This window comes from Bufo bufo, chromosome 2, assembly GCF_905171765.1.
Source record: "Bufo bufo chromosome 2, aBufBuf1.1, whole genome shotgun sequence".
Classification (NCBI taxonomy): Eukaryota; Metazoa; Chordata; class Amphibia; order Anura; family Bufonidae; genus Bufo; species Bufo bufo.
The window spans coordinates 289,390,480-289,635,874 of NC_053390.1; the positions used below are offsets into that span (position 1 = coordinate 289,390,480).

At 43.7% G+C, this 245,395-nt stretch overlaps 2 protein-coding genes across 3 annotated transcripts in view; both read right to left on the reverse strand.

Moving 5' to 3' along the window:
* LOC120988914 overlaps nt 1-16,494 on the reverse strand; it is a 20,982-nt gene extending 4,488 nt beyond the window's left edge. Inside the window, exon 1 of one of the 2 annotated variants that reach the window (XM_040416698.1) lies at nt 16,430-16,494. In XM_040416698.1, the coding sequence (XP_040272632.1) occupies nt 16,430-16,466 (37 nt within the window). In that variant the 5' untranslated portion in view covers nt 16,467-16,494. Of the gene's footprint in view, nt 1-14,132; nt 14,185-16,429 lie in introns of those variants that run through there. The other variant, XM_040416700.1, reaches the window with a different exon arrangement.
* An 88,421-nt stretch (nt 16,495-104,915) lies between these two features.
* Nucleotides 104,916-243,579, reverse strand: CASTOR1 (cytosolic arginine sensor for mTORC1 subunit 1). Its single transcript, XM_040416701.1, has 9 exons — nt 243,427-243,579; nt 234,615-234,685; nt 202,023-202,201; nt 173,498-173,627; nt 140,007-140,130; nt 134,561-134,668; nt 130,383-130,465; nt 110,456-110,550; nt 104,916-105,652 (listed from the first exon to the last, which is right to left on the reverse strand). The coding sequence occupies exons 1-9, from the start codon at nt 243,537-243,539 to the stop codon at nt 105,587-105,589; spliced, it is 969 nt and encodes a 322-aa protein (XP_040272635.1). The 5' UTR covers nt 243,540-243,579; the 3' UTR covers nt 104,916-105,586.
* Between the last annotated feature and the right edge of the window lie 1,816 nt (nt 243,580-245,395).

Consider the following 245,395-nt stretch of genomic DNA (forward strand, 5'->3'; position numbering starts at 1 on the left):
ATCCGTCTGCAGCAACGTTTTTCTGTCCGTGATGTGGTGGGGAGCAAGACGGATCAGTCATGACTCACAATGTAAGTTTTCTCTGACACAATAGAAAACAGATCTGTCCCCCATTGACTTTCAATGGTGTTCATGACAAATCCGTCATGGCTATTTTAGAGATAATACAATCGGATCCGTTCATAATGCAGACGGTTGTATTATTGTGACAGAAGTGTTTTTGCTGATCCATGACGGATCCAAGAAAAACGCTGGTGTGAAAGTAGCCTTAGTTATGAAAACCTCCAAAACAATAAGGCTACAGATGGTAATTAAATGTCCTATGCCGAATACATTTTTTTACTTGAAAACCATTTTAAAACATGGTTTAAATTGGTCCTTTGAAAAGCGAGTTTTGGAAATTTTCCTTACAATTTCACAATTTTACAAACTCAGGTCAAGATAAAGTAGACATATGGGAAATGTAATGTAATAACTATTTTATGAGGTATCACTATCTGTCTTAAAAGCAGAGAAATAAAAAAAAATTAAATTGTGAATTTTTCCAATTGTTTTGTAAATCTGGGATTGTTTTAAATAAATAAAGGTGAAACTCAATTCAACAGATTTACTACAGTCATGAAGTACAATGTGTCATGAGAAAACAATCTCAGAATGACTTGCATAAGTAAAAAGCGTTCCCAGCGGTATAATAGACTCTGTAACTTCGCTACAACTTTACAGCGCTGTAATTCTGCAAATTGAGCCTAGGTTACGGCTGAAAAATTGGCGTGGTGAGAATGACCAGAGGAACGAGGTCCGGGAAGAAACAGGGGAAGTTGGATGCATTCCTGGAAACAGGAACAGGAACAGGAACCACTCCTGGAGACATTCCATCGTCTCCATTACCATCTCCACCACTACAGCAGCGAAACACGGTAGCGGAAGAGGCTTGGACTGACTTCCGGTGCGAGACGGCGGTAAATCCATCGTCTGATGTGCTTTCACCTGCAGCTGGTCTCGAAACCGGGCATCAGAGATTCAGAGAACCTTGCGGTCCGCAGATGGAGAGCCCTCAGAGGTCCGTCACCCCTCCGATACCATCGCTAAAGCCGCCTGGAGCGGGACAGGCGCAACTGAGAATACAACTCGATGCGGAGACTCAGCCGACCGAGACGAGGGAGGTGAGCGATCATACAACCTTGACAATCCAGGCGATCCCCACGGATGATCAACCTGCATCAAGTAACTTATTGAAAGATATGTTAGTTCTCTTCAGTGAATCTATTAATAAAGATTTAACTTCCCTGGTCCGCCCGCTTCAGACGGCGGTGGCAGAGGTGGGGATTAGGGTGGATGCTGTTGAATCTAAGATGGAGGGTTATGCGGTCTCCTATAATCAGCTTAGAGAAGCTCATAATGATCTGATGGGGAAAATGGCTCGGCTCAAAGTAAAGGTTGTTTATTTAGAAGATAGATCTCGCCGGAACAATCTTAAATTCCGAGGGGTCCCTGAGGAAATTGCAACGAAAGATCTGACTTTATATTTACAGAACTTAATGAAAGTTCTGATCCCAGAGCTTACCTCATACGATTTAACCCTAGATAGAGCGCATAGGGTGATGAGACCAAGGCATCTCCCCAGCTCACTACCGAGAGATATTCTGGTACGAGTTCATTTTTTTCATATTAAAGAAGCGCTGCTAGGCGCGTCCAGGAAATTAGGTATCCTACCTTCCCCGTACCATCAGATCAAAGTTTTTGCGGACTTGTCTGCCACTACCTTGCAACAGCGCCGCCAGCTTGGCGTGTTTACCGCTGCATTGCGACGGAGTAATATCCCTTATAGATGGGGATTCCCGACTAAAGTCTTGATTCACCACCAGGGAACCCTTCACGTTATAACCTCCTTGAAGTCCGGGAAGCAGTTGTTTTCCCATTTCGTCCTACGGCAGCACAGAATGGGTTAACTTTGTTCTCATCCGATCCTAGGACCGCCCACCTAGATAATAGGTACAGATTAAAAAAATTAACTCATTAGTAGTGACCTATAAAGGTTGCCTCCTCCAGAACCTCCTTGTGTTTTTTTATTGTCCTCATCGGAGGATGAAGCCCACCTATGGATCCACCTTGGAGATGGCCGTTTGTACCTTGTTTTTTCCAGGTCCAGCCCGGAGAGTGGTTACAGCCATGTATGGTTCCCTGGCTCCACTCTCGTCCCGCTTACCTCCCACCTGCGTCCCTTCAGCGTCTGGCCATTGGTTTGGCTGTTAAGCGCTGTGCCGCTCAGGTATGCCGGCTATCTTCTACTTCCGGTTTCGCATGTGGAACGCATCGTGGAACGCAGACGCGGCGGCGTCTGACGTCATAGGCGCACGCCCATTCCTTTGGGCGCCAAATTCAAATGTCAGGTATAAAAAGCGGGACTATGCAGAGCTCAGATGCCCTGGTGCCTAGGCAGCTGAGCTCTAGCGATTTGAAGGTATTTGCCTGTCCTATTGTCAGGCAGTTAACCCCTCATTGCCCTGCTGTTATTTTGAATGATTTATACCTTCATTTTTTATTACAGATGTCCTCCACATCCAGCAAGAGGGCTCGCAAAAGCAGACACAGATTGTGTCAGGGTTGTGACCAACCCCTTCCTGATGATTTCCTGCAGGATCTCTGCCTCAGGTGTTTCCAGGACGCACAGGGAACTACACCTGCTAAGAAGAAACAGAGAGCTGAACCTGCACTCTGCATCTCCTGTCTGCAGCCCTTACTGGAAGACCATACCTCTAACATCTGCGAGCAGTGTTCCCATCCAGATGAAACATCAGATGACGACACCACCAAGATGATGTCTCTGTTCAAGGCTTTCCTCAAACAAACTAAGCCTAAAAAGTCATCAAAAAAGAGGAGACGTCGGTCTCCATCTTCCTCTTCTGGGGATTCACGGTCAGAAGGCGAAGTCTCCTCTAGTTCGGAGTCGCCGGTTCTAGAAGATAACTTTCTATTCAATAAATCTGACACGAATCATCTTATTAAGGAGGTAAAGAGTATCATGGAAACCAGTAAGGAAAAGGCCAGTAGCCATGACGAGGATAATCTCTTCTACTTTCCGAAGAAGAAGGCGTCAGTGTTTCCAGGTCACCCTGTTCTTGATGCAGTTATGCGTAAGGAGTGGGAACATCCAGTGGCAAGGCTGAACTTAGGCTCCAGATTCAGAGCAGTTTATAAAACAGATCCAGCTGAATCCTCGAGCTGGGAAGGCCCTGCTAGGGTAGACCCAGCAGTGACGAGATTAGCCAGAAAATCATTCTTTCCATCGGATGACTCAGCTTTATTGAAGGACCCTATGGAGAGGAAGGCGGATGGCCTCCTTAAGAGGTCTCACACCTATCTAGCGTCTCTTAATAAAGCGGCCATGGCGTCAGTCCCAGTGGCGCGAGCTCTTAGAGTATGGTTAAGCCATCTTGGCAGGGACATTGAAGACGGTGTCCCCAGAGAAGACCTCCTGAAGCAAATACCTAACCTGAAGCTGGCGGCGGAATTCCTCTGTGATTTCCCAGTAGACACGATAAGGTTTACGGCGAAGAACATGGCTCTCACCAACTCCATACGAAGATCGCTCTGGTTGAAGCTCTGGTCTGGGGATCCATCTTCTAAGAACAATTTATGTTCCCTCCCTTTTGAGCCAGGAGAATTGTTCGGGTCTCACCTGGATAAACTCTTGAAGGCGAATATGGAGGATAAAGTACTAAGTTTTCCTCAAGCCAAGCGGAAGGAGAAACCCAGGAGTTTTCGTGCCTACAGACAGGATCCCAGAAGATCAGGCTATAGAGGTCGCTCAAGCCGAGGAAGAACTGACCGTAGAACTTGGGGTTCGTCGGAGAAACCTAAAAGGAAGACGGAAGGGAATAGGCCTCAGAAGCAGGAATTCTGACGCCAGAATTGTAAGGGTAGGAGGTCGATTATCCCTTTTTCACCGGAGCTGGCTTCAAATTACATCAGACAGCTGGGCTCTGGACATCATACAAAATGGCTACAATCTGGAGTTCAGTCGCGCACCGAGAGACAGGTTTACTGTGAACAAACCAAGAGATCCACAGATCTTTCTTCTGTTAAGGGAGTTCATAGAAAAGGGAGCTTTGGAACCAGTTCCAAACGATTCAAAGAACTCCGGAATCTACTCCAGAATTTTCTGCATACCCAAAGGGAATGGGAAGAGTCGGCTGATCATAGACTTGCGCTACTTAAACCATCATCTAAAGATGATCCATTTCAAAATGGAGACGATGAGATCCATTGCTGCTGTCCTCAGAAAGAACCTGTTCATGGCTTCTTTAGATCTCAAAGACGCCTATCTGCATGTTCCTATAAATCCACAGTCAAGAAGATTCCTGAGAGTTGCCATCAAAAGAGGAAGAGAAATTTTGCATTACCAGTTCAGAGCTCTTCCCTTCGGGTTATGTTCAGCCCCGAGGATCTTCACAAAGATAGCAGTACTTATTGCAGTAGAACTTCGCCTGAGGGGGATCCAGATCTTACCATACCTAGACGACTGGTTGCTGGTAGCCAGTACGGAGAAACTCCTGCATCAACATCTGGAACAATCAGTGAACCTCTTACAGTCTGTGGGTTTCCTAATAAATTGGGAAAAATCAGACACGGTCCCAGCAACGTCCAAGATCTTCCTAGGGTTCCTAGTGAATACTGTCGCCATGAAGCTCTATCTTCCTATGCCAAAGGTGGAAGCACTGAAGAAGGAAATGAAAACTCTGATGTCCCTCCACTCTCCTTCAGTACGAAGGGTTATGAAGACTCTGGGTCATATGACGTCAGTTTCAGAAGCTGTCCCTTGGGCAAATATCCACAGCAGGGATCTTCAGATGAACATGCTGCGAGCTTGGCGACGCTCCAGACTCAGTTTGGACGCGAGAATAAGGCTGAATCCAGCGACAATTCGGTCCCTCAGATGGTGGTTATGCACAGAAAATTTAGTCAAAGGGAAGAGCTTCCAGTTCCTGTCTCCAGTGATCATAACTACGGATGCCTCCGGCCAAGGATGGGGAGCCCTTCTTCTGAACAAGTGGGTGCAAGGCCTCTGGACACACGAGGACAGGATGAAATCCTCGAACTACAAAGAGCTGAATGCGGTTCTGTTGGCTCTTCGCCACTTCAAGTCCGATATAGTAGGGAGATCCGTTCTGATCCGTTCGGACAACTTGACTACCGTATTCTACCTGAACAAACAGGGAGGTACGAGGAGCGGACTTCTTCTGGAGCTGTGCAAAACTATTTTCAGCTGGGCGGAATCACACCTGCTGGAACTAAAAGCAGCGCATATCAGGGGCTGCTGCAATACGCAAGCGGATCATCTGAGCAGGAAGACGGTGAACCAAGCCGAATGGGAGCTCAATCAGTCCGTTTTTCACCAAATTACAGAGAAGTGGGGCTCTCCTGCATGGGATCTGATGGCGACAGCAGAGAACAGAAAACTGAGCAGGTTTTGTTCGCTGAACAGCTTCGACAGTCCAACAGTGGTGGACGCCTTCTCCATGAGCTGGGAACGCCTATTCGTCTATATATTTCCCCCGGTACCTCTCATCCCGAGAGTTCTTCGGAAGATAGCAGAGGAGAAGCCTCAGGCCATTATGATCACGCCATTTTGGCCGAGAAGGTCGTGGTTTCCCCTTCTATTTCACTTGTCGAGGGGGAACTTCTGGAAACTCCCCATGCGGCCATATCTCCTGTTGCAGAAGGACCTGTATCATCAGAATCTACAACGTCTACACCTTACGGCCTGGAGGCTGAGAGAAGTAGACTAGAGAGAAGGGGCTTGTCACAATCAGTAATCAACACCCTACTGGCGTCTAGGAAAGACTCTACCAACAGAAGATATGCTAAAGTCTGGCAAAAATTTCTATCCTGGATGTCACAGACCAGCCATGAAACCATCAATATTTCTTCCATCCTGCAGTTCCTACAAGATGGGTTCCAGAAAGGGCTCAAGCCAAATACGCTAAGATCCCACATGACGGCAATAAACTCTGTAACAGAGAATGAATTCCTTCATCATCCTTTGATATTCCGTTTTTTCAAGGCGATCAAGAGGCTCAAACCTATTCATAGAGACCCAGTGCCCATCTGGGATCTTTCTCTGGTACTAAAAAGGCTTGCAGCTCCCCCATTTGAGCCATTACAAGAAGTAGACTACAAATGGCTCTCCTGCAAGACTCTTTTCCTCACAGCAATTACGTCTGCCAAAAGACTGGGGGAACTTCAGGCATTATCTTCAAAATTCCCGTACTTACGTTTTCTGCCAGATGGGGTTCTACTTCGTACTATGCCAGCCTTTTTGCCTAAAATCCCTTCAACAGCAAACAAAAATAGAGAGTCGTTCCTCCCAGTATTTTTTCCTGAGCCTCTGGACGAGAACCAGAAACTCTTACATACATTAGATGTTAAAAGAGCTCTACTTATCTATTTGCAAAGAACAAGAGAATTCAGAGCAGTAGAAAAACTTTTTGTCCTCTTCTCTGGGCCAAGAAAGGGTTCTTCTCCTTCTAAGGATACTTTGGCAAGATGGATCAAAGCCACAATAATGGAAGCCTATTCTCTGGAAGAGATACCACCTCCATTTCCAGTGAGAGCACATTCCACCAGGGCCACGGCTACTTCTTGGGCAGAAGTCGCACAGGTCTCGATTGAAGAAATCTGCAATGCAGCATCCTGGTCTTCATCCCTGACCTTCGTCAAGCATTATCGTTTGGATGTTAACGCTAGGAGCTCAGCCTTTGGTACCGGGGTTCTGTCTGCAGCTCTGAGTGAGGATACCCCCCCTTGTGATCTATGAAAATCCCATTCTGTGCTGCCGTAGGACGAAATGGGAAAGGAAAAATTCTTACCTGGGATTTTACTTTCCTTGAGTCCGTAGGCAGCACAAGTATACCCTCCCTAATAAATTTCTTATATTGTTTCTTGGCATAATTCTTGGTCTGAGTCTATTTGTATTAACACAAGGAGGTTCTGGAGGAGGCAACCTTTATGTCACTACTAATGAGTTAATTATTTTAATCTGTACCTATTATCTAGGTGGGCGGTCCTAGGATCGGATGAGAACAAAGTTAACCCATTCTGTGCTGCCTACGGTGCTGCCAAGGAAAGTAAAATCCCAGGTAAGAATTTTTCCTAGACTCGTGGAATATTAAGATGGAAATTCCGGACCAGAGTCAAAGTCCACTTACCTCCCTGGACTCTGAATGGCACTTAGTGACTCAGGGGAAGAGGCACCATCGTTGATAAGGGCCACGGGAATGCACCGGGGTAGTGATTGCTGGGGCAGCGCTGAGTAGTCCTTTCCGGCCATGGGCCGAAGTATATGTCCCTCCAGATTAACGGCATTATATGCCGTTTTTTTTTTTGTGTTTGTCTTAAATTAATTATGTTGTACTTATATGTTTCTTCATGCAGATTTGTTTGTCATTTTTGTTTTGTCCAGCAGTGCATGCATAGGATAGATTATCTACAGGCTCTAATGTGGGAGAGATTGGACGCGGAGGGGGAGTATCCCCTCCACAGCATGGACCCATGGACCTATGGTCTTTAAAATTGTTGCAATAAATGTGAAGGGCCTAAACAGCCCATTTAAAAGGTCCATGCTGTGGAGGGAAGTAAAGACTCTGAAGGGGGATATAGTTTGTGCAACTGAGACACATTTGTTGAAGGAGGATGCGCATAGACTTAAAGATATTCATTTTCCATATATTTTTCATTCTCACTACACGAAAAAGCAGAGAGGAGTGATGGTGGCAATTAGGGATTCGGTAGCGTTTCAGCTGCTTGAATCTATAATTGACCAAAACGGGCGATATATTATTATGGTTGCATCTATAAACAGTGTGATTTATACCATTGTATCGGTATACACTCCGAATAAGCATCAGTTGCATTTTTTACGTAAATTAGTGACAAAGGTGAATGCCGTTAGGAGGGGCTTGATTCTCTGGGGGGGAGACTTCAATTCTATTTTAGATCCGGTTATGGACTCGTCATCTGGTGTTGGAGGTAACCCCCGGGGCCTCAACTCCCTCTTACTGAAAGAGGATCTTTATGATGTGTGGAGGTTCCACCATGATGGAGAAAAGGATTATACTTTTTTTTCAAATGCTCATCAAATGTATTCCAGGATCGATTTTTTTTTGGTTGATCGCCATTTGCTAGCCACAGCAGTAGGTTCCACCATAGAAATGATTACATGGTCTGACCATGCGCCCGTTACTCTGACAATTGGAGAAGATCTCAATAGATCCCCTTGTTTCTTATGGCGTAACAATACGTATTTATTGGAGCATCCTAAACATAAAAAAATACTGCAAGAGGGTTTAAAAGAATTTTTCTGCATCAATGATGGATCGGTGTCTAATCCCTTCTTTCTCTGGAATGCTCACAAGGCCTATATGCGAGGTTTGCTCATTAAGGCTGGAAGTAGGGCAAAGAAGGAGAGAGAGGAGCGGATAACTGCTTTGACCACACAGATAAGGTTCTTAGAATCTAGTAATAAAATTAGCCCCTCAGCTACTACAGGAATTCAGTTGCGGAATCTCCGCCTCCAACTAAAGGAGCAATTACTTTATAGATATGAGAAGGATTTAAAACAGACCCGTGCATTATACTATGCACAGGATAATAAATCAGGGAAGTTGTTGGCCCGGAGATTAAAGGCGAGAAATACTAAAAGTAAGATCCCGTATAAAAGGATCATTGATCCACAAGGTATAGCAAATTCCTTTCAGGATTTTTATAAAACTCCCTACAACTTAGAGTCGACGTCGGACGTATCTCCTGTAACACCGGCAGCCGTAGATCAGTTTTTAGCTTCCATTCACCTCCCGAAACTTACTGAGGCCCAATTAGGGAAATTAAACTCCCCACTGACAGAGCAAGAAATTCTTGAAGTTATTGAGAAACTACCTAAGAATAAAGCGCCAGGACCAGATGGCTTTTCAAACGTATATTATAAGATATTTCAAAAAGAACTCTCTCCCTACTTATGTCAAATCTTTTCGGAAATGGTGAATACCAGTTCTCCTCCTAAAGAGATGCTGGAGGCGACGATAGTCGTCATTCCGAAAACAGATCCCCCCTCGGATGATGTAGGGAGCTATCGTCCGATTTCGCTCCTAAATACAGACGCAAAAATCTATGCAAAAGTCTTGGCGAATCGGCTGGCTCCTTGCATCACAACTCTTACCCATGTGGATCAGGTAGGATTCGTAAGAGGTAGGCAGCTACAGGACAATATCAGACGGACATTAAACATTCTGAACTATCTCCAGAAATCCAAAATCCCAGCACTTTTTGTCACCTTAGATGCCGAGAAGGCGTTTGACCGCATTAATTGGCGGTTCGCCTTCTCGGTGTTAGCGAAGATGGGATTTTCGGGAGCAATCCTGGCGGCTATCAGGGCACTTTACACCCAACCAAGCGCTAGAGTGTGGGTCAATGGGGCACTTTCTGACCCCTTTGATATCAGTAATGGTACCCGCCAGGGTTGCCCCCTGTCTCCCATGATATTTATTTTGACCATAGAGCCTTTGGCTCAAACCTTACGTCAAAGCCCTGATGTGGAAGGAGTGGTTATAGGGGGCATAGAACATAAAGTCAGCTTATATGCAGATGACATCATCCTGACGTTGTCTAGACCGCAAACATCTCTTACGGCTGCCATCGATATTATAACTCGATTTGGAGAACTCTCGTTCTATAAATTGAATGCTCTTAAATCCCAGGCTCTTTCAATAAATATCCTTTCAACTCAGAAGAAGAAGCTGAGGGATGCTTTCGACTTAGACTGGCAGAATGGCCAAATTGACTATCTGGGGATAAAGCTCACAGCATCATTTAAGAAGTTATACGCGGTAAATTATGTCCCACTTTTAAAGGTTCTGGAGAAGGACCTTGACAACTTAGCTAGATATGAGGTGTCTTGGGTAGGCCGTATTGCATCCTTTCAGATGTTTACTCTCCCTAAACTAGTATACATATTTAGGACACTACCTATCACTCTCCCAGGTAGCTTCTTTCAGAAGTGTTCCCAGCTGATTAATGCATTGATCTGGAAACGACATAGACCCAGAATAGCAATCACAATAATGCAGAGATCGAGACTCCGGGGTGGTCTGGGTCTCCCGAACATCTATGAGTATTTTCTGGCCTCGCAGGTATCACAGCTAAGGGAATGGTGGGTGGGCAACTATGCTAAACAGTGGGTACATATAGAAACAATACTATTTCCTGGTAGCAGTTTAAAAACCCTTCTACTGGCAGCCCTCCATCCGACATTTAAGCGACTACCATCGGCTCCGACATTGGTATCTGTGTCATTGGAAAACTGGGTCAGATTTCATAAGTTATGCACCCGGGAGTCTGGATCCTTTCCACCCAGCACCCCAGTAACTGTATTTAACTTTCTTATTCCGAATATTTCGGTGACGTCCTGGGAGCTGAGTGGACTGGATCTTCTCTCTAAATTATTTATCTCGGACACCCTTTGCCCTTTTGAATATCTTCATAGACGATTCCTAATCCCACACACAGATTTTTATAAATATTTGTGTATTAGACACTTTTTAACAGCTAATTGTCCGTTTGATCTGATGTGCAGTCAGGAAGTCTTTAAATTATGGTCACTCCCCCCGCCAAAAAGCACACGACTGCGGCCTTTGTATATGATGATGGGGGATAAACTGCTTACTTGGGAAAGGGACTTAGGGCTAACGTTTTCTGAGGAGCAGTGGTTAGCGGCCTTTTCTTGTATATCGAAAAATATTAGGTGTGCTTTACACTATGAGTCCTTGATGAAAACCATACTAAGGTGGTATTATACGCAGGACCGCTTGAGCTATATCTTTCCTGATACTTCACATTTATGTTGGCGAGGATGTGGGGGGAGAGGCACATTATATCATATTCTGTGGTCTTGTCCGATGCTGCGGGATATATGGAGGGCTACATTCTCTCTTGCCTCGGATTTGCCATCTCCCTCATTGGCTCTGTTATGGATTGATTTGATTAGGATACCATCTGAGGGCAGGGTGATGCTGGGACACCTTTTTCTCTCAACTAAATTAGCTATAGTAAAAAATTGGAAGTCACGGGATGTTCCAAGCCTTACGGAGATTATCCGTAGGCTAAATTCTACCTATATACATGAGCGTGCGTTGGTGGGAGCTGGGGACGCAGCCAGGAGGTTCGAGAGGAAATGGGGCATATGGGGCCTCTCCATTTGCTTTACTGTCCTCTGTTTGATATACTCAATTCATGCTTAATATATTGTTGGATGCCCTGTAGCATAAAATTTATATCTGTACAAATTATGTTTGTATAAAAATTACATTTGGGTAAATATTGCCTAATGACTGCACTGTATGTTTTATGTTTTATGTTTTTATGTTTTATGTTTTATGTCTTTATTTTATTTTTGTTTGCTGCGTTTTTTATTGCTGTATTTCTCTCCATGCATAATAATGTATGTCTTTTTTTTCAAAAAAAAAAAAAAAAAACTAGTAAAAACTATTGAAGAAAAAAAAAAAAAGCGTTCCAAAATTATTACCACATAAAGTGACACATGTCAGATTTGCAAAAAATGGCCTGGTCAGGAAGGTAAAAACTGGCCCGGGGTAAAAGGGGTTAATATATTTTGTTTTACCTGGGAAATCTCCAATTTTTTTGTTCACCTATGAACACCTTTTTACAGTTACCTAAAAAGTTACTTTAAAAAAAAGTTGAGAAAGTTTCTATATACATGGATATAAAACGTCTACACACTCCTGTTAAAATGTCAGGTTTATGTGCTGTAAAAAAAATGAGACAAAGATAAATCATTTCAGAACTTTTTCCACCTTTAATGTGACCTATAAACTGTACCACTCAATTGAAAAACAAACTGAAATCTTTTAGGTGGAGGGAAGAAAGCATAAGTGTGCACACCCTCTTATAACTGGGGATGTAGCTGTGTTCAGAATGAAGCAATCACATTCAAAATCATGTTAAATAGGAGTCAGCATACACCTGCCATCATTTAAAGTGCCTCTGATTAACCCCAAATAAAGTTCAGCTGCTCTAGTTGGTCTTTCCTAACATTTTCTTAGTCACATCCCACAGCAAAAGCCATTGTCCACAGAGCGCTTCCAAAGCATCAGAGGGATCTCATTGTTAAAAGGTATCAGTCAGGAGAAGGGTACAAAAGAATTTCCAAGGCATTAGATATACCATGGAACACAGTGAAGACAGTCATCATCAAGTGGAGAAAATATGGCACAACAGTGACATTACCAAGAACTGGACGTCCCTCTAAAATTGATGAAAAGACGAGAAGAAAACTGGTCTGGGAGGCTACCAAGAGGCCTACACAGCAACATTAAAGGAGCTGCAGGAATATCTGGCAAGTACTGGCTGTGTGGTACATGTGACAACAATCTCCCGTATTCTTCACGTCTGGGCTATGGGGCAGAGTGGCAAGACGAAAGCCTTTTCTTACGAAGAAAAACATCCAAGCCAGGCTACATTTTGTAAAAACACATCTGAAGTCTCCCAAAAGCATGTGGGAAAAGGTGTTATGGTCTGATGAAACTAAGGTTGAAATCTTTGGCCATAATTCCAAAAGATATGTTTGGCCCAAAAACAACACTGCACATCACCAAAAGAACACCATACCCACAGTGAAGCATGGTGGTGGCAGCATGCTTTGGGGCTGTTTTTCTTCAGCTAGAACTGGAGCCTTAGTTAAGCTAGAGCGAATTATGAACAGTTCCAAATACCAGTCAATATTGGTACAAAACCTTCAGGCTTCTGCTAGAAAGCTGAACATGAAGAGGAACTTCATCTTTCAGCATGACAACGACCCAAAGCATACATTCAAATAAACAAAGGAAAGGCTTCACCAGAAGAAGATTAAAGTTTTGGAATGGCCCAGCCAGAGCCCAGACCTGAATACGATTGAAAATCAGTGGGGTGATCTGAAGAGGGCTGTGCACAGGAGATGCCCTCACAATCTGACAGATTTGGAGTGTTTTTGCAAAGAAGAGTGGGCAAATCTTGCCAAGTCAAAATGTGCCATGCTGATAGACTCATACCCAAAAAGACTGAGTGCTGTAATAAAATCAAAAGGCGCTTCAACAAAGTATTAGTTTAAGGGTGTGCACACTTATGCAATCATATTATTTTATTTTTATATTTTTTCTTCCCTCCACCTAAAAGATTTCAGTTTGTTTTTCAATTGAGTTGTACAGTTTATAGGTCACATTAAAGGTGGAAAAAGTTCTGAAATTATTTATCTTTTTTGTTTCATTTTTTTACATCACAGAAACCTGACATTTTAACAGGGGTGTGTAGACTTTTTATATCCACTGTTTATTGTATTACTTGTACTAATCCTTAGTTACAGCTTTAGGGCTCATGCAAACGGCCATTGCCCGGCCGTGGCTGTATTGCGACCCGCATACAGTGGGTCCGCAAAACACGGATACCGGCTGTGTGCACCCCACATCACGGATGCAGACCCATTCACTTGCAGAAGCCTTCATCCGAGCCTCCGCACCAGAAAAAAATGAGTCATGCACTACTTATTTGCAGTGCGGACCGTTGGATATGGATCGCAGAACCCATTCAAGTGAATGGGTCCGCGATCCAGATGCTACAGCCACACGGTTGGAGCCCGTGCCCTACGGTTGTGTGCATTAGCCCTTACTGTTATAGCTCAGAGCTCAATTACTATTATTATTATCATATGACTTTGTTCTTTTTACATAATACCGTCATTACCAGCATCAATCTTATTACTACTTTTTAGACTTGAAAAAGGAGTGTTATTCTACTCCGAAACGCGTTGTCACGTATATGCAAATAAAAAGAATTGTCTCCAACCACTTGAGGTCGTGTTTTTGCGCCAGGAGGTATCGAAAACAGTGGACCACCAATACCCCACACCCCTCTATTAACTCTAAGCTAGGAATTGTATGACCATCTACCCCACATATTCTGTCACTTACCAGTAAGTAAAGTTAAGAGGACATGTAGAAAGAGCTCGACAGTATTAGGTAACAGCTTCCTTACATATTACAAAATGTCAATGTGACGTTTAGAGGTAATATTCCAGCTATTACACAAACCTTGTCTTTGAATTGCATAGCTGTATTGTGAGTTTTGATGCTCTGGTCTTTTAAGGACCTGAATGAAACAAAGGGATTTAGAGGGGTTGAACAGGATCAGACAAAACATGACTGCTTTTTTCCCCTCACCTATCCACATGTTGTGTGTGATTTTGTAGTAACTCAGCTCCATTCACTTCAATGGAGCTAAGTGTATCAGACACAACCTGCGGACGGGTGCAGCACTGTTTCTGGAGGAAAGAAACTAAATTGTAGAATCCTGTATAACCCCGTGCAAAATGGAAAAAGGCACTACATGCCCTATTGGAACATATAGACATCACAATGAGGGTCATCCATTTAAGACCCCCTTCCGTCAGCCAAAATTCAGAGCCACTGCAGGGAACAGCTCCTGTGCACAACCCATCATGCCTAGTTATTTCTATGGACTCACGTCTCACTACATTTTTCCATTAAGGATTCATCAGTAGACATGTGCACCTTCGCACTGCTGATCTTCAGGAGAAGTTCTTACAAGCAATGGTACTAATATAGAAATGTGAGGCGATAAAACCATACGCAGTGTGCCATAGGTAGTATTGCCAATAGGAATTATGCAATATGAAAGTCAAACAGGTGGAGGCTCACCTTGGCCTCCACCTGTTTGAGGCTCATAGGCACAACTAATACAGGCAGAGCTGTAATGAAAGCTATGTGAGGAATACCATGTATGGCTGCCTGCTGCATCTTCCTCAAAAGCAAAACTGATTCAATGAGAGAAGGAGAAAAGAGAAGCTGGAGCCACACTGCCCCAGGAATGAAACAGAATCTTGTAGACAGGGTTCAAGATGAAAGCTTTGTTGGTGACAACGCGTTTCAGCAGTGAACCAGTGCCTTCATCAGGCCATTCTGTTTCACTCCACTGACAGCGCTGCTCCAACTCCTCATTGCTACTTCTCATTGCATCAATATAGATATATTACAGGGAAAATGTTTACACAGGTAGCATTTAAGGCTGCTTAACATTGTTGCACTTTTTCGCGGCTGTGTACTGTGTTCCTGCTGTTTCCATATGATCAGTGATGTTACGTATTCTGATCATGTGCTGATTTCATGGCGTTCCAAGCTCCGAGAATATGAAACGTCACTGATCACACAAAGCTTACTCAGTGCAAACAGCCCCTGAATGAGACATCAAACTGGTGACTTTTCCTACACATACCTCACCTCCCCCTGAACGTAAAGTCACAGCGGGAATGACCATTAGACAACACAGAAGATAGCAGAGCTAGCAAAGCTAAACGCAGGCCTGAATCAGAGAAGGATGGTCTGTGCAGTGCGACTGAAAAGAACTGAAGAATCAAAGTGTAGATTTTAGCCTCAGTGTTTTAAAACAATAATTGAAAATGACTTTCAGGGATCATAAATATGTATCCTTACCCTACATGTTGTATTTCTAAATTTTATGAAATCAGATAATATGCACAATACTAAAAGATTTGCAAGATTTGTAAGAATTTACCAGTACTTCAATAGAGGGGGTTGCACTCTGAAAATACTTCCCTTAGAATAATGTATACATGCTATAGTCTCAGTGTCTTTAAGGCTGGGTTCAGACCTGAGCGTCTTTGATATGCGCGTTTAACGCGCGTTTTTGACGCGCGTTTTTGACGAGCGTTTTTTGCAATAGTAAACGCGCGTTTGACGCGCGTTTGTGTGATTGACTGCAATGTCCTATGGCCACAAACGCGCGTCAAAACGCCCCAAAGAAGCTCAAGTACTTGTTTGAGCGTAGACGTTTTACAGCGCGTTTTTCAGCGCTGTAAAACGCTCAAGTGAGAACCAGGGCCATAGGGAAGCATTGGTTTTCATGTGTTGAGCGTTTTACAGCGCGTTTGAACGCGCTGTAAAACGCTCAAGTGTGAACCCAGCCTAAGGGACTAAACTTAAAGTATCATATACACTGTAAGTCCTGAAATAAAGCCCTGTGACTCAGTATTCCGATCATTGTTTTAAATAGATCTTTACATTTCCAAGAAGAGAATTTTTCCTTTAAATGCCTGAAAGTTCTGTTCAAAATTCTTTTACTACATCACTAGAGGTTCTACAGCCCCAGAATCTCTTTTGATGGTAGGAGGATACACAGATATATTACATTACAGCACGTGTCTTATGAAGTGGCTCTGGCAGGCTTTGACTTTACATCATGTCTTATACATTAAAAAGAAATACTTCCTGTGCCACAATATTCTTACATTACATATAACACTCAGACGTTTCATCTGAAATAGCACACAAACAAAAGAAGCAAGACCTACCTGAGAATGGCTGACACTTTTTAAATCTGCCCACCATACTAAGAGACACAAGACAGTCTTCTACTTCTGAGTGTGCTATCACTGTCTCAGAAAGAAGAAGTTGTGTTTTTTTATGGTGCTTGTCATCTCCTCCTATCTTTTTCAATCGCATGGAAAATGTGCACTAATACTGTGATTGCTACCAGTACGTCTTCCGCAAAATAGGAAGTAACACTTGTGTATGCAATTTTTTTATTTATTTTTACAACAGATGCAAAGATCCTGGAGTAAACCCTGTATGAAATGGTACAGGTGACACCTAATATAAAAACTGTAAAGTCCCCCATGACTGTATTGTGGTTATGATTATGATGACATTTACATACGCACCTTGGTAAATTACTCTTGATTAAAGCTGAAACTCTACATTTCTAGCAACCTCCTATTTTCTACATTAATACAAGGCCTTTAATCTCACACTTCATCCTCATGTTACTTAAATTAGTTGTTAAAGGGGTTCTCTGTATTTTTCATATTGATGACCTATCCGCAGGATAGAACATCACTATGAGATCTGCGGGTGTCTGACACCCAGAACCCCTGTTGACCAGCTGCTTGAGGAAGCCACAACACTCACCGGAGCTACAGTTATGGTCACAGCCTCCTCGCAGCTTGCTAAGCACAGCACCATCCATTGGATAGTGGCTGTGCTTGGTAATGCAGCTCAGCCCTATTCACTTAAATGGGACAGAGCTGCTCCTAGCCTACGCGATAGGAGTGATATTGTGAGTTATATGTGATATTTATGACCTACTGTATTCTGAGTATCTATCAATATCCTGGAGAAACCCTTTAATGTCAATTTCAGAAATGACCTACTAACTACTAGACAAAATACCATTTTGTGTAAGTTTGGTCCAATCTGGAACATTCAATTTGGGTTTTAGTCCAAACAGCTCAATTTAAGCCTGAAGGGTTCTGGGTCTTACATAAAAAATGAAACGTAATGAAAAAACTTTTTATTTATATCAACTTGTTTCCTGAATAGTGGATGTTATCTGTCAACTTAAAGGAGTTATCCAACCCCTATAATGTCTCCCAAAAGGCCCTCATACTGGTTATACTTACTCCGCTCCCCGGCACACGCATCTCTTCTGATGCCGCACGTCGCTGCTTCTCCCCGTTGCGTGGATCAAAACATCCAGCATACAACAAAAAAATGGCAAATCGTACATTTTTATATTTTTTCCATTACGCCATTAATTTTTATTTTTTTTAAAAGTATGATCATTTTGGGATGTGGTGATGCCTATAATGTTTATTTTTTATTTTTATTATGGGGAAGGGAGGTAATTTGAATTATATATATATATATTTTATATTTTTAAATAATACTTTTTAAAAGTTCCCCTAGGAAACTTGGACATGCGATCATAGACTCCAATGCATTAGAAGCATTAGCGTTGAAATTCGCTGTTTCTATTGGAACATAGCTGTGGCAGCCTCAGATCCTTCAGAGGGAACGAGCCTGCCACAGGGAATTAATGGATCTCCTGATCGGCACTAGGGGGAGCCATTCCAGCCACAGAAGCGCAGGACTCACAGGTTTTTAGTGCTTAGATGCCATGTCACATTTGACCATGTCGTCTGCAGAGTTAAATGTCTGTGTTTTTTTTTATTACCAATGACAGACGTTAGCCCTGCTTGTCTGCTGTGTGGAACAGCAAGCACCCACGAGTTATGGAGCTTGTTTGGTATGAAATGGGCGCCATATTTAAAGAGACGACATCCGCCGCCCAAGTCAAGGGATTAAAGGTACCGACTTGTACCTGATAAACAATGTGCTTGTAGCATTGTGACCCTTATCCTAGTGGTCGGAGTGCCATAGAGCCGACTCGCACTGATCTAATATTGATGACATCCTAAGAGTAGGCCATGGATTTTGAAGAATTGGTTAACCCATTGTCACGTAGTGATGTGGGAGGGAACACCACACCGACAACAGGAGGGAAGAGAAAAGGAATTATGCCTCAAAGCTAGGGAAAGGTAAACGGACACCCCCTAAGGAAACCCTAATCCTAGCCCTGACTTCTATCCGTTTGAACGGACCTTGAGGATAGGAATGTTCCTACACTGGAACCTAAGACCCTAGAAACCTTGAAATGTGAGGGGTGTACTCACCTTAGATACTGTACATGTGTTTTAGTAACATTATTTTTAATTTTTTTCAGGAGTTTTTGAAGTTATATTGAGAACTATGGAGAAAGATACTAGAAAAAAATGCTATACCTTCATACTCTCTTTTGAAAAAAATACTGTTGACCTCGAAGACACTATTTAATGCTAAAAATACAAAATGATGTGTGCATAGACTATCCTGATTTTTTTTACAGACATCCAGCAAATATCTGATGAAAATTATACCAAGGGCACTTCTGCCTTACGTAAATTACTGTAACAACAGTACAATACAGTGAAAATATTTGCTGACCGGTGTAAACAAAAATGATGCAGCTGCTTTTTTTAATTTGACCTGTAATAAACGTTAATATTAAGTGCTTAGCTATCTGTAGTAAGAATGGCAATTACAATAAAGTACAGCTCATCTAGCTAAAAACATAGCAGTGTTGACACAAAATCTTCTGGCCTTCTGAGCAACTACAGCAACCACATTTTCCTGCAATAAAGACGTTAAATTATATGTTATTTTACAAAAAAAATTCAAACACTAAAAACGAATAATGTCAAATTCAAACTGTGTTGTGGAAATCCGTGGAACATCCACAGGAAAAGCCATAAATATTGTGAACTAAGTGTCATGATCTGTACAGTATGCCCTCTGGTATGTTCGGTCACTTGGTTATAGTAGGAGGAGACTGCCCTTGTTCTCCTGGGTGTCCTCTTCTTCCAGGCTGTAGCGCTGGCCAATCGCAGCGCAGAGATCACAGCCTGGGATAAAAAACCTCCCAGGCTGTGAGCTGTGCGCTGTGATTGGCCAGCGCTACAGCCTAGGAGAAGTGGACGCCCAGAAGAACAAGGGCAGTCTCCTCCTACTATAACCAAGTCCCCTAAGTCTCCTCCTACTATAACTAAGTGACCGAACATACCGGAGGGCATAGCAGGAGAACGAAGCGGCGCCCAGGGATAATAGTAAGTGCAGTGAGATCCCTGGGCGCCACTGTATATATCATGATACTTAGTGATCAAAAAGTCATATGTATCCCAAAATGGCAATATCGGACAGGTGCATGCGCAGAGGGCTGTGGGGAGCTTGTAATGCATACGTGTCACCTGAGGGAGTGTAGACTGGAAGTTCAGCAAGCCAGACCGCTTCACCCGCTGCTTACTGCAGTAAGTATGGTGGTTCCTGAGGGATCCGGGGTCAAACTGCTTTGACTTCTGTGAAGAACTCCCCAGTATCCGTTCAGTTATTTTACCTCCCTGCTACTTAATCCCTGTGGATACCTACTCCTAACAATGGACATAGACATCTATGTGTATCAAGGACATGTGTACACACACTTCTGAGACATTCAGTCTGCTTCTAACCAAAAGACTGATCTACTTAATGAAAATACACGAGATAACACTTTGGCCATTGTCTTGGAAAAGACACAGTGATTGCCTGTAGGCCATGTGACCAAGCCCCTGTTTTGTAAATTGAGTTTCCAAAACTCTATTGTCTCGCTGGCTCAGATGAGGAGTTTGATGCTGTTTAAATTGAATGCCCCTGTTTCGATTAAAGGGTGTCTTGTTTTCAGCATGAAGCTTTGGCTCCTGTGTGGATTATTATGCGACACCAGCGATATTTTACTCTGTGGATTCTTGGCGATATTATTTCATGGCAATAAGGGAATGACAGACGGTAACTCATATTTAGACTGTCACAACTGGTGGCAAGCAGTGGGATCATCCCTTTTCCCTGCACTGAGAATCCAAGGAAGGCACTGGTGTACAGTGAATGGAAGGCTGGTACACACAGCTTAAGAGCAGCACACTAAAGGAACTGTTGGGAGTTCGTGGAGGGATTGCCAGCAACAAAGCCAAGCGGGTCATAATTGCTGAATTAATGGAGCTAGACCGGGAGAACTTGGCTGCGGCAACACCGACCGGTAGGGAGACAGAACTACCGATCAACAGGGAAATCAGGGAATGACTGGCACTGTTCGGGCCGAACCCAACTACCGAAATCATCCTACAGGTGATCAATAGTGTGACAGAGCATGTGAACCAAAGGGAACAGCGAGAGCTACAACTGAGGCTGGCTGAAAACCAGCGAACGGCAGCAATTCTACCGAACGGAGGGAACAGCACAGTTGATTCGCGGAAGAATCCCTTCAGCGCATTTAAAAGCTTTAACGAAAATTAAAGCGAGATCGATGGCTATTTGGCAGATTTTGAGCGCCAGTGTGCCCTGCACAGAGTGGCTGCCGACGAATGGGTATCGATATTATCAGGAAAACTGTTGGGCAAAGCAGCTGATGCCTTCAGGGCTGTACCAGAGCAGGAGATCCACAGCTATGCACGAGTGAAGGAGGCGCTCCTAGTTCGGTACGCAGTAACCCCAGAGGCGTACCGCTGAAAATTTAGAGACTCCAGCAAAGTGGACAGAGACTCCTATACAGAGTGGGCCTCCCGCTTGCAGCTCTCCGCTTCCAATTGGGTCATAAGCTGCCAGGCCACCACAGTGGATGAAGTCCTGCAGCTCATTTTACTGGAACAATTTTACGACCACGTCCAGACCGACGTCAGGGATTGGGTAAAGGACCGCAGACCCCTCTCCTTACCTGAAGCAGCCAAACTCGCGGACGAGTATGCCGATACCTGCAAGGCGGCATGTTCAAGGCCTCAGATACAAACCCCTTCGGACCGAGACCCACCCCACCACCGCGGCAGCAACCAGGTACCAATCCCCCAGCATACCGATACACTCCACCCCGCGACGCCCAGCTGGCAACGAGCCCCGCTGTTTTCGATGCAATCAAGTGGGACACATGCGACGCAACTGCCCCCGAAATCGCCCGCGATCTCCGCATTGAAACCGAGCTACAGCGGGACCCCAGAGGAGGCCTTTGGCAGCGCCTGCACCCCTTCTCCGATCGGATGGGAGAAGGTGCTATACATGCAATCAGGTGGGACACATGCGGAGCAGCTGCCCCCAAAATCGCCCACGGTCTCCGCAGTGGAACCGAGCTACAGCGGGACCTCAGAGAGCAGCAGCCCATTTTGTAGAGGAGTCCCCGGTAATAATGGTAGGAAGATGGGACGAGGAGGAGTTTGAAGTTCTCCACGAAGTGGACCCTGTGCAGGCAGCTGCTCTAGATAACCGCCAACACCATAGGCAGCCGGTGAAAGTGAATGGACGCCCACTGATTTGGCTCAACAGAGTCTCCGGAGACCATGAATGTATGTTGCGGTGGAGTCTGGCCCTACAGCCCTACGACTTCACTAATCACTATCGTCCAGGCAAGTTAAAATGGGAACGTAGATGGACTGTCCGACAGACTTGCTATCCGAATAGTCGCTGGACATCCCGCCAGCCCCACTGGACCCAGAAAGGTCCAACTGTGTCTGCCAGAGCAGGGAGAAAAAGGGGGGGCCATTGTGAAGAAGTCCCCAGTATCCATTCAGTTATTTTACCTCCCTGCTACTTAATCCTCGTGGATACCTACTCCTAGCAATGGACATAGACATCTATGTGTATCAAGGACATGTGTACACACACTTCTGAGACATTCAGTCTGCTTCTAACCAAAAGACTGATCTACTTAATGAAAATACACGAGATAACACTTTGGCCATTGTCTTGGAAAAGACACAGTGATTGCCTGTAATGCCATGTGACCAAGCCCTGTTTTGTAAAATTGAGTTTCCAAAACTCTATTGTCTCGCTGCTCAGACGAGGAGTTGATGCTGTTAAATTGAATGCCCTTGTTTCCATTAAAGGGTGTCTTGTTTTCAGCATGAAGCTTTGGCTCCTGTGTGGATTATTATGCGACACCAGTGGATTCTTGGCGATATTATTTCATGGGAATAAGGGTATGACAGACGGTAACTCATATTCAGACCGTCACAACTTCCATGTTCAGTCTATTACAGACTGATATGTATGATATATTTATATTTGGTGCATGTAATTTGTATGCTAAGCGGTCTATTTCCAAAACGCCTGACTTTGCAGGGGTTTCTTTTTCCTTCCCTAGTAAGCAGCATTGTGTCAGATAGCTTGCGCATTGGGGGTCAGCTGTTTGTGTCTCAATGCACTCTTTCTGGTGATATCAGATTGTACTTCTGAGAGGAAGTGGTCTTTCCCTGTTATATTTCACATCATAGGGGATGCTAGGACTGTCAGACACATAGCGGTGTTCTAGGAAAGTTAATATATATACATATATAACACTTAAAGTCTTTAACTAACAGATGTCTGCCTCTCAAGAGGAATCCAATAAGAGGAAAAGAAAATCTAGAAACCGTTTATGTCAAAAATTTCAGCAACCCCTGCCTGATGAATTATCTACTAATGTCTGCACTGATTGCTTGTCTCCTACTACGTCTATTCAGTCTGGAAATGTGAACTTTTTATTATGGTTTAAAGAACAACTCACTTCTGTGTTTGAGGAAATCAAATCAGCAAACAAAAGGCCAAGGCTTGCAGACAAAACTCCTCCACCACAGCTGATCGCCTCCTCTTCTGAGAGTGAATGCCTGTTTGAGGGTGAAGTGTGTTCTGACTCCTCATATAAGTGTGATCCAAATTAATATTTAATTTTTCATAAAAATAAATTGCCTGATCTGCCTAAAGCAGTAAAACGTACATTAGAGACTGATAAAGATACCTCTGGAAAATCTAAATCAGACAAACTGTTTTATTTTTTCAAAAACTAAAAGGGAATTTTTTTCCTGGGCATCCTTTCCTAAATAAATGGATTAAACATGACTGATATAGGCCTGATAAAAAATCTGGTCCAGGTTTTAGGTTGAAATCTCTATATAAGTGGGATGAATTATTCGGGCTTCAGTGCCAAAAGTTGATTTAGCGGTTGCTCGCTTATCTAAAAAAGCGATATTCCCTTCGGACGAAGCATCCCTTATTAAAGATCCCATGGATAGGAAAATTGATACTTTATTGAAAAAAGACTATGCCTCTACCTCAGCCGTTTGTGTCGTCACCATGTCTTCTGTACCTATAGCCAGGTCTTTAAGAATCTGGTTATCTCAGCTGTCTCATGATCTAGAAGGAGTTGCAGAGATGACATTTTAAAAAGCCTTCCTCTGATGAAAGCTGCTTCTGATTTTTTGTGTGATGCCCTCTTGATATGATGACATTTCCAGCAAACTCCTTGGCGCTTTTTAATGCTGCAAGGAGAGCACTCCAGATCAAACAATGGCCTGGGGATGTTTTATCTAAATACCACTTCTGTATCTTCCGTTATAACCCACCTCACTGTTTGGCCCTCAGCTAGAAAAGATTCTTGAGGACTCTGAATGAGGGAAAGGAGCAGTTTTTCCAGAATCAAAGAAGAAAGCCATTTTTAAGGTCCTGCTAGAGAAGATCTGCTAGATTTAGAAATAGGCCACCATTTTCTAGGCAAAGGAGATTTTGTGGCAATCAAACAAAATCTGAGCTCAAGAAAAGATCTAATCAAAAGTCCTCTGAGCAATGACGCCAAGGTTCAGCCGAAAGTTGGCGCCAGACTAAAACTATTCTCTTCAGCCTGGACTCTCACATCCACAGATGCTTGGGTTACCTCCATGGTAAAAAGGGGCTATGTCCTAGAATTCACATGCTTTCCTCCAGATCGTTTTCTTCTAAATCATGCAAAAGATCAAGTCTTTAATCTTCTCATTCAAGATTTTATACGCAAATGTGCCCTACAGCCGGTGCCCACAGGAGAAGAATTCAAAGGCGTATATTCCAGAATATTTCCTGTACCCAAACCAAAAGACAAATGGAGACTGATAATCAATTTAACCTTTCTGAACAAATTTTTAGTAAAGAAAAAGTTCAAAATGGAACCAATAAAGTCTGTCGTTATGGCCCTGAAGAAGGGAGATCACATGGCATCAATAGATCTAGTGGATGCATACCTACATATTCCGATTCGCCCACATCACATGAGATTTCTGAGAATAGCGGTCCAGATGATGAAAGGCATTGTACATCTCCAATTTACCTTCCTTCCGTTAGGAATAACGTCAGCCCCGAGAGTTTTTACAAAAGTCTCAGTAGTCCTTGCAGCTGCTCTAAGACTGAGGGACATCACCTGTATTCCCTATCTCGACAATTGGTTGTTGATAGCAGCCTCAGCCCAACAACTGAAACTACAACTACAGATCGCAATTCAAGTATTCCAATCTCACAATTTTCTAATAAACATGGAAAAGTCTTCCTTGGTGCCGTCACAACAAATACAATTCTTGGGTTATATGCTGTCTACAGTCCAATATTCTGTCCAGCTGGGACAGGGGTTACAAATCGTTGGAGAAAAAGATAGTAATATCATCATTAACTGGCCAGGACCTGAAATGGTGGATGACATCACCTCAAATGAGACAAGGCAGAGATCTGAATCCCTATTGTCAGAAGATCCTCACGTTGGATACCTCCTCTTGGGGCTGGGGTGCCCATGTAGATGGTCTATGGGTACAAAAAAGATGGACAAGAGAACAGGCAGTGATGTCCTCCAACTGGAGAGCATAGAAAGCAGTAAGACTAGCTCTTCTCCATTTTCAATCCCATCTTTCAAGATTCAAAATAATGATACAGTCGGACAATCTACCCTCGGTTTACTATGTCAACAAACAAGGAGGTAGGAGGAGCCGCAGCCTGTCCAAAGAGTGTGCTCTCCTTATGGAGTGAGCAGAGACTTATACAAAGGGCATCTCAGCAGTTTACATAAGGGGAGCTCAGAATCAATTAGCAGATCTACTCAGCCGAACTCCACTACACCTGGGAGAATGGAGTTTAAATCCGGCAGTATTCAGTGACATTGTGACCCGCATGGGGAGACTTTCTCTAGACGCCATGGCAACAGAACAGAATGCAAAGCTCAATCATTTTTGTTCAATTCAACAGTCCAGACGGGCTCAGGCAATGGATGGTTTATTCAGTCAGCTGGAGAAGGGGTCTTATATATGTGTTTCCTCCAATTCCACTCATTCCGAGAGTCCCTAAAAAAACTGCAAGAGGATCAAGCAGAAGTAATAGCGATACTTTCCTTCTGGCCTCAGAGAACATGGTTTTAACTAGCCCTATCCCTTTCCAAGGGGAGAATTTGGAAAATTCCCCCTCATCCAGATCTGCCTCTCCAGAAGGGGTTTACCCATCACAACCCCCAACAGCCTACAACTAGCGGCCTGGAGGCTGGAGCGGCAATCCCTAGCATCTTTGGATCTCTCTACAGATCTCATGAACACTATGTTGCCGCCCGAAAATCAACCACTAGTAAAATATAAGTGTATGAAAAATTGGTGTCAAGAAAATTCTTCAAGGCCTGTAGATTTAAAATCAGTTCTGCAATTCCTTCATGAGGGCTTCAGTAAAGGGTTAAAAAGAAACACTTTGCAAGTACAGCTTACTGAAATAAATGTGCAATTGCAGGGAAAATTTTCCAACAATCAAGTAATACGTACCCTTTTCAAGGCCCTGAAAAACTTGAGACACCTATCAGTACTTCCAATCCCTTCCTGGATTTGTCTTTAGTTTTGTCAGCTATGTCAAAAGAACCTTTTGAGCCTATTGAATCCTCCTCTCTGAAGTATATCTTCATAAAAGCCTTATTTTTAGTGGCCATCACATCAGCCAGGCGTGTGAGCGAGTTGCAGGCTTGTCTTGCAAAGAACCATATTTCAGAGATTTGGGGGACTGTATTATTCTTTGTACTATGCCAGGTTTTCTTCCAAAGGTGGCATCAGCGGCAAATATCAATCAGGAATTATCTTCCAGTACTTCATTCAGATCCACAGGAACAGGTTGACTGGAGTCTCTTGGACGGGTAAAAGAGCATTGTTAGCTTATCTCTGTGTTACTTCCTCATTTAGGAAATCAGAAGGTTTGTTTTTGCAGATTCAAGGCCCCAACAAGGGTAAAAGAGCTAGTAGAGCAACTCTAGCAAGATGGATAAAGAGAACAATTGAACAATCTTATTCTGCTGCGGGACTCGATTCTCCCATTTATCTAAAAGCACACTCTACAAGGTCTACAGCATCTTCCTGGGCAGAATTGCCACCAGTTTCTCTTGGTGAAATCTATAAGGCAGCTACCTGGTAATCTGTTTCTACATCTATGATGCACTACAGATTAGACATCCTTGCAGCGAAAGGGTCTTTTTTTGGCAAAAGAGTGCTTCAAGTGGTATCCGGTGCTCCCAACCAATGAGAACTTCTTATAAAGTCCCTTTAGTCATGTGCTGAAAAGGACGATCAGGAAAATGAAAATTTACTCACCAAAATTTTTGCTTCCTGGAGTCCGTAGGCAGCATAACTATAACCCTCCCTTATGAATAAATATTATTGCTGCATACAAATACAAGGCTCTGGTCTCATGTGTTACCCTATATAGCCTGCTGATTGGTGTTAATCAATGTTAATTGCTTTTTAATGTGTCTCTATCTTGGTTGTACCTAGGAGACTTAACCCTTTAGTCATGTGCTGTCTACAGACTCCAGGAAACAAAAATTTTGGTGAATTTCGGTAAATTTTCATTGTCTTAAAGAGGACCTTTCATGGGTCCAGACATTATAAACTAAGTATCAGGATACATAGGGCATAGTGCAGGGATCTAACTGCACTTACTATTTTTTTTTTCTGGGCACCGATCCGTTCGCCCGCTGTGGCCCCCATTGTATTCCCACGCCTGGTATGCTACTTTTAGCATCAGAACAATGAGAAGGAGACTGAGTCTTTCTTCGTGGGCTTCTCCTTCTCCCTGGAGATTAAACCGCACTACAGCCAGGGCAAAAAAAAAATAATCACTTTCTCCCTGGATGTGATGCTCTGCGTTGCGATTGGACCGCGCTAGAGCCAGGGAGAAGGAGACACCCACAGAGAAAGACTCAGTCTCCTCCTAATTGTTCCGATGCTAAAATTAGCATACCAGGCGGGATAATACAATGGGGGCCACAGCGGGCGAATGGAGCAGTGCCCAGAAAAAAATAGTAAGTGCAGTTAGATCCCTGCACTATGCCCTACGTATCCTGATACTTAGTTTATAATGTTTGGACCCATGAAAGGTCCTCTTTAATGTCTCTAATGTTTTTAGACCCCTTAAAGGATATGTACACCTTTTAGAGGCAATTTTTGTTTATGATTAAAATATTGAGCCATTCTATCACAAAGGGTTAACTGTTTATCTAACTCTGTGACTGGTACTTTCACTTTGTGCCAGTCATCTAATAACCCTTATCTCTAAACTACTAAGAGGTCATAAGCACTTTTTTTTTTTTTATAAATCTTTTTTATTTATTACTTAAAGAGGACCTTTCACCGATTCTTACCCTATGAACTAAGTATACAGACATGTGGAGCGGCGCCTGGGGATCTCACTGCACTTACTATTATCCCCGGGCGCCGCTCCGTTCTCCTGCTATGCCCTCCGGTATCTCCGTTCCCTAAGTTATGGTAGGCGGAGTCTGCCCTAGCGCTGGCCAATCGCATTGCAGAGCTCACAGCCTGGGAGAAAATAACCTCCCAGGCTGTGAGCTCTGCGCTGCGATTGGCGAGCGCTAGGGCAGACTCCGCCTACCATAACTTAGGGACTGGTATCTCCGCCTACTATAACTTAGTGAGCGGAGATACCGGAGGGCATAGCAGGAGAACGGAGCGGCGCCCGGGGATAATAGTAAGTGCAGAGAGATCCCCGGGCGCCGCTCCACATGTCGGTATAGTTAGTTCATAGGGTAAGAATCGGTGAAAGGTCCTCTTTAAATAAAGCAAGCACTTAGTAATACAAGGCATCGTCAGACAATCAGATTCTTGAGTATACAAAATATACAATAAGAAAAGAACGGATAATTCAGCAAATTACATTGGCTTAAGTAGACAGCATCATTCATGTAGGTGTAAGAGATCAATCTTGGGGACTACGATACATAGTCTAAAATCAGTTTACTTCACATACCCAAAATCAAAAAGAATGATTCAATGCAATAGGGAATAATACAACTGTAGGGGCGACACAATTTAGGGGGTTTCACCCAGTCACCATACACAACACCCCTATAGATGGGGTGACGTGGACAGGAAGTGGGTGAAATAACCCCAATTTTCAATCAGTTTTTGACCCTCTGGGCATCTATATACTGTTACCAGGGTAACCACAGTTTGAGAAAGCGGTCATGCCTCCTAGCCGTCCAACCCACCAACTCCTCCATTCTGTATATTTGGTTAATTTTGTCTAACCATTGCTCCTTAGAAGGAGTATCAGTGCTAAGCCAATATAAAGGGATCAGCAGACGAGCGGCTTGCACCGGAAGAGTAGGCAAGTTGGACTTAGCCGGGAACCACGTCTCATTAGGCAGCCAGAGCAAAACCGATTCTGGGTCAGTTTAACATGTAACGCACACAATTGATTGATTTCACCCTCTACCATTTTCCAGAACCCTTGAATGAGAGGGCACTCCCAAAAGATATGAAGGAGGGAGCCAGGTCCCTGTTTGCACCTCCAGCAACTGTTACTTTGAGACAGACCAGCTATGAATAGTTTTTTCGGGTAATTGTACCACCTAGTTAAAACTTTGAAAGAGTGTTCCTGTATGCGCACACATTTGGAAAATCCATGTGATTTGAGCCTTATCCTGACTAATTCTGCATCTGTAAAAAAAAACTGTTCAGTTCCTTTTCCCAACTCGCAATAAATGCAGGTTTTTTCAAGGAAGCTTTCGATAATAAGGAGTGGTATAGGAAGGAGATCCACCTAGGACGCTTAGCTTGTGGATTTAACGCCTTTTCCAACCATGTTGGGTCTCTAGGCGTACCGCTCTGGGGTATGATCCTCCTAAGGGAACATGTTAATTCATGGGCATCAAGGAAATTTCTTGTAGACACCACCCCAGAGCAATAGCCCGAGATTTTGCCCGCAGCTCTCACCTCTAAGAGGAGATCTTTGAGGGACTTCCCCCTAAAACTGGCCCAGAAGCCGGGGACACTAGCCCTAGATGGTAAAACATAGTAAGGGATCAAGTGAGCTGGTAAGTATATAGGGGGGTTCGACAAGATCTGGCTCCCTCCTTGTATGGAACACAAAACAGCGAATATGCCTTTCGTGAGGCCAGTAAATGCTGAATGTGATGTAGGTATACCCCATAGTCTGGCCCACTGCTGATCATTAAGCGTGGCCTTTTCTATGTCGGAGCCCAGTGGGGGATAGTCCTCTGCACACAGCGAGATCCACCTCCTCAGTTGAATCGCTTTATAATATGTCTGAGCATCTGGCATCCCAAAGAGATCGGGGGAGGATCAGATGCGCATAGGATATTCAAGGTCTCTTTGCCAAAAATGGATCTCACTATATGGAAGAACTTTTGAGTAAAAAAAAATGGGAACCATTTGCATGAGATACAAAAGTTTGGGTATCACATATGTGCTCAGCAGGTTCTTTCTCCCCATCCAGGAGACATAAGGGATGGAGAGAGAGGACAGCATCCTTTTGATGTTACCAATCAGAGGGGTATAATTCGCTCCATACAGACCTGACAAGTCCCTGGTCCAGTATATGCCTAAATATTTCAATCTGGACGATTTCCATTGAAAAGGTAGTGTTTTTGTTTAGTTTATTGACTAAATCTGGGGGTGCTGATATATTGAAGGCCTCTGACTTAGCATAGTTTACTTTAATGTTGGAAACAGTCCCAAACTCCCTGAATAGCTCAATTATGTGGGGAAAAGCTGTGCCAGGGTTAGTGATTAGGATTAGCAGGTCATCAGCAAATGCTGCATTTTGATGACCTACTCCTCCCACCTGCAAACCCTGGATTTGCTTGTGCTCTCTGATGGCTTGGAGTAGTGTTTCCATAACCAAAATAAATAAGGTTGGGGACAAGGGGCACCCCTGTCTGGTCCCATTAGAAATCTCAAAAGGAGCAGATAAGATGCCATTAACCTTGATCCTGGCACTGGCTTGATTGTAAAGCGACATGATAGCTTGTACAAGTTGACCCGGTATTCCAAACTGGAGTAAGACAGACTGGAGGTAGGCCCAGCACACTCTGTCAAAGGCCTTCTCAGCATCGGTGCTGAGTAAGACCAGAGGAATCTTTTTTGACACAGCATGGTTTATGGCATGTATTAGCCGCACAGAGTTGTGATTACCTTCCCTACTTTTGACAAATCCGGTTTGTTCAGGGTGTACTAAGCTAGGGACTAGAGGACTAAGTCTATTTGCTAGCACTTTAGCCCAGATCTTAACGTCCACGTTGATTAAAGATATAGGACGATATGAGGCACATAAGCTAGGGTCTTTCCCTTCTTTTGGTAGAATGGTTATCGTAGCATTGAGAGCTTGCTTAGGGAGCGTATCACCCAAAAGGAGTGCATTGCACCAGGCCGACAATCTAGGGATCATGATTGGGGAGAATTTTTTGTAATAGCCTATAGGGAGGCCATCAGGGCCTGGGGCCCTCCCCAGAGGCATAGAATTTAGGATTTCAGAAATTTCCTCATCCGAGATTGGCGACACTAGTTGTGCTCTCGCTTCTTCGGAAAGTTTAGGTAATGTGATTTTGGACAGAAAACGGCATATTGCAGCCGACTTAGGTGAGTCTCCCTCATCTACTGCGTTGTTGGGTAAATTATATAATTGACTGTAAAAGGCCACAAATTCTCTTTGCAATAACTTTCGTGTCTACAGACCTACTGCCCGAGCTAGTAGTAATGGAATGTATATACCCCAATTCTCTTTGTTTTTTAATAAGGTGGGACATCATTTTGTTGTTTCTGTCTCCGTAAGCGTAAAACTCATTTTTGGCGTATTGGTACTGTTTCGCATATTGGACATTCAAGGGGTCTTTCAGTTGTTGGCGCAGGGACACCAGATCTGCCTGAGCTTGGGTGAAATGAGATCTTTTCTGGATCTTTTCAATAGTGGAAATTTGCGCTAAGAGTGAGTCAGTTATTTTTTGGCGCTCCCTCTTGATTCTGACCCCAAGGCTTATGAGCTCACCTCTTATGAAGGCCTTATGAGCTTCCCAAGTGTTTGAGACCGACGTATCCCCTGGTGGATTTTCTTTGAAATAGTTGTTTAATTTTTGGGAAATATCTGAAACATCTGAAGGCCTATCTAGCAACGTTTCATTCAGTCTCCAAACCCACTCTCGCTCAGTCTCTTTAAAGGAGATTGTAGCAGAAACCGGTGCATGGTCAGACACTGTTATTACACCTATGTCTACTCTTTTAAGTGCGCTAGCTAGGTTGGTCGGGACTAGTATTTAATCTAATCTCTGAAACGAGGAGTGGGCAAGAGACTGAAATGAATAATCCTTGGAAGACGGGTTGTGAAGTCTCCAAGAGTCTGTTAAATGTGTGTCTTTAAAAGACTTGTAAATGCTACTCAGGGATTTCTGTGAGTGGGCAGAGTTACCAGTGGATGAGTCTAAGAGAGGGTTGAGGGCAATGTTTAGATCACCTCCCACCAGGACGATACCTTCTGCTATTTGCTTAAGTTTGTTAAGGGTGTTTTTAATCCACTTGCTTGACCTTTATTAGGGGCGTAAAGGCAAGCAAGGGTAAGTTTAAGGCTACCTAAAGTGCCCTTGACAAATAGACACCGCCCCTCCACATCAGGTAGGACAACCGTGGGTGTGAATGGGATATTTTTGCCTATACCTATACTTACACCCCTGGAAGAGGATACATAGGTGCTATGAAACCATTGCTTGAAATGTTGCTGGGAGAATTTCGGAACTCTACCCTCCCGCAAATGTGTTTACTGCAGGAAGCATATTTCTGCTCCTGCTTTTTTTTAACATTGTAAGGATTTGCGCTCTTTTCTGTGGAGTATTCATACCCTTTACATTGAATGAGGTGAACGTGATGTCAGCCATAGACAAACTGTGTTTCCAGTCTCATTGTGTCTAATGACCTCTGATGTCTAACAGTGCCCATATGGAATGGATGAGTATACAACACAAAACATTGAAAAAATGCAATAAACATGTGAGAAACAGTTGTGAACGTGAACCCTAAATGAGATCCCCGACTATAGTTGTCAAGGGGACTTAATGTGGGAGCAGGAGGACTTAAACAAGTCATTCCTAACCAGGATCCACAGACCAGCCCCCATATGTAACCGGATGTAGATAAATGGCCCAGAAATACTGATAAGCCCCCACTAAGCCACGAGACTATACCGTGGCAATGCTGGAGCAAGATTAAATCTTATGATTATCTGGAGGCTGGTAATGGTAGTCGCAAGGACCCAAACATAAGAAACGTCAAACTCTAACCTAAGGGTACTGCAGCTTATTAGTGAGGCTCATGAGTTCCGAAATACGAGATGAAAACTGAAGAACCAGTGTGACGGATGTCGATAACTCTGCAAATTGAGGTCTTACGATCAACCCAAAGGTTTCTTCTGGCCAGGCTGCTTGAATCTTCTGACTTCAGACCAAGCGGTAGTTTTAGGTAGAGGAGGTAGTTGGGCTAGTTGAAGGGCTTGAGGTAGCCATGATGGGATGTCTAACGGTTCCATGTTGAGCAGTGTCCAGACTCTGTCTAGATCCGCAGGAGACTTAATGACACATCGCTTGCGATAAGCAATTTTCAGCGACCTGTGATCACAAAGGGGCTTGAGAATCCGCCTCTTTTGTAGTGTGGATGGCGCAATATCTTGAAAAAAGGAGACTGGGTGACCTTCATAGGACAAGTCAGGGAGATCCCTGGCTCCCTTCAGGATGGCCGCAGTGTCCAGGTAGCTCAACAGGCCACACACCACGTCTCTTGGCGGTTCTCCTTCTCTGGGAGGAGGCCTCAAGGATCTGTGAACCCTCTCAATTGTAATGAATTGAGCCCTCTCCTCTCCCAGTATGCTGCAAACCAGGCACGACATGGCCGCTGGTAGGTCATCATGTAGGACCGTCTCAGGTAAGCCTTTTACCCTCACATTTTTGCGACGGCTCCTATTCTCTTGATCCTCAATTAGCCCAAAAGCAGTGTCCAAAGCAGCATTATGGGCCGCAATATTATCTGCCATAGCTGAGCTGTGAGCCACATGTAAGAACTGATTTTCTTCTAACTGTTCGACTCTTTGACCAATATGGCGCACTTCTGCTTTTATATCAGAGCTATTATATTTTAGCTCTTTCATGACTGGAGCAAGAGCCCCTTCCAGGGTCTTTTTAAGGTACCTCTTTGAGAAGGTGGCTGTGTCTGTATGTGCTCCTTCATCCTCAATATCAGCCGCGCTGTCAGACTCATATGCCTCTGCTGCTATCTCAGCTGCCCGCCTCAGGCGGTGCAGGAGTTAGCGGTTACTTTTTCAGGAACTGAGCCATCTCCACCTTGGTTTTCTTCGCCCCACTGGGATCCGGGCAGTCCCTGGTTCGGTCCCTGCCGATTTTCACCATACTGGTGGGCTTTGAAGCGAAATAGAAAGCTGGAAGCTGGTCTGTGTGACAGGAGCTACAGCTCAGACGTCCGTCTTGGCGCTCGGTTAGGCTCCGCCCCCCAGACAGTCATAAGCACTTATTTAAGCCACATTCTTATCAGTAAGATAAGGATTCAGCTTTGATTAATGTGTTTATACTGTCAGAGAGCAAAGATAAGGAGCCTGTCAGCTCCCCAACTGACGGAAAATACACAAAATCCACAGGCTGCTACTACAGCATCTCAGCAATGTACACAAAAAGGATTCCACATTTTTAATAAAGACATAAGAAATAGAAAAAATGATTTTTAGCTCAAAATAAGTACAATGCAAAAAATATAAAAAATGCCCCCAAAGGTGTACATAGCCTGTAAGGGACTTGAATTTCCAATCTTATGATCACTTTCACGAGCATCTTACTATGACAGGCCTGGGGGTCTTTGCAAAGCCCCAGATTGCCATAGCAACCAATCAGAGGAGCCCCCTTCCTCTGTGTAACCCCTCAGACTCAGTTGCTATTGACAGCGGCATCTACAGGCTTAAATAACTGGAATCGGCATCATCGATGATCCTGGTCACTGCCGGTGGGAACCAGCTTGTGAGCCCACTTCATACAACTCCTTAACACATATTATGTACCTGTATATTCATTAAAGAGTTGAACAACCCAGCATGTTGGCCATATTGATAAGGAATCAGGGCTGCCAACCATCCATAAATTCCTAGAATTATGTTAGCTGTCTGTAACTTTTTGATAAGTGGTCCAAAAATGTTTTTATTAAAATCAGGATGGCAACTCTATAGTGAACTTAGCTTATGGCCACTTCCAAATTGTAGAAGTTTGGCTTCATTTTGGAGCTGTATAATTTGTGCCAAGAACAGAATTGGATCCAATCAGAGCAAAGCAGGTACATTAAATCTTTCCCACCAAATTATAAAATGACTTAAAGGAAAAAAAAGGAGAGAATAGTGGAGCGCCAAAACAAGATACAGAAAGGCAAGAAATGAAAAGCTAGAGCAATCAAGAGTCTAGCCGTGTCAAGGTGGGGACCATAGAATCCCAAGGTGAAATGTTAAAAACCCTTATAAGGTGATGAACACCCGATACCCTGGTGGATCCAGTAGGTGAGTACTTAAAAGAATATATATCTTAAGAAGTTAAAACGTAGGCAAATTAAAATTAAAATTAAAACACTACCAATAAAATCAAACAAGTGTCCATAAGATTAGGTCACATTAGAAAATACACACACACTGTGTGTTACTCACTTCACCAGGGAGGGTGGCGCAAGATAAACTCAAAACACTTGACGCCAAAACCTCCCTCGCCGAGATCACATGTAGAATGGTAAACTCCTTGATGTCCTCCAAATAGATGACCCGGTGGACTCTCAATATAAAGCAAGGTAGTTCCCGCCTAAAAAATCCCTCACCCACCCTTCCCCACCCTTCCATTTCTCCAATTTTCCCCATCCCCTTTCCCAAAAAACCTTCCCCCCTCCCCTTTTCTGACGCTCCTTTTTTTTCTCTTTATCTTTTTCAAATTATAAAATGTACAGTGTTCACTTCCTAGGCTACGAAAGAATCTTTATATTCAGAAAGCCTCTTAAATAAAATAATACTGGTTCCACATTGATTAGTGTTCAGCGCGAATATTCTAATCGCAAATTTTTATCGCTAATATCGCCACTTTGAGAATTTGTCAAAATGTAGAATATAGTGATATATATTTGTAATCGCAAATATTCTAGATTTTTTTTCCCCCCATCAGTAACCTCCCTTCCTGCTTGTGGGCCAATGCGAAGGCTGCAATATCTTTGTCAGAGCTTAGCAACATCATTAGCAACCAATAGCAAAGTTGCCTACCCCTTTACTATATAAGAAACTCCCCAGCAGCCATTTTCTGCTGTTTTTTGCAGTTGTGAGAGAGAGCAGTGACATTGCTGTGCTCTGTGCTTTGCAGACTCCTCTGGATCCTTATTTAATTACCTTAGATAGATAGTTAGTTAGCTAGCTCATATATATAATACAGATAGTTAGTGGGAGATAGTCAGTGTAGGTTAGATAGTGATATAGTGTAGCTGTTCCAGTGCAGGGTGTTAGGTAGTGTGATAGGTCCTGCTGTCCATACATACATGTTACATACATAGTGCTGTGATGTTACAACAATACTTAGTGCACCAATCAGTAATATCTACTCAGACCTGATAAAATGTGAAGTTGCAAGTATTGCGCCAAAAATATGTGCATCATTAGTGCCGATTTGCGCAATTGCAAATATATTGGAGCACTCTATCAGAAGTTCTTCCTCACAGTCACGAAAGTTGCTGCCAAGCAATTTCTCCAGTCTCAGGAAACTTCTAGCAGCTTGACAAATGTAGCAAAAGTGAGCCATGCCTGTATTGCGCGTGCTGGAGATCGCAAATTCTAGAATTTATGGCGAATTTTATTCCATAAATTCACAAAATATTGCGAAAACGAATATTGGCTATGCCGCTCATCACTAACATTGATGCTGCTATCAATGCCAGCAGAGATTTTAAAGTTGCAAGGATTTGAAACACAAAGTATTGTACAGTATATTAAAAATGACATTATCTTTGCACACGACCATTGTGTGCATCCGTGGCCGTTGTGCCGTTTTCATTTTTTTTTCGCGTACCCATTGACTTTCAATGGGTCTGTGGAAAAATCGGAAAATGCACCGTTTTGCAGCCGCATCCGTGATCCGTGTTTCCTGTCCGTCAAAAAAATAGGACCTGTCCTATTTTTTTTGACGGACAACGGTTCACTGACCCATTCAAGTCAATGGTCCGTGAAAGAACACGGATGCACACAAGATTGGCATCCGCGTCATTGATCCGTGGCCGTAGGTTACTTTCATACAGACGGATCCGAAGATCCGTCTGTATGAAAGATTTCGTGAAAACTCAAATCCGACAGTATATTCTAACACAGAGGCGTTCCCATAGTGATGGGGACGCTTCTAGTTAGAATATACTGAGAACTGTGTACATGACTGCCCCCTGCTGCCTGGCAGCACCCGATCTCTTACAGGGGGCTGTGATCCGCACAATTAACCCCTCAGGTGCTGCACCTGAAGGGGTTAATTGTGCATATCATAGCCCCCTATAAGAGATCAGGGGCTGCCAGGCAGCAGGGGGCAGACCCCCCTCCCTCCCCAGTTTTAATTTCATTGGTGGCCAGTGCGGCCCCCCCTGCCCCCCTCCCTCCCTCTATTGTATTATTTTCATTAGTGGCACAGTGTGCGCCCCCCCCCTCGCCCTCTATTGTATTATTTTCATTGGTGGCACAGTGTGCGGCCCCCCCCTCCCTCCCTCTATTGTATTATCATTGGTGGCCAGTGTGCGCCCCCCCGGCCCCCCCCTCTATTGTATTAATATCATTGGTGGCCAGTGTGCGGCCTCCCCTCTCCCCCCCGATCATTGGTGGCAGCGGAGAGTTAGAAGCATCATACTTACCTGCTGCGATGTAGGAGGAGCTCCCGGCCGGTCACAGACATCGCAGCAGGTAAGTATGATGCTTCTAACTCTCCGCTGCCACCAATGATCGGGGGGGGGAGAGGGGAGGCCGCACACTGGCCACCAATGATATTAATACAATAGAGGGGGGGGCGGGGGGGCGCACACTAGCCACCAATGATAATACAATAGAGGGAGGGAGGGGGGGGGCGCACACTGTTCCACCAATGAAAATAATACAATAGAGGGAGGGGGGGCGGGGGGGCCGCACACTGTGCCCCCAATGAAAATAATACAATAGAGGGAGGGAGGGGGGGAGGGGGGGGGCCGCACTGGCCACCAATGATTGCGAAAATCGGCAATGTAATTTGCGGAACGGAAGTGCGGACCCGGAAGTGCAGATCCGCGATTCCGAAACCGAGCAGGACAAAGTCTGTCCCCATATAAATGAATGGGTCCGCAATTCCGTTCCGCAAAATGCGGAACAGAATTGCGGACTTGTGAATGGGGCCTAAGGGTCCCTTATCACCGCCAGTTAGTTAGCTACTTGTTAGGTAGTTAGCGCCCACCGCACCGCAGTCACTGATTAGTCTCTGATTAGCGTCATCGCTGTCGCTAATCAGCACTAGTACTATATAGTATCTGTAAGTAATCAAGACTGATCGCAATCAGATCTATATCAGTACATTAGGGTCACCTTAGGCTCTACAAAAAACGCAGTGTTCGCCCGATCAAGCCTGATCTTGTGCCCACACTTGCGTTTAGTCCGCCCCACCGCAGTGACAGAAATTATTTTTTTCTGATCACTGCAAAAACACAGTAAAACCGCTGCAGCTCTATAAAGATCAGTTTTGAGCTTTTTGGATCTTTATTATCAATCGCAGCTTTACTTCGCAAGCACTCCTTTTTACTAGGCAGGTGTGCTCTTTTTCCTGGGTAGTCTCAGAGGAATATCCCCTAAATTTAGTTAGCCCAAAATGTCAAAAAAGGGGTATTCCGCTGAAGAGTACTTTTAGGATTTCACAGGGCATTTTTACGTATTTGGATTCCAAACTACTTCTCACACTTAAAATTTGCCAGGGCAGTATAAATGCCCCACAAGTAAACCCATTTTGGAAAGAAGACACCCCAAGGTATTCCGTGAGGGGCATGGCGAGTTCATAGAAGATATTTTTTTTTGGCACAAGTTAGCGGAAATTGATATTTTTTATTTATTTTTCCTTACAAAGTCTCATATTCCACTAACTTGTGACAAACAATTTCTTTTTTACATGAACTCATCATACCCCTCACGGAATACCTTGGGGTGTCTTCTTTCTAAAATGGGGTCACTTGTGGGGTATTTATACTGCCCTGGCATTTTAGGGGCCCTAAAGCGTGAGAAGTGCCCTGTGAAATCCTAAAAGTACTCATTGGAATTTGGGCCCCTTTGCGCACCTAGGCTGCAAAAAAGTGTCACACATGTGGTATCGTCGTACTCAGAAGAAGTAGGGCAATGTGTTTTGGGGTGTATTTTTACATATACCCATACTGTGTGTGAGAAATATCTCTGTAAATGACAACTTTTTCAATTTTTTTTATACAAAGTTGTCATTTACAGAGATATTTCTCACACACAGTATGGGTATATGTAAAAATACACGCCAAAACACATTTCCCTACTTCTCCTGAGTACGGTGATACCACCTGTGTGACACTTTTTTGCAGCCTAGGTGCGCAAAGGGGCCCAAATTCCAATGAGTACTTTTAGGATTTCACAGGACATTTTTACGCATTTGGATTCCAAACTACTTCTCACGCTTTATGGCCCCTAAAATGCCAGGGCAGCATAAATACCCCACAAGTGACCCCATTTTTGTCACAAGTTAGTGGAATATGAGACTTTGTAAGAAAAAAATAAAATAAAAATCAATTTCCGCTAACTTGTGCCCAAAAAAATATCTTCTATGAACTCGCCATGCCCCTCACGGTATACCTTGGGGTGTCTTCTTTCCAAAATGAGGTCACTTGTGGGGTATTTATACTGCCCTGGCATTTTAGGGGTCCTAAAGCGTGATAAGTAGTTTGGAATCCAAATGCATAAAAATGCCCTGTGAAATCCTAAAGGTACTCATTGGAATTTGGGCCCCTTTGTGCACCTAGGCTGCAAAAAAGTGTCACACATGTGGTATCGTCATACTCAGAAGAAGTAGGGCAATGTGTTTTGGGGTGTATTTTTACATATACCCATACTGTGTGTGAGAAATATCTCTGTAAATGACAACTGTTTTACATTTTTTATACAAAGTTGTCAATTTACAGAGATATTTCTCTCACCCAGCATGGGTATATGTAAAAATACACCCCAAAACACATTGCCCTACTTCCTCTGAGTACGGCGATACCACATGTGTGACACTTTTTTGCAGCCTAGGTGCGTAAAGGGGCCGAAAGTCCAACGAGTACCTTTAGGCTTTGCAGGGTTGCTCACAATTTAGCCCCGCCCAAAATGCCAGAACAGTAAACACACCCCACAAATGACCCCATTTCGGAAAATAGACACCCCAAGGTATTCACTGAGGGGCATAGTGAGTCCGTGGGAGATTTTTTTTTTTTTTGCCAGAAGTTAGCAGAAATGGAAACTTTATTATTATTATTTTTTCCTCAGAAAGTGTCATATTCCGCTAACTTGTGAAAAAAATTTAAATCATACATAAACTCACCATGCCCCTCCGCGAATACTTTGGGGTGTCTTCTTTCTAAAATGGGGTCATTTGGGGGGTACTTATACTATCCTGGCATTCTAGCACCTCAAGAACATGACAGGTGCTCAGAAAGTCACAGCTGGTTCAAAATGCAGAAATTCACATTTTTGTACCATAGTTTGTAAACGCTATAACTTTTGCGCAAACCAATAAATATACACTTATTGGATTTTTTTTATCAAAGACATGTAGCACAATAAATTCTGACACAAACTTGTATAGAAATGCAATTATATTTGAACAATTTTACCAGAAAAAGTAAAAATGACACCTTTTTTTTAGAAAATTGCGGTCTATTTTGATTAATATCAGAAAAACGAAAAATCTCAGCAGCACTCAAATACCAACAAAAGAAAGCTGTATTTGTGAGAAGAAAAGGAGGTAAAATTAATTTGGGTGCCAAGTTGCATGACTGAGCAACAAACCGTTAAAGTTGTGAAGTGCCGATTTGTAAAAAAAGGGCCTGGTCACTAGGGGGGTATAAACCTGTGGTCCTTAAGTGGTTAAAGAAAGATGTTGTTATATACGATAGATATATATATATGTATATATACACACCCACACAGTGTATATCATACTTGAAATATATTTTAACTCCCTCTCTCTCTCTCTCTATATATCTATATATATATAAAACTATAGATAGATAGATATAGTTCTAATATATTTAGATATAACTACAGTTTAATTCATTTAGATTGCTATTATGCAATACATATGGTCAGTTCCCAAGCCATTGTGTATCTTCATTCATCTAAACCAGTGATGTCTTAACATCATAATCTCTTAGGCTACTTTCACACTAGCGTTCGGAGCGGATCCGTCTGATGTTTCATAAGACGGATCCGCTCCGATAATGCAGACGTTCGCATCCGTTCAGAACGGATGCGTCTGCATTAAAACTTAGAAAATTTTCTAAGTGTGAAAGTTGTCTGAGCGGATCCGTTCAGACTTTACATTGAAAGTCAATGGGGAACGGATCCGCTTGAAGATTGAGCCATATTGTGTCATCTTCAAGCGGATCCGTCCCCATTGACTTACATTGTAAGTGTGGACGGATCCGCTCGCCTCCGCACGGCCAGGCGGACACCCGAACGCTGCAAGCAGCGTTCAGGTGTCCGCTCGCTGAGCGGAGCGGAGGCTGAACGCTGGCAGGCGGATGCATTCTCAGTGGATCCGCCTCCACTGAGAATGCATTGGGGCCAGACGGATGCGTTCGGGGCCGCTCGTGAGCCCCTTCAAACGGTGCGCACGAGCGGACACCCGAACGCTAGTGTGAAAGTAGCCTTATTCAAACTACTTTCAGTGATAAATTCAATATTTATCTACTTACAAATCCGCAAAGTCCGCATTCTCATCATAAAGGGTGCTTCCTTTCTGTGGGAGTATGTGAATCCGTTGTACTGTATTTTGTGAATGCTTCATAAAAAAGTTTCTGTAGAAATACTACTTTATATAGATTTGCTGACCACAGCAGTTATCCAGATGGTTTGATGATCTTTCTCAATTCCAATCAGGCACAACTAAATTAAAACCTAATTTCTAAGCCAAATTTACACTTATATGTCAAGTAAAACCGAGAAGGTGGGAATGTTTTTTAAAAATATAAAATTTACGCAACAATAAAAAGGCGGAGGAGTCTGATGAATTACAGCACCACACCTCAGTGACCATGACTATACACATAGCTATTGAGGACCTTGTGATTGATGACCTAAGCTCTTCCAAATGCTATCCAAACTGTACATATGATAAAGGGAAAACTGGTGTTCATGAAATGTAACTTTTCTTATGTACGTATTAATATTTCCAAACTACACAAAATAATGTATTAAAAGGAGTAGGTATAGACAGTGATCCTTTGCAGTGATTAGAGGGTCACCTTAACCAGCTGGTATAGATTGAATTGCCAAGCCATTCCTTCACCATGCAGCTTTGTTTAATTCTTTGTGATAACCATGCCAGAACCATGCTGGTAAAATGGTAGGAGTTAAATCATGCAGGGATTGATTTAGAGGTTAAGTGAAAGGTTCTAGTTTCGGCTTTAGTTTTGCTCTTGTCAGGGCAGTTACCCTGCTACTTGCCATTTTGGAAAAAACTATAAAAACAAGATTTGTTATTATTAGCAAGTCTGACAAAGCAATGCCACATATACTGGCTGGCAAAAGTGATTCTCCAATAGCTGCAAAGTTTGCCTCTGCTCCTTTTAATACATTATTTTGCACAGTTTAGGAATTTAAACACATGCCTAGTAAAAAAAATTATGTTTCTTTTCCCCCTTGATTGTGGTGCTTTTTAACAGGGAAAAGCTCTAAAATAACTTATTATATACAGTACAGACCAAAAGTTTGGACACACCTTCTCATTCAAAGAGTTCTCTTTATTTTCATGACTATGAAGGCATCAAAACTATGAATTAACACATGTGGAATTATATACATAACAAACAAGTGTGAAACAACTTAAAATATGTCATATTCTAGGTTCTTCAAAGTAGCCACCTTTTGCTTTGATTACTGCTTTGCACACTCTTGGCATTCTCTTGATGAGCTTCAAGAGGTAGTCCCCTGAAATGGTCTTCCAACAGTCTTGAAGGAGTTCCCAGAGATGCTTAGCACTTGTTGGCCCTTTTGCCTTCACTCTGCGGTCCAGCTCACCCCAAACCATCTCAATGGGGTTCAGGTTCGGTGACTGTGGAGGCCAGGTCATCTGGCGCAGCACCCCATCACTCTCCTTCATGGTCAAATAGCCCTTACTTTCAAAGTTTTCCCAATTTTTCGGCTGACTAACTGACCTTCATTTCTTAAAGTAATGATGGCCACTCGTTTTTCTTTACTTAGCTGCTTTTTTCTTGCCATAATACAAATTCTAACAGTCTATTCAGTAGGACTATCAGCTGTGTATCCACCTGACTTCTCCTCAACGCAACTGATGGTCCCAACTCCATTTATAAGGTAAGAAATCCCACTTATTAAACCTGACAGGGCACACCTGTGAAGTGAAAACCATTTCAGGGGACTACCTCTTGAAGCTCATCAAGAGAATGCCAGGAGTGTGCAAAGCAGTAATCAAAGCAAAAGGTGGCTACTTTGAAGAACCTAGAATATGACATATTTTCAGTTGTTTCACACTTGTTTGTTATGTATATAATTCCACATGTGTTAATTCATAGTTTTGATGCCTTCAGTGTGAATCTACAATTTTCATAGTCATGAAAATAAAGAAAACTCTTTGAATGAGAAGGTGTGTCCAAACTTTTGGTCTGTACTGTACGTTCATGGGAAAAACAAAGTATGGCCTCTTTGAATTGGATGGTTTTACGTATCAGGAAATAAAAAAAAATCTGATCCTTAGAAGTTCATACATTTAGGTAAATACAACTCAGATGAACTAACAACACATAAATTAAACCGTGTCATTATATATTTACCAAAAACTAAGCTAAAAATAAGAAGTTGTGTAACGGGGCGCCGAAGGCGTACTCGGTCTCCCATCAGCCGCAGACCTGCTGCTTAGCTTCGGGAGCGAGGATCTGTGTTCAGCCTCGTTCCCAGGGCGGCTTTTGCTAGCTGGGAGGCTCCCTGCTCCTAGGTCTGCCCTGAGCGCTGAGCTGATTACTCGGTGCTTGACTTGTTTGTCTGTCGGTCATGTGACGCTAGCCACGTCACATGACCCTCACTCCCCACTATAAATACAGGCAACCTGCTGGCTACAGGTTGCCTGTGATTTTGGTCCCTTAGGCTGTGTATTATTATTGTTATTTAGCTTACCTTTGGATTTGACCCTTGATCTGCTTCCTGACACCTCTTCTGCCTGCTCCCTGAACCTTGATGCTACCTCTCGGATTTTGACCTCGGCCTGCTTTTGGATTTTGTCTTTGCCTCTTCTGGACTGACCCCGGCTAGTTGACCCACCTCGCCCTTCCGTTTTTGGTGGTACCTTGCTTGTTCCACCTCTCTGTCCGCTCTAGTGCTACCTATCATTGGCTGTCCGCTTCCCTGCTGTCTCTATCTCTCTGCTTGCACTTACTCAGGTCAGGGACTGCCGCCCAGTTGCGCCCCGTCACCTAGGGCGGGTGGTGCAAGTAGGCAGGGACAGGGGACAGGGTGGCAGCTCAGGGGGTGCACCTCCGCTCTATCTTTATACCCTCAACTCTACCCCGTGACAGAATCACAGGCCTTAATTTAGCATGGACCCTCTACAGAGCCTCACCGAACATGTGCAGGGTCTTTCTCAAATAGTACAGGAACTTGGGGAGAGACTAAATGTTCAGGAGACCCTCCGAATTCCCCCCATTCTTGCTCCCGCCCCCGTTCAGGTAGAACCACACATTAAATTACCCGATCAGTTTTCGGGTGACCGCCAAAGTTTTTTAGCTTTCAAGGAAAGCTGTAAACTTTATTTTCGACTACGTCCTCACTCCTCTGGTCCTGATCCACAGAGGGTTGGTATTATCCTCTCCCTGCTTCAAGGGGACCCCCAGGAATGGGCCTTTTCTTTGCCTCCGGATTCCCCTTGTCTTAATTCTGTGGACCTCTTTTTCCAGGCGTTAGGGGTTCTTTATGATGAATCAGACCGAGCCTCTGTGGCAGAATCCAATCTTAAGGCCCTCACTCAGGGGAATCGTCCCGTGGAGGATTATTGTACGCAGTTCCGCAAGTGGTGCGTTCCCTCGGGTTGGAACGAACCAGTGCTTAAATGTCAATTTAGGGCAGGCTTGACTAAGAAGTTAAAAGACATGCTGGTTTGTTATCCCTGTCCTGACTCTTTAGAGGAGACCATGACGTTAGCCATCAGACTAGATAGACAGATCAGAGAGAGACAGCGAGAGCATTTGTTTTCTCCTCATACCCTTCTTCAACCTGAGGTTTCCCCCATTGAACCCAAGATGGAGGCTCCGCCTTCTGGAAAGTCATCCAAGTCTGAAGTATCCAAGGACAAGGTACTCCTGGAGGTGGTAAGAAGTAAATTATTGTTGCCGGTTTCTATTGCCTTTGGAGTCTTAAAGGGGTCAGGAAATGCCTTTGTGGATTCAGGGTCAGCTTTTAGTTTTATTGATTACAAATTTGTTGAACAAATGGGAATTCCTATACTAGAATTGTCTACCCCGATCCAGGTTGTTGCCATCGATTTTACCCCCCTGCTAGGGGGCACGGTAAAACTCTGTACTCCGGAGATTACCCTGTCTGTGGGGGTCTGCCACTCAGAGAAAGCTCTTTCTTTGTTTTAGAGAATCTTCCTGTTCAGGTAGTCCTTGGTATGCCCTGGCTTCAGCAACACAATCCGGTCATTAACTGGAGTTCGGGCGAGTTAGAGAGATGGGGGCCTAACTGTAGTTCTTGCATAACCGTAGTTTAAGCTGGGGTTTCATCAGATATTATTCCTCATTTTATTTCTGATTATTCAGATGTTTTTTCCACCACTGAGACAGATACTCTCCCTCCCCATAGGTCTTATGACTGTTATCTACTTGGTACCCGAGTCCAAATTTCCTAAAGGACGGATTTATAATCTTTCCGGTCCTGAGCGCAGGGCCATGAAAGACTATATCCAGGAGAGTCTCAAGAAGGCACATATTAGGCCCTCCACCTCTCCCCTAGGAGCAGGATTCTTTTTCGTTAAGAAGGACGGTGATCTAAGGCCCTGCATTGACTATAGAAATTTGAATAAAATCACTATTAGGAATCAGTATTCCATCCCGTTGATTCCTTATTTGTTTAACCAGATTTTGGGTGCTTCGTGGTTTTCTAAATTTGATTTGAGAGGAGAGTATAACCTAGTTCGTATTAAGGAGGGAGATGAGTGGAAAACTACTTTTAATACTCCAGAGGGACACTTTGAGTATCTGGTTATGCCATTCGGTCTTTGCAATGCCCCAGCTGTGTTTCAGAATTTCATGAACGACATTTTTAGAGAACTCATCGGCAAAGTTATGATTGTTTATCTCGATTATATTCTTGTCTTTTCACCTGACTGGGATTCTCATGTGTCTCACATCAGATTGGTTCTTAAAATCCTCAGGGAGAATCATCTGTTCGTTAAATTAAAGAAATGTTTTGTCTGGAGTTCAAGAGATTCCTTATCTCGGCTATATTCTTACTCCTCATTCATTTAAAATGGATCCCAGTAAGGTTCAGGCTATCCAAGACTGGGTAAGACCATCCTCCTTAAAGGCACTCCAACGCTTTTTAGGATTCACCAATTTTTACCGTAAATTCATAAATAAAATTTTCTGTTATTGCCAAGCCCCTTACTGACTTAACTAAAAAAGGTTCTGATCTGGTTAACTGGTCGTTGGAGGCCTGTCGGGCCTTTGATACCCTTAAAAATTGTTTTCAGATGGCTCCAGTCTTGGTTCAGCCCGATACCGAGGAACCTTTTGTGGTGGAGGTTGATGCCTCAGAGGATGGTGCGGGGGCCATCCTTTCTCAGGGGTCTTCTAACCACTAATTTAAGGCCATGCGCCTTCTTCTCTCGTAAGTTCTCTCCTTCGGAGAGAAATTACGATATTGGAAACCGCAAATTACTGGCCATAAAATGGGCATTTGAGGAATGAAGGCATTTTTTAGAAGGGGCTAGACACCGTATTACTGTCCTCACCAATCATAAGAACTTAGTGTTTCTTGAGGCGGCCAAACGCCTTAATCCTAGACAAGCCAGATGGGCCCTGTTTTTTACTCGTTTTAATTCTTCTGTTACTTTCAGACCAGGAAGTAAAAATATTAAGGCAGATGCCTTATCCCAGAGTTTTAATGCCGTCCAACCTCCTGACACCCCCCCGGAAATCCATCTTGCCGGCAAGCATCTTTGTGGCAGCAATTTCTGCAGATCTTTCCTCTGAGATTCAACGGGCTCAGCAACTTGCTCCTCCAAAAACACCGGCAGATAAGTTATTTGTTCCTGAGTGCTTTCTTTTTCAATTATTGGGTGAATGTCATGCCTCCGTGCTCTCTGGTCATCCAGGTATTGCTGCCACTAAGGAATTGCTGCTGAGGTCTTTCTGGTGGCCCACTTTGTCTAATGATGTACGGTCTTATGTTTTGGCTTGTGATGTTTGTGCCAGGTCTAAGACCACGAGAACACTTCCCGATGGTGAACTACAACCACTACCCATTCCCTGCAAGCCATGGTCTCACATTTCCATGGATTTTATTTCCGATCTGCCCCCTTCTGAGGGGAAATCAGTGGTGTGGGTAGTGGTTGACCGTTTTAGCAAGATGGTGCACTTTGTTCCTTTAAGTAAGCTCCGTGATGCGAAGACCTTAGCATCCTTGTTCATTGAACATGTGGTACGTCTGCATGGTGTCCCTGAGAATATCGTCTCTGATAGAGGCGTTCAGTTTGTTTCTGGTTTCTGGAGGGCTTTTTGTCGAAGATGCGACATCTCTTTATCTCTTTCGTCTGCTTTCCATCCACAGTGGTTTGCATCCTCGCTTTTGTTCTAGTCCCTCTGTATCCTCACTCAACCCGCAGGCAGATTCTTTTACCTCTAGACTGTGCACAGTCTGGGCACAGGTTCAAACGAACCTGGAAAAGGCCCAGGAAACTTAGTGTAAACATGCCAATAAGAGACGTTCCAAGGGGGTAAATTTTGTACTCGGCGATAAGGTGTGGTTGTCGACTAAGAATCTTGCTTTGAAACAGTGTTCTAGGAAATTCTCTCTGCGTTTCATTGGACCATACAATATTATTGAAGTTGTTAACCCAGTGTCCTTTAGACTTAAGCTACCCGACTCCTTTCGTATTCATGATGTGTTTCATAAGTCGCTGCTTAAGAGATATGTGTCACCAGTGGTTCCAGTTAAAAAACCTCCTCCACCTGTGGAGGTTGAAGGTCAGGAGAAATTCATTATCTCTAGAATTATTGATGTTAGAAAGATTAGGAACTCCGTTCAATACCTGGTCCACTGGAAAGGCTATGGACCCGAGGAGAGGTCTTGGGTCCCAGCTACTAAGATCCACGCCCCAAGGCTCATCAAGAAGTTTCATGATGAGTATCCTGGGAGATTTGTACCCAAGGGCTTGGGTCCGGTGGACCCTCATAAAAGGTGGGGTATTGTAACGTGGCTCCGAAGTCTCCATCAGCTTCAGACCTGCTGCTTAGCTTCGGGAGCGAGGGTCTGTGTTCAGCCTCACTCCCAGGGCGGCTTTTGCTAGCTGGGAGGCTCCCTGCTCCTAGGTCTGCCTTGAGCGCTGAGCTGATCACTCGATGCTCGACTTGTTTGTCTGCCGGTCATGTGACGCTGACCCTCACTCCCCACTATAAATACAGGCAACCTGCTGGCTACAGGTTGCCTGTGATTTTGTTCCCTTAGGCTGTGTATTATTATTGCTATTTAGCTTACCTTTGGATTTGACCCTTGATCTGCTTCCTGACACCTCTTCTGCCTGCTCCCTGAACCTTGACGCTACTTCTCGGATTTTGACCTCGGCCTGCTTTTGGATTTTGTCTTTGCCTCTTCTCTTGTACTGACGTGACCTCCTGGACTGACCCCGGCTAGTTGACCCGCCTCGCCCTTCTGTTTTTGGTAGTACCTTGCTTGTTCCACCTCTCTGTCTGCTCTAGTGCTAAGTCTCATTGGCTGTCCGCTTCCCTGCTGTCTCTATCTCTGTGCTTGCACTTACTCAGCTCAGGGACTGCCGCCCAGTTGCGCCCCGTCACCTAGGGCGGGTGGTGCAAGTAGGCAGTGACAGGGGACCGGGTGGCAGCTCAGGGGGTGCACCTCCGCTCTATCTTTATACCCGCGACTCTACCCCGTGACAAGTTGTGTGTGAAAAAATAAGTACACCCCTACTACTTCCATAGGAAGAGGGCAGCCATGTGCTGCTAATCAGATGCCCTTGATTAATTGATCTTCAGCAAGTGTGACCACCTCTATAAAAACTAAAGTTTTGCTAGTTTGCTGATCTAGAACATTCAAGTATGTATAATACAATGCCAAGAAGGAAAGACTTAAACAATGTCTTAGAGAAGCAAATATTGCTCTCCGTCAATCTGGGAAGGGTTAAAAGTCTAGTTCCAAACTGTAGAATGAAGGCCTGTTGAATGAAGTCCATCATTCTATAGTGAGAAAGATTATTCACAAGTGGAAAACATTCAAGACAGCTGACAATCTTCCCAAAAGGGGATGTCCAAGGTCAGACTGTGCAATGCTAAAAAAAAAAACTCCCAAAATCTACATCGAAGACTCTACAGACCATAGTTAGTATGTTAAATGTTCAAGTTCATGACAGTACAGTTAAAAATAGACTGAGCAAATATGGCTTGTTTTGAAGGGTTGCTAGGAGAAAGCCTCCTTTTTAAAAAGAACATGGCAGCACGGCCTACGTTTGCAAAGTTGCATCTAAACAAAACCACAAGACTTCTGGAAAAATTTTCTTTGGACAGCCAAGACCAAAATAGAGATGTTTGACCATAATGCACAGTGAAAGAGTAATGATCTATCCTTGCTTTGCAGCCACAGGACCCGGACACCTTGCAATCATTGAGTCTACCATGAACTTCTCTGTATACCAAAGTATTTTAGAGTTAGGCTATCTATCCAGCAGCTTAAGCTTGGCTGGAACTACAGGGTGGGCCATTTATATGGATACACCTTAATAAAATGGGAATGGTTGGTGATATTAATTTCCTGTTTGTGGCACATTAGTATATGTGAGGGGGGAAACTTTTCAAGATGGGTGGTGACCATGGCGGCCATTTTGAAGTCGGCCATTTTGAATCCAACTTTTGTTTTTTCAATAGGAAGAGGGTCATGTGACACATCAAACATATTGGGAATTTCACAAGAAAAACAATGGTGTGATTGGTTTTAACGTAACTTTATTCTTTCATGAGTTATTTACAAGTTTCTGACCACTTATAAAATGTGTTCAATGTGCTGCCCATTGTGTTGGATTGTCAATGCAACCCTCTTCTCCCACTCTTCACACACTGATAGCAACACCGCAGGAGAAATGCTAGCACAGGCTTCCAGTATCCGTAGTTTCAGGTGCTGCACATCTCGTATCTTCACAGCATAGACAATTGCCTTCAGATGACCCCAAAGATAAAAGTCTAAGGGGGTCAGATCGGGAGACCTTGGGGGCCATTCAACTGGCCCACGACGACCAATCCACTTTCCAGGAAACTGTTCATCTAGGAATGCTCGGACTTGACACCCATAATGTGGTGGTGCACCATCTTGCTTGAAAAACTCAGGGAACGTGCCAGCTTCAGTGCATAAAGAGGGAAACACATAATCATGTAGCAATTTCGCATATCCAGTGGCCTTGAGGTTTCCATTGATAAAGAATGGCCCCACTATCTTTGTACCCCATATACCACACCATACCATCAATTTTTTTGTTCCAACAGTCTTGGAGGGATCTATCCAATGTGGGTTAGTGTCAGACCAATAGTGGTGGTTTTGTTTGTTAACTTCCCCATTCACATAAAAGTTTGCCTCATCACTGAACAAAATCTTCTGCGTAAACTGAGGGTCCTGTTCCAATTTTTGTTTTGCCCATTCTGCAAATTCAGTGCGCCGATCTGGGTCATCCTCGTTGAGATGCTGCAGTAGCTGGAGTTTGTAAGGGGGCCATTTGTGAGTAGCTAATATCCGCCGAAGGGATGTTCGACTAATGCCACTCTCCAGTGACATGCGGCGAGTGCTACGCTGTGGGCTCTTGCTGAATGAAGCTAGGACAGCCACTGATGTTTCTTCATTAGAGACAGATTTCATGCATCCACATTTTGGCAAATCCAACACTGAACCAGTTTCACGAAACTTAGCAAGCAGTTTGCTAACTGTAGCATGGGAGATGGGTGGTCTCGTAGGGGGTCTTGCATTGAAATCTGCTGCAATGATCCGGTTACTGCGTTCACCAGACATCTACACAATTTCTATCCGCTCCTCATGTGTTAACCTCGGCGACATGTCAATGGCTGTAAACAAAGAGAAACTTGTAAATAACACATGAAAGAATAAAGTTACGTTAAAACCAAGCACACCATTGTTTTTCGTGTGAAATTCCCAATAAGTTTGATGTGTCACATGACCCTCTTCCTATTGAAAAAAAAAAAGTTGGATTCAAAATGGCCACCATGGTCACCACCCATCTTGAAAAGTTTCCCCCCTCACATATACTAATGTGCCACAAACAGGAAGTTAATATCACCAACTATTCCCATTTTATTAAGGTGTATCCATATAAATGGCCCACCCTGTAGATTATGCAACAGGGCAATGATCCCAAACATACCAGCAAATCTACCACACAGAAAAAGCAAATAATCAAGGTGTTGCAATGGCAAAGTCAAAGTCCAGACCTCAACTCAATTGAAATGCTGTGACAGGGCCTTAAGAGAGCTGTGCATAAACGCATGTCCACAAACCTCAATGATCTGTAAGAAGAGTTTGACGAGAATAATGTGAGAGACTGATAAAGTCATACAGACTATTGCTGCTACAGGTGGTTCAACAAGCTATTGACTCGTGGGGTGTACTTAGTTTTTCACATAAGGCTTTTTCATTCTGGCTTCAGTTTTGCAGAATAAATATTGACAAAGTGGAATTTGTCATGTGATCTTCATCTGAGGTTGTATTTACCTCATTTTAAGACTTTTTAAGGACCAGATGTTTTTTTGTTTTTTTTTATCATGTCCTGATACATAAAACCGTAAAATTCAAAGAGGGTGTACCTTGTCTCATAACTGTAAATATTTCTTGTTTTTTACACATGGGCCCCTGGATTCATTTCCTCTGGTTGGCTGCCTAACAATGTACAGCTGACAAATAACAGTCTTACAATCACTCTTCGTTAAGATGAGAAACGAAAATAATTATTTTATACACTTCTTTTATACAGTCATTTAATCTGAAGAATATATGTGTCAGTATACTCTCTCTGAACCGTAAATACTCACAGAGAAAGAAAGGCCTGAAAATGATCAGTAAATTAAAACTAGTAGTTATGGACCACTATTAACCACAGACAGTTTTTGTCACAACAGACTGATCCTAGACCCATTAACTATTCATATATGTATTACCTATGGACATATTTTCATTACATTATAAGGTGTCTATTGAATTACAACGAGCAGAGATCACAGAGAAGCAATCAATATCAGCAGGTTGCAGAATATAATCGCATAATTATATAAAACACAAATTTATGTCATTGAAATTCTGGGCCATGATGTTATTTGAGCCAGTAAAATAACGATAAACTGCTGGTACCCACAAAAATGAGTACTTGTTACAGTAAGACCACCCAATGTGCCTATTCTTGTGTGGTTCAACTGCAAGGATGGTGCCTGTAGTATGTCCTTCCTTTGTGTGTCATTTATCATTATATAGGGAGTCTTTTAAAAAAAAAAAAAGTACTCCAACTGCATCACACAATGTTACGATGACTCGCTCACTGTAGGATACTAATAGGACAACTGTGTAGAGGGCGCTTAAATAATGTTAAAATGTATAGCTCCTGCATTTAAAGGGAATGTGTCATCACAAAATGACTTTTTATATTAAACATATTTTATTATTATTTTTTTCTTAATTAAAAAAAAAAATCCTAGATCTTTTCACATGGGCCACTAAGTCTAATAATATAGTATGGTTGAAAAAAATAAATAAAATGCACTAGTCCATCAAGTTCAACCAAAGGATGAGTGCTAATATGAATTTAGGAAAGGGGAGTGAAAAACCAGAATTGTACACATTTCCATAAGTGTTAATGTTATTTAGTTGTAAGAATTAATCTAAGCCTTTTTTTATACCGTCCACTGTTCCTGCTGTGACCACGTCCTGGGGTAGACCATTCCACAGATTTACATTTCTTATGGTGAAGAAGCCTTCACGCCTCTGGAGACTAAACTTTTTCTTCTCCGGTAGGAGGCAGGGCCCCTTTGTCTTTTGAGGGGATTTTCTATGGACCAGCATTTCACAATATTTTCTGTATGGGACATTTACATATTTATAAGTTAATCATGTCCCCCAAGACTAAATCAATTTTATTCTATGCTCATAACTAAGAGCCTCCATGCCCCTTATCAGTTAATTCGCTCTCCTTTGTACTTTATCCAGCTCCAGGTCATCCTTAGTATGTAATGGTTTCCAGAACTGAACTGCATATTCTAGATGATGCCGCAGCAAATATTTGTAAGGTGGTAATTAGTGTTGAGCGAAGCGAGCTTTGGATGCTTCATCCGAAGTCGCTTCGTTCAAAACTTCGGAATAATGGCTGTCACTGTGGATGTCACTGTTATGGGGGCACTGTGGCTATCATTGTTATGAGGGCACTGTGGCTGTCACTGTTATGGGGGCACCCTGGATGTCACTGTGATTGGGGCACTGTGGATATCAGTGTAATGAGTGCGCTATGGATGTCAATGTTATAGGAGATCAGTATGAAACATGACAGTTATAGGGCTCATGCAAATGACCATGATCGGCACGGGAATCACTGTGTATATGTCTGCCACATTTTCTAGCCCGACCACGGCTTCCCTGGCCTGATCTGACTATATGCTAGAAATTTGTGATACAACCAATATTTATCTGACGGCGGGGTGATTGTTGTTCACTCACCTGAATGAGTGTACATACACCACCCCATCAGATAGAGAATGGCTGTATCATAAATTACTGGCATACAGTCAGTTTAGGTCTGATGAGAGCGGTCAGCCTGGGAGATTAGGCTGACACATGGAAGTGTTCCCCAGGTTGATCATGGTGGCATCACATGATGTATCACACATGATAGTCCAAGAAAAACCCTTCAGTAGGCAGATCCGAAAAAGATAGGATTAGGCCTTATGCACATGACTGTATCCGTTTTGTGGTCTGCAAGTCATGGATCCGCTAAATGGATGCTGTCCGTATGAGATCTTCATTTTTTGCAGTCCCATTGTCTTCTATGGGTTCAAGGTCTGCAATTTGAGGACCAGAATAGGACATGTTCTATCTTTTGTGCAACGGGCGCCTTCCCCTAGGGCCCTCTATATAACGCGTCCCAGGTGTAGGAAATGCCAGGTGGTATGTTGCGGCCTAAAATGTCTCTTTATGTGTGTCACGGTGCTCCTACCTGGATACTGCTGGACCCCAGGCTTTGGCTCCGAAGCAATAAATAAAGGGAATAATTGAGGGATTAAGGAAAAACTTGAGTCCAGACCTTGAGAAGAAGTTCAATGGCAGCTTTACTTGAGTAAACGTTTTTCCAAAGCAGATTTCAGGCTTTATCTTGGTTCCAGCAGGCTTTAGCATTAAAATGGCAGGCAAACTCAACTCTGCTATATCTGACCCTGCTGTCCTGACAAGCTTAAAGGGAGTCTGTCATCAAAGTTTCACCTTTTTAACCCTTCCCATAGCTTTCTAGCAGCCTTACAGTTAATAAAAACGTTACCTTTATAAGCAATCCTGGACTTATAAAACCGGCAAAAAACATCTTAGTAGCATATGCAAATGAGGGCTCGCAAGTGCCCAGGGGTGGCATTACCCTCGTAGATGCCCAGCTAGCTCAGCCTTATCGTCACTTCCCTCCGCCCATTCTTTCCCTCTCCCCGCCCATCCTTTCCCTCTGACCGCCCATCTACTTACTTCTTGTTTCGCTGAGATCCCGCGCCTGCGCACTCAGTCCATCGGCCGGCGCATGCGCACTGCGATGCCCATTCCTTGTACGGCATCACAGTAATTAATGCGCATGCGCCGATGGACCGCCTCCTTTGTGGTGTTTTTGCGCCGTTAGCCGGCGCATGTGCATTAATTACCGTGATGCCGTACAAGGAATGGGCATCGGAGTGCGCATGCACCAGCCGACGGACTGAGTGCGCAGGCACGGGATCTCCGCGAAACAAGAAGTAAGTATGGTTATGGTACATGTTATGGTACATGTCCATTACCATCTTAGCATCTCTTCGGGGCACCACTATCTGATAGAGGTGCTCACAGGTGACTGGATCATGCGTTCTCCTGAGGAGCAGATCTCTTTGTAGGAAGTGCAGTTTTCGCTGTCGTTAGAGGCGAACAAGCTCCAAGTCTACTCTCCGCTGTTGGATTCTCTCCGGTACGCGCCCACTGGAAAAATAATCCAACAGTTCTCTGATGGCTCTACTCTCTGCTTGTAGTTTGAGCCAAAGCTTTCTCAACTGGAGGTAAGGGACCACAGGTCTTTAGAGAACTAGAGGCTTTGGAGACCTGGTGCTTAGTGTATAGAGCAGGCTTTCCCAAACTGCGGCCCTCCAGCTGTTGTAAAACTACAACTCCCACAATGCCCTGCTGTAGGCTGATACCTGTAGGCTGTTCGGGCATGCTGGGAGTTGTAGTTTTGCAACAGCTGGAGGGCCGCAGTTTGAGGATGCCTGGTGTAGAGCTTCCTGCCTGGCAAATCGGGAGTAGAACATTGTCATTTCCACATCTTCCCACTGATCATTCTTAGAAATGAGTTCCTTCTGGGCAGGTAGCCTGGACAAGGCATCAGCATTGTCATTAGTTTTGCCAGTCCGGTACTTAATGGTGAAGTCGAAGTTCACCAGTCTAGAGGCCCATCTTTGCTCTAGAGCTCCCAGGCGCGCAGTGTTCAAGTGAGCCAGTGGATTATTATCGGTATAGACAGTAAAAGGTGTGGCCGCCAGATAATCCTTAAACTTCTCAGTTACAGCTCATACCAAGGCTAGGAACTCCAATTGGAAAGAGCTATAATACTGGTCATTTCGCTCCGGTTCTCGTAAAGACCTGATGGCATAGGTGATGACCCTTTCCGTTCCTACTTGAGTCTGAGATAGTACGGCTCCTAAACCTTTTTTACTTGTGTCAATATAGAGGCAGAATGGCAGGCTATAGTCAGGGTAGCCCAGAACTGGTGGCTTTGTAAGTTTTTCTTTTAACAGTTAGAAAGCAGTCTCTCGCTCTTCCTTCCACTGTACCAGTATCTTAGCATTCTCACAGCCTTTGGGATGACCCTTCAAAAGCTCCTGGATAGGCTCCGCAATTTGAGCGAAGTGTGGGATACATCTCCAATACTAACTTGCAAATCCAAGAAAGCTCTTGACCTCTTTGACAGTCTTAGGAGCTGGCCAGCTTTGTACTGCAGCTATCTTATCGGGGTCCGGTTTCACGCTCTCCGCTCTCACATGTCCCAGATATTTCACTTGGGGCTTCAGTAAGTGGCACTTTGAAGGCTTTACAATCCATATTGGGCCAAAGTCTGGAACACCTCCGCCAAGAGCTGTAAATGCTCTTCTTAGGTCTTTGAGTAGACAATCACATCCTCTAAGTACAGCAATACGGTCTCAAAGTTTTTGTGTCCAAGACATCTCTACATGAGTCTCTGAAATGTCCCAGGGGCGTTGCACAGCCCGAATGGCATGTAGCTGTACTCGAACAAACCCATTGGGGTAGTGAAAACTGTTTTCTCTTTATCTTCTGGTGCCATGGGGACTTGCCAATAGTCCCTGGTTAGATCCAGGGTTGAGAAATAAGCAGCAGATGCCAGGGCTGCTAGAGACTCCTCAATTCATAGCAGGGGGTACGTATCCTTGTGCATTATGTTGTTGATCTTTCGGTAATCCACACAGAAACGGATGGTTCCATCCTTCTTTTTTACCAGAATCAGAGGGGCAGCCCAGGGGCTGTGACTATCCTGGATGACGTTAGCGGTCTTCATTTCCTGACCCATCTTCTTCACCTGCTGGTATAGGGACTGGAGGCACTGGCCTATATCTCTCTTTGATTGGAGGATGAGTGCCGGTTGGAATAGTGTGCTGTATTAGGCTAGTTTGACCATAGTCCAGAGGGTGTTTGCTGAAGACTTGGTGTTGTTTCTTGGCTAAGTCTAGCACACCTTTAATCTGTTCGGCAGAGGTGGTGGCATCTCCAATATGTAGTTCGGCCCACCAAGGCTGCTTAGGCGGGTCTTTGGCTGCATCCGCTGTTTGAAGCAATTGTTGTGCAGCAGCAGTAGGGGGATCCAGGACGTCTTGTAGACGGATGTGATATAGACTTGCCACTGGATAGTACTTTTTTAATTCTACAGCTTCATCACTTAGATTGACCAAGCGTATGGGTATATTTCCACACGACACAGTGACCAAGCTCCTAGCGGCTAGGACAACAGGATGATCTAGTAGATGCAGGGGTTCCACGAGGGCCAGGTAATCCTGACCTCGGACACCGAAACAAGCCTTGCACCATATCAGGGTCTCTGCTCTAGGCTGGAGTCTAATAGGCTGAGCATCCTTGATGCAAATACGGCAGATTTCACCCTCTCGGTTGATGAATTTTTGTTGGGCAGCTAGCACCTGGATGGTCTGGTTTATGACACGTTGAGTTACACAGGGTGCGGTCAGTAGAGTTTTCTTCAAGGCTTCCAGCACTTGGATTAGTAGAACTACAGGTAACAGCACTCTGCTAGTCAATTGCACAAAGATATAAGCAAACACTGAAAAAATAAATGCTTGGTGGTCATACTTACTGCAAATGCAGCTAGAAGCTCTTTGCGAATATAATTGATCAAAAATATTTCGGGCCCATCTACCGGTCGTCAAGGTAGCTTCTAATCAGATGGGTCCTACTCTAACATGCCTCTCCTGGGCTTACAGCCTACAATCTGGGCAAAGTAGTACCAAGCTGTATCCTACGCATGCCTCTCCCAGGCTGTGAGCCTGCAGTATGGGCTGGGTAGAATACAGCTGTACAAGCTATCTGATTAAAAGCAAATGGTAAATGGGCTGGTGGTGCACGGTTCAATCTCACCACCAGGGGGAGCCACTCCCCTAGTGGCAGTGACAATGGGAAAAAAATAAACGAACCAGCACCTCCACAATAAGTGAATATGAGAACGCAGGTGCACGCTACCTAGGCTAAAACACACTTGGATTAGTAGAACTACAGGTAACAGCACTCTGCTAGTCAATTGCACAAAGATATAAGCATACACTGAAAAAATAAATGCTTGGTGGCCATACTTACTGCAAATGCAGCTAGAAGCTCTTTGCGAATATAATTGATCAAAAATATTTCGGGCCCATCTACCGGTCGTCAAGGTAGCTTCTAATCAGATGGGTCCTACTCTAACATGCCTCTCCTGGGCTTACAGCCTGCAATCTGGGCAAAGTAGTACCAAGCTGTATCCTACGCATGCCTCTCCCAGGCTGTGAGCCTGCAGTATGGGCTGGGTAGAATACAGCTGTACAAGCTATCTGATTAAAAGCAAACGGTAAATGGGCTGGTGGTGCACGGTTCAATCTCACCACCAGGGGGAGCCACTCCCCTAGTGGCAGTGACAATGGGGAAAAAATAAACGAACCAGCACCTCCGCAATAAGTGAATATGAGAACGCAGGTGCACGCTACCTTGGCTAAAACACACTTGGATTAGTAGAACTACAGGTAACAGCACTCTGCTAGTCAATTGCACAAAGATATAAGCAAACACTAAAAAAATAAATGCATGGTGGTCATACTTACTGCAAATGCAGCTAGAAGCTCTTTGCGAATATAATTGATCAAAAATATTTTGGGCCCATCTACCGGTCGTCAAGGTAGCTTCTAATCAGATGGGTCCTACTCTAACATGCCTCTCCTGGGCTTACAGCCTACAATCTGGGCAAAGTAGTACCAAGCTGTATCCTACGCATGCCTACCCCAGGCTGTGAGCCTGCAGTATGGCTTCCAGCACTTCACTGTAACAGTTGCCGAGTACATTCATCCGCAGGACCACAGGGCAATGGTCATCTTCCGGGACCTGGATTATGACTACCCATTGGTGTGGGAGTTTGGCATCTTCAATCTGTAAGGTAGGTTCCCAATAGCCTAATATAGGCACTGGTTGGCCATTGGTAGCTATAATGTGGAGCCAGGATTCCAGGGGTTTCGTCAGCTGGGCTCCGTTCCAGCATCTTTCGAATGCGAATTGACGGATGGTAGTCACTTGAGATGCAGTATCAATCAAAACAGAAAACATTACTCCGTTAATGCTAACTTCAACCACGGGGCAGGCGCCCACATATCTAGGCATGAAGGCTGGATCTTTGGGACCTAGTATTCTTCCTCCCGAGGGGTGGTACTTGGCCTGAGGGGATACCCATTTAACTGCCAGCAGTCCCTTTCGGTATGTCCAGGCCTCTGACAATGCCGACATACACGCTTTCTGGTGGCTCGATACCCAGGATCAGACAACCTACCGGTCGGCCGACGTCGATCTTCTCGTGGACCGGGTGCAGGACGGTCTCTTGGTGCAGAAGTCCCTTTCTCTGCCTTGGGCTGCTGTTCCAGTCGCTCTAGCTGCTTCCTCATCCTCTCCATATTCTCAGCTAGGATGGAGACTTGAGCAGTCAGGGCTACAACAGCATCTGGGACGGGCGCCTGAGCCCCATGCTCAGCTATCTGGCTGTGGGCAGCAGGTCGCAAGACGGATCATGCCTTCGTGTCTTCAGGAGGTTTAGAATTGTGACTTTCCCCCAGGATGCCTATAGCAAGCTCCTTAAAATCGAAGAACGGGGTATCCGAGTGCTGAACTGACAGCATCTTCAGCTGACGCTTGAGAGGTTCTTCGAGGACACCTTCAATAAACTGCTCTCTGAGGGTCTGATGTTGTCCCTCAGCTTCAAAGGGATCTATGTGGATAACTGCCCGCAGAGCTTCTTTCAGGGACAAGGTCTCTCAAAGTCTCCTTTGACTGCGGTCGCTTCCCAAAGAAGCGCATCTTAAGCTCGGAGGCGGTCCTAGTTTCAAAGGTGGTACTGAGTTGGTCTAGAATCTGCTCATCTGTTTTTTGCTCTGGCCAAGGCCAGGACTTGACCTCCCGGAGCGCAGCTCCCTGTAACTGGCCAATCAGGATTTCCACTTTCTGGTCCTGAGATACTGGATATAGGTTAAAGGTGGCCAACATTTCATCACGGAATATGGCACTTCAGTACCCAATATGTTGTGCCCAGCTGGTGCCAAAGTTCTTGAATTCATAGGCAGGTATTACGGAGTATGAAGTGCCAGAAATGTGGACATAAGCTGTTGTATGGGCACACGGCAGGCTGAGAAGGGAAGGAGCTCTGGGTTTTGGAGCACAAATTTTGCTGGAATAGTTTTACATTACAATTGCAGAGCCCCTCAGGTAGCCATACAGTGGACACCCCAAATAAGTAACCCTGTTTGGAAACTACACCCAAGTTATTTATCAAGGATAGAGTGAGCACTTTGACACCACAGTTGTTTTGCAAAAATTTATGAGCAGGGAACCGTGACAAATGAAAATTGCAATTTTGCTACATGTTTTTCAGGGCCCAATATGTGGTGACCTGCTTGTGCCATCCAAGACACACCATGCTTCTTAAGGCGAAGGGCTACACAGTGGCATGTGTAGTGTGACATTCATGTTACACCAATGTCGTGCGACATTTATTGTAATGATAGTGTATGGTGTTGCACTGTGACACGCTGCTACTGCGCCACGACTGTATCGCAGTCGCAGCATGTCGTAGTGTGATACAATTGACTATCATTAAAAAAAACTGTCGCTGTGTAGTCCTAGCCTAAATTACTCCCCCCTGATCCTTATCTCCAACCTCCATTTCACCCTCAGTGTTGCATTTTACTATTCCAGACCTCTAATGGGAGTTTCCAGGTGGGCAAACTGCTCACATTTGTCACCGCCAGTGGCGGATTACAATAGGGACGTTCAGGTCGGCAGCCCCGGGCCCAGCACCGATGGGGGGCCCAACGCTGACCCGAACGCCCACATACTGCGGCGGGGCACGGGAGCGCATAGCTCCCTGTCCCGTCGCCGATCACCGCCATAGGCTTCAGGCCTTGTAGGCCTGAGGCCTATGCGGTAGTGAAATCCCGGCGCAGGCGTGCGTGATGATGTCATCGCGCGCCTGTCCCGGGACGCAGCACTGTGACGCGCCTGACTCAACTCGCCTTCCTCTGCGAGCAAGCGCCTGGCCCTGGACATAGGTGAGTATTTATCTTTTCATTTTTTGTTCATTTTTTTTTTTTTTATTTCATGTGCCTACTTTGGGGGGGGGGACGACACACAGGAGGACATATTAGGGAAGATAAATCAAGTACATGGGGGGGGGGGAATGTGGGGGCTGTATGGGGCCAAATTATTATGGGAGGGAATACTATGTGGGGGCAAATTACTAGTTGGGGCAGTGTAGGGGCAAATTGCTATGTGGGGGCAGTGTAGGGGCAAATTATTATGGGAGGGAATACTATGTGAGGGCAAATTACTAGTTGGGGCAGTGTGGGGGCAAATTGCTATGTGGGGGCAGTGTGGGGGCAAATTATTATGGGAGGGACTACGATGTGGGGGCAAATTACTATGTGGGGGCAAATTATTATGGGAGGGAATACTATGTGGGGGCAAATTACTATGTGGGGGCAAATTATTATGAGAGGGACTACTATGTGGGGGCAAATTACTAGTTGGGGCAGTGTGGGGGCAAATTGCTATGTGGGGGCAAATTATTATGGGAGGGACTACTATGTGGGGGCAAATTACTATGTGGGGGCAAATTATTATGAGAGGGACTACTATGTGGGGGCAAATTACTAGATGGGGCAGTGTGGGGGCAAATTGCTGTGTGGGGCAAATTGCTATGTGGGGGCAGTGTGGGGGGCAAATTATTATGGGAGGGACTACTAAGTGGGGGCAAATTTCTATGTGGGAGAAACTATTGTGTGGGGGTAATTGCTATGTGGGAACAGTGTGGGGTAATTTCTATGTGGGGACAGTGTGGGGAAATTGCTATGTGGGGACAAATTACTATATGGGGCAGTGTGGGGGCAAATTACTACGTGGGGGCAGTGTGGGGAAAACGATTGTGTGGGGGCAGTGTGGGGAAATTGCTATGTGGGGGCAAATTACTATGTGGGGGCAAATTACTATGTGGGGGCAGTGTGGTGGAAATTACTATGTGGGGGCAGTCTGGGGCAAATTACTGTGTGGGGGCAAACTACTATATGGGTGCAGTTTGGGGCAAATTACTATGGGGGGATTACTATGTGGGGGCAGTGTGGTGGAAATTACTATATGGGGGTGTTGCTATTGGGGAGGCACTGTAGGGGCAATTCTATTATTTCTGGGGACACTATACAGGGATTATTACCTGGAGCACAATATAGGGTGTTATTATTACTCGGGGCACTCTAGGGGACATTATAGCTGCTGTGGACACTATAGGAACATTTGGGGTAATTTATCAAACTGGTGTAAAGCAGAACTGGCTTAGTTGCCCATAGCAGCCAATCAGATTCCACCTTTCATATTTGACAGCTCTTTTGGAAATCCAGTTCTACTTTACACCAGTTTGATAAATTACCCCGATTATGTCTATTAGGGTCACTATTTTTTCAGCAGTATAGTTCCTTGGGCATTGGGGAGCACAACGGGCACAGTATTGGGGGTGGCAGCAGGATGACACTGTGGGGACACCAGGATGAGGAGGTTGATGGAAAAATTGAGAAATCTAACATGTCTGTGTTACAAACTGTAGAGACGAGATGCGGCTGAAAGAATTTGCCATGGTGGTCTGGGTCAAATGGAGGAGAAGTGGAAAGAGAAGGTCTGCATGACAGGATATGTCACTGGATGTAAGAGGTATGTGGTGCTGTATTCTCCTCCATGTCTTTTTTATTACAATTATATGTATTTTAAATTTGGCGACCAAATTTTTCAGTTTAGGACCCAATTTGGGGTATTTTTTTTTAGTCTGAAGATGTCATATGGCCTAAGAAGAGACTCTGGCGCCAATGAAGCACCGCAGGCTCTTCATACAAAAAAAACAAACTAAACTAAAATGGAGGGGGGGGGGGGGGGGCCCAAGTTGGGCAGACAGCCCCGGGCAATTAATGCACTTAATCCACCCCTGGTCACCGCAGTATTCACCCTGGATCTCCTGCTCCAACAGTGTGCACTGGAGAACACTATGGGGCACATTTATTAAGATCAGCGTTTTAGGCGCAGGCCTATACATAACTTCGGCGCATCCAGTCCCAGTTCTAAATTTAAGACAGCTTCCTAGCGGTCTGACATTTAGAACAATTTCCTACGTCTAAGGGCTCATTCACACGGCCGTAGGTGGGCCGCCGGGATGAATCCAGACCTATTCAACTTGAATGGGTCTGCATTCGTCCATTCCGCAAAAAGATAGAGAAAGTTCTATCTTTTTGCAGAACGGAAGTACGGAACAGAACCCCATGGAAGCACTCCGTAGTGATTCCGTTCTGCACCGTTCTTGATCTCCGGATTTGCGGACCCATTGAAGTGAATGGGTCCGCATCCGTGATGCTGAATGCACACGGAACGGTGCCCGTGTATTGCGGATCCGCAAATGCGGGCTGCAATGTGGCAACGGTCGTGTGAACGAGCCCTAAACCAGGTGTAGAAAATAGTAAATGAGACAGGCCCATTCTCTTCCCCGCCCACAATTTTAGACCTGCAATGAACGGGGAGAAGTCGCAGATAGTGGCGCAACGAACCGTTGCGCCTCCGTCTGCGCCTGAAATAAGCCTAATATAGGCGTATTTCAGTATAGTAAATGACCCCCTTTAATTCTTCAAACCATTTCTGAATAATTTTTGAGTGTGGTAGGTGGCTTCATCCTGCTCAAAGAGGCTGCTACAATTAGAGAATACCGTCTCCATGAAGGTATGCACTTGTTCTACAGTAATGTTTAGGTAGGTGGTAGTGTGTTTGTCAAAGTAACGTCCACGTGAATACAAGGACCCAGAGTTTCACAGCAGAACAGTATCCAGAACATCACATTGCCTACATTAGCCTGCCTGCTTACATCCTGGTGCCATCTTTTTTCCAGGTAGGTGATGCACACACATGGCCATCCATATGATGTAAAGAAAAGAATACACTGTGAATTCTTAACATCAATCCCAAAAGTTCCATGCAGACCTGCAGTTTTTTAATAAAACAGGCTGATGATGTAGTGATAAGGATAAGGGATTGTTATGAATGAGTGTGTAATATGTGATCACATTAAAGGGAGTCTGTCACCAAGAATCTCACTGGTAAAGAAGACCTGTCACCTCTCCTGGTATATCTGTTTTAGGAACTACTTGCTTTCCCCACGTAATAATAATTCTGGAGCATCTATTCTTATATTTCTGTATTATGTGATTAAAACCAGTTTATGAATGAATTGCCAACAGTCTGTAATAGACTCCAGCTGTGTGTTACCAGTTGGGGGAGTGTCCCTGTACAGTTTGCCACTGTCCAATCAGTGCTTCCAGTGTCAGACTGTGCAGGGACACATCCTGGACTGGTTACACCCAGATGAACCTTTACTGTGGACTGCTGGCAATTCATTCACAAACCTCTTGTAGGAATTTTAGAGGAATAATACAACATATAGTTATAGGAATAGATGCTCCAGAATTGTAATTACACAGAGAATGCAAGTAGTTACTACAACAGACATATCCGGAGAGGTGACAGACCCTCTTTAAACCAGGCGCAATACCTTGTAAGGCTAGCGCAGCTGAATGTAATGATTCCTTACACTTAGTGACCCATTGCTTCATTCTGGAGAAAAATGCTATAAAATCCATATGCAAATGAGCAGAATTGCACCAAGAGTGTACCCAAGCCATTTAGTGCCCCTGTGCTCCCCTTGTCAGCTCCTCCCTCTTTTTTTGATCGTCAGGGCCAGGTGAGATAACTATGCAGGATCCTAGCCCTTTTAATCAGTAAGACATAGGGAATGGCAGGAGAAGTAGGAGGAGCAAGGGTGCACATAGTGGTTTGGGTCCACCCTCTGTGCACTTAACTGCTCATTTGCATATGGATTAAAAGTACTTTTTCTCCAGAATTAAAAAATAGATCACTAAGTGAAGGGCATTGTGGCTGGTTTACCAGTAACTTTCCTGGTGACAGACTCACTTTAGGTATTAGAAACATGTTAGTATACTTATGTATTCAAGATGAAAATATAAATTTATCTATGGAATCCGCTGAATATATAACATACATTGAGATTATGTATGTGGTTTTAGTTTGTGCTATTTTATTCTGACTCAGTGTGAGTGCAACATTTTTGCCCTGGATGACCATCACCTGTGTGATCTGGTTGAGAGGCTCTGATCATGAGTAATACTGTCTTACAGTAATACTGTACATGTAGGCCTTCAATTCACATACAAAAATAGATTGGAGGCTTTAAATGACGTAAACTGTGAGTTATCTCGGAAGACCTAGACACCACCTACAGAAGTTCTTAATAGTCTTGTTTTACTAACCTTTTTTTTTTTTACTCGTTTTATTGAAGTTTAACAAGAAAGGCATGTTACATCAGAATAAATCAGGGATAAATCTCACGCAGGGGATACATTGATATCGTAGTACAACTCGAGAATCTTGCAACAGATCTGAAAATAAATCTCATCTCAATCAGCATCAGGAATCAGTGGGGTTAATGAAACATTGGTCCAGGGCCACATATTATCACACATCGGCCACAGAATACATACATGCATTATGCAATGTCAAAGGAGATGTGCACCACTCACCCCACACCTTATTAAACTTTTGTGGGCATTTTCTATGAATAAAGACAATTTTTTCCATGTTAACAGCGTGATTGACCAATGATTTCCATTGACCTAGTGTAGATGCTCTATCAGCCATCCATCTCAGAGCTATGGCTTTCCTAGCAAAGAATAGAGTTTCACTTAAAAAAATCCTGTGATGATGCCCCCAGACCTCCTCATCTAGTATTCCAAGAACACAACTTTTAGGGCATAACGGCACTGCAGTTGGAACCATAGTAGACAGCACTTCTGTTACTGTTTTCCAGAAGTTTTTTAAAATATGTACAGTCCCACATGAGATGCCAGAAATCGGCACCATCCTGAAGGCATCTATGGCATCTATTGTGTGCTATTCTGCCCATTTTGTGTAGCCTGGTAGGCGTGAGATAACTTCTGTGCAAAATAAACAGCTGGATCAGCCGATTATTAATTGATGGAGAAACCCTTGTTGGAGTCATCAGGGCTTCATTCCAATCATCAGCCGTTAGTGAAGGTATTGAGTTTCTCCACTTCCCCTCAACAGCAAGAGGATTCATCAGCATACAATTGTTGAGCAGATGCATATAAAGCACAGAAATAATACCTCTCGGACCCTGTGACCTGAGAACCCCTATCAAAGGGTATCTTGATATTTTCCGGTTACCTGCCCCAAATTGTGCTGCTAACGCGTGCCTCAGTTGTAGATATCTAAAGAAAAGGTTTTGAGGTAGTTCAAACTTTTCCTGCAATTGCAAAAAGGAGCATAGAGTGCCCCCTACATATAGGTTTCTCAAGGTGAGGACACCATGGGCCTTCCACAAATTTACCCCCTCCAATTCTTTCAGATGGGCAAACATAGGGTTATCCCATATCGGTATATCATACGGGAGATCCTTAAACGATTGCATCTTAGCAGCCCTCCATACTTGGTGGGCCAATTTGTGAATGGGAAGCAAGCACGTGGGCACAAAGCGCGATCCTTCCAGTACAGGCCACAGGGAGGACATGCTTAAATACTCCCTGAGATAGTATTCTGCATTTGGCAATTCTGACGATAGGACCCAGGGGAATAGGAATTTCAATTGCCCACCTATATAGTATAGAAAGAAATCAGGCAGGGCAGCACCACCCTCTAGCTTGGATCTCTGAAGGACATTAAGGGATAGTTTCCTTCTGGACTCCCCCCAGATGAAACCAGCCACCAGTGAATGGATACGACCAAAGAAGCCCTGTGATATCGGTGTGCATGCATGCGCTAGGAGATATAGCCCTTTAGGTAAAAGAATCATTTTAACCAGATTTAATCTTCCCATGGTTGATAACGGCAGGGTTCTCCATATTTTGAATTTATCAGTGAACAGGGGTTCAAGGGGTGCAATATTTAGTGAATATACCTATTGGGGGTCCCTGGTAATCACAATCCCCAGATACTTAAAGGGGTTGTCCGGGATCAAAGTAATTTTTAAAAACGTTAATAATCACCTTGATATTACGCAGTAAAGTCATTCTGATGCTCTGTGTATTTTTTTTTTTCATCCTCTTTGCTCCTATGAGTCTCTAATACTGCTGTCAGTATTGTTTACATAGCAGCTCCTGTGCTATGTCATTTCCGGCCACACTGCCTTATGGGTCTCACTAGGCTGTGTGACTCTGCAGCTGGATCTTACAAGCCTTTCCACTCCCCCTAATCAGTATTCCGCCTCCTGCCACTCATACTCCTCATCAGTATTCCTCCCCTAAAACCACTTTTTTCTAAGCCTACAAACTGGATCCCTCCCTGCTTCCATGTATCTGCTCTCTGCTAGCAGTGCATAAAAGACAATAGTCTCAGGGAGCGATCTGACTGGCATGTAGGGACATGGGAGGCGTGGTTAGCACCCATACTGTAGCACATCCTATTTATTGCAAATGACCATGGGGGGCGTGCACTATGCTAAATAGCATAGTTTGCTGCCTCCAATAGAACCTCCTTCTACTCCTAATAACACTCCTCTAAGGCCGGTGACATCATCGGCAAAGGGGGGCGTTCCTTAGTGAGGCGAGTTCCCTCCTCCAATACTGCCTCCTTCCTCCCAGACTAACGCCCTCTGTGCCCGGTGATGTCACAGAGGGGCGTGGTTTAGCTCCGACATTTCCCTCCTACTGACAGCCTCCTTGCTAGCTGCAGAATGATCCTGTGTGCTGGTGACGTCACCGGGCTCCTTGCTAAGCGGAAGGAAGAGGCTTAGCACACCAGTAAGGAGTCGGTACGTCACTGAATCTTTGAAAATCTGAACTTCCGGCTGAGAATTTATGAAAGAAATACAGGGCATCAGAAAACTCTGGCAAAGGTAGGACAGGAATGTATGTAATATTTATGTGCTTGTTGTACCCTTACAACAATGTCCCCAATCCCGGACAACCCCTTTAAAGTGGTCTACAACCGGCAAATTACAGTATTGTGAGGGCCACGTATGCGTCCATAGGGGCATAAGTGCTGATTTCGTCCAATTTATGTGCAAACCCGAGTATTCCCCGAACCTTCCTATTATATCAATTGCTCTAGGGAGCGTAGTTTCAGGTTCATCCATAAAGAGAAGGAGATCATCCGCATATAGTCCAACTTTATCTGTCTTGTCTCCCATGTACACCCCTTTAAAGACCTGATCTTGCCTGACTCTGAGGGCAAGATGCTCTATCGCTATGGCGAACAAAAGCGGCGACAGGGGGCACTCTTGCCTAGTGCCTCTATGAAGTTTAAAGGACTCAGTGAGCGATCAGTTCACCAGTATATTAGCTTTGGGAAGTTGGTATAGTATCTCCACCCACTGGACAAACTTAGGGCCAAATCCAAAACTCTGTAACACTTCGACAGGGAGTGCAGAATTATTAGGCAAGTTGTATTTTTGAGGATTAATTTTATTATTGAACAACAACCATGTTCTCAATGAACCCAAAAAACTCATTAATATCAAAGCTGAATATTTTTGGAAGTAGTTTTTAGTTTGTTTTTAGTTTTAGCTATTTTAGGGGGATATCTGTGTGTGCAGGTGACTATTACTGTGCATAATTATTAGGCAACTTAACAAAAAACAAATATATACCCATTTCAATTATTTATTTTTACCAGTGAAACCAATATAACATCTCAACATTCACAAATATACATTTCTGACATTCAAAAACAAAACAAAAACTAATCAGTGACCAATATAGCCACCTTTCTTTGCAAGGACACTCAAAAGCCTGCCATCCATGGATTCTGTCAGTGTTTTGATCTGTTCACCATCAACATTGCGTGCAGCAGCAACCACAGCCTCCCAGACACTGTTCAGAGAGGTGTACTGTTTTCCCTCCTTGTAAATCTCACATTTGATGATGGACCACAGGTTCTCAATGGGGTTCAGATCAGGTGAACAAGGAGGCCATGTCATTAGATTTTCTTCTTTTATACCCTTTCTTGCCAGCCACGCTGTGGAGTACTTGGACGCGTGTGATGGAGCATTGTCCTGCATGAAAATCATGTTTTTCTTGAAGGATGCAGACTTCTTCCTGTACCACTGCTTGAAGAAGGTGTCTTCCAGAAACTGGCAGTAGGACTGGGAGTTGAGCTTGACTCCATCCTCAACCCGAAAAGGCCCCACAAGCTCATCTTTGATGATACCAGCCCAAACCAGTACTCCACCTCCACCTTGCTGGCGTCTGAGTCGGACTGGAGCTCTCTGCCCTTTACCAATCCAGCCACGGGCCCATCCATCTGGCCCATCAAGACTCACTCTCATTTCATCAGTCCATAAAACCTTAGAAAAATCAGTCTTGAGATATTTCTTGGCCCAGTCTTGACGTTTCAGCTTGTGTGTCTTGTTCAGTGGTGGTCGTCTTTCAGCCTTTCTTACCTTGGCCATGTCTCTGAGTATTGCACACCTTGTGCTTTTGGGCACTCCAGTGATGTTGCAGCTCTGAAATATGGCCAAACTGGTGGCAAGTGGCATCTTGGCAGCTGCACGCTTGACTTTTCTCAGTTCATGGGCAGTTATTTTGCGCCTTGGTTTTTCCACACGCTTCTTGCGACCCTGTTGACTATTTTGAATGAAACGCTTGATTGTTCGATGATCACGCTTCAGAAGTTTTGCAATTTTAAGAGTGCTGCATCCCTCTGCAAGATATCTCACTATTTTTGACTTTTCTGAGCCTGTCAAGTCCTTCTTTTGACCCATTTTGCCAAAGGAAAGGAAGTTGCCTAATAATTATGCACACCTGATATAGGGTGTTGATGTCATTAGACCACACCCCTTCTCATTACAGAGATGCACATCACCTAATATGCTTAATTGGTAGTAGGCTTTCGAGCCTATACAGCTTGGAGTAAGACAACATGCATAAAGAGGATGATGTGGTCAAAATACTCATTTGCCTAATAATTCTGCACGCAGTGTATTAAGGCTTTGGCTGTGTCCAGCGAGGCCAGGGCCCAGTGCTTATCTCCCGCCACACCTATCTGCGCTATGACTTGCAGATGTGGATCTACCAGGTATACACTGCGTGCAGAATTATTAGGCAAATGAGTATTTTGACCACATCATCCTCTTTATGCATGTTGTCTTACTCCAAGCTGTTTAGGCTCGAAAGCCTACTACCAATTAAGCATATTAGGTGATGTGCATCTCTGTAATGAGAAGGGGTGTGGTCTAATGACATCAACACCCTATATCAGGTGTGCATAATTATTAGGCAACTTCCTTTCCTTTGGCAAAATGGGTCAAAAGAAGGACTTGACAGGCTCAGAAAAGTCAAAAATAGTGAGATATCTTGCAGAGGTATGCAGCACTCTTAAAATTGCAAAGCTTCTGAAGCGTGATCATCGAACAATCAAGCGTTTCATTCAAAATAGTCAACAGGGTCGCAAGAAGCGTGTGGAAAAACCAAGGCGCAAAATAACTGCCCATGAACTGAGAAAAGTCAAGCGTGCAGCTGCCAAGATGCCACTTGCCACCAGTTTGGCCATATTTCAGAGCTGCAACATCACTGGAGTGCCCAAAAGCACAAGGTGTGCAATACTCAGAGACATGGCCAAGGTAAGAAAGGCTGAAAGACGACCACCACTGAACAAGACACACAAGCTGAAACGTCAAGACTGGGCCAAGAAATATCTCAAGACTGATTTTTCTAAGGTTTTATGGACTGATGAAATGAGAGTGAGTCTTGATGGGCCAGATGGATGGGCCCGTGGCTGGATTGGTAAAGGGCAGAGAGCTCCAGTCCGACTCAGACGCCAGCAAGGTGGAGGTGGAGTACTGGTTTGGGCTGGTATCATCAAAGATGAGCTTGTGGGGCCTTTTCGGGTTGAGGATGGAGTCAAGCTCAACTCCCAGTCCTACTGCCAGTTTCTGGAAGACACCTTCTTCAAGCAGTGGTACAGGAAGAAGTCTGCATCCTTCAAGAAAAACATGATTTTCATGCAGGACAATGCTCCATCACACGCGTCCAAGTACTCCACAGCGTGGCTGGAAAGAAAGGGTATAAAAGAAGAAAATCTAATGACATGGCCTCCTTGTTCACCTGATCTGAACCCCATTGAGAACCTGTGGTCCATCATCAAATGTGAGATTTACAAGGAGGGAAAACAGTACACCTCTCTGAACAGTGTCTGGGAGGCTGTGGTTGCTGCTGCACGCAATGTTGATGGTGAACAGATCAAAACACTGACAGAATCCATGGATGGCAGGCTTTTGAGTGTCCTTGCAAAGAAAGGTGGCTATATTGGTCACTGATTAGTTTTTGTTTTGTTTTTGAATGTCAGAAATGTATATTTGTGAATGTTGAGATGTTATATTGGTTTCACTGGTAAAAATAAATAATTGAAATGGGTATATATTTGTTTTTTGTTAAGTTGCCTAATAATTATGCACAGTAATAGTCACCTGCACACACAGATATCCCCCTAAAATAGCTAAAACTAAAAACAAACTAAAAACTACTTCCAAAAATATTCAGCTTTGATATTAATGAGTTTTTGGGGTTCATTGAGAACATGGTTGTTGTTCAATAATAAAATTAATCCTCAAAAATACAACTTGCCTAATAATTCTGCACTCCCTGTAAACCCAGACTGATCTTTGTGTACTATAGTGGCGATTACCTTATTTAGTCTGGAAGCCAATAGTCTTGTGAGTATTTTATAATCTAGGCAACAGAAAAAAGTGATCCAGCTTCCAAGGTGGCAGTAATAAACGTGATATTCTTTATTTCATGGGTGCAGAATAAAATCCAACATATACTTCTACGCGTTTCGGATCGTCATGTTCTGATCCTTACTCATGACAATAGTAAATACTGAGTGCCGGTCTTATATAGAGAAAAGAGGCCGAACATCTCAGGTGGAGGTCATTAGCAATAACCACTCCTTCTTACATGCAAATTAAAATATCCTGGAAAACCAGTAAAAGACGAAAAAATAACGTGCTGGGATCAGTAGTGTAATATCAAATCCTGTCTGTGATTGAGTCCCTTTGGTATGCGTGTATCCATAAAGAAAATCCAATAGGATTCTCTATTTAGGAGGGCACGCCTGTGGTCGCCACCTCGCTTGGGACAGTTAACTCTCTCCACTGCTTGTACTTTTAAACCAGTAACATCACCCGCATGACATGCCGCGTAGTGTGCACTGTCCGCAGACACATTTCTAGATAATACAAAGGGTATATCAGAGATGTGTCTGCGTATCCTCACCTTGAGATCATTAGTAGTACAGCCAATATATTGTAGTTGACATAATGTGCAAGTAATGCAATAAACCACAAATGTGGTTTTGCAATTAACATACTGTTTCAAAGTGTGTATTTTATTGTTAGCTGTAGACTGAATGGTTGGGCCTGGTTGTATAAAGTCACAACACATACAAATGCGGTGACCGCATTTGAAAGTGCCCTCAAACTGCAGCCAGCACTGTGATGTCTGAACAGAGTCGAAGAAAAGACTAGGACAAATTTTTTGTGCTATGGTAGGCGCCCTGTGGGCAATGCAGGTGATACCTGGGCGCACTATATCTGACCATTGCAGATCATGACGTAAAGTAGAAAGGTGTTTTCGGATGATAAGGCAGATTTTGGAATATTCCAAACTATAGGTAGTGGCAAAAATAGGATTCTTGCGATATGTATGTTTACCTTTAGATATTCTGCCTCTATTATCCGGGAAGACCAAATCTGTGTGTTTTTTGGACGAAATGTAAGACCTTGCAGCCTCTAAAGAATCATGAGAATATCCACGTACCCTGAGGCGATCAGAGGCTGAATCCAGCTCCCTGGAAAACACCTCATCCTTGGAGCAGATTCTCCTGAGACGTGTGAACTCGCCCCTAGGAATATTTCTTGTAACGTGACCTGGATGACAGGAGGAGGCTAGCAAGGTTGTATTTCCCGCAGTGTCTTTACGGAACCTGTGAGTGATAACCTTATGGGCATGATTGTCCCCAACTAACTTTAAATCCAAAAAAGAGGTTGAAACCCATTCAAAATGGATGGTAAATTTGAGTTTAAGGGGATTCTCACTTAAAAATTGTCCAAACAGTGGTACGGCGTCATGGTCGCCTGACCACACCAGCAGCAAGTCATCAATGAAACGTCCGTACCACTGTATAGAAGTAGCCCATTGGTTATTCGCTGAAAACAGGTATGTATGTTCCCACCATGCCATATATATGTTTGCTAATGAGGGCGAAAATTTCGCCCCCATAGAAACACCCGACCGTTGTAAGTAGAAGCGGTTATTGAACATAAACACATTATGGAGTTAAAGAAAATGAACCACATCACAGATGAAATTCTGAAATGCAGGACCATAGTCTGAATACACATTAAGAAACCACTTCAAAGCGTCGATCGCCAGTTCATGTGGAATGACTGTGTAAAGTGAGATGACATCCGCAGAGATCCAGACAAAATGTGGCTTCCAGACAAAATTGTGAAATGATTATAAAACAGTTGTAGTGTCTAACAGGAAACCAGGGATTGTCTGGACCAATGGCTGCAGGATACTATCCACCCATGCTGACAATCTTTCGGAGAAAGATCCGATACCTGCGACAATTGGTCGCATAGGAGGGGGGAACGCAGGTTTATGAATTTTGGGTAGCGAGTGGAAAATGGGGATCACAGGATGAGGTATGTCGTAGGTATAGGATTTTTCTCCGAAAGATTGTCAGCATGGGTGGATATTATCCTGCAGCCATTGGTCCAGACAATCCCTGGTTTCCTGTTAGACACTACAACTGTTTTACAATCATTTCACAATTTTGTCTGGGAGCCACATTTTGTCTGTATCACTGCGGACGTCATCTCACTTTACACAGTCATTCCACATGAAATGGCCATCGACGCTTTGAAGTGGTTTCTTAATGTGTATTCAGACTATGGTCCTGCATTTCAGAATTTCATCTGTGATGTGGTTCATTTTCTTTAACTCCATAATGTGTTTATGTTCAATAACCGCTTCTACTTACAACGGTCGGGTGTTTCTATGGGGGCGAAATTTTCGCCCTCATTAGCAAACATATATATGGCATGGTGGGAACATACATACCTGTTTTCACCGAATAACCAATGGGCTACTTCTATACAGTGGTACGGACGGTTTATTGATGACTTGCTGCTGGTGTGGTCAGGCGACCATGACGCCGTACCACTGTTTGGACAATTTTTAAGTGAGAATCCCCTTAAACTCAAATTTACCATCCATTTTGATAGGGTTTCAACCTCTTTTTTGGATTTAAAGTTAGTTGGGAAAATCTTGCCCATAAGGTTATCACTCACAGCTTCCGTAAAGACACTGTGGGAAATACAACCTTGCTAGCCTCCTCCTGTCATCCAGGTCACGTTACAAGAAATATTCCTAGTTCACACGTCTCAGGAGAAACTGCTCCAAGGATGAGGTGTTTTCCAGGGAGCTGGATTCAGCCTCTGATCGCCTCAGGGCACGTGGATATTCTCATGATTCTTTAGAGGCTGCAAGGTCTTACATTTCGTCCAAAAAACACACAGATTTGGTCTTCCCGGATAATAGAGGCAGAATATCTAAAGGTAAACATACATATTGCAAGAATCCTATTTTTGCCACTATCTATAGTTTGGAATATTCCAAAATCTGCCTTATCATCCGAAAACACCTTTCTACTTTACGTCATGATCTGCAATGGTCAGATATAGTGCGCCCAGGTATCACCTGCATTGCCCACAGGGCGCCTACCATAGCACAAAAAATTTGTCCTAGTCTTTTCTTCGACTCTGTTCAGACATCACAGTGCTGGCTGCAGTTTGAGGGCACTTTCAAATGTGGTCACCGCATTTGTATGTGTTGTGACTTTATACAACCAGGCCCAACCATTCAATCTACAGCTAACAATAAAATACACACTTTGATGTAAGTATGTTAATTGCAATACCACATTTGTGGTTTATTGCATTACTTGCACATTATGTCAACTACAATATATTGGCTGTACTACTAATAATCTCAAGGTGAGAATACGCAGACACATCTCTGATATACCCTTTGTATTATCTAGAAATGTGTCTGCGGTCAGTGCACACTACGCGGCATGTCATGCGGGTGATGTTACTGGTTTAAAAGTACAAGCAGTGGAGAGAGTTAACTGTCCCAAGCGAGGTGGCGACCACAGGCGTGCCCTCCTAAATAGAGAATCCTATTGGATTTTCTTTATGGATACACGCATACCAAAGGGACTCAATCACAGACAGGATTTGATATTACACTACTGATCCCAGCACGTTATTTTTTCGTCTTTTACTGGTTTTCCAGGATATTTTAATTTGCATGTAAGAAGGAGTGGTTATTGCTAATGACCTCCACCTGAGATGTCCGGCCTCTTTTCTCTATATAAGACCGGCACTCAGTATTTACTATTGTCATGAGTAAGGATCAGAACATGACGATCCGAAACGCGTAGAAGTATATGTTGGATTTTATTCTGCACCCATGAAATAAAGAATATTACGTTTATTACTGCCACCTTGGAAGCTGGATCACTTTTTTCTGTTGCTTTCGTCCACGCCTGGTTCCTGGCATTTTTCTTCCGTGCTTCCACTGGTGGTGATTCAGGTGAGCTCCACCATACTCCATTGCATTATTTTATAATCTAGGTTCAGGAGCGATATTGGTCTGTAAGACCCACATTCCAGAGGGTCTTTATCTGGCTTCAGGATCACCACTATAGTAGCATCATACATAGATTCTGGTAGCCTATGTCTTTATGTATAGCTTAAGAAGCTCGGGCCCTAATACATCAGTATATTTAGTATACACTTCAACCGGGATCCCGTCAGGGCATGGCACTTTGCCCGCTGGCAGCTCCGTTATTGCCATTTGAATTTCTTCTAGTGAAATATCAGCCTCTAGTAGGTTCCTATCCTCATCACTGAGCTGGGGATGTGCTACTTGCACTAGATAAAGCCTCAACTCCTGGGGGGTGTAGTGAGCCGCTGACTTGTAGAGATCTTGATAGAACCCCTTGAAGCTTCCTAGTATATCGCCGACTGATTCTACCACCGAGCCCCCAGAGTTCTTTATTCTAATGATCGGGGGAGACATACTATTGCTGCGCACTATATGAGCCAGTAATTTACCTGCCTGATTGCCAGATTCAAAGGACTGCTGCTTTTCCCTGAGGTGCATCATATAGAGCCTTCCTTTAAGCATCCAATCCTGCCTATTCACCTCAGTGGGATCAGACCTGAAGGTGTTCTCCGCCTCTTTGCAATTAGCATGTAATTCCAGTTCTTTGCGTGCTGAATCTCTTTTGATATAGGATATGGATGATTTGAGGCAACCTCTCAAATAGGCTTTTAATGTCTCCCAAAGTAGCAACTCATCTGTCATCTCATTCTGCACTTCCAGAAACATCTGAAGCTGATCAGGAATTCTATCGTTCGAGGACATAAGAGATAACCAGAATGGGTGTACACCCATTTTGGCACTCTGTTTAATACCATCATAAAGTCTAAATTGAACAAGAACCGGTGCATGATCCGGGGGCCCTTGTGATCCATATCCAATATCATTGAGATCTGTGTATACTGCGGCATTGCCGAGAATATAATCAATTCTGGATAGTGAGCGACTGGCTGGAGTAAAGCAGGAGTAATCCCTCTGAAGTGGATGCCGCAGCCTCCATATATCCAGCCATCCAAGTTCAGTAACCATTCTAGATAGGTTAGTGGCGTGCTGAGTGTGCTCACACTCTCTCGCCTCTGAGTGAAATCTATCCATGTCTTCATGCATCACTAAATTAAAATCCCCCATGCAGAGGAGTTTAGCATTGGGATATTGCGCAGCGAAGCTCATCACCACCTGGAATATGGTTGTAGTGGCAGGGGGGGGGGGATTATATATATTAACCACAACATATGGAGCACAATTGATGAATGCATACACAAGAATATACTGCCCCTCAGGATCTACCACCGATTGTTGGACCTCCCACCTAATGTTCTTGTGAACAAATATAGCCACCCCTCTGGAATGTGTAGACCCGAACGCATTTAAAGACCATTGAACCCATGGTTTCTTAATTCTATTCCCTGTTTCTGGCGTCAGGTGGGTCTCCTGCAGTCCCAAGATATGGGGGCTATATTGTCGGAGATGAGAGAATACAGCAATTCTTTTCCTAGGGCTACCCAATCCCCTCACATTCCAAGATACAACATTAAAGTCTGCCATTTTTGACTCAGCGGCCTATTCTCCTGACAATACAGCACCTCACTTCCATGAAAATCAAGGCCCGTTACCTCAGGCCTTCTCTTGCTTACCCCTTGCGTTGCAGTAATGTACTTAGCGTACCATGCCTTAAACAGTATAAACAGTATACAACTTAATTGTAGAATAACAGATAAGTGAATAAACCTGTAAATGATGACATCTCTGCCACCCGGTAATATGGCTGAGTTACCGGAGACCTGCATAGTGCAAAATGGTGTTAAACCTATGCAGGTATCTGCTCAACCCCGTATCAATGGGATAACACTGGATAATGCGTTTACATGTAACAATAATGAAGAGAAGAAGAAGAACGGAGGAGGGAGGAAAGGGGGTCAAGCAATGAGGAAAGGGGACAAATAGATGGAAGGATAATGACGTCTACACCAACACATCAACGTAAAATCCTGTAGGCTCAATCACGTCACCAGCATACAATGAGGGAGTTCCTCCCTAGTCCCAGACCATGATATTAAAGTGAGCAGAACTCATGTATCAGATAAGTGGATCATTACAAACAGGATACTTGCGGCATCTGTGGTGATAAAAGTGTCAGCGGGGGCCTGGACGACTTGGCCTCTTGGAAATCCATTCTTCCGTCTCCTTAGGCCATGGAGTATTGTAGATTCATATCACGGAGTCGGCGCTTAACAGAAATGAAGGTGGCTCTTTTCTTTTGCAGCTCAGCTGAGAAATCAGGAAACAGCGATATATTCGCGCTTTCATGTTTAATGTCGCGCTTGTTCCTTGCTTGACTTAGGATAAGATCTCTATCTTTCCAATTGAGCATTCGTGCCAGTAGAGGCCTTGGGGGAGCTCCTGGAGGGGGAGGCCTGGCAGGAACCCTGTGCGTCTTTCAACTGCGTATGCGCCAGAAAATGGCGCTTCAGGGAATTGTGCCTTGAACCAAAGTTCCAAGAAGGTAGCCGGATCGGATCCCTCCACTCTCTCAGGTAGCCCCAGAATCCTGACGTTGTTGCGTCTGGATCTATTCTCGAGGTCATCACACCTCTGCTGCCATAAGCTCACAGACCTCTCCACATCATGCACTCTGCTTGCAAGTGGCCTAGTAAGATCTTCTAGAGCCGAGACCCTGTCCTCTGTATGGCGCACGCGCACCCTGAGCTGTTGCACATCTTGCCTCAGCAGGCCCAAATCCACCTTCACTTCCTCTATCTTGCAGGTAAGTGATGTCTGGCAGGTGGAGATTGCGGTTAGGAGCTGGTGAGAGACAGTTTTTAGGGTTAGCTCTGGCTCCTCCGATCCTTCCGCCTCTGTCTGCTGCGGTGTAGCAGGAGCGGCGGCGCCATTTTGGGCCTCTTGCCATATTCTTTGAGCTTTTCAGCCGCTGACTGTGCCTTACTGGGGCCCATTATTGCCTTTCCAGATCTTCTCTTCCTCCTCTGTACCTGCCACTTCTGTTCAGCCAGTATGTCAGGATGTTGGAGGATTCAGATCGGGGTACGGAGCAGACTTCAAGTGCGTGTGCTCATGTCGGCAGTTAGCCACGCCCTGTTTTACTAACCTTTAATGCACTTTTTCCTCTATTCAGGAGATAAAATTCTGTACGTTTTAGAAGATAAATCCTCATAAACTAGTTATTCAACAATAAAGTACATCAGCTAAGCCATGACTAGCTGACCAGGGGGGTCTGACACCCCGCACCCCTGCCAATCAGCTGGTCCGGTGTAGCTCAAGTTAGAGCTGTCTACATTGCAGTGGACACAGCTCGTCACTGCAGCACTGCTCCTATTGCGAGCAGTGCTGTAGCAGTGAGCCCCCTCCATTACAACGTTGACGCTTTGTTTAATTCCGGTGCTGACTTTAAGCTACGTAGCTACACCCGAACAGTAGATCAGCAGGGGTGCCTGGGGTCAGACCTATCCTGAAGTTTGGCCATCACTTAAAAAATATTGGACAACTCCTTTAAGGCTAGGACTTGGAGCAGCAAGTCGCAGAAAAGTTACGTGACAAAAAAAATATGTGGGACTTGTTGTTGCGCAACTGCTTTAGAGCTGCGATTTGGCTGTAAAAACACAGGCAAGTATCAGGTGAGTTGCATGTCTCACACGACTTACATTACTTCGGTACGACTTACCTCAGTTCAGTACCAAGGTTTTTTACAGTAAGAATTACTTCCCGAAGTTATTACATGAAGTCTCGCTCGACTTCGCGAAGTAATAACTTCGGCTCCTCGCAGCCAATACATTCTAATACTGTACAGAGCGGGAACTCCGTACAGTATTACAACAAAGCTTTTTGCGAATCGACTTTGGATGTACCATCCGAAGTCGATTCACTCATCCTTATTCATGATGTTTTATGATGCAGCCAGTTCATATGTGATCATGGACTTATTGTACAGTACTGTATTATAATGTGAGTACAGTATAATAGATCCATGATTACATATGAACTAAATATATCATAAAACACTGATACAGTCCATGGACCATGTTTCCCGGGCCAATCACAGTCGTGTGAATCAGCCCTAAACCTAATGCACAGCTTAGCCTTCACCTGGGATACCGGAAAATGATGACTGTCTATGCTATGCTGGAGGTATATTGCTTCTTGGCTACATTACATAGATGATGTGTTCCTCATGTGATACAAGCGAATAATTGCAGACTTTTGGTGATACTCTTCTCAATTATTTTAATATCAGTCTGATCTTGAATTCTAGTAAGGCCTCATGCACATGAACGTTGTTTAGGTCTGCATCCCAGCCGCATTTTTTGCGTCTCGGATGTGGACCCATTCACTTCAAATAGGGCCGCACCTCCGTTCCACAGCCCCACAAAAAAAATAATAGAGCATGTCCTATTTTGGGCCGTATCATGGACAAGTATAGGGCTCGTCTATTGAGGGCCAGACCTTATGTTCCGCAATATGAGGATCCACGATTTGCGCACCGCAAAACACGGTAGGGCTGTGTGCATGAGGCCTAAAGCTGAGATTAGCTTTTTGAATTTTATAATTAGCAATTCTAGTCACATTGTAAAGAAAATTGATGGCTCGTAAAACATTAATCCATGCTCATAGCCATCAACCCTGATCTCTTGTTGAAGGTATCAAAGTTTCTATGATTACACATGAATTGCTCTCAGTTACCCATGTTTAAACCTCATGCCAAGAATTTCCCCTTTCAAGCAAAAAAAAAGAATATGCAGGCGTTACTTTAAAACATATTCAAAATTGGTTATTAGATAAGCACCCACTCATCCTAAAATAAGCACCAAACCTGCAAGACCTCTTGGTGAGGTCTTTTTGTGCATCAAAGAATGAATGTGTTCTTCAATTCATTAGGTACAATAAAGTTTTTTGTAATCATCTTTCTAAATTTTCCCAATGGTTATTTATTAGAATTTTTTGTCTCTTTAGCAAAATGCATTAGAGGAAAAAGGTCTGCTTTAATGCATTTCCATTACCCAATGATAGCAGAAGTGTTATATTTTTTTATTTTTATGCTTTTTGTTTTTCATACAATTTCTGTTAAAGAATATTTCCAGCACTGCACGCTCCCACTACCTGTTCTGCATTTTGAATGAGTATACAATTATACACGTCTACCTCACACACTGCCTTCTGTTGGTGCCTGCATGAGCAACAATCCGGTGTAGTACCTACCTGATTGGAAATTCAGCATTGCTAAACTGTTTTTACAATCATCCATAATGTACACTGCTCAAAAAAATAAAGGGAAGACTTAAACAACACAATGTAACTCCAAGTCAATCACACTTCTGTGAAATCAAACTGTCCACTTAGGAAGCAACACTGAGTGACAATCAATTTCACATGCTGTTGTGCAAATGGGATAGACAACAGGAGGAAATTATAGGCAATTAGCAAGACACCCCCAATAAAGGAGTGGTTCTGCAGGTGGTGACCAGAGACCACTTCTCAGTTCCTATGCTTCCTGGCTGATGTTTTGGTCACTTTTGAATGCTGGCGGTGCTTTCACTCTAGTGGTAGCATGAGACGGAGTCTACAACCCACACAAGTGGCTCAGGTAATGCAGCTTATCCAGGATGGCACATCAATGCGAGCTGTGGCAAGAAGGTTTGCTGTGTCTGTCAGCGTAGTGTCCAGAGCATGGAGGCGCTACCAGGAGACAGGCCAGTACATCAGGAGACGTAGAGGAGGCCGTAGGAGGGCAACAACCCTGCAGCAGGACCGCTACCTCCGCCTTTGTGCAAGGAGGAACAGGAGGAGCACTGCCAAAGCCCTGCAAAATGACCTCCAGCAGGCCACAAATGTGCATGTGTCTGCTCAAATGGTCAGAAACAGACTCCATGAGGGTGATATGAGGGCCCGACGTCCACAGGTGGGGGTTGTGCTTACAGCCCAACACCGTGCAGGACGTTTGGCATTTGCCAGAGAACACCAAGATTGGCAAATTCGCCACTGGCGCCATGTGCTCTTCACAGATGAAAGCAGGTTCACACTGAGCACATGTGACAGACGTGACAGAGTCTGGAGACGCCGTGGAGAACGTTCTGCTGCCTGCAACATCCTCCAGCATGACCGGTTTGGCATTGGGTCAGTAATGGTGTGGGGTGGCATTTCTTTGGAGGGCCGCACAGCCCTCCATGTGCTCACCAGAGGTAGCCTGACTGCCATTAGGTACCGAGATGAGATCTTCAGACCCCTTGTGAGACCATATGCTGGTGCGGTTGGCCCTGGGTTCCTCCTAATGCAAGACAATGCTAGACCTCATGTGGCTGGAGTGTGTCAGCAGTTCCTGCAAGACGAAGGCATTGATGCTATGGACTGGCCTGCCCGTTCCCCAGACCTGAATCCAATTGAGCACATCTGGGACATCATGTCTCGCTCTATCCACCAACGTCACGTTGCACCACAGACTGTCCAGGAGTTGGCAGATGCTTTAGTCCAGGTCTGGGAGGAGATCCCTCAGGAGACCGTCCGCCACCTCATCAGGAGCATGCACAGGCGTTGTAGGGAGGTCATACAGGCACGTGGAGGCCACACACACTACTGAGCCTCATTTTGACTTGTTTTAAGGACATTACATCAAAGTTGGATCAGCCTGTAGTGGTGTTTTTCCACTTTAATTTTGAGTGTGACTCCAAATCCAGACCTCCATTGGTTGAAAAATTTGATTTCCATTTTTTAATTTTTGTGTGATTTTGTTGTCAGCACATTCAACTATGTAAAGAACAAAGTATTTCAGAAGAATATTTAATTAATTCAGATCTAGGATGTGTTATTTTTGTGTTACCTTTATTTTTTTGAGCAGTGTATATTAAAAGGGCTTCTACCACCAGAAATACTGTTATGTAGCTGACTGACATTAGCGATGCGGTAATGTCAGCACTACATAACAGTATGTTTCTAACATTTGTCCCTGCAGCAATTTTGGTAAAAAAAAAAAAAAGCACTTTTATAATATGCTAATGAGCCTCTAGGTGCTATGTGGGTGTAAAATCAGCACCTATAGGCTGCGTCTACTCACCCTTTATCCCGCCCAGGTCCCCTGTTCTACCCGCCCAGCTCCTCTTGATTGATGCCACGGTCCGCCGCATCGTTGACGAAATCCCGCGCCTGCGCCGTTCACTTCTGTCTTCGGCGCAGTGAGTGAATGATGCGCTCCTGGTGCCGAATTCCTCACTGCGCCTGCGCCGACAACGTCACAGTGAGGAAGCCGGCATCAGGAGAGTGGCCTTCACTCACTGCGCCTGCGCCAAAGACAGAAGTGAACGGCGCAGGCGCCGGATTTTGTCAACGATGCGGTGGACCGTGGCATCAATCAAGAGGAGTGGGGCGGGCAGAACAGGGGACCTGGGCGGGATAAAGGGTGAGTGGACGGAGCCTCTAGGTGCTGATTTTACGCCCACATAGCACCTAGAGGCTCATTAGCATATTATAAATGTGCTTATTTTACAAAAACGGCTGCAGGGACAAATGTTAGAAACATACTGTTATGTAGTGCTGACATTAGCGCATCGCTAATGTCAGTCAGCTACATAACAGTATTTCTGAGAGAGAAAGCCCTCTAAGGCCTGTTTCATACTGCCGGCAATAGCCCAGGAAGAGAACAACTTGCCAGAGCTCTCTGGTTCTAGCATTCCTGGAAGTTACCGGAATGCCCGTCTACCCCATTAATTATACTGGGGTCCGACAGAGATCCAGCCACTACCTGGTGCCTCTCTGATGCAGCACTGACATGATCAGTGCAATGCATTTTAGGGGCAATCAAGCGATCACCTATTATAGTCCCCTTGCAAAAAAAGTATTTAAAAAAAAATAAAAATTGTTTTTCAATGGAAATAAATGGCAAAAATAAATTCTCCAAATATTTATTATTGGCACATCCGTAACTACCAGCACTACACAATTATGGCATAAAAAAAAATTGCTAGAATTGTTGCTTTTTTGCTTGTCACCAGAAAGGTAGTAAAAAGCAATCAAAACCTGTTATATACTAATGAAAACTGCAAAGCTCATGCAAAAATCAAGGCCTCACATAGCTCCATAGAAAGAGAAATAAAAAAAGTTATGGGTTTTGGGATGCAGCGATGCAAAAACATTTTTTTCCTTTAAAAAAGAGTTTTTATTTTGCAAAAGTAGTAAAATGGAAAAAAACTATATGTATTTGATATCGCTGTAATTGCACTGACCCAGAGAATAAAGTTATCATGCCAAAAAATTAACGCAGCTAAATTTCTAAAGCAAAAATTCAGTGGCAGTATTGCTGTTTTTCCCATTCCCCTCTCAGAAAGAGTTAATACAAGTTAATCATTAAGTTATGTGTACCCCCAAATGGCACCATTAAAAATTACAACAACAAGATCTCATGCAACTACATAGACAGAATTTTTTTTAGCTCTTTGAAAGTGACAATGGAAAAAAAATCACTTAGCCAATAAGGCCCTGGCAGTGTATCTGTTTTTAATGTCTGTCTGAATGTACCTTTGATAAAATCTCACACTCCATCTACTCTAGAGTCCATTAATAGTGGTCTCAAAATATGGATGGATACAGTAGAAAGTTATAAAGACATTAGAATAGAGGCATTTGTCTCAGAACCATGGTCATACCTTATACTGGTGCAGTGGGCACTGATATCTTACTTGTGGAGGACAATGCTCTGCCACATGTGGCCTGAGTGTGTAGGCAGTACTTAGATGACAAAGACCTAACATTGGAAGAAGTTATCTCTAAAGTTAAAAACTATGATTTACTTGAATTGTGCGTGGATGAGAATAATATAAATCCTGTAAAGAACTTAATTGGGAAATGGAGTGCATGATGGGAACTTATTCTATGGGTAATAATATATACCATGAGGTATACTTCTAGGTGAAATGGGGATGGGAGATCATAAATAAACCCTTATAAACCCTGGCTCTAATCATAATAAAAAAAATATATATTGTGTTTCCCTTTGGGCCCTCCCTGCTGATTATATTTGCAGAATAAATACTAATATAGCTGTTTTATATGATTAAAGGGGTTATCCAACCCCTATAATGTCCCCTCTAATGCCCAGGGCCCTCAAACAGGTTGTAATCACCTTGCTCCTCGGCACCCACGTCGCTATAAACAATAAGGTAATCCGCATGGATTAGCAAATATAGCTTCTTAGCTGAAACATTGCATCTGGAATAAATTTCAACTTCCAACTATTGGACATGCTGTCTCCATCCCTTTTTTTTCATTCTATGTGGTTTGGTGATGGGTCAGTGATGGTCCGGGGAGGCACAATCTTGGAGTGTCGCACAAACCTCCATGTGATACCCAATGACACCCTTACTGCTGTTAGGTATCGGGGTGAAAGCCTCAGAACCATGGTCATACCTTATACTGGTGCAGTGGGCACTGATATCTTACTTGTGGAGGACAATGCTCTGCCACATGTGGCCTGAGTGTGTAGGCAGTACTTAGATGACAAAGACACTGATCCCATTGACTGGCTCTTACATTCCTCAAACCTTAATCCGCTTGAGAACCTCTGGGACATTCAGTATTAACATACATAGTAACATAGTTTGTTAGGCCAAAAAAAAGACATTAACACTAACAAATGGTCCTTGAGGACCTAACTACGTCTTTTTCCATGTGCCTTTTTTTTATTATTAAAACTTCGCTTTTATTTATTTATTTTCTTTAAAACTTGTTTTAAAGAAAATAAATAAATAAAAGCGAAGTTTTAATAAAAATATATATTTATATTTTTGATAAATATTTATCAAAATAGACATATTGACAGGCTAAAATTTCTCAGTGGTCCGCAGGCTGGCTCCCTCTCATAGGTCATAATCTCCTGCTGTTTATATTTCTTCACAGCAGTATTTTCGATACTATTAGTCTATAGCGAATTCAGCCTCAAGCGCTCTGGCTGATACTCGATATCTATCCTTATATTTAGCTCAGATTTACTTCTATTGTGGAGCTCCCTGCCTGCCTGCCACTGATTCTAAAACCACACACACAAGCACCCAGCATCTTCAGGGGATAATGCATCCACCCATCCAGTTCAGCCTGTTATCCTGCAAGTTGATCCAGAATAAGGCAAAAAAACACGAGGTAGAAGCCAATTTTACTTATTTAAGGGTAAAAGCTTTCTTCCCGACGGCAATCAGATTAACTCCCTGGATCAATGATCCTGCTCCAGAAATCTAATAACTACAACCTGTAATATTATTCCGCTGCAGAAATACATCCAGGCCCCACTTGAACTCTTTTATTGGATTCACCATCACCACCTCCTCAGGCAGAGAGTTCCATAGTCTCACTGCTCTTACCATAAAGAATCCTCTTCTATATTTGTGTAGAAACCTTCTTTCCTCCAGACGCAGAGGGTGTCCCCTTGTCACAGTCCTTTTCCATGTCAGTGTTACCCAGTGTTTTACCATTTAGTATGTACTAGTGACTTGCATTATTCCTTCCCATGTGCATAACCTTACATTTGTCAGTTTTAAACCTCATCTGCCACTTTTCTGCCCAAGCCTCCAATCTATCCAGATCCATCTGTAGCAGTATACTGTCCTCTTCCATGTTAATTACTTTACACAGTTTAATAACTTTTTTTTTACTTTACAGTTTAGTGTTATCTGCTAAAATGTATATTTTACTATGCAAGCCTTCTACAAGATCATTAATAAATATTTTAAAGAGAATAGGGCCCAATACTGACCCCTGAGGTACTCCACTAGTGACAGTGACCCAATCTGAGTGCATATCATTAATAACCACCCTCTGTTTTCTATCATTTAGCCAGTTACTTACCCACATACAGACATTCTCTCCCAGTCCGAGCATTCTCATTTTATATACTAACCTTTTATGTGGTCCAGTGTCAAATGCTTTGGAGAAGTCAAGAAATATGACATCCATTGATTCGCCGGTCAAGTCTAGAACTTACCTCCTCATAGAAACTGATTAAATTAGTTTGACATGACCAATCCCTCATGAAGCCATGCTGATAGTGTTATACACTTATTTTCACTGAGGTACTCCAGAATAGCATCTCTTAGAAAACCTTCAGTTTACCCACGACAGATGTTAAACTTACCGGCCTATAGTTTCCAGGCTTTTTGAATATTGGTACCACATTTGCTAAGTGCCAATCCTGTGGAATACTCCCTGTCAATATAGAGTCAATATATCAGAAATAAGGGTTTAGCTATGACATTACTTCATTCTCTTAGGATATGGGGGTGTATGCTATTTGGTCCCAGCCATTTGTCTATTTTTATCTTTTTAAGACACCGCAGCACTTCTTCCTGGGTGAGACAGGGCACTTTTAATGGGGAGTTCACTTTGACATACTGCATTTCATCTCAGTTTATATTCCAAAGTGTATACAGCGGAGAAAAAAAGATGATTTAATAGATTCACTTTCTCCTCATTTTCAGGTTTAAACTTTTTACCATTTATAGAAAAGAAGAACATTTTAGGGTTAGTTTTACCCTCTTTGTCAATGAATCTCTCCGTCTCCAGCTTGGCTGCTTTTATTTGTCTTTTACATATTCATTATATTTTTTTCAATGCTTCATGTTTTAGGCTACTTTCACATTAGCGTTTTTTGCGGATCCGTCATGGATCTGCAAAAAATGCTTCCGTTACAATAATGCAACCGCATGCATCCGCCATGTACGGATCCGGTTGTATTATTTTTAAGTTGAAATCTTTCAAGATCCAATGTGTGACTTAAGTGTTGCCATAATTTCTTTGGCCAGTGAGAGCCTGGTTTTGATCTCCCTATTTGTCCCTTTTATGTTTCCACAGAAAGTGTACAGAAAGAGTTGTTGCAATACCAAATTTTTGATTCAATTTCGATACCATAAAAAAGTATTGTGATACTCTATACCATGCGAAAAAAATAAACCAAAAAAGCCACGTGCATTCAGCATTTTTTTTAAATGGCGAATTGCACAGTTATTATTTTTTTTCTGCTCCGGCGCTCACCGCATAGATTTTTTTTTATTTTAATAGTCTGGACTTTTCGGATGTGGCGATATGTGATGTTTATTTATTTATTGTTTATATAGCCCTTAGGGGCTAGAACCTGAGATTTTTTCATCCATTGTCCTATTCACCATGATAGATCTCTATCACCAATGATTCTAATACTGGGGGGGGGGACCACCAATGATTCTAATACTGGGGGGGGGGGAGCACTGCGCCACCAATGATAATTATCCTTTAATACAGGAGGTGGGTACTGGCAGCAAATCAGCGGCAGTTAACCCCTCAGGTGCCACATGTTAACTGCCGCTGATCGCCGAGGGGTTAACTGCCGCTGATCACAGCTCCCTGTCAGAGGCAGGGTGCCGGCAATGTGATTCTGCTGCCGGCACCTGCCTCCTGTATTAAAAGTTAAAGACGAACTTTTGTGGGTTCGGACTAAGTTAAGTTAGCAGGACATGTAGCGCAGTGCCCAGGGATCTCCCTGCACCTACTATTATTCCTGGGCGCCACTCCATTCGCCCGCTGTGCCCCAGTTATAGTCTCCTGCTCCGTATGCTATATACTACTATCGGAGCGCCCAGGAGAGAAGCTGATGTCTCCACCCCATCGCTCCGATAGTAGTATCTAGCATACGGAGCAGGAGACTGTAACTGGAGCACAGCGGCGAACGGATCGGCACCCAGGAATAATAGTAGGTGCAAGGAGATCCCTGGGCGCCACTCTACATGTCCTGCTAACTTAACTAAGTCCGAACCCATTAAAAATGTCGTCCTATCATTGGTGGCGCAGTGCGCCCGCCCCTCCTTCGCCCCTCTCTCCTCATTAGTGGCAGCGGCACAGGGGGGAGGGAGAGACTGCTTCCTTCTCCCCTGTGCTGCTGAGGGAACATGAGCGCGCTGACTGCAGCGCGCTCATGTTCTGTGATACTAGACTGCGCAGCAGCGCAGGCCAGTATAGAAAAAATGGAAATCCTGGTATCTTATTGATACCGGGACAAAAGTATCAATTGGGTATCAAAATTTCGATACCCGCAACAACCCTAACAGAAAGTGTACTTTTAATGAGATATTAGAGGATGGCCTTTTTTCTTATTTTGTCAGGAACTGTGAAACCCATTAGGACCATCAGAGACTGACCTGCTGAGTTCACCACTTGCCACCAGTTACAGGGTGTTAAGTGGTGGGATGATAATTTTGCAAGAGAACCACCAGCATTAATGTCCCTTCCCCTTTAATCAAAATATAATTGGTAAGTACCTTATGTTGATTTTATATAGTGAATATATTATTAGTTCCTATAGTCTATGTGTAACAGCGGTTGCTGGCCACGGTCCTGTATTCCGTGTTCGGCCATGAATCTGCTCCATAGTTTCCTTCCAGACCTGGGCGCAGCATGCTTTCAGTATGTTCCCTGTAGCACTTCCTTAAGGGCTGGCGTGCGTCATTTCCTGTGATCTATGGGTTTAGCACATACGACCTCGTTGACCAGTCCTAGCCCTCCTGCACCAATATAAGCGGTCCACCTTCCTAGGTGCCTGAGCATCAAGGTCCTTGTGTCCTGCAAAGGTTGCTGTTATCTCTGCTTGTATTGCTGTTTACCTGACCCGTGCTTGTGTTTCTGGATTCCGCTTCCGCTGTTTGATCCCTGCCTGTTTGCCTCAACTTTCCTGTTGCCGACCTGGATTGCCTGACCTGTACAGCCTTCCCTGACCTATTACTTATTGACGTCGCCTCTCACTCATCTTTCAGTCCTGCACTGTTGCATCTGGTTACGACTTGGCCTGCTGACTATGTCTGTACCTATGGTACCTTGTTCTGGTACCCCGTGGTTTGCCTGGACCAGCTGCCTCGTGTGCCAATCCTCCTCAAGAGGTCGCAACCTGGTGTTCCCGTCGGGGAAATTTATCCCGACTATCAGGGTTACTGTGAAGAACGAGGCGTTCATTTAGACAACGCCATTAGAGGAGGTTGGTCACGTGGCACAGTGGGTCACACCTTCTGGTTTGTGACATTGGCCATGTGGCACAGTAGGTTAACACCTGCTGGTTCGTGACACTATGTTTGCTGTCGCATTGTGTTTGCTTGCACATTCACTTCATTTTGCAGGATTTGTTGATTAACTTTTGTCTTTTGGAGAGGTGGCTGTCTCCATATTGATCGTGTACTCCTAACTAACCCATCCTATCCACAGACTGTTTTTAATTAGAGAAATAAAAGAAGTCCCCACCAAGAAAAAGCATTTAGCTTTGATTACGGCACGTATTTGCTGTGGCATTGTTTCGATAAGCTTCTGCAAAGTCACAAGATTTATTTCCATCCAGTGTTGCATTAACTTTTCACCAAGATCTTGCATTGATGATGGTAGAGTGACTGCTGCGCAAAGCCTTCTCCAGCACATCCCAAATATTCTCAATGGGGTTAAGGTCTGGACTCTGTGGTGGCCAATCAATGTGTGAAAATGAGGTCTCATGCTCCCTGAACCACTCTTCCACAATTTAAACCCGATGAATCCTGGCATTGTCATCTTGGAATATGCCTATGCCATCAGGGAATAAAAAATCCATTGATGGAATAACCTGGTCATTCAGTATGTTCAGGTAGTCAGCTGACCTCATTCTTGGAACACATACTGTTGCTGAACCAAGACCTGACCAACTGCAGTAACAGTAAGCCGTCGAAAAAACGAAAAAACATCTAACCGCACATTAGGGATCTGGCAAAGATTACATCTTTTACCAATGCTACACATGACTAAATGCATATTTTATTTTATTTTATTTATTTTTTATTATTTTTTATCATTTCATTATATTCATTATATTTTTTATCCATCTTTGTATGTATTTTATGCGTATATATGTATATATGTGTGTGTATGTAGGTGTGTGTTTGTGTGCTTATATATATGTGTATATGTGTCTCCTTTGGATCGGAAAACTTGGTTATGTTTTGGAGAGGCCAAAGCACAGTCTGACTAACATTCATTTCACTCTGTTTTATTTATTTTTTAAATTTTTTATTTTTTTTCTATTTATATATGGTATCACCACTTTTATTCATTCTTTATCTAATTTTTCTACCATACAGTTTTTTAATAGTGTTCTTTTACTCCTTACTGTTCACAATTCTTGCGCAATTTCTGTATAAGCTCATGCGGAACACTCCTGGTCCAATGACAGTTGAACACAGATCTGTATACAATTTATATATATGTAACTTCTGTTTGTACTGTTTGTAATTTTCAAATTGCTCTTTACTCTGGAGCAACTAATCGGTGCAATTTCACCCCCTCCCCTTCCCCCAACCCTTCTCCCCCCTCCCCTCCTTGCCCATATATACAGGATTAGAGTAAAAAACCTTGCATTATCACCACCGTATATGCCCCCTATCACGATTCCAGACAAGCCACCCATATCACTCCTGAAATTGTACTATTCTGCATTTATCTTGTACTGGTTGCGTTGCGTTCCACTGTGGAACGCAAACCGGAACTCACTACTCAGCCGCTCCAAGCGCTCTAAGCTGGAGCACAACTCCGAACCACGTCACTTCCTTCTAAGCGCTTGCTTTCTTACCTCCTAGGTTCCGGTGCGTTCCACGCTGGAACGCAAACCGGAACTATTTCAAACTCAGCTGGCCGATATGCGCTCCACTCTGGAACGCATACCGGAAGTGACATCTTTTCCACGACCACAAGATGTGTCTTTAGACATGGTTGTTTAAGAAATGAGAAGCAACTAATTGCGCCAGTTGGGGTTAAATAACTTATTGCCAGCTGAAAGATAATCGCCCATGCAGTAATTATCCAATAGGAGGCTCATAACTATTTGCTTAGTTAAATCTAGGTGGCGACTTTTATTTTGGACAAGCAGTGTATATGGCTGCTCTCCTTCAATTCACTTGAGGCCTGCTGGCACAGAGAGAGATAACAACTAGACACAGTATATGTGTGGAGCCTCCTCTCCATAATTTGAGGCCATTTAGCACAGAGATTGGTATCACAAAGAGTAGTTTCCCATCCAGAATGAGGTCACCCTTTACAGAAAACGCTTTGGGATCTAGCCCAGCATAATGGACCTCAACTGTCTTGGTTTGGACAGATAAATGTACCGGTAATTACCTGATGAGCGACCACCTCTTAAGGATCTTCCTTTGCTAAGGCACCATCTCATCCTCTTATGGAATCTATCCATTGTGAAATATGGCCTCTCTCATCGCCTTGGACCTATGAGTCCCTTGTCTGGGAACCCATCTATTAAAACGGGATTCATTCTTAATTTGGAAGGGCTTGGGACAGACTGGCTTACATGGTATAATGACGCCAACAATATCCCCTCTTTCTCTACCTTACAGGAGACCTGTCCAGGAGTGAATCTTTCATATGCCTAGCTGTGTGGATTCATACTATCCCTGTTTCCTTGGGGCTTATCCCCTTCGACACTATGAAAACTATGTTGACGCAATGTTACCCCTTCATGTAATTTCTCTACTGTATGGCGTGCTTCTTCAGATAAAATTCTGTGAGATACCAACCTTTGTATCCAATGGGAGTCCAAATTGGGTATTTTCCTCTCAAAGCCGAGTGGCAAAAGATCTTTTTGTTAACGCATAAATTGCCCACAACTTGTGCGGCTCAAGAAAACAATTTTAAAGTTCTATCTAGATGGTATCGATGCCCTGCAACCTTACATGTAATGTACCCTGAGGTGTCAGATACTTGTCGTTGTAACAGCGACACTGGCAATAGCGTTCACATTTGGTGGCCCTGTACTCTCATTCAACTTTTCCGGTGAGAAGTCTTTGAAATATATTTTCAGGGATCTGGAAAAAGGATTTCCACTAGTCTCCAGTTGGCTCTCCTCTCGTCCGGGTTCAGTCTCCACGTTCAAAGAAGGGATATTGCACCATTTTCTCTCAGCTGGTCTCCATGTTCAAAAGGGATATTGCACCATTTTCTCTCCGCTGCTTACACTGTCCTTCCCAAAGACTGGAGATTTCCTTCCTCTCCATCAATTCAGGAGTGGGTTGCAGAGATGGACTTGTTGGAATATATGGAGATCCTGCTGACGGAGGGCAGGGACACCTTGGAGACAGTTCACCGTACATGGGCTTTATTAGATAACTTCAAAACTAGCTCCAACTTTGCACGGTGGCTGGTCAGGAGTGATTTAGGGTGACTGCAGAAGCTTTTCCAATCCTCCAGAGATTTTCATGATCTATACATTTTATTTTCTTCCTGCTTCCCAATCCCCTTTGTCTTTTCCTTCTTTTTATACTTTCTACCTACTTTCTCTTCACCGCTATGTGCTCTATACACTTTCATTTACGCAATTCGCATTTATGGTCTTTGGATTGTGTTTTATTGCATTTTCTGGCAATGTTGAATAAGCCTTATGTTCACATGTCCGGATAGAATCTCTAATATTCGCCTTTATCAGTGTTTTCCTGTTATTTTATTCTTTTCTGTAACTTTTGTATTTCAGATTGTTTAAAAAAAGTGAGTAGATAGGGTCAGATCATTCAAGCCTTTGATAGTATGAGAGTATCAGCGTTCTTCTATTTAAAACTATGATAAATATTTTTAAGCTTGCTTGCTAGCTCATTTCTTTTTGAGTTTCACCAATTACAATATTACATATAAGCTAGGCATAAAAGTAGCAAAGATGGCTTTCATAAATAAAAGTAATGGTCTCAGATCATAAGTGAACAGTACCAAATCATTTTGTCAGACTTTGCTGTTAGTGTTTGGTTAAAAATTCATAAGTGAATTTGGATTGAAGAAAAGGGATTGCTGTTTTGTGGTCATGACTGTCCACAAGCTCTGACACAGCCATGATTAATACCAAGGCAGAACCTGCTTTGACATTAATAGCCACATCAGAGTTTTCAGGGGGGGGGGGGGGGGGGGGCTGAAGAGCACCTACTGCTATTGTGCATAGTGCATAGACGCACAGGACCAACACCAGTTGTCATGGTGTGAGGCACCATAAGCTACCAAGGCCGTCCTCATCTGGTATTTGTGGAGGGAACATTAAACAGTCCTACTACATTTTTTTGACTAGCTTAAGATGTGGTGTTCCAACAAGATAAGACCCTCCCACACTACACAATGTGATCTTCAGGGTATCCAGCAGCTCCTTTGACCAACTCAATCACCAGATCTCTCCCCCATCAAGAATGTCTGGCAAACTGATGGGACAAAGTATCTCCCATGCACAGCAGCCAACAACCATCTTGGCTGAACTACAGGTCCAAGTTGAAAAGCTTGGAATGACATACCATAGGAGGATATCCAGCATGTATATGACCGCTACTATGCAGGAGTGGCAGCCTGTATTGCAGCAAGGGGAGATGCCACCCAGTATTATTAGGACCCTGTCTAATCATATACCCTGCTGCAGAACCCAAAATAAAGGGTACACCATCTTGGTTGTGTGATCATTGACCAAACACCACTAGAAGTTTATACTTTGTCAATCACATTAAGTTTTCCAGGTGTTCTTTTTTTCATGTCCTGGTAGTATACATTGATAATGCTCCCTCATATACTCTGGCTCTAATACTTCACATTCCCTTTGTGCATAGGAATTTATACAGCTTCCATTGAACTTAATGGAAGTAGTAAAAATCTCTAGGGACTGCACTCCGACCAGTGGTGGCTGATGGATAGTGAATCTATATTTAGAAAACATTAAAATACTGGTCCAGTAATATTTATGTGACTTGAAATATGGGCTCTTATTTTGGTGAAGCCTGCATTTAGCATCGTGCTGCCCCATAGAAATGAATGGGTCCGCAATTCCATTCCGCAAAATGCGGAACGAAATTGTGGACGTGTGAATGGACCCTAAATCTGTTGTCATTCCTATATTATTCCTGCTAGATGTTGCTGAATGAATTGCCAATAGTCTGCAATAAAGGTTCACCTGGTTGTTGGGGGTGTGTCCCAGCACAGTCTGATACTATGCAATCAGTGCTACCAGTCTCACAATCTGCAAGGACACACTCCAAATGCTAACACCAAGGAGCTTTATTGCAGACCGCTAGCAATTCATTCATAACTTCTAGTATAAAATAGGAATGGCACAACACAGAGTTCTATGAAAAGATGCTTCAGATTGATTACATTGGGAATGCAAGCAGTTACTAAGACATGTCAGGAGTGGTGGCAAGTTGTCAGTTTGCATCAGCTTGAGTCCCTTCCATCAGAGATCAGTTATTACTTTTTTCAGTACTGTTCCTCCTGTTAAAAATAACTTTTCTGATGGCAGTGACACAGGGATTGATGCTCAAAATAACACATCCGTTTTTTCTGTTCTTCTGACAGATCAGAAGAATGGAAAGCTAAAAGGTGATGTGAACCAGCAAGGGAAATACATTACATAGTCAGTACGGCAATCGGGAACTAATTATATTTAAAAAAAGAACTCCCACAAAAAAAATTGTATTCTCTGGCCCGTTAGAAAGGTACAAAATGTGATCTGTAGTGAATGTAATCTTCTCATCAGTGACTAGATCTGTGAGTTATACCTCCCTTCTAATTTTTAGCTGTGTCATGTGACCAACTCTCTGATCTCCAGCTGATACAGGACAGGAAGTCAGTTATTTCTCTATTCATTCCTATTAGGCAGAATGCACACGGCCGTGGAGCACGGACGTGAGTGGTCCGTGGTATCCCGGCCTGGATTCCTGCTGAAAGCAGGAGCGCACGGCGTCATTGGTTTCTATGACGCTGTGCGCTTCATGCTGACGCTGCACTACAGTAATACACTCGTATGATCTATACGAGTGTATTACTGTAGTGCAGCGTCAGCATGAAGCGCACAGCGTCATAGAAACCAATGACGCCGTGCGCTCCTGCTTTCAGCAGGAATCCAGGCCGGGATACCACAAACCGCTCACGTCCGTGTTCCACGGCCGTGTGCATTCGGCCTTAGACTGAGAGTGAGGCTCCCATAGGAATACATAGAGAAACTGACTTCCTGTCCATAAGATGCTGTGTCAGTTGGAGAGTCTGATTGCCGGTTACATTACACAGCCGAGAAGCAGAAGGGAGGGGATAACTCACGAATACAGACACTGGTAAGAAGATTACATCATGTACCTTTCTAGCAGGTCAGAAAAATCTCACATTTTTGCGGGAGTTCTTTAATGTAAACTAAAAAGATTTGTATTCATCCAAAACAGGACAAATCTGAATCTATGATCACTAGACTACACTGCAATATACTCTGGAAATGTGCTTATTGCTGCTATTTGTACTGCTATTACTCCCATCATCTATTCGGTGAAGAATTGTAACCAATGGGCCTAATCATTGACTCCACCATCCTTCCACTGGTCTGTGCATGTGCCCTCCTGCCTTGCACCCATCTACCTAGCATCAAAGGAACATCACCTAACGTCAGACAGTAGCCCCCAAAGGGTCCAGGGTGCACCCTCCATTCACCGCATGGACTCGGACTGTTGGAGTGAGAGCAGCCACCGTGAACCACTACAAGTCCTGTTAGGGCCACAACTACCACTCCCCTTCTTCTGCAGGTCGCTGCAATTGCTTTCTCCCAAAATTTGTGGAATTCCAAATATCTACAAAGATGAACAATATCAGGGAACCACAAAGCAGGAAAGCATTAACAGGATAAATTTGATGCAGCATACTGGAACCTTTACAGTTGTACCACATGATAAGAACGTCACAGATAAGGTCACATCATGCATATCAAACAGAACTAAAAAGTTATCTCATCACTGTTAGACCACTGATAGTGTCATAAGATGTCTGATAAAAACAAGACCAAGAAATTGATTTAAGATTAGGAGTATAAAGATTGCAACATTGGAAAATTCACCAGACATTAATTTGCTGAATATTTATTTTTATATAATGTTTTTCAATCCCCATCATGAAGCAGTCAGTCAATATATAATGTAAAAAATAAACCATGCCAGATTGGGAAGATGGAAGCTGGAGCTAATATCCAAGGGATGAGCGAATCGACTTCGGATGAAACATCCGAAGTTGATTCGCATAAAACTTCTTTCTAATACTGTACGGAGCAGGAGCTCCGTACAGTATTAGAATGTATTGGCTCCGATGAGCCGAAGTTATTGCTTCACGTAGTCTCGCGAGACCGCGCAATAACTTCATAAATTAATTTGTATGGTAAAAAAAACATTTTCCAGCTAGTTTAATAGGGTTAATTCTGGTGACAGAAACCCTTTAAGACAAATGCTAAATAAAATGGCCACTGAGGGGTTAGAAAACAACAACTCATCCACTTGATTGCGCAGCCGGTATACTGACTACTGCGCGATTAAGTGGATGAGGCAAGTTTTTTTTTTAAAATTATTTTTAACCCCTAAATGGCCATTTCATTTAGCATTCTGTCTTAAGAATGCTATTATTTTCCGTTATAACAGAAAATAATAAAGTGAAGTTCAGGTCCCCATTGACTTTAATGGAGTCCGGGTTCGGGGTCAAGTTCGGCTCCTGAACCAGAACTTTTACCTGAAGTTTGGCCGAACCCGAACTTCCAAGGGTTCGCTCATCCCTATTGAGGAATCAACTTAGTTTGTCTGAATTGCTTAGGCTGTTGTATTTGGATCTGTAAATCAAAAGTAAGGTGTACAAATGATGGCAGAATTGCCTTATACATAGCAGGGTTAGCTAGTGTTGAGCAAATAGAAGTGAAATTAATTGACACCAATCAGAATTTCAGGAAAAAAATTGATACACACAAATTTTCTCGCACTTCTTGGTAACGATACAATTTTCCTGAAATAGTGGTAAACAAAAAAATAATAAAATAATACTCACCTCATCCATATGTTCGCGGAGAGGCCGCCACAACCATCTTGATTGAAGGAACCGCGCAAAATCTCGCACACAGTGTTTGTCCAGTTTCTTAAATCACGATATGCCATGACGGTCTCTCCGCGAGCAAATGGATGATGTATGTATTTTCTTTTTGTTTTTTAACCACTGATTAACTCCTGAAAGGACTCAATGTTAATGTCAGATACAACAGCAGTGAACGCAGCATCTGAGGGGTTCAATAACAGGGGGCGGCGCGATTGCCGTTCCCCGTCATTGTGCCCACTACATACAATGGAATGCGATTCGTGGCAAAGTAATTAATTATGAATCAAATTTCTTTGTGAAATTCGGTGAAGCAGCCAATTGAATTTTTGATAACGTCACTCAACTCTAATTATCTTGACTGTAGTAAATTCACATAAATAATAAAACTTATGTATTCTTTAGAATTCATACATTCTGTGCTGCAAACCAAAAAAATGTAATAACACCAGCATTTAACCTTACTGCATTATATAAGGGAGGTGGATAAAGATTCTGATTGCATCTTGACTTCTCCAGAGTAATTGTAATCTGTAATCTGCACCCTGTGTTTAAACCCCGGTGCAAGACGTAGAAGTAGACACAGCATCACTGCTGACATCACATCTATAGGGTCCAGTAGAATGAGCAGAACACAGTCCTCAGAGGCAAGTGTATTGATGGAATTTTTTTACCAGCTTCCCACTACATTTTATGCTACCGGTATATTAAATGTTGCCATTAGAAACTACAACTTATCCCACAAAAACATGTCCTCATACAGCTATATGAATGGAAAAATAAAAGAGCTATGGCTCCAAGAAGACGGAGTAAAAACCGAAAAAAACTGAAAATCTCTCCGTCAGCAATGGGTTGATGGAAATGTTCACTTTCAACTATGCCTTTTTTTGTTAGGCTACCCTCCCTGACCATAAATTTATCAAATGTACTACTGCCGGAAGTCGCAGCAATCCGCCATAATCTGTAGGTAAACCTGGCGGCAAGTGTTTAACCCCTTAATGCATAATCACATACATGTACGTGATCGATGTTGGTTATTCGGAGCGGGCTACAGCCGGAATACCATTTCAAATGTGTTTTCTGAGGTTTTAAAAAAAACAAAAAAAAACATGTGAACAGAGCTGAGGCTGCATTAAAAAGCATAACTTACTAATTAAATGTCCTGCTGCTCTATTATGGATGCATTGATAGATTTCTATCATGCAGTAAGTTTGGGTCACTAGACCTTTCCTCAGGCCGGGTCACTCGTTCGCAATGCGGTGCATAAATGTGCCTGTAATACATTCATTGGAAACTGGCCTTACTCTTAGCACCAGACTCAAGCTGATATCTTGTTTCCTGAATACTGCCTTTCTAAGAAATAGTGGCACAGTGGGCTAATTCTTTGAAGGCTTCATGTGTTATGGCTCCCACAGAAATGCATACTCTCTGCATGCTTCTAACCTCATCAGGAGAGGTTTTTTTTTCATGTCAGATTCCATATGTCAATTAGGAACCCCATGACTATGTCAACTTCTTAGGTGTCGTGGTAGTTAGTGACAACATCTAAGGAGTTAGATAGCCAGCTTTGGAGTTCTCAGATCTTGGTTAATACAGCAGGATGTCAGCAGCTAGCTACAGCTGGAACCCGCTGGTGATGGCGCATTTTCTGGGACTGCCCCATCACCACGCCGAAATAATACACCAGCTTAGAGAAATAGCCTAAACATTTTCATGCATTAATACCATGGTGCGATATATGGATAATTTTTGTAGAGTGAAAATTGAAAACTGTTTGAGATATGAACGTTTTAAATATTTTTTGATTGTTTAAAATGTTTTTTAATTAATTTAAATTTTTTTTTTACATTTTCCATGATCTGTCTCACTGAGCCTCACAAAAGGCTGAAACATCCTGTTCTGTACAGATTTATTTTCAGAAGTCATCTCATTATCACAGGTAGCATACATAAAAACTAACAAAAATAAATCTAGTGTGTGACAGCAAAGGGAGAGAGATGTTTCAATGTTTTTTTTCCACATACAGTGCTGCCCATAATTATTCATACCCCAGGCAAATTTTGACTTAAAGTTACTTTTATTCAACCAGCAAGTAATTTTTTGACGGGAAATGACATAGGTGTCTCCCAAAAGATAATAAGATGACGTACAAGAGACATTATTGTGGGAAAAAAACATCTCCGCTTTTATTTACATTTGAGCAAAAAATATGTGGAAAATCCAAGAGGACATGGTCGGAAGCCAAAAGTGACACCTGTGCTGGCCAGGAGGATAGTTAGAGAGGTGAAAAAGAATCCAAGGATCACCACCAAGGCCATTCTGGTTAATCTGGGCTATGCTGGTGGCAATGTCTCAAGGCAGACAATCCAACGGACACTGCACACTGCTGGGTTCAACTGATGCAGACCAGGCACACAAAAGCTCGCTTGGCCTTTGCAAAAGATCATCTGGACAAAGAAGACAACTTCTGTGTTATGGTCAGATTAAACAAAAATTTTATTGTTTGGTCACAATGAGGTTTCCTTCATTTGTCGTAAAAAAGGAGAAGCCTTCAACCCAAAGAACACCATCCCCACTGTCAAACATGGTGGTGGGAACCTAATACTTTGGGAGTGTTTTTCAGCCAATGGACCAGGTAACCTAATCACAGTAAACGGCACCATAAAAAAGAGAGCAATACATGAGGATTCTCAATGACAACATCAGGTAGTCTGCAGAGAAACTTGGCCTTGGTCACCAGTGGACATTTCAGCATGACAATGACCCAAAACACACAGCAAAAGAAATGAAGAAATGGTTAGCAGACAACAACATTAACGTTTTGGAGAGGCCCAGCCAGACTCCAGACTTGAATCCAATTGAGAATCTGTGGAGGGAGCTAAAGATCAGGGTGATGGTAAGAAGACCCTCCAACCTGAAAGATTTGGAGCTCATTGCTAAAGATGAACGGGCAAAAATACCTGTGGAGACATGCAAAAAGCTGGTCTGCAATTATAGGAAGCGTTTGATTGCTGTAATAGCCAATAAAGGCTTTTCTATTGATTATTGAGAAGGGTATGAATAATTTTGGACTGGACACTTTTTGCTCAAATGTAAATAAAAGCTGAGAAATGTTTTTTTTCCCCCCACAATAATGCCTCTTTTACATCGTCTTATTGTCTTTTGGGAGACACCCATGTCATTTCCCATCAAAAAATTACTTGCTGGTTGAATAAAAGTAACTAAGTCAAAATTTGCCTGGGGTATGAATAATTATGGGCAGCACTGTACATACAACCACAAGGGTAGGCCCACATGGAGTTTTTTGGAGGCAGATTTTCTTGCAGGTTTTTCAACCAAAGACAGAAGTGGATTCACCAGGAAGGAGAGGTATAAGTCCTTCCTTTCAAATCTACTTCCGGCTTTGCCAGAAAAACATTCAGGAAAATCTTTCCTAACAAAACCTCCAAAAATCAAACATAACTTCCAAGTAAGCTTATCCTAACATGATTAATATCATTAGGGCTCATGCACATGACCGTTGCCTGTTTTGCGGTCGGCAAATTGCGGATCCCACAGAACGGACACCACACAGTGTCATGTCTGCATCTTTTGTGGCCCCATTAAAGTGAATGGGTCTGCATCCAACCAGCAAAAAATGCGGATCGGATGTGAAAAAAAAAAAAAAAAAAGTTGTGCATGAGCCCTTACATTAAGTTCTCAAAAGGCCTCTGTGGACTGAACGGGGGCCTGTGCATATGTTAGACATATGTGTTGGGATCTATTCTGGCACATGCACTGGACATAAAAAAAAAAAAAAAAATTTTTTTAAAAAAGCCAGTATTCATACTTCATACCGCTCACCCAACAGACCCAATTATAATCAATGGGATCGGACTTTTAAAACTGGAATTTTGTCTTATGTGTGAACCTAGCCTAAATATGAACAGAGCCTAAGGCTGAGTTCACATCAAGGTTTAGCTTTCCGTTCTTCTGATCCATTAGAAGAACAGAAAAAAAACCCGGATCAGTTATTTTGATAATCAGTTATGATCAGCTAGCATTAATTTGCACTGAAAATAACTGATCTGTCTTTTGAATATAAGTTAAGATCACTTTGCATTGCTTCCATCAGAGATCAGTTATTTTTGATGGGAAAAAAAGTACTGCATGCAGGAATTTTTCTCCCATCAAAAATAATTGATCTCTGATGGAAGTGACACAATATGATCATAACTGATGCTCAAAATAACAGATTTTTTTTTTTTACTTTTCTGTTCTTCTGACAGATCAGAAAACCCGAAGCTAAACGGTGATGTGAACTCAGCCTAACTTCTGCACATGGTACCGTAATTATTATTCTTTTATCTGTAACAAACACACTATTCCATATTTTAAATCTTTAATCATTTCATTTATTTCCTGGTTTCCACTGAGCGCGTGTTGCTTCGGCCTGGCGTATTGACATCTTCAGCTCTGCTCTGTAATCTTGAGCCACAGACATTATTAGTGGACTGCAGATCCTGGGGTGCCGCTGTGTTTAAGGAAAGGAAATTCCTGAGCCAATCCTCTCTGCCTTCTGCCTCGTATATTAGTTGTTTGAGTAATTCCTCCATCTTATTGCTTCTTATGGCATGAATGCGCACTAACGTTTTTCCTTCTTCTTATATAGGTTCCTCCTTTTGGCTGTTTAGCCGTTGATGATCCCAAGATCATCACCTCCTGCCACATGTTGGACAGAGGTTTCATTAACCAGTGCAAGGACACTCCATATTTGGCAAATATGATCCATAATCCACATAATCACCTTTAAAACCTTCATGTATATGACCAGCCTTTATAATAGTAAATAACCCTTTAATTTTGAAAATATTCTATGCCACCATGTAGCTTGACTGATTGATTTTAATTATTGAACTACAGCTGCAGTCCAAATGTATGCAATCTTGTGTACTGCACCTATCACTTAACAGTTAAAAATCAATCAGTCTCTCTACAAAAAGTCGCAGTGAAGCCCAGGCCTAAAACCTGTGGAACTACAGGTCCCAGAGAACCATAGAGAAACACGCGGCATCCAGTTGAATCCAAATTTATTTGATGAACTATAAACCCAAAGTGAAAAATTGCCAAACCTGGGGACGGTTCCTCTGCATAAGTTGGTTGGACTGCTAATTCATTCTGTTGAGCAGTTTACACATTAACAACTGTCCGCAAAGTGAAAGTAATTTGCTTTGGTTCTTTTTATACAAATGAGCATTTGCTTGATGTAAAAGAAGTTAAGTGTTCACATTCTCCCCCATGATTAAATTGACTCCGTACTTTCAGACGTTGCATAAATATGTATGTAATATATCCTAGAGAAAAATGCCTTTATTAGCTGCCTTTATCAGAGTTATCAGCTGCCCCCCTTTCTAAAATAACTCGCTCTCAAATAAATGAGAAATCAGTCTCGTAAGACCAAGACAGACTGCTTGCTTGCTTACTGCAGGATCAGATTACATCATCCCATAGAAGTATGTAAGGGGTGGGGGGCGGGAGGAGGAGAAGTGCAGAGACAAGCTCAATACAAGAATGATTAAGCAGATACAGCTAATACTAAAATTCCATCTCATCCAAAAGGGCTTTATTTACATCTATACTGTTCAGTACAATCTGTAATGTCCTATATGCTGACTCAGACTGAGTAAGAGACAGGAAACAAATCTGCTGCCTCTGTGTAATGTATGGGAAGATACTATGAGCAGCTAGTCTCAACCCAACATCTCAGGGACAACTGAGAACTATAGAAGCAGCCTGCGAAGGTGAAAACTTCTAAAACACCACATACAAAGTCATATAATGGTCAGATACATTGCTGTCACTCATTTACACATATGGTAGCTTATTTTGTATAGCTAGCTAAAATGTAGGTAATGCTTTAAATATCATGTGAGTCTTTAGAAAGTATTACATTAGCTCTTGGCAGGAAGAGCACTAATGTCTTAACCACATTCTGTCCAGTCAAATGCATCACACATACCACTGCTTTCTGTGGAAATGCACACTGACGTATGGGGTGTCCCTAAATAGCCAATTCCTGCTTCCAGTGTTTCGTTTTCTAAAGTTTGCTACACACACACCCTATGTGTGTCTGCTGAATAATATTGCAATCACAGGCCTCTTGTAAATGATACAGCATTACACCAGATTTAAATGAGAGGTTTATTTTCATGTTAATGCTACCAACATCAAATACAAAGATACACTCTTCTATACAGAGATACATCCTATTCATATGTACTAACATGAGGCTGGTTTACACAGTAGAAATGGTAACAAGTTGGCAGCCAGCAAGAAACCGCTGACTAGAATTATCATTAAGCTCTCTAAACTGTCTCTTCCAAAAGAGTTGATCTGATCAAACGAAAAGATCTGTAATGAAAACCTAGTCATATCTGCAAAATGTACAGTTACTCTTATCAGAGGGTTATAAAGGATACTGGAAGTGTAAATTATAGAGCTTGCGTATGCTGCTTAAAAATATAAAAATAAAAATAAATCCAAAAATTGAAATGTAAAGGCACATACTGTGCATGGAGAAATGAGAATTTTAAATAGGCCTCTCTTAGGCTACTTTCACACTGCAGTTCACACTTGCTTTATGCCCTGGGGAAGCTCCCAAAGCATAGACCAAACATATCCATTGACCCCCATTCATCCTGCAGCAGACAAAACAATGTCCTGCTGGGATCCATACATCAGGTAAAATATACCTCTGATGGATGCCACTGTAAATGCATAGTGTCATCTGTCAGAGGTGACACTGACAAATCCCTATGACTTAGACCTCTGACGGACCCTGCAAAACACCAGCGAAAGCCGCCTTAAAACATGTACATAGAGAAAGGAGCATCTTCCTCCATACCTTCTTGCAATGTTATAAGGCGATAATATAAACTACAGCATTCCTTTAGGAAATAAGGCACTATACTACAAATGACTCCACACACAGGGTGGAGCTGATATGTGTATAAGAGGTACATATCCATTAGTAACAGAAAGAGCAGAGCTCAAAAGATACACATACAGTGGCTGCAGGATCTCCATGCACTCCAAAACATGGGCATGATGGATCCCTAAAAGCAGCCACTGTTTCTATACAGTAAGGAGGACCTGTCATCTCTCCTGTCTAAACTCCCCATGAAATATAAATTCTGGAGCATCTATTCTTATGACTCCATGTTGTTTCGTTCCTTAGTTATTGCTACTAGAAGTTTACAAATAAACCTGCAACTGGGTGTTACCAGTTGGGGGGAGGAGTAGAGCGATTGGGACAACAATAATTGAAGAACACAACAACAGAGTTATATGAAAAAGATGCTCCAGAATAGTTACTGCATGGGAAATAAAATTATTTAGTAAAAGACATGTTGGCAGCGGTGACAGGTCCTCTTAAAACCAAAGCTCTACTGGTGGTGCCGCAACAAATCGAAATCAAATGGATGCCATGGAAAACTGTTCCACTGTAGACACCAGATTATTGCATACACAAAACAAAGCACTGCTTACTAACCCAACAACATGTGCTATTTAGGCACACACAGCACGGAAATATATATGATCATTTCCGTATATATAATAAGATAATATAAAAGTTCTTCAAAATATCGATGTATCATTTAGCTCATTGGCACTGGATAGACCGCTGTAGCACCATGGAGATACAAACAGACACAAAAAGTTCTCTTCATTGTCCATACTCTTGCTTGAGATCTCATTCCTCTAAGATCAGAGGGGGACCACACACGGAAGCTCCATCATTACTTCTCGTGTCGATTATTACCATAGCAAGACAGAAATTTTACCCTAGCTTTTATTTTCCTCCCGATCATGTAATAATTTAATCACACAGTCAATGTCTTCTTCTGGTACCTATTAAGAAAAAAACTAAAAATTAACTTTTAAGCCACAGCTGCCTGGAAGTTGTATTCTCATAGATGGGACACAAGTGTCTGACATCTCTGATGAAGTGTTTTGGTGAACTGGTCAAGGAGAACAAGCTTTTACAAGTTAGACATTTAGAGATTTAAGTACTTTACGTAAAAGTGTACATAACATAGTAGTAACATAGTACATAAGGCCGAAAAAAGACATCTGTCCATCCAGTTCGGCCTGTTATCCTGCAAGTTGATCCAGAGGAAGGCAAAAAAAAAACCCTGTGAGGTAGAAGCCAATTTTCCCCACTTTAGGGGAATAAAAAATTCCTTCCCGACTCCAATCAGGCAATCAGAATAACTCCCTGGATCAACGACCCATCTCTAGTAGCTATAGCCTGTAATATTATTACGCTCCAGAAATACATAGTTTTGCTATAACTGCATGGAACTGCTTTCTCTTATCAATTATTACTAAACACAGCTTTTAAATCGAGCCAACGGCGATCAGGTCCGAAATTTGTGCATAGCTACAATAGGAAATGATTGCCAAAAGTGGGGTTTTTGTCTCAAAAATATAGCCGGATATGAACATAGGTCTAAGACACATAATCACAGCCACTGCTCTTAAACATTTCAAGTGTCAAAACCACATGATTCACAGAAAGGTTATTTAAAGGGGCTGTCCCATTAGAACACATACATATGTACTCCCCAGAGAGGCTAAATTAACCAGGGATACAAGGGAAGTGTCTCATGTTGAAGGACTAGAAGTGACCGTTCTATAACATCATTGTCCATTTATTGATAGAATGAAAAAATAGATTTCATGAACAAATGAATGGCCTACTGTAGGTTCTACCTTCTATAACAGCTCACTGTACATGGTTGCAACTGCGGGACCCATGTTTGCATTTAGAAAACTAGAATTACTATTTAAAGGGGTTATACCATGAAAAGTATTTATCACCTATCCATAGGATACAGGATCAGTATCAGAATGCTGTGGGCGATTCCTAGAATGGAGGGTCGCAGGTTATGAAGCACTGGTGTGCATGTTGGTCTAGAGTTCTATTCACTTCTCTTGGGCTGATGAACTGCCATCTCAAGGATCACTGAGGTCCCAGCGGTTTCACCCCCCCCAGTGATCTAACATTTATTACCTATTCAAAGGATGGGTGATAAAGGGGTTATCCCTCAAAAAGTATTTAACAACCCAAAATATATTCAAGGACCAAAAAATCTAATATAGTTGTGCCTGCGCTGTCAATGGGTGGTTAACTCTACAAACAGTTAGTAAACAGAGCCGCTGCTGGGTACCTAAATGGATGTCGGCTGCCCCAATCCAATAAAACATACAAAATGTATAAAATAAGTGACGGTACCAGTGCTGGAATAAAGGGGGGGGGGGGGGGGGGGGGGGGGGGGGGGGGGGGTGGCATACAGCAAAGCTATTAGAAAGTACCTGTTCCGGTGAGGTGATAGCTTGATGCTGGTGTGTTGTATGGTGAATATTCAGTCCATAGATGTTGCAGGATAAATCGCAGTACTTCTTGCTCAACTTCAAAGCGCGAGCGCCGCCCCGGCCGGTAGCTGGTGCACGCGCGAAGGAGCCAGTTGGTATGGGGTTTTGGAGCGTGGAGTGTGACGTCACAACGGTCCTGCGGTAAGTTCCAGAGGCCAAAAACAAGCCTACGCGTTTCGAAGACTACAGGCTTCTTCGTCAGGGATAGCTGCCGTGTTTGGTCCCCTGGAATAACTAGGTACCCGGTTCCCAAGGCTACTGCTATGACCTTCATTGTCAATATTTCCGCATACATTCCTGAATGGATTGGTGGTAAGGTACGATAGTCTACAAGTTGAACAAAGGGGTTTTAAGTCCAAACAATCTTCTGATGCTTGATATTAAAATGCAAACAATTCCATTTCTCAATTTAAACCATTTGGTGCTAGGCTGTTCAGTCTAAAAATCCATTTGCTTTCGCACCGTGACATAAAATCTCCACCTCTTGCATTTAATTTAACTTTTTCGATACCCCCAAAAACTGAACCTGAAAAATTGCCTCCATGATGTTGGGCATAATGACAGGACAGAGGATGACTGTCATATTTTTTCTTTATATTATTTAAGTGTTCCCCCATTCTAGTCTTCAGTTCCCGTTAAGTTCGGCCCACATATATTTTAAGGCACGGACATCTAATGAAGTATATTACTCCTCGAGTATTACATGAGCTATAATGATTAATTTTATACAAGTGATGGCTATCTCCTATTTCTGTAATAGGGAATTTTATTGTGCCATACTTAATTTTATTGCAGTTTTTGCACAATTTGCATGGAAAAAAAAAAATCTGTCCTATATGGGTAGACATATTTCTTTGAACTGGTTTCAGGGTGGGTGCTATCATAGTGGCCAAATTTGAAGCCTTCCTAAATATGAAGGTGGGATATGTAGGGATCCTATCTCCTATCATTTTATCCTGTCGTAGCATTTCCCAATGTCTTCTAACAATTCTTTTAAAGGTGGATACCCCTTCACTATATGTAGTAATTATAGGAATTTTAATGGGGGCGCTGATAGAATTGCTCTCCTTAGTTCTTAACGAGTCCTGTGGTTTATCTTGCAGTAGTAAGTTACGGTCTACCTCTCTATCTGTCTTATAGTTGGTTCTAAATCCTCTATTTTGTATCCTTTTTCAACAAATTTATTATTTAGATCTCTGATTTCTTCTTCAAAATGAGTAATGTCTGTACAGTTCCTACGTATCCGAATATATTGGCTGCGGGGGATATTTATCAGCCATGTGGATAGATGGCAACTGTTAAGAGGGATCAAGCTATTACAGTCAGTGGGCTTGCGATATGTCTTTGTCTGAATCTGCCCTTTTTCAATAAATATTGTGAGGTCCAAGAAATTCACCTGCTGTCTACTATAATGTGGTGTGAACTGTAAATAAAATTAATTTTTATTTAAATCATTAAAAAATAGTTTAATTCAGATTCGCCTCCCTTCCAGATAAAAACAATGTCATCAATAAAGTGTTTCCAGAGGACCAGATTCGCACCGAGCATGCCATAAGGAAAGATGGTAACATCCTCCCAACGGCCCATGTATAGATTTGCGAAACTCGGTGCGAATCTGGTCCTCTGGAAATGCTTTATTGATGACATTGTTTTTATTTGGAAGGGAGGCGAATCTGAATAAACTTTTTTAATGATTTAAATAAAAATGAATTTTATTTACAGTTCACACCACATTATAGTAGACAGCAGGTGAATTTCTTGGACCTCACAATATTTATTGAAAAAGGGCAGATTCAGACCAAGACATATCGCAAGCCCACTGACTGTAATAGCTTGATCCCTCTTAACAGTTGCCATCTATCCACATGGCTGATAAATATCCCCCGCAGCCAATATATTCGGATACGTAGGAACTGTACAGACATTACTCATTTTGAAGAAGAAATCAGAGATCTAAATAATAAATTTGTTGAAAAAGGATACAAAATAGAGGATTTAGAACCAACTATAAGACAGATAGAGAGGTAGACCGTAACTTACTACTGCAAGATAATCCTCAGGACTTGTTAAGAATTAAGGAGAGCAATTCTATCAGCGCCCCCATTAAAATTCCTATAATTACTACATATAGTGAAGGGGTATTCACCTTTAAAAGAATTGTTAGAAGACATTGGGAAATGCTACAACAGGATAAAATGATAGGAGATAGGATCCCTACATATCCCACCTTCATATTTAGGAAGGCTTCAAATTTGGCCACTATGATAGCACCCACCCTGAAACCAGTTCAAAGAAATAGGTCTACCCATATAGGACAGATTTTTTTTTTTCCATGCAAATTGTTCAAAAACTGCAGTAAAATTAAGTATGGCACAATAAAATTCCCCATTACAGAAATAGGAGAGAGCCATCACTTGTATAAAATTAATCATTATATCTCATGTAATACTCGAGGAGTAATATACTTCATTAGATGTCCCTGCCTTAAAATATATGTGGGCCGAACTTAACGGGAACTGAAGACTAGAATGGGGGAACACTTAAATAATATAAAGAAAAAATATGACGGTCATCCTCTGTCCCATCATTATGCCCAACATCAGAGAGGCAATTTTTCAGGTTCCGTTTTTGGGGGTATCGAAAAAGTAAATTAAATGCAAGAGGTGGAGATTTTATCCAACAGATGTCACGGTGCGAAAGCAAATGGATTTTTAGACTGAACAGCCTAGCACCAAATGGTTTAAATCGAGAAATGGAACTGTTTGAATTTTAATATCAAGCATCAGAAGACTGTTTGGACTTAAAACCCCTTTGTTCAACTTGTAGACCATCGTACCTTACCACCAATCCATTCAGGAATGTATGAGGAAATATTGACAACGAAGGTCATAGCAGTAGCCATGGGAACCGGGTACCTATTTATTCCAGGGGACCAAACACGGCAGCTATCCCTGACGAAGAAGCCCGTAGGCTTCGAAACGCGTAGGCTTGTGACGTCACACTCCGGAATCCCATACCAACTGGCCCCTTCGCGCGCACGCCAGCTACCGGCCGGGGCGGCGCTTGCGCTTTGAAGTTGAGCAAGAAGTACTGCGATTTATCCTGCAACATCTATGGACTGAATATTCACCATACAAAACACCAGCATCGAGCTATCACCTCACCGGAACAAGTACTTTCTAATAGCTTTGCTGTATACCCCCCCCCCCCCTTTTATTCCAGCGCTGGTACCGTCACTTATTTTATACATTTTATATTCAAGAAGCATCAACTTACCAATGCATGGTCAAAATTAAAGGTGCTAATATAATAAGCGGATATATCTGCTGTAGCCAAAGGCCCTGCTATCTGTGCCACTATTCCACACTCATCTGCAAAAGGGAAACAAGAGAGAAAAGTTAAAATGCACAATGTAGAAGTGGGCAATATACTATTACATATACTGTGTACACTATGCAGCCGAAAGTAGGTGGACGTCCATATATCTCATGCACGATCTACAGTATACCACCTTCCAAAACAGTGGCATTAATATGAACTGGTGCCTTCTGCAATTTTTCTGTGAAGGCCATTTGTGGAAACATGACTACTGAATTAATCGCCATCACTACAGTTGCATTACTGGGGTCGTGTGCTGGTGTTAGACCACAAGGCCTAGTTCATAGTCAGCCTTCCAATATATCCCAAAAATATTTAATGAGATTGGTAAAAAAAAAAAAAAAAAAAAAAAAGTGCATAAAATCATCAATTACATTTTTCATATGTTTTATCCATTGATCTATACAGCCGATTTTAAAATTCTACTTGTTCCTTTTGGAAAAGTGACTTGGATCTGCAGACTAAACAGTTTAGTTCTAACTCAAAAACTCATCTTTGCTTCCACACAGCAACATTACACTTACCCAAGCTCTGCATGGTCTTTGGGAAAATGACCCGAGCAGAGCTTGGGCAGCAGGGTGGGGGGCTGATTTAAGCCTTCATATCTCTGGCTCTGTAGTAGCTAGATATGGGCCTGGCCTTGTTGGAAAGCTGGTAATCTAAGCTTTGAAACAAGTAAAGTATCAAAACATTATCTCCTATACATCAGTAGATATAGCCTTTAGATATCAGGAGTGAAGGCAGCTGAACATGAAAAACAGGTTTAGGGTCCATTCACACGTCCGTTGTTTCTTTCCTGATCTGTTCCGTTTTTTGCAGAACAGATCTGGACCAGTTCTGTACCCATCTGTTCCGCAAAAAACGGAACAGATCAGGAAAGAAACAACGGACGTGTGAATGGACCCTTAAGCTGCTTTCCCTTCCGACCACATTTCTAAAGGCTATATATCCCTACCTATAGCACCTAATGCTTTGATTCTAGTCCTGTTTTAAACCTTAGATTGTAAGCTTTCAAGCAGGCCCACATTTCAAGCAGTCCTCCCCTTCAGCTGACTATGATCTTAGTGCTGGAGCAGGAGGGGAAGAGCAGTGGAGGAGCTGACAGCCTGCAGTAGGAGAGAAATCAATCTCTCTCATGATCCTTTGTCAAACGGATAAAATTTTCTGGTTCTTGGAATGCAGCAAAACAAAGATTTTGTAAAAACAAGTATTTTATTGTGAGAGTAGCAAGTATATCATAAAAATTACATAAATTTGCCATGATAATCATACTGACTCACAGAATAAAGTCAATTATACCAGACAGTAAATCCCACCAAATAATGTTAAAATTGCAGTTTATTTAATGTTTTTTTTTTTTTACAAGTTTTCGAACCTTGGTTTATCCCCTTTCTGATCAGTATATTAAGCATCTGCAAGATGTAATAAATGCTTTTGTTTGGTCTTATAATAAAAAGGCAAGGGTTCATTTTCAAACAATGATTCGGCATTGGCATCAGGGAGGTATGGGTGTACCTGATATTAAAAGTTATTATAAAGCAGTAATTGTATCTCAGTTAAAGGATTGGTGGAACTCAAGAGACAGCTATAGCTTAAGTCCTCCTAATCAGCTTGCTGAAGAAGACAATACCACCAAAGCTAAAGAATGATTAATTATCACCATCTTCCATTGTGATCTCACTGAGAGTTTGGAGGGAGTACCTGTCTCAACAGGGGTGTGCAGATGAGATTGAGTGGAGAATGGTACCCTTAAAGGGACACTGACAGGCGAAATCAGCATATATAGTTAGATATATCACATTACAGGTCTTATAGAGTCTTTTAAAAGCATATAACTATCCCCCCTGTCCACCTTATAAAGAGCGAAATATAAAGTTTTATAACCAGCATCTGCGGTCAGCAATCTGCCCAAGGGGCGGCGTTTCATGTGAAAATGCGCCCAGCCAGCCTTCCCAACTGCCGTTCTTAAGCCCCGCCCAGCTCATCATTATTCACTTCGCTGGGCGGGGCTAGAACTCTCCCCAGTCCCGATCCTGCGCCTGCGCAATTCAATCCTCCGGGCATCGTTCATGCCCAATCTTCTGCGCCTGCGCCCCGCCGTGCCGTCGGACGCACTATAATTAACCCCTTATATGATGTGAGTGAGCAGCGCTCTGAATCGCTGCTCTGAACAGTGCATGGCTGAGGCAGCTGCAGCCTCAGCCATGCACTGTTCAGAGCAGCGATTCAGAGCGCTGCTCACTCACATCATATAAGGGGTTAATTATAGTGCGTCCGACGGCACGGCGGGGCGCAGGCGCAGAAGATTGGGCATGAACGATGCCCGGAGGATTGAATTGCGCAGGATCGGGACTGGGGAGAGTTCTAGCCCTGCCCAGCGAAGTGAATAATGATGAGCTGGGCGGGGCTTAAGAACGGCAGTTGGGAAGGCTGGCTGGGCGCATTTTCACATGAAACGCCGCCCCTTGGGCAGATTGCTGAACGGAGAAGCAGGTTATAAAACTTTATATTTCGCTCTTTATAAGGTGGACAGGGGGGATAGTTATATGCTTTTAAAAGACTCTATAAGACCTGTAATGTGATATATCTAACTATATATGCTGATTTCGCCTGTCAGTGTCCCTTTAAATTATCTACTCACTATAGCGGAGGATTAAAATTTTGCTGCATGGTATGAAGCGGGGATTAGTAAGGTTTTACAACTATATGATGGAGATAGGTTGTTAAGCTTCAAAGAATTTGAATTTAAATATGCTCTCCCTGGAAATGAATGATATTCTTATATAAGAGTTCAACACATATTGATAAGGCGTCCAACCCCCAAACTCAGTCTTCCTGTGGAATATTACACAACCATTTAAAGTACAAAGAGGGATTTCATTATTTTATTCCGCAAATAAAACAGCCTCTACATTTATTAAACTTCCTCATTTTACTCGGTGGGGAAAAAAGGATCTGAATAGAAGTTTTGATTTATCGGAATGGAGAAAATCTAATCTATGGCCCAAGATGTTTGGTAGATGAGTAGCAATGTAAATTATTGAGAAAGAATGCCGAGATGGCACCTTACCCCTGTGAGGATTTACAAAAGTGACCCGAGTGGTTCGGATGAATGCTGGAGAGGGTGAGGACAACGCATATGTGGTGGAGCTGTCCATCAGTATATCTTTTGTGGCAAGATACTTTTGCCTTGATGTGATATGGTTTTTGGAAGGCAGATTTTGTTGGACTGGTTTTTAGATGTCATGTCCCATTTGAAGCCCCCCTGATGCACCCTTACAGTAGAAACTCCCAAAAAGTGACCCCATTTTGGAAACTACGGGATAAGGTGCCAGTTTTATTAGTACTATTTTGGGGTACATATGATTTTTAATTGCTCTATATTACGTTTTTTGTGAAGCAAGGTAACCAAAAAATAGCTGTTTTGGCACAGTTTTTATTTTTTACAACATTCATCTGACAGGGTAGATCATGTGCTATTTTTATAGAACAGGTTGTTAAGGACGCAATGACATCAAATATGTCTACTTTATTTGTCTGTTTGTTTCAGTTTTACATAATAAAGCATTTTTGAAAACATATTACCGTATTTTTCGCCCCTATAAGACGCACCTAAGTTTTAGAGGAGAACAATAAGAAAAAAATATATTTTTTATTAGACCTAAGGTCAGACCAGCAATCAGAACCCCGATATTAATCAGACCTCAGCTGACAGCCCCAATCAGACCCCCCAGTGTTAATAAGACCTCAGATCAGACCACCCCCAACCAGATATCAGCTCAGACCCCAAAGTGAATGACCCCCAATCAGACCTCGGATCAGCCCCCATGCCTCTCATCATCAGCCCCCGAGCCTCTCATCAGCATCCTAGCCTATCATCAGCATCCTAGTCTATCATCAGCCATCATACCTTGTACACAGGAGCAGGCATGTGTGGCAGGAAAGCCTGTGCCGCCCCTCATCTGCCCTGCTCCCGCGCTCCCATCAACGTTCTCACTGCATATCTGCTGGCCCCTATCAACCAGCACCAGTCGGTCTCTACCACCCAGTGCCCACCACAGCAGACCTTTCCCTACCAGCCAGCGCACGCAGGGCCGGTGCCCATCAGCAAGCACGTGCCGCGCCCGCCGGGCTCTCCCTCTTCAGGTATGTCTGGTACATCGCTGCTATTCCTATGCAGCACAGCCTGCGATGTACCGAGCATAATCAATGCGCCGCACATTTTATATTTCTTTGCCCTGTATTCACCCTATAAGACGAACTAGCGTCTTATGGGACGCAAAATACAGTATGTTTTTGTGTCTCCATTTTCTGAACGCCATTTTTTATTATTTTTCTGTCGATCGTCTTCTGCAGGGGCTCGTTTTTTTGCAGCAAGTAGTTTTTATTGGTACCATTTTTGGGTACATATTTTTTGATAATTCATTATCACACTATGGGGCAAGGAGACAAAAAAATTGGTTGTTTTGGCACGGTTTCTATTTTTATTTTTTTACGATGTTCAGCTGAGGGGTTAGGTCATGTGATATTTTTATAGAGCTGGTTGTTACGGACGATACCCAATATGTATATTTTTTTTTATTTCACTTTAACACAATAATAGCATTTTATAAACAAAAAAAACTATGTTTTAATGTCTCCATGTTCTGAGAGCTACAGTTAGTTGTTTTTTTTTGCGATTTTCTTATGTAGGGGCTTATTTTTTTGCAGGATGAGGTGACTTTTATTGGTACCATTTTGTGGGACAATCTCCATTTTGATCACTTGGTGTTGCACTTTTTGTGATTGAAGGTGCTAAAAACTGCTTTTTTTTACACCGTTTTTTTTTTTTTTTAATGGTGTTTATCGGATAGGGTGGATCATGAGATATATTTATAGAGCCGGTGGTTACGGAAGAGGTGATACCTAATAAGTGTGTTTTTTCCTTTTTTTTTTTCTTCCATTTTTTATTATAAAATCAGGGGAAAGGGGTGTTTTTTTTTTCATTAAAAAAAAGTTTCATTTTTTTTTTGCCCTTTTCCATGTTCTTTGGCGTATTTTACTACCTCCAGTTTAACCCCTTAAGGACTCAGCCCTATTTCACCTTAAGGACTTGGCCATTTTTTGCAAATCTGACCAGTGTCACTTTAAGTGCTGATAACTTTAAAACGCTTTGACTTATCCAGGCCGTTCTGAGATTGTTTTTTCGTCATATATTGTACTTCATGACACTGCTAAAATTGGGTCAAAATTTTTTTTGCATAAAAAAATACCATATTTACCAAAAATTTTGAAAAATTTGCAAATTTCAAAGTTTCAGTTTCTCTACTTCTGTAATACATAGTAATACCCCCAAAAATTTTGATGACTTTACATTCCCCATATGTCTACTTCATGTTTGTAGCATTTTGGGATTGATATTTTTGGGATTGTTATAAGGCTTAGAAGTTTAGAAGCAAATCTTGAAATTTTTCAGAAATTTACAAAAACCAAATTTTTAGGGACCACTACAGGTCTGAAGTCACTTTGCGAGGCTTACATAATAGAAACCACCCAAAAATGACCCCATTCTATAAACTACACCCCTCAAGGTATTCAAAACTGATTTTACAAGCTTCGTTAACCCTTTAGGTATTGCACAAGAGTTATTGGCAAATGGGGATGAAATTTGAGAATTTCATTTTTTTGCCTAATTTTCCATTTTAACCCATTTTTTCCACTAACAAAGCAAGGGTTAACAGCTAAACAAGACTATCTTTATTGCCCTGACTCTGCCGTTTACAGAAACACCCCATATGTGGCCGTAAACTACTGTACGGCCACACAGCGGGGCGTAGAGTGAAAGGTGCGCCGTTTGGTTTTTGGAGGGCTGATTTTGCAGGACTGTTTTTTTGACACCATGTCCCATTTGAAGCCCCCTGATGCACCCCTAGAGTAGAAACTCCATAAAAGTGACCCCATCTAAGAAACTACACCCCTCAAGGTATTCAAAACTGATTTTACAAACTTTGTTAACCCTTTAGGTGTTGCACAAGATTTAATGGAAAATAGAGATACAATTTCAAAATTTCACTTTTTTGGCAGATTTTCCATTTTAATATTTTTTTTCCAGTAACAAAGCAAGGGTTAACAGCCAAACAAAACTCATTATTTATGGCCCTTATTCTGTAGTTTACAGAAACACCCCATATGTGGTCGTAAACCGCTGTACGGGCACACAGCAGGGCGCAGAAGGAAAGGAATGCCATACGGTTTTTGGAAGGCAGGTTTTGCTGGACTGGTTTTTTTGACACCATGTCCCATTTGAAGCCCCCCTGATGCACCCCTAGAGTAGAAACTCCAAAAAAGTGACCCCATTTTAGAAAGTACGGAATAAGGTGGCAGCTTTGTTGGTACTAGTTTAGGGTACATATGATTTTTGGTTGCTCTATATTACACTTTTTGTGCGGCAAGGTAACAAGAAATAGCTTTTTTGTCACGTTTTTTTTTTTTTTTTGTTATTTACAACATTCATCTGACAGGTTAGATCATGTGGTAATTTTATAGAGCAGGTTGTCACGGACGCGGTGATACCTAATATGTATACCTTTTTTTTATTTATGTAAGTTTTATACAATAACTTCATTTTTAAAACCAAAAAAAGTTTTAGTGTCTCCATAGTCTAAGAGCCATAGTTTTTTCATTTTTTGGGCGATTATCTTGAGTAGGGTCTCATTTTTTGCGGGATGAGATGACGGTTTAATTGGCACTATTTTGGGGTGCATATGACTTTTTGATCGCTTGTTATTACACTTTTTGTGACGTAAGATGACAAAAAATGGCTTTTTTTACACCGTTTTTATTTTTTATTTTTTACGGTGGTCACCTGAGGGGTTAGATCATGTGATATTCTTATAGAGCCGGTCGATACGGACGCGGCGATACCTAATATGTATACTTTATTTTTATTTATGTAAGTTTTACACAATGATTTCATTTTTGAAACAAAAAAAAATCATGTTTTAGTGTTTCTTTAGTCTGAGAGCCATAGTTTTTTTAGTTTTTGGGCGATTATCTTGGGTAAGGTATGATTTTTGCGGGATGAGATGACGGTTTGATTGGTACTATTTTGGCGTACATGTGACTTTTTTGATCACTTTTATTACCTTTTTTGGGAAGTAAGGTGGGCAAAATTTCAATTTTCTCATAGTTTTTATTTTTTTATTTTTATGGTGTTCACCGTGCGGGGAAAGTAACATGACCGTTTTATAGATCAGGTCGTTACGGACGCGGCGATACCTAATATGTGTAGTGTATTTTATTTTTTTAATTTTTATTCAGTGATGAATGTTTTTTTTTAATCTTAACTTTTTTCACCTTTTTTTTTGACCCAGACCCACTTGGTTCTGGAAGATCCAGTGGGTCTGATGTCTGTATAATACAGTACAGTACAATATATATTGTTCTGTACTGTATTTTACTTACACTGAACAGATCTATGCTTTTAGCACAGATCTGTTCAGCACCATGGACAGCAGGACGCCTGAGCAGGCGTCCTGTTGCCATGGGAACCCTCCCCGTCTGCTCAGAACTTCGCAGACGGGGAAGGGTAAGCACAGGGCTGAGGGGGGCTCTCTGGGGGCTCTCTCCCTCTCCATCGGGGGGCTGCAAAGGCACAGCAGCCCCCCGATGGAGAGGGAGGGAGCTCCCTGACCGACGACAGTTAACTTTTTCCATACAGCGGTCCGTACGGACCGCGGTATGGAAAGGGTTAAACGGCTGGCACCCTGGTATAACCCACTAGACGCCAACGATCGTTCATGGGGAGGCGGGCGGGGGATCGCGATCCCGCCTGCCGCACCGCCCGCCTCCCGCACCGCCCCCACCGCATGCGACACCCCCCCCCGCACCACCCGCCGGCATAAAATCGTGCAGGGGTGCAGGGGGGGGTGAAAAATATTGATTATAGGCACTCAAAAGTTTCTGATCCCCGCGGTCAGGGACAGCGGGCATCAGAAACTGCAAAAAGCGCAGCAAACCGCAGGTCTGAATTGACCTGCGGTTTGCTGCGATCGCCGACACGGGGGGGTCACATGACCCCCCCTGGCGTTGTCACAGGATGCCGGCTGAAGGATTTCAGCCAAAATCCCGTTCCGTTTAACCCCTCGGGCGCCGGAATACTGAGTTCAAGTTAGGACGTACCGGTACGCCCTGAGTCCTTAAGGACTCGGGAAATAGGGCGTACCGATACGCCCTGCGTCCTTAAGGGGTTAAAAAGAATATTATATAAAACCCTTTTCTGCTTGGACATTGTTCACAAATATACAGTATGCAGGAGACTACAGTAGTTTTCTACAACAAATTACAGTAATGGAAGAACTGTTAGCATAGTTATGGGGGTACTGTATCTGAGAACATCAGTGGATAACACGTTATTGGGCGGGGGAGATCTGCTGCAGCACTTTTTTTGGGGGGAAATCAGCTGCGACACACTTATGGGGGGGATGCGCTGCAGACACAATGTTATTGGGGGGGATATGTCCTGCTGACCATGTTATTGGGAGGGGGGGGATCTGCTGCTGACAATGTTATGGGGGGGATCTGCTGCTGACAATGTTATGGGGGGATCTGCTGTTGACACAATGTTATGGGGGAGGATCTGCTGCTGACAATGTTATTGGAGGAATTTACTGCTGACAAACTTATGGGTGGGGGAGGAGGAGATGTCCAGTGACACACTGATGGAGGGACACTTAATTAGAGGTACCTTTTGAAGTTCAGGTGGTGTTCAGAAAACTTTTCTTTTTAATTTTCTTTTATTAATGTTTAAAGTTAACAAATAGTGGGATAATAAGAGACATTATACAGGCAGGACAGTGTAGTATAATATACATCGTTTTGGTAGGAATTGTATAGCTATCAAACAAAGCCATGAACATCAGCAGTCTTTGAGTAGATTATTGCAGTCCCGGATATAAGTTTCAAACGACGTGTCCTCTTACCATCTGAGATATTCCTTGGTTCGAGGTGTTTGTAATTGTCTTGCATTAGTAAACAAAAGAATATGTATAGTAACTACCGGTATATGATATGTATGGGGGATGAAGCGGGGTGATTTTGTAAATCCGAGATCTCTTTCTAATATTCACTGAGGTGTTATAAGTGATAATGGTGTCATGATTGGAGAGTTTGTCTTATATGCCTCTATAGGCATCCGTCTGTGATTAAAGGGAATCTGTCACCTATTTTGAGCCTATAAAACCGTTAACATAGCAATGTGCAATAAAGTACCTTCATTCCAGCATGTGTCCTCTTTCTTTTATTCAACTTTTCATTCAGATGAAAAAGCGATTTTTCTGATATGCAAATTAAGTCTCAAGGTGCCCAGAGGGGCGTTATTACTCTGCTCTAGTGCCCAGTAACGCCCCCCTGCAGTGCCCAGCCCGCCTTTCTTCCAAGCCCAGCACGCCTAAGAAATAAACGTACTCCCACATCGGAGCCGAACATCACCGCCCCCTCCACTACGTCATTTAATTTATTCACTGCACCGTCCTTGCTTCCTCCTCTCTTGGCCTCCGAAATCCCGCGCAGTATCGCCGAGTGCCTGCGCCTGTACGATACTCCTGCTCCTGAGGGCAACAGCCTTAATAGTGTCACTGGGCATGCGCCGAGCCCAGTGACGTAATGTGTGAAATATATGAGTGGAGTGCCATTTTAAGTTTATTGTATTCTAGGAAATTTTGTGGTTTCCCTCCCATTAAGTTATTTATGTCAGCCAGAGATTTCATTGTTCCGTTTTCCATTATGTTGTCTAGTGGTAAGTCTATAGTATGTAATCGGTCTGGGTAATGAAGATGTTGTTATGGAATGTACAGCTTTGGCAGGTCTCTTACTGTAGCCAATGGGGAGGGGGCCGGTAGGAGGTTTGCTACATGTACCTTCCCTTAAGTGTGCTACCTCATGAGTTAGGGCATTTTGAAAAGTTAGTGTCTAAGTATACAATTGGTGCTACTAGTAAGGTCTTAAGAGGTATCGGAGAGGAGAGTTCTTTGTGTAATTTGTCTGTTGTGGGTCTAGCACAATGTATTACTCTAGAGAGGATTGCTGCAGAGTAGTATAAAAATAGATAAACCAACCACGTTTCCCTATTTTAAACAAATAAGTGATCCATAATCACATACAGTGGCGGAAATAATTATTTGACCCCTCACTGATTTTGTAAGTTTGTCCAATGACAAAGAAATGAAAAGTCTCAGAACAGTATCATTTCAATGGTAGGTTTATTGTAACAGTGGCAGATAGCACATCAAAAGGAAAATCGAAAAAATAACTTTAAATAAAAGATAGCAACTGATTTGCATTTCATTGAGTGAAATAAGTATTTGAACCCCTACCAACCATTAAGAGTTCTGGCTCCCACAGAGTGGTTAGACACTTCTACTCAATTAGTCACCCTCATTAAGGACACCTGTCTTAACTAGTCACCTGTATAAAAGACACCTGTCCACAGAATCAATCAATCAAGCAGACTCCAAACTCTCCAACATGGGAAAGACCAAAGAGCTGTCCAAGGATGTCAGAGACAAAATTGTAGACCTGCACAAGGCTGGAATGGGCTACAAAACCATTAGCAAGAAGCTGGGAGAGAAGGTGACAACTGTTGGTGCGATTGTTCGAAAATGGAAGGAGCACAAAATGACCATCAATCGACCTCGCTCTGGGGCTCCACGCAAGATCTCACCTCGTGGGGTGTCAATGGTTCTGAGAAAGGTGAAAAAGCATCCTAGAACTACACGGGAGGAGTTAGTTAATGACCTCAAATTAGCAGGGACCACAGTCACCAAGAAAACCATTGGAAACACATTACACCGCAATGGATTAAAATCCTGCAGGGCTCGCAAGGTCCCCCTGCTCAGGAAGGCACATGTGCAGGCCCGTCTGAAGTTTGCCAATGAACACCTGAATGATTCAGAGAGTGACTGGGAGAAGGTGCTGTGGTCTGATGAGACCAAAATAGAGCTCTTTGGCATTAACTCAACTCGCTGTGTTTGGAGGAAGAAAAATGCTGCCTATGACCCCCAAAACACCGTCCCCACCGTCAAGCATGGGGGTGGAAACATTTTGCTTTGGGGGTGTTTTTCTGCTAAGGGCACAGGACAACTTATTCGCATAAACGGGAAAATGGACGGAGCCATGTATCGTGAAATCCTGAGCGACAACCTCCTTCCCTCTGCCAGGAAACTGAAAATGGGTCGTGGATGGGTGTTCCAGCACGACAATGACCCAAAACATACAGCAAAGGCAACAAAGGAGTGGCTCAAGAAGAAGCACATTAAGGTCATGGAGTGGCCTAGTCAGTCTCCGGACCTTAATCCAATCGAAAACCTATGGAGGGAGCTCAAGCTCAGAGTTGCACAGAGACAGCCTCGAAACCTTAGGGATTTAGAGATGATCTGCAAAGAGGAGTGGACCAACATTCCTCCTAAAATGTGCGCAAACTTGGTCATCAATTACAAGAAACGTTTGACCTCTGTGCTTGCAAACAAGGGTTTTTCCACCAAGTATTAAGTCTTTTTTTGTTAGAGGGTTCAAATACTTATTTCACTCAATGAAATGCAAATCAGTTGCTATCTTTTATTTAAAGTTATTTTTTCGATTTTCCTTTTGATGTGCTATCTGCCACTGTTACAATAAACCTACCATTGAAATGATACTGTTCTGAGACTTTTCATTTCTTTGTCATTGGACAAACTTACAAAATCAGTGAGGGGTCAAATAATTATTTCCGCCACTGTATAGCAAAAACCAATAAAGGATATATGGATCTATGGGTTCCAAATCACAACTCAAGCAACGAAGTTTTATACAAAATCACAAATGTTTTTATTAGTACAAAATAAAGTTGTGACCACTGGCCACACAGACATTTAAGAACACTTAAAATGCCATACAGATCGCAAATGTGTGGTAGTTACAATGATTATGCGTAAAGTGCAAGTGCTAAGTTACTTTACAGCAATAAGGTAAGTCAGTGCCTATCACAGAGTGTAGTCCTGTCTATAATATAGCATCACAAGGTCAACAATAGACCCTAGACTAATGGGACCTAATACTCACACCAAGTAATAAAACAATTTAGTAAAAAAGTTGATGAAGCATACTGACCAAGATCTCTACCACAGCACTGACAATCCGTGCCCCAACGCGCGTTTCGCCGTCAGCTTTTTCAAGGTTTTTTTTTTTTTTTTTAGTATAAAAATAGGTCTGGTACGCCCAGTCCACCTAATGCTTTGGGGGAGTGTTAGTGTTGAGAAGCTTAATCTGGGTAGTTTCTTTTTCCAGATGTATTTTGGGAAGAATGATCTGACTTTTATAAAAGAGGATTTAGGTATCTTGATCGGCAGCATCTGGAACAGATAGTCAGGTCCATAAATATTGGGACATCGACACAATTCTAACACTTTTGGCTCTATACACCACCACAATGGATTTGAAATGAAACAAACTAGATGGGCTTTAACTGCAGACTGGCAGCTTTAATATGAGGGTATTTACATCTAAATCAGGTGAACGGTGTAGGAATTATAACAGTTTGCATATGTGCCTCCCACTTGTTAAGGGACCAAAAGTAATAGGACAATTGGCTTTTCAGCTGTTCCATGGACAGGTGTGTGTTATTCCCTCATTATCCCAATTACAATGAGCAGATAAAAGGTTCAGAGTTCATTTCAAGTGTGCTATTTGCATTTGGAATCTGTTGCTGTCAACCCTCAAGATGAGATCCAAAGAGCTGTCACCATCAGTGAAGCAAGCCATCATTAGGCTGAAAAAACAAAACAAACCCATCAGAGATAGTAAAAACATTATTAACAAAACTGTTTGGAACATTCTTAAAAAGAAGGAATGCACGGTGAGCTCAGCAACACCAAAAGACCCGGAAGACCACGGAAAACTGTGGTGGATGACCGAAGAATTCTTTCCCTGGTGTAGAAAACACCCTTCACAACAGTTGTCCAGAACACTCTCCAGGAGGTAGGTGTATGTGTGTCAAAGTCAACAATCAAGAGAAGACTTCACCGGGGGGCGTGGCCTGTGAGCGCATGTATCCTGTACTAAACTGTTGGTAGCACACTTCGTTCTCTTGAATTAACCTTACCTGGTGAGAGGAAAGTGTCTGGTGGTTGCTGTGTTGCAATTGGGAGCCTGAATATGCAGAGGAAGTCGAGCAAAGCTACTAAACAAGACAGGCTGGAGGCGGGCCAACATGGCGCCGATGGCGGAGAGGTGATGGCGCTGCAGGAGGTGGTGAGCCAGAGCGCGGCAGCTAAGCTCAGCAAGTTTGCCCGTATAGATAGCGGAGTGGGCAACTGGGCTACTGATAAGGGGACTGACATACTTACCTCCTCTGACCAGGAGTACGGTCCCATAGATGGCGATGGCCTGGATACGGCTGATCAGCCTCTGCCAGCGCGTGCAAGCCCTAACAAATGATACAGTGGGCCTTCGGGCCGTATCTACAGAGGAGCCCACTCTGAAGGACATAATGGTTGCTGTGGCAAGTTGTAATAGCACCCTTAAAGTGCTCACAGTACAAGTCGGCAGTTTGAGGTATGATGTCTCTATAATTAGACATGATCTACATAAGATATCTGAGTGTACCTCTGAATTGGAGAAGAGGGTGTCATCATTGGAGGATACAGTCCAGCCTTTGCAAATGGCGTCCAAGACGTCTATGAAGGATATCGCTGCCTTATATGCCAAGACGGATGATTTAGAGAACAGATCGCGAAGGAACAATCTGCGAATTGTAGAAATGCCGGAGAAGACGGAGGGGGCCAATGCCACTGAATTTGCAGAGAAATGGTTATACCAGTTGTTTCATGAGAAAGGCCTATCTTCCTTGTATGCAGTGGAGCGGGCGCACAGGGTGCCCATGCGGCCGCTTCCACCAGGCAGACCTCCTCGCCCTATTCTTGCGAAGATATTGCATTTTAAGGAACGGGACACTATTTTACGTCAGTCCAGAGATAATGAACAAATGGTCCTGAAAAGGGTCAAAGTGTCCATTTTCCCGGATTATTCGAATGAGGTGCAGCGGCGGAGGAGCAGTTTTATGGATGTCAAGAAGAGGCTTAGAGGGTTGCAGGTTCCATATGCCATGTTGTTCCCTGCTAAATTACAAGTGGTGGCATTGGGATCCACTAGATTTTTTGAAGATCCAGAGGAGGCGGCACAGTGGCTGGACGTCCACGAACGGCAATTGATAAATGGGGCCCTGGACACTTAAAGGAGGCAGATATACAGTTTGGTTTAATTTTCATATATGTTTGCACTTTAATGTCACTTTAATGTTGCACCAGTTAAGAAGTGTATTTTACAATGCTACCACATGGTAGATTCTGAGGTGGGAGTAGGCGGTTAGGGGATCATAATGTGTTTCCCAGTTGTGGAGAGGATTCTCTACCTGAGAGAGTGTATCGACAGAATTAATGATGATTGTTGTTCATTAGTGGGCGTTAGAAAGGGGTAGGGTCGGGGGTGAGAACTCTGAATGGATGTGGTTTGAGTGGGGTGTGAGGTGCAAGTATGTCAGTCATACTGTTTTACCATGACATACATGTGACGGGTATGGCTGATACACGGAAAAGACAGTGTATTTTCCACTACTTGAGGCGTTTTCAGCCTGCCATCTGTTGCCTGCAGGAAACGCATTTGAATAGTGATACTGTACAATGGCTTCGCAAAAACTGGGTGGGACATGTGGTACACGCGATTCATTCCTCACATTCCAGGGGAGTATGTGTGTTAGTGCATAAGAGTATTAGATATGAACATGTGCAGCAGTGTGTGGATGCTGAGGGCAGGTATGTCTGTATTGTGTGTAAGATTGATGGGATCCGGGTGATGTTAGTGTCAGTGTATGTGCCCCCGCCGTTTGCTTCTCCTTTGGTACATGTAATTATGACCTTTGTGGCGGACTTCCCTGGGTTACCATGGCTACTAGTGGGGGATTTCAACTGCACGCCGGATGACTCCTTGGATAGATGTCGGGTGGAGGGGTCAGGTGGATCGCCAGGGGGTGCAGCTTTGAAGAATATTATGACAAACTGGTTTGTTTGACGTATGGAGAGTACGCAACCCTAATAGGCGCGAATATTCGTGCAGTTCTGCTACGCATCATTCATTATCACGCATAGATCTGGCTCTTGTTAATGACGTTATGTTGCCTCTGATTCGGGGTGTTGTCTATCGTCCTCGGTCGTTGTCTGACCATTTCTTGGTGCAGATGGACTTGTGCCTGAGGGACCGAGGTTGTGGAAATGCAACCCACATTGGCTTAATGTACTGGGTGATCTGTCTGAGATTTCTCTGGCGGTCAGGGAATATTTTACTGTTAATGTAGGGACGGCTTCTATTCACGGAGTCTGGGATGCTATGAAAGCGTTCTTAAGGGGAGTATTGATAAAAGAAATTAGTAAGCACAAATCCAAGTCTAGAGAAGCGGATGTTAAAGCACACTTACAAGTGGCGGAAGCCGAACGGGTGTTTGGAAGGTTACCTTCCCTGGTTAATAGTGAGGCTCTGGCGATAGCTCAGGAACAGTTGGTGTCACTTAATGCAGGCTGCAGAGCGGAAGCATAGTTTCTACTGCCAAAGATCTTTTGAGGAGGGTGAGAAGGTAGGTCATCTACTGTCTGTTGTTTCTCAGGCTCAACGGGGATCCTCTTGAATACAGGAACTGAGAGATGGAACTGGGAACAGTAGGCAAGACACAAAAGGAATATTGGACATACTGAAAGGTTTTTATGTGTCCCTATACGAATCCACTGTCCCTAGTTCTGGGGATGCTCTGACTGCCTTTTTAGAGGAGGCGCAGTTGTCGGTGTTGTCAGATGAGGATAGGGAGAGATTAGAAGAGCCGATTTCACTTGAGGAACTGGAAGCAGCACTTGGAGGTATGGCGAATGGCAAGGCTCCGGGGGCAGACGGCCTACCTGTGGAGGTATACAAGAAATTGCAGGGGGTGCTTCTCCCTGAATTGCTTAAGGTGCTGGAACATTCACTGGAGACGGGTTCGCTACCACACTCTATGCAGGAGGTTATAATTGTAGTCATTCCCATTCCTGGGAAGGATCCCAAATTACCAGACTCATATAGGCTGATTTCACTTTTAACAGCGGATGTAAAGCTCCTAGCAAAGGTGTTGGCGAACAGGTTGTCCAGGGTGATTCTGACTATTGTACACTCTGATCAGACAGGCTTCATGCCTGGGAAGTCAACTGCTATAAACATCCGCAGACTATATGCTAGTTTGAGTATCCCGGCAGATAATTGTGGAGACAGGGCCTTGCTTACTCTTGATGCCGCTAAGGCGTTTGATAGTGTAGAGTGGAATTATCTGTGGGGAATCTTGAGAGCTATGGGCTTTGGCGCTCTGTTTATACAGTGGGTACAGGTGTTGTACTCAAGTCCTAGGGCGCGCATCAGAGCCAATGGGGGGCTGTCAGACAACTTTACTAGGCTTATGTTATGTTATGTTTTGTGCCTTAAAATTTGCCATACTTAATTTTGAAGGTGTACATTGTATACTACTACATTTACTCTTAATTGTGTACATTGTATAGTGCTGAAATGGCTGTGTCATCTGATGATGTCCTATGTTACTATACTTTCATGTGTTCTGCACTATGGTGGAAATGACAATGTGCTTGCAGAAAATGCTTATTATACGAGATCAATAAAAATTATTTGATATAAAAAAAAAAAAAAGAGAAGACTTCACCAGAGTGAATACAGAGGGTTCACCACAAGATTTAAACCATTGGTGAGCCTCAAAAACAGGAAGGCCAGATTAGAGTTTGCCAAACTACATCTAAAAAAGCCTTCACAGTTCTGGAACAACATCCTATGGACAGATGAGACCAAGATCAACTTGTACCAGAGTGATGGGAAGAGAAGGAGTATGGAGAAGGAAAGTAACTGCTCATGATCCTAAGCATACCACCTCATCAGTCAAGCATGGTGGTGGTAGTGTCATGGCTTGGGCATGTATGTCTGCCAATGGAACTGGTTCTCTGGTATTTATTGATGATGTGACTGCTGACAAAAGCAGCAGGATGAATTCTGAAGTGTTTCGGGCAATATTATCTGCTCATATTCAGCCAAATGCTTCAGTACTCATTGGACGGCGCTTCACAGTGCAGATGGACAATGACCCAAAGCATACTGCAAAAGCAACCAAAGAGTTTAAGGGAAAGAAGTGGAATGTTATGCAATGCTCTGACTGAGCATGCAATGCAATGCTCCGACTGAGCATGCATTTCACTTGCTGAAGACAAAACTGAAGGGAAAATGCCCCAAGAACAAGCAGGAACTGACGACAGTTGCAGTAGAGGCCTGGCAGAACATCACCAGGGATGAAACCCAGCGTCTGGTGATGTCTATGCGTTCCAGACTTAAGGCTGTAATTGACTGCAAAGGATTTGCAACCAAGTATTAAAAAGTGAAAGTTTGATTTATGATCATTATTCTGTCCCATTACTTTTGGTCCCTTAACAAGTGGGAGGCACATATGCAAACTGTTGTAATTCCTACACCGTTCTCTGAGGAGATGTGTCTCAGCCTCTCACGCAGGTTCCAGTCGTCTTGGTGAAGTCAGGGCTCTTTGGGACTTCTTGGTTCTTTGATTCTTGGGCTTTTCAACTGTTTCCCATGGCAACAGCACAGGTAGAGGTGGTATGTTGATGGTTGAGTGCGCCGTTTCTAGCACTGGTGGTGGATCTAATGGGATGTCCAGCTCCACCAACACTGCAATCACTTCTGAAGTGCGAGCTGTGTAGCGTTTCCCATTTGCTGAGATGGAGATGCCAAACGGGAATAGCCAGCGAAATAAGTATGGTCTCTGACGTAGGAAATCAGTAAGTGGCTTGAGCAATCGTCGCTTTGCAAGCGCTGCTGGTGCCAGATCTTGGAATATGGTTGTTTGGCTGTTATTGTAGATAAGGGAGTCTGAGGATCTAGCATTCTGTAGGTTTTTTTCTTTCATGCGAAAGTCCAGTAATTTACAGATGGGGGCTTCCACGGTTTTTGGTCTCATAGCTCTGTGTGCTCTTTCAATGACCAGCGACTCTTTTTCGAAGTCCTCAAGTAGTCCAGAGAATAAATCTGTTAAAGTAGTTGCAATGTCTATGGCTTCAACTGATTCTGGCGCTCCTCTAAGGCTACGTCTACACGACGACATTTGTCGCGCGACATTTTGTTGCACTAATGTCGCGCGACAATTTTTATAATGGCAGTCTATGGTGTCGCACTGCAATATGCAACATGCTGCGACTGCGACGCAACAGTCGCAGAAAATCCATTTGAGATGGATTTTTCTGCGACTGTTGCGTCGCAGTCGCAGCATGTTGCAGTGCGACACCATAGACTGCCATTATAAAAATTGTCGCGCGACATTAGTACAACAAAATGTCGCGCGACAAATGTTTCAGTGTAGTTGTGCCCTATCTGTCGCGCAACAAATGTCGTCGTGTAGACGTAGCCTAACTCTCAAGTTGTTGCATCGGTTGCGGTTTTCTAGATCTTCCATAGTGACATACAACTTGTTGATATGTGCTTCTTATATTTGGATATTTGAAGCGACTGCTGCTGAATGGTTTATGACAGACGTCTGTGTTTGTTCAAGCGAATCAATCCTATGGCCTAGATGTTGGAGGTCTCACTTGATCTCGGAGAGGTCATTGGCAATGGGGGCCAGGGAGGGGGTTAGTAGGCGAGTGAGAAATGCTCTGGAAATTGTTTTTTTCTCTTCAGAGTGTTCAGTTGCTTGGTCTGAGTCTGACGCAGGGGTGACTTTAGGCTGATTGAAAGGGCTTTCAATCAGTCTCTTCACAAAGTGCAGCAGAGGCCAGATGGGGATAGTGGGGTAGTGTGTAGCAGAAGAGGCCGTTTAAAGGCGTGTAGATCCTGTGAGGGATCTGAAAAATTGGAGCAATGCTCCTGGTTGATAGGTCGGTTATAATAGTCTTTATTAGACCTGTCACAGTAATAGGGGTAGATCGGCCACTTAGTTTGGTTTTGGCCAGAATATATATTTTTTTGGCTATTGGGCCTGGTGGTTGGTGTGGCTCTCAGCCTTATGATCAGGTTGGGAGTCTCTCCCCCTCCTTCCTGATGTGTGAGAGTCACGGAAGTACTTCTCTAAGGGTTCTCTCCAGCACTCCAATGCCTCGGTATTTCTCTGGCTCAGCGGTCTCAAAGTGTCCCCCTGCGCACGGTCCACTAAGTGCTTTTGGAGTGATGGAGGTTAAGATGGGGACTGAGCGCTGGCTTCAGCACCTCGTGCGGCTGGCCTTCCCTCCTCTAGCCCGGGCTGACCTGCTAAGCAGTTTGTGTTTGCGTGGATTGTTGTTCTCCTTCCTCCAGTAGTTAACAAGTGGGGATCAGTGTCTGGTACATCGCAGGCTGCCTTCCCTATGCAGCACACCCTGTGAACCTGTCAGGTGAAAGCACCGGCCTAAGTGAGCTCCTGCGGTCTTGGCCACCAGAGAGGCCGTCACTTTTTCCTATAGCGTGCAAGCATGGACACCACTGATGGATTGCAGGGTGGTCTTAACCATGGAAACGAGAAGTGTATAATGCGAGGTAAAAATGAATCCAGCCAGGGAAGGAAGCAGTATGGACAATCACAATACATTAGTAAGTGGCTTGTATTAACTTTCTCTACATGAGAAATGCCACTTGCTGAAGTGACACAACCCCTTTTAATTCAGCCTTTCCTAAGGTGACATGTCAGACCTTGTCTAGTTGTCTTTCTTCCTCTTGAGAGGTCTTCAGGATTTAAAAATAATTAAATAAAGGAACTCACCAAAGCCCAGGGGCTGCCCTCCAATTCTCACCATCCGCCACAGCTCCCTGGATGAACTTGTTAGAAGTAAGTCAGTCGGGAATCTAAAGGAAGTTGCAAAAGACATTAACGTCAGAATACGAACATCCCTTTAACCTTCTGACCGCATTACACATGAAGAGAACACCGCAAGCATAGTACAAGTTCCTTTTCCCAATTTAGATTATCTATAGAAGTATGACCGCACCAAACACAACTACTGTAAATTGGAATATGATTCAAACTGCTGAGATAGAATACAGTCACTTAACCATATCCTAGAGCTAATATATAGTAGTAAGGGAACACAGCATTAATTTTTTTCTCGCAACACATTGTACTTCATGATAGTGAAAAATTTTAGTCAATATAATTCACCTTTATTTATTAAAAAATCCAAAATTTACCGAAAATGTGGAAAACATTAGCAATTTTAATTTCTCAGCTTTTAAGGCAGATAGTGATACATCATAAAAGAGTTATTACTTTACATTTACAAAATGATGCCAACATAAAAGTAGACATATGGGGAATGTAGTTTTATTTTTTAGGATCTTATAAAGGCTTAGAATTTTAGAAGCAATTTTTTTTATTTAAGAAAATTTCCGAAACGCACACTTTTAAGGACCACTTAAATTTTAAAGTCACTTTGTGGGGCTTACATAGTGGAAAACACCCATAAATGACCCCATTGTAGAAACTACATCCCTCAAGTTATTCAAAACCGATCTTGTTTGGTGTTCCACAAGGATTAAAGGAAAAAAAGAGCTGAAATTTAAAATTAACTTTTTTGGCAGATTTTCCATTTTAATTCATTTTTTCTTGTAACACATCAAGGGTTAACAGCCAAATAAAACTCAATATTTATTACCCCGATTCTGCAGTTTACAGAAACACCCCACATGTGGTCATAAACAGCTGTACGGGCACACGGCAGGGCGCAGAAGCAAAGGAACATCATCATATATTTTGGAGGGCAGATTTTACTGGGATAATTTTAAGTTGCCATATGACATTTAAAGACCCCCTGATGCACCCCTAGAGTAGAAACTCCAAAAAAGTGACCCCTTTTGGAAATTATAGGATAAGGTGACACTTTATTTGTACTATTTTGTGGTATATATGACTTTTGATTGCTCTATATTACGCTTTTTGTGAGGCAATGTAACAAAATAATGGCTGTTCTGGCACAGTTTTTATATTTAGTTTTTTACGGATTTCACCTGACAGGTTAGATCATGTGCTATTTTTATAGAGCAGGTTGTTATGAATGTCTCTTTTTTAAAATATAATTTTGGTTTTAAACAAAAACATTTTTGAAACCAAAAAAAAATCATGTTTTATAGTGTCTCCATTTTCTAAAAGCCAGATCTTTTTATTTTTTGGGCGATTGTCTTAGTTAGGGTCTGATTTTTTGCTAAAATGAGATGGATTGGTATTATTTTTGGGTACATAGGAGTTTTTGATCATTTGGTATCACACTTTTTGTGATGAAAGGTGACCAAAGTCATCACACAGTTTTTATTTTAAAAAAAATGTTTACGGTGTTGACCAGATGGGGTGGATTATGTGATATTTTCATAGAGCAGGTTGTCATGCATGCGGCAATACCTAATATGTCAGTTGTTTATTTTTTTTCATATTTTTTTTATCTGTCTCTCTATAGGAAATGGGCTTTTTTTTATTGAAACTTAAGTGTTTTTAACAATAAAAAAAAAAATATTATTTCCTTATTATTTTTTATTTTTGTCCCACTATGGGACTTCAACATTGCAGGGTCTGATCCCTGTTTCAATGCAGCACAATACATCTGTATTGTACTGCATTGACTATCAGTGTATTACACAGTGTAATACACTGATAGTTTGCCTATGAGACCCAGCCTGGGGGCTGGGCCTCATAGGCCTCCGTAGCTGCCAGGCCACAAGGCTTTTGAATGGCTTGGGGCTGCCATGGCAACCATCAGGTACCCACCACCGCAGCGCGAGAACCAGATGTATGAGGAGAGGGAGTGCAAACCTCCCATATGCCGCGGTCAGCGCTGACCACGGCATATGAGGGGTTAATATACCGGCATCGACGTTATCACCGATGCTGGTGGATGCAGCAGGGATCCGGCTGTCAGTAACAGATCGCGGCACCGCACATGGGGGAGAGGAAGGACCTCAGGACGAGAATGCTTGTCCTGGGGCGCAAAGTACCGGCCATTTAGGACGAGCAGTGCTAGTATATTGAGGACCTATCCTCCAGATTGGTCCTCAATATCAGATCAGCAGAAGTCTGACTCCAGGCACCCCCGCCGATCAGTTGTTTGAAGAGGTTGCGCCACTTGTGTGAGGGCCATTTCCTCTTCAAAGTTTGACTGAACCCCATTTAACTAGCAGCGGTGCAGCGCAATTACTGCTTCCTCTCCTATTCAAGTGAACAGGATGAGCAGTTGTAGTAACACTGCACCGCCGCACAGTTAAACAGTGAAGCAGAAGCAGCATTTGCTTGATCGGCATAGCCTTTTCAAACAGCTGATCGATGGGGGTGCTGGGAGTCGGAACTCCTCCGGTCTGATGTTTAGGACCTTTTTTGAGAATAGGTCATCAATATTTTATCACTGGACAACTTTGTTTAAAGGTTTAAATAAATAACGCTGTCCCGCATTTACTATCAGTGCCCCACTTCCTTAGCATTGTTTGTGCCAAAATTGTTATCAGATGTGAATGATTTCTGTAGCCATTCTCAATATTTCCTGGTTCTAAAGTAGAATGTGGCTGTGGCCAGCTATTGTCTATATTCTAGGCATTTATGAAGCCGAAATCCACAATTCTGTAGCATTAACCTTGTGTAGATTAGACCAATTTAGAGTTGGTCTAAAGTTTTTGGTGAACAGAATATTGGCGCGTTGGAATACATTTCTGGACAGAATTCTGTCAAGAATTTTGCCTCACTGAGACACATTTTAGGCTCTGAGACAATTCTAGAAAACTGGACATATTTTTGGCTCAAAAACACTATTTTTGAGCATTGGGTCACATTTTTGGCACACTGGGACACATTTTTGGCTTAAAGGGAACCTGTCATCAACATTATGCTGCCCATACTAACGGCAGAATAAAGTAGAGACAGGCGAGTTGATTTCAGCGGTCTGTCATTTATAAGTAAAAAGTAAGTGGTTGACGAGAACCAACATCACAATCATTGCAGACTGAGCCTGGAAAAGAGTCCCGGCCACCTGAGAAGAGTCATGGTTGTTCATGAATTCCTGCTCTCCTGCCCACCTGCTGATGATTGACAGTCTTCTACCTAGTTTTCTCCCTTTCTCTCTAGGAGAGAACTGCCAATCATCAGCAGATGGGTGAGAGCAGGAGATTATGAATAACCAGGACTCTTCTCAGGTAGATCTGACTCTTTTCAAGGCCGGAGCTTCAATGATTGTGATGCTGGTTCTCAGCAACCACTTACTTTTAGCTCATCAGTGACACACACACAGCTGAAATCATTTCTGTCACTATTTTATACTGCCCTCAGTGAGGTCAGCATAAAGTTGATGACAGGTTCCCTTTAAAGACAATTTTTACACAGTGTGGATGAATTTTTGCTGTAAACTGCGGCTCTCTGGATGTTGTAAAACTACAACTCCCACCATGCCCTGCTGTAGGCTGATAGCTGTAGACAGTCTGGGCATGCTGGGAGTTGTAGTTTTGTAACAGCTGGAGAGCCTCAGGCCATCCCTGAAATAGGTGGTATAGACTAGTCTAAAAATGCACCAGATTATCCAGCATCAGCCACTAGTATAAATCTAGCACACTTTCAGACTGTCTACAAATTAAACCGGATTATTTTATGTGGGCCACTAATATTAAAAGGGTTTTCCCACTCTAGAAGAGGTGGCATATTACTAGTATATCTCATCACTTTCGGGCTGGCAGAGGTCCTGCTCCACACCAGAAATATGGTTTTGTCAGGCAATTGCTGGCAGTAGTTAATCTGCCTTAGCCATGGATTGGCACATGCTCACATGTCCATATCACAGAGGGACCAAACGGAGAATAAAAAAAATAAATTAATGGTTGAACAATCCCTTTAACAATTCCATAAGGATATAACCTAAGCATTTTTTTTTTTTAGCTTTCTCTGTTCTTTATATTATAGAAGTGAATAAGTCATACTTCTTCTGTGTCTCTGTATCCATAACAATAGAAATATATCCGTCTATTAAGGAGAAGGCAAAAAACGGAAAGGATTCGCTGTTCTGTAAAGGAGAATCTTCATGTGACCTAAAATAAAATTGCAACAACGTATTAATGAAAGAACTTCCCAAATACGAATTTTTTAACTTCACTGTTTGATGCTGTCAGTACACAGAACTGACCACATCCTGTCTAATTTTATCCACTCTAGCCGAGATTTGCTAGTAGTCTATAAAAACAGAACTTCCTGTTCTAGGAAATATGAAACCAGGACAGGATGCTAAATCTGTTCACACTGATACTTATTACACAGTTCCTGTATATATATATATATATATATATATATATATATATATATATATATATATATATATACACACATACATACATACATACATATATATATACACACATATATATACATATACACACACACACACACACACACACACACACACAGTGGATATAAAAAGGCTACACATCCCCGATAAAATGTCAGGTTTCTGTGCTGTAAAAAAAAAAATTTGACAAAGATAAATCATTTCAGAACTTTTCCACCTTTAATGTGACCTATAAACTGTACAACTCAATTGAAAAACAAACTGAAATCTTTTAGGCGGAGGGAAGAAAACTAAAACTAAAATAAAATAATGTGGTTGCATAAGTGTGCACACCCTCTTATAACTGGGGATGTAGCTGTGTTCAGAATTAAGCAATCACATTCAAAATCATGTTACATAGGAGTCAGCATACACCTGCCATCATTTAAAGTGCATCTGATTAACCCCAAATGAAGTTCAGCTGCTCTAGTTGGTCTTTCCTGAAATTTTCTTAGTCGCATCACACAGCAAAAGCCATGGTCCACAGAGAGCTTCCAAAGCATCAGAGGGATCTCATTGTTAAAAGGTATCAGTCAGGAGAAGGGTACAAAAGAATTTCCAAGGCATTAGATATACCATGGAACACAGTCATCATCAAGTGGATAAAATATGGCACAACAGTGACATTACCAAGAACTGGACATCCCTCCAAAATTGATGAAAAGACGAGAGGAAAACTGGTCTGGGAGGCTACCAAGAGGCCTAAAGCAACATTAAAGGAGCTGCAGGAATATCTGGAAGTACTGGCTGTGTGGTACATGTGACAACAATCTCCCGTATTCTTTATGTGTCTGGGCTATGGGGTAGAGTGGCAAGATGAAAGCCTTTTCTCACGAAGAAAAACATCCATGCCAGGCTACATTTTGTAAAAACACATCTGAAGTCTCCCAAAAGCATGTGGGAAAAGGTGTTATGGTCTGATGAAACCAAGGTTGAACTTTTTGGCCATAATTCCAAAAGATTTGTTTGGCCCAAAAACAACACTGCACATCACCAAAAGAACACCATACCCACAGTGAAGCATGGTGGTGGCAGCATCATGGTTTGGGGCCGTTTTTCTTCAGCTGGAACTGGGGCCTTAGTTAAGCTAGATGGAATTCTGAACAGTTTGAAATACCAGTCAATATTGGTACAAAACCTTCAGGCTTCTGCTAGAAAGCTGAACATGAAGAGGAACTTCATCTTTCAGCATGACAACGACCCAAAGCATACATCCAAATCAACAAAGGAGTGGCTTCACCAGAAAAAGATTAAAGTTTTGGAATGGGCCAGCCAGATCCCAGACCTGAATCCGATGAAAATCTGTGGGGTGATCTAAGAGGGCTGTGCACAGGAGATGCCCTCGCAATCTGACAGATTTGGAGTGTTTTTGCAAAGAGTGGGCAAATCTTGCCAAGTCAAACTGTGCCATGCTGATAGACACATACCCAAAAAGACTGAGTGCTGTAATAAACTCAAAAGATACTTCAACAAAGTATTAGTTGAAGGGTATGCACACTTATGCAACTATATTATTTTATATTTATATTTTTTTCTTCCCTCTACCTAAAAGATTTCAGTTTGTTTTTCAATTGAGTTGTACAGTTTATAGGTCACATTAAAAAGGTGGAAAAAGTTCTGAAATTATTTATCTTTGTCTCATTTTTTTTACATCACAGAAACGTGACATTTTAACAGGGGTGTGTATATCTAAATATATATATCAATCAATCAAACACACACACACACACACACACAGTAGCATTCAAAAATGTGGGTACCCCGGGTCAAAATTATCTCCAAAAGGCATAAAAGACACATTCCCTTTGTATTTTTAGCAAAAACATTTTTTATTTGCAAAATAACAAAAGGGCCCGATAGAGTTTGGGCACCCTGTAGGGTTAGTACCTAGTATCTCCCCTTTTAGCAAGTATCAGAGCTTGTAAATGCTATTTGTAGCCAAGCAAGAGTCTTTCAATCCATTCTTCCTTGCAATACTTTTCCAGTTCTGTGAGATTTCTGGGCAGTCTTGGATGCGCTGCTCTTTTGAGGTCTATACACAGATTTTAATGATGTTCGCAGCAGGGGACTGTGAGGGCCATGGTAAAACCTTCAGCTTGAGCATTTTGAAGTAGTTTCATGTTGCCATTTCCTCAGTTTGAAATGTAATTAAGAAAAGGCAGTTAACAAGAAGAGTTGAGGTCAAGAGTAGCTCTGGAAGACTAAGAAAAATTTCAGAGACAGCATCTCATAGGATGGCTATAAAGGCAAATCAGAGCCTCCTTTTGACTGCAAAAGACCTTCAGGAAGATTTAGCAGAACCTGGGATTGAAGTATATTGCTTTACTGTTCAGCCACACCGGCAAAAATACATCCGTCAAAGAAAACTCATCAGAAGAAAACCTCTCCTGCATCATCACCCCAAAATTTAGTGTCAGAAATTTGCAAAAGAACATCTAAAACAAGCCTGATGCATTTTTGGAAACAATGATCTGTTCATTATTGAAAATCTGTGTATAGAACTCAAAAGAGCAGTGCATGCAAGGCAGTTCAGAAAGTTTTTGCTTAAAATACAAAGGGAATGTGTCATCTTTAAGTTATGCCTTTTGGAGATCATTTAATCTTCAAACTGCTTTACTATTCCCAGTAACAGTAATTTTGACCAGGGGTGCCCAAACTTTTCCATGCCACTGTATATAGTGCTCTGTTCCGTCTGACACATTCCTGACAGACAATCAGAGTTCTATAAATCAGTATGCAGTAAGTCTGCACTGCAGGTGACTGCAAGTAGCCACAATTTGATAATTTAGTTATATTTAGCTATATGTGAAGAGGGGTTCTGCATCAGAAAAACATAGTTTCAATCTCTGAAGACTACAGATCAAACGCACATAATGGAGAGGACTCCAGGAGGACTTATCTCTATGGATTACATAGCCCATTTCAGGGCTCACAGTACCTGCACTGGAATGCATACAGAGAATTACTGATGTGAACTCAGAGTCACACACTATTCATACTTTATTGCAGGCATCCTCAAACTGCGGCCCTCCAGCTGTTGCAAAACTACAACTCCCAGCATGCCCGGACAGCCTACAGGTATCAGCCTACAGATGGGCATTGTGGGAGTTGGTTTTACAACAGCTGGAGGGCCGCAGTTTGAGGAAGCCTGCTTTATTGTGTGGTTGTGTGGGCAATTCTAAGGCCATTTAACCAATTGAAAAAGTTATATTTAAAGACTTTTCTGAGTATTTAATATTTATTACCCATCTATCCTCAGGTCATATCGTCAATACCTGATCAGTGGAGGTCCAACATCTGGCACCCCTCATCAATCAGCTGAAGAGTATGCAGTACTCCGGTGAGCGCCGTGGCCTCCTGCAGCCTACCAAACACAGCACAGTCCACTATATAGCAGCTGTGCTTGGTTATGCAGCTCAGCCCCACTCACTTGAATGGGACTGAGCTTTGCTTAAGTCATATGACAGATTATTTTGACATCACTGACCAGAAAAAGGCTGCGACACTCAGTGGCGCTGTTGTCTCTTCAAACAGCTGGTTAGTGGGAGTGCTGGGAGTAAGGCTCCCACTGATGATATATTGATGACCTATTCTTAGGATAGGTCATCAAAGAAACACATGGACAACACTTTTAACCCAAGCACCTGAACTCTGCCATGTAACAGTTATTTTCCTCATGGAACTTACACTGTGATCCTTCTAAATTTCAGTTGTGATTTCTAGCCCTTATTGCACATGTCTACATGTGAATAAACACATTCAGAGATTGGGACATTAGATTGGATTGCTTGAAATCCAAACTCTTTGATCCCCATTTCCCATGGCATCAAATCAAGATGTCCCTACAGACATGTAATTATTGGCATCAAACATAACTCAAAAAGAGTAAAAACAATTGCCCTAATATCCTTGTACAACTTTATCACAAAAGGATAATGTACCCACAAGTAGAATTTGTAAGAATATAAGAAGCCAACATGGAGTTGCTTACACATGGTCTGAGAGCTTTGGAGAGAGAATATTATGCTTATAACAGTTAGCAATATATTATATATACAGTACAGACCAAAAGTTTGGACACACCTTCTCATTCAAAGAGTTTTCTTTATTTTCATGACTTTGAAATTTGTAGATTCACACTGAAGGCATCAAAACTATGAATTAACACATGTGGAATTATATACATAACAAACAAGTGTGAAACAACTGAAAATATGTCATATTCTAGGTTCTTCAAAGTAGCCACCTTTTGCTTTGATTACTGCTTTGCACACTCTTGGCATTCCCTTGATGAGCTTCAAGAGGTAGTCCCCTGAAATGGTTTTCACTTCACAGGTGTGCCCTGTCAGGTTTAATAAGTGGGATTTCTTGCCTTATAAATGGGGTTGGGACCATCAGTTGCGTTGAGGAGAAGTCAGGTGGATACACAGCTGATCGTCCTACTGAATAGACTGTTAGAATTTGTATTATGGCAAGAAAAAAGCAGCTAAGTAAAGAAAAACGAGAGGCAATCATTACTTTAAGAAATGAAGGTCAGTCAGTCAGCCGAAAAATTGGGAAAACTTTTAAAGTAAGGGCTATTTGACCATGAAGGAGAGTGATGGGGTGCTGCGCCAGATGACCTGGCCTCCACAGTCACCGGATCTGAACCCAATCGAGATGGTTTGGGGTGAGCTGGACCGCAGAGTGAAGGCAAAAGGGCCGACAAGTGCTAAGCATCTCTGGGAACTCCTTCAAGACTGTTGGAAGACCATTTCAGGGGACTACCTCTTGAAGCTCATCAAGAGAATGCCAAGAGTGTTCAAAGCAGTAATCAAAGCAAAAGGTGGCTACTTTGAAGAACCTAGAATATGACATATTTTCAGTTGTTTCACACTTGTTTGTTATGTATATAATTCCACATGTGTTAATTCATAGTTTTGATGCCTTCATAGTCATGAAAATAAAGAAAACTCTTTGAATGAGAAGGTGTGTCCAAACTTTTGGTCTGTACTGTATATATATATATATATATATATATATATATATTATTTTTTTTTACTCACTTATGGGAGTAGAACAGGACATCTAACAGAATGGTAGTAATTGAGGGCAGCGTGTCCCGATCCAATGTCAGAATACAAAACTTGTTCGTAGGACTTTGCACAGGATGTACTGTCAAATTGAACACTATAAAAAAAGTGGTAAACTAGGTTAAACATAAAGCACCATGTAAAACCCATGTAGGTTTTTTTTTTTTCATTTTTCATAACACAAACTAAGATATGATTTCATCTCCTCATTTTAACAGTAAAGAAAGAGAATTAACTGGAGCTCAAACTTTTTCATTTTTGCTCAATCTTCAAATGTCTCAAATTATTTTCAAGCACCTACAAATGAAGTAGTAGATTCTAGTTTGAGGATTTCCATGTATCCAATGCCTCAAAAACATATGGCAATATAACAAATTACTGTATATACTGTATCTTTGACTTGTCTGTCCAGAACATATTGGGGAAGATTTGCTAATACTGTATTTTTTACAGTGTAAACTTAGACTACAGTCTAAATTGATGCATCAAAGTGGCTGATAAAATTGGTGCACCCTTAGACCATCTAGTCTAAGTTTATGCCACCTATTTGGCATACCATGCAACAAAATTCTGCCACGCCCAATGGGAGGCATTTTTATCAGTAAATCTGCCACAATGCTCCAGACGTCCAGTTGTTTGCTTAGATGTTCACAGAAAAGCTTTAAGATGACCATAGCCATTAGACAGAAGTTCATGGTTGAACAACCGCTGATCAATCAAATCATCTGGTGAACAATTGTTTCACAGGCATAGCTATGCACATCTCAGTCTATATTGGCCAATATAGTTTTATAGATCCGCCAATATAGATCCGTTCAGGGATCTCACAAGCGGTCCAAAATGGATCAGTTTTGCCCTTAATGCATTCTGAATGGATAAGGATCCGCACCAAACGCGAGTGTGAAAGTAGCCTAATATGTATGGGCAGGGCCGCTGATAGAAATCATGGGGCCCCGTACAGCATACATGACGGGGCCCCCTTCAGCTCCACCCCCTGATCCCTCCTTCAGCCACACCCCTGGCCCCGCCCTTGGCCCCTCCCCAGACGCCGCCTTGAAACAACATGCAGATTTGTCTACAAGTGATATTTATTTTTCTCCAGCCAGTTATAAGTTTTATTATCCAAAATAAATACTGTTTTCAGATGAGAACAGACCTCTTTAATATCAATATGTAATAAAAAAACATTAATGAATAAATGAAGTGGTATTTTGAAAAAATTAGGAAGATTAAACAAATGATAAAGGTGGAAAAAAAACAACAAGCCAGGTCTCGTTAAAGATAGTTTACTGTAGACAACTCAACTACAGTGGGGTAGCCAGGCCTGAAATAATAATTAGAGTGAGCCTGCAGAGAGTAGATCTTGACCCCCCCCCCCCCCCAAACAAGTACATTCATACCTGTTATCCTGATTCCTGGCCCCAGGACAGAGTCACTTCCTCCTTCACTGTAGATAGACTGTAGTAGTAGCGCTGGCTGCTGTGCTGTCTGCCTCCCTGGATTCCTGGATTCGCTGCCCGGAGTGTCACAAATTTTTTTATTTTTTTTCCTTTCTTCACTGCCAGTGGTGCTTTTCCTTCTCTCACTCTCTTCCCTGGCGCCGCGGAGGGAGAAGAATCACTCCGCGGCGCCAGGGAAGGACAAGCTGGCCGGGACTTGATTCTGCAGAGCAGACTGAGCAGAGCAGAGGAGCGGGCGCGGGAGAGAGAAGAGAAGAGATACTCTTCCGCGCCCGAAACAGAGGAAATAGTCCCTACCTGCTGCCGCATACAAACGGAGCAAGCAGGCAGGTACTGAGCGGCGATTTAAAAAAAAAAAAAAACGTAGAAAGCAGGGGGGGGGGGGGGGGTACGACGGCGTTTGACTAGCGGTCAGGGCTGTGGAGGTTTTTTTTTTTTTTTTTTTTTAGAACATTAATTGGTTATGTCGAGGCTGCCCGGGCCCCCCTGCCAGCCGGGCCCGGTACAACTGGGCCAGCTGTACTGGCCTATCAGCGGCCCTGTGTATGGGCACCTTTAGTCTTCCTCTAATATTTATTCTGGACCCCCAAGACTACCTCCTGTCATGTATTTCTAACTTGTGCTTCTTCTATCTAGCGGTGCACTTAGACATCAGTGATGACAAGAGTGTGCCTGTAAGTACTGTGATGAAATCTGGGGTTCTTAACCCCTTAGTGACTAATGACGTACTGTGTACGTCATAATGTGTTAGTTACCGCATCATGGCGTGCACAGTACGTCATGAGATCAAAGTGTCACCGCAAGTATACTTGCGGTGACACCGGCATCTAAACGGGTGCTACGGACACCCGGCAGGGGACCAATCACAGTGGTCCCTGCCTTTGGATCGCTGCGATTGGTCAGTCAAATCTGACTAATCGCAGCGTTCAGCAGCGCAGCTCCGATTTCCTCAGTGTGTTGAGGAGATCAGGGCTGCGCTGCTGTGTTTACTGTGCCCCGATCACGCCCCCTTCAGGATGGTCGAGCGGGACCAGGTAATGAGATGGCCGACCTCTCCACCCGAGCAGTAGTAGATTGTCAGCTGTAACATACAGCTGACAATCTACTGTAACGGCCAACATCGGTGCTGGCACTGACGTCGGCTGTTTAACCCCTTCCATGCCGCGGTCCGTAGGGGCCTCCCTATGGAAGGGGTTAACAGGGAGGAAGCTCCCTCCCCCATCGGGCACTGCGCTGCTGTGGCAGCGTCCCGATCGATCATAACAGAGGGAGCAAGCTCCCTCCTTCCCCCCTCCCTTATGGGCCGCTGCTCTGCTGTAGCAGCTTCCCACTGGTTACCAGGGCAACTGGATGGACGCCTTACACAGCCATCTAGGCTTGCCATCGTATGTAAGCCTGACAGGGTCCTGCCAGAGTCAGGAACCTGATCAGGCTTACTGTGAATGAAAATACACTGCAGTACACTATACAGTGTACTGCAGTGTATTGTAGAGCCATCAGAACCACTGGATCTTCAAGAACCAAGTGGGTCTGTGTCAAAAAAGTGTAAAAAATAAATAAAATCTAACATTTTCCCATATACGCACATTTATAATTGGGTAAAAATGAAGAAAATAAAATACCCTAAACATGTTTGGTATCGCCGCGTCCGTAACAACCAGCTCTATAAAAATATCACAGGACCTAACTCAGGTGAACACCGTAAAAAAAAAAAAAAAGCTGTGCCAAGAAAAATACATTTTTTGGTCACTTACTATCACAAAAAGTGCAACACCAATCGATCAAAAAGTCGTATGACCCCCAAAATAGTAACAATCAAACAGTCACCTCATCCCGCAAAAAATGAGACCCTAAGACAATCAGCCAAAAAATAAAAAAAGCTATGGCTCTCAGACTATGGAGACACTAAAACATCATTTTTTTGTTTCAAAAATGCTATTATTGTGTAAAACTTAAATAAATAAGAAAAAGTATACATATTAGGTATTGCCACGTCCGTACTCACCTGCTCTATAAAAATATCACATGAGCTAACCACTCAGGCGAACGCACTAAAAGTAAATAAAAACTGTGCCAAATTTTTTTTTTAAATTTGGTCACCTTGCCCCAATAAGTGTAATGATTAATAATCAAAAAAAAAAAATCACATGTACCCAAAAATGGTACCAATAAAAATGGTGTTATATATTATATGGAGTTAAGAAAATGGAGACACAAAAACATAAATTTTATGTAAAACTGAAACAAAGTAGACATTTTATATCATCGCATCCGTAACAACCTGCTCTATAAAAATAGCACACGATCTAATGAACATTGTATAAAAAAAAAAAAACAACTGTGCCAAAACATCCATTCTATGGTTACCTTGCCTCACAAAAAACATAATATATAGCGATTAAAAATCATATGTACCCCAAAATATTACCAATAAAACTGTCACCTTGTCCCGTAGTTTCCAAAATGGGGTCACTTTTTGATGGTTTCTACTGTAGGGTATCTGGGGGACTTCAAATGGGACATGGCGTCTAAAAACCAGTCCAACAAAATCTGCCTTTCAAAAACCATACGGCGCTCCTTTTCTTCTGCCCCCTGCCGTGTGCCCATACATCAGTTTACGACCACGTTGGCCGTGATACACAGCCGACAGTAGGATGAAGAGGATCGCGATGGTGAGGAGCGGAAGTAAGTGAGTTTTTTTTTTTTTGCGCTGGGAGCTGATGGCTGACATATAGGGGCTGACATATGGCTGAAGGTTGGGGGGGGGTCTGATTGAGGCTGTAAGCTGAGGTCTGATTAACATTGGGGGTCTGATTGCTGGTCTGACCTCAGGTGTAATGGAAAATATTTTTTTCTTATTCTCCTCTAAAACCTAGGTGCATCTTATGGGCCGGTGCGTATTATAGGGCGAAAAATACGGTAAGCCCTACAAAGCGACTTCAGAACTGAACTGGTCCTTAAAATGTGGGCATCTAAAATTCTAAGCCTTCTAACGTTCCCAAAAAATAAAATGACATGTACAAAATGATGCCAACATAAAGTAGACATATGGGGAATGTTAAGTAATAAATATTTTGAGGTATCACTTCAAAGTTTTTGGTGAATTTGAGATTTTTTCATAAATAATAGTGAAATCTATTGACTCAAATTTATGACCGACATGAAATACAATGTGTCACGAGAAAACAGTCTCAGAATGGCCTGGATAAGTAAAAGTGTTCCAAAGTTATTACCACATAAAGTGATACATGTCAGATTTTCAAAAATAAGCCTGGTCATGAAGGTGCAAAATGGTCTGGTCATTAAGGGGTTCAGAGACTTTGTTCAGCATCTTGTATTCTGCTCTCAGGCTCAACATGCTAGGATGCCCTAGGCTAGCATGTATTTGAAATCATCTTCTCGATTACCTTCTACACTGTGGAATGACTGAACCCTCAGTGAGAGATTTATCAAGACCAGTACTTTCTGCGCTGGTCTTGATATCCCCTGCCTTGCTGGAGGATGCACATAATTTATGAGGAGGCACAGGCTAACCCTCTGGCAGTCTGTCCATCTAAACAGAAATCTACAACATCTCTAAGCTGCTGTAGATTTCTGGCTTCATTTGGCGGCATAAAAAGAGTCTTGCTTGCTTGCGACTTTTTAAAGCTACTTTTCTGGCACAAGGGAAGTGATAAATCTCTCCCTAGTTCTTTGGAAGTCGTTCTAAAACTCATATGGCTTCTATAATAGAAAAAAAAATTAACAGAACTTGAAGTCATGCAGCTATAAAATAAAAATAAAAAAAATAAACACTTTTCCACAGAGTCAGGCCGAATGCACACGGCCATGTTCCGCGGCCGTGAGCGGTCCGTGGTATACCGGCCTGGATTCCTGCTGACAGCAGGAGCGCACAGCGTCATTGGTTGCTATGACGCCATGCGCTTCATGCCGCCGCTGCACTACAGTAATACACTCGTATAGATCATACTGTTGTGCCTTTTCATAGGTAAATGCATTGATATCCAATTTATTCTAGTCAAGATGGATGTTCATTGCCTTTAAGAGCCATTCTTGACTATAGTTACAATTTTGTATGTCTTGAGTAGGCCAAATTAAGGTCATACAAAGGTTTCTGCTCTTTAATGTTATTTTTCTCATGAATGTACCAGTCTGAGAAGATGCCTCCTTGTCTACTTTTAAATTTATGACGGGAGATAAAGATAAGCTCTATGCAGCTGGTGATAATTACCTATACAATTAGGCATTTATTAATGAAGCAAAATATATAATATGTATGTATTCATTTATTGAGCCTTAGTTAGTCCTTAGCATAAGACAATCAGTAGGACATATATATATTTGTTTATATTATATTTTTATATTTTACGAAGACAACATGTATCCAGTATATTGTATATATTTCTCATTGGAGGAGAATATCTGTCTCAAAAAAAGTGTGTCTGTGAAGATGTGTGTTTTGTAACAATCACATCTTTGGTATGACAGGAGGTACTGATATCTCTGTGAGAAAACAAGGCCATTCAAGTTATTCATATCAATAAATCAACAGTGTGAGAAACATTTAGAGAGACGCCTAGAGGTCTGTCTCTAATTGCTAAAAGTGTCAGAATTAATCCCTATAGCTTTGAATTAAAGCTTCTAAGGTCAAAATGTATATTCAGACTTACATAAGTTAACCCTTTATACTATGATGCAAATAGCTTATACAGTAGTGCCACCTAGGTATCAGTAGGTGACATTACAACAGTAGCAAAAGTGCATTCTGGGTAGGGTTATGATGTCACATTTTTATCAATGGTCACGCCCATCCGACAAGGATTGGAAAGTTCCAAACTAGGAAGGTGTGGCTAACTGATAAGTTTGTGATCATAAGCCATACACAGAAGGGGAGAAGGAAAAAGGAGAAAGGGAAAGAGAAGAGAAGTGGAGCTCTCTAGAGGAGGTCTATCAAGATGAAAGCCATGGTGAGATGTGCTATGATGGACCACCCAGCTTTCCTAGGAGCAGAAGTGAGATTCCTACTAGGACTTGGTAAGAGACACAGAAAATGACATTTTATTAAGACTAATTTGATAGTGTGGGTGAAATTATACCATCTAGATTGGCGAATAAATAAATCAATTGATCATCTCCATATTGAGATGTAGTCTTAGGATATTGTGAGGCTTCATTCTACCTGCAGAAGAATCTAGACTCATAATCTAGCAAAGCATTAAATAATTGCATATGCATATTATATATATATATATATATATATATATATATATATACATACACACACATATATACACACACACACACACACACACATATACATATACATATACACACACACATATATATACACATACAGTACAGACCAAAAGTTTGGACACACCTTCTCATTCAAAGAGTTTTCTTTATTTTCATGACTATAAAAAATTGTAGATTCACACTGAAGGCATCAAAACTATGAATTAACACATGTGGAATTATATACATAACAAACAAGTGTGAATCAACTGAAAATATGTCATATTCTAGGTTCTTCAAAGTAGCCACCTTTTGCTTTGATTACTGCTTTACACACTCTTGGCATTCTCTTGATGAGCTTCAAGAGGTAGTCCCCTGAAATGGTCTTCACTTCCCAGGTGTGCCCTGTCAGGTTTAATAAGTGGGATTTCTTGCCTTATAAATGGGGTTGGGACCATCAGTTGCGTTGAGGAGAAGTCAGGTGGATACACAGCTGATAGTCCTACTGAATAGACTGTTAGAATTTGTATTATAGCAAGAAAAAAGCAGCTAAGTAAAGAAAAACGAGTGGCCATCATTACTTTAAGAAATGAAGGTCAGTAAGTCAGCCGAAAAATTGGGAAAACTTTTAAAGTAAGGGCTATTTGACCATGAAGGAGAGTGATGGGGTGCTGCGCCAGATGACCTGGCCTCCACAGTCACCGGACCTGAACCCAATCGAGATGGTTTGGGGTGAGCTGGACCGCAGAGTCAAGGCAAAAGGGCCGACAAGTGCTAAGCATCTCTGGGAACTCCTTCAAGACTGTTGGAAGACCATTTCAGGGGACTACCTCTTGAAGCTCATCAAGAGAATGCCAAGAGTGTGCAAAGCAGTAATCAAAGCAAAAAGGTGGCTACTTTGAAGAACCTAGAATATGACATATTCTCAGTTGTTTCACACTTGTTTGTTATGTATATAATTCCACATGTGTTAATTCATAGTTTTGATGCCTTCAGTGTCATGAAAATAAAGAAAACTCTTTGAATGAGAAGGTCTGTACTGTGTAATTATATATATATATATATATATATATAAATATATATATATATTACACACACACACTATATATATATATATATATATATATATATATATATATATATATATATATATATATATTTTATATTGATAGAACATTCTTCGCCAAGCTAAGTGATGGATTCCCACAGGAAAGACTTGTTTCAAGTCCCTCCCATCTAAGATCCTAGATCCCAGTTATTTGTCTTAATAGTCTTACCAAAGTTATATATGTGAAAATAGTCCAGGATGGGGCGGAAGTATACAATTGTCTCTTCTAAGTTATATCCTTGAATGGATTTGCCCATCTTGAAGTCATGTGATGTGTAGTTGGTTGGGGGGGGGGGGGGGGGGCAGAATGTATTTCGCATTCTATATTGATGTCTAGGATTAGACATGCCCATCATGATATCATGAGGTTTTCTCTGAACATAAGTAATGTATATAACTTATGTTGTTATTTTGATATCCTAACCTAATAGCTTGGTTATAATGTGACAAGTTATTTCTACTCACATCTATTGTTAAGCTTGTAATGCTTTATATTAACGCTATATATATTCATTTGCATGTATCAGTGTTTATTTACTTATATATATGTTTATAACCTTGTAACCAATAAATCTGCATATTTTTATAATACCTGTGTATTATTGTATAATGCAGAACTACATTTTATCATTAACGTCATCTCACGTCAAAAAGAACTTATTTATCTGAGGAAATAGTCGGACTCAGATGTGAATTGTATCAATTAGGTTGTCTACAATTCACCAGGTCCTGATTTTAAGAATTTATGACAAATTTTATAAATTTAATTTTTTTATGGTTAATAATTTTTTATTTTACCATAATTAATAATTCTTAATTTAATTATTACCCCCCGACAATACGAGTGTATTACTGTAGTGCAGCGGCGGCATGAAGCGCACGGCGTCATAGCAACCAATGACGCCGTGCGCTCCTGCTGTCAGCAGGAATCCAGGCCGGCATACCACTGACCGCTCACGGCCGCGGAACATGACGGTGTGCATTTGGCCTTAAATGGCGTATCTTTAATTTTTTAGAGTTAACAGCCAATTTGTTAGTTTTGTTCAGCTATAGTACATCACCTTTTTCCTTATACACTTGATACGCACACATGTTAAAAATTACAAAAAACATTTTCACATGACAATAGCTCCTTTATCAATATACATTTGGCACAGACAATACTCTTACAGTGTTCTAAAGATATAAAAAATACAATTGTTACAGGAAAAGGGTTAAAAAAGTCTCAGACATGCTTATACGCGGTTACATATTTACTTAGTGATTTTTTGCGGTTCTGTTGAGTTTCTGCCCTGATTGTTGTAAGTGTGTCAAAACTGCTATTATTTTCATAAACAAAAATGTTGTGGTTTTATGTAATAACAAAACTTGGGACAAGAAAAAAAAAAAAGAAAAAAGAAGACCTGCTTCAAGAACTGGTCTGGAACTCCATCATGTGGTGATGTAGTGGAACCGCAGTGCAATAGGAACATAAAATAAATAACTTGAAAATGACAGGAAAAAAAATAAAAATATAAAAAAAATATATATATATATATATTAATTATATATACACACACACACACACACACACTCACCTAAAGAATTATTAGGAACACCTGTTCTATTTCTCATTAATGCAATTATCTAGTCAACCAATCACATGGGAGTTTCTTCAATGCATTTAGGGGGGTGGTCCTGGTCAAGACAATCTCCTGAACTCCAAACTGAATGTCAGAATGGGAAAGAAAGGTGATTTAAGCAATTTTGAGCGTGGCATGGTTGTTGGTGCCAGACGGGCCGGTCTGAGTATTTCACAATCTGCTCAGTTACTAGGATTTTCAAGCACAACCATTTCTAGGGTTTACAAAGAATGGTGTGAAAAGGGAAAAACATCCAGTATGCGGCAGTCATGTGGGCAAAAATGCCTTGTGGATGCTAGAGGTCAGAGGAGAATGGGCCGATTGATTCAAGCTGATAGAAGAGCAACGTTGACTGAAATAACCACTCGTTACAACCGAGGTATGCAGCAAAGCATTTGTGAAGCCACAACACGCACAAGCTTGAGGCGGATGGGCTACAACAGCAGAAGACCCCACCGGGTACCACTCATCTCCACTACAAATAGGAAAAAGAGGCTACAATTTGCACGAGCTCACCAAAATTGGACTGTTGAAGACTGGAAAAATGTTGCTTGGTCTGATGAGTCTCGATTTCTGTTGAGACATTCAAATGGTATAGTCCGAATTTGGCGTAAACAGAATGAGAACATGTATCCATCCTCTGATGGCTACTTCCAGCAGGATAACGCACCATGTCACAAAGCTCGAATCATTTCAAATTGGTTTCTTGAACATGACAATGAGTTCACTGTACTAAAATGGCCCCACAGTCACCAGATCTCAACCCAATAGAGCATCTTTGGGATGTGGTGGAACGGGAGCTTCGTGCCCTGGATGTGCATCCCTCAAATCTCCATCAACTGCAAGATGCTATCCTATCAATATGGGCCAACATTTCTAAAGAATGCTATCAGCACCTTGTTGAATCAATGCCACGTAGAATTAAGGCAGTTCTGAAGGCAAAAGGGGGTCCAACACTGTATTAGTATGGTGTTCCTAATAATTCTTTAGGTGAGTGTAATAATATATATATATATATATATATATATATATATATATATACACATACACACACATTATATATACACACACACATATCTATATATACATACATATACACACATACATTGGGAAAATAAGTATTTGATACACTGGCGATTTTGCAAGCTTTCTCACCTACAAAAGAAGAAAGAGGTCTGTAATTTTTATCAAAAGGTACACTTCAACTGTGAGAGACAAAATCTTAAAAAAATTAATAAAATAAAAAAAAATCCAGAAAATCACATTGTATTATTTTAAATAATTTGCATTCATTTAAATGAAATAAGTATTTGATCACCTACCAACCAGCAAGAATTCTGGCTCACAGACCTGTTAGCTTTTCTTTAAGAAGCCCTCCTACTCTGCACTCATACCTGTATTAATTGCACCCGTTTGAACTTGTTACCTGTATTAAAAAAACAACGGTCCACACACTCAATCACACTCCAACCTCTCCACCATAGCCAAGACCAAAGAGGACACCAGAGACAAAATTGTAGACCTGCACAAGGCTGGGATGGGCTACAGGACAATAGGCGAGCAGCCTGGTGAGAAACTGTTGGCGCAATTATTAGAAAATGGAAGAAACACAAGATGACTGTCAATCTTCCTCGGTCTGGGGCTCCATGCAAGATCTCACCTCATGGGGTAAGGATGATTCTGAGAAAGGTCAGGAATCAGCCCAGAACTACACGGGAGGACCTGGTCAATGACCCGAAGAAAGCTGGGACCACAGTCTCAAAGATTACCATTAGTAACACACTATACAGTCATGGATTAAAATCCTGCCGGGCACACAGGTCCCCCTGCTCACGCCAGCAATAGAACTTTTTGGTATCAACTCCACTCGCGTGTTTGGAGGAAGAAGGATGAGTACAACCCCAAGAACTCTGTCCCAACCGTGAAGCATGGGGGTGGAAACATCATATTTTGGGGGTACTTTTCTGCAAAGGGGAAAGGACGACTGCAACGTATTGGAGAGAAAGGATCGGGCCATGTATCGAAAGATTTTGGTCAATAACCGCCTTCCCTCAGTACGAGCATTGAAAATGGGTCATGGTTGGGTCTTCCAGCACGAAAATTACCTGAAACACAGCCAGGGCAACTAAGGAGTGACTCCGTAAGAAGCATTTCAAAAGGTACTGGAGTGGCCTAGCCAGTCTCCAGACCTGAACCCAACCGAAAATCTTTGGAGGGAGCTCAAACTCAATGTAGCCCAGCGACAAGCCCGAAACCTGAAACATCTGGAGAAGATCTGTATGGAGGAGTGGGCCAAAATCCCTGCTGCAGTGTGTGCAAACTTGGTCAAGAACTACAGAAACGTCTGACCTCTGTAATTGCAAACAAAAGGTTTCTGTGCAAAATATTAAGTTCAGTTTGTCTATTGTATCAAATACTTATTTCATGCAATAAAATGCAAATTCATTTAAATATCATACAATGTGATTTTCTGGATTTTTTTTTTTTTAGATTCTGTCTCACAGTTGAGTGTACCTACGATAAAAATTACAGACCTCTCTCCATTCTTTGTAGGTGGAAAACTTAGCAAAATCGCCAATGTATGAAATACTTATTTTCCCCAGTGTGTGTGTATGTGTATGATAGAGAATATATATATATATATATATATATATATATATATATATATATATATATATATATATATATATATATATATATATATATATATATATATATTCACACACACACACACATACATACATACATACATACATACACACACACACACACACACACACACCATACTGCTCAAAAAAATAAAGGGAACACAAAAATAACATCCTAGATCTGAATTAATTAAATATTCTTCTGAAATACTTTGTTCTTTACATAGTTGAATGTGCTGACAACAAAAATCACACAAAAAAAAGGTCTGGATTTGGAGTCACACTCAAAATTAAAGTGGAAAAACACACTACAGGCTGATCCAACTTTGATGTAATGTCCTTAAAACAAGTCAAAATGAGGCTCAGTAGTGTGTGTGGCCTCCACGTGCCTGTATGACCTCCCTACAACGCCTGTGCATGCTCCTGATGAGGTGGCGGACGGTCTCCTGAGGGATCTCCTCCCAGACCTGGACTAAAGCATCTGCCAACTCCTGGACAGTCTGTGGTGCAACGTGACGTTGGTGGATAGAGCGAGACATGATGTCCCAGATGTGCTCAATTGGATTCAGATCTGGGGAACGGGCGGGCCAGTCCATAGCATCAATGCCTTCGTCTTGCTTACTGACCCAAATCCAAACCAGTCATGCTGGAGGATGTTGCAGGCAGCAGAACATTCTCCACGGCGTCTCAAGACTCTGTCACGTCTGTCACATGTGCTCAGTGTGAACCTGCTTTCATCTGTGAAGAGTACAGGGCGCCAATGGCGAATTTGCCAATCTTGGTGTTCTCTGGCAAATGCCAAACGTCCTGCACGGTGTTGGGCTGTAAGCACAACCCCCACCTGTGGACGTCGGGCCCTCATATCACCCTCATGGAGTCTGTTTCTGACCGTTTGAGCAGACACATGCACATTTGTGGCCTGCTGGAGGGCATTTTGCAGGGCTCTGGCAGTGCTCCTCCTGTTCCTCCTTGCATAAAGGCGGAGGTAGCGGTCCTGCTGCAGGGTTGTTGCCCTCCTACGGCCTCCTCCACGTCTCCTGATGTACTGGCCTGTCTCCTGGTAGCACCTCCATGCTCTGGACACTACGCTGACAGACACAGCAAACCTTCTTGCCACAGCTCGCATTGATGTGCCATCCTGGATAAGCTGCACTACCTGAGCCACTTGTGTGGGTTGTAGACTCCGTCTCATGCTACCACTAGAGTGAAAGCACCGCCAGCATTCAAAAGTGACCAAAACATCAGCCAGGAAGCATAGGAACTGAGAAGTGGTCTGTGGTCCCCACCTGCAGAACCACTCCTTTATTGGGGGTGTCTTGCTAATTGCCTATAATTTCCACCTGTTGTCTATCCCATTTGCACAACAGCATGTGAAATTGATTGTCACTCAGTGTTGTTTCCTAAGTGGACAGTTTGATTTAACAGAAGTGTGATTGACTTGGAGTTACATTGTGTTGTTTAAGTGTTGCCTTTATTTTTTTGAGCAGTGTATTTGGCAAAGGCTGGCATTTGCATGATGAATCAACCTTATTCCATCATTCTAAGATAAAATGTCACTCCTTGGACATAGTTTGCATACCCTGAATGGCCTATGTCCCAGCCAGAGAGGTCCTCTGAGTCGCCCTGATTAACGCTTTGCCTTAGATCCACTAGTTCAAGTTTATTATTCATCCCATACACAATGTGCAAGAAACAATGGCAGTGAAATGTTTTACTTGGCTGTGTGCATAAATCCCCATGAAGCCCTATGTATTAAGTAGAGTGCACGCTTTTTGTCCCAAACTGAATAACACGTCCTTTGATTCATATAATTGTGCACGTGTATGTTTTGTATTCTTTAGTAGAGTTGAGCGGACACCTGGATGTTCGGGTTCGACGGGTTCGGCCGAACTTGAGAAAAAAGTTCGAGTTTGGGAGGCGGTGAATGTGGCGGTGTAGGTGGAAGCGGCGGTGGAGGAGGAGGTAGCCTACACTGCTTTTTGGATTTAAATTTTTAAAATTAGGGTACACCCCAAAACATTGTGATAACCCCCTCCAGTCATGCTAAACACACGTTCAGACAATACACTGGCCTCAGGGCAGGCCAGCACCTCCAAGGGGTAAAGGGCAAGCTCAGGCCATGTGCCCAATTTGGAGACCCAGAAGTTGCAGGGGCTGATCCCGGTCAGTCAGTTCGTGTAGGCGTGTGCACACTTAGTGCCCCACCATGTCGCACGTCCCCGTGATGTTCACGATCCAATTTGATATCTGCTCTATCAACTTTCGATGTTCTTTTATGCGCCTACCATGGTGATCACGGGAGGCGGGGAATCAGGGTTCCAGGCCAGAGAGGGAGCATGAGAAAGAGAGACCACATCCAAGGTAGGATTCATTTTTTCAAATTTAAAATTATAGAGTTGAAATATGGGAGAAATTATTAAAGCGTAATAGTGTGACAACTTTTCAAAGTTTAAGCATTGAATAAAAGGATGTGGCGTGCATTAATTACTGAATAATATATTAAATTTTATTCCCTGTCCCCTATGCATAGCAGGTGTTTATTCACGTCTAAAATTGTATAATGTCAACCCAAGAATGTAACAGAAAATTTTTAGAAATTTATTAAGCTGTCAACTAGGTAGAGGAGGGGTATATTACACCCAAAAATTGGTTAATTTCACGAAAAAATTTAACTGACAAATATATATATTTTTTTGGTCTACTAGGTATAGGAGTGGAGTGGTACATCACACCCAAAAATTGCTGAATTTCACCAGAAAATGTTAATGACAAAGTAGTGAAATGAAAAAAAAATAAAATGGGTACAAATAAAAAAAAAAAAAAAAAGATTTGATTTAGGAGGTGGAGTTCCATATGGAGTAGGAGTTTGAGGAGGCGGTGGACGTAACCGTGTAGGTGGAAGCGGCGGTGGAGGAGGACGAGGTAGCCAACACAGGTTTTTGGTTTTAATTTTATTTTTTAAAATTAGGGTACAGTCCAAAAGAGTGCGAAATATCCAAAATACAAGAATGAGCAATTGCACTGCAGTCTAACAATGGCTGGTTAGTGCCGGTATACATGTCTATTCTGCACAAGGTACGGACAAGTCCTGAGGGATCCATGCCTGGTTCATTTTAATGAACGTGAGCTCGTCCACATTGGCTGTGGACAGGCTGCTGCGCTTGTCTGTGAGGACACCCCCTGCCGTACTAAACACACGTTCAGATAATACACTGGCTGCAGGGCAGGCCAGCACCTCCAAGGCGTAAAGGGCAAGCTCAGGCCATGTGCCCAAATTGGAGACCCAGAAGTTGAAGGGGGCAGACCCGTCATTCCGTACGTGTAGGCGTGTGCACACATACTGCTCCATGTTGGTGAAATGCTGCCTCCTGCTAAGACGTTCCATATCAGCTGGTGGTGCTGGTTGTTGTGGCGTGCTGACAAAGCTTTTCCACATTTCAGCCATGGGTGCTGGCGGTGCCTCTTCCTCGTCCTCTGCCTTCGCCTTGTGCTTCCACTGTGCCCCCACTGTCAGGTGGGAATGCCACCAACAGCACGTCTAAAAGCGTGCGCTTGGTACTCGCGCATCTTACTATTACTCTCCAGTGAGGGCATTAAGGACGGTACGTTGTCCTTGTAACGGGGATCCAGCAGCGTGGCCACCCAGTAATCAGCACGTTAGAATGTGGGCAACTCGGCGGTCGTTGCGGAGACACTGCAGCATGCAATTGCTCATCTGTGCCAGGCTGCCCAGAGGCAACGAAAAGCTGTCCTCTGTGGGAGGTGTATCATCTGTGTCCTCTGTATCCCCCCATCCACGCACCACGATGGCCATGAGCTGGTCTGGGTGCCACCCTGCTGTGAACATGGTTCCTCCTCCTACTCATCCTCCAGAACTGTGCCCTGGCTGGACAATTGTGTACCTTGGGTTTGTGGGTGCAGGAACCCACCCTCGGAGCCACTTGGGAATGACTGGCCAGAAACCCTACGAAATGATCCCTCTATCTCCTCCTCCTGTGCCACATCCTCTTCCATCATCGCCAGGAGCGTTGTAACAGCATACAAGGGAATGATCCAAACTCCGAACGGAACCTCACGAATAGCTGCTAGCAGACGAATAGGAAATGCACCCAAGCGGCTTACACTCCTAGCAATCAGTTTCTAACAGCATACAGTGAATCCCCCCCAAGAACGAGACGAGGCTCCGTGTTGGGGGTCAAGCAGTGGTCAGCCAGAGCTGTGTCTTTATTGTTCTTATATAACATTGGTACACATTAGTACCACCCACAGGGTTTTGTAAAAACCACCAATAAACACGTACAATACAGTAAAACACTCCCACACAAAATCCTCCCCTCTGCCTGTGATACAATTACCTTACACAATGGGTTGATGTAATTATCACAGGCAGGAGAATACACAATGTCTTCTGTCCTAGAGACAACCAAGGAGTAATTCAATTATCTCCCAGGACAAAGGGAAATCGCCCATACACACACGTGGAGACAATAGGACAGACATCACTACTCAAATATACAATGTCCCAACCATTACAGTAACATAGACATTTAACATATCCCCAGATGGCTTGGATCTGAGCGCTCAAAATCTCCAAACAGCGCTCAGATACCACAAACAGTCAAATCGCCATGGGGTTTTACTTTAGCATGGGCTGATGAGAGGGCCCATAATCCTGGGGCAAGAGGCTGGCAACCAGGCCCCTCCAAAACCCAGTGGCGAGGTTAGTTTCGCCACACATCTCCCCTTTTCCAAACAGACTAACAGGGTATCTGACTTTCTGCCGGTCAGTGCCCTTGTTAGTCCAGCAGCCCACCCACAAAATAGAAACAGCAGTACAGCCCACCCACAATAAATGGTTACTACACTTGAGCAAGGGATAAACTTGTCCATGTCCAGGTGCCTCACCACGGCTGTGTGGGGGACTGGTAGACTGCCTTGAAGGGTTTCCGAGTGGGCAGAGACCAGCGGTACTCTGCCCTAGTGCCAGCGCTACCACGGAAGTAGCCTGGATGTTGTAGGGAGAGACCGACTGTCTCCCCTTTAGATAGACCACCATGCTGCTGTGGGGGGAGACCGACTGTCTCCCCTTTGGCTAAACAGCCCTGTTGCTGGGGGACAGGACCGACTGTCCCTACCCCCTGTGCTGTGAGGGCAGAGACCATGGTCCCATCTGCACTGTTGTGGGGCTTATTGTCTCCCCCTGGTGTGTTAAACTTCCGCTGGGGGGATGGAGACTGTGCTCCCAATTCCTTGTAGATCACACTGCTGCTGGGGAATGGAGACTGGGCTCCCAATTCCCTGCATATCACACGGCCGCTGGGGAATGGAGACTGGGCTCCCAATTACCTGCATATCACACGGCCGCTGGGGAATGGAGACTGGGCTCCCAATTCCCTGTAAATCACCCAGCCGCTGGGGAATGGAGACTGGGCTCCCAATTCCCTGCAATTCACACTGCCAATAGGGAGAGGGGGTAACAAGCTCCTCTTCCATACATACTTCCAGCCTCTGGGGATGGAGACCGACTGTCTCCGCTCCCAATACAGTGTCCTGTTGCTGGGGAAAGGAGACTGGGCTCTCTATTCCCTGTAGGACACTCTGCTGCTGGGGGACAGGACCGACTGTGTCTGCCCCCTGTAACTCAGCCTGCCGTTGGGGAATGGAGACTGGGCTCCCAATTCCCAATAACTCCCATTGCCGCTGGGGGACAGGACCGACTGTCTCTGCCCCCTGTAACTCAGCCAGCCGCTGGGGAATGGAGACTGGGCTCCCAATTCCTTGCAGGAGCAGTGGAGAGAACTCGGTCCCATCTCCACCGGCCACCTGGGGTTCTTCCCAGGAAACATCCACAATATCCTCCCAGCTGAAGGGCTCTGGACCTGGGTCTGACTTCTTGCTGTCCTGCTGAGCCTTCCCAATGGAGTGGAAGAGATCTCGGTAGTCCTGCTCCAGTACCCACTCCAGGGTTGCTAGGTGAGCCAGGTCTTGCTCTACCTCATGGGGGTCATCCCAATACTCCCTCTCATAGATAATGTCCTGAAGTCTGGACTGTGCAGGGCTCCCGAAGTCAGGCTCTGCAAAGGACTCCCATAACAAGCCAGGACCATCAAACTCCTCTCCCTCTGGCTTGTCATGCTCAGCTGTCCAGGGAACTTACTGTGCCATATTCCACCAGAGCGCCTGGTAGGCATCCTCCAGCCATAGCTCGTGCCATACCCAGTGCTCTAGTTCCTTCACCCATTCCTCCAGGGGCTGCTTTCCCAGGAAGGGCATCCGCAGGGCCACTTGCTTCTGCAATCGCTGCTCTTCACTGGGGAGACTCTCGCCTCGCTGGTATTGTACATTATCCAGGGCCTGGTACCAGATGCCTTTCCTTAATGCATCCCGGCCATCCAGGTCTTCCTCATCGTATGCCACTGCTGGTTCCATCCTGCTGCTGTCAGGGACGCTGTACTGGGACATGCGTTGCCCTCGAATTGTAATTCCAGGGAATGACGTTTCCTGTAGCTGTCCCTCTGTCTGTGGGAACGATCCCGCCGCTTGCCACCAATTGTAACGGCATACAAGGGAATGATCCAAGCTCCGAACGGAACCCCACAAATAGCTGCTAGCAGACGAATAGGAAATGCACCCAAGCGGCTTACACTCCTAGCAATCAGTCTCTAACAGCATACAGTGAATCCCCCCAAGAACGAAACGAGGCTCCGTGTTGAGGGTCAAGCAGTGGTCAGCCAGAGCTGTGTCTTTATTGTTCTTATATAACATTGGTACACATTAGTACCACCCACAAGGTTTTGTAAAAACAACCAATAAACACGTACAATTCAGTAAAACACTCCCACACAAAATCCTCCCCTCTGCCTGTGATACAATTACCTTACACAATGGGTTGATGTAATTATCACAGGCAGGAGAATACACAATGTCTTCTGTCCTGGAGACAACCAAGGAGTAATTCAATTATCTCTCAGGACAAAGGGAAAATCGCCAATACACACATGGAGACAATAGGACAGACATCACTACTCAAATATACAATGTCCCAACCATTACAGTAACATAGACATTTAACATATCCCCAGATGGCTTGGATCTGAGCGCTCAAAATATCCAAAAAGCGCTCAGATACCACAAACACAGTCAAATCGCCATGGGGTTTTAGTTTAGCATGGGCTGATGAGAGGGCCCATAATCCTGCGGCAAGAGGCTGGCAACCAGGCCCCTCCAAAACCCAGTGGCGAGGTTAGTTTCGCCACAAGCGTTTTTTCAAGGAGGCATAGAAGTGGGATAGTAACGCTGAGAATGGAGTTATCGGCACTGGCCATGTTGGTGGAGTACTCGAAACAGCGCAACAAGGAACACAGGTCTCGCATGGAGGCCCAGTCATTGGTGGTGAAGTGGTGCTGTTCCGCCGAGCGACTCACCCGTGCGTGCTGCAGCTGAAACTCCACTATCGCATGCTGCTGCTCGCACAGTCTGGCCAGCATGTGCAAGGAGGAGTTCCACCTTGTGGGCACGTCGCATATGAGGCGGTGAGCGGGAAGGCCTAAGTTACACTGCAGTGCTGACAACGCCGAAAGCGTGCACAGACGGCCCGCACTTTATTCAGCAGCTCTGACATATCGGGGTAAGTTTTAAGGAATCTCTGCACCACCAAATTCAGCACATGCGCCAGGCAAGGGATGTGCGTCAAACCGGCTAGTCCCAGAGCTGCTACGAGATTTCGCCCATTATCGCACACCACCAGGCCGGGCTTGAGGCTGACTGGCACAAACCACTCATCGGTCTGTTGTTCAAGGCCCGTCCACAGCTCCTGCGCGGTGTGGGGTTTGTCCCCCAAACAGATACGTTTTAAAACTGCCTGCTGTCGTTTACCCCTGGCTGTGCTGAAGTTGGTGGTGAAGGTGTTACGCTGACCGGATGAGGAAGCAGAGAAGGATGAGGAAGCAGAGAAGGAGGAGGAAGCAACAGGAGGCAAACTGAAGGGCCCTGCAATTCTCGTGGTGGAAGGACATGCGCCAAACTGCTATCCGCCTTAGGCCCAGCCGTCACTGCATTTACCCAGTGTGCTGTTATGGAGATATAACGGCCCTGACCGTGCTTACTGGTCCACGTATCCGAAGTCAGGTGCATCTTGCCAAAGATGGCGTTGCGCAGTGCACACCTGATTTTGTCCCCTACTTGGTTGTGCAGGGAAGGGATGGCTCGCCTTGATAAAGTAGTGGCGGATGGGCACGACGTACTGTGGGACAGCCATCGCCATAAGGCCTTTAAAACTATCCGTCTCCACCAGACGGAATGACAGTATTTCAAAGGCCAGTAATTTAGAAATACTGGCATTCAGGGCTAGGGATCGCGGGTGGGTAGGGGGGTACTTCCTCTTCCTCTCCAGCGTTTGGGAGATGGAGAGCTGAACGCTTCCTTGGGACATTGTGGAGATGCTTGGTGACCAGGTGTTGCTGGCAGATCCTCTGTTTGCAGGGTGGCAGGTGGCACTGTCACTCCAGAGGTGGATGAAGAGGCCGAGACTGCAGCAGAAGAGGAAGCAGGAGGAGCCAGAGACCTTTCTGGGTTTTTGAGGTGTCTACTCCACTGCAGCTCGTGCTTTGCACTTAAATGTCTGGTCATGCAGGTTGTGCTCAGGTTGAGAACGTTTATGCCTCGCTTCAGGCTCTGATTGCACAGCATGCAAACCACTCGTGTCTTGACGTCAGCACATTGTTTGAAGAACTGCCATGCCAGGGAACTCCTTGGAACTGGCTTTGGTGTGCTCGGCCCCTTGCTGCGGTGGGCAGTAGCAGGCGTACTGTCTAGAGGACGGCCGCTCCGCTTTTGCACCCTGCTCCCTCTTCTGCTGTGTTGGTGGCTCTGTGCGACCACCGCCTCTTCCTCCAAACTACATAGGCCACTCGCATGACCTTGATTCCATGTGGGGTCGAGGACCTCATCCTCCTCCACATCATCTTCCACCCAGTCTTCACCCCTGACTTCCTTTTCGGTCTGCACACTTTCGAAAGCCCCAGCAGTTGGCACCTGTGTTTCGTCATCATCCGACACGTGCTGCGATGGTCCTCCCATGTACTCATCTTGAAAGATAAGTGGTTGGGCATCAGTGCACTCAATCTCTTCCACTTCTGGGGCAGGGCAAGGTGGATGGCCCTGGGAAACCCTGTTAACAGAGTCATCAAAAAGCAGAAGAGACTGCTGCATGACTTGGGGCTCAGACTGCTTGGCTGATTTGCAAGGGGGTGAGGCGAAAGACTGATGGACATCGGCTGCAGGTGCCAACTGTGGTCTTTCAGCAGGAGACTGGGTGGGAGACAATGTGAAGGAACTGGATCCACTGTCAGCAACCCAATCTACTATCGCCTGTACTTTTTCAGGCCTCACCATTCGTAGAGCAGCATTTAGGCCCGACCAAATACCGCTGCAGGTTTTGTCGCCTACTCGCACCTGAGGAAGGAGTTTCACTTGTGCGTGTAGCTGGCACATATCGACCGCGCACTCTCCCTGCAACAGGAGCTCCACCAGCAGCACCACGACCTGGGCCAAGTCCCTCATTTGACGCTCTCCTCATATTTTTCTAATTTAGGATCTTGCCCTAAATGGGTGTTTAATTAATAGTAGAATAGAACGACAGAATGTAAAGGGTGTATCTCACACGGCCTGAACCAGACTAGGCCTCAATCAAGATTTTTTTGCCCAAAATGGCTGTATTTCAAATGCCTGCATCAAACCCCTGTATGTAGAGGGTCTATCTCACACGGCCTGAACCAGTGTAGGCCTGAAATCAATATTGGTGCACCAAATGGCGGTATTATAAATGCCTGAATCAAACTCCTGTATGTAGAGGTTGTATCTCACACGGTCTGAACCAGTGTAGGCCTGAATTTAATATTTCTTTGCCAAAAATGGCTGTATTTCAAATGGCTGCATTTCAAATGCCTGAATCAAACCCCTGTATGTAGAGGGTGTATCTCACACGGCCTGTAGGCCTGAATTCAATATTGGTGCATCAAATGGCGGTATTTCAAATGCCCGAATCAAACCCCTGTATGTAGAGGGTGTATTTCACAAGGTCTGAACCAGTGTAGGTCTAAATTAAATATTTCTTTGCCTAAAATGGCTGTATTTCAAATGCCTGAATCAAACCCCTGTATGTAGAGGGTATCTCACAGGGCCTGAACCAGTGTAGGCCTGAATTCAATATTGGTGCACCAAATGGCGGTATTTCAAATGCCTGAATCAAACCCCTGTATGTAAAGGGTGTATCTCACACAGCCTGAATTTTATATTCCTTTGCCCAAAATGGCTGCATTTCAAATGCCTGAATCAAACCCCTGTATGTAGAGGGTATATCTCACACGGCCTGTAGGCCTGAATTCAATATTGGTGCATCAAATGGTATTTCAAATGCCCGAATCAAACCCCTGTATGTAGAGGGTGTATCATCTTACACAGCTTGAATCAGTGTAGGCCTGAATTAAATATTTCTTTGCCCAAAATGGCTCTATTTCAAATGGCTGTATTTCAAATGCCTGAATCAAACCCCTGTATGTAGAGGGTATTTCACAGGGCCTGAACCAGTGTAGGCCTCAATTCAATATTGGTGCACCAAATGGCGGTATTTCAAATGCCTGAATCAAACCCCTGTATGTAAAGGGTATATCTCACACAGCCTGAATTTTATATTTCTTTGCCCAAAATGGCTGTATTTCAAATGCCTGAATCAAACCCATGTATGTAAAGGGTGTATCTCACACGGTCTGAACCAGTGTATGACTGAATTCAATATTGGTGCACCAAACGGCAGTATTTCAAATGCCTGAATCAAACCCCTGTATGTAGAGGGTGTATCTCACACGGCTTGAATCAGTGTAGGCCTGAATTAAAGATTTATTTGACCAAAATGGCTGCATTTCAAATGCCTGAATCAATAGATAATGAGGGGCACTCCAAATTTAGGAAAATAGCAGCAAGTACTCTATAACAAATATTTAATATGAGCCAATACATAAAATAGTAAAAACATAAATTGAATAAAACAATGTGTACAGTGAGTGTGGACCTCAAATACTAACTAAAACTTTAGCAAATAATCGCAAAAGAATCGCAATCCAAAAAAAATTGCTTTGCGACTATATTCGCCAAGGATGTCCGTTGTTGGATCGCATGCGACTATACTTGCAAACAATCGCAGGAGATGTCCGCGATCTCAGAATAGCAGTTCTTATCTCCAGCCCAGTAGGAGGCTTCAACTAAGTCGAATGGAAGGACTTAGTGTTCAAGGCAGTAGTAACACCAAACACTGTCCAGAATCTGTCACGCTAGCTTAATCGAATAGCCAGATATTGATGTTCAATCACCGTGTAGAGGGAGCTCACATCAAGTGTACCCAACAACCAACCCTCATTCCACTCCAGAGATTCCAGCTGTTTAATAATGTCGGTAGTATCCTTAAAAGGGACACTGACAGGCCAAATCAGTATATATATATAATATATAATATATATATATATATATATATATATATATATATATATATATCTCTCTATCTATCTATCTATCTCATTACAGGTCTTATACAGTCTATTAAAAGCATCTAAGTATCCCCCCTGTCCACCTTCTAAATACCGAAATATAAAGTTTTATAACCTGCCTGTCTCGTCACCAATCTGCCCAAGGGGCGGCGTTTCATCTTAAAATGCGCCCAGCCAGCCGCTCCCAACTGCTGTTCTGAAGCCCCGCCCAGCTCATCAATATTCACTTCGCTGGGCGGCGGCTACAACTCTCCCCAGTCACGATCCTGCTAACTATATATGCTGATTTGGCCTGTCAGTGTCCCTTTAATATAGGAAGCAGTATTTTTGACAAGGGGCTGAAGCCATTGGTCAATATACTGCGACAGATTCGATGAAATGGAATCAATTCCTGACACTATCGGTCTACTAACGGAATACTGCTTCCTATATTAAGGATACTACCGACATTATTAAACAGCTGGAATCTCTGAAGTGGAATGAGGGTTGGTTGTTGGGTACACTTGATGTGAGCTCCCTCTACACGGTGATTGAACATCAAATGGGCATAGATGCCCTAAAGAAAAAGTTTCAGATTAGCAATACACTAAGAAATGAACAACTGATGTTTCTTTTGGAGGGAGTGGATTACATCCTCTCACACAATTACTTTGCATATGAGCAGGATTTCTATGTTCAATTGACCGGCACAGCCATGGGTACCAGATTTGCTCCCAGCTATGCCAATCTCTTTCTGGCACAGTGGGAGTCTGAGATCATCGGGCCCAAGTTGGGGGCGGATCTGGTGTTGTTGTGCAGATATATATCGACGACGTCCTGTTCGTATGGAAAGGTACAAGGGAGACCCTAGATAATTTTCTGGTGGAAATTAATAACAACCAAAGAAATCTGGTATTCACCCCGAAAATTAGCGATAAGGAAGTGGAGTTTCTGGACATCAATATAGAGATAGAGGGATGTATGATCAAGGGTTGCACTTTTGTTAAGGAGGTAGCTAGGAATAGCTTTATACGTTTTTCAAGTTGCCATTTGCCGAGATGGTTATTAAAACATACCGGTCAGCCAATTCAGGCGACTGAAACGTAACTGTACCGACCAACGACAATTTGAAGAAGCAGCTGTGTCTTTGAGCCAACAGTTTGTGGACAGAGAATATCCAGTACAGACTGTTGAGAAAGCCCTAGAAAAAGTCAGAGATATGAGTAGGGAGGATTTCTTTACCCCGAAATGTGTATCCTCACAGGAGGATGTGATAAGGATGATTCTACCCTACTATTCGCAATATCGACAGGTGGAAAAAATCATCAGGAAATACTGGTATCTCCTTCTTGATGATAAGACTATAGGGTCCTCCCTCACGAAAGACCCTAAGATTACCTACACTAGAGCAGTCAACCTGGCAGCGAAAGTAGCACTCACCTTGAAAGTGGATAGGAAGGGCCTATTTAAAGGTCAAAATTGGCTAGCGACTGGAGGCTTTCATAGATGTGGACGATGTGGCAATTGCAGAGTTACAAATTTTGCAAGGAAAACAACTAGTATCACCTCCACTCAGAATGCGTTCAGGTTAGACATTAAAGAATGTCTGACCTGTGACTCAACTGACGTTATTTATTTACTGCAGTGTGAGTGTCGAAAACAATACATAGGGAGGACTAAGAGAACGTTAAAGAAGAGGGTGGCAGAAAACATGGCGAATATTAGAAAGGGCTATATGCTACACTCTCTTTCTAGGCATTTTAAAGACGTACATAATTGTGATCCCTCCTCCCTGACATTCATTGCATTGGAGAGGTGGTAATCATATAGCCTCTATGTCCAGACAGGAGTGTCGTCGCATCATTGAGTTTGAGTCCCTAATTCCTAGGGGCCTCAACGCTGAATGGGAGCTATTCGGGTTTCTTTGAAGGACGGGAAGCGAGCCGGGTGGTGACGCAGGTCCAGAGTCTGGCTGTTTATCAGCACTCTGTTCCTTCCTCCCTGTCCGGCTCTCCTCCCTTTAACACTCTGAGTAAAGTTCTGTGTAGAATTGTGATAGGATGGGATCCCTCTACTTGATGTCAGGACTTCCCAGGTGCGGTCTGTAGTATTACTATGAAAAACGCATTGAAAACGCGGTGAAAACACACCCAACCGCATATGCGTTTTCTTTGCATTTTTTTAATTTTTGGTATTTTATATGTTCTTAAGTGTTTCTATACAGAGCGATGTATTTTCCATGCAGAGCCATATATTTTATGTAGGTTTTTTTAATATGTTTTTATATACTATGTGATGGAGAGCTGTGGAGTGATGGAATCCTTCTTTGGAAGATTATTTGACCCAAGGATTGGAGGCGGATCAACAATATGTGGGGTGTGAATCTGGTCCTTATCCTGGGGATTAAAATGGGAGCAGAACTCCAGATCGGATTTTCTAATGTTCCAATTAGACCAGTTCCACCCACAGCTTGCCTTTGGAGATGTATAAAAGGTTGTGAAGTGCTCACTGTCGCCACCACTGAGGAAGGGGTGTATACCCTGAAACACGTCTGGTTCTGTTGAGACAGTGAGCCGTTTCCCCATTTACCAGGATTGACCCACAGAAGGGTACATTTGTGAGGATTTTCTCCTATGAATTATTCACAGTCTCGAATTTGGTCCGATCCTCTAAGTAGAGGCAGGATCGCAGGAAGCGTCTGATACCACACCGCTGCTAAGCCGAGGAGTCACGTGACGTCACGTTAGAGACTCCATACCACGTGGGACGCCGCGTAGGGTAAGATCGGCAGGAAGATCAAGCGAAAGAACTGCTGGGCTGGAGATAAGAACTGCTATTCTGAGATCGTGGACATCTCCTGCGATTGTTTGCAAGTATAGTTGCATGCAATCCAATAACGGACATCCTTGGCGAATATAGTCGCGCCGCGATTTTTTCATGTTTTCTTCATGATTTTTTTCACGATAGTTTGCATTGCGATTCTTTTGCGATTATTTGCTAAAGTTTAGTTACTATTTGAGGTCCACACTCACTGTACACATTGTTTTATTCTATGTATGTTTTTACTATTTTATGTATTGGCTCATCATATTAAATATTTGTTATAGAGTACTTGCTGCTATTTTCCCAAATTTGGAGAGCCCCTCATTATCTATTGCTATTTTATTTTGTCCAGACGGTCAGGGTGGACCGAGAGGTGTGCACCCTGATCCATTCGGTCGATAGGTGGAGTCGCTGTTTTCCATTTTTGTCACTAAATGCCTGAATCAAACCCCTGTATGTAGAGGGTGTATCTCACATGGCCTGAACCAGTGTAGGCCTGAATTCAATATTGGTGCACCAAATGGCGGTATTTCAAATGCTTGAATCAAACCCCTGTATGTAGAGGGTATATCTCACAGGGCCTGAACCATTGTAGGCCTGAATTAAATATTTATTTGACCAAAATGGCTGTATTTCAAATGCCTGAATCAAACCCATATATGAAAAGAGAGTGAGTATCTCACAGGGCCTGAACCTGTATAGGCCTGAATTAACCCCTTAAGGACTCAGCCCTATTTCACCTTAAGGACTTGGCCATTTTTTGCAAATCTGACCAGTGTCACTTTAAGTGCTGATAACTTTAAAACGCTTTGACTTATCCAGGCCATTCTGAGACAGTTTTTTCATCACATATTATACTTCAAGACACTGGTAAAATGAAGTAAAAACAAAAATTTTTAAATTTTTGTAAAAAAATACCAAATTTACCCAAAATTTGTAAAAAATTGCAAATTTCCAAGTTTCAATTTCTCTACTTCTATAATACATAGTAATACCTCCAAAAATAGTTTTTATATTTTATTTTTTTGGGGATGTTACAAGGCTTAGAAGTTTAGAAGCAAATCTTGAAATTTCAGAAATTTTCAAAAACCCAATTTTTAGGGACCAGTTCAGGTCTGAAGTCTCTTTGCGAGGCTTACATAATAGAAACCACCCAAAAATGACCCCATTCTATAAACTACACCCCTCAAGGTATTCAAAACTGATTGTACAAACTTTGTTAACCCTTTAGGTGTTCCACAAGAATTACTGGAAAATAGAGATACAATTTCAAAATTTCACTTTTTTTAGCAGATTTTCAATTTTAATAATTTTTTTTCCAGTTACAAAGCAAGGGTTAACAGCCAAACCAAACGCAATATTTATGGCCCCGATTCTGTAGTTTACACAAACACCTCATATGTGGTCGTAAACCGCTGTACGGGTACACGGCAGGGCACAGAAGGAAAGGAATGCCATACGGTTTTTGGAAGGCAGGTTTTGCTGGACTAGTTTTTTTGACACCATGTCCCATTTGAAGCCCCCCTGATGCACCCCTAGAGTAGAAACTCCAAAAAAGTGACCCCATTTTAGAAACTACGGGATAGGGTGGCAGTATTGTTGGTACTAGTTTAGGGTACATATGATTTTTGGTTGCTCTATATTACACTTTTTGTGAGGCAAGGGAACAAGAAATGGCTGTTTTGGCACAGTTTTTATTTTTTGTTATTTACAACATTCGTCTGACAGGTTAGATCATGTGATATCTTTATAGACCAGGTTGTCACGGATGCTGCGATACCCAATATGTATACTTTTTTTTTTTATTTATGTAAGTTTTACACAATGATTTCATTTTTTAAGCAAAAAAAAAAAAATCATGTTTTAGTGTTTCCATAGTCTGAGAGACATCATTTTTTCAGTTTTTGGGCGATTACCTTGGGTAGGGTATGATTTTTGCGGGATGAGATGACTGTTTTATTGGCAATATTTTGGGGTGCGTGTGAATTTTTGATCGCTTGCTATTACACTTTTTGTGATGTAAGGTGACAAAAAATTGTTTATTTAGCACAGTTTTTATTTAAAAATGTTTATGGTGTTCATCTGAGAGGTTAGGTCATGTGATAATTTTATAGAGCCGGTCGATACGGACGCGGCGATACCTAATATGTATACTTTTTTATTTATTTATGTAAGTTTTACACAATAACAGCTTTTTTAAAACAAACAAAATGATGTTTTAGTGTCTCCATATTCTGAGCCATAGTTTTTTTTAATTTTTGGGCGATTGTCTCAGGTAGGGGCTCATTTTTTGTTGGATGAGGAGACGGTTAGATTGGTACTATATTGGTGGGCAAACGCCTTTTGATCGCTTGCTGTTGTACTTTTTGTAATGTAAGGTGACAAAAAAAATATTTTATTTAGCACAGTTTTTATTTTTTACGGTGTTCATCTGAGGGGTTAGGTCATGTGATAGGTTTATAGAGCCGGTCGATACGGACACGGCAATACCTAATATGTATACTTTCCCCCCCCCCCCCTCCCCCTATTTTTTACCTTTATTTGGGGAAAATGACATTTTTGTTTATTTTTTCTTGAAACTTTGAATTTTTGGGGGGGAAAACTTTATTTTTCACTTTATTTTTTGTCCCACTTTGGGACTTGAACTTTTGGGGGTCTAATCCCCTTTACAATGCATTCAAATACTTCTGTATTGGAATGCATTGGCTGTATGAGTAATACTGTGTGTATTACTCATACAAGCTTCCTGCCTGTGAGATCCAGGGGGCTGGATCTCACAGGCTCGTCACCGGAAGGCAGCGCGATGCCTCAGGAAGGCATTGCGCTGCCTTCCATGCCATCAGGTCCCCCTACAGCCGCATGGGGACCCGATGGCACCGCCGCCCGCCGGATAAGGTAAAACCGCAGGTCTGAATTGACCTGTGGTTTGCGGCGATCGCCGATGCGGGGGGGGGAGGTCACATAACCCCTCCCCGGCGTTGTGACAGGATACCCGCTGAATGATTTCAGCGGACATCCTGTTCCGATTAACCCGCGCCACAATCGCGTTTTAAAGTTAGGACATACCGGTGCGTCCTGGGTCCTTAAGGACTCGGCAAACATGGCGTACCGGTACGTCCTAAGTCCCTAAGGGATTAAATATTTCTTTGCCCAAAATGGCTGTATTTCAAATGCCTGAATCAAACCCCTGTATGTAGAGGGTGTATTTCACACAGCCTGAACCAGTGTAGGCCTGAATTCAATATTGGTGCACCAAATGGCGGTATTTAAAATCTCTGAATCTAACCCAAATGTATTAAGGGTGTAGCTCACAATGACATCTGCATCAAAGGCTGCTAACTAATTTTTTTTGCCCAAACGACTGTTTGTTTAACAACTGAATTTGACAGCAGTATATAAGCCTGTAATTTCACACGTGCTGATGCTGCAAGGCCTGAAAAGTGTTTTTTGTCAAAAAAAAGTGTGTTTTTAAAACCCCAGAAAATGATGGGTGTATTTCTACCTTAAATGGCACACTGACTAATCCAGATGTTGTAGATTGCAAATCACAATTTTTTTTGGCAATGTCCCAAAAGCTCAGATGCAGTGCTGGTGCACTGAGCTTGCATAAAATGGCCGCCGCCGCCCACCTAACAGAATTATAAAAGTTTATTTTTTGGTCCATGGGCTCAGGGTAGGGTAAAACTATTGTGCCCTGCACCCACACAGCTATTTCTATGTAGATCACCGAGTTAGATTCTCTCCTATTCTCTCCCTGAAATCACAAGTCCAGCAGCATCCTCTCCCTACACTAAGCACAGCAGAGTGATGTGCAGCGCTACGCGACTCAAGCTTATATAGAGCCTGGGTCACATGCTGCTCTGGTCAATCACAGCCATGCCATTAGTAGGCATGGCTGTGATGGCTTCTAAGGTCAGACAGTTAACCGCTTGTTGATTGGCTGCTCTGCAGCCTTTCAAAAAGCGCCAAGAAAGCGCCGAATACCGAACCGGAACTTGTACTGAAATGTTCGGGTTCGGAGTCCAAAAATCCTAAAGTTCGGGTTCGCTCAACCCTATTTTTTAGGCCAGTTGCACACAACTATCAGTTTTGTGGTCTGCAAAACACAGATACCGGCCGTGTGCCCCCTGCACTTTCCTGTCCCACATTATTGTAGAAAGGTCTATTCTTGTCCACAATGTAGACACAGTGTGCTGTCCCCATCTTTTGCTGCCCCATAGAAAAGAATGGGTCCGTCTGATGTGGTCGTGTGCATGAAGCCTTAGTTAATTTTATGTTGGGGTTATTGTAATGTTATATGTACTGTCTTGAATGCATGTTTAATCAAACCCTTATAGATTTATTTACTGTGTGATCAGGCCTTTGGATGTTCTGACTACTAGAAGGAGGCAGCTTCAGCACTGCGGGGTGATCTCATAAAAGCAGTTTCTTCTTTATTGCACCATATCCACATAGGTGCAGTACAGAATACAGCCAACTAGAACTCGCTTACATGCTCCGGATGAAAAACATCCTTAGTCCTCCGAAACATGTAAGGCCTCGTTCACATCACTGTTTCTCCTTTCCGTTGGTCACCTTGTCCCCCCAAAAAAATAGGGTAGGACTGTTCTATTATGGGCCGGACATTCCATAAAATGCGTAATGCACGAGGCTTTTTTGTGTTTTTAGTTTTTTTTTCGCGTGGTATCAAGTATCGCAATACTTTTTTATTGTATCGAAATCGAATCAAAATGTTGGTATCGTGACAACCCTACCCACATGCACGAAGGATGAAGGAACAGCTCAAATAAGAAGCTTCAGCACTGCAAAATGTGGATTTTGGTGATCATGGATTTTGAGATTAGGGATTCAATTTTTATTTACTATTTTTTAATTTACATTCTCTTATCAATTTGTATTGGTTATTTATTCATACATTGCGTTTCTATTTTTGTTTAAATATTAAAGGAAACCTGTCACCTGGATTTAGTGCACAGAGCTGGGGACATGGGCTGCTAGATGGCCGCTAGCACATCCGCAATACCCAGTCCCCACAGCTCTCTGCGCTTTTATTGTGTTAAAAAACCTTTTTGATCAATATGCAAATGACCTGATATGAGTCCTGTGTCCGGAGAGGAGTCAAGCTGAAAGGAGCCCAGCACCGCCCCGCGTCCTCCGAATCTCCTCCTTGCTGGCTGACGTCACAGAGCTGGAGCGCCGAAATCTTGTGATGCGCGAGCTAGCGCATGCGTAGTTCGTTCCCTGTGCTGATGCCAGCACAGGGAATGAACATGATGCCGACACTGCGCATGCGCTAGCTCGCGCATCGCGAGATTTCGGCGCTCCAGCTCTGTGACGTCAGCCAGCAAGGAGGAGATTTGGAGGACGCGGGGGCGGTGCTGGGCTCCTTTCCGCTTGACTCCTCTCCGGACACAGGACTCATATCAGGTCATTTGCATATTGATCAAAAAGGTTTTTTAACACAATAAAATCACACAGAGCTATGGGGACTAGGTATTGTAGATGTGCTAGCGGCCATCTAGCAGCCCATGTCCTCAGCTCTATACCCAAAATCCTGGTGACAGGTTCCCTTTAAGTACTATTGGTGAGGTTATTCAGGGTGATTAACTTATCGGTTTAGGTTATTTGAATTCTTATATTTTAACTATATGTGCACGTTTTGATAACATGTCCATTTCTACATTAACTATTAATACATGTGACGGACACTATCCCCTATATTTACGATTAAACACATTGGTTTTATTTAGTATATAATTTTAAGTATCCCTTGGCTTCCTCTTTGTGGAACGCACGTTCGGGGTCTAACGCATGCGCGTTTTCCCCTTTATGATGAACTTCTGGTCTTTGGAACGCATTGCGATTCCATTTCCGGTCCTGCGCAATTTTGCGCACGCGCAGATTGTGTTTCCGATACACTAGCCCTTATTGTGCGGCGCCATCATATTCTAACATGGGCTCTGCACTGGGTATGTCTCAACACACATCCCTTTTGCCTTTTCTGGATTAATTCTTAACAGGTGATAATTATCTTCCATTAATGTTCTATGTAGATATAATGTGCACACTAGCCTCAATCCATGTACCCCTGAGGAAGCCAGACCAGTCTGACGATACGCGTGGGGCGTTTCTGCCTCTATGACTGAGCTCTGCAATCCGCCGCAATTAACCCCTTTATGCCTGATTACTTTATGCCAATGGCCACAGTCCCTCCCCTCCTACTCCTCTCTGTCCTCATTGGTGGACAGCAGCAGCCGCACACAGTTGGTAGGGAGGTACTCCCTCCTTCTCCACTGTGCCGGCTCAGGATAACATGGTGCGCGTCGAGAGCCATGTTCTCTCAGTGAAACTAGGCTGCGCAGCCTAGTATCGGTAAATAACAAATCCCAGTATTGAATCGATCCGGGTACAAAAGTATCGATAACTCGATATCTGGTGCGACCCTACACGTGGGACATCTGCAGTTGAAGTGAGTGAATTGGCTTTGGCTATTTTTGATGTCATGACTAATAAAGTTGTTGACTGGAGCTAACTGATGGCCAGTTATAGCTGGTAGGCATCCATGTGCGATTAGTATATGAATACAAACATTTATAAACTGGGGTAAGAACTGTCACTGACAGCACCAGACCTCAGCTGGACAGGGGATGAGGTTTCCAGTCCTGGCAATGCTAATCACAGGGGCAGCGTTATCTTGAATTTCAGAAGCGGTCGGTCTATTTGACTTGAGACATATCATTAGCATATGGTGGGAGCACAGAATAAAAAAAAAACATTTTTATTTCCTGTATTCTGAAGTTTAAGGAGGAATATATAAAAAAAACATTTGGAACCACATGAATCTATTATAAAAAGGTATTCCGGAGGGGGTTGAGGGCAAAAATCTGTCTGACAGTTTCCCTTTCTCTCCGACTTTCTGATATCCTACAGTATGGAGCCCAAAACTGCTTCCCATATTTAAGATAAGAAATGCAGTTGGGTTATATTTTAATGACACAGGTTTTAAAATCTTTGTACACAGCCCAAAATTTTGGTGTCAAGCCACTTACAGCTCCTGGTTTTCAAGCCGTTGGTGGCTTCCCCGAGACTCATGCGGACCAACTCTCCATTTTCTTCTTTGTAAATATTAAGTTCTCCCAAGAGAGTTTGGAAAGCCACAGCCAAATCATCCTCCCGCACCTATACAAGGGGCAAAAAGATGGGTCGCTTTAATGAAATGCACTTGTCCTAAAAATGAAATGCAGGATAAAGCAATGGTAAGCAGATGTCATGTGACCCTGGGTGTCATACCTTTGATGATAAATTATATTCTGACTTCCACGTTAACTTTTATAATGATTATTACGTCTGGTGGACACTACTCAGTCTATAACAGACCAACCTTAACCCCTTAAATACCGGACCCATTTTTGGTTTTGCATTTTCTTTTTTTTTCTTCCCACATTGTAATAGCCATAACTTTAATTTTTTTGTTCATATAGCCATATAAGGGCTTCTTTTTTTGCAGGACAAGAAGCATTTTTTAATGGATGTTTTATCATCCATTGGCGCTCACAATGCCTTGGGCAGTGCAATACCACCATTAAGCAAGTGTTATACTTCCCATGGTTGTTAGAAATAATTTTCTTACTTTCTCTTTTCGATGTTTTAACGAATGACAGAAAAGGATTACTGTAACATCCTGTATTGTTTCAGCAACACATGTGCTGTCATATTGCTGAAAACTTGGGCTGACAACAGTGTCTGAGGTGCCGGACAATCACCAATACCTAGACAGACATTCAGTGTCTTGCATTAGGCAGAGAACACAAAAAACTAGCTTTAAATTGTAAGATAATAGATTAATTAACAGACTGGAAAGAAATAATCAAGGATCAGTTCATGTAATTAGATAAAAGAGAAGTTAGAGCCACAAAATATCAAGAGGAGAATGAGGTCACTATTTACCCTAAAAGCGGATACCGTGTTTCTCCGAAAAAAGGGTTAGGGCTTATTATTGGGGTAGGGCTTATTTTTGCTCCATGAACATATTTTATATAGACACATGCCAAATTACAGAACAGTCCCTGAACAGTGTTTATATTAAAGATGACTATAACCCCCCTCATCCATAGGAATCCACCCATATACTGCAGTCAGTACATGGGTGCATTCTTACAGATGAGGGGGTTATAGTCATATTTGCCCACATTTTTTTATTCTGGTACCGTTTATTGCCCTTGAGCTGTCCTTACCCAAGGGACCTAGGCAGCAATATACGGTAGCAAGGAGAGCAGATACGGCACGGGAGAGATGTAGGGAGCTCCTCCAGGCAGCAGAGAGGAGAAGGAGATCCTCCTGCCGCCTGCTTCATGTAAGTAAGAACGTGCTGGCTGGCAGCAGTACAGGGCATACAGAGAAGCCGCCAGACCGCCCAACGTTAAAGTGAAGGGAAATGCGGGCTGACTGCATAATTTAGAATTTAGTAAAGCCGCCAGCCTGCCCGTCAGGTGCTGCTTAGTACCGCGATGTATGTGCAGGCTGGCGGCTTCACTGAAGGCTAATTCACTGAAGCCTGTGCTGCCCGCCCGCCCACAGTTTCATGGCAGCTTAGGAGCCATTAGTGAGCGCTCCTGAGCTGCTGCAGCCCGCACATTTCCACCGCCTTCCCTTTATATAAAATACAGCTGTATCTAGGGCTTATTTTTGGAGTATGGCTTATATTTTAAGCCTACTCCAAAAACTCTGCAAAATAGCTCTAGGGCTTATTATCGGGGTAGGGCTTATTTTCGGTGAAACACGGTATTACACCGCAAATGCCACTGTAGACATAAGAAACGTGAAAATATACCACTGAACAAGGTGAAAATGAGCAGTCCATAGTCTCTGAAGCAGTGTGAACTCACACAGACGCAATGTTTAGGCCCCTTTCACACGGGCGTTGCGGAAAAATGTGCGGGTGCGTTGCGGGAACACCCGCGATTTTTCCGCACGAGTGCAAAACATTGTAATGCGTTTTGCACTCGCGTGAGAAAAATAGTGCGTGTTTGGTACCCAAACCCGAACTTCTTCACAGAAGTTCGGGCTTGGGATCGGTGTTCTGTGGATTGTATTATTTTCCCTTAAAACATGGTTATAAGGGAAAATAATAGCATTCTGAATACAGAATGCAAAGTAAAATCGCACTGGAGGGGTTAAAAAAAAATTAATAATAATTTAACTCACCTTAATCCACTTGCTCGCGTAGCCCGGCATCTCCTTGTGTCTCCTTTGTTGAAGGACCTGTGGTGAGCATTAATTATAGTTCAAGGACCTGTGATGACGTCACTCCGGTCATCACATGGTACGTCAAGTGGATTAAGGCGAGTTAAATTATTATTATTTTTTTTTAACCCCTCCAGTGCAATTTTACTTTGCATTCTGTATTCAGAATGCTATTATTTTCCCTTATAACCATGTTATAAGGGAAAATAATAATGATCGGGTCTCCATCCCGATAGTCTCCTAGCAACCGTGCGTGAAAATCGCACCGCATCCGCACTTGCTTGCAGATGCTTGCGATTTTCACGCAACCCCATTCACTTCTATGGGGCCTGCGTTGCGTAAAAAACGCTGAATATAGAACATGCTGCGATTTTCACGCAACGCATAAGTGATGCGTGAAAATCACCGCTCATGTGAACAGCCCCATAGAAATGAATGGGTCGGTATTCAGTGCGGGTGCAATGCGTTCACCTCCCGCATCGCATCCGCGCGGAATACTCGCTCGTGTGAAAGGGGCCTTAAGCAGATAAAACCTCCATGTTCTCTACAAAACAAATAACCAGTGAAGCATGTTACCTTGGTTGTCAGAATACAATGAGAACTGGGTCCTAAATGCAGACAACGTTAGATAATACTTATATGCTACCAGAAGGTAATGCTATTGGAGATTTGTAGGACAGTAGGAGAGTTCCAAGTTGTGATTTTTTTTTTTTTGTACTTAAAACCTTTGTTTTAAGAGAAACCAGCAATATGTGACAGCTCCTGTTGTTGCTTCTATATTGAGAGGTTCTTGACTGGTTCAATGGCCATTCAGTGAACATCAGTCTAATGATCACCACCATATAAAACTGCTGGACTGGTTCCAACAAATAAATGCACATGCTAACAGAAGCTGGAAATGTACCGTATAGTCTCCTGCCTCCAGTGACATTTCCATGGCACCTAGAGGGGTCTGAGGACCAATGCCTTCAGTTTCTCTTGATCCCATGACAGCTTAAAAAGGAGTATGGTACTATGTTATTTAAGTCTACAGCTTAAATGAGGTTTTCTGGTTACACAAAAAAGATGACATTTTTAATGCATTTTGATTTTTCAAGCATAATTACAATCTGTGACCCGCACCCTGTGATTTAATCTCCGCACAAGACTCACGGGGAGTGTCTATAGCATTAGTTCTCCATCTCTCCTTCCCCTCTCAGCTGAAAAAGTAAACGATCCAAGCCTGTTTGAAGCCCTGCTGGAAAAACTCTATCCTAAGGGCTCATGCACACGGCTGTTGCCGTTTTTCGCCCTCGGTAAGGACACCTCTACCTCATCCATATATATTAGGTCGTCCGCGTATAATCCCAATCTGTCCTCCCTACCCCCCTAAGAAATACTTTTGAAAATGACATCCTGACGGACCCTAAGGGCGAGGTGTTCTATGGCCACTGCGAATAATAGGGGTGATAAGGGGCACCCCTGTCTAGTTCCACTATGTAATTGGAAGGTAGCTGACAGAGCCATTAATCAAGATATTAGCTGTAGGTCTTCAGTACAGTACCTGGATCCACTTAATAAAAATCGGACCAAAACCAAAACTTTCCAAGACCTGTAACAAAAATGACCACTCAACGGAGTCAAACGTCTTGGCCATGTCTAACACGACCAAGGCCCACTGTTTATTTGCTGCATGGCCAAATTGCGAGATAATCTGGGCCCTTCTAATATTACTGGAGGTAGACCGACCCGGAATGAAGCCGGATTGGTCCTAATGTATTATGGAGGTGATCACTTTATTTAGTCTAAGCGCTAAAATCTTGGTCAGTACTTTATAAATCAAGATTGAATAAAGATATTGGGCGGTAGGATCCACAATCTAGTGGATTTTTGTCGGGCTTTAAACAGCATTACAATAGAAGCCTCGTAAAATAAGTCAGGGAGGAAACTCCTTTCTAGGGAGGCAGAGTATACCTCATGTAACCGAGACCCTAAAATGTCTGCATACTTAGAGTATACCGCAAGAGGTATGCCCTCGGGGCCTGGCGATTTCCCTAGATTAAGCCCCATAATCGCGACTTTAATCTCTTCAAGTGTAATCTCCTCATCAAGACGTCCTCTATCCAGGGGAGACAGTAGAGGATGAGACACCTCCCGAAGATATGCCACAAGCTCAGGAGTGGTATATTGGGACCTTGAAGTAAATAATTCTTGATAAAATTATTTAAATCCATTTAAGATTCCCCTAGGTTCCTCCACCACGACGCCACCAGAATCTTGTATGCGCAGCACCGGTGGGGCCATAGTGTTCCGTCTCACGACCTGGGCCAGTACCGTCCCTGTTTTATTACAGTGTTCAAACGCCTGCTGCCTGAGGAAGAACAGCTTATGGTCGCTCTTCTCCTGCAGACATAGCATGTATTGTCTGCCCTTCAGCATCCAATCTAGTCTATTCTCCTCCGTGGGAACCGAGATGCATTTAAATTCAGCAGTTTTGCAGTGTGCGCTCAACTCCTCCTTAAGCCGAGCAGTTTTCTTGATATATGAAATAGAGGATTTGATGCACCCATGCAAGAAGGCTTTTAAGGTATCCCACAGTAGGAGAATATCATTCTCATTCAGATCAAGAAACATTTGTACTTGGTCTGGTATGCGATCATTTGTGGACATCAGGGAGAGCCAGAATGGATGAATACGGATCTTATGGCAGCGCATAGCCTCATCAGGCAAGACAAGCGTCACAACAACCGTTGCATGATCAGACGGCCCCTGGGGACCATATCGTACATCAGACACCACTGAAAAGGCACTGACATTACTGAGTAGGTAGTCAATCCTCGACAGTGCTCCCCTAGAGGGCGTGAAACATGAGAATTACCTACTAGTCTGATTTCTCTCCCTCCATACATCTAGCCACCCCAACTCCGAGATAAAGCGCTTTAGTACAGTCTCATGCGAACGTACAATGCCCCCCTGGGATGAGGCCTGAAACCTGTCCAGAGATTCATCAAGCACCATATTAAGGTCGCCCATGCACAATAGCCTAGCAAATGGATATTGTACTGCAAATCCTGCAGCAGCCTGTAGCAATGAAAGGTTAGCAGGGGGAGGGTTATACAGGTTCAACAAAACATAGGGAACTCCAGTCACATGTGCAAAAACAAAAATATACTTTCCCTCAGGGTCAGTTAACACCCAATGCAGTTCCCATGTGACAGAGCGGTGAACGAGCAATGACACCCCTCTGGAATAGGAACTACCAAATGCGTTGTTCACCCACGGCTTATTAATCCTACCCCCTGTATCAGCCGTAAGATGGGTTTCCTGTATGCCCAGTATGTGCGGGTTATATCTACGAATATGTGCAAAAACAGCCATACGCTTCCTGGGGCCCCCCAATCCACGCACATTCCAACACATAATCGTTAAATTCGGCATGGATACGGAATCATAACATATAGGATGGGGACCATCTAATCCATGTTCACTAAGCATAAGGGCATAGTAGTGATAGATATCATTGTGAAAAATGTTGTACCAAATCATAAAAACACAAAGAAACTTGTAACTAAACAGAAATGCCCAAATTCCTTAGCACAGAACAGATAATATGCAAATAAGTTTAGTGGCCATAGAAGCGGGAGACCTGCACAGTGTAAAACAGCAACAAACACGTGCAGGTGAGAGATCTAACTCCCCGGACAAATAGAGGTGCTTGTAACACATAGCGATTGAGTCAGCAATATTAGCAGGACCCATAGGTTTCCACGGGTCTCTCACACCCTCGGAGCAAGATGTCCAGCAGCCACATAAGAGTAAAATAAATCAAATGAACCCATAGTATAGATTGAATGCATCCACAGACAAACAATTATAAAGGAGAGCTACTCATCGACAGGACACCTCATCATGAGGGAGAGCTCCGGGGCCTCACAGAAAGCCAGTCCTCAGCTTCCCTAGGGTTGTTGAAGAAAAGCGACTTCCCTCCATCCAGCACCCTCAGACGAGCAGGGTACGCCATAGAATATTGTAGGTTTAGGTCTCTCAGGCGTTTGACAGAAGTGAACGTGGCACGCCATTTCTGTAGTTCCGCCGAGAAATCCGGATACAGGGAGATCCCATAGTGATGGTTTGCTTCAATCTAGCCTTGGACAATATAAGATCCCGGTCCTTCCAATTGAGCATTCGGGCCAGGAGAGATCTTGGGGGAGCCCCAGGTGGCAGCATACGGCTGGAACACGGTGGGCCCTCTCTACTGCATAGGCCACGGAGAAAGTCGCGTCTGGGAACGTAGATTTAAACCACCTGTCCAGGAATGCAGAGGGATCAGACCCCTCCGCCCTCTCAGGCATGCCAAGAATCCGCACATTGTTACTTCTTGCGCGGTTTTCGAGATCGTCGCATTTTTGCCGCCACAATTTCACCAATCTTTCAACAGCTGCTACTCTGGACGACAGGGGCCTGTCAAGGTCCTCTAGTTCGGATACTCTCTCCTCCGTGTGCCGTACCCACTTCCTCAACTGCTGCACATCATGACACAGGAGACCAAGACCTACTCTGACCTCCTATATCTTGCCTGTGAGGGACGATTGACACCCCATTATAGCCGCCATCAGCTGGCTGTGGGAGGATTGTAGGGTAAGTTCAGGCTCCCCTTCAGCTTCAGCATGCGATTGGTGCGCGGACTGACCTCTGGTTTGCGGTGCATGTGGGGAAGAGGAGGCGGCTGCGCCATGTTAAGCCTGTTGCCGGGCAAACTCTTTGAGACGGTCAGCCGCCTGTTGTGCTTTGCTAGGGCTCATTGCGTGATGTGCGGCTGCCGGGATCGCCTGAACGCTGCTGTATTGTTAGGTAGCTGGGTTACAAGCTGCAGGATAACTCCGGATCAATGGCGGGAGCCGGAGCTGCTCCTAGTCGGCAGTTGGCCACGCCCCCACTGTTGCCGTTTTTGCTGTCCAAAAAATTGCAGATCCACAAAACACTGATACCCGACGTGTGTTCCGCCTTTTGCGGAACGGAAGTTCTGGTCCTCTATAGAACTGTCCTGTAAAACGGACAAGAATAGGGCACGTCCTATTATTTTGCGGGGCCCGCGGAACAGACATACAGATGCAGACAGAACATGGGTGCGCTTTCTGCATCTTTTGTGGCCCTATTGAAGTGAAAGGGTCCACATTACACCTGCAAAAAATGTGGATTGGATGCAGACCAAAAATACGCTTGTGTGAATGAGCCCTAAGACACAGCATCATGGCTAACATCACACCTATAGGGCAGGGTCCTGAGCATGAGCAGAACACTGCCCTGAGAGGCAAGGTCACTGAGGAGGTTATGTATACAGGGCAGAGCCTTACAAGGCTTGCCATGCCTCAGATGTAGATGTGATGTCATCGGGATAGGGAACCAACACAGTGGAAAATGTCACACAACCATGATGGAGTGCAGGAAAACGGGGCACTACAGATAACAATCACAAGCGAAAATATGCATTGTTCCCTGTTAATTGATGCTGAAATTTGCAAAACCGGAATACCCTTTTAAATTGTGCTCTATATTTATACTATGATCTCCTGTTTAGAGGCTCTTTACACAGAGCGGTTCAGAGAAGCCACATTTTTTCCTGCCACTTCACTGCAACTATCTTGATTATGATGTAAGGTCAGCCCTTTTACTTGCTCCAGTCAGTGAGACCATTCCTATATCCAGTAAACAGAGCCTGTGGTGTTCTGGTGCGCCATCATGACAAAGGCAAGAAATTCGATTTCACTGTAGGCTTATCTATTAATATATAGGGAGTTACTGCTACCACACTCGAGTTCTGGGTATACATCCATTGGCATTAAATTTATATTTTCTCACTACAATATACCTATATTGTAGGCACTATGGGGCAGTGACTGATATGTAGGACTAGAATATTTTCGGTATATTGACAATGGAATGTAACATTCTGCAAGTATGGGGCAAAGTATCGTGCAGGAAGCTGGACTACTTGGCAATTTTGGCCACAAGGGAGTCCGAGAGAACAACAAGCTAAATATGGCCAACAAGCCCCAGATGGAGTTTCAGGATGTCGACGTGTAACAGGACAGAATGACATGTTATGTAAGGACACATCCAAAGTGACCACCAGGAATGGGTTCTAGCTCTGGTGGAGCACTCTCAGATGGGGCTATTCTTAGTCTTTTTCTTTCTGAATACAAAAATAGCTCCGAATTTTCTACTCACAGGAATGCATCTAGTACAGGGATGGCCAACCTGCGGCTCTCCAGCTGTTGCAAAGCTACAACTCCCAGCATGCCCAGACTGCCTACAGCTATCAGCCTACAGTAGGGATGAGCGGTAAACCGGTGTCAGCAATATACTGCGGTATTAAGAAACAGCGATATGGCGATATCGCTGTATCCTAATAACCGTTGTATTTTGTGAAGTCATAGAAGCAGTCACATGTGTGCTGACAGCTTCTAAATCTGCATCCACCCACCCCTGCATCCTGCATAACAGTACTCACAAGCACATTACTGCCCGCAGCGGCCTCCCCGGCATCTCCTAGCTCCCCATATTCATGTCTCCGCCCACCGACGTCGGAATTGGATAACAGCAGAGGCGAGCACAACAGCCAGGCGGGAAAAGTCTCTCCAACTCCCACACACAGAGTTAGGCCTGCGAGGAGTGAGAGAGACGAGACCTTAAACATAGAATAGAAACGGCCCGGGTGTCATACATAAAAGGTGCTATGTCTGTCTGTCTTCTGCGGCCTGGTCCTTCCTTCCTGCCTGCAAGCTGAAGTCTGCACACTGATCTATAATAGCAGGCATTAGGGAATTATGAGTCCTCGTGAGAGTCACCCATACATGAGCAACATGATATTATTATACTGAAGGGGGGGGGGGGTGATTAAAACTTGTTCATACATTATAACGCCTCCTTGTGGCTGCCCCACACAGTATAACGCCTCCTTGTGGCTGCCCCACACAGTATAACGTCTCCTTGTGGCTGCCCCACACAGTATAACGTCTCCTTGTGGCTGCCCCACACAGTATAACGTCTCCTTGTGGCTGCCCCACACAGTATAACGTCTCCTTGTGGCTGCCCCACACAGTATAACGCCTCCTTGTGGCTGCCCCCATACAGTATTACGCCACCTTGTGGCTGCCCCCATACAGTATTACGCCACCTTGTGGCTGCCCCACACAGTATAACGCCTCCTTGTGGCTGCCCCCCATACAGTGTAACGTCTCCTTGTGGCTGCCCCCCATACAGTGTAACGTCTCCTTGTGGCTGCCCCACACAGTATAATGTCTCCTTGTGGCTGCCCCCACACAGTATAACGTCTCCTTGTGGCTGCCCCCCACACAGTATAACGTCTCCTTGTGGCTGCCCCCCACACAGTATAACGTCTCCTTGTGGCCGCCCCATACAGTATAACGTCTCCTTGTGGCTGCCCCCATACAGTATAACGTCTCCTTGTGGCCGCCCCATACAGTATAACGTCTCCTTGTGGCTGCCCCATACAGTGTAATGTCTCCTTGTGGCCGTCCCCATACAGTATAACGTCTCCTTGTGGCTGCCCCCATACAGTGTAACGTTTCCTTGTGGCCGCCCCCATACAGTGTAACGTCTCCTTGTGGCCGTCCCCACACAGTATAACGTCTCCTTGTGGCTGCCCCACACAGTATAACGTCTCCTTGTGTTTTTTTCTTTTAAATGGTTATTTATCGCGATATATATTGTTATCGTCTGAATATTTTTGATATCGCCCAACCCTAACCTACAGCAGGGCATGGTGCGAGTTGTAGTTTTACAACCGCTGGAGAGTCGCAGGTTGGCCATCCCTGATCAAGTAGCTCAAACAATTCTTTAAATTTGCATCAGTCAGGAGAGTCGCTTGCATTTTCTTTCTTGCAATTGCTACATGATGACATTTCTCAATACAGTAACAGGAAAATCAAATTCTCTTAGAAATTGGATTCCGATTGCTCTACAACTCTACCCAAAGGGTTAGGGAATTCAGTTTGATGAACCTGATGCAGCAGAAAAAAATACTATTAGTCATGATGAACAATGTAAAAGATGGCCACGAACACAAACTCATGCTGCTCTGTTGTTGGACATAAGTGGGCATACGTGTGGCCAAAGACGATCAAATTGCCGTAGGTGTCCATCTAAAATGTTAATGGATAGCCTACAGATGGAATTTTTTTTTAATTTCACCTTTTTGGGGGTTTTAATTTTACTTCTAATTTTAATCTTTTGCATGGAGACCAGTGTCACCTATCTAGCTCTTGTTATCAACACAAACCATTTACACCAACACTGGAAACTGGTTAAAAAGAAGAGGTGTAAATACTTGCTTCCTGTTAACTGTATTACTAGGTCATGGATGAGGTGTATTTAAGCTCTACAGGGCAAACACAGCTTATTAAACCAAGGATGCATCTGACATGTCCTTGCTGCTAAAGTCTCTAGCTCAGGCCAGATCATAGCCTGAAGGGCAATTCTGGTCTTCGCCAAGCTAGAGAACACCGACAGGGAAGCCAGCAGGGAAGGTGCTAGGATTATTTACAGACTATGTTGTGTGCTTTCTGATAAACTGCAGATTTGGCGGTCTCGTTCCTAAATTTCAGACTTTTTTCTGCCTTTTGTGTAACAGCAATGCTAAATCCGCAGAGGATCTGCTGGAAATCTATAGCAGGAAAACTTGCACCAAATGATGAAGATTTTGTTGCGGAATTCATTGTAGAAATAAAAGCAAAGACTGACATGCTGCAGATTTAAAATCCACATCACACTGCTTTGGCAGGGTGTAAAATGGATGCCAGCAAAAACACAATGCACTGCCATACAGAAGTATGGCAGTGTATTGTACAAGCTATAAACTGATCGCAGTTTCAAGTCCCCTAAGAAAACTAAAAAAACAAAAAGTAAATATGTTTTTATCAATTTAGAAAAAAATAAAAAGATTTGCCATTTTGGTCACCTCGTCTTCCAAAGAAAAATGAAATAAAAAAACATCAAGAAGTTTTATGTACCACATTTGCTCCATTAAGAGCTACAGTACACTATGCAGAAACAGATGCCTTACATAATTGTTGATGAGAAGAAGAAAGCTAAGGGTGTCAAAAGTAGGGATTATTTTTGAATCAATTATTCAACATATCACATTAAACATAACTAAAGGAAGATAAGGAAGGGAAATCCAGGTTCTGTCATGTCAGACTCCTGGAAATACAATTACCGGTAGGTCTAATTCCTACTTTCCAGGACGTCCTCCATGACAGCACCACATGGAGCAATACCAGATTAGTACACTCATTAGGGAGGGACCACAGCCTGGAGGACCTTACGTCCGAACCGCTGGTCATGGTTTCCTGCAATGTCCAATCTATAGTGTTTACAAAATGTATGCTAACTCTACCATGTTGCTGCTTTGCAAATCTGATAGACTGAAGCTTCCACATGTTCTGCCCAAGATGCCGCCACCGCTCTGGTAGAATGGGCTCTAATTAATTTTTGGACGCCAGGTAGCTCGACCAATTTTTTAGCCACAAGGCTCTTCTTGCCGTGTTTAAAAGAGCCCCATTACTGGCGGCAAATCTGACTGATTCCATTGAAGAGTCAGCTACAAAAGCCGTGGCTAGGGCTGCAGCCATCAGCCATCGATTATTTTAGTAATCAAGTATTCTACCGATCGAGCACTAAAACTAATTCAAAGAACGGTTTCTATAAAAAAAAAACCTCATCAGCCCCCCTGTCCTCAGTCTCCTCCCCCCAGTGACATCAGCTGCCCCTCCCCAGTTCCCCCTCCAATGCCATCAGTTCCTCCAGCAGTGCCACCAGTTCCCCCTCCAATGCCATCAGTTCCTCCAGCAGTGCCACCAGTTCCCCCTCCAATGCCACCAGCTCGCCCCCACTGTCACCAGCTGCCCCCACTGTCACCAGCTGCCCCCACTGTCACCAGCTGCCCCCCCCCCCCCCCCCCTCCAGAGATCTCCCAGCTTCTACCTCACGCGCTGCACTAGGACCAGACATTACACAGTATCAGGTCAAAGTGTTTGCTCACGTGCACTGTGTCCTGACGATGTGCGTACGTCAGGTTCCAGTGCAGCGTGGGGCAGGCCGGCGGGTGACCACGGAGCGTGAGTAATAGCAAGCTCTTCACTACACTCCGTGGTTACATGGCACAAATGAATCATCGATGCAAAAAATTTGCATCAAGGATTTTTTTGTGTCGAGTTAATCGATTAATTCGAGTAATCGTTTCAGCCCTAGCCGTGGCCATTTTCAACAGGGGAATAGATGGTAGTATATCTTCCCTAGGAGTCCCCATTTTCAGATGGTTTTCAAGTTGAGACAACCATAAAAGGATAGATCTCGCAACTGATGTAGCAGCAATATTTGTGCTGACGAGCTGCAGATGTCTCCCAAGTTTTCCTCAGAAGACCGTCAGCCTTCCGGTCCATCGGTTCTTTAAGTTGCGAGGAATGGAAATGCCGTGTTTTTTGCGACCCTGGCTACAAGAGTGTCTATTTTAGGAATCTCTTCCCACAATTTAGTATCTTCCTTATCAAACGCTAAGCGATTCTCCACTTCCTCCCATTCCTCTAGAATAGTTTCCTTTAGGTTGAAATTGACTGGAGGAATGTTCCTCTTTTTTTTGCTCTTAAGCCTGCAAACACCTCATCCTGCACGGATCTTTTTTGTTGTTGTTCTTCTTCTATGTCCATAGTTTCTCTAATGGCCGATAGAAGAGAGTCCATATCTTCTGAAGAGAAGCAGTATTTCCGCTGCTCATCATAGGATGTGGAGGGCATAAATTCATCTCCTTCCTCTTCCCCTTCATCCGACTGAATATATCGAAATTCTATATCCTCGGAGTTGGATTCTAAGTCCCCTCTTGGTTTTTTGGCCCTAGGGGCGCAACTAACCCCCGGAGAGGGCATGAAGGATGAAACGGATGCTTTTACTTCTCTTAAAATCGATCTAAGGTCAGTCAATAGTGACGGCTGTTCCTCCTTTACGATTTTACTGATACAATCACTGCATAATTGTTTAGTGTACGTATCTTGAAGCTTCTTGTTGCATGTAGCACATCTTTTAGGCTTTTTTTTTTTTTTTTAACTCATTTTATTAAAAGAGAATGACACAAGTATGGCATACATGCAGCAATGTGATGGCCCACGCAGGGGCGCCTCAGAAATACCAAGAAAACAGTGATACATAAAGACATTGACATTTATCAGGATTCTAGCATGCAAAAGGACATGTTCTTGACCCTGACAGCATACAAAGTTCACAGAATAGACAAATCTCTCACATAAATGCTCTAACATTAACATCAGTGATAACAGTGCTATAAAATATCTGAATATTAGTTCGAAGATCAATGTGACCCGTCAGCCGACGAGTGAAGACGCGGTGAGTGTATGGTGAGAGGAGAGGCACACCAGTCGCCCCAAACTTTATCAAATTTTTGTGGACACCCCCTATGCTTATACACAATGTTCTCCATGGAAACTGCGTGGTTCACAAGAGTGAGCCATTGTCCCTTCGAGGGGGGGGAATCTCCCATCCATCTTATGGCCATTGCCTTTCTAGCTAGAAATAGTGTTTCCGCTATGAAGATTCTGTGGTAGTGTGACCACGACTCTTCATCAATGACTCCCAGAATGCACATCTTGGGGCATAACGGCAATGTCACAGGAACCATAGTTGCGAGGACCTCCAAAACTGAAATCCAGAACTGTCGAATGAACTCACAATCCCACATCATATGCCAAAAATTGGCTCCAACGGCATCGCATCTATGGCACCTGGAGTGGCTAATCCTGCCCATCTTTTGAAGTCTGGTGGGCGTGAGGTAACTACATGGAAGGATAAAAAGCTGGATCATCCTATTATTTATAGAGGGTGATACCTTAGTCGGAGCCAGTAATGCCTCCTCCCAATCCTCAGAAGACAAAGATGGTATCAGCATCTTCCATATGTCCTCAACGGCCAACGGGGTCACCAGCAGGCGGCAGTCCAACAAGTGTGTATATAGCGCTGAGACTATGCCTCTCGGGCCTTGCGATTTTAAAACCCCTATAATAGGGTATTTAGAAATACTCCTGTTATCACCACTGAATTGGGCTTGTAATGCAGGTCTCAATTTGAGGTACCCGAAGAAAAGAGTACGGGACACCTGAAACTTATCCTGAATCTGGGAGAATGATCTAAGCTGCCCGCTCTCATATAGATCACCCAAAGTGAGTATACCATGCCTCTTCCAGTCAGACACACCCTCCAGATTTACCAGATGTGGGAACATACAGTTATCCCATACGGGGACTTCACTTGGCAAATCCTTGTAGGAATTTAACTTAGATGCCTGCCATATCTGATGGGCTAGCTTATGTACTGGAAGAAGACCCTTTTGAATATAGCGAGATCCCTCCAGAATGGGCCACAGCGTGGGAACTTGCAAATATTCTTGCAGATAGCATTCTGCGTTTGGGCTTGAGGCATCGGTGACCCAATATCTCAGGAATCTAAGTTGACTCGCTATATAATAAAGAAAGAAGTCTGGAAGGGAAGCTCCTCCCTGTAGCCTCGGCCTCTGTAAAACTGACAGTGAGGGTTTGCTCCTAGATTTACCCCATACAAAGGAGGCTATAATTGCAAGTATACGTTTAAAAAATCCCTTGGGAACTGGCGTACAGGCGTGGGACAGCAAGTATAAACCCTTGGGCAAGAGTACCATCTTTACCAGATTCAATCTACCCATAACCGACAAAGGGAGGGTCTCCCATGTTTTAACCTTATCTTGGAATATGGTCTCTAAGGGTTCAACATTCAATACATAGGAGAGTTGGGGCTCTTTAGTGATTATTACCCCTAAGTATTTAAACCTATCAACTACAGGCAGGTTGTTTCGGCAACTGGGCCAGTCATGGTTCCAGAGTGGCATGATGGCAGACTTTCCCCAGTTGATGTGCAGCCCGGAGTATTGCCCAAAGCGCTCTATGATTTCAATAGCTCTTAGTAGAGATACTTCCGGTTCCGACATAAAGAGGATCAAGTCGTCTGCATACAGTCCAATCCTGTCTTCCCCATCTCCCTCACAGACACCTGTATAAACCTGGTCCTGTCTAAATCTAATGGCTAGATGCTCTATGGCACTTGCAAACAGCAAAGGCGAGAGCGGGCATCCCTGCCTCGTGCCTCTGAGTAAGGGGAACCTATCAGAGTGGGAACCATTCAATTGTATGCTAGCAGTGGGTTTTTTATATAATATTTTAATCCATTTAATGAATTTAGGACCGAAGCCAAAGCTGCCCAGCACTGCAGTCAAAAAGGGCCATTCCAACGAGTCGAAAGCCTTGGCCGTGTCCAGTGAGGCCAGAGCCCATCTCTCCTTCTTAGCTACCCCCAGCTGCGCAATTACTTGAGCCCTCCTAATATTGTCAGATGTGGACCTTCCAGGCATGAAGCCCGACTGATCAGAGTGAATTATTGACGTGATGACCCTATTCAATCTATTGGCTATAATTCTGGTCAGGATTTTATAGTCCAAGTTTAAAAGTGAAATTGGACGATAAGATCCACATTCCAATGGGTCCTTGCCAGGCTTCAAAATCACAACAATGGATGCATCATACATGGAATCTGACAAGGAGCCACGGGAGTGCGCCACTCGATACAGGTTCAGCAACTGAGGGTTTAGATTTTCCCCATACTTAGAATATACCTCTACCGGGATGCCATCTGGGCCTGGGGCTTTCCCTGTCGGTAGATCCTTAATGGCTCTCTCCACTACCTCTAATGTAATATCCTCCTCCATAAGACCCTTATCTAGGTCCGCTAGCCGAGGATGAGACACTTCAGTGAGGTAGGACTCTAATTCTTGCCCTGAATAAGTAGCTGCTGATTTGTATAGGTCTCTGTAAAAATTATGAAAGCATTTCAATATGTCTTGCACCGATTCCATTATGCGGCCGTCAGTCTCCTGTATCCCGAGTACCGGGGGAGACATATTATTAGTGCGTGCTATATGCGCTAGTAACTTCCCTGTCTGATTGCCTGTTTCAAACGCCTGTTGCTTAAGAAGGAAGAAGAGCTTCCTTTTGCCCTTTTCCTCCAGATGCAGCATGTACATTCTCCCATTGGATAACCACTCTAATCTGCGCTCTTCAGAGGGGGACTCAATGAATGCCCTCTCTGCCTCCTTACAGCTGGTATGTAAATCATTTTCCTTACGTTGCGAATCTCTCTTAACGTATGAAATGGAGGATTTGATGCATCCTCTAAGGTACGCTTTCAATGTCTCCCAAAGCAATAGAGCGTCTGTAGACTCGCCCTGTATCTCAAAGAACATCCTCAACTGATCAGGGATTCTGTCATTTAAACCAAACAAGGACAGCCAGAAAGGGTGTATACGCATCTTACTGCCAACACTGGTATGATCAGTCAGGGCCAGCTCCGCCAATAATGGGGCATGATCGGACGGGCCCTGTGGTCCATGCCTAATATTCACCAGGTCAGTATATACTATGGCATTGCCAAACAAGTAGTCAATTCTAGACAGGGCTCCTCTGGCAGGGGTAAAGCAAGAGTATTCCCTCGTCAGTGGGTTCCTGGCTCTCCACATGTCTACCCATCCCATCTCCTGGGATATTCTGGCAAGAACCGTGCTGTTCCCTCCCGTCCCTCCTCTATCTGCCCTGCAGCTGAATCTGTCTAAATCCTCACTGACTACTTGATTAAAGTCTCCCAAACATATGAAACGGGCATTGGGATAATTAGCCACAAAACCCGTGACTGCTTGTAGAAGGGATAAAGATGCAGGAGGGGAATTATACAGATTAACAATCACATATGGGACACAGTTAATGTGAGCATGTATGAAAATGTACTGCCCTCCCTGATCTACAGCTGAGTAGTGAATCTCGCATCTGAGGCTTCTATGGAACAGCAGGGCTACACCTCTGGAGTGAGAGCTCCCATATGAGTTGAACAAGTGTTGCGCCCAGGGCTTCTTCAACCTGTTCCCTGTTTCCGGGGTGAGGTGGGTTTCTTGAAGGCCCAGAATATGAGGATTAAAAGGAGCGTATTTGAGGGAAAAAAAAAAATAAAAATCGCAATCCTCTTATTAGGGTCTCCCAGTCCCCTCACGTTCCATGACATCACTCTCATGGAGGCCATGAAATCACCAGTTTTGAATCAAGGACAAATGCCCACATCCACATTGCATACACTGACAGTTTAGGCATATGATCAACATAGAGCAGAGACTCCCCTGTTGCTATCATGAAAAGAGATGGCCATACTTGAGACATATAAGCTTGAGCATACAAAAACATTATACAGAACAATAACATTATAAACATGAAGGTGTCGAATCCTGATCCGACTAACTTGGTGGCCCTTAACTCGGGGACCTGTATAGTGCAGATAGGTGTTATAACCATACAGGTATTGCTCCTACCCCCCATTCAGCAAATAAATGCAAAACTGCAGGCCTTAATACATGACAATAGAACATGTTGACAAAGTGACTGGTGCTGCGTGAAGGGAAACGCCCTGCATTTAAGTGAGAACACACATAAGACTATCAAATGCAGTCCAAAACATGAAAAAGTGACCAATATCAGCCTTGCTGCATCTTAACCACCTAAACACCCTTAACGACCAGGCCACTTTTTACACTTCTGACCTACACTACTTTCACCGTTTATTGCTCGGTCATGCAACTTACCACCCAAATGAATTTTACCTCCTTTTCTTCTCACTAATAGAGCTTTCATTTGGTGGTATTTCATTGCTGCTGACATTTTTACTTTTTTTGTTATTAATCGAAATTTAACGATTTTTTTGCAAAAAAAATTTCATTTTTCACTTTCAGTTGTAAAATTTAGCAAAAAAAACAAAACGACATCCATATATAAATTTCTCTCTAAATTTATTGTTCTACATGTCTTTGATAAAAAAGAAAAAGTTTGGGTAAAAAAAAAAAAATGGTTTGGGTAAAAGTTATAGCGTTTACAAACTATGGTACAAAAATTTGTCTGACAGCTTCCCTGCTCAGACATCTCCACTGCGCCTGTTCCTCGGAGCACTATGACGTCATCGCGCAGGCGCAGTGGAGATGTCTGAGCAGGGAAGCGGTCAGACATTCACTGCGCATGCGCCGAATACAGGCGCTCACAGGGAGGATCGCATTCAGGAGGAGATGGGCGGGCTGGAGGGACGCGCTGGGCGGCGGCAGTTTCTGAAGGTAGACGGAGCCTCTAGGTGCTAATGACGCCCCCATAGCACCTAGAGGCTCATTAGCATATTAATAAAAGTTCTTTTTTTTAGCAAAACGGCTGCCCCAAAAGCAATTATATTAGGATGGTTGGGCAGAGCAGACACTAGCGGATCGCTAGTGTCTGACAGCTAAATATGTGAAACGAAGTGATAGAAACCCTTTAATGGTGGTCTGTGCATGACACTATTATGGGGGATCTGTGGATGGCACTGTTATGGGGGATCTGTGGATGGCACTGTTATGGGGGATCTGTGGATGGCACTGTTATGGGGGATCTGTGGATGGCACTGTTATGGGGGATCTGTGGATGGCACTGTTATGGGGGATCTGTGGATGGCACTGTTATGGGGGATCTGTGGATGGCACTGTTATGGGGGATCTGTGGATGGCACTGTTATGGGGGATCTGTGGATGGCACTGTTATGGGGGATCTGTGGATGGCGCTGTTATGGGGGATCTGTGGATGGCGCTGTTATGGGGGATCTGTGGATGGCGCTGTTATGGGGGATCTGTGGATGGCGCTGTTATGGGGGATCTGTGGAGGGCGCTGTTATGGGGGATCTGTGGAGGGCGCTGTTATGGGGGATCTGTGGATGGCGCTGTTATGGGGGATCTGTGGATGGCGCTGTTATGGGGGATCTGTGGATGGCGCTGTTATGGGGGATCTGTGGATGGCGCTGTTATGGGGGATCTGTGGATGGCGCTGTTATGGGGGATCTGTGGATGGCGCTGTTATGGGGGATCTGTGGATGGCGCTGTTATGGGGGATCTGTGGATGGCACTGTTATGGGGATCTGTGGATGGTACTGCTATGGGGTGGGATATCTGTGGATGGCATTGTTATGGGGTGGGGGGATCTGAGGATGGCATTGTTATGGGGTGGGGGATCTGTGGATGGAACTGTTATGGGGGGGGGATCTGTGGATGACACTGCTATATGTCATCCACAGATCCCCCTCATAACAGTGTCCCCCAATACACCGGGCCCCGCCGCTCACCGAAGTATTTATAAACGTGAATCCTTATCCTGTTATTAAGTTGAACTAACGCTGAGCTCTCCCATGTTCCCCTGTATCCCCATAGCACTTACTTAAGCTTCAATAGCAGGCAGAGCGGACGGCAGCAGTAACGTCACTCACTGACGTCGCGCGTCTGCTCCGCCTGCTTCATTCATAAAGTGGGCGGAGCAGGCGCTCGACGTCAGTGAGTGACGTTACTGCTGCCGTCCGCTCTGCCTGCTATTGAAGCTTAAGTAAGTGCTATGGGGATACAGGGGAACATGGGAGAGCGCAGCGTTAGGTCAACTTAATAACAGGATAAGGATTCACGTTTATAAATACTTTGGTGAGCGGCGGGGCCCGGTGTAAGAGTACAGTGACTGCACCGGGCCCCGCCCCTAGTTACGGACTCCAGCCCCTCCTCTCTCCCGGCTCATACATAGCAGTGCATCTTTGCCGGGCTGCAAAGATATTCATTGCGGGCCGCATGTTTGACACCCATGCCCTAAGGTATTCGCTGATGGGCATAGTGAGTTCATAGAACTTTTTATTTTTTGTCACAAGTTAGCGGAAAATGATGATTTTTTATTTATTTTTTTCTTCTTACAAAGTCTCAGATTCCACTAACTTGTGACAAAAAATAAAAACTTCTATGAACTCACTATGCCCATCAGCGAATACCTTGGGGTGTCTTCTTTCCAAAATGGGGTCACTTGTGGGGTAGTTATACTGCCCTGGCATTCTAGGGGCCCTAATGTGTGGTAAGTAGTTTGAAATCAAAATCTGTAAAAAATGGCCGGTGAAATCCGAAAGGTGCTCTTTAGAATGTGGGCCCCTTTGCCCACCTAGGCTGCAAAAAAGTGTCACACATCTGGTATCTCCGTACTCAGGAGAAGTTGGGCAATGTGTTTTGGGGTGTCATTTTACATATACCCATGCTGGGTGAGATAAATATCTTGGTCAAATGCCAACTTTGTATAAAAAAAAAATGAGAAAAGTTGTCTTTTGCCAAGATATTTCTCTCACCCAGCCATTTTTTACAGATTTTGATTTCAAACTACTTACCACACATTAGGGCCCCTAGAATGCCAGGGCAGTATAACTACCCCACAAGTGACCCCATTTTGGTAAGAAGACACCCCAAGGTATTCCGTGAGGGGCATGGCGAGTTCATGGAAGTTTCTATTTTTTGTCACAAGTTAGTGGAATATCAGACTTTGTGAGAAAAAAAAACAAACAAAAAAAAAACAATTTCCCGCTAACTTGTGACAAAAAATAAAAAATTCTAGGAACTCTCCATGCCCCTCACGGAATACATTGGGGTGTCTTCTTTCCAAAATGGGGTCACTTGTGGGGTAGTTATACTGCCCTGGCATTTTCCAGGGGCCCTAATGTGTGGTAAGTAGGTAAATGACCTGTGAAATCCTAAAGGTGCTCTTTGGAATGTGGGCCCCTTTGCCCACCTAGGCTGCAAAAAAGTGTCACACGTGGTATCGCCGTATTCAGGAGAAGTTGGGCAATGTGTTTTGGGGTGTCTTTTTACATATACTCATGCTGGGTGAGAGAAATATCTCGGCTAAAGACAACTTTTCCCATTTTTTATACAAAGTTGGCATTTGATCAAGATATTTATCTCACCCAGCATGGGTATATGTAAAATGACACCCCAAAACACATTGCCCAACTTCTCCTGAGTACGGCGATACCAGATGTGTGACACTTTTTTGTAGCCTAGATGCGCAAAGGGGCCCACAATTCTTTTATGAGGGCATTTTTAGACATTTGGATCCCAGACTTCTTCTCATGCTTTAGGGCCCCTAAAATGCCAGGGCAGTATAAATACCCCACATGTGACCCCATTTTGGAAAGAAGACACCCCAAGGTATTCAATGAGGGGCATGGCGAGTTCATAGAAATTATTATTTTTTGGCACAAGTTAGCGGAAATTGATATATTTTTTTTTTTCCTCACAAAGTCTCCCTTTCCGCTAACTTGGGACAAAAATTTCAATCTTTCATGGACTCAATATGCCCCTCACGGAATACCTGGGGGTGTCTTCTTTCCGAAATGGGGTCACATGTGGGGTATTTATACTGCCCTGGCATTCTAGGGGCCCTAAAGCGTGAGAAGAAGTCTGGAATATAAATGTCTAAAAATTTTACGCATTTGGATTCCGTGAGGGGTATGGTGAGTTCATGTGAGATTTTATTTTTTGACACAAAGTAGTGGAATATGAGACTTTGTAAGAAAAAAAAAAATAATTTTCCGCTAACTTGGGCCAAAAAATGTCTGAATGGAGCCTTACAGGGGGGTGATCAATGACAGGCGGGTGATCACCCCCCTATAAGGCTCCATTCAGATGTCCGTATGTGTTTTGCGGATCCGATCCATGTATCCGTGGATCCGTAACAAACATACGGACATCTGAATGCAGCCTTACAGGGGGGTGATCAATGACAGGGGGGTGATCAGGGAGTCTATATGGGGTGATCACCCCCGTCATTGATCACCCCCCTGTAAGGCTCCATTCAGACGTCCGTATGTGTTTTGCGGATCCTATCCATGCATCAGTGGATCCGTAAAAATCATGCGGACGTCTGAATGGAGCCTTACAAGGGGGTGATCAATGACAGGGGGGTGATCAGGGGTTAATAAGGGGTTAATAAGTGACAGGGGGGGGGTTTAGTGTAGTGGTGTTTGGTGCTACATATTACTGAGCTGCCTGAGTCCTCTGGTGGTCGATCCAAACAAAAGGGACCACCAGAGGACCAGGTAGCAGGTATATTAGACGCTGTTCTCAAAACAGCGTCTAATATACCTTTTAGGGGTTAAAAAAAAAAATTTTAAAAAAAAATCGCTTCTTCAGCCAACGATCGCCGCTGGCAGGCTGGAGATCCACTCGCTTACCTTCCGATCCTGTGTGCGCGCGTTTACAGGAAATCTTGCGTCTCGCGTATATGCGTGACTGTGCGCAGGGCTGCCACCTCCGGAACGCGATCCTGCGTTAGGCGGTCCAGAGGCGGTTAAATAATATCTTGCTCAGGGGAAACAAGAACAAGTCTCCCTATAATCAGACATATGGGGACATTTAAATACTTGCTGTGAACAGACAGCGGAAAGTTCAGCGCGGTCCGGGAGGCGCAGCTTTTCTTGAGGCCCAGTCCTCCGCCTCACGAGGATCATTGAAAAACACGGTTTTATCGCCATCTATGACTCTAAGGCGGGCCGGATAAGCCATCGAATATTGAAGATTTAGATCCCGAAGGCGACGTTTAACTGCAACAAATGTGGCTCTCCTCTTCTGGAGATCAGCAGAGAAATCCGGAAAAAGGGAGATCTTTGCATTTTCATGCCTGATGTCTTGCTTGCTTCTGGCCTGACTGAGGATAAGATCCCGGTCTCTCCAATTCAACAGACGCGCCAAGAGGGGTCTAGGAGGAGCCCCTGGTGGGGGGTATCTGGCTGGGACACGATGTGCCCTCTCCACGGTATATGCAGGAGAGAAGGGTGCCTCAGGGAACTGCTCTTTAAACCAGGCCTCTAGGAAGGCCGCAGGATCTCTGCCTTCAGCTTTCTCTGGTAGGCCCAAGATCCTCACATTGTTGGGGCGCGATCTATTTTCCAGGTCGTCACATTTCTGTTGCCACTGACCTACGGATCGCTCCAGATCTTGCATCTGCCCTGCCATGGGTCTGGTCAGATCTTCCAGCACAGACACGCGGTCTTCTGTGTTTTTGACCCAATCTCTGAGCTGCTGCATGTCATGGCGGAGCAGGCCCACATCCACTCTCACCTCCTCCAGCTTCCCGGTGAGTGAGGTTTGGCATGATGATATTGCCACTAGTAACTGCTCATAAGCTACCTTGAGGGTAAACTCCTGCTCAGCGCCTTCCTCTACATCCGCCTGTTGGGCAGCCTGCCCGCGGGTAACAGCCGCACGTGTGGGAGTCGCAGTCGCGGCTCCACTTTGGGCCTCAGACCTGGTGAACTCTTTGAGCTTCTCCGCAGCGGTCTGCGCTTTGCTGGGCCCCATAGTCGGTGTGCGGGGTCTCCGTCTCCTACACACCGTCCACTCTGTGCCAGGAGTCGGCAGTTTGTCAGGATGGTGAAGGATTATCGAGGGTAAGTGGAGCTACTCACAGAAGCGTGCTCACATGCCGGCTGCTGGCCACGCCCGCTTTAGGCTTCTTTTTAGGTACCACCTCATAGGTAGTTTCTTTTTCCCCCTTAGAGTAGATACCCCAAGGGATAAAGAAAGGGACCGGATAAGATATTTACTTACATGTCCCTGCACAGGAGGCTCTGGTAATTGCTCTCTGCAGATAGCTGAGGTATCCATAATGTGAGGACCCTGATGCTAGCACCCCTGAGGTTTAAATACCACTGGCACTTACCCCTCCAGTTGCCGCGATGCCCCTCCTCCTCCTTCTGGGACTCATCCTGGGAGAGTTAACCGGATGGGACGCGAGGCCGGAAAGCCAAGCCTCCAGCGTCCCCTGCCATGCTGGACGCCACAATCCTCCTCACCGGCCGCCATATCGTTGAAACCACCATGGACGCCGCCATCTTGTTTCCGACTGCCCTTCCTTGGCCCCGGAAATGACATCAGACACCCTGCGCCACATGTGTACCACATCTTCCATGCAGTCCCGACATCCGTCTATGAGGAGGAGGGAGCCTGGTGCCCAGAGCCCCACCAGGGTTACGGCAACCAACTCCCCAGCCCGCGGCCTACTTGGAACTCCAACCTTCCTCCAGCCACTTGGCCATCAGGTACAGGAGACCCCCAGCTTAGAGGGTTTTAGCATGGCACCTTATTGGGAGGGAAGGAGAGGAACATGGCCCTCGATCTAACCCCTGCCAGTCTCCAGGTTAAGAGATCCCTCTCTGTCACCGTCCCCTATTGGGACAGGAAAAAAACACTGGTGGGTGTATGTGGGGGGGGAACTTTTAATCTCTTTTTGTTCCTGTCCCAATAGTGGGTGGGGAGACCTCCTCCATGTGGTGCTGTCATGGAGGATGTCCTGGAAACATGGTTACACAATGCAATTTAAAAATAATGTGTGGTCCTCATATTGCTAAGTTCACGTTAAAATTTAAAAAGTTATGGCTCTTGTAAGGTGGAGAGGAAAAAACTAAAATGTTGCTGACAAAATTGGCTTAGTCCCAAAGGGGAAAAAAACTATTTAAAAACTGCAGCAGCACTGATTAAATCAGATTTCTGCCAGATTATTGCTCAGGAAACGAGAGAGGGGGCAGAGACTAACCATTAGAAAGCTCATCTCATGATTTGGCACTAAACAGCATTCTGCAGCTTGCAGTGTATTAGAATACATAAAGCTGTATTATTATTTTTTATGAAAACCCAATCTTCTTTAGCAGGCAAAGCAAACGGCAAGTTCTCTATAAATGTTATTAACCCCAAGCTGACAATGATTTACTAGTTTAGCTTTTTGTATTTTTAATTTGTCCTTTGCCCTTTTCTTTAAAGCGTAGTGCTAATTAAACACAGTTAAAGGGCTTGTCTCACTTCAGCAAATGGCATTTATCATGTAGACAAGGTTAACATAAGGCACTTATTAATATGATCGTCCTTATTGCATCCTTTACTGGCTTAATTCATTTTTCCATCACATTATACACTGCTCATATCCACGGGTTACGACCACCCTGCAATCCTGCACCGGTGGCAGTACTTGAACACTATAGGAAAAAGCGCCAGCCTATGCACACTCCAGCGGGGCCGGAGCCTTTTGCTATATAGCGCAAGCACAGGCACCACTGCTGGATTGCAGGGTGGTTGCAACTCCTGAATACGAGCAGTGTAATGTAATGTAATGTAATAGAAAAATGAACCAAGCCAGCAAAAGAGGCAATATGGACAATCACAATACATTAGTAAGTGCCTTGTATTCACTTAATCTTTATGATAAATGTTATTTGCTGAAGTAAAACAAAACTTTTAAGTAAAAAAAAAAAAAAAGTCATAGATCCATCAGGTTAAACCTATCATACTGCAATGTTGATCCTATGAGGTATCTGCCAACTGTCCTCATTGTTTAGGGGGAATGCCAGTGATGGTATTTAGAATAAAATCTCCAGATGGACACAGATAGTGTGTAACATTCTGCTCTTCTAGAAAGACAGCCAAACCCCAATTAATGTGTGTCTAATGAATCCTAAATATCATTACACAACGGACTAAAAAAAAAAAAAAAAGATACAAAAAAATCTGTACTGCTTCAGTATATGGAATGTGGCAAAACCAACCTTGCCACTGGGTTTTGGAGAGGCCTGTTTACCAGCCTCTTGCCTCAGGATTATGGCCCATACTAACTTTAAAGGAGAAGACAGACCGGCCGCACAGCTTAAATCTGTCTTTGGAATGGTATTTTGTTATGTGAGGGTACCCAGATAGCTAATTTTATTGTATTCGTGTAGTCTGAGTGCCATTCACCTAATGATATGCACTCAGACTTGAGCTATCTGGGGATATGTTAAATGTCTGTGTTTGCTGTGGGGGTGTGACATTGTGTGTTTGGGTGGTGATTTCTGTCCTGTTGTCCCCACATGTGTATTGGCGATTTCCCTTTGTCCTGAGAGATAATTGAATTGCTCCTTAGGTGTCTCCAGGGCAGAGAGGAGGAAACCATGATGCATTGTGGGGATGTGTTGTGTCTGTGTATCCTGAGTGCTACGTATCTGTCCTGTGTCACAGTCTTCCTTCTGGTCCCCTAGGGGCGTGTCCACCAGATGGGGACCTGCATAAATACGGGTGGGTAGCCCTCAATAAAGTGTTCCTGTTTTACCCTTTATCATGTTGAGGCTGGTGTTTGGGTAACTGATCGACACTGGGGATTGCTATACGCTGAAGATTTGCTATACTCCCCTGGCTATAACTACTAGCTCTTGTAAGAGCTTGTTCCTGGTTCCTGCTCTCTGGATGTAGGAGAGGTTCACCCACTGGAGCCTGGAGCCTTGTCGTAGGTCCAGGGTGGGTAGGAGCCGGCGAGGCCTCAACCAAGCTTCGGCGGTTCGTGGGGTCTGCAGTGCGTACGGTGTCAAGTGGAGTGCTTGGAGTCCTCGGAAAGCATTAGGAGCACCTATCAACAGAGGTACCCGGTCGGGGTGCTAGGCGTTCCGTTACATGGACATACAGTAATAATGTTATACAGCAACTCCATTACATGTAACTATATTACAGTGAAAAAATAAATGACTAAAGTTTAAAAGGCACCCAGAAGGATTATATAAAAGTTTTTTGAAACAAAAAAAAAAAGGCAATTTCATGTAAATTACACATATATGTAACCCAATTGACTGTTAAAAGAACTGCTACTCATTCGGCGAAATAAGACATCACATATGCACAGTCTAAAAAAAATTATTTTTTTTTTTTTTTTTTTTTAGAAGGGCTGTTGAGAAGCGGCTCTGTCACCAGTATCAACCCTATACAACCAGGCATATAGCCGCTTAATACGATACCTATCTTTTGTCTGTAGGTAGTAGAGTTGGAGAAATTTGAACTTTTATAAATATACAAATAAATATACTACTGACACCCCTCTCCTTCAAATCACTCCCCCCTCCCTTTAGATTGACAGCCTGCGCACACGCTGTCTAGAACAGCGCGTGCGCACATCTTCGCTCATCGATTTCAAGCCTAAGATGTTGTGCACCCGTGCCGTTTTAGACAGCAGGTGCGAGATCTCATTCTAAAGGGAGAGGTGTGTGATTTGAAGGAGATGGACGTCAGTATGGAACACCAGGGGCGTTGTTGGAGCGGTGCTGCATAAGCTCCTCTCCTGGTGCTCCAATAGCTCATTAGTATATTTGTAAAAGTTCAAATTTCTCCACAACGCTACTACCTACAGACAAAAGATAGGTATCATTTTAATCAGCGTCAGCAACCCTACCAGGCTATATGCCTGGTTGTATAAAGTTGATTCGGGTGACAGGGCCGCTTTAAGAGGTTGGTGCCCGTTTTTGCCCACCATTGAACCTCCATTTCATCTATGTCTACCTCTTCAGTAAAGATTTGTTGGCACTGCATGTTGTACAATGGATGTTTAGTAAAGACTACCAATTAATGCGTGCAAAATATTAGTTAACATGTATGCCAGTCATTAGGTGTCATGAGGGGGGAAAAAAAAAAAAGTGTGGGAGCAGTGTATCCATTGCATGGACACTCATTTAGCCATTTTTATTGGCTTAGATGTATTCAGGGCTATAAAACGTTTCTGTAATAATTTTCTTTTAAATGTTGCTTCTGTATCTTCCATGTCTATGCAGTACATAGCAGGCTGCAGAATGCTGTTCACAATGGAACCTTTCAGACTAGCTCTCTGAAGCTCAGTCTCCAGTGCCACTCATATAGTCATAATTCAACTTAGAGAGAACTGCTGGAGACCGAGCTGTCAGATGGCCAGTCTGCCGAAGTGTTTGATGAAAACCACCTATCACAAAGACATTATTGGTCCAAAATATGTTTAAAGGGAACCCATCACCTTGAAAATGCAATGTAATATGAAGGCAGCATGTTATAGAGCAGAAGAAGCTGAGCAGATTGATACACAGTTTTATGCGAAAAGATTCAGTATAACTTGTAATTTATACATTTATATCTCTGCTCATTCTGGACTTTGAAGTCAGCGAGGCGACTGACAGCCTTCCCTCTGACCGTGTATACAGAGATAGCTGTCAATCACTGATAGGACCAACTCCTTGACTTTAAAGCCCAGAATGAGCAGAGATTTAAATGTAAAAAACAAGTTTTACTGAATCTTTTCCCATAAAACTATATATAAATCTGCTCAGCTCCTCCTGCTCTACAGTATAACAAGCTGCCTTCAGCTTAAACACCATGTTCAACATGACAGGTTCCCTTTAAATCAATAGAGGAAAAAAAATCACCCAGTATTGGGTGAGTGACTTCTGATTTATATTTGTCAGTGAAGACAGAAACGGGAATAAATAAATTGATCACAAAATACACACATCGCTTGTCACTGAGCCTACTATAAACTGCTTACATGCCACTTAAGATTCACTTAATTTTCATCTTACCAAAATGTAATCAGTCTGGTACGTGGAAAGCATCAGCACAGAGACATTGTGCTCTGCCAGAGGAGCAATGACAGACTTGGCAATCTTTGTGACACCTCCAGTCTGGATCCCGTTGGACAGCACATTCAGGACTCTCCACGTATTCTCTGCCACGTGTAGAAAATTGGACTGTGGTAACTCTGCCAAATATAGATCCGATCTACATTAGACATACATAAAATATAGGACTCTATAAAAGATAAGCCCAACTCTGAGTAGAAAAGCAAATACAAACATATCCCTTGAAAGATTCCTACATTAAAGCCTTTACCTGCAGTCCTGTAGACGTGCATACAATACATTATACCAGGGCTGGACAAAAGCTGGTAACAGATCATCTTTTCTGCACAACATGCATTTGGTGGCTGGGAGCTTCCACCGACTACCGCTGAATGAATGACCAGCAGTCACCACAAAATGCAGTGCAATCTGTAGGCAGCATGTTATAGAGCAGGAGGAGCTGAGCAGATTGATATATCATTTTGTGGGAAAAACTTCAGTAAATAGCAATTTATAAATTTATCTCTCTGCTCTTTCTCGTTTCATTGTACATGGGGGAGGTGTCCTCAGTGACTGATAGCATTCTCTGTATAAACACTTAGGGTCTTATTAGACCACATGATTTTTGGGCCAATTATCAGGAACAGGCCTTCCTAGGAATGCTTGTTCCTGTTAACCGGCCCATATAATCGATCAGACAATCTGCCAATGAATGATGCCCGATTATCGTCGGGAGGGAATAAAAAATAAATAAAAATAAATAAAAAAAAGTTTGAAGTAAAAACAAAAAACAAACAAAAATAAAAACACAAACAAACAAAACACCAGTTATCCTCATCAAGTCATTTACCATTAAAAAATAAAATATTTACATATTAGGTATCGCCACCTACATCATGACCAGCTCTATAAAAAATATCACATGTTCTGGGCCATCAGGTGAACTCTGTAAAAAAAAAATAAAAAAAAAATATATATATATATATGTCGCCAAAACAGTCTAACAAAAAGTTTAACAGCGAGTGATCAAAAAGTACTACGTACCCCAAAATGGTAATGAAAAAGGCAAAAAATGAACCCTCACTGAAGACCATCAGCAGAAAAATAAAAAAAAAATATGGCTCTCAGAAAACGGCAACTCAAAAACAGGATTTTTTTTTCAAAAATACTTTTATTGTGTAAAATTGCCCAAAAAAAAAAAAATTGCAGAAAAAATAAATAAATAAATAAATAAATAAATAATAGACATATTAGCTATCACTACATCCATAATAAACTCCTCTATAAAAATATCACAATCTACCCCATCAGGTGAATGCTGTAAAAAAAAATATATATATATATATATATATATATATATATATATATATATATATATATATATATATATATATATAAAACTTGTGGTCACCTTGCATTACAGCAGCAGGGAGCCGACTATGGCAGCCAGGGCTTCAGTAGCGTCCTGGCTGCCATGTTAACTGATTGGAGCCCCAGGCTTACACTGCTGGGACTCCTTTCGGAACTGCCACTGCACCACCAATAAGGAGGGGAGAGGGGACCCTGTGGCCACTGCCACCAATGATTTTAATACTGGAGGGGGGGGGGGACGGACTGTGCCACCAATGATTTTAATACTGGGGGGCGCCTTGGCCACCAATGTATTTAATACTGGGGGTGTGGGAGATGTGGGGGGCGGGGTCGCACTGCGCCACCAATGATAATTAACTTTCAATACAGGAGGCGGGTGCGTCGGCGCAAAATCACATAGCCGGCCCCCTGCCTCTGACAGGGAGCTGCAATCAGCGGCAGCAGTTAACCCCTCAGATGCGGCACCTGAGGGGTTAACTGCCGCTGATCCCCGTCATATAGGCTGGGCACCGCCTCCTGTATTTGTATTAGATGTTAACTTTTATTGCTGGCGCAGTGCGCCGCCCCTCCTCCCGTCTCTCCTCATTGGCAGCGCGGCACAGGAAAGGGGGGGGGGGGTAGGAGAGAGTGCTGCTGAGGGAACATGGCGCGCTGGCCGCATTATCAGCAAGGTTAGATGCCGATACTGACAACTTTGAAAATCATGCATATCGGCCGATAATATCGGTAACTCCGATAATCGCTCGATCTCTAGTATTTACCCTAAAATAAAACCAAATGATTGAAACTCATCCTGCAAAAAGACAAAAAGAAGCCCTCGCACAGCTCTGTCGAGGGAAAATATTAAAAATATGGCTCTCAGAAATTGGCCGTACTGATCCCCCAGAGGCTGTTCAAAAGAAACTTGCTGCCCGTAAACCAATCGATTCAAAATCTGGTCCTTAAGAGCCAAAAGGTGGTCTGTTTTGAAACATGTGGCGTACCCAAACTGCTGTTTACATGCACATTTATGGCATTTAACATTAAACCATATGTATTGTGTCTCAGATGGCACAAGTTGGGCACAGCCAGGGCCGGATTAACGTAGGGGCTGATGGAGCTGCAGCTCCAGGCCCCTACCATAAAATAGGCCCATCTGCCAGCCAAAAGGCCGTCGGGAGGGTTAAAAGTCCTCTGTTGTACACAGCGCAGAGTCACATAGCACACAGACAATGCAGAGACGCTCACCTCACGCTGGCAGCAGGAGCCTGAGGGAGGGACTAGGGAGGAGCGTAATATGATCCTAGAGTGGAAGATGCTTCTGCCAGCCCCGCCCCTCCCCGCCCACCAACCAATCAGAGCTGAGGCAAGGCAAGCACTAGCAGCTCTGAGTCGTCTGAGTAGTACAGGGAGTCTTCACAGGTCCTGTAAGGGAACTGCACAGTGTAAAGTGTAGTTCCCAGGTTAGAACAGTGCATCTGCCAGGACCTGTGATGACATCATCTTCAGCATCACAGGTCCTGCAGAATCTTGCAAAGGAACTGCACCAAAAATGGTGTAGTTCCTACGTTTGGAAGGTACATCTGCCAGGACCTGTGATGACATCATCACAGGTCCTTCAACCCCTAACAGCAAGTATTAGAAGTTCACAATCAGCTCTGCATTGATCCATACAGACTGGAATGGAGTGGTAAGAGGAGGTCCTCCACTTTTCATCATTTACAACCCCTCCATGCCCTGTTTTTACTCATTGCTCACTCATGTATAATACTTCAGACAGGTACAGTGACCACAACCTCATGTACTTCACACACACAGTGACTATAATGCATAACTGACCACATATTTCTATAAACACTGCATCTACAGTATTATACCTTGTATGCCTCACCTATATATATATATATATATATATATATATATATATATATACACACACACTGCATATATTAAACAGTATTATAGATGCAATATGTACAGATATATAATATATATTGCAGTGTACTGATATGTGAGGTACAAGGTATAATATATGCAGTGTGTATAGATATATTGTATATACAGCAGTGTACTGATATGTTAGGTACGAGGTATAATAGATGGTGTGTACAGGTATATTGTATATACAGTATTGGATTGATATGTGAGGTACGAGCTGTAATTTATACCTCATATATCAGTACACTGCTGTATATACTATATACCTCAACACACTGCATATATTATACCACGTTCCTCACATATCAGTACACTGCTGTATACACTATACATCTGTACACACTGTATCTATTATGCCTCTTTTGTGTGCCAGGCCTGTTTTGTAATCCCAATCCGGCCCTGATGGCATAAATTATAAAACAGCAGCGAACATAGTTCATGGAACAAAGAGAGAGGCCTGGAATGGGTAGTGGGAGGGGCTATAAAAGGGGAATGGGGGCCCAATTTAGATTCTTGCTATGGGGCCCAGTGATTTCTATGTACGCCTTTGACAGGAGCAGAGAGGTAAGAGAAGTGACAGATGACACAGAGTTTAGATTACAGGTTGAATTAACCATTTAGGATCAAATTGGCTTCTCAGGAGATATATATGTTAAAGGCATCTCATTCAGTAGCTATATAACTAAGGGTGGGTTCACATCTCCTTTATGGATTCCGTTAAGTGGGGACTGTGGGGACTATTTTATTATCAGCCAGTGACTGTTACTGTAATACTGTTATCAATTCAGCACATAGTTTTCCCTGTGCGTGCATTCACATTTCACTTCACTTGGTTCGTTGTACTACTGTCAGTGTCAGACTGTTGTCACTGTGGGTAACAATGCACAACAGACAACAATGCACACCACAGTGACAGCTCCTGACTCCTGTCCTGAGTCCTCCTGTCCGGCGTCAGCCTCAGCTTCATTTCACCATCACTATAATCAATCACTCTTCCTGATCCTGACTCACTCATTAGAGAACTGATGAGCCGACTGAGTCAGCAGCAGCAAGTGAATCGAATGGAAAGCATCTGCGCATGTGCACCGGCACCTAGAGTCTCCGGTTCACTTGCGAGTCAGCTCAGCAGTCAGTGACTCAGCAAGTGAACCGAAGATCCGATTCATGAACCGATTCATCTGAAAGATCCGAACTTCCCATCACTACTGAGGTCATATCCGGCGGGCCGGCATTACAGAAACAGCACCAGCTGCTCTGACGTCCTGCCGCCGGATATACGTCACAGGATATCCGGCGGCAGGACGTCAGAGCAGCTGGTGCGGTTCCTGTAATGCCGGCCCGCCGGATATGACCTCAGTGCGCCCACGGTTATCCCTCCTGCACGCTGCGCTGTGTACAACCTGCTCAGCACTTTCGACCAGCACACGGCCCACAGCGCTCAGCCACACCAGCTCGCGAGACAGCAGGAGCTTCTGGAGCAGGGCAGGTATCAGATAAACTCATCCAGTTGGAAGGGAGGGCAATCATAGTGCTGTTATGATTTATGGACACAGCTCTCAGCATGCTTAGCCAGCCTTCTATCTGGCTGTTTCTGAGCCTGTGGACTGTGACTCTCAAGAAGCACAGCCAGATAGAAGGCTGGCTAAGCATGCTGAGAGCTGTGTCCATAAATCATAACAGCACTATGAGAATTACTGACTGGCTAAGCATGCTGAGAGCTCAGTCTCTATAACATAACACATAAAGAAATTACTGTTTCTAGCTGCTAGTCCACAGCAGCTAGAAACAGTAATTTCTTTAAAGGGATTCTGTCACCAGGTTTGACCCCTGTCAGCTAAAAATATGCTGATGTACAGGGCGTCTTCACGATTCCTAATGTGGGCTTATAAATGTCATCTGTGGGCTTATTTAGCTAAAAAACAGCTATTACTAACCTGTCAGTCAAACAAATAAGGTGCCCAAGGGGATGTTAATGGGTGCAAGATGCCCGCCGCACCCACCGCCGTTCGTGCCCAGCGCCGCCTTTCCGGACTTCTGCACCGCCTCCTAATCCTCTGTGCCGCCTCTCTCTCTCCCTCCCTCCCCCCTCCTTCTGCTGTAAGATCTCGCGCTTGCGCACAGGGCTCTGCCTGATGCGCCCGTGCAGACTTCTCCATTTGGCTTCTTACAGCGAAGTGCGCATGCGCCGGCACTTCGCTCAACCCCTGTATGCGCGAGATCTTACAGCAGGAGGAGGGGGGAGGGAGGGAGAGGCGGCACAGAGGATTAGGAGGCGGCGCAGAAGTCCGGAAAGGCGGCGCTGGGCACGAACGGCGGCGGGTGCGGCCGACACCTTGCATTCATTAACATCCCCTTGGGCACCTTAATTGTTTGACTGACAGGTCAGTAAAAGCTGTTTTTTAGCTAAATAAGCCCACAGATGACATTTATAAGCCCACATTAGGAATCGTGAAGACGCCCTGAACATCAGCATATTTTTAGCTGACAGGGGTGAAACCTGGTGACAGAATCCCTTTAATGTGTTATGTTATTTAGACACAGCTCTCAGCATGCTTAGCCAGCCTTCTATCTGACTGGCTAAGCATGCTGAGTGCTGTGTCCGTAAATCATAACACAGCTCTATGAAAATTACTGTTTCTAGCTGCTGTGGTCCACAGTCCACAGCAGCTAGAAAACAGTAATCTTCATAGTAATGTTAAATGATCACTATAGTGTCAGGAAAACAAAGCGGTTTTCCTGACACTATAGTGCCCTGAGGGTGCCCCCACCCTCAGGGTCCCCCTCCCGTGGTCCCCCTCCATGTTGCCAAGATAGACGCCAAATGAAGGGGTAGTTGCAGGAACAAAATACTTTAATGGTATCGATAAAATATATATGTAATTAAGACACTGAGTGCAGTTCAATAAAAATGCCCAGCAAAATCCTCAGCACCAGGCCCATGATGCTCTTAATCCGGCCCTGGGCACAGCACATTGTACACTGAAATGCCATATCTGTGGAAAACTTGCAGTTTTTCATTTTGCACTGTCCCCTGCTCATTTATTTCTTCAAAACACCTGGGAGTCAAAATGCTCACTCCATCCCCAATAAATACTTGGAGGGCTGTAGTTTCCAAAATGGGGTCACTTCTCAGGAGTCCATTTGTTCTTTCACCCCAGAGCCTCTACTGTCATCAGTACAAGATGTGTAAATCACCACATTGGGCTTCAAAAGCGCATGGTGCTCTTTTACCCCTGAGGTATGTCCAGGTAAAAGATTAGGGTCACATGTAGGGCGTTTCTAACACCAGGAAGCACAGCATGCTTGGCACAACATATTGGGCACTGAACTGGCATAGCCATGTTAAAATTGCAGTTTTCACTTTGAACCATCTGCTGTGAATTAATTTTTGTAAAACACATGTTGGGTCAAAATGCTCACGACACCCTTTGGCAAATTCTATGAGGTGTGTGGTTTCTAAAAGGGGGTCACTTCTTCAAGGTTACTTTTTTATTTCACCGCAGAGTCTCTACAGTTATTTTTTAGGCTGTCAGAAGGCTTAGGATTTTAAAAGCAATTTTTCAAGAAAATTTCCAAAATTGACTTTAAGGACCAATTCAGTTATAAAGTCACATTAAGGGGCTTACATAATAGAAACCATCCATCAATTACCTAATTTTAGAAACGACAACTCAAGTTATTTTAAACTGATTTTACATACTTTGTTAACCCTTTAGCTGTTCAACAAGAATTAAAGGAAAATGGAGGTGAAATGTTTAAAAATAGTCACTGTTTTTGCAGATTTTCCATTCTGATCCAAACTTTCCTGTAACACAGCAAGTTAACTGCAAAATAATGAATTGGTAATTTGTTTGTTGAAGTTTATTTTCCAACACAATAACTTCATGTTTAATAAGAAAATCTACCACCAAGTAAAGGGCGTGGCGATGGGGAGCCCTTGTGCCCCAATGGTACGCTAACCTTTACTTGGGGGGTTGAGATCGTGATGAGGTTTTTGGAGAGAACCTAATTGAATTGTGCTCTGGTTGAGGTACATTGATGATGTGCTAATCCTGTGGAAAGGAGATAACAGCTTTAATTCTTTTGTCAGGTGACTCAACATTAATAATTGGGGTCTATTTCACCACCGAGATCCATGATTGTATGATTAAGTTTTTGGACCTTACAATTTACAAAGATCCTAAGGGTATCATTGGTACCTGGCTTTTTCGTAAACCGAGACAAATGGCTTGCTTGAATGGCAGAGTTGTCATCCAGTGGCCCTTAAGCGGGACATTCCTAAAGGCCAATATTTGCGCCTTAGCCGCAACTGCACTAGCATACAGGACTTTCGCATGGCTGCCAATGATCTTAGGCAGCGCTTTTTACTCCGGGGGTACCCCTCTACAGTGCTCAGTCAGGCATACCAACATGCATTGGGATGCAACAGGGAATCCCTCTTGATTCCCCGAGTCAGGTCATCAGAATCTGATCAGATACAGATTATTGGGGAGTTTGATAAGGCTCAATCATGTGAGGGAGATACTATCTCGGTACTGGGGGATTTTACAAGCTGACCCTGACATTGAGCATTTGGTGGGCGATACCACGACGATTACCCATCGCCGGGGTAGGAACATAAAAGATCGACTGGTCCATAGTTTTCATGAACCCATTCCTCATACTCCTGACTGGATAACAAATTTGATGCGTGGTACCCATCGACGTAGTGGTTGCATCACATGTGGTGCTATTAAGAAAGGCAGCACCTTCCAGAGTACATGTACTGGCCTTACGTATATCAGGACCTTTATCAACTGTAGAACTACTGGTTTGGTATATCTGGTCACTTGTAGATGTGGAATTCAGTGAGTGGGAAAGACTCAGAGAATTTAGGAGAAGGATTGGGGAGTGCCTCAACAATGTGAGGAACCAAGCTGACACATATGTAGGCCGCCATGTGGTGGAATGTCACAATGGGGACTTAGGTGTGATTGTGCTCCAAGGCATTGAGGTTGTCAGGCCATCTACAAGAGAAGGGGACTTTGACCGCAGTCTCCTCAGAAAAGAAGCACAGTGGATTTTTTGCTTGAAAACCCATACGCCCCAATGGCCTTAATGAGCATATATCTTTTGCTTGCTTCTTATGAATTAGGCTGATGCTGTTACGCATCTAATAACAGGGAGATGATATTCTACTCCCCTATGCTTGCTGTTGCACTTTTAACATCAGTAGGGTGCAAGGTGCGGTATCAGCACAATTTAATTTGATAGGTGTGCAGCCACACATCATTTATTTTTAATTATGTGTCATTTTCTAATACATTAACACAATCCTCTTTTCTGTATATTAATAGCTAAATACAGGTATGTCCTCACAGTCCCTTCTTTCTATAGTAATATAGGAATTACCAAAAGCCATTATTAAGAAATCCGCCTATTTGATCCCTGGTTTTGTTAGGGGAAATGTCCCCACTTGTGGTCCTCCACTTACTGAGCCAGCATTGTACAACAGAAGCGCTTAGGGATCTTCCATCTCGCTCAGATCACGTGATGCTGGGTGGGTGTGGCCTCATTTGCTAAGGGAGGGGTTTTAGATTTAAATACCCTGACTATTGGCGGACGCTTCACGGCCGCACTAGTGCCGGAGCGCTGCCTCTACATGTGTGAGGGGTAGCGTTATGCTGCTCTGTTATATCTGAAATAAGTTTACATAAGAAACGCGTTGAGCCAGGGCATAAGGGAGCAATAGCAGAGGCAGTACTCTATGTAAAGAGCATTTAGCGGCAGGGATTTCAGTTTAACCCTTGACTGATAAGTGTGTTTTGGCTGAACTCTAGCTGCTTTAACAAACAGCAATAGTGGAATGTTCGCAGTTCATGTAACACACTTTAATGTTACTATGCTACAAGTGTGTTTTCGTTGAACTCCAGCTGCATTAACAAGCAGCACTGGTGGAATGTTCGTAGTTTATGTAACATACTTTAATGCTATTATGTTATATTATGCAGTCAGTCGGGTTATTCCTAGTTAGGCTACTGTAGCACAGATGGGGTTTCGTTATCATACCTTGTAATGTGCTGTAGCCTAAGATCAGTGGTACTATTAGTGCACCCTGGAGTGCATTTGATCATTTTGCTTGGATGGTTTAGTTTAGTCTTTTACCTGCAATTTATGTGGGTACCACTGACGAGTATATGATAGTGAGTGTTATATATTTTCCCCTGTTTTTTATTTTAGTGATATTTACTAAAGATTTTTTTGTTTTCATTTTAGCGTTCCCTATACAATTAAAGCTGACGCAAACCTGATTTGGCTAAGTAAGCCTAGTGTGAGCTCTTAACTGCAAAACAAACCTCAATATATATTACTCTGATTCTGCAGTTTACAGAAACACTTCATATGTGGTCCTAAATCTCATCATGGGCACAATGCAGGGCTCAGAAGGAAAGGAGTGCCAAATGGTTTTGGAGGGCTGATTTGAATGGAATGTTTTTTGTGCGTCATGACACTTTTAAAGAGACCATGAGAAACCCCCAAGAACTGATCCCATTTTGAAATCTACACCCTCCAAAGGAATTTATTGTGGGGTGTACCGAGTGCTTTAACCCCACAATAAAATGTTGCTTTGGCCCTTATTTACACTGCAGCACTTAAAAGGGAAGGAGTGGGGGCGGAGCCTAGCGGCGCATGGAGTAAGGCGCACTTCGCATCAGCTCCGGCAAGCATCCTGTATTTTTCACCTTCAGCGGTGGCGATTCGCGCTGTATTTGCTCAGAGAGGCAGGGGACACACTCCGCAAGCGATCCGGCTCAGTGTTCAGAGAACATGCCGGCGAAAAGAGGCGAAACACCGAGAGCCGCTTCCAAGATGGCGCCGATGAAGAGAACTGGCCTGACTTGCGGTCGGCGGTGAGTCAGGGAGCTGCAGCGCGGCTGGAGTGCTTTGCTCACAAACCACAGCATTCCCCCAGGCATGACTGGGGTGCAAGAGATGGCACCCTGACACCATCAGATGAGGGCATAGGGGAGCAGGAAGGCCCCTGTGCTGATGATCAGCAGCTCCTCGGCCAGCAAGAGGGGGGGGGGGGGGGGGCGGGCAATAGCCTATACAGCACTGAAGAAGGCCTGCCAGAGGTCACTACTCCTGAGCCCACTCTAAAAGATGTGATGGCAGCTATTGCTAACTGCAACGTCACCCTCAAATCTATGAATATAAATATTGGAAGCCTAAAGGCTGATATCTCCATTATTCGTCATGACCTACATAAGGTGGCTGAACGCACCTCAGAGGTAGAGAGGAGGGTCTCGAACCTGGAAGATGGGGCTGCTACCCTACAGAAAGAGAGCATTGACGCGTCAAAAGACATAGCGGCACTTTATGCAAAAACTGATGATCTTGAAAACCGCTCTCGCCGCAATAATATTCGGCTGGTGGGAATACCAGAGAAGTCAGAAGGCCCAGATCCTACTGAATTCATTGAAAAGTGGTTTGCGGATAAATTCCGAGATAGAGGACTTTCTGCACTATATGCGGTTGAACGGGCTCATCGGGTCCCCACCAGACCCCTGCCACCAGGGCGTCCACCACGCCCAATACTCGCTAAAATCCTGCACTATCGCGACAGGGACACTATACTGAAAATCAATGGGGTACAGGTGTCACTGTTCCCGGACTATTCGTCGGATGTACAGAAAAAGAGGGCTCGCTTTGTGGATATTAAGAGGAGGCTGAGGGATTTGCAAGTCCAGTATTCCAGGATGTTCCCGGCCAGGCTCAGAGTGGTGGCGTTTGGATCCGCTGTGTTTTTTGAAGATTCAGATGCTGCGGTCAAATGGCTAGATCAAAATGAGCGTCGCCTTAGGATCCCATCGACTGACACCTGAGACTGTTGGATATGTTTGATCTTGGATGGAGTTTCGATGTCCCCTGGACTATCTACTCACCGCTGTTGACATTTCTCTTCTGTCTTTAGCCGGTTGCTGGAGACACTTTGTGGGTAGAGCGTACGCCCTTGGTTGCTCCCCACTTTCTCATTGTGCCTGTGAGCGGTATCGTGTTGGATGCTGTGCTGCTCCAGGCGCTGTTGGGCCAGGTTCACACTATTGGCCCCAGGTTCACTAGCAAATCTGGTTATGCTACTTATGTTTCTTATGAGGGTAGGGATAGGTGGGTGGGGGGAAGGGTTTATTTAGGGTTATTACTGCCAAATGTGTCAATGATAGTAATTCTAAGATGTTGAAACGTACAGTCCTTGTTCACCTAGAAGGTGGAAATGAGAAAGAGATGGGAGACTATACTATGTTGATTAACATTGCTTTTTCTTGCAGCTTGTGGAACTTGGAGATGTATGTGGCCGTAACCTACTTTTATTTTTGTATACACTCTTATGGGATCTGTTACAAGAATACTTAGCTGGAATGTGAGGGGAATGGCGGATGCTACGAAAAGACACTGTTTATTTCGCTACTTATCTAGATATCAGCCAGCAATAATATGCTTGCAAGAAATGCACATAACCAAACAATCTATACATGTTCTGCAAAAGCCGTGGTTGGGTTATTCGGTGCATTCCATCTTCTCCTCGCATTCCAGGGGGACTAGTATCCTGGTCCATAAAGATATTAAATTTGAATGCCTTAGGGAATGTGTGGATGAGGAGGGAAGGTTTATAGGGGTGCATTGTGTAGTCCAAGGGTTGAGAATGGTGTTGGCGACGATCTATGTACCCACAACATTTTCCTCAGTGCCTTTGAGAAAGCTTCTGGGTTTTATGGCAGAGTTTTCTGAGCTTCCAATGCTAATAGTGGGAGACTTTAATAACGTGCTCAATAGCTCGCTTGATAGATGTCAGGTCACACCTAGTGATGGTAGTACTGGTGAAACTCCGTTCGCAAGACTACTGAGGGAAGTAGGTCTGACGGACGTATGGAGGGAGACCCACCCCTTGGACAGGAAGTACTCATGTTGCTCCTCGACTTATGGCTCCCTATCGCGTATAGATATGGGTTTGGTGAATGCTCCCATGTTTCCACTTGTACGGAACTCAGTATCTTGCCAGGACCTTATCGGACCACTCCATATTTAGGGTCGCCCTTGAAATTTCTGAGACAGCCAGACCGGGGGCAAAATACTGGCGTTTGAATGCTTTCTGGTTAACACTGATAGGTGATATGTCTGATACGCTTCAATCCCTTAGGGAATATTTCCGATAAATGTGGGAACTGCATCTCCGATAGTTGTTTGGGAGGCGATGAAGGCCTTCCTCAGGGGCTCCCTAATTAAATCAGTCAGTCGGATTAAATCTAAATAGCTCGATCTATAAAAGGGAAGGAGTGACATATGGCCTTTGGAGGACAATTTTTTTCTGAAACCGGTTTTGGGTGCCATGTTGCATTTGAAGAGACCCCGACTTATCCCTTCAGTGGAGACCCCCCCTCCCCCAAAAGTTACCCCATTCTGGAAAATACACCCCCCAAAGGAATTTATTAAAGGGTGTACTGAGCGCTTTGACCCCACAGGCATTTCATAGAATTTAGAAACACTTGGCTGTGAAAAAGAAAACTTACAGGTACATTTTTTCCTGTAAAAATGTTGCTTTAAAGGGAATGTGTTATCCTGACCTGCTGTTTAAATCGCTTTTTTTTTTTATGTTTAACATACTTTAAAAAATTATGTCATTTTTAACCAAAACTCCTGTAGTTTTTGCACTGGCCGCTATGTCTAATAATTGGCTCAACTCCTTGGTTTGTACAGATCTCTTTACTGCAGTTTACTCATTCTAATCCTACCTGTAATTATGTCATCTCTGTGTATAGATAAGACAGGATCCACCATTCACAATGGGTGATTGTCAGAGCTCATCTATTCTTTCCTTGTACAATGACCTCTGCACAGGTCACAGAGCATGGCGAGAAAACTCTCCCATATTAGTCAATGAGGTTCCCTCCAGACCATTGTGTCTATGGACCACTGGTCTGCCGTAAAGCAACTTTCTTAAAGGGAACCTGTCACCGGGATTTTGTGTATAGAGCTGAGGACATGGGCTGCTAGATGGCCACTAGCACATCCGCAATATCAAGTCCCCCATAGCTCTGTGTGCTTTTATTGTGCAAAAAAAAAAAAAAAAAAGATTTGATACATATGCAAATTAACCTGAGATGAGCCCTGTACGTGAGATGAGTCAGGGACAGGACTCATCTCAGGTTAATTTGCATATGTATCAAATCTTTTTTTTTTTACACAATAAAAGCACACAGAGCTATGGGGACTGGATATTACGGATGTGCTAGCGGCCATCTAGCAACCCGTGTCCTCAGCTCTATACACAAAATCCCGGTGACAGGTTCCCTTTAATGCTTTCTACATGCTGTTAGGAACACGGCTTATGTGGTCGTAAACTGCTGTATGGGCACATTGCAGGGCTCAGAAGAGAAAGAGCACCATGTGCATTAGAGGCCTACTTTGGCGATTTATACAGCACTGGAAACAACTGCAGAGAAACCACACCACTCGCAGTATTTACCAATGGGTGTAGTGAGCATTTTGACCCAAACAGGTGTTTGCAAAAATTCATTCACAGCAGATGGTCCAAAGTGAAAATTGCAATTTTTTTCACAGACATGCCAATTCAGTGCCAAATATGTTGTGTTTCTTTGGTTGGACCGCGCTGCCTCAGAAGTCACAGGAAATCCACAATCGAAGCCAGCAAAATAAATCATGGACATGGGGAAGCAAACAGGCCAGACAAAGCCTTTCCTCTTCTCCTTTCCAAGCTTCTATGGAACACCAAAAATTGCATCCAATAGTGAAGTACCGTCATGCAAATTGGAGTAAAAATGGTTTTATTATACTCACAATATACAAGTATATACGAGCAATATACAATGGATCATTCACCCAGCCAAATATGTTGTACCCAGCGTATGCCAGTGTGAAAGGCAAGCCCTCTTATTCCTGGTTTCAGAAACATTAGACATGTGGCCCTAATCTTTTGCCTGGAGATACAACAGGGCTCAGGAGTAAATGAACAAAATGCACATTCGAAGTCCAATGTGGTGATTTACACCAGATGTGCTGACAAATGTAGAGGCTCTGGGGTGAAATAATAAATGGAACCCCCAATAATTTAACCCATTTTGGAATCTCTGCCCCTCAAAGTATAAAGAGGGTGGAGCGAGCATTTTGACACCACTGGTGTGGCGAAACCAACCTCGCCACTGGGTTTTGGAGAGGCCTGTTTACCAGCCTCTTGCCTCAGGATTATGGCCCATACTAACTTTAAAGGAGAAGACAAACCGGCCGCACAGCTTAAATCTGTCTTTGGAATTGTATTTTGTTATGTGAGGATACCCAGATAGCTAATTGTATTGTATTCGTGTATTCTGAGTGCCATTCACCTAATGATATGCACTCAGACTTGAGCTATCTGGGGCTATGTTAAATGTCTGTGTTTGCTGTGGGGGTGTGACATTGGGTGTTTGGGTGGTGATTTCTGTCCTGTTGTCTCCACATGTGTATTGGAAATTTCCCTTTGTCCTGAGAGATAATTGAATTGCTCCTCGGTTGTCTCCAGGGCAGAGAGGAGGAAACCATGATGCATTGTGGGGATGTGTTGTGTCTGTGTATCCTGAGTTGCTACGTATCTGTCCTGTGTCACAGTCTTCCTTCTGGTCCCCTAGGGGCGGGTACACCAGATGGGGACCTGCATAAATACGGGCGGGTAGCCCTCAATAAAGAGTGCCTGTTTTATCCTTCATCATGTTGAGGCTGGTGTTTGGGTAACTGATCAACACTGGGGGATTGCTATACGCTGGGAGATTTGCTATACTCCCCTGGCTATAACTACTAGCTCTTTTAAGAGCTGTTCTTGCTCTCTGGTTTTAGGAGAGGTTCACCCACTGGAGCCTGGAGCCTTGTCGTAGGTCCAGGGTGGGTAGGAGACGGTGAGACCTCAACCAAGCTTTGGCGGTTCGTGGGGTCTGCAGTGCGTACGGTGTCAAGTGGAGTGCTTGGAGTCCTCGGAAAGCACTAGGAGCATCTATCAACGGAGGTACCCGGTCGGGGTGCCAGGAGTTCCGTTACAACTGGTATTTTGCTAAAATGAACGTGCAGCGGACTATGAAAAGTGAAAAATGCTATTTTAAACACAGATGTCTGGGAACCATATTTTATTTAATTTTTTTTCCCAACAGAACTATGAGTGCTTATTTTTTGTGGGATGAGTTGCCATTATCATTGGTTCTATTTTGGAGTACATATGCCTTTTATTTTTTGAGGGGAGGGGGAAAGCAGGATAAAGAAAAAAGACAGCAACTTTGCCATTGCTTTCGGGGTTTTGTTATTGTGGCAAAAAATTATGTTATCTTTATCAGGGCTGTGGAGTCAGAGGCAATTTTGGGTACCTGGAGTCGGCAAAAAATAAACCGACTCCGACTTCTACTAGATTTAAATTGGAATAAAAAATAAATTAAAAAAAAGCTATTTTAAATGTCCCAATTCACAAAAAGTTATAATTAATTACCGTATTTTTCGCCCTATAAGACGCACCTGCCCATAAGACGCACCTAGGTTTTTGAGGAGGAAAATAAAAAAATATATATTTTGAACCAAAAGGTGTGCTTTTGGTGGGTTTTGAACTAATGGGGATCTGTGGGTGGCACTGTTATGGGGGATCATTGTGGGGGCATCTGAGGATGGCATATATATAGCATCTTATCTTATGTGTCATCCACAGATCCCCCCCATAACAGTGTCCCTGTGTAGTGAATGGGGGCCGGCATCTGTTTCTGTAATGACAGCTGGGCCCGATGCCTGCTTCATTCATAAAGTGGGCGGAGCAGGCGCGTGACGTAGTGAGCTACGCTACGAGGGCCCACCCGGCCTCCTGACTGCCAAGAAGTTAGTAGTAAGTAGTACAGCGCTAGATTTAAGATGATTGGAATACTTTAACAATACCCACAAGTTAGATAGGATTACCGTATACTACAGTGAGCGGGGCCCGGTGTAGTAGAATACAGTGCACCGGGCCCCGCTGCCATTACAGAAACAGATGCCGGCCCCCAGCCCCTCCTCCCTCTCAGCCTATTCACCGCAAATAATGGCCAATGGGATAGAGAAGGCGCTCATAGGGTAAGTAAATTCAACAAAACAAATTTCAAATAAAATAAATGGTTTGCTCACCTATTGCGGTTGCATCAATTGGATGCAATTGCAATGGAGATCGAGTATGGATAAGAGACGGTTGGTGCAGCCAAGATTCGTCCTAACGCCTTGGGCAGGAGCCACCCTGCCACTAGGGTAGTGAAATTGAAGAGAGTACGCTGAACCTTAAGTGGAGCGTGTGGACTGCTGAGGGCGCACGAAACAACCGATCAAAGACAGTATTTTAGTTTCAGTAGTGTTCCATTTATTCGTAAGACAACGCGTTTCGGGGGGTTAAAGTCCCCTTTATCAAGTCTGAGCCGGGAGACTAGGAGAGTGTCGCTGCTCGTCTGGAGAGGCGCGTGTTAGACAGCGTCTAACACGCGCCTCTCCAGACGAGCAGCGACACTCTCCTAGTCTCCCGGCTCAGACTTGATAAAGGGGACTTTAACCCCCCGAAACGCGTTGTCTTACGAATAAATGGAACACTACTGAAACTAAAATACTGTCTTTGATCGGTTGTTTCGTGCGCCCTCAGCAGTCCACACGCTCCACTTAAGGTTCAGCGTACTCTCTTCAGCCTATTCACCGGACAGTCGCAGCACTCGCCCCATAAGACGCACTGCTATTTGTCCCCTACTTTTGCGAAAAATACGGTACTTCTCTACTGTAAGAATAAAGGCCAGTGCATGCAGTGCATCACGTCACCACAAAACGAACACGTTAAGTGACCATGAAGAAGCATGCTTTTCATATGCTTCACTATATGGCACGCAACGCACAGTTAAGGAGCGGCAATACTTATACTTTCCATTGTGTTGTGTTCCGCTGTTACAGGGAACGCAACGCCCATGGCTACCCTAGCCTCTCACTGATAACTGATTAAGAAAATATGTTTTTTGCAGGACTAGAGACCCTTGATTAAGTGAAGGGAATGGATAGTCAATAGCTCAAGACTGAAGCTGTAAACCATTTGAAACACTGCTGTCATTCAGCTAAGGCTATAAAACCTTGTAAACTCAGATTGTTAGCTTATACTTTAAACATGACTATGGGATTCTACTAGGGAAATCATGTTGTACAATAAATGCCCCTTCCTGGATCCCCCCACTGCCCTATGTTCAGCAGAAGATCAGCACACAAAGGAGAAGGCAGCGGCTTCCTAGCCAGTAGTTCTGTGGTAATGACATGTATGTTAAAATACATTTGCATATTAAATACAGAGGAGTCGGAAGTAACAAAAACTGAGGATATAGTATTTTTTATGCTTTACCACTTAGCCAAAGCATTTTTTGAGGGGGTAATAGTGTTTTTGTGTCACCATTTTCTAAACCATATATTATTATTTTTTTTTCTGGCAAGTGTATTGTGTTAGGGGTCGTTTTTTGTATAATATTGTGACGTTTCCACCGATTCCATTTTAGGGTACATATGACGTTTATAGAGCCATTCTTTATGGATGCAGTGATGCTAAATATATCCATTTAATTTTCCAATAGAAAATGGCTTGATGAAGGGAAAGTGACTATTTCTTTACAAAACACCTTTTTTAGCTTTGTTTTTGTCCCACTATTGGACTTTAACTTTTGAGGGTCTGATCCATTTTCCAAAGCAGTACAATACATGCTGTATTCTACTCTATTGGAACTGTCAGTTTCACACCGACAGTCGCCTATGTGACCCAGCCTGTGTAGGCTATATCAGCCGTTGGCTGATATAGGACTGATGAGGCGAGAGGGAACTCCTTACCTCTGTAAACCACGGTATCTAAGAGGTTAATCCATCAGCATCTTCACCAATGCCAACAGATACTTAGTAGCAGCCAGACTCCAGTCAATGAACGACAGCTGCGCTTGCTCATTCACCGTGCTGTACATGTATGTGCTGGTATTTAACTCCCTGCTAGCTGTGCCGTACATGTACAGCGCCTGTCCTGAAGGGGAAAATAAGGGTCAAGTCAGAGAAATATTAAATTTGAAACTGGTTTCTTAATTCACCCCCCTGCATGGGGTGGAGGCTCCTCAGATTGGAGGATGTCCATTTAGCCATTCTTTGTTGCTTATACAAGTCAGACTCAGGCGTCAGTTGGGTGGAGTTTGAATAAAAGTACCAACTCCAGCTTAAAAAAAAATATATAATAATTCTAAACTTTTCTAAATTCCTATGAAACTCAATTACTTACAATTATATTTCAGTTTCTATCAATCTAAAAGGTGCATTTACACGTGAAGACCGAGAAGGTAATTATTGAGAAGGGGTTTCTTCCTGACAGTTGCCTGCTCGTCAGTGGAGATGAAGAGCTGCATTTACATGTGGCAATCTCCTCCACGTTATGGGTATAAGCGATGGTTACTGCCATCGCTCATCCTCATACAAATTCATTGTTTCTGGGGGAGCAGATCACTGTTCACACAGATTAATATGCCGCCCAGAAATGATGATTCAATGTGCTGCATAAACAAAGAAGTCACCTGATAAACAAGTGTTTTGTTCGTACATCAGTTGATCGATTGCCAGCACATTTACAGAGGCTTATTATTGGGAGCGAGCGTTAGTAGTAATGTTGGTTCTCGATTAGGGATGAGCAAACTTCCTTCCTTTTCCAAATTCCTGTAAGTAAATATACAATGCACTGTGCATTTAATAACTGGAAAACACTGAATACACTTAAAGGGGTTGTCCCACGAAAAATATTCTACAGTTTTCAAACCAGCACCTGGATCTGAATACTGATGTAATTGCATGTAATTAATAATTTAGCAAGGCCACTGAGTTATTCAATAAAATGTATCTGTATAGCGCCACCTGCTGTTTTTTTTTCTTATTTCTTTCACCTGCACATTGAGAAGGACGCACATGCTCAGTTTTATCCTCTTAAAGGGCTTCTGTCAGCCCACTAAACTGTTTTGTTTTTTTTTGTTTATTAATAATCCCTATACTGCGAGCTCTGCATACACAAGTTAAATAATCATTTTGGTTCAGTAGAATTTGATAAAAAACTATTTTTAAAATATGCAAATTACCTTGCTACCAGCAAGTAGGGCGGCTACTTGCTGGTAGCAGCCGCATCCTCCGATCCTAATGACGCCCCCTCCGCATTGCGATTGACAGGGCCAGGGAACGGAATCGTTCTCTGCGGGCCCTGCCTGTTAGCATTCAAAATCTGGCGCCTGCGCCGCGGCCGTACCTATCTTCAATCTGCGCAGGCGCACTGAGAGGCGGCCGCTCCATCCTCAGTGCGCCTGCGCCGATGACGTCACATCTACACCCGGCGCAGGCGCATTGAGGAGCGAGCGGCCGCCCTACTTGCTGGTAGCAAGGTAATTTGCATATTTTAAAAATAGTTTATCAAATTCTACTGAACCAAAATGATTAACTTTTTTGGTTCAGTAGAATTTGATAAAAAACTATTTTTAAAATATGCAAATTACCTTGCTACCAGCAAGTAGGGCGGCTACTTGCTGGTAGCAGCCGCATCCTCCGATCCTAATGACGCCCCCTCCGCATTGTGATTGACAGGGCCAGGGAACGGAATCGTTCTCTGCTGGCCCTGCCTGTTTGCATTCAAAATCTGGCACCTGCGCCGCGGCCGTACCAATCTTCAATCTGCGCAGGCGCACTGAGAGGCGGCCGCTCGCTCCTCAATGCGCCTGCGCCGGGTGTAGATGTGACGTCATCGGCGCAGGCGCACTGAGGATGGAGCGGCCGCCTCTCAGTGCGCCTGCGCAGATTGAAGATAGATACGGCCGCGGCGCAGGCGCCAGATTTTGAATGCTAACAGGCAGGTCCAGCAGAGAACGATTCCGTTCCCTGGCCCTGTCAATCACAATGCGGAGGGGGCGTCATTAGGATCGGAGGATGCGGCTGCTACCAGCAAGTAGCCGCCCTACTTGCTGGTAGCAAGGTAATTTGCATATTTTAAAAATAGTTTTTTTTATCAAATTCTACTGAACCAAAATGATTATTTAACTTATGTAGGCAGAGCTCACAGTATAAGGATTATTAGTAAACAAAAAAAACAAAAAACGGTTTAGTGGGCTGACAGAAGCCCTTTAACTGTCTCCTGAGCTGTGATAGGTAGAGCTGAGACACGCCCCTGAGCTGCAGCAGAAAAGACACTCCCCTGAGCTGTCCGCTTGATATAAATCTAGCAGAACAATGAATGGGGAGAGCTCTGGATCCATGTGAGGTACAGGGCTGGTTCTAGCTTTGTTAGAGAGAGGTTCTAATGTACTATATGATGTCCGATTTTCATTTTTTACACTAGTCATGGCATAACTCTTTTAAAAGGTTTGTCCGGGTTCAGAGCTGAACCCAGACAACCCCATCTGCTCTCATTCACCATGAATGAGTGGGGCATCGGAGCTTTTTGTTGTTTGCCGTTTGTTTACCTTTTGACACTGCTAGGCGTAGGCTTCCACCTGACAGTGTTCCCAGCAATGTAACTGGCACTAATGGGTGGGCTGTAGCTCTGCCTTAGGCCTCTTGCCCACGACCATATGCCCTCCGAGATATATGGTACGTGAGCGGGCCATATGTCCCGGAGCGGCATTGATCGTGCGCACGGAAGTACACAGCATCATAGATTACAATGATGCTGTGCATGTTGGGCCGCCCGTGGGACTATTGTCCCGCACTCATATGATCATATGAGTGCGGGACAATAGCCCCGTGAGCAGTCCAATGTGCACAGCATCATTGTAATCTATGATGTTGTGGGCTCCTGTGCGCACGATCATTGCCGCTTCGGGACATACGGCCCGCTCACGTACCATATATCTCGGAGGGCATACGGTCATGGGCAAGAGGTCTTAGCCTGTAAAATCAGGCTAGGGCAGTGCTAAAGCCCACTCATTATTGTCAATGATGTTACTGGGCTTACTGCTTGGTGAAAGCCTCCACCTAGCTTACCCATGGAGAGCCCAGTATGTCACCAGATCTCACAAAAATTCCCTTGCCCTACACAGTTCAGTGTAGGGCAAGGGGGGGCACTGGAGCGTAAAAAACTCTGATGCTCAACTCATTTATGGTGAATGAGAGCAGATGGAGTTGTGTCCATGTGCATGAGCCCCAACACTATTGGGATACCTGGAAGGTGAAGATAATAGAAAAGTGAGGAATCTAAGAAGTCTGTATGGCAAACTCTGCAGAGACAAGATGTGGCTGAAATAATTCATCAAAGCCATCTGGTCCAAACGGAGAAGAAGAGGAAAGAGAACATCTACATCAGAGGAGACATCACTGCATGTAAAAGTTATGTAGTGCTGTACGTAATATTCATCCAAATATGCCTTTAGCAGTAGGGCTGTGGGGGTACTTTGAGAACTTGGCATCGTAGGGTACTAGGGTGCCATTTCAATTTTCGTCTTTGGCAACAGAAAAGCTGGAATTGGCCCTGGCCACAACTTTCAACTGTATCCGAGTCCTAAGAATGCAGATACAGTTGTGGAGACACAAGGAACCACTGCTGGTTCCTTGTGTCTCCATAGTGATTCCTGGTTGGCTGTCCTGAGTAGGGTCCCCAGACAAAACTTTGCTTAGGGCCCCAGAATAGCCAAGTCCTCCCCTGAATATATCCACAGATATCTCAAAGTAGGCATAGCACACACACAGGTTCTAATGCAAATAAGATATTTTATTCAAAAAGCTAGTGTTATCAATAAGTGACCATTGGTCCCAACAGAGCCAAAAGAAGAAGCTACAAATCAGTGATCTTACACATCAGAAAAGTCATAACTCCTACACTACACGTTTCAAGGGGCCTTTAATCTAGGGCTCCTAGAAAGTTCAATGCCACTGTCATGAAGATCAACTGTTCAATGCTGGAGGAAAAAGACAAAAACAAACCTATGTATAAGAAAATTCTAAGATAGTATAAATGTAAAGCTAGCCATATACATTTAGTGGCTGCCACAACCTGCCACTGGTAGGGGGAAGTTGGTCGGGGTTGTGAATGCCAAGACTACCACACATGGCATCTTTTGACATGGTACTGGGAGAATGTAATGGCGTATGCAGCTTGACAGTGCATAGTTAGACTTTACATTTCTCTTTTGTAGAACAAAAATGAAAGACAGACTTGAAGTCTGATCAGGCAAAAGAGAACAGAATTATAGGAAGCCTTTACTTAGCCTGCAACTAGGATGCTGGCACACTTCGTAGCTGTGTTGCATTTTGGATATGGGGCTAAAAAAATAAAATAAAAACACACACAATCAAAAGCAGACACCTGGGGCTAATGTCCGCGATCGGCGGTTATGTCGATCGCAGACATTTAACCCCTCAGAAGCCATGGTCAAGTGTGACCTCGGCATCTGAGAAGTCAAAAACACAGAAGCGGGTGCTTCCTGGGTAGGAACACAGCCCCCTGACTGACATAGGGGAAGGCGGTCCATTGCTGTAATAAGCCAGACCCTGTACTAGGCTTCTAGGCTTATTATGTATATAATACAATTCAGGCCAGCATTGTAATTCCATTACTGTTTACACAAATTGCAATTTCATGATTGCATATTGGGATCCACTTAAAGGGCTTCTGTCAGCCCACTAAACCGTTTTTTTGTTTTTTTTGTTTACTAATAATCCCTACACTGCGATTTATGCATACATAAGTTAAATAATCATTTCTGTTCAGTAGAATTTGCTAAAAAGCAATTTTTAAAATATGCAACTTACCTTGCTACCAGCAAGTAGGGCGGCTACTTGCTGGTAGCAGCCGCAGCCGCATCCTCCGATCCTAATGACGCCCCCTCCGCATTGTGATTGACAGGGCCAGGGAACGGAATCGTTCTCTGCTGACCCTGCCTGTTAGCATTCAAAATCTGGCGCCTGCGCTGCGGCCGTACCTATCTTCAATCTGCGCAGGCGCACTGAGAGGCGGCCGCTCTCTCCTCAATGCGCCTGCGCCGGGTGTAGATGTGACGTCATCGGCGCAGGCGCATTGAGGATGGAGCGGCCGAGCGAGTGGCCATCTCTCAGTGCGCCAGCGCAGACTGAAGATAGGTACGGCCGCGGCGCAGGCGCCAGATTTTGAATGCTAACAGGCAGGGCCAGCAGAGAACGATTCTGTTCCCTGGCCCTGTCAATCACAATGCGGAGGGGGAGTCATTACGATCGGAGGATGCGGCTGCTACCAGCAAGTAGCCGCCCTACTTGCTGGTAGCAAGGAAAGTTGCATATTTTAAAAATCGCTTTTTAGCAAATTCTACTGAACAGAAATGATTATTTAACTTATGTATGCATAAATCGCAGTGTAGGGATTATTAGTAAACAAAAATAAAAAACGGTTTAGTGGGCTGACAGAAGCCCTTTAAGGACCCAAGTAAAAAAAAATAAAAAAATAATAATATTGATTTTTTTTTTTAAAGATATAAAAATTTAAAATCACTTTTCCCAAAAATCAAAACAAACAATAAAAAATAAAAATAATTATTGGAATCTGCGTTACCGCGTAGTGAACGCCATAAAAACAAAACACATAAAACTGTGGTGGAATTACATTTTTTTCCCCATTCTACCACTTTTTTTTTTTTCTAGCTACCAACTATATGCTATATTGCATAGCATATAGTTGGTAGCTAGAAAAAAAAAAAAAGTAAATGGTGCCATTACAAAGTGTTGTTGCAAAAACCGCATGCATTTTTTATTTTTTTTTGCAGAATCCAAAACGTAGCAGAGCTGTGACATGTCGCAGTACCCTAAGGCCCCTTTCACACAAGCAAGTATTCCGCACAGGTGCAATGCGTGATGCGGACGCATTGCGCCCGCACAGAATCCAGACCCATTCATTTCAATGGGTCTGTGTACATGAGCGATGTTTTTCACGCATCATTTGTGCGTTGTGTGAAAATAGCAGCATGTTCTATATCAGGGATGCTCAACCTGCGGCCCTCCAGCTGTTGCAAAACTACAACTCCCAGCATTCCCAGACAGCCTACCGCTATTAGCCTACAGCAGGCCATGATGGGAGTTGTAGTTTTACAACAGCTGGAGGGCCGCAGGTTGAGCATGCCTGTTCTATATTCTACGATTTTCACGCAACGCTGGCCCCATAGAAGTGAATGGGGCTGCATGAAAATCGCATCACATTCACAAGCAAGTGCGGATGTGATGCGATTTTCGCGGATGGTTGCGAAGAGATGTTGTTTGTAATCATTCAGTTTTTTATCCCGCATGTGCAAAACGCAATAAATCGCATTGCACCCGCGCGATAAAAACTGAACGCGATCGCAAACAAAACTGAATGTACTTGCTTGCGAAATCGCGCATTTTTCACTGAACGCATCCGCAACACATGCGCACCTAATCCTCTCACGCTAGTCTGCAAGGGGCCTAAGGGTGCTTGTACATGGTGCAGATTATGCGTGTTTTTTCAGTGTAGATTTTGTACAGAAAAACCACAGCATAATAAAGTACCAGCAAAACATATGATAAGACAAATCTCATGTACACTTTGCTTTTTTCTTGGGTATGGAAATTTACCTGCTCTGTGGATTTTGAAATTTGCAGTATGTCAATTGTTGTTGCGTTTTTCTTGTGTGTATTTTACCCCTTTTCAAAGGATGAAATCTGCGACAAAACTGCATTAAATTCACACAAAATAAATGTGCCAAATCCGCAATAAATAGTGCAGATTTGGTACAGATTTTCTGCACACAAATCTGCACCGTGTGCAGTCAACTGAAGGGCCAGTTAACACAGTTTTTGTCACCGATTTTGGAGCTTTTCTGCCTCAAAATAAGCTCCAAAATACGCCTCAAAACAGCCTCCCATTCACTTCAAAGGGAAGCAGCACTTTTTTTTCTTTTTTAACACACTTAAAAAAGAAGCATGAAAAAAAAAAAAAAAAAAAACAGTGCTCCCGATCTTGGGGCAGAATCAGCGCAGTGAAATGAATGGGAAGCTAGCAAAAGATAGCTCCATTTAAATCCATGCATTTTTTTGGCCATGAAGCTTTGTATTGAAGTGAAAAAAACTGCACGAAAAAACACGCTTTTTTCGCGCTGGAAAAAAAACAAAACTGCATCAGTCATGTGAACCGATCCTAAGAGTATGGCCAACAAGTTTTTTCAGACGAGGTATTGAAGCAGATCTGCCACTTCTGGCTTTGGCAGATCTGCTTCAAAACCTCGGCCAAAAAGCTCTGTGCGGCCGTACCCTAAAGGCCCCAAACCAATGGACATTCCAATAATTATACTGATGTATGTTGGTTTCACAAGCCGAGACATTTTACTCGGACGGGAACAGAAAATTGTTTCCATCCCAACTGAATTATTCCCATCTGTTTCCAAACAGCTATTCCAGATCAGGAACATTTATCTGGAGGTTCAAAGGATCGGATGGGATTAACCCATTATCGCAACAACCGCCAACCGGATTGTGACGCTGAGCAATGTGGGTGCCCATAGCCGAATCTGAAATAACTAAAGGGGGCTACCCATGTAAATTGTGCTTGCAGGGCATAGCATTAATCACAGGAGCCCATCAATACGGTGAGCAGAACAGTAACTCAGTGCTAAGTCACACGTCTCATGCCGACACACATGCCTTGCTGTCTTCACTGACCTATATGCGCTAGCTGCAAAAACACGACGGCTGAGCCAGCTCGCTGCAACTGCTAGAACAGTGCTGGGCGTCCTGGTTTCCTTCCTGGCATGCTTCCTTTCCACTTCCCTGCCAAGCTCAGATGCTTCCAGCATCAACATTCCTAATGGTGTTGTGAAGGGACCGGCTGTCTCTGTGGTGTAAACATATGAAATCCATGCTGCACACGCTGTGGGAACCACCTTGGAAATACAGCATAGTATGAACCTCCCCCTGGTATTACACAGAACATGCAATGCACCAGAAGCAAAACCGCGTGCGCACCTTGCTGTTCACGTGCCAGCCGTTATATCACTGGCCAGATGCTCCATTCCCACACTCTGAAACGTCCCAGGAAAAGATCAGGAAACAGGCCTTAAAGTCATGTAACAAACACAATGGACTGGCAGGTGGATATCATCAATCAGTTATGGTGCAGGAAATGAACAGATTCTCAAGAAAACAGGCTACTCTCTATGCAAACAAAATGGGAGACTTTACAAAGAAGGCATAAAATGATGTCCACGGTGCCAACCACATCATCCACGGCATAGGAATCTGGGGAATTCGTAAAAGTTCATTACTTCTAATACAGAGTGTAATAGGATAAGGGCTCATGCGTGCGGTCTGCAATGCACGGGCACCATCCGTGTGCACGCCATTTACAGATGCGGACCCATTGACTGATCTGTGCCCATATTGTGGACCACAAAAAGCGGGTTCGCAATATATGGTCTTCGGCTGTGTGCACTCCGTATCACGGATGCATTGACTTGAAGGAGTCTGTGATCCTCAAGAGACAGTCCGCACATGTTCTAATTTTTTGTGATGCGGAGGCACAGATCGAAATCCCACAGAAGTGCATTGTAATGCTTCTGATCTGTGCCTCTGCTCCGTACCTTGAGGATTGCGGACCCATTCTAGTCAAGTTCCAGTTCATCCATGATACAGCCGATGCCCATATATTGCGGACCCGCTGTTTGAGGTCCACAATATGGGCACAGGGAACACACAATGTGCAGGAGCCGGAATTGTGAAATCACAATACACAAGAAGTACTGCAGTGTACTGCCCAAGTGGTCGAGCGATTGTAGGTTCAAGTCCCCTTGGAGGGCTAAAAAGAAAGAAAGAAAAGGAAACAAAAAGTTTAAGACCCCATGGACACAACTGTAACCATTTAGTGGCCCGCATTTTCCCATATTTCCCCGTTCCACACATCCCGCCCTAGATGCAGTTGGGGATAATCTTAATTCCACAACAGGGCTGGGCAATTCATGGAAGGGATTTGTGTAGTCGCCTTTTAAATGCATATTGATTTTCATTTTATCAAAACGGTGACATTGATATTAGCCCCATCCTAACAAGCAGGGCTAAAATTGGGCAACCCAAACACCCTGGGAGCCCAGCACCGACTCCAGCACTACAGTGGAGATAACTCCAATCCCGGGGCGGTTAGCCCCCTAGATGTGCGGTCAATAGCCTCTGCAGAATTAAAGCAGTTAGATAAAGGAAGGGGGCACATCCCTCATGAACACCAATGCAGGGTGCTGATGCTTTGCCTTGATAGGAAAGGCCACCCTTTATCTGCCATATGCTTATTAGACTGTGCCACAGGTAGTTTAGAAGACAGTGTCACTGTTCGTGATAAGCTATAATTTATTGATCTTAGCAGAATAAAAAAAAAAAGAAAAAAAAAAAAAAAAAAAAAAAGGTTAACCCCTTCTTGACAAGCTCTGTACATGTACAGCACAGTGGGAAGAGAGTTACCACGTTCTGCTGTATGTATACAGCGCACTGATCGGACAGGAGCTGTATTAACTCATTCAGTACAGGGGCCTGTACTCGCTGACAGCCAGGGCCCTGCTGTTACTGCCAGCATTTGTGAAAACTCCAATGTTTGTAGATTAACCCCATAGATACCACGGTCAATGCTGACCGCAGCATCTAAGGGATAGATAGATATCGATCTATCTATCTATGAGAGAGACAGAGAGAATCTCTGGTTGGCATGGCTTGCAAAGGCTTCTGGGTCTGCCAGCAATGGAGACCCTGCCAGACGGGGTCTCATAGGCAACTATCAGTTTGAAACTGACAGTTTCAATGAAGTACAATACAGCAAGCTTAAAAGGTTTTAAATATTTTATTATCAATATTGTGCAAAAGTAGTAAAAAACTAAACATATTTGATAATCTAGTAATAGTACTGGCCCATAGAATAAAATTAACCTGCTAGTAATGTGAGTGAGCGTCACAAATTTAAAGTGCAAAAAAGAATGGCAGAATAGCCTTTCTCCCATTATTTCCCCCATAAAATGTTAAATGGTCACGATACTTTCAGAAAATGTTTTAACTTCCATAAATACATAGTTCTGGTGAATATAAGAAACTTTGTAATATAGATCATCAGAAAAAATGCCTTGTTGCAGAGTTACCAGCGGTTTTCTTCCTCCCCTCCTGCTTTTCCTAAACAGGTGAGATGAAGACGGGCTGTCTGCTCACTGAAGGATCAGATTACATCATCCCATAGAAGTATATGGAGTGGGGAGGAAGTGCAGAAAGAAAAAGAAACATAAGAGAGACAGGAAAGATTCAGCAGTTAGCAGTTAATAATAAGATGTCTATCAAACTCCAAGTGCTTTACTCACATCTGTATTTCTATATTACGGTATGTCTTAAACATTGTTTGACAGATTTTTTTATCACCAGCTCAGAGAGTAGTGAGAATTATAGATGCAGCCTGCAAACAAGAAAACTGCTAAAAAAAAAAATTGTCATATAAAAAGGTAAGTTACATGTACACACATTGCAGCTTATTCAGAAAAGTTATAATTTATAACTGGCATCGAGCAAAAAAACAAGACCTCATACAGCTATATGAACAGAGAAAAAAAGTAATGGCCAGAAAACAGAGCTTAAAAGGGATTCTGTCACCTAGTATAACACAAATTCAGATTTTAAACCAGTCATGCTCCACAGCTTACCTTGAATCGGCTGTGCTGTTCTATATTGTAATCCGTGCAGTAGTTTTGCAGAAAAACTACTTTTATAAAACCCTGAAGGTGCCCAGAGGGGCGTTATGTTCCCCTTTGTGCGCCCAGTAACGCCCCTCTTACAGTGCCCAAAACGCCTTCCTCCAGAATGCCTAACCGCCCACAGCGTCTCATCCCTCTCCTCGCCCTCCCTGACAGCAGAGCGAAGTCTCGCGCGAGCATCGGACGTCACTGGGCTCGGCGCATGCCCAGTGACGACGATGAAGCTCCTGCCCTCAGTCTCCAGCAAAACGCACTGGCGCAGCCCTCAGTTGGTACTGCGCCTGCGCGAGACTTCGCTCGGCCGTCAGGGAGGAGAGGGATGAGACGCTGTGGGCGGTTAGGGATTCTGGAGCATGGCGTTTTGGGCACTGTAAGAGGGGCGTTACTGGGCACACAAAGGGGAACATAACGCCCCTCTGGGCACCTTCAGGGTTTTATAAAAAGTAGTTTTTCTGCAAAACTACTGGACGGATTACAATATAGAACAGCACAGCCGATTCAAGGTAAGCTGTGGAGCATGACTGGTTTAAAATCTGAATGTGTTATACAAGGTGACAGAATCCCTTTAAAAATCAAAAGTCATCCTTAAAAACTATGGACATTTTTGGGGCCAATTTTTTTTTATTATTGCATTTTACTCATTTTGGGTATTCTGTCGGTTGGATCTGTAGCCTTTACCAAACTGAAAAGAATATAGCTATAATGAGTGTTTATGAACTGTTGGAAAAGCACAGATAAAGGCTACAGATCTGGCTGACAGAGCCGCACTCTGAAAGCTTCAATCTGAAGCCTGCTATTCTGCAAATGCACCGAAAGTGAAAGTCGTAAAAGAAAAAAAACTGTCAAATATTTTTAATACCAACTGGGGAAAAAAAAATATAAAAAATAAAAATATATATGATTTTAGCCCAAAATAAGATAAAAAAGGTGTCCATAGTCTTTAAATTGGAAAAAAATAAAAAATAAATCAAATTTTTTTTTTCCCAGCGGGTTTATCCCATATGGATAAAAAATCCATGACCTGATGACGCTGTTGTACTTACTATAGAAATTCATGTTGGCTGTATAATCTTTTAAGTTTTCCCACCTGATATTAAAATGATAATTTTATGATTCCAGCTAGACAGTGAGAGATTATGATCTTCGTATATTCAGCATTAAAGCTCAATCTACTGTACATCCACCAAGAGCCTATCTGAAAAAGCTGCAGCATATACTGAGCAGTGTAAGATTTCATCCGCAGCAGGGAGGAGGTACACTGAAAGGAGCTTGCTAATTAGGCCAGGAGGACGAAGATGGCTTTCAGTTCATTAATACATTGTTACCACAATGTGCATTTATACCACCATGAGGATGATGACAGACTACATGCCTGATGAAGGAGGCCTCAGAGTTGTGTTTGTACTTTTGCACTTTTAGGGTCGATTCACACATCCGCATAATGGGTCCACATCCGTTCCGCAATTTTGTGGAATGGGTGATGACCCATTCATTTTCAATGGGGCCGCAATCAGCACAACGTGTGCTGTCCGCATCCGCACTTCCGTTCCGCGGCCCTGCAAAAAAATATAGCATGTCATATTCTTGTCCGCATCTACAGACAAGAATAGGCATTTCTATTAACGTGCCGGCCATGTGCGGTCCGCAAAATGCGGAATGTACATGGCCGGTCTCCGTGTTTTGTGGATCCGCAATTTGCGGACTGCAAAACAGTTGTGGACTTGTGAACGGACCCTTATTGTTTCAGAATCCTTTAATAAAAACAGAGGGTCATTAATATAGGGGGGGGGGGGGGGGTCTTAATATACCCTATAGCTGGCGGTGGATCCGCCGGGGTTATGAAGAGACGCCGGCCTCTACCCAACTTCGCCTCTGTAACATAGAAAATGTAACATAGCTTCATAGCTGTCTTACAGGCGTAAACCAAGAGTAGAAAATGGTAAATGAGACGGCCGTACCGACCCGTCCCCTTCCCTGTGCAAGCCATGCCCACTTTTTTAGACCTGGAGTGAGTGGGGGAAATTCGCAGATTGCGGCGCGAATACACCCAACATAGGCATATTTCAGGTTAGTAAATGACCCCCATATTATGTAAAGAGTAGCACACCACAGTATCCCTTTTTACCCAATCAATTTCATTATACAGCCATTGGGACATGGATTTTGAAAGTAAGTACACCTGCCTTATCAGGTTTAAGTGATTCATTTTTATAATGTATGCATACTGTATTGGGAAATCAGGTGACAACCATCATGCACCTCTGTCTTCTGGATCACAAATTCTGTATGTACATCCGACTTAAAGGGGTTCTGCAGTTTAAACTGATGATCTATCCTCTGGATAGATCATCAGCATCTGATCGGCAGGGGTCTGACACCCGGGACCCCGCCGATCAGCTGTTTAAGAAGGCAGCTGCGCTCCAGCAGCACCGCGGCCTTCTCGCTGTTTACCGCAGGCCCAGTGACATCACGACTAGTATCAACTTGCCTGGGTGGGGCTAAGCGCCATTCAAGTGAACGGAGCTTAGTCGTGCCCAGGCAAGTTGATAGTAGTCGTGACGTCACTGGGCCAGCGGTAAACAGTGAGAAGGCTGCGGCGCTGCTGGAGCGCAGCTGCCTTCTTAAACAGCTGATCGGCGGGGGGCCCGGGTGTCGGACCCCTGCCGATCAGAGACTGATGATCTATATAGATCATCAGTTTAAACTGCAGAACCCCTTTAATGTCTAAGGCTACTTTCACACTGGCGTTTTGGCTTTCCGTTTGTGAGTTCCGTTCAGGACTCTCACAAGCGGTCCAAAATGGATCAGTTTTGCCCTAATGCATTCTGAATGGAAAAGAATCCGCTCAGATTGCATCAGTTTGCCTCCGTTCCGTCTCTATTCTACTTTGGAGGCAGACACCAAAACACTGCCTGCAGCGTTTTGCTGTCCGTCTGACGAAACTGAGCCAAACTGATCCGTTCTGGCACACAATGCAAGTCAATGGGGACGGATCCGTTTTCTATGACACAATCTGGCACAATAGAAAACTGATCCGTCCTCCATTGACTTTCAATGGTGTTCAAGACGGATCCGTCTTGGCTATGTTAAAGATAATACAAACTGATCTGTTCTGAATGGATGCATACGGTTGTATTATCTGAACGGATCCATTTGTGCAGATCCATGACGTATCGGCACCAAACGCCAGTGTGTAAGTAGCCTTACAAAGGAGTACACAGTAATGAACTCATAATGGCCAGCTCTCGCAGTCAATAGCCCTGCAGATGATCATGTTACTGCTGCTTGGAAAGAAGCTGCTCCAGCCTTTTATAACTTTAATCTTAAACATAACCTCACTCATAAAATAATAGACAAGACAATGATTATGTGTAAAATAAATAAATAAGACAGATTGTGCCACAAACCTATACATAAGCAACCAATCAATGGTGACCTATGTCAATGGTCATACTAGCAGGGGAATATTACTACACTGCACTGCAGGGCACTTATAGCCTAGTACCAAACACTAATGAAGTAACCGTACCTGCAAGTCCTTCCTCATCCAGCATCAAGGTGTAATCCTCCGGCGTCTCTGTCAAACTGAAGAATTTGCATCTGGCAGAAATAAATATATTCACTGTGTAATTAATACTAACTAGTTCAGTAAGACACTATAAATGCAATTGAATAGTAAATAAATGACAACATATTCCAGCAATCCTCATCCACCCGGTACACGTATCGGGAAGTTCCTGACCAGAGTGCCTCACCGATTCCCAGGACACAGGGGGTAGTACTGGGTAACGACCCAAACCCCTCCTGTGCCGCTGGCAGATTCCCTTAGCTCGAAGTGCCGGTGCCACGTATCAGTTTTTGAGGGGTTTTGCGTTTGGTGCGTTATTAATTTAAAAAACCACTAGCTCGTGGCAACGCAACAAAGTCTATGGGAATTATTAAATGCAGCAGTGTTTCTTTGTAGTGGTGTTTTTTGACCCCTGAGGTGTTGTCACGACGGGGAGTGGGGGAAACCCCCCACCGTGCGGTGTCAAAGGGTAAAGGGGGATCAGCCTGGCCAAAAGGAGTAATAAGGGAACAGGTCACCTCCTACCGCGTCCCTAATCCTCTCCCTGACTCCTCACTGTATGAGCGGACCCCGACGGTAGGACGACTCATACTCAGGATCAGAGGTCGCAATAACGCCTGTACAAGCGCCATAGGCATCAACAGTGTCATAGCGCACACCGTGACAGGTGTGTTTTTTGGGTCAATGGCATTTTATTGAAATTGCGGATGCTATAGATCTGCCATATTTGTCTCATAAATATAACATTAATCTTTATTTATATTACACCAACAAATTCCAGCACGCTGTTCAATAGACTTCTATTATGACGGAATACAATACACCTCTAATAGGCTTCCGTGGTGCATGCCGTCATAGAATTCCGTTATGGTCCATTGTAGGGGAATCCATAACGGGATTCTTCGATAACCAGAATCTTGTACGCCGAACTTGAAAACAGAAGTTCGCTCAACAAGTACTGATGACCTATACTGAGGATAGGTCATCAATATCTGATTAGTGGGGGTCTAACCCCCGAAACCTTGACGATCAGCTGTTTGTAGAGGCCGTGACGGTCCCGAATTGGCCATGTTGAATTGTCAAGTGGCCTAGGCACGGCTCAGTCCCATTCAAGTGAATGGGTTTGAGCTGCAATACCAAGCGCAGCCGCTATACAATGTACCATGCTGGGCGTGGTAAGCTGCTGTTACATCTGCAGCCTGTACCCCCCGCCCGCCTGCTGTTCCCTGTGGGCTCGGACAATGTGCCACTTACCATGTCATCCAGCATCCTGGTAGCTGCCATACTCTCCATGGTCCCTTAAGGTGTGTGCACGATCAGTTCCAGCCTCTTAAAGGGCCAGTGCACTTACTCCCAAATCCTTCCCCAGCCAATTGCTACTGGTCTCTGGGTATTTAAGCACCCTGTCCAATGGCAAGTGTTTGAAAGACTAGCGCTGTTGTGACTTACCTGTGTTTATCCTTCGTTATCTCCTGTCTGTATCACTGCCACATTTCAAGTGTGTGCCATCCTGCCTGTGTGCCCCTGCACTTTCAAGTCTAAGTTCAGTTTGCGTAAAAAAAAAAAAGGTTTTGCGCAACTGATCGGTGGGGATCCGACACCTGGGACCCCCTTTGATCAGCTGTTTGAGAAGGCACCAGCGCTCCTATGAGTGCCATGGCCATTTCTCAGCTTTTCCTAGACCAGTGATGATTCATCGGTCACATGGCCTAGGTGCAGCTCAGCCCCTCAGAGGTGAACAGGGTTAAGTGTGATACCAAGAACGGCCACTATACACAATGTATGGCGCTGTCCTTGGTGAGGACCGAGAAGGCAGGGGCACTCACAGGTGCACCAATGCCTTCTCAAAACAGCCGATTGATAGGTCACCAGTTGTAAAGTCTTGGAAAACCCTTCTAAGGCCTCATGCACACGACCGCATTTTTTCACGGTCCACAAAACGGGGTTCCGTTGGTCCGTGATCCGTGACCGTTTTTTCGTCCGTGGGTCTTCCTTGATTTTTGGAGGATCCACGGACATGAAAAAAACTGTCCTTTTGGTGTTCGCCTGGCCATGCGGAGCCAAAATGATCCGTCCTGAATTACAATGCAAGTCAATGTGGACGGATCCGTTTGACGTTGACACAATATGGTGCAATTTCAAACGGATCCGTCCCCAATTATCTTTCAATGTAAAGTCAGGAGTTAATATACCATAGGATCGGAGTTTTCTCCAATCTGATGGTATATTTTAACTTGAAGCGTCCCCATCATTATGGGAACGCCTCTATGTTAGAATATACCATTGGATTTGAGTTAGATCGTGAAACTCAGATCCGACAGTATATTCTAACACCGAGCCGTTCCCATGGTGATGGGGACGCTTCAAGTTAGAATATACTGAGAACTGTGTACATGACTGCCCCCTGCTGCCTGGCACCACCCGATCTCTTACAGGGGGCTGTCTGTGATTCGCACAATTAACCCCTCAGGTGCTGCACCTGAAGGGGTTAATTGTGCATATCATAGCCCCCTATAAGAGATCAGGGGCTGCCAGGCAGCAGGGGGCAGACCCCCCTCCCTCCCCAGTTTTAATTTCATTGGTGGCCAGTGCGCCCCCCCCCCCTCCCTCCCTCTATTGTATTATTTTCATTGGTGGCACAGTGTGCACCCCCCCCCCCCCCCCCCCCGCTCCCTCTATTGTATCATTTTCATTGGTGGCACAGTGTGCGGCCCCCCCCCTCCCTCCATTGTATTATCATTGGTGGCCAGTGTGCGCCCCCCCCCTCTATTGTATTATCATTGGTGGCCAGTGTGCGCCCGCCCCCCCTCTATTGTATTAATATCAATGGTGGCCAGTGAAAACTCAGCTCTGAAAAAGCTTTTATGCAGACGGATCTTCGGATCCGTCTGTATGAAAGTAATCATTGGTGGCCAGTGAAAACTCAGCTCTGAAAAAGCTTTTATGCAGACGGATCTTCGGATCCGTCTGTATGAAAGTAACCTACGGCCACGGATCAAGGATGCGGATGCCAATCTTGTGTGCATCCATGTTCTTTCACGGACCCATTGACTTGAATGGGTCCATGAACCGTTGTCCGTCAAAAAAAATAGGACAGGTCATATTTTTTTGACGGACAGGAAACACGGATCACGGATGCGGCTGCAAAACGGTGCATTTTCCGATTTTTCCACGGACCCATTGAAAGTCAATGGGTCCGCGAAAAAAAACGGAAAACGGCACAACGGCCACGGATGCACACAACGGTCGTGTGCATGAGGCCTAATTTAACCCAGTCTGTCTACCCTATCTGTGCATCAGTCTAGTCCCCAGCAGCAGCATACAGGGGTACTCCACTGTGCGAACACAATATCTTATATATCGTGACAGCAGCATACAGGGGTACTCCACTGTGCGAACAAAATATCTTATATATCGCGACAGCAGCATACAGGGGTACTCCAATGTGCAAACACAATATCTTATATATCGTGACAGCAGCATACAGGGGTACTCTGCTGTGTGACTACAATATATTATATATCGTGACAGCAGCATACAGGGGTACTCTGCTGTGTGACTACAATATATTATATATCGTGACAGCAGCATACAGGGGTACTCTGCTGTGTGACTACAATATATTATATATCGTGACAGCAGCATACAGGGGTACTCTAATGTGTGACTACAATATATTATATCGTGACAGCAGCATACAGGGGTACTCTGCTGTGTGACTACAATATATTATATATCGTGACAGCAGCATACAGGGGTACTCTGCTGTGTGACTACAATATATTATATCGTGACAGCAGCATACAGGGGTACTCTGCTGTGTGACTACAATATATTATGTATCGTGACAGCAGCATACAGGGGTACTCTGCTGTGTGACTACAATATATTATATCATGGCAGCAGCATACAGGGGTACTCTGCTGTGTGACTACAATATATTATATCATGGCAGCAGCATACAGGGGTACTCTGCTGTGTGACTACAATATATTATATCATGGCAGCAGCATACAGGGGTACTCTGCTGTGTGACTACGATATCATACACTGCCTGTCCCAAAAGAAAGTCGCCACCAAAAAAAAAAAAAGAGGTCAGACACTCTAATATTTAGTTGGACCGCCTTTAGAATTGATTACGGCACACATTCGCTGTGGCATTGTTTCGATAAACTTCTGCAATGTCACAATACTTATTTCCATCCAGTGTTGCATTAATTTTTCACCAAGATCTTGCATTGATGATGGTAGAGTCTGACTGCTGCGCAAAGCCTTCTCCAGCACATCCCAAACATTCTCAATGGGGTTAAGGTCTGGACTCTGTGGTGGCCAATCCATGTGTGAAAATGATGTCTCATGCTCCCTGAACCACTCTTTCACAATTTGAGCCCGATGAATCCTGGCATTGTCATCTTGGAATATGCCCGTGCCATCAGGGAAGAAAAAAATCCATTGATGGAATAACCTGGTCATTCAGTATGTTCAGGTACTCAGCTGACCTCATTCTTGGAGCACATACTGTTGCTGAACCTAGACCTTACCAACTGCAGCAACCCCAGATCATAGCACTGCCCCCACAGGCTTGTACAGTAGGCACCAGGCATGATGGGTGCAATCTGGACTTATCAGACCACATAACCTTCTTCCATTGCTCCAGAGTCCAATCTTTATGCTCCCTAGCAAATAGAAGCCTTTTTTTCTGGTTTGCCTCACTGATTAGTGTTTTCTGACGGCTACACAGCTGTTCAGTCCAGTCCCTTGAGTTCTCTTCGCATTGTGAGTGTGGAAATGCTCTTACTTTCACTATTAAACATAGCCCTGAGTTCTACTGTTGTTTTTCTTCGCCGATCATTCAGGATTTTTTTCCCGCCACATTTCTTCCTCGAATAGGATGGGTCCCCACTATCCTTCCAGTTTTTAATAATGCGTTGGACAGTTTTTAGGCGCCTTTCACACAGGCGAGATTTCCACGCGGGTGCAATGCGTGAGGTGAACGCATTGCACCTGCACTGAATCCGGACCCATTCATTTCTATGGGTCTGTGCACATGAGCGGTGATTTTCACTCATCACTTGTGCGTTGCGTGAAAATCGCAGCATGCTCTATATTGTGCGTTTATCACGCAACGCAGGCCCCACAGAAGTAAATGGGGCTACGTGAAAATCGCAAGCATCCGCAAGCGTCGATGCGGTTCGATTTTCACGCATGGTTGCTGTATTATTTTCCCTTATAACATGGTTATAAAGGAAAATAATAGCATTCTTTAATACAGAGTGCTTAGTAAAAGGTCAAAAAAAAAAAAAAACTCACCTCCTCCTCTTGATCGCGTAGTTGCCGATCTCTTCTTACTTCTGTAATCAAGAGCTGCCGGCTAAAGGACCTGTGGTGACGTCACATCACATGGTCCATCACCGTGGTGATGGACTATGTGATGAGCTCAGTGGCGTCACCACAGGTCTTTTGACAGGTCCTGAAGCAAGAACAGGAGACCAGCAGCTACGCGATCAATTGGAGGAGGTGAGTTAATTTTTTTATTTATTTTGTTAACCCTCAATTGACCTTCTACTAAGCATTCTGTATTAAAGAATGCCATTATTTTCCCTTATAACCATGTTATAAGGGAAAATAATTACATCTACATCAGTGAAGAAGTTCGGGTCTGGGTACCACAGTCAGTTTTTTATCATGCGCGTGCAAAACGCATTGCACCCGCGCGATAAAAACTGAACAGAACGCAATCGCAGTCAAAATTGACTGCAATTGCATACCTACTCGCGCGGGTTTGCCACAATGCTTCCGGACCTAATCCGGACACGCTCCTCTGCAAGGGGCCTTAACCCAATTTTAGTAGTTTCTGCAATTAGATGTTTTCTCTGCTTGATGCATGCCAATGATTTGACCCTTCTCAAACAGACTAACATCTTTTCCACGACAACGAGATGTGTCTTTCGACATGTTTAAGAAATGAGAAGCAACTAATTGCACCAGTTGGGGTTAAATAACTCATTGCCAGCTGAAAGATAATCGCCCATGCAGTAATTATCCAATAGGAGGCTCATAGCTATTTGCTTAGTTAAATCCAGGTGGCAACTTTCTTTGGACAGGCAGTGTATATCGTGACAGCAGCATAAAGGGGTACTCTACTGTCTGACTACAATATCATATCGTGACAGCAGCATACAGGGGTACTCTGCTGTGTGACTACGATGTCATATCGTGACAGCAGCATACAGGGGTACTCTGCTGTGTGATTACAATATCATATCGTGACAGGAGCATACAGGGATATTTTGCTGTGTGACTACAATATCTTATATCGTGGCAGCAGCATACAGGGGTACTCTGCTGTGTGACTGGAATATATTATATATCGTGACAGCAGCATACAGGGGTACTTTGTACTCTGCTGTGTGGTTACAATATCATATCGTGACAGCAGCATACAGGGGTACTCTACTGTGTGGTTACAATATTATATCGTGACAGCAGCATACAGGGGTACTCTGTTGTGTGACTAAGATATATATCGTGACAGCAGCATACAGGGGTACTCTGCTGAGCGACTACGATATCTTATATATCAGTACAGCAGCATACAGGGGTACTCTGCTGTGTGATTACAATATCATATCGTGACAGCAGCATACAGGGGTACTCTACTGTGTGGTTACAATATCATATCGTGACAGCAGCATACAGGGGTACTCTACTGTGTGGTTACAATATCATATCGTGACAGCAGCATACAGGGGTACTCTACTGTGTGGTTACAATATCATATCGTGACAGCAGCATACAGGGGTACTCTACTGTGTGGTTACAATATCATATCGTGACAGGAGCATACAGGGGTACTCTACTGTGTGGTTACAATATCATATCGTGACAGGAGCATACAGGGGTACTCTACTGTGTGGTTACAATATCATATCGTGACAGGAGCATACAGGGGTACTCTACTGTGTGGTTACAATATCATATCGTGACAGGAGCATACAGGGGTACTCTGCTGTGTGGTTACACAATATCATATCGTGACAGGAGCATTCAGGGGTACTCTGCTGTGTGACTACAATATATTATATATCGTGACAGCAGCATACAGGGGTACTCTGCTGTGCGACTACAATATATTATATATCGTGACAGCAGCATACAGGGGTACTCTACTGTGTGGTTACAATATCATATCGTGACAGGAGCATACAGGGGTACTCTACTGTGTGGTTACAATATCATATCGTGACAGGAGCATACAGGGGTACTCTGCTGTGTGGTTACAATATCATATCGTGACAGGAGCATTCAGGGGTACTCTGCTGTGTGACTACAATATATTATATATCGTGACAGCAGCATACAGGGGTACTCTGCTGTGCGACTACAATATATTATATATCGTGACAGCAGCATACAGGGGTACTCTGCTGTGCGACTACAATATATTATATATCGTGACAGGAGCATACAGGGGTACTCTGCTGTGCGACTACAATATATTATGTATCGTGACAGCAGCATACAGGGGTACTCTGCTGTGTGACTACAATATATTATGTATCGTGACAGCAGCATACAGGGGTACTCTGCTGTGTGACTACAATATATTATGTATCGTGACAGCAGCATACAGGGGTACTCTGCTGTGTGACTACAATATATTATGTATCGTGACAGCAGCATACAGGGGTACTCTGCTGTGTGACTACAATATATTATGTATCGTGACAGCAGCATACAGGGGTACTCTGCTGTGTGACTACAATATATTATGTATCGTGACAGCAGCATACAGGGGTACTCTGCTGTGTGACTACAATATATTATATCGTGACAGCAGCATACAGGGGTACTCTACTGTGTGGTTACAATATCATATCGTGACAGGAGCATACAGGGGTACTCTACTGTGTGGTTACAATATCATATCGTGACAGGAGCATACAGGGGTACTCTGCTGTGTGGTTACAATATCATATCGTGACAGGAGCATTCAGGGGTACTCTGCTGTGTGACTACAATATATTATATATCGTGACAGCAGCATACAGGGGTACTCTGCTGTGCGACTACAATATATTATATATCGTGACAGCAGCATACAGGGGTACTCTGCTGTGCGACTACAATATATTATATATCGTGACAGGAGCATACAGGGGTACTCTGCTGTGCGACTACAATATATTATGTATCGTGACAGCAGCATACAGGGGTACTCTGCTGTGTGACTACAATATATTATGTATCGTGACAGCAGCATACAGGGGTACTCTGCTGTGTGACTACAATATATTATGTATCGTGACAGCAGCATACAGGGGTACTCTGCTGTGTGACTACAATATATTATGTATCGTGACAGCAGCATACAGGGGTACTCTGCTGTGTGACTAGATATAGATTGTGTCTATAGAGATAAGAGATCATACTAGTAATCTCCACAGCCATATGTAACTGCCGCACACCATTGTATGATGCAACTCACTGCGGAGACCCTCTCCAACATGTTCTATCACACTACCAACTCCAAAACTGGAGGGGCCACAAGTGCTAGCCATGATGTGGACGTGGCCCAGGTGCACCGGCCACCACCTTTACCTTCCCTATAGGGAACACCGGACAACCTGCTGAGAGTAGTAGTTTCCCAGCAGCTGGAGAAGTCCTGGTGTATACATGTCCTACACCTACAGCACGCTGTACGGCCACGAGCATGGTGATGATGAGGGGAGGATGCTCTGCTATGAACACATGCTCTGTTCAGGGCCCATACCTGGTACGATGCCGCAGGAACAACAACTTGACGATGGGGTGAGTGTAGAACCAGAGGCCGGACTTGTCAATGCTGGTCACCCGCACCCGATGCTCCAGCAGCTGCAGGTCCATGGTGTGCAGACTCCAAGCTCCAGCGTGAGCTCCGAGGGGAAGGACAACATGGCTGGGGGCGGGGCTGAGGGAAAGGGGCGGGGCCAGCAGACGTGACGGACGCTGCTGTGTCACACGCCTGTCAGAGCTCGTCGTGTGAGAAGGTTCTCGCCTCCAGCAGGGAGCTCTGTACACAGCAGTACATGTGGTAACGGAGGAAAGAGACAAAACAGTGCGAGCAGCGGCAAATGGAGGGTCATGTGAGGGCTGCCCCTATGTGGGAGCCCAGTTTGCCCTGATCTGGCTTGTAAAACTTTATGAAAACACTTTATGGCGACTAATGTGTAGTGTCTGATCCACAACTCGTTCACACGAACATGAGATGCCCGTTACCGTAATGCGGACCCATTCATTTCAATGGGTCTGCAAATCCGGAGATACGGACGCACTACGGAGTGCTTTCTGGGGTTCCTTTCCGTGCTTCCGCACCACAAAAAGATAGAACTTGCTCTATCTTTTTGCAGGAACGGAAGGATCGCGGACCCATTAAAGTGAATGGGTCTGCGATCCCCATGCACCTGCTCCACGGACGGTGCCCGTGCATTGCGGACTACAGCACGGGCTTCACACTAAGGCTACTTTCACACTTGTGTGAGAGGATTCCAGCAGGCAGTTCCGTCACAAACAGATGCATTTGTCAGGCGGATCCGTCTGACAAATGCATTGAAATACCAGATCCGTCTTTCCAGTGTCATCTGGAAAAACTGATCCAGTATTTTTTTTACGGATCCGTCAATGTGGCAATTCTAATGCCGGATCCGGCACTAATACATTACAATGGAAATTAAGGCCGGATCTGGCAAGAGTTCAGGATTTTTGGCCGGAGAGAAAACTGCAGCATGCAGCAAACGTAAGAGGGACTGAACTGATGCATCCTGAACAGATTGCTCTCCATTCAGAATGTATTAGGATAAAACTGATCAGTTTTTTTCAGGTATTGAGCCCCTATGACGGAGCTTAACACTGGAAAAGAAAACCGTTAGCGTGAAAGTACCCTAAAAGTGGCGCAATCTTCACATCGAGGGTTTCTATACTTTTTACCCACATGCTTAACAATGGGGGGGAGAGGCAGTGCTTCTTTGGAAAGGAGCAGGGCCTAAGGTCTCATGCACACAAACATGTGCTGGTCAAGCCTGTGTGCCTCCATTCCGCACCAACCTTCCAGATTGCGTACCCATCAGGGCCGGTTTTAGATTAAATGTGGCCCTGGACAAAATCAAAAGGGGGGGGGGGGTCCACATCTTGTAATAATGTGCTAAAAACACAGTCTGATGTCAGACACCCCCACCGATCAGCTGTTCACTGCTGCTGTCCCATAGACATACAGCAGCAGAGCACAGCGCCTCCTCAAACAGTTAATCGTCGGGAGTCAGACTCCCACTGATCTAATAATGATGATAGGTCAGGGCTGGCCAACCTGTGGCTCTCCAGCTGTTGTAAAACTACAGGGTGGGCCATTTATATGGATACACCTTAATAAAATGGGAATGGTTGGTGATATTAACTTCCTGTTTGTGGCACATTAGTATATGTGAGGGGGGAAACTTTTCAAGATGGGTGGTGACCATGGCGGCCATTTTGAAGTTGGCCATTTTGAATCCAACTTTTGTTTTTTCAATAGGAAGAGGGTCATGTGACACATCAAACTTATTGGGAATTTCACAAGAAAAACAATGGTGTGCTTGGTTTTAACGTAACTTTATTCTTTCATGAGTTATTTACAAGTTTCTGACCACTTATAAAATGTGTTGCCCATTGTGTTGGATTGTCAAGGCAACCCTCTTCTCCCACTCTTCACACACTGATGGCAACACCGC

Coding starts and splice junctions, on each gene's coding strand:
- CASTOR1 (XM_040416701.1), bottom strand. CDS start 243,539: ATGGACCTGCAGCTGCTGGAGCATCGGGTGCGGGTGACCAGCATTGAC. Junction 202,202..234,614: donor GGATGAGGAAGGACTTGCAG/GTACGGTTACTT, acceptor TATATTTGGCAG/AGTTACCACAGTCCAATTTT. Junction 173,628..202,022: donor ACCAGACTGATTACATTTTG/GTAAGATGAAAA, acceptor CCCCTTGTATAG/GTGCGGGAGGATGATTTGGC.